Source organism: Triturus cristatus, chromosome 4_1 (assembly GCF_964204655.1).
Source record: "Triturus cristatus chromosome 4_1, aTriCri1.1, whole genome shotgun sequence".
NCBI lineage: Eukaryota > Metazoa > Chordata > Amphibia > Caudata > Salamandridae > Triturus > Triturus cristatus.
In genome coordinates this window covers 316,207,988-316,496,345 of record NC_140585.1, presented here as the reverse complement: position 1 = coordinate 316,496,345, position 288,358 = coordinate 316,207,988, and the positions used below count along the sequence as shown (strand labels likewise).

General features: G+C 45.4%; 1 protein-coding gene across 2 annotated transcripts; it reads right to left on the bottom strand.

Moving 5' to 3' along the window:
- Positions 1-57,713: 57,713 nt before the first annotated feature.
- Positions 57,714-268,183, bottom strand: RAD52 (RAD52 DNA repair protein). 2 transcript variants are annotated; one of them, XM_085652252.1, is made up of 12 exons: positions 268,073-268,151; positions 227,284-227,375; positions 216,696-216,797; positions 200,296-200,389; positions 153,765-153,832; positions 153,028-153,146; positions 139,349-139,424; positions 124,165-124,382; positions 115,950-116,113; positions 113,665-113,736; positions 89,876-90,106; positions 57,714-59,787 (listed from the first exon to the last, which is right to left on the bottom strand). In XM_085652252.1, the coding sequence occupies exons 2-12, from the start codon at positions 227,356-227,358 to the stop codon at positions 59,720-59,722; spliced, it is 1,287 nt and encodes a 428-aa protein (XP_085508378.1). In that variant the 5' UTR covers positions 227,359-227,375; positions 268,073-268,151; the 3' UTR covers positions 57,714-59,719. The 2 variants fall into 2 exon arrangements, with proteins under 2 accessions (XP_085508378.1, XP_085508377.1); XM_085652251.1 differs by lacking the exon at positions 89,876-90,106 and having other exon boundaries at positions 268,073-268,183.
- Between the last annotated feature and the right edge of the window lie 20,175 nt (positions 268,184-288,358).

The window sequence follows — 288,358 nt, the reverse complement described above, 5'->3', positions numbered from 1 at the left end:
ATCAGAGCAAATGTGGGAGCACTTACGGGCATCCATATCATCACATCTTAAAGCGCACCTGGAGTCTTTTTGCAAAGCACCTTGTATGAGACTGTAAGGCTTTCCCCAAAAGCCGATAGCTGCAGTGACACAAGGTGAGTAGCAAGCACCCTACTGGGAAATATGGTGACAAAACAGACTAGCACCCATGTGGTGAGAACCCGCCGCTCTCACTGATCGTGAAGCTGCCTCTACTTGTCTACCTCGATGCAAGGATGCGGATGCACAGAAAAAGACTAGTGGGCTGCAGCCCACCCAGAGAACCACCTACACCTTCCAACGTATACAATTTCACTGAGGTTGTGACACCGCTCATTGGAGTAGTGTGCTACTATGTTTAAGTCAACTGGGAAGATTGGGGGGGGGAGGAGAAAACACTGGAGTGATCAACACACTCAAAATACAATTAGCATAGAGAAAAGATACATTTATACTGCATATAGGAATAAACCTCTGCTACATATTGAATTCAAAACAGGAGCATATGTTGCTTTAAAAATCATTTGTTTCATTAAAGGCCGATTCCAGCTACAGGAACCTTGTATCCAAAGGTATACATTATGAAGAGCACCCCTCTACCCTTTCTTGGTTCAGTGGGCTACCAAAAGAAATATGATGCAGTAGCCAGTGAATTAAACACCTAAATTATTCTCTTAATTACTGGTAACACATTCAGGGATAAAGCTTTTCCCACCCAATAAATACACCATGTAAGCCCCACAGGGGACTGATCTTTATATGATTTTATACATTTTATGAATGTATTCTCTTTTCTAAAAAGTATTTTCCACCTAATCGAATACTATTCACAGTTTATTAAATTGGCACATCAGAGATTGCAGCATACAACAAAAAATTGTGTATTAACGAACAAATGCAAGAAAAAAATAACATCATACATCTATGTCTCCTCATACCTGTGTCTTATACCGGACTAACACGCGTAGTGGTTTAATTTCATAGTGTATGGGACTTCCACTTCTGTTGTGATAATTTATGTGATCCCCGCCCTTCGTTTACGGTGGCTTTGCTCAGGACAGGCATTCTGGAATATATCTGCTCTTCTCGTACAGGACTTTGTCTTCGGTCTGTAAACCTAGTACATGGCCCATTGACCTGTCATGCTAGCTTTTCATTTGTGCAGGCTTCAAATGTTATTTTTATTAGAGTAGCAGGAATAACTCTAGATTAATCTAGGGCCGTTAAGTGCTCCCTTATTTTTTGTGCTCTTGCTTTAGTCCATTATTATTAATTACCTTAGTCTAGCACGGAAACGCATAAAGTGCTTGTATTTTTTTCATCTGCTAACCAACTGCATACACAATTGCTTTCTGAGGTACACAGGAATACTTACATGCTCAGAGAACTCAAATCACCATTCAGCCAATCTAGTAACCAAGAGGTAGTAAACCTATTTGTAGATGTTATGTATGAATAATATATTCTGATAGAGTATGACTGTGTTAAGTAAACTTTGTGGGATTTCTAGTATTCACTTTGTTTTATAGTATGACTCAGATCACTGTAATAATTGCTATCAGTCGGATAGATATTTATAATAACCCCGTTGTAAATTACCAACAACCATGCGTCAACTGTTTCTAGTGGTCTGGGTGGGGATCAGGATCTCTATACAATCGCCCCCCAGGGGATGTGGGTTTCTCTGACAGGGCTGTCTGACCATGAGTGACCCCTGGCCTCATAAGAGTTGCACAGTCTCGGGCACAGATTGGAAGGGTAGGCACTGCTTGTACTGACTGAAAGGAAAAGAAAGTCTGCTTCGAAGCAGTCTATTTCTACATCCACAAGCAGGTAAATATGAGGCAAGTCCCGTCTGTCTCGGGAGGTTCGGCAGCTATGGCACTGGGCGAACAGTCAAACACACTGTGCCACTCAAAGCCGAACTTGTTCCCAAGTTGCACACTGATCTGGCAGGCACACTCAGCAGGCAGAAAGCAGGATGTCATAAATGAGAGAGGAATGCTAGTCAGCTGGACGTAGGTTTTTCAAAGTTGGGTGAATTCCCAATGTAACAGAACACCAAGTGCCAGTTATTCACCAGCTGGTGGTGGTATCCAGAGTAACAAGAGGGCACAGATGATCCGATCTGTTTGCATACGCCTTTACTTAAATTCCACTGATCCAGACATTCAAGCAGAAACCAGGCACCACACGAGCAGCACGGGCCAGGCAGCGCTGGTACCTGCGCCCTGTTAATCGAGACTCCCATTGCCTTCATTTTAGGTCGGCATCTTCTCACCAGACAACACAGACATACTGCACCCCAACCCATGACCATTACAGCCTGGCTGCTGAACAGGTAGAATGTTAGTCTTTGGATATTCCTGGCAGCTACAGAACATGTCATAGGGTTGCAAGAGCTGACTCCATATCAAAGGCTCCAGCAATGACATTTATTTATTTATTTTGAGTTTTATAGAGCGGGAACTTGACCCGTTAGTGTATCAGAGCGCTTTACAGGAATCGAGCAGTAGTATACAAAAGACTTGGAGGTGGGGGCAGGTCTGGATACAAAGGGATAAAAAATGGACAAAATACGATTTACATTTAGCGAGAAATTAAGGTCCCCAGGTCCTTGCAGGGGTACCCGGAGGTGCAGGGAGGATAGTGTCTGTGTACTCCAAGCGATGCATTAGAGAGGAAATAGAGCAAGGTCTCTGTGTGAAATAGAGGCACAGTTTAGGCGAGGAATTTGTCCATTAGGAAGGTTTTGGCATCCTTTTTGAAGCGAGCCAGAGAAGGGATTCTTCTAATAGCGGGCAGGAGTGAGTTCCATATTCTTGGTGCAGCCCCAGAGAAAGCCCAATTATAAGTTTTCTTTTTCCGAAAACGTGCAGGTTGGAGCAAGAGGTCTCTGGAGGACCACAAGTTTATGGTTCCTCCGTATATCACGAGTTTCTGGGCAAGATATGCAGGGGAGTTTGAGTATAATGCCTCGTGCAAGATACATGCCATTTTGAGTTGGATTCTGGCCTGTAGAGGAAGCCAGTTCAGAGCTTTTAGATGTGGAGAATTGTGATCGAACTTCCTTGAGCCTGTTAGTAGCCTGGCGGCTGCATTACGGCACACTTTTAAAGGTGCCAGGGAGATCTTGGATAAACCTGAGATGGTAGGGGGGTGTGGCCGACTGCCGGGCATGGACGACGTGAGCTGAGAGAGCTCCATCCCCAGCCCTGACACTTTGCAAATTATCCTGTCAATACTGGCACGCCGTTGTCTGATTTCGACACCGCAAGCGGCGGAACACCGCAGGAGTATAACAGCAGCTGGACGAGCTTCTATCTGCCGGAAAAATCCGCGAAATTGGCCAGGAGCTCTGGGCGGCCATCGGAAGCGGAGAGTGCGGGGCAGAGCCACAAACCAGCCGCCTGTGCATGGAGATCGGGTGCCTTGACTACACCTAATCTGGGGGCAACGAGAGTACTTTAATGAAAAGCAGAGTGAGGAGACCGGTGCGGTTTGCTGTACTGCCCAGGTCTTCTCCGCCTTTTCCCTCCGGCGGGGACATCAATACTGCTGCGTAGCTGCTACAACGGGGACACGATCCAAGATGGCGGCCGGGGACACGATCCAAGATGGCGGCCGGCGGCACCTTCTTTCCGCAACGCTGAGTTAACCAACAACGGTCGACTACACAATGAATATGATGGGGTATGTGCGCGACCACTAGCGATTCTTCCCCCCTCTGCCTGCGGCGAGCGCTCAGGAGAGAGCCCTTCTAAGGTGGCTGACTGCAGTGCCGGAGCGGCTGGAGCCGGTACATAGCCTGGGACCCCGCTGCGACCTGGGAGTATAACCAGCGATTCCCTTTGATTCACCCCCGCCTTACACTGGCGAGGACTGTCGGGACCTGGCCTGGGAAACTATGTGTGTCCCCCCAGGGGCATAGAGAGTGCGTGGCAGCGCGGTGGCTGGGCACACCTTCGTGAGCGCTGTGAGCCCGGAGAAAGAGCTGGAACATTGCTGATTTCCCGCCGGAGCTCCGTGCTGGATTATCCCCGAGCACACAGGTGCTACTATCTGGGACCCGAAACGCGCCACTTTGCGCCTTGGGGGTGGCGGTGCACATCCCTGACTCCTCTAAGAGAGATTGCTACAGTACGCCACACTGCTCCCACGAAAGAGCGGAGTCTCCAACTCGAGGAGGCGTAGGACCTGAGGTGAAGAGGGCGTCACATACCGCTATAGGTAGTACACTACGATATTCATGGCTCCTCCCCCGCTGCCATACCTGTTGTAGCCGCTGACTCTGCCGTGGGTGGTCTGCCACCTGGACATACTGTTTAGCGCTGTTCTGACCCTTCTGCACTGTTGGGTGCGATCTGTGCTGTTGACCCTTGTCGCATCCAGCTAGAGAGGACAATACCAACCATATATACGGCTTGGGACAACGACCTGCCATCCCCTGGCGCCTGAGCAACCTGGAGCAGAGATGCTTGGGAACCCGAAGAGGCACCATGGGGCGCCCTAAAGCTAAACCAGCGGATGCCACGATGGACAACGCAATCCTCTACCGGTGGAGACCCCTTCAGTCCCTCGGATAACGAGGTTATCCCACCCACGGGAATGGACCCCCATGCTGCTAAATTGGACTTGATACTAAAAGAAATCTGGGACTCTCGAAGGGCGCTGGAAACTCGCTTGGACACTATGTCAACGGGCCTTACCCTTTTACAAGCCGATCACAAAAAGCTGGCCGAGAAAGTCAGATCGAACAAGCTGGCCTTGGACGATCTTATCCAACAACAAACCCTGCACTCAACGCACCTCGAAGACTTCAAACACCAGCTCCGGGGACTGCAAGACAGGGTGGAAGACGCAGAGGGGAGGTCCCCTCGCAACAATGTGTGTATTGTGGGGATTCCGGAACGCAGCGAGGGGTCTGATCCCACGCAGTTCGTGGAAGACTGGCTCAGGGATAAGGTTGCCATGACGGGACTTACACCTCTTTACAGTGTGGAGAGAGCGCACCGAGTGCCGCCCAGACCGGGTGCGCCCCCCCCCCGCCCGCTGATAGCACATATTCTTAATTACAAAGATCGTGACACCGTCTTGAAGGTTGCCCGGGAGAATGCGCCAGTGAAATTTGAAAATAGAACTATCTCAATCTACCCAGATTTCACCCGACGGTCCAGAGGGCAAGAGCGACGTTCCTAGAGGTAAAGAAAAGATTGCACGACCACAGCCTGAAGTACGCCTTGCTCTTCCCGGCATGCCTAAAGGTGATCTATAATCACAAATCATACTTTTTTGAAACTCCTGAAGAAGCAGCGGAATGGGTCGAAGTCACTCTCACACCGGATCTCTCTCAGGACCCACTCCTGCAGAATCATTCCAGCACCACTGCGACACGGCAGGATCCGGGCATACATGGGTCTGGTCGTGGCCTTGGGAGTCTCTCAAACAGCACCAACGTCTGAGCAAATCAGCACCAGCCAAAAAAATGCGCTACTCACGGCGGCCGCCCTGGTGGCACATGATGCTCAGACAGTCAACCAAGTGGAACATACATCAGAAACTACCACAATATGCTCGGAGTCAGATACCAGCCAACCACTATTTCCCTTGATCACAGCGCAGATGGCGAATGACTTTTGACTTTGATGGGGTGCCCTGCGGTGGTAAAGTATGCAACAGTGCATGATGTGGAGTCATGATGTTATGACTTGCTGATACAGCCCTAGTTGCATGAGCTTCCTGGGGCACAATTCTACTGTTATGTAGGGTTGTTTGTTGTAGTGCAGGTATGGCCTTCACCCGCCGAGCGACTGCGTGGTTTTATTTAACTAGTGTTGCCCATGTTGGGCTAATGGTATTGGTTTGGTCCTCTATAGTTTTGCAAGGGGAACCTAGTGTTGAGATGTTATTGGGGGGGGGGGGTTATGTGCTCAGATCCCTCTGTACATGTTATAGCAGGGCCTCTCTAGCGGGTTCTAACCATACAAGAAGTTGTTCCTATGGCGGCGTCACCTAATACAAATACTCTTTGTACATGGAATGTGCGCGGACTGGGCTCCATCCACAAGAGGCACAGAGTCTTAGCGCAAATTAATAGACAGAGAATCTCCATTGCATGTTTACAGGAAACGCACCTTACTGGGGGACGAAGCGACTAAGTTACAAAAGAAATGGCGGGGACAATTATTTGCCACTCATTATTCAGCTTTCTCAAGGGGGGCGGCGATATGGATGAGGAATACAGTACCATTCACAATGTTGGAACAAAAAATAGATAGTAACGGTAGATATGTTCTACTGCATGGTTTGCTAGATGGGAGACATGTGGGGCTGGGTTGCATGTATATATGCGCCCAACACTGAACAAGACAAATACCTGGCTGCACTTAGTGCAGTTTTAACTGACTGGGCCGGTTACCAATGGATACTGGGTGGGGATTTTAAAGCTGTGTTAGATATTGCCTTGGATAGATCCCACCCACCACTACACGCTACCGAGAGCAGGAGACAAGCAGCAGCACTTTATGGATGGGCACAGGGATGGGAACTGAGAGATGCCTGGAGAGCAAAACACACGGGACACAGGGAATACACATTTTACTCTCCGCCGCACGGCTTGCACACTCGAATAGACCGTTTTCTATGCTCCACCACATTGCTGGACTCCGTCACATCGGCAATCCACATGGGGAAAACACTGTTGGATCACAATCCGGTGGAGCTACAGATACAATGGGGTAAGATACCGACACCAATCCCCACAGCCAGACATGTTCGAAGACCATGTTTTCCGGGCGGCCCTGACAGAGATGATAAAACAATATTTTGAGGTGAATGTGGGTACTGCTAGCTCCCGGCACATAGAATGGGACGCTTTCAAGACCGTGCGGGGAGTGGCCATCAGTAAGGTAAGGCAGGCGATCATTGACAGACTCAAGAAAATAGAGGACGACCTGGCTGTGCTGGGAGGGGAGGCGGCAGGAACATGCGACCAGCTCACGCAACTGTGTGAGGCCAATATACAATATGCTGAACTATAAGAGGAGCTTAGAGTAGTGGACTACCGACTGTATACCCAAATGCAACACTCGCTAGCTGACAAATCCGGACCACTGCTAGCGCGCTTTGTACGTAACGCCCCTGCTCCCACCCCAATAACGCACATACTTAACAGCGCTGGGGAAAAGGTCAACCCACAAATGGACATCAACATTGCATTCAGAGACTATTATGCATTCCTGTACGCCCCTCCTACACCGCAGACCAGGGCCCCTTTTGACGGATTTTTTTAAGGTATTTGTATGACCCAACTCACACAGGATCAACAAGATGACCTGGCGCGCCCCATAACAGGCGCGGAAATCCGGCACGCCATTAAGGCCTTGTCGCGTAACAAGACCCCTGGGAATGACGGGTTCCCGGCTGAGTTTTACGTCATGTTTGCTGACCTCCTGGTGCCCCATCTGCAAACCCTTTACCAAGAATCTCTCACAGGCAACGGTTTACCGCACACCACATTGCAGGCACTGGTGGTCTCGTTGCTGAAACCAGACAGAAACGCCCTGCACATGCACAATTACAGACCCTTGTCCCTTCTTAATACAGACTACACAATCCTCAGCCGCCTCTTGGCCACCCGACTTAACCAATTTATCCCCCTACTCATACACCCGGACCAGTGCGGCTTTGTACCAGGCTGCAGCACGGCCTTTAATATCAGGCGCTTGCATCAGATTATGATGGGTACGCACCCCTCGGGCAGCGAAGAGGGCTGCATCTCCCTAGACCTTAGACAAGCGTTCGACTCGCTAAGATGGGATTACATGTTTCGTGCCCTAGAGCACTACGGCATACCACAGACATACCTAGCATGGGTGTGTTTTTTGTACACCAACCCCACTGCACGGGCCCGTACCGGCTGTCATATTTCAGACCCATATGTGGTTGCCCGGGGGACGCGGCAGGGCTGCCCCTTATCCCCTTTGTTGTTTATTTTAGCACTGAAGCCTCTACTGCACAAGCTTCGCGCTGTTGCGTCCCCTCGGGGTGTGATCCGTGGCACTGCGACCCACATTCTCTGCCTACGCAGATGATATTCTCTACCTGAAGGAACTGAGTACCGAACTAGACCCTATACCAGAAATATTCGATGCCTTCAGAGCAATATCAGGCCTTACCGTTAATGAATCTAAGTCCCATGCATATAACTTCGGCGCTGAGCGGGAGGAGGGACATGTACGGTTCGCCCCTTGGGAATACCAAACCGCGCCTGTTACCTTCAAATATCTGGGCATACATATTTACCGTAACACCCAGGACCTGCTCGACGGAAACCTGGGTAGAGCACTCACGGTGCTTAAGTCTCAGGTTCAGTTTTGGACCTCCTTACCTTTGTCAATAGCTGGCAGAGTAGCCATTACGAAAATGGTAATGTTACCACGGTTAATATATTTTTTTACCAACCTCACGCAGCCTATACCCACAAAGACCTTTAAGCTAATGAATACCCTTTTGACAGACCTCATTTGGGACGCGGGACGACGTTGTATTAGTCTAGCAAAACTGCAATCATCTACCACCCAGGGTGGCATGGGGGTCCCAGATCTGAGGGCATATAGCTATGCATGTCACCTACAGTGGCTTGCGTACTGGTTAGCGGGGCGGAACTTGCATGAGCTGGAATTGACGGACAGGGACAAAAATAAAGGACTTATTCACAGGCTACTATTGCCCAATGCTCCCATATCACCAGCTTTACCGCACTTGCTTCGGTTGGCGGTCGGTTCCTGGCGCAGCGCTCTCAGATATATTAGCAAAACAACACCGTACGCCCCTACTATACCTTTACTTGGTGTACCTACTAGATCGGGCACGCTCTCCAACCGCGCGATTTGGGCATGGTCAGAGTCCGGTGTTACGACGATGGGGGATTTTTTCCAGGATGGCATTTTAATGTCACATGCAGAATTCATGCAGACGCATGGCACGTCTGCCACATTGTTTCTCCTGCACACAATCCACTACATTCGCACCACATGGGGACCCACGGGGGCTGAGCGGCCCACGAACGCACTTCTCACAATGCAGTACATGATGGGCAATGGTGCCCGGCTAGTAAAGTGGCTGACACACGGGATCAGGACCGGGAAAAAGCTCTCTTTACTGACAACGCAAAACAAATGGGAGGGGGATGACGGTCTCCCGTTTTTGGACAAAGAATGGAGCAGGATCCTGGAATTCACTAAAAAGGTATCGAGGAACCCTAAATTTAAATTCATACAGCTAATGGTGCTCCATAGAGCGTACCTGACCCCGCGGCGCCTACAAGCTATGTTTCCGGGGACGACGGATGAATGCCCGCGATGCCGAGCGTCACAGACGGGCTTACTACACATGCTATGGTCATGTCCCAAACTGGGTCATTACTGGGAAAAGGTTTGTGTCAGTCTCGAGTCGGTGGTCCCGTCCTGCCCATATGACTCCGTAGAATATTGCATCCTGGGATTGGGCCCCACGACAAGAAAGGAAACCCCTCCTCGCGTTTTGTTCATCTTGCGCTTCTTCTGGCCAAATGTACGGTGACCACCCGCTGGAAATCAACCAGACCCCCATCCCCAATGGAATGGCATGCCAAGGTACTTCGATGGGGGAGAGCAGAGGGAACAGAGTTAAGCAGGGAGGAATACAGGGTGCTAAGACGTACACCTATTTCAATGGCGTGACATGCACTGTTGAATGTTTTTGCTGCGCTGAATGTTGATGACTGATGACCGCGCCCCACCTTGGGTACTGAGTTACACTGAATAAGCTTGCGCCGGTGGCGCAAGCCGCCAATTCCGTATCATGCATTTGTGTACTGGCAATAACCACTGACGGGCCAGAATGAAACGGTGTACATTACCGCCGCACTGCATACACTGGAACATGACAGGAGTTAGGATACACTGAAATAGGATAGGATCTGAGCACGGGGAGGGGGGTAAGGTGTATATATATATATATATATATTTTTTTGTTTGTTGTTGCTACAAGTACTGATTTAAATTATTTGGACATTATGGATCGTATGTTGTTCCAATAGTCCACCCATCGACGCGATAATGATGGAAAAGCCCGGCGTTCGCCTTGGAGCAGGACTGCTGTGATATGGATGCCTGGAGTGAATTTATGGACAAATGGAACAATGATCTGGCGTGCACATTGGGTTTTTCATTTATAACTAATGTTTATTGCAAAACGATGACTTAAATGGGCGTACTGTTGCTGGTTAATATACTGATAAAAGCGTCCTTATGTGTTCTTGTACCGTCTAATGTCTGACCTTTTAAAATCAATAAAAATTTTGAATAAAAAAAACCTGAGAGGGTAGAACAGCCATATTCCATTCTAGAGGTGACTAGTGCTTGAACTGCCATTTTTAGCTTGGGAGTATCCAGGAAGGGTTTCAGTTTCCTTAGATACCTCAGGTGGAATCTGGCTGATTTGGCCATCGAATTGAAGTGGTCCCGCATGTTCAAGTTGCAGTCCAGGGTAATTGCAAGGGATTTGGCAGAGTCCACGATGGTCGGAGGGCAGTTTAAGGCTGTGATGGCCTTAATCCATACCTGAGTCTCAGGGTTGGTTTTGGGTGTGGAAATTAGAAGAAATTCTGTCTTCTTTGCGTTAAGGTTGAGTTGATTGGAAGAGAGCCATTGGACAGTCAATTTCAAGGTTTCCTTCATGGAGAGAATCTTCTCGAGAGAGGAGATCTTGATGTGGATCTGGGTGTCGTCAGCGTTCATGTGGTATGAGATATTCGTGGTGTGTAGTACTTTGGCAAGCGGTTCTAGGTAAAGGTTGAAGAGGGTGGGGGACAAGGTTGATCCTTGGGGGACTCCAACCGTGACCGGGGAGGGAGCAGACAGGTTACCGTTAATTAGGAATCTCTGTGATCGGTTGTGGAGGAAGGACCTAAACCATTCAAGAACAGAGCCATCCATTCCCATCCTGAGTTTGAGGCATTCAAGTAGTTTCTCATGGCTGACCGTGTTGAAGGCTGAGGTCAGATATAGGAGAATTAGGAGACAAGTTTTGCCTTGGTCAAGGGCTTGGAGGGCATCATCCACGATATGGAGAATAGTGGTTTCCGTGCTGTGCCCCGGCCTGAAACCGGTTTGGAAATAATCTAGTAGGTGGAAGTTGGTGATGTTTGCTCAGCTGCTGTTGCACACATTTCTTCAGAACTGTAGCTAAGAGTGGAATGTTAGAAATAGGTCTGAAGTTGAGCAGGGAGGAATACAGGGGGCTGATGATCATAATGATCGTTGAGGTCATTGACCATTGTGATATGATGGGGGGGGTAGGTCAGACTGGCAACAGGCTGCCAGTTCCCTGGGATCAAGGTTCTTGGTGTCTCTAACCCAGCGTCTAGGAATCACGTGTTGCGGATCTCGTGTCTTGAGGGCCCCAGGTAGTAGGAAAGTGATAGCGTGGTGGTCAGACCAATCACAAGGGTCTATAGCAATAAGATTGACTGTTGATTCCTTGGTGATGATCCAGTCTAGAGTGATACCTTTCGAGTGGGTAGGGAGTGAGCAGACTTGGGTTAGGGCTTGGTCGGCCAGGGGATCTTGATGGCGTTGACATGAGGATATGGAAAGGATTCCACAAAGGGTCATAACCGGTCTTAGTTCACAGTAACAGCTTCTTCCACATCCGGCGTATTTTGCTTATTCACAGCCAGGTTACTCTTTCATCAGAGACCACTTTGCATACAATTTCTAGGGGGCAGAAGGAATCATAAATATGCATTCCCTTGTTTCCCGTTGATTAGTCCAGTTTATGAAGGAAATGTTCAGCCTTAAGTGGGTGTTGAAAGGGAAAGCTCGTTTGTGTCCTTGATGCATTAATAAAAAATAATTTAAACTTCTACAAAGAGAAGCAGTATGCCATCTGTTACAGAAGGTCATTCTCAATGAAAGCCATGTTCCTTAATTTTTGATTGTGTGCTCTAGTCCACAATATGTGGAAGGTTACCATCATCTTTCTATTTCAATCAATCATTTTGCCCAACTTCATTCTGAATACTTCTACATCTGCAGAGAAAAGTCTATATTGTTTGAATGTAAAACCGTGCCTAAAGTTCCTCTTAGACAATGCAAATAACCTGTGAAAGACTGATCAATTGTTTAGTTTGCACAGCTAACAAAAGGCCAAGTTTTTTCAAACTAGGCACATACATGTTGGCTTCTAAAGCTCTGTCATAATAAGGCTGGAATGCCAATCTTTGGTCCAGTTAGAGCACACCGCTATGGGAGGAAGGACTGTGGATGCCCCCCTGTTTGCTGCTATCCCATTATTAGACATAACGAACGAATCTGTTAGTGTAGACTCACTCATCCATCAAATGAAAGTGCCTAAATGTCATAGGTCGAATGTGCCGCAGGACTTTTTCAGATAACGTGATACTCGTTCCCACTTTTCAATCTTTTATTTTTACTAGTTGTGATTCATGCATGTGATTGTATGAAAGATACACCTCTGGGGGAAAAAACAAAACTTCCCTCTAACTACAGGTCTTCAGCATTGGCAACTTTCCGATAGTCACATGCGATCCACACAATTCAAGAGGCTGTTCCTTACTTTTTTTTTTATTCCACATTGCTTCCGAAATCTCAAGCTTGTAAACCTCCTCGGTAGTTGTGACCTCATTGAAATGAAGGCCACATGTTGAGGTAGATACATGTAGTATGTGGTTCAAGGAGCTTTCAATTGGTGTATATGTACACATTGACCAAAAAGGTTCCAATCCTGATGATGGGGAAACATTCCCTCGTGAATATTTGATAGATACCAATGATGGAAAATTCTAGATGCACATATGTTACCTTTAGTCTCAGGGAGCATCCTATCCGCTACTTATGGATTGGGCTACAAAGGCTGCCGTGTGTGGTTTCACTGATCACCCACTTTGTATACCCAACACTAGGAAGCTCTACAGACCTGGGTATGGATTTGTGATCTAGTCTGTAACTGATGTAAAGAGTTGGCATCACGGGACAAGCTATTGAAATGTATCTAAAGATTGCTACCTGGTTTTTTTCTTATCCTGTTACAATTGATAATGTCTAAATAAGAATGCCATCCATTCGTGTTCTCATCCTGCTACATCTGCCAATGTCTAGAATTGATAACACCCAATAAAAATTGTTTCATCATCCAGGGACAAGCTAATCCTTTTGAACCTCCTCCACCCCATGCATATAATGAGGACACTTGCTTAGTAGGAGTCCCCAAAAGTTCGAACCCACATTTGAAACCAGCTAGTTCTTTTATTTGAAACTTTCTCTCACATTACCATCTGCCAAAATCAAGCAAGTCTCTCCTATTAGTTAAAACGTAATTTTTCCAACTTGCCTTTTTTTTCCCTCCCTTTATGATTAATTATCTTTAGATTGAAGGAGGAGCCAAGATGGCGACCGGGACGGCAGCGTAGATTCCCGGCTCCGTGAACCTCCGCATCCCGCACGGATATCCTGCACGAGATCCTCAGTCTGCGCTATGAGATCGTGTTTGTGAATGAGAGTGGCAACCGATCGTGTGACTCCGAGGTTTCTGGCTGCCGTACCGCCGGAGAAATCTGCAGTTGAACTTTGCGGCCCGTGCAGCCCCGGAGCCGGGACCTCGAGTGGATGCCTTGGCCGGGTGGCAGTTTAACAACAGCGGCCTGTGGTGACTGGGTGGAGTCGGTCCACCGGAGCGGTGCTGCCCTCGGCCTGCATTTTGACGTAGGCGCTCCCACTGCTAAGTGTAGCGGACCGAGGACATGCCCGGGGGTGCAGCTCTCAGATTCTTCGGTGCTTGCCCCTGCCTTTGACGGTGAGCTGCCCGGACGCCGCCCCTAGCTCGCCCTGATCCTTGCGGGCTGCTCCCGGCTTTTCGCGGGAGCTGGTCCGTGGCGGGGACGACTGTTGCCCGTGACCACGCAACGGCTGAATTTGTGCCTGCCCCCCAGACCCCTGTCTTCAGCGACGTGGATCTTGAGGCGCTTGTCCCTGGGTCCCGGCCCCAATACGAGTCGGGCCTTCCCGGCGGCCATCTTGTTGCTATGCAGCCTACCATCCTGTCCACTGGGTCGCAGCAGGATTGGGAGTGTGTGACTTTTGGGAGTGTGGCGGAGCGATCGCAGAGAGCTGTGCTGGGGTACGGCGACCTCCTAGAGGCCCTTGGTGCCCTTCATTTCTCCTTGGCTCGTGGCGCCGGGGTCTTGGGGAGTAAGCTCGATGGTGTGGCATCAGCGTTGGGACAGTGGTGGCATGCTGGTCCACAGGTACACAGGGGCTTCCCACACTGCACACAGGAGGATAATGTCGCGGCCACCCCTGCGATTAGTGCACAGCCGGACACTCCGGACAGTATGCTACCGTGTGATCGGCTAACTGAGGGTTTGATCTGTTCCGGAGGTATTGGACCTGAGTGGAAGGTGGTGGCCTTGTCCCGTGCACGGCCTCCGGCGACCCAGGGACAATTCCAGCAACGTTTGTCTACTTTGGCTGATTCAGCCTTCCTGGACCTTGTGTGCAGTGCAGATCCTGGGGCAGCACTGGGAAAGACGTCCCTCCATGATGCGGACTGTGTTGGTACTCAGAGACTTCCATCCCACCTGTGTGCGTCGCTTCCCGGTTGTTTTTGGACACTCCTTTACCCTGGAACATCGGACATGGTGCTGGGTCGAGGGGTAGGCATGGGCAGAATTGCAAAGAGTGGTCAAGGATGAGGCTGATCCTTCGGGGGTGGTCATCCAGTAGACGGGCGGACTCATGGTTGCGTACTCTCATGGTTATTAGCATAGTTGGTGCATAATGCTCCCCATTCCCCTTTTTTTGATATGGTCGATTTGGTGCTGCTTATTGTTTGCTGTGGGGAGACTTCACCGTGCGGGAGGGAGAAGCCGGGGGTATGTTTTGAAGGCCCTCCTCCAGTTTATTATACTTTCTCCACCCCCCCGTCTGGTGGGGTTCTTTCTTACTCCTTTTTCCCTGTTTCTTCTATATTTCGGGTCTAGTTCCAGGGCGACAGGCACACTGCTGGGGGGGGGGGCATACTCATTTGCAGAGGTGCAGGGTGGGGGGTTGGGGGAGGGGACTCTTTAGTCTTTATCTCTTTTTCCATGGCCTCCTTTCTCTTCTCCGCTTCTTCTTGTTTTTTCTTTTCTGGGATCAGCGCGGTACACCTCCTTTGGTGTGAATCGTCGCCTCTTCATGTGTGCCACAGTTTCCGGGGTGTTCTCTGGGCGTTAGGTACCGGGGCCTGCAGGCGCAACTGTTTTTGATATTCTTCCCCATCCGGAATTTCCCGTGTCTGCGCCATTGATCCAATAGATTGCTGCTTATTGCTTACGTCTATTATTCTTGCCCCTTATCGTTGTTGGGAAATTGTTTGGCACCTGATCCTACTGTCTTGTTTCATTATAAAATGAAAAACCCTTTTTCTCCTGGTGTCCTACCTGCGCGGCTCACTGGCCGGACTATATTGGAATGAAGATTCTGCTCTCCGAGGTGCCGCCTGTGTTTACATTGGCTCTTATTGCTCTGATTGCTTAGCGGCCGGCCCCGGGGGGTTGTAGGCCCATACTTGTTAATGATTGAAATGTCAATAAAGGTTTTTCAACAAAAAAAAAAACAAACCAAAAAAAAAAAATTATCTTTAGATTTTTGTTTTAAGGCGGTATTAGAGTCATACAATAAGTGCACATTTCTTGACTTTGATGGTGATGACCATCACAGGCACACTACTTGACTTTGGTTGTGACTTACGCCACGGATACAGCTCTGGGTTTCGGGGATGATGTTCACCACAGGCACATTGTTTTTAATGCAAAGCTGCGATGTTGGCTGCCAATCTGCAATGGCCATCATTCTCCTGGTAGACCTCAGCACCAGGGTCTGGCTCTCTAGGACAGTAGCACCTCTTGGGTTGGCAGGCTCTTTCCCTCCCTCAGCAGGCTAGCTGACCTGCTTGCTTTGAGGAACTTCTGGTCCGAGATACAGCTCTGTCCCCTCTTCTCCGGGAAGCTGGCTGTCAGACAGATATCCGCTCTGGTTGCACCGCAGTCTTCAGAGTATGTTGCATTGTACTCTCTACCTTGGTCAGAGAGGACTTGGAACTAGAAAAAAAAAACAGGTCATTGGCTTTCAATTTTTATAGTAAAACCAGACCAGGCACGTGGCTTCTCGATCTGCAATCTCAGAATGGGTTTGGGTGGTTCCTTTTATTTTTATTTATTAAAGTATCCTTCTAGGCCGTTTTTACAATACAGCCATCTTCCTCCAACTTCAGGCATGTCAACAATACGCTTTCACTATCTTGGGAAAAAAACTCGCGCCTCCATTTGTGCACAGGAGTAGGCAGAATGGGACCCGCAGGCCCCCAATTACGCTGGCTCACTCACGTGCATGCTATATAATTAAATCATTTTATAGAGCGCAATATTACCTGTACAGGTGTATTGGTGCTACGTACTGGCATAACAAAACTGCAGAAACAAGACAAGTTATTGCTTAATAAAGGCAGGTTTTTAGAGCCTATCTAAAGACCAACCGATTATATGATGCTTACTAAAATACAGGGATAATATTCCATAGGCAAGCTGCCTTTACCGAAAGGCTCCCCCCCTACCCCCTCCAAGCGCTCACATGCATACTTAGGAATGATGACAAGATTTGCTTCAGAAGAGAGCAGGAGACAAACAGGAATATAATGTGCAAACTTTTGTTGAAAGAGGGCCTGTCTCATAGTAAGTTTTATGTACACACAGAGAGATTTAAACATGATCCTCTTAGGCACTGGCAACCAGTGACATGCAACTAAAACAGCAGAAGCGGATGAATACTGTGGTCCTTGTAACACCAATCTGAACACTGCAGTTTGAATGTGTTGTTAGCGATTCAAAATGCCAGCATGAGGGACCAGGAATATAGAGTTACAGCAGTCCTGATGACTTCAAGAGGGTAACGGAGGTACCAAAGGGTGCAAAAACCAGTAAGAGATTTTCTATAGAACAAGCAGCAATGAAAAGATTCTGGACTGAGTGACCTGGTCTGGCACAAATCAGAGGGTAAAGCCTTCAGAGTACTGCGGTTCATAAAACACAAAATTTCCATCTTGTTCACTTTAAAAATTTGTGAATTCTGAGACAGTCAGGAAGGGACATCTCTCAAACATTGATGGAACAAGTCAAAAGGATGGGGGTATGGAATAGTCAAGTGAGATGATCAATTGAGTGTTGTCTGCATAATTCATATAATTATCTCCATGTGATCTAATGAGCTTGGCCGAACGAAGCCCAAGTATGTACATACAACTGAGCTTGGCTTTCGTTCGGAGTACTCTCCGCGCAATGGAATCCCCATCATTTTGCTGAATTTATACTTTGACTGCGATATACTCTTGGAACCGCATTAGAGATTATTCTCATTTTATCCGACATCACCTGAAGAAACCCTGACTGATTTATTTGGCTTCGTCTTTAATACTTACCTTTCGCCTTACACATCACCAGATCTATTATATTGCTTTTGCCCTGACGAAGTCTGTTGGGCTTTCCGCCCTCTGATGAAACACGTGTTGGCTACAATCTTCTATGATCAACTTTTTCATTACGACCTACTTTTTAACACTTGCAACAACGAAAACAATAAAGAAGATTACCCACATACTTCTGGATGAGACTCTCTCCTTTGTAAACCATTACACTTTAGATTAATTACTGTTACTTTCGTTTGCTCGGGAACAACCCAATGTTTGTATTTCTTGTAAGTATTTAGTTATGCAGCACAATATCCTTGGTGCAACAACATCAACTGTTGCATGGCTAAGCACTTATAAGGTCCCAAAGGCGAGAACTATTGGCTGTGCCAATGCTTGTTTATTCCAGGGGGTGGGGTAGGGACGAGGGGATGTTCCTAAATCCAGTAACATGTTGCTGTACTGATGTGCTTAAAGGCAGTGGGGCAGGCAGGCTGGTTGTAATGTAATTATCGTAGCCCTCCCTCTGGGGCATGGGGCTCGGAGCTCGTGGTGATGAGCCCACAGGTGGCTGTTTTTTACAGTTTGAGCACAATGCTGCTTTTGAAATACTATGAAAAACATTTTTCTGTTACAACTTTAATAAAACAGCAACACGGGTGCACTGTCTCTTTAGACAGCAGGATCCTGGGGATGTTTTTAGAGTTTTAGCCCAATGCAGCTTTTCAGGGCCTATGAAAAGCAACATTTATGTTTTCTTTCTTGCATTTTTAATAAGCGTGAACTCAACTCGAAGGTATTGGAGCGCTTTACATTTCACAGAATCAAAAGCAGACGGGCGGGTAGTACACACATTATTATGTCATTGTTTGCCACTGCTTCACTCGTACTACGTTTCTGCAACACACCTCATTACAATGTGTGAGAGAGCACCGTGTAATTTCTTTTCTCATTCTTCTCAATTGAAACGCAGTGTTCTCCCCCCTTTCAAAATGATTGATCCTTGCAACATCTGCAGTGCCCTTGCCTCAGTTTAGTGCTTTATACACAGATAGAAGTGTCAGGTTAAACGCGGTCTAAACTCTGTATGCGTTCCAAGAATTAAATGAAATGTTCCTTCTGTGGCTTGAAGGCGAGGGGAGAGTGTGTGGGCAAAGATATGACAGCTTTATATTCAGCACAATCCTCTATCCAACTATTAGGCGGGACCTGGACGACATGCTTGTGCCCACACCACCTTCTTTATAGCTTCAAAGAATGTTGTTGTTATGGAAATCCCCTTTATTAGAATAACACACGCAGGGTAGCTGTCACAAAATTGTTTTAGCACACGGACCACAGAGCCAAAGTGAAAGGCAAACATGTTGAAGTACCGAATTATAAACAAGCACAAAAGAAACCAGCATTTTTAAGAAGTTCACAGTTTTCAGCATCTGTCACATAGGGACAACGATTATTATCAAAAACTAAAGTAAGAGAGAAATATGAACGATCCAGAGCAAAGAAAAACGAAGTAGCAGTGAAAATACAAAGGCAAAAAATCGTAGATAAACAACCTATTTACCTCAAACCTTTGGTCACGGATAAAGTGCTACTCGCCACAAAGCACTTTAACGCCTCATCAGGGGTAATAAGATCTACTTAAATACAACTTACATTTACAACCTACAGTAGAAAAAGACTAACTTGCTAGTATGGGCAATGACAAAATAACCAGAGATAACGGAAGGGAAGTTTGACAGGTAAACCATCATAGTTAAGCTATGGAACCCGAGAAACACAAATAAACCATAGTGGGCCACAGACGTTCTAAAAGCATGCAATCTGTTTTCAATTATCGCACCCCTGTCTGGGCACGATAATTCAAAACAGATGTCGCCCGTGCGGGTAACCGCAAGCATTAGGCTGTGGGCGGAGCAAAGGCGGGACATACACCCGCCTTTGCCCAATTGCTTGTTGTCTTTCCTAGAAAGATGCATGCAAAGACCAATAGCCTGTGACAAAAACACACGCACAAGCGTGTGGTCAGATTTTTGAAGCCCCTTACAAAAAGTCTCGCAGAGCAGCGCGTATGCGCTGGCTCTGGCGAGAACTTAAAACGAGGAGAAATAAAGGTATTTCTCTGGGTTGTGCCACTTAAACGCCGTATTTACTAAGGTGAATAAATCTGGGATTGTGCCACAAAATGCTACGTATCCCGAAGCAGGCATAACCAGGAGCAATATATGTATTTCTACTCATTACTTCCTCTTTCTATGTGTGCTGAGTTTTGCAGTATGTATGGAAAGAGGAATATGCCTTTAAGAATAATTTTGCAGGCAGACATTCCTTCCTGCAAAAAAACACAATCACAAGAGGCGTTGTCCTCGTTCCATGTGTGCCACAGAAGGAAAAACTAGGAGAAATGTAAAAATTTCTCCTTGTTACGCCTGCTGTAGGGAGGGTCAAGATTTTGGTACTGCCCCAGGTTTACGAGATATTGTTAATCTGCTGCAGCGTCAAAGTCCATGAGTATTGCGTGGAAACACTCACAGCAACACCCATGGAACGCCTCTCTGACGCAGAGTAAGGCAAGGCAGCGACTTGCACTGCTTTGCCTTACTCCTCATCTACAAGGCCATGAAAAGCCAGGCAGCGTGGCTCTGTAAATATGGCAAAACCCTGTGTGCCACCGGAACGTCACAAAAAGTGATGTTCTGGCGGCACACAAGGCTTGTAAATGCCCCTGAAAAGAAGCCCCTGAAAGGATGAGGGAGGCTGTAGAAGCCAGCGTCACTGTTCAAAACTCCGTCACACCCAGCTGTGTTTCAGCAGCAACACTGGCGCATCAGAAACCCCAGTAAGTAAATGAGCGAGGAACACAACAGGGCACAAACACTATGGAGCTCAGGAAGGCGCTGCAATTTGAGTACAAACAGCCATGACCCTTTAATATTCTGTTTTAATTTAATTACTGTTTCGACCAAGAGACAACAATTGGTGTCTGCATGGGGAGCCGCATGTTTCCAGTCCATGCAGTTGGGGGTGCGGTCTGCCAGTCCTGGCCAGTGGAAGATGTCTGGGCGCCTCTCAAAATAATGAGCACACTGCTGAAGAGCGCTACCAACACCCTCCCCACATTAATGCTGGTGAAGAGATACACAGCACACCACACACTTGTGCTGCTGGATGGAAAACAGCAACTCTGCCCTGGTTCCAAAGCAGGAGTGACATAAAGGCCAGCAGTAAACAGTGGTGAATGGAAAAGACTAACAAGTGATGTGTTACCAATACATAGAGCATGAATTGCACAGAGCGAGAAAGCCAGAATATTTACAGTGGTGTCCAGAAGAGGGTGCATTCCCTCTTTAGAATAATGATGTAAAAAGGGCCCTATCTGTGCATTTTAGAGCATACATTGTACCCAAACTTGGTGATCAGGCATAGGTTCTGAAGGAGCCCTCACAGTGTAGCCCATTGCCTTCAGTGAATACCAAGCAAGCCAAACTCTCACCAAGAGTATTTGTAGTTTTCTCTTCAAGACAGATTTGAAAGACAGTGGCACAGCCATGCATTTTTCAGCAGTTTCACTAAAAATAGCCACCACGTGCCAAGAATTACCACCACCAATCCAGAGATGGCACATAACTAGCTGGTGCCTGCACACAATGCTGCTACTCGAAAGTATAGCAGGGGCTGGAATCTGATCGAGAACCGGAGGGATAAAGGGGAGGATGAGAGGGACCGAAGATGCAGTGACAGGAGGATAGGGACTGGGAGTCAGACAGGGATAGGGAGGGGGACTGAGACAAGGAGGATCCCTGGGAGTCTTATAGGGATTGAAAGTGAGACAGGAACTGGGAACAGTGACAAGGATGAGACGAGTGGCAGGGAATGGGAGTGTGATAGCAACTGGGAGAATGACAGGGGTGGGAACGCTGTCAAAGATGGGATTGTGACAGGTTTTGTCGTGTAGTTCCTAATACATCGGATCTGCACATAGTTTGGACAACATAAACTAAGGGATTGGTGTCTAGACTGATCCTGGACACCACCAGAGGATATGTCTGCCTATAGACCAGCTAGCTCACAGTGCCACTATAAGCCCATAACCCCTACCAAGGAGCAAATCGTTTTTGGCAACCGCTGAACATGACAACTCTCGATCCTTCAGGGATTGTGAAAACAGTGCAGTACTTTTGGCTCAGTCACTCGTGCTCATTTAGTCTCAGATATACACAGAATAAACGATGGGGATGTTTTTAATAAGCATTTATTGAACCAGCATCATTCTAGTATAAAACATGTTTATTGCGACAATCATCAGATAGAAACATATATATCAGATTACAAGCACTGTCAGAGTAAATAAAAGGTAGAATTCTACCATGGTGGCAAAACAGTAAATCAATGCAGGCATATCAATACATGGCAGTAATCAAGTGTACTCCTACGATGCTAACCCTACCTCAGTGTACCTAGAATGTGTGTAAAGCCAAGCCCATTACATGATGGGAGAGAATGAAGGATCCCATCTTGGTCTCGAGTAGGACACCCCGCAAGGGATGTCAGACCACTGCGTGCTGGAACTGGGTGCAGGAACTCAGCGTCTAATGTCAGAGTGGAAGCTTTCTCCGCTGGTTGCCCAGTGAAGATGTCGTTCTTTTATACCTGAAAAGTACCCTAAGGGGTTCTACCTAGATGTGTAATGATACTGTGTGTCTGTTGTTCAAGGATGATGATAGCGGTGACTTTTGTACAGAGTTATAATACACAAGATGGTAATCGTGCTGTGCATGTCGTAGGCAGGCGATTACGATATGATACTAAGAATCCTAATGCATAATAAATGAGGCGAGGTTTAGAAGAAAACCACACAACATTAATTCAGCACATAACTAGGTAAAAGGTCAGCGCCAGAACCATTATGTAGAGCAAGGTAGGACAAATGTAGGTAAAAGGTTGTGCAGCTACCTTGGCCTATATTAGGGGACATTGGGGCACATAACAGTTTTGGAAGTAGAACAGAGATTGAGATGGTGGCGGGGACTAGCAGAATTCCATAGACTGTGACGACTGGGAAGACGATAGGGAGAGTGAGAGGGGACTGGGAGGGTCTCAGGGATGAAAAGGATTACAGAAGACTCACTGGGACTAGGAGCAAGAAAGAGATAAGGGTGACGGGGATAACAGTAGTAGGGAAGGTGACAGAGATGGGGAGGGTGGTAGTGGTAAAAAGGGTGATAGGGAGTGTTGGGACTGAGAAACACCCAATGCATGGCAGTGGAAAGCATGCATCAGCCTCAAAGTCACCATAGCAAGCTATAGTATGTTCTGGCCACCCGCCCCCCCAACCTCCACATGATCATGTGTGTACATGGAGGCATTTCCTTGACACGGAGTGCAACCCAGAGCAGGGACCTGTAGGTGGAGACGGCGCAGCAAGTGCAACTCTTTCTTAGGAGAGTAACTTCTGTCATCTTCCCTTGCTGTACAGGACTGACAGTAATGGCATTGAAGAGATTATAGTGCAAGACAGACCTTTCCATTGTTAACTGTGTAGCAAAGCAATCTAGGGGTCTCACTTGCATTACGTGTCCTGTCACTGCCCCCATAACAGCTTTCTTTGCCGTTCTTGCAGAATATGCATGCTGCTTATACATGCACTTGTGGTGTGTACATATTGCATGTGCACATTGCTCATCTGTGAAAGATGCATGTGGAGAGCAGATGCTGCAGGTAGGTGGCTTTTGTATCAGACATACTCCCTTAAAGACTCCATCAAACAGTCCAGGGATCTCTTTTAGTGTTGCAGAGGAGTGTTGCTGTAATTAGGAAAGGAGACTGAGCACCCCTTGAAAGTAGTTAGTTCCCTCGTCTCTTCCAGGACCATTGTTCTTTGGAAGTAGGGAATTCCCTTGTCCCTTCCAGGACCATTGTTTAGTAAGAAAAGCTACCCCGCCCAAGTTTAACGGTAGTTGAGTTAGGAAGTCTCACCAGTCTTTGTGGTCTAGTTTTAGGTTTTTCCTAAGAGGAACTTCTCAGCTCTCCCCTACCTTCCTGCTCACTCTTGTGAGAACTACTTGGGCTGCACTAGTCTACATAAAATTTACAAAAGTAAACAACTGCCCAGAATTGGTCACAGTAACCTGGGGCTGAGGTGGGACTTGGGAATCATACCAGAGAGAATTCTCAGGAGTAGTCTAGCACCAAGATGTACCAAAGCATTGTGACAACCTTGATTGTTGATGCATTGGACTTTCAAGAAAACTTCAAATACCAAGCGAAGCCAAAGCATGTCTGAGGAGTGTCACTGTTACGACCCAAGGTGGGAACCTGCTGTTTGGGAAGGTGTTTGAGATTAGGTCTGAGGAAGACACATGCAGCAAGATCCCCACAACTGCGAATTCTGTGACCACCCACACACTATCGACCAACGTGTGCTCACAGTGCTGTGACTTCCCTATGATCACCGGTGGCATGCAAGCATGAAGTGCGAACTCCGTGGACAGGGTAAGGCCAACACAATAGAATCCATGTATGGTCAACTGCAAAAGGTAAATATCATTGAACCAGTGAAGAGCACATGCAATGCCTGTGGAAGGACTACATAAAGTCTTCATTAAGACAAAAAAGGTTTTGTGACACTGCTCCCCGATATGAGAGAGAAGTATACTGTAAGAAATCGGGTTTCAGAGGGGTAGGCTCACGCTGGCAACAACCACAATCCTTGTCAGGGAAAACCACAAAAGTCAGTAAATAACCTGTGCTTATCCCGCTAGTAGCCTGGCACAAAATCAGTCACGCTTAATTTAGAGGCAGTGTGTGAAGTACTATGCAGCACACCAACAGCAATATAAGTTAAAACACAACGCAAGAAGAATCCCACACCAATTTAGAAGAATGGAATACATTGTAATAAATGAGACCTGAACGACAAACATCCAATAGGTGGGACAGCAGATATGCAATTTCAAAGATTTAGGTAAGTATAGCACCTAAAAGCACATAGAGCCACTTGCAATCATCTGATTGTTCAAGATTGGGTGAAGTCACGAGTTCAGACCAAACGCAATGGAGCGCGGGCCAGATACTGGAACCAGGTCAGTCCCGCTGAAAAGGTTACCTTCTCAAAGTCCTGCGTGAAGACTGTAGGTTGCAGTGGAGGAAGCTGCGAGGAACAGGGAGAGTGTTGCGATTATTTGGTCGCTGTAGGGTGAAGAGCAGGCCTGGTTTAGGGGGCGGTCGTTGCTGTAGCGCAAGGATCCAGTCTGGCATTGTGGACGTTTGATGCTGGAGCTTCGCCTTTGTGGTTGCCTCAGGCTGCAGTTGTTGTAGTGCAAAGGGGCAGATCTTGTGTTGCTGGTTGTAGCCAACGGTCGCTCTAGAGCGAAGAGTCGGGGTCTCCAGAGTTTTGAGTTGGCAGTCATGACAGGCAGCAGAATCTTTGCGAGAATACACTCTTTCTTGGTCACAAAGAGCCCAAAACTTCAGGATTTTTTCTTTCTTCACAGAGGAGTGCACTCTGATGCCAGCCAAGGGATCTGGTCCTTGGGAGGCACCTGTTGACAATCAGGGACTCACTCTAGCAGAGGCCACCAGAGCTTAGGAAGGTCCAGTTGCAGCAGGTCAACTGAGCAGTTGCAGGGAAGCCTCTGGGGCTTGTTGTGTCTCTGTAGTTCAGAACAAGAGGTCAGCAAACTGAACCTTCTCCCTTCATCCCAGTCTAACCGGAGTGTCTCCAAGGATCTATCTTCCTTCTCAGAGAGCAGGGCAGTCCTAGGGAGAACAAGACAGGCCTCAAGCAGCAGAGCAGTCCTCTGAAGAACAAGGCACACCTCAAGCAGCAGGACAGCCCTCTGGGAAACAAGGCAGTCTTCCTTCTGTAGTCCACACGTCCAGGATTGTACTGAAGAGGTTCAATATTTATAGCTGGTGCCAACCTTTGAAGTGGGGTGACATCTGGCTACCTCCACATGTTGTTGTTCTAGAAAGTTCTTCCCTCCCCACCTCACCCCGCAGTATGGGGTGACATAAGAGTGTGTGTGTGGGGGGATAGAGAGATGGCGAGAGAGAGAGAGAGCAAGGTGTGTGTGTCTCCATAAGTGGGGCAGGAAACCGCTCCGCCAATCCTGCTAACATATAGTCATCCTTTGTCTCGCTGTCTGGGAGAAATAGACAAAGATTTACTGCCAAGCTATTCACAGTTCTGTGATCCAGAACACGGGCAGCGGCACCAAATGGTTAAGACAAGGAAATGGCAACTTTCTAAAAGTGGCATATTCAGAATGGTGACTTAAAATCGGACTTTACCTTTAAAGATGGTTTTAAATTAAAATTCATTTGAGTCCAAACTTGACAGGAGATCTGAAGGCATAATGTTTGGAGGAAGACCACACCAAGGTTAACAGGTCTAACAACCACATTTGACCAGATCAACAGGCACTACTCCATCAAAGCACAATGAGATCCTGCCCACATAGGGCCAAAGTCTCTTACTACAGACGCCGGTCTCATAATATATACTGAGGAAATCCTGCCATAGTACCTGAATAACTGCCCTCCGTTAGACTGTTTACAATGATTCTTTTATTGTGTGTAAGAGTATTAAAGTACTTCTCTTTTAATTGAAAAAAAAAAAAAGTACTAGCTGGACAGTGAATCATGATCTGTCACCTGATTTCTGTCACATGCGGAGTGTAACCCACACCACTTTACTGAGAAAGCCTTGCACTGCTCGACTTTGGTACATCAATAGTCAAATCCTAAACGGTATAGCTAAGCTCCTGGACACCAGTGGTAAAGGGCTATGACTGATGCAATCCGAGCCTAGTAACCCTTGAGTGCCCAGGAAGTTTAAGGGCTGGGAGGGTGACAGGGATATCACAGGGAGGAGTAGTATTACAGGATCTGGGAGGGTGACCGGGATGGCAAGGGTGACTAATGGCAAAGGTGACAGCGGTGGCTCATCCGCTAAGGTGGAGGAGCATCCCCCCACTGCTCTCCGCGCAGCTGAAAGACAGAAAATAAAATTATAATGCAGAGTTATCATTTTATTTTTCCTACTGCAGTGGCTCAGTTGTGGCAGAGCTGGGCTCCGTGACGCCAGAGGATTGCAGGGGTGGGGGTGGGGGGCGAGTGCACTCAGTGCGCATAACTCTTTGGCCAGCAGGCGCACTTTGCATGTTCTCCACTTTACAGCCTGGGTTGAGAACATGCCCAGGCCCCCAGCCCCTGTCTGAGCGCCAAACCACTGTGCTCAGACCAATCACAACGCTGTGGTTGGCTGTGGGGAGCCTGAGTGCTTCTTGCTGTCGGACTCGAATAAGAGGAAGAGGACCGGGTAGAGGCAGTGGGCGTCGCAATTACAGATGTGTCTTTTGGTTTTAAAATAAAATCTTTTTCATTCTCCACCTCCCTCCCTGCACCACCACTCCCGTCCGGTAGCAGCCGCTACTGAAAGATGACTGTGATAACAGGTATGTGGCGGGTCATGCCAATAGGACAGGTGACAGAGTTGTGATTATGATAGGATTTGGGAGTGTGAATGGGGATGGTGACAGGATTTGGTAAATTGACTGGGAGTGACAGGGATGGTGAGGATGACAGGGACAAGCAGAGTGAAAGATGGAAATGATGACCAGTTAAAAAGGGGACAGAGATGGTGAGAGCGTTTGTGATTAAAAGGGTGGAAGGGATTCCAAGAGTGGCAAAGTCTGGGAGCGAGACATGACCGGGAAGGTGACCTGGAGAGAGGTTGGGAGTGTGACGAGAAGGGGAGGTATGAGAGGGACAGCAATGGGGTACAGTAGGCAGTGATGGGTAGCATGACAGTCATAGGTAGTGTAAAGGGGATTGGGATGGTGACAGAATGGAGAAACTACAGCAATTGGGAGGGGGTACAGTGCAGATATTCTCTGATGTCCCATGCAAGATTCCTGCATTTGCTTAGTGTCAACATCATCTTCGAGAAGAAAAACCTAGGCACTCTCTCTAATGATCGGCAGTGGGTGCGTAGGCAGGCTGAACCCTTACCAAAGGTTTATTAGTGCATGCCGGTTACTAGGAACATGCCCCACACATCCTTTCTCCCCCCTTATGTATTCACTGACCCCAAGCCTCATCTCAGTAGCTATCCATCTGCTCCCACACCACTGTTTCCACCGGTCTTTATATACCCGCCCATAACTCTTCCTCAACATATTCATTACTCACCTGCCTCCTAGCCCCTACTTTTCCATATCTCACCGTCCCCACCTCCGTTACCACCCACCTGTCACCATCCAATTGCCCCCACATACACCCTTTTCCCACCATCTGACACCCATACCACTGACCACACTCTGACATTACTCACCCACCTCATTACCTATCCTACTGCTCCAGCCCCATCCTAGTTCCATCCATCTCCCCTACCAGCCTAACCGCCACACCCCTTCCACACCTCAGTCACAATCCACCTGTCCCCACCTCAGGCAATGCCCACCTGACTGCCCCCCCCCTTTTAGTCACTACCTAGCTGCCATCACACCCTTGCCCCATCCACCAAGCAGATGCATGGTCCCTATCTTTCCTCAGTTGCTACACGTTCATCCTCACACTCGTCCAGCGACTCAAGCTGCAATGTACTTTCCACTACACCACGCCACAAGCAAAACCAAAGTGAAAGAATCAGTCCCAGCCCTTCTGACTCCAGAGACTCTGCAGCAGCAAGTACCACAAGTCCCAGCCCTAGTAGCTGCTAAGGTACAAAGGCCACTCCAGGGATAGGATGGGGACCCAGACCCCAAGGAGTAGGGTGACACCATACGCTGGTAAAGAGATACAGACTTTCGCCGTGCCATACAGGAACCTCTGAAAGTGAGTACGAGCAACAGATAAAGGCATAGCTCGTGCTCGACTGACCCCTTTCTGAATATCAGGACACGTATTGCATTAGGGGATTGAACCCTCAGCTCACCCCATCATCCTCTCTGTCCTACTTAATATCTCTGAAGCATTTGAGAAAAAGCTTGATAATTAGACGGCAATTTAATGAGCACCCCGTGTTGGCAATAAATATGATCAGAAAGATGCTCGCTGGCCCGATAGATGACTGATTGTCAACACAAAAACAAGCATTGGCATAGCCAACAGGTCTCGCCTTTGGGACATTCTACGTGTTTAGCCATGCAACAGTTGATGTTGCACCAAGGAAATTGTGCTGCATAATTAAATACTTATAGGGTCACAAAGGCGAGACCTATTGGCTATGCCAATGCTTGTTTTCACATGCAAGTGGTCTACCTCGCCAAACCCAAATGTAGTGAGTTTTCTACATCCCAGCTAAAGACCTAAACCCAAACTGGATTAGCACAGCTCAGAACCAGCTCCCAGACAATTGACCTCAGCGCTCTGAAGTCACTGTGAAATTAAATATCAGCACTCTACAAAACACCCAAATAAATAAACCCACTGATCAAAGAAACAAGGGCACATTTATAGTTTTGTAAATCTTTAGACCAACTTAATTGTAAGTGTTCCTAAAAAATAATTAGTGTCCCGTTCAGTGGGTATGGCCAAAGAATAACCTTGCATTTCTTGAATTTGCAATTGACCACAGATAACGGGAGGGACGGCGGGGGTTAACAGGTGACCGCGGATAACAGGAGGGAGGGCGGGGGTAAACAAGAGACCAAGGATAACGGGAGGGAGGGAGTAAACAAGTTACCACGGATAACGGGAGGGCGGGGCTAAACAAGTGACCATGGATAATGGGAGGGGGGGGCGGGGGTAAACAAGTGACCACGGGAGAGAGGGTAGGGGTAAACAAGTGACAATGGACAGTGGGAGGGAGGGGGTGATCGGGGGTAAACAAGTGACCACGGAGAACACTTACTTGAAATGTATTCAGTGGCAGCCAGCTGGAAAGCAGCTGCATTTCATGTGATGCCGGCCTCCTGGCTTCCCTCTTTGTGGGGTGGCCGACCACCTGCATCAGGCTTGCTCTGGCTGGCTCAACTTTACAGTCAGGGGTCCCAGTGCTCTGGGGCCGCGAACGATCCACTCCGGCAACTGCAGTGAATCCGGATGTTGAAAGTGACGCTGCCGCCCGGGTCGTGGTGAGACCGGCTGAGAGTTGGTCACTCGCAATGCAGCGAGCCGCGGAATTCATAACCACGCCAGCAGCGGAGCCTACGAACAGGGCTCCATTTCTAAATTCAGCTGCTGCCCGGTCGAATCACGGGAGGCAGCCCATGACTACCGAAAGCTAAAGTAAGGCAGCTTAAACCCCAGTCCCCATGCAGTCTGCTGCTTATTTATTTATTTATTTATTTATTGCAATTTTTAAAGCGCGCAAATACCCCTACGGGTGTCTCGGCGCTAGTGTTTACAGAGCTCGCTGATGGTGTGACGGGGGAGTTTAGGACAATGAAAACAGCCATGTTTTAAGGCTCTTTCTGAATTTGAGGAGCGTGGGGGCAGTTTTAATATGAAGTGGTAGGGTGTTCCACAATTTGGCCGTGGCGATTGTGAAACATCTGTCTCCCCAGCTGGCCTTTCTTGTCCTAGGGACGTTCAGCAGGTAGGCAGAGGAAGATCGAAGGGTCCTGCATTGTTCCAGTGGGCGGAGAGCTCTTTTTAGAAACTGTGGTCCTGCATTGTTCAGAGTTTTATAGGCTATGCATAGAGCCTTAAATTTAATTCGGCTCCTAACCGGAAGCCAATGTAGTTTCTTGATATGAGCTGAGATTGAAGTGAACTTAGGAATGGATAGTAGGGTTCTGGCCGCCGCGTTTTGTACTGTCTGGAGCTTGTTGAGGACCTGTTCTTGGGCATTCAGGAGAAGAGAGTTACAGTAATCGGTTCTCGAGAACACTAAGGTGCTGATAAGTGTTTTGCCCGCGGACTGTGGTAGGTAAGGAAGTAATTTTTTTATTTTTTTTAGAGTGTAGAAGGCAGATGATACAACAGCGTTGGCGTGGTGTATGAAAGTAAGTTTATTGTCAAAAATGACTCCGAGGTTTCGGACCTTGACCACCGGTTGGGGGGGGGAACCCATCTGAGGTGGCCACCACTGAGGGGACCATGCTGGGCGTAAGCTCCCGAATGTCATCACCTCCGTTTTATCGGAGTTAAGTTTGAGGCAGTTTGATGACATCCAGGAGCTTATGGCCTTCATTCCCTCCTGAAAGTTGGCGGCGATAGATGCTCCGTTGTTGTGCACTGATAGTACTAATTGGGTATCGTCGGCGTAGGTTGTCAGGGCAATTCCATAAGATTTTATCACCCTCGCTAAGTCCGATACATAGATATTAAAAAGCGTTGGACTTAGCGAGGAGCCCTGTGGAACGCCACATGGGAGGGAAAAGGTCTGGGAGGTGAAATTACCCATCTTTACAGTCTGGGGGCGATTAGCTAGGAAAGAGGCAATCAGGTCTTTAGCTTTGCCTCTAATTCCTAGAGCTGAGACACGGTCGATCAGAGTGACATGATCGACCGTGTCGAAAGCCGCAGAAAGATCTAGGAGTATTAGGACTGCCGCTCCTCCCATGTCCATTGTCGTTCGAATTTCGTCGGCGGCCTTTAGCAGTGCTGTCTCCGTCCCGTGTCCCTGTCTGAAGCCAAACTGAGTGTCATCAAGTAGATTGTTGGCATTGATGAATTTCGAAAGTTGAGTGTTCATGGTTTTTTCGAAGAGCTTGGCTGGGAAGGGGAGACATGCGATGGGTCTGTAACTAGAGGGGAGCAAAGGGTCCAGGGTTGGCTTTTTTAGAAGTGGCTTGATGATAGCCTCCTTCCAAACAGAAGGATATATTCCTGTTGAAAACATGGCATTGCAAATAGTGGTCAGCGCGGGGGAAATGGCTTCTGGAATGAGGTTTAGGATAGCAGGGGGACATGGGTCTAGGGGGGATCCGGATTTCGTGCTGGTTATCAGGCGTTGAATATACTTCTGGTCAATGGTGTCGAAAACTGATAGAATGGGCGAAGTATTCATGGGGAGTGCCATAGGCAAAGGTGAAGGGGAGGAATGAGAGAAGGCAAGGAAGATGGAACTGACTTTTTCCTCAAAGAAGCTGGCCAGCGCATCTGTTAAAGACTGGGAACCTTCTAAGCGCGGGGCAGGGGGGTTAGACAAAGTGGTAACCACCCTAAATAGTTCTCCAGCTGAATTTTTCGCCTGATCGATTTGGGAAGTATAGTAGCGACTTTTTTCAGCAACTATTAGTCTTTTGTAGATGGTGAGAGCGTTTTTGTAGGTTGTTTTGTCTGCGGAGTTGTAATTGCGACGCCACTGCCTTTCAAGATTCCTGCAGTACTGTTTCTGCGTCCGGAGGGCTTCAGTGAACCACGGGGCTGAAGGTATTTTCCTGTTTCGATGGGAGGATTTTATCGGAGCAAGTATTTTACAGGCCGTGTCTAGATTCGTCAAATAATTGAAGGACGCTATAATGGGGTCCTGCTCACCGGGAATATAATTCTCCTGCATACTCTCCGCTAACTGAGCTGTGTCGAGGTTTTTCCAGTGTCTATAGGAAGATTGGTTAGGGGCAGTAGGAGTGGGTTTGGTATGGTTTGTTTCAACCGTGAAACAAATCACTGCATGGTCTGTCCAAATGAGGGGAATAGTTTGGGTGACAGTTACAAGGGGACTATTGGTGAATATACCGTCTAATGTATGACCTGCCTGATGTGTAGGAGAGTTTATCAGTTGTAACAGGCCAACAGCTGATAGATCTGTGAGTAGCTGAATGGTATCGTGATTATTGGTGACTTCTAGGTGAAAATTAAAGTCACCTAGTATGGTGAAGTGAGGGGTGTCTGCGGCTGCTTCGATTAAATTGCCTATATTAGCGAGAAATTTGGCTCTTGACCCCGGAGGGCGATAAATTAGCATGCCTTTGAAGGATGATTTAGCCGAGAGGCATAGTGTGAAAATGAGAGACTCATATTCAGAGCAAATATAAGGTTTCGTCGTAAGTTTGAAGTGGTCTTTGTAGATTATAGCAATGCCACCCCCTTTTTTTATTGGCCTGTCTAATCTACAAACATTGTAGTTAGTAGGAGTGGCTGCTCTGAAATCTGGTCCGGAGGCTTCGTCCCCCCAAGTCTCTGTGATGAATAATAGATCTAGGTTATACGCATCAATCAGGTCGGCGATTTCTAGTTTGTGCTTGGGGAGGGATCTTGCATTTATTAATGCAGCTTGAACCAAAGGGGGGTCGGTTGTAGAGTGGTTCGCAGCAGCTATTGTGCAAGTAGAACAAGGAACTGGGCCCAAGAATGGGCTGGAGTATCTGAGATGAGGTAGGATATGAGGTAGGGCAGCTGTAGGCCTCAGTTGTAGTAATTCGGCAGAGGTGTATGTCCATCTCGCCGTGTTAGTAGGTCGTGGTAGTGAAGCAGCAGGGGGGCTGGCCCCTGGCCCGTCCTCGGCGCGGACGAGCGCAGACGAGCTTGCCTTAAGCGCGCCTTCGGCGCGCCCGCTGCGCTCGTCCGCTGCGCTTCCGGTATTGACACATATTAAATAGTGGGTGCTCTGACGTCAGAGGGGGTGTGGCCAGCCGAAGTGGGCGTGCCTGGTGACTCCCTCTAGCGAGGTGATGGCGGCGGTAGACAAGCGTTTGCAACCGAGACAGCAATTTGATCAGCTGCTCGGTATGCTCAGGGTGGTTGCTGGGTCAGTGTCAGGTACAGGGCAAGTTTAAAATCACATTTATACAATTTTAAAAATCGAGTAGTTCCCTTTCCAAACTCCCGGCTTTCCGCCTCAGGAGACTCTCTGTAAATGGAGCAGCGCTAGCGTTCAGCGCGCTCTATTTGTGTTGATGGGAGGGGGCGTGGCCAGCCGAAGTGGGCGTGCCTGGTGACTCCCTCTAGCGAGGTGATGGCGGCGGTAGACAAGCGTTTGCAACCGAGACAGCAATTTGATCAGCTGCTCGGTATGCTCAGGGTGGTTGCTGGGTCAGTGTCAGGTACAGGGCAAGTTTAAAATCACATTTATACAATTTTAAAAATCGAGTAGTTCCCTTTCCAAACTCCCGGCTTTCCGCCTCAGGAGACTCTCTGTAAATGGAGCAGCGCTAGCGTTCAGCGCGCTCTATTTGTGTTGATGGGAGGGGGCGTGGCCAGCCGAAGTGGGCGTGCCTGGTGACTCCCTCTAGCGAGGTGATGGCGGCGGTAGACAAGCGTTTGCAACCGAGACAGCAATTTGATCAGCTGCTCGGTATGCTCAGGGTGGTTGCTGGGTCAGTGTCAGGTACAGGGCAAGTTTAAAATCACATTTATACAATTTTAAAAATCGAGTAGTTCCCTTTCCAAACTCCCGGCTTCCGCCTCAGGAGACTCTCTGTAAATGGAGCAGCGCTAGCGTTCAGCGCGCTCTATTTGTGTTGATGGGAGGGGGGCGTGGCCAGCCGAAGTGGGCGTGCCTGGTGACTCCCTCTAGCGAGGTGATGGCGGCGGTAGACAAGCGTTTGCAACCGAGACAGCAATTTGATCAGCTGCTCGGTATGCTCAGGGTGGTTGCTGGGTCAGTGTCAGGTACAGGGCAAGTTTAAAATCACATTTATACAATTTTAAAAATCGAGTAGTTCCCTTTCCAAACTCCCGGCTTTCCGCCTCAGGAGACTCTCTGTAAATGGAGCAGCGCTAGCGTTCAGCGCGCTCTATTTGTGTTGATGGGAGGGGGCGTGGCCAGCCGAAGTGGGCGTGCCTGGTGACTCCCTCTAGCGAGGTGATGGCGGCGGTAGACAAGCGTTTGCAACCGAGACAGCAATTTGATCAGCTGCTCGGTATGCTCAGGGTGGTTGCTGGGTCAGTGTCAGGTACAGGGCAAGTTTAAAATCACATTTATACAATTTTAAAAATCGAGTAGTTCCCTTTCCAAACTCCCGGCTTCCGCCTCAGGAGACTCTCTGTAAATGGAGCAGCGCTAGCGTTCAGCGCGCTCTATTTGTGTTGATGGGAGGGGGCGTGGCCAGCCGAAGTGGGCGTGCCTGGTGACTCCCTCTAGCGAGGTGATGGCGGCGGTAGACAAGCGTTTGCAACCGAGACAGCAATTTGATCAGCTGCTCGGTATGCTCAGGGTGGTTGCTGGGTCAGTGTCAGGTACAGGGCAAGTTTAAAATCACATTTATACAATTTTAAAAATCGAGTAGTTCCCTTTCCAAACTCCCGGCTTTCCGCCTCAGGAGACTCTCTGTAAATGGAGCAGCGCTAGCGTTCAGCGCGCTCTATTTGTGTTGATGGGAGGGGGCGTGGCCAGCCGAAGTGGGCGTGCCTGGTGACTCCCTCTAGCGAGGTGATGGCGGCGGTAGACAAGCGTTTGCAACCGAGACAGCAATTTGATCAGCTGCTCGGTATGCTCAGGGTGGTTGCTGGGTCAGTGTCAGGTACAGGGCAAGTTTAAAATCACATTTATACAATTTTAAAAATCGAGTAGTTCCCTTTCCAAACTCCCGGCTTCCGCCTCAGGAGACTCTCTGTAAATGGAGCAGCGCTAGCGTTCAGCGCGCTCTATTTGTGTTGATGGGAGGGGGCGTGGCCAGCCGAAGTGGGCGTGCCTGGTGACTCCCTCTAGCGAGGTGATGGCGGCGGTAGACAAGCGTTTGCAACCGAGACAGCAATTTGATCAGCTGCTCGGTATGCTCAGGGTGGTTGCTGGGTCAGTGTCAGGTACAGGGCAAGTTTAAAATCACATTTATACAATTTTAAAAATCGAGTAGTTCCCTTTCCAAACTCCCGGCTTTCCGCCTCAGGAGACTCTCTGTAAATGGAGCAGCGCTAGCGTTCAGCGCGCTCTATTTGTGTTGATGGGAGGGGGCGTGGCCAGCCGAAGTGGGCGTGCCTGGTGACTCCCTCTAGCGAGGTGATGGCGGCGGTAGACAAGCGTTTGCAACCGAGACAGCAATTTGATCAGCTGCCCGGTATGCTCAGGGTGGTTGCTGGGTCAGTGTCAGGTACAGGGCAAGTTTAAAATCACATTTATACAATTTTAAAAATCGAGTAGTTCCCTTTCCAAACTCCCGGCTTCCGCCTCAGGAGACTCTCTGTAAATGGAGCAGCGCTAGCGTTCAGCGCGCTCTATTTGTGTTGATGGGAGGGGGGCGTGGCCAGCCGAAGTGGGCGTGCCTGGTGACTCCCTCTAGCGAGGTGATGGCGGCGGTAGACAAGCGTTTGCAACCGAGACAGCAATTTGATCAGCTGCTCGGTATGCTCAGGGTGGTTGCTGGGTCAGTGTCAGGTACAGGGCAAGTTTAAAATCACATTTATACAATTTTAAAAATCGAGTAGTTCCCTTTCCAAACTCCCGGCTTTCCGCCTCAGGAGACTCTCTGTAAATGGAGCAGCGCTAGCGTTCAGCGCGCTCTATTTGTGTTGATGGGAGGGGGCGTGGCCAGCCGAAGTGGGCGTGCCTGGTGACTCCCTCTAGCGAGGTGATGGCGGCGGTAGACAAGCGTTTGCAACCGAGACAGCAATTTGATCAGCTGCTCGGTATGCTCAGGGTGGTTGCTGGGTCAGTGTCAGGTACAGGGCAAGTTTAAAATCACATTTATACAATTTTAAAAATCGAGTAGTTCCCTTTCCAAACTCCCGGCTTCCGCCTCAGGAGACTCTCTGTAAATGGAGCAGCGCTAGCGTTCAGCGCGCTCTATTTGTGTTGATGGGAGGGGGCGTGGCCAGCCGAAGTGGGCGTGCCTGGTGACTCCCTCTAGCGAGGTGATGGCGGCGGTAGACAAGCGTTTGCAACCGAGACAGCAATTTGATCAGCTGCTCGGTATGCTCAGGGTGGTTGCTGGGTCAGTGTCAGGTACAGGGCAAGTTTAAAATCACATTTATACAATTTTAAAAATCGAGTAGTTCCCTTTCCAAACTCCCGGCTTTCCGCCTCAGGAGACTCTCTGTAAATGGAGCAGCGCTAGCGTTCAGCGCGCTCTATTTGTGTTGATGGGAGGGGGCGTGGCCAGCCGAAGTGGGCGTGCCTGGTGACTCCCTCTAGCGAGGTGATGGCGGCGGTAGACAAGCGTTTGCAACCGAGACAGCAATTTGATCAGCTGCTCGGTATGCTCAGGGTGGTTGCTGGGTCAGTGTCAGGTACAGGGCAAGTTTAAAATCACATTTATACAATTTTAAAAATCGAGTAGTTCCCTTTCCAAACTCCCGGCTTTCCGCCTCAGGAGACTCTCTGTAAATGGAGCAGCGCTAGCGTTCAGCGCGCTCTATTTGTGTTGATGGGAGGGGGCGTGGCCAGCCGAAGTGGGCGTGCCTGGTGACTCCCTCTAGCGAGGTGATGGCGGCGGTAGACAAGCGTTTGCAACCGAGACAGCAATTTGATCAGCTGCTCGGTATGCTCAGGGTGGTTGCTGGGTCAGTGTCAGGTACAGGGCAAGTTTAAAATCACATTTATACAATTTTAAAAATCGAGTAGTTCCCTTTCCAAACTCCCGGCTTCCGCCTCAGGAGACTCTCTGTAAATGGAGCAGCGCTAGCGTTCAGCGCGCTCTATTTGTGTTGATGGGAGGGGGGCGTGGCCAGCCGAAGTGGGCGTGCCTGGTGACTCCCTCTAGCGAGGTGATGGCGGCGGTAGACAAGCGTTTGCAACCGAGACAGCAATTTGATCAGCTGCTCGGTATGCTCAGGGTGGTTGCTGGGTCAGTGTCAGGTACAGGGCAAGTTTAAAATCACATTTATACAATTTTAAAAATCGAGTAGTTCCCTTTCCAAACTCCCGGCTTTCCGCCTCAGGAGACTCTCTGTAAATGGAGCAGCGCTAGCGTTCAGCGCGCTCTATTTGTGTTGATGGGAGGGGGCGTGGCCAGCCGAAGTGGGCGTGCCTGGTGACTCCCTCTAGCGAGGTGATGGCGGCGGTAGACAAGCGTTTGCAACCGAGACAGCAATTTGATCAGCTGCTCGGTATGCTCAGGGTGGTTGCTGGGTCAGTGTCAGGTACAGGGCAAGTTTAAAATCACATTTATACAATTTTAAAAATCGAGTAGTTCCCTTTCCAAACTCCCGGCTTCCGCCTCAGGAGACTCTCTGTAAATGGAGCAGCGCTAGCGTTCAGCGCGCTCTATTTGTGTTGATGGGAGGGGGCGTGGCCAGCCGAAGTGGGCGTGCCTGGTGACTCCCTCTAGCGAGGTGATGGCGGCGGTAGACAAGCGTTTGCAACCGAGACAGCAATTTGATCAGCTGCTCGGTATGCTCAGGGTGGTTGCTGGGTCAGTGTCAGGTACAGGGCAAGTTTAAAATCACATTTATACAATTTTAAAAATCGAGTAGTTCCCTTTCCAAACTCCCGGCTTTCCGCCTCAGGAGACTCTCTGTAAATGGAGCAGCGCTAGCGTTCAGCGCGCTCTATTTGTGTTGATGGGAGGGGGCGTGGCCAGCCGAAGTGGGCGTGCCTGGTGACTCCCTCTAGCGAGGTGATGGCGGCGGTAGACAAGCGTTTGCAACCGAGACAGCAATTTGATCAGCTGCTCGGTATGCTCAGGGTGGTTGCTGGGTCAGTGTCAGGTACAGGGCAAGTTTAAAATCACATTTATACAATTTTAAAAATCGAGTAGTTCCCTTTCCAAACTCCCGGCTTCCGCCTCAGGAGACTCTCTGTAAATGGAGCAGCGCTAGCGTTCAGCGCGCTCTATTTGTGTTGATGGGAGGGGGCGTGGCCAGCCGAAGTGGGCGTGCCTGGTGACTCCCTCTAGCGAGGTGATGGCGGCGGTAGACAAGCGTTTGCAACCGAGACAGCAATTTGATCAGCTGCTCGGTATGCTCAGGGTGGTTGCTGGGTCAGTGTCAGGTACAGGGCAAGTTTAAAATCACATTTATACAATTTTAAAAATCGAGTAGTTCCCTTTCCAAACTCCCGGCTTTCCGCCTCAGGAGACTCTCTGTAAATGGAGCAGCGCTAGCGTTCAGCGCGCTCTATTTGTGTTGATGGGAGGGGGCGTGGCCAGCCGAAGTGGGCGTGCCTGGTGACTCCCTCTAGCGAGGTGATGGCGGCGGTAGACAAGCGTTTGCAACCGAGACAGCAATTTGATCAGCTGCTCGGTATGCTCAGGGTGGTTGCTGGGTCAGTGTCAGGTACAGGGCAAGTTTAAAATCACATTTATACAATTTTAAAAATCGAGTAGTTCCCTTTCCAAACTCCCGGCTTCCGCCTCAGGAGACTCTCTGTAAATGGAGCAGCGCTAGCGTTCAGCGCGCTCTATTTGTGTTGATGGGAGGGGGGCGTGGCCAGCCGAAGTGGGCGTGCCTGGTGACTCCCTCTAGCGAGGTGATGGCGGCGGTAGACAAGCGTTTGCAACCGAGACAGCAATTTGATCAGCTGCTCGGTATGCTCAGGGTGGTTGCTGGGTCAGTGTCAGGTACAGGGCAAGTTTAAAATCACATTTATACAATTTTAAAAATCGAGTAGTTCCCTTTCCAAACTCCCGGCTTTCCGCCTCAGGAGACTCTCTGTAAATGGAGCAGCGCTAGCGTTCAGCGCGCTCTATTTGTGTTGATGGGAGGGGGCGTGGCCAGCCGAAGTGGGCGTGCCTGGTGACTCCCTCTAGCGAGGTGATGGCGGCGGTAGACAAGCGTTTGCAACCGAGACAGCAATTTGATCAGCTGCTCGGTATGCTCAGGGTGGTTGCTGGGTCAGTGTCAGGTACAGGGCAAGTTTAAAATCACATTTATACAATTTTAAAAATCGAGTAGTTCCCTTTCCAAACTCCCGGCTTCCGCCTCAGGAGACTCTCTGTAAATGGAGCAGCGCTAGCGTTCAGCGCGCTCTATTTGTGTTGATGGGAGGGGGCGTGGCCAGCCGAAGTGGGCGTGCCTGGTGACTCCCTCTAGCGAGGTGATGGCGGCGGTAGACAAGCGTTTGCAACCGAGACAGCAATTTGATCAGCTGCTCGGTATGCTCAGGGTGGTTGCTGGGTCAGTGTCAGGTACAGGGCAAGTTTAAAATCACATTTATACAATTTTAAAAATCGAGTAGTTCCCTTTCCAAACTCCCGGCTTTCCGCCTCAGGAGACTCTCTGTAAATGGAGCAGCGCTAGCGTTCAGCGCGCTCTATTTGTGTTGATGGGAGGGGGCGTGGCCAGCCGAAGTGGGCGTGCCTGGTGACTCCCTCTAGCGAGGTGATGGCGGCGGTAGACAAGCGTTTGCAACCGAGACAGCAATTTGATCAGCTGCTCGGTATGCTCAGGGTGGTTGCTGGGTCAGTGTCAGGTACAGGGCAAGTTTAAAATCACATTTATACAATTTTAAAAATCGAGTAGTTCCCTTTCCAAACTCCCGGCTTTCCGCCTCAGGAGACTCTCTGTAAATGGAGCAGCGCTAGCGTTCAGCGCGCTCTATTTGTGTTGATGGGAGGGGGCGTGGCCAGCCGAAGTGGGCGTGCCTGGTGACTCCCTCTAGCGAGGTGATGGCGGCGGTAGACAAGCGTTTGCAACCGAGACAGCAATTTGATCAGCTGCTCGGTATGCTCAGGGTGGTTGCTGGGTCAGTGTCAGGTACAGGGCAAGTTTAAAATCACATTTATACAATTTTAAAAATCGAGTAGTTCCCTTTCCAAACTCCCGGCTTTCCGCCTCAGGAGACTCTCTGTAAATGGAGCAGCGCTAGCGTTCAGCGCGCTCTATTTGTGTTGATGGGAGGGGGCGTGGCCAGCCGAAGTGGGCGTGCCTGGTGACTCCCTCTAGCGAGGTGATGGCGGCGGTAGACAAGCGTTTGCAACCGAGACAGCAATTTGATCAGCTGCTCGGTATGCTCAGGGTGGTTGCTGGGTCAGTGTCAGGTACAGGGCAAGTTTAAAATCACATTTATACAATTTTAAAAATCGAGTAGTTCCCTTTCCAAACTCCCGGCTTCCGCCTCAGGAGACTCTCTGTAAATGGAGCAGCGCTAGCGTTCAGCGCGCTCTATTTGTGTTGATGGGAGGGGGGCGTGGCCAGCCGAAGTGGGCGTGCCTGGTGACTCCCTCTAGCGAGGTGATGGCGGCGGTAGACAAGCGTTTGCAACCGAGACAGCAATTTGATCAGCTGCTCGGTATGCTCAGGGTGGTTGCTGGGTCAGTGTCAGGTACAGGGCAAGTTTAAAATCACATTTATACAATTTTAAAAATCGAGTAGTTCCCTTTCCAAACTCCCGGCTTTCCGCCTCAGGAGACTCTCTGTAAATGGAGCAGCGCTAGCGTTCAGCGCGCTCTATTTGTGTTGATGGGAGGGGGCGTGGCCAGCCGAAGTGGGCGTGCCTGGTGACTCCCTCTAGCGAGGTGATGGCGGCGGTAGACAAGCGTTTGCAACCGAGACAGCAATTTGATCAGCTGCTCGGTATGCTCAGGGTGGTTGCTGGGTCAGTGTCAGGTACAGGGCAAGTTTAAAATCACATTTATACAATTTTAAAAATCGAGTAGTTCCCTTTCCAAACTCCCGGCTTCCGCCTCAGGAGACTCTCTGTAAATGGAGCAGCGCTAGCGTTCAGCGCGCTCTATTTGTGTTGATGGGAGGGGGCGTGGCCAGCCGAAGTGGGCGTGCCTGGTGACTCCCTCTAGCGAGGTGATGGCGGCGGTAGACAAGCGTTTGCAACCGAGACAGCAATTTGATCAGCTGCTCGGTATGCTCAGGGTGGTTGCTGGGTCAGTGTCAGGTACAGGGCAAGTTTAAAATCACATTTATACAATTTTAAAAATCGAGTAGTTCCCTTTCCAAACTCCCGGCTTTCCGCCTCAGGAGACTCTCTGTAAATGGAGCAGCGCTAGCGTTCAGCGCGCTCTATTTGTGTTGATGGGAGGGGGCGTGGCCAGCCGAAGTGGGCGTGCCTGGTGACTCCCTCTAGCGAGGTGATGGCGGCGGTAGACAAGCGTTTGCAACCGAGACAGCAATTTGATCAGCTGCTCGGTATGCTCAGGGTGGTTGCTGGGTCAGTGTCAGGTACAGGGCAAGTTTAAAATCACATTTATACAATTTTAAAAATCGAGTAGTTCCCTTTCCAAACTCCCGGCTTCCGCCTCAGGAGACTCTCTGTAAATGGAGCAGCGCTAGCGTTCAGCGCGCTCTATTTGTGTTGATGGGAGGGGGCGTGGCCAGCCGAAGTGGGCGTGCCTGGTGACTCCCTCTAGCGAGGTGATGGCGGCGGTAGACAAGCGTTTGCAACCGAGACAGCAATTTGATCAGCTGCTCGGTATGCTCAGGGTGGTTGCTGGGTCAGTGTCAGGTACAGGGCAAGTTTAAAATCACATTTATACAATTTTAAAAATCGAGTAGTTCCCTTTCCAAACTCCCGGCTTTCCGCCTCAGGAGACTCTCTGTAAATGGAGCAGCGCTAGCGTTCAGCGCGCTCTATTTGTGTTGATGGGAGGGGGCGTGGCCAGCCGAAGTGGGCGTGCCTGGTGACTCCCTCTAGCGAGGTGATGGCGGCGGTAGACAAGCGTTTGCAACCGAGACAGCAATTTGATCAGCTGCTCGGTATGCTCAGGGTGGTTGCTGGGTCAGTGTCAGGTACAGGGCAAGTTTAAAATCACATTTATACAATTTTAAAAATCGAGTAGTTCCCTTTCCAAACTCCCGGCTTCCGCCTCAGGAGACTCTCTGTAAATGGAGCAGCGCTAGCGTTCAGCGCGCTCTATTTGTGTTGATGGGAGGGGGGCGTGGCCAGCCGAAGTGGGCGTGCCTGGTGACTCCCTCTAGCGAGGTGATGGCGGCGGTAGACAAGCGTTTGCAACCGAGACAGCAATTTGATCAGCTGCTCGGTATGCTCAGGGTGGTTGCTGGGTCAGTGTCAGGTACAGGGCAAGTTTAAAATCACATTTATACAATTTTAAAAATCGAGTAGTTCCCTTTCCAAACTCCCGGCTTTCCGCCTCAGGAGACTCTCTGTAAATGGAGCAGCGCTAGCGTTCAGCGCGCTCTATTTGTGTTGATGGGAGGGGGCGTGGCCAGCCGAAGTGGGCGTGCCTGGTGACTCCCTCTAGCGAGGTGATGGCGGCGGTAGACAAGCGTTTGCAACCGAGACAGCAATTTGATCAGCTGCTCGGTATGCTCAGGGTGGTTGCTGGGTCAGTGTCAGGTACAGGGCAAGTTTAAAATCACATTTATACAATTTTAAAAATCGAGTAGTTCCCTTTCCAAACTCCCGGCTTCCGCCTCAGGAGACTCTCTGTAAATGGAGCAGCGCTAGCGTTCAGCGCGCTCTATTTGTGTTGATGGGAGGGGGCGTGGCCAGCCGAAGTGGGCGTGCCTGGTGACTCCCTCTAGCGAGGTGATGGCGGCGGTAGACAAGCGTTTGCAACCGAGACAGCAATTTGATCAGCTGCTCGGTATGCTCAGGGTGGTTGCTGGGTCAGTGTCAGGTACAGGGCAAGTTTAAAATCACATTTATACAATTTTAAAAATCGAGTAGTTCCCTTTCCAAACTCCCGGCTTTCCGCCTCAGGAGACTCTCTGTAAATGGAGCAGCGCTAGCGTTCAGCGCGCTCTATTTGTGTTGATGGGAGGGGGCGTGGCCAGCCGAAGTGGGCGTGCCTGGTGACTCCCTCTAGCGAGGTGATGGCGGCGGTAGACAAGCGTTTGCAACCGAGACAGCAATTTGATCAGCTGCTCGGTATGCTCAGGGTGGTTGCTGGGTCAGTGTCAGGTACAGGGCAAGTTTAAAATCACATTTATACAATTTTAAAAATCGAGTAGTTCCCTTTCCAAACTCCCGGCTTCCGCCTCAGGAGACTCTCTGTAAATGGAGCAGCGCTAGCGTTCAGCGCGCTCTATTTGTGTTGATGGGAGGGGGCGTGGCCAGCCGAAGTGGGCGTGCCTGGTGACTCCCTCTAGCGAGGTGATGGCGGCGGTAGACAAGCGTTTGCAACCGAGACAGCAATTTTATCAGCTGCTCGGTATGCTCAGGGTGGTTGCTGGGTCAGTGTCAGGTACAGGGCAAGTTTAAAATCACATTTATACAATTTTAAAAATCGAGTAGTTCCCTTTCCAAACTCCCGGCTTTCCGCCTCAGGAGACTCTCTGTAAATGGAGCAGCGCTAGCGTTCAGCGCGCTCTATTTGTGTTGATGGGAGGGGGCGTGGCCAGCCGAAGTGGGCGTGCCTGGTGACTCCCTCTAGCGAGGTGATGGCGGCGGTAGACAAGCGTTTGCAACCGAGACAGCAATTTGATCAGCTGCTCGGTATGCTCAGGGTGGTTGCTGGGTCAGTGTCAGGTACAGGGCAAGTTTAAAATCACATTTATACAATTTTAAAAATCGAGTAGTTCCCTTTCCAAACTCCCGGCTTCCGCCTCAGGAGACTCTCTGTAAATGGAGCTTAAATAAACAAGTGACGGGGTGCTGGTAGCGAGCGTGAAATCCGCCATCCGTCCACTCCTGCAGCTTCAGAAATATATTGGCGCACATGCGCACACACCCATGCATTCACTCGTCAAGCGCCTGCCTCAAAGTAAAAAAAAACAAATGGCGTCGGCCTGTCCAGATGCCATTCCAAAAGTGGACAAGGCGGTAACGCAAAAGCCCAATTTTCAATCACGTGCCAGCGTTTAACAAACAATGACGCGTGACAATTGAAAACAAGGGCGGGGCTTAAAGTTCCTTCGGAAACTGTATTGATTCCAAAAGGCCTTCGCATGGCGAGTGCAGCGCATGCACGCTGCTAATGCCAGGTGAGACCTTAAAAAGCATTTGCAATGCAATAGGTCTCGCATTTGTGAGAGTTAGAGCTATTGGTGTTGTAAATAACAACGTCAGACCTGCCAACTTGTACGAAAATCACACAGACTAAGAAGGGGGCGTGGCCTTTTGCCAGAAGTACTTAAGTGGCACTTTTGCCCCCACCCTGTCCCCAAGCCCTCTCCTTATCGGATGCTCTCTGAGGGATGACACCTTCTGTGACCCAGAGAGTGGACAGAGTCTGTACAATACTTTTTAAACTCTTTGAGACAACCATTTTTTTGTGGGGAAAGTCTATTAATAGGAAAAGAAAACATGAATTTCGCTGCAGCGGAGATCAGGCGAATTTGGAGGTGGGTCCTTTTGTTTAGTTTTCCTCTAAGATTTACGAAGCATGTTGCATGCGCGTATTGCTAGATGGGGTGTAACAGAACATTTACATGTGAGGCTTTGTCATTGATGGTGAGTTTTTACCTAGTGTCTGAATTCAGCTGCAACAGTAGAAAACAAGATGGCTGGTGCTGCTTTGGAACGCATAACGGAAATGGATTATACTTGTGCATACCAAAGGAGTGCCAGCCATCTTCTATGATCTCGAGGGGAGAGGATGTGGTGTAAGGGCTAGAGAGGCGGCCCTTGAACCTGGCAAATAGGCCACCCTCCGAGATGCAAACCCTAAGATCCTGTGTAGCTTAATCTCTCAGTGTCCCTCTGGAATGGAATGTAGATTTTGGAACTAAATATCGTGGCATGCTGGTTCCAGCTGGCTGCCGATAGTTCACACCAACGAGCAACACATGGCTGCACATGACAGAACGAGAATGAGTGGTGGGTTGGGGGAGCAAGGGAAAGCAAATGCACACACGTAGAAACTAGTAGATAAAGCGCAGCGCTCTTGAAACGAGCACAGCGCTAAGTTAAATTATGTTAAAGTGTCTCCAAAGTTAATAGAAATAGAGGTGGGTGAGCCAAGTCGATCAAAAGAAAGGCACGGCCACTGTACTTGCAGATCTGAAAGAGAGCATAGTTATAGATTCCTTCCCTTAGAATTACCCCCAGGCATCAGACTGGATTCGGAGAATTTTTCTGTGGCAGTACCCCTGCGCGTCGGTAGTTGGCGTCAGTCGACTCCGTGTCCATCATCAGACTCATGGGCGCCAGGATGACGCTGCGGTGTTTTAGACGCTGCCCCTGCGCGCTGACGTCAACGCCTTTTTCGAGTCCTTGACTCCTGGTGCACGATGGATGTCCCATCGTTGGACCAGCTTCAAACCCTGTGATTCCTGTTACAGATCCGCACCTCGCAAGCCTTTGGTGCCTGGAGCGTAACCACGATCTGAAGTCGTGCTCCAACTGCCGGCCATGAACCCGAATACTTTGCAGGAGCGGTCCCGAAAGCTTTTGGAGGCCTGGCAGTCTGCTCCGCACCGTTCGAGGTCCCCATCGAGAGGAAGGTCGCGGGACTGGTCGCGGAGTCATCACCATTCCTCCTCGAAGTCTTCGCACTACTCCGGTAAGTCAAGGCACAAGAAGAAGGTGAAGAAGCATCGTTGCTCGTCGCCTTCTACCTGTCTGTCAGCCGACGCAACGCGGGACCCTCGGCATCATCGCTCTCTGGCTCCACCTTCGGAGTACGCTGGGACAGCTCTGGGCTTCCCTCCTGTTACTGGAGCTGGGGTGCCCCCTGCCCAACTTCGTGCCTTTTACGAAGCGATACATGGCATTTTTGGGCAACCAGACTTTGCTGACGTGCCTTAGGGCCCCGCAGACTCGGCTGGTGTCCCTGGGCCTTCGATGCTGGCAGCTTCGGCCTCGGTGCCAGAGGGCCCCCATGGATCCATGCCTGGATCGACACCGGTCGACCTCATGGTACCTTCCCCGGCGCCGATTCCAGTGACCACACCCCGACAGCAATTGTGCCCACAACCGGCGTCAACCCCAGCCTCACCCAGACTTGGACCCGGTGCCAGCGAGTACTTTTGTACTGCTGTTCATCCCTGGCGTTCCTTATCACCCTGACTGGCAGCCAGAGGAGGGGGAGAAGTACTGGGAGGGGTCAGTTGACCCTCTAGCAGACCAACTTGTAGAGCCGGACTGGCGAGAGGCGTTGGTTTGGATACCTCCCCAGACCTTGGTATGCTTTCTCCCCTACCGTTGCTATGGATGAGGGAGCTTCCTATGCTGTGGTGTTGTGTAGGGCGGCTGAGGCCTTGGGCGTCGAGCTTCCCATGGTGGCTGCAAGACTAACCACCTGACTGAGGTGAAGCAGCCTCTTCGGGCTTCTGCTGCCTTATAATGAGGCTCTCACTGACATCCTTCTGGGCACCTGCTCCAATCCCAGCACAGGGGGTGCTTTGGACAGGATGATTGCCCAACGCCACCGCCCGGGCGACCCACTTTTCCTCTCCCAGCACCCTACCCCTGAGAGCTTGGTGGTCCAAGCCTCATCCTCAAAAAGACGTGTTCCCTACTGTTCCACAAGAGAGGGGATCCAAGAAGCTGGACCATCTTGGGAAGAAGATGATTTCTTACGCCAGCTTAGGACTGTGGTCTGTGAACACCGCATGTCTCTTGGGCCGTTATACACACACGGTGTGGTATATGGTTGCGCAAGTGCTGCCACAGTGCCTGGAGGAGGCCCGGGCCCTGCTCACCTGCGCTGTTGCTGAGGGTCGAGACACAGCTAAGTTCACCACCCGTTGTGGGCTGGATACCGCCGACTCGCCGGGTAGGACGGTAGCCCTGAGGCCCTGATCCCTGGCAAAGAACGTCTGGCTTCTCTGGGGATGTCCAATCCACACTTTTGGACATGCCCTTTGATGGTCGTTGCCTGTTTGGGGACAAGGCGGACAAGGCGCTCGAGCACTTCAAGGAGTCTATGCGTGGCTGGTGACGTGGGACCCAGCGTCACGGGGCCAGGGGCCAACGGGTGGGCCAGTCCACCTATGCCACTACCCCCCGCAGCAGCCTCCAAACCTTCCTAGTCCAACTTTTCAGGGCCACCAGTTGCCAGTGGGCATCAGGATCCGCCATTACCTGCCTCACTGGCACAATATCACGTTGGACAGGTGGGTTGTACAGATAGTCCAAAGGGGCTACTCTCTCCCCTTCGAGACTGCCCCTCCCTCCATGCCACAAACACTCCATTGCATGGTGGAGAATCACTTGGCCCTTCTCTGCCAGGAAGTTACAGCTCTCTTGGCCAAGGGAGCTATCGAACGAGTCCCTGTGCCAGAAGTAGGTTGCGGTTGCAAATATAGCACGTTACTACGCGTGCTATTTATTACCACGCAGTAGGTTACAACGCTGTCGTTATAACAACCATGTTGTTACCACATTGGCTTTACATCGCAAGTGGTTTCTGCGACTTGCGCTAGGGGGCGCGCTGGACTTAGGAATAGTATAAATTACTATTCCTACTCCAGTTAGCGCAACAGCATGGAATGTGTTGGATTTAAAATCCAACACATTCCCTGGTGTTGCACGCCACCTAGTGCAAGTCGTAGAAATGACTTGAGATGTAAAGCTACGCGTGGCAACAACACGGTCGTTGTAACGACCTTGTTGTTACCTACCTGCGTGGTAATAGCAGCGTTGTAAACACTGTTTCCCTGTGGTTGCTACTCACACTACTTCCTGGTGCCCAAGAAGGACAAAGGCATGCGTCCGATCTAAGACCTCTGGGAAGTCAACCGCTTCCTCCGGAAGGAGAAGTTCAAAATGTTAACCTTGGCTCAGGTCCTGTCTGCCCTCGACCCTGGAGACTGGACAGTAGCGTTGGACTTGCAGGACACTTATTTTCACACCCCTTCTTACCTGCCCACCAGTGTAACCTACGGTTCACGGTACGCCACGAGCATTTTCAGTTTACCATGCTCCCCTTTGGCCTTGCCAGCGCCCCTTGAGTGTTCACGAAAGTGATGGCGGTGGTCGCATCTCATCTACCCAGACCAGGGATTCCAGTCTTCTCCTATCTTGATGATGGTCTGTGGAACGCTGGATTGCCCCAGGCTGTCTCCCACCTCCAGGCTGCGGCGGACCTCCTCCATTCGCTGGGGTTCACTATCATCATGCCGAAGTCGCACCGGATTCCCCCTGAGAAGCTGCTTTTCATCGGAGCATTTCTGGATACAGTGCAGTTTCAGGCTTATCCTCCCGAGCAGCAAGTCCGGGGTATTCGGGCTATGATACTGATGTTTCAGCCTATATCCCGGATTTCGGTGAGAATGACTCTGAGGCTGCTGGGCCTCATGGCCTCCTGCATCCTGCTGGTAGATCATGACATATGCATGCTCTGCAGTAGGACCCGAAGTTTCAGTGCAATCTTTCCGATGTCATCCAGATCTCGGAGGGGACTGCATGTCAGTTGAAGTGGTGGCTAACAAACCAAGATTGGGTCAGCAGCAGTTCCGTATCCCTTTCTCAACCAGAGTTCACAGTGGTGACGGATGCGGCACTCCTGGGATGGGGCAGCCAGATTGCAGAGGCAATGATCAGGGGTCTCTGGTCTCCAGCAGAGTCGGGCTCCACATCAACCTTCTGGCGCTCAGGGCGATTCGTCTGGCACTAAAGGCATTCCTTCCTTTTGTCCAAGGAGTGTAGTGTAAGTGTTCACAGACAACACCACCGCCATGTGGTACTGCAACACACAGGGCAGGGTGGGATCGTGTACCCTATGTCAAGAGGCCCTTCGCCTTTGGACATGGCTGGAACATCAGGGCATATTCCTGGTGGTTCAACACCTGGCGGATACCCTGAATGCCAGGGCGGACGAACTCAGCTGCTGGTGCCTGATGGATCACGAATGGCGACTTCACTCGGAGGTGGTGCAAGGTCTCTTTCAGCAGTGGGGAGAGCCCTGGTTAGATCTATTTGCCACCAAAGAGAACGAGCAATGTCAACAGTTCTGTGCATTGGAGTTTCCAAGGCGGCACTCGCTCGGCGATGCCTTTCGCCGTAAGCGGAATTGCGGCCTCCTGTACGCCTTTCCACCTGTACCACTTCTACCCAGAGTGCTGAAGATCAAGTGTAACTGGGCCCAAGTCATTCTTGTGGCTCCAGACTGGGCACGAAGAGTCTGGTACCCAGAGCTCTTGAGCATGACCATCAATCCTCTGATCAGGTTGCCTCTTCGGGAGGATCTTCTGTCGCAGGGGACGGGTCTCCATCTGAATCTGTCCAGCCTCTACCTCCTTGCGTGGAGATTGATCAGCAACAATTGACAGCTTTCGACCTTCCTCCCGAAGTCTATAACGTCATCTTGGCAGCCAGGCGTCCCTCCACTAAGAAGGTATACACCTGTAAATTGAACAAATTTGTGGCATGGTGCACAGCAAAGGCCGTGGTTCCCCTTTCTGCCCCCTTTCAGAGGTTCTCCTCTTCATTCTTTGTTCGGCCCAGCAGGGCTCTGCTCTGGGCACTCTTAAAGGCTATCTTTCGGCCATTTTGGCCTTTCTTCGCCTTCCTGATCAGACTTCTATGTTCAAGTCCCCAATTGTAAACTTTTTTCTGAAAGGCATTACTACTCTTTCTCCTTTCATAATGCCCCATTGGGACTTGAATCTTGTACTTACTCTCCTTATGTGTGCCCCCTTTGAGCCACTACATAATTGTCGTCTTCTTTCTTTAAAGACTGCTTTCCTGCTTGCCATCACCTCTGCTCGCAGGGTGATTGAGCTTCAGGCTCTGTCTTCCAAATCTCCCTTTCATTCTGTTCATCCAGACAAAGTGGTCCTTCGCACTAGGCCCTCTTTTCTGCCCAAATGGTTACCTTTTTCCACGTAGGTCAGACCATCACATTGCCCACTTTCTTCCTGCCACGCACCCTTCCAAACAGGAGTAGAGGCTCCAACGTCTGGACCAAAATCAAGCGTTGTCCGTCTACCTTGACAGCACTAAAGAATTCTGTGTGGACAATCAACTCTTCATGGGTTATATGGGCGCCAAGAAAGGTCGGGCCCTGCGCAAATGTACCATCTCTCGATGGGTTGTCCTATGCATCAAGATCTGTTATTCTTTGGCATAAAAAGGAACCTCCAAAGGGACTGCACGCCCACTCCACCAGGGCGACGGCAGCCATTGCTGCTTTGAGACGTGGAGTTCCACTGGTTGACATCTGTCAGGCAGCCATGAGGGGCATCCCTCACATATTCACTAGACATTACTCCCTGGACAGCCAAGTCCGGAGAGAGGGCTTCTTTGGCCGTTCTGTACTCCAGGACTTTCTGGTGTGAATCTAGTTCGCAGACCCACCACAGAGGTGGGTATTGCTGGGGTATCCATTCTAAGTAATGCGAGAAGGGTATACCGTTCCTCCTAGTCTGGGGAGTTAGTGTGAAGAGTACACTTACCCCTAAGATTGAGACAAAGTGGGGGATAATGTCTGGACAGCCTGGAAGCTAATAGCATGTGATGGGTGGGGGAAACCACACTGGTGGAACTAAAACCCTCACACACCCAGCGAGCTAGGTGTCATGCTTCATCATCTGGGTTTTGCTCCTCGTCGGGTCGGCGCTGCAATTCCCAACGGGCTCCCAAAGATGGGGCTCTTTAGCGGAGATCTTTTATTTCTTGCCGAAGGTGAGTGCAAGTGAGGGCCAGGTAAGTGTAGACGTTGGTGAGTGTATTCTAAAACAGGGTTGGTTAGTCTGAATAATGAATTTTATTCGGTCAGTAAACCACCCTATTAAAAACAAGATGAGTGGCGGTAGTCTGGACACAATGGGTCAAGGACTAACTCTGCTCTACTCAGATGGTCAACATGTTTCTTGCCTCATGGTCAGGGGGATCCAGCGGCAATTCATCAGGACCAGTGAAAGGTGAACTATCTACAAATTGTGAGGGTGTAAAACAGGATATTAAATTATTGTGGTAGTGCCTGGATAAAACTACCCTAGGGAAGTGTCTGGAAAACTAAACACTTCCGCATTGGAATGGCCTAAAAGAGAAGGAGAGAGGAAGCAAAACAGGCCAATACAGAACATTAAAAATACACTTTGTAATATATATATACAATTCGTAGTCTGGAGCCAAAGACTCCTCATATGCATGTCCAATACACGTAGCAATTGCGCTAAACAGGAGTGATCATGCATAAGTGGATGCAGTGTGAAGACACGTGTCGAGTGATACAAAATCCAATCCAATCTGAATTTTACGTCACGAGGTCTGGCAATGCTCACCTAAAGTTATAAATGGTGCCGCTCCAATCGGTACGTGGTGAGCCTCTTGGGATGGTGTGATAGCCTACTGTGGATAGTAGTATAAAGCAAGAGACTCAAACAGGTAGGTGTATACGAATAAAACACATGCTGGTGCTAGGTGTTATCAGAGGAACTGGTAAGCAAGGTCCCCCGGTAACCGGAAACCACCGCTCGAGGAGCGAGCCGACCCCAAGCCCGGAGCAGCGCCCAAGGGAGCACCAGCACAAGGCAGCGTAGGGGTCAGTCCGCTACAACAGCAGCGGTCAGCCGTCCACCGGCGTCTAGGGAATCCCAGACCGTTCGATCTAAGTGATGTTAGTCGGGTGGTAATTACTTACAGTTCTGTTGCCCAAGGGTGGTCTGCAAACCTACCCCGCTCCGCCGAAACCGGGAAGTGTGGTTCACTTTCCAATGCTCAGTTAAGAGCCAGTCCGGTCGAGTGTAAGCGAGTTCTAATTGGGCGTCTACAGTCTGACGACTAGTTTCGGAAAACCCCGCCTACGTAGAGTTACTACGGGCGCCATCTTGGAATGGGGTGCTGAAGCAGCATCAGGTCGTGATTGGTATGTCTCAGAGGCCAGGAGAGGGTCCCCGGGAAGGCTAATGAACTCCATTATGCCCTGGTCTTGAGTATTAGGGTTGATCAATGTCTACAAGGGAGAATCTAAGACTAGTTGTGTGCATAATGCCCAAGATCAGGTAATGCGATCAGGTAATGCGGATTAAAACAGGCTATTCACGGGATTACTGTTATGTCAGTCATGTATCAGTGATGCCCAGAAGATGCTATAAGATATTGGAGGATCGCTGTCATATCTGTAAGTGACTAAGTCCATCCCTTGTCTCCCATGTGTGGTAAGGTTTGTTGACAATAATCGGGCGGGTATCAGGATATCAGTGTGTTAAAGTACCCCACGGTATATCGTCATTCAAACCTCTCGTGTCAGATGCCAATCTGTGCACCCATCTTTGTTCTAATCTAAACAGGGCTTGTGTTGTAATTCTTGGATGTGACTCTAATACGACCCATCTCAGGGAGTCTGGTGTATGGTGAAGACTCTTAAAATGGCAGTACAATTTTGCGGTCTCTTTCAAGCATCTTATGTTGATTTTATGCTCCGTGATGCGTGTTTTGATGGGCCGTGTCGTCATCCCTATGTAGTTCAATGTACAAGGGCACTGTAATAGATAAATACAGTTGGTGGAATTACAATTGGTATGGCGTGTCAGTGTCCAGGTTAGGGTGTCAGACAGAATCACTTCCTTGGTAGTCATCGTCTGTTTACAGGACGTGCAATTACCACAGGGGAAATGTCCAATGACAGGTGGAAGCCCCCATAGAGTGCCCTGGGGGTTCTGTGTTTCTTTTTTGGCAGGTCTGGTATGGATCAAGATATCTTTCAGATTTTGAGTCCTTTTGAAGGCGAATCTGGGTTGAGGAAAAGATAGGTTGCCGGCAGCTAGGATACCCCAATGTTTTTTAATCACTTTTTTCATTGTATTTGAGGAGGGGGTGAACGAGGTAACACAGGTCAGGATGTCAGTTTGTTCCCTGGTCCTGGTCTCGAGCAACACTTCTCTGGGGTTATTCCTAGCACGTTTCATGGCTTTTGTGATAGTGTTGGTCGGATACCCTCTCTCTTTTAGATTGTTTGCTAGGATATCTGCCTCTTTTTTGTAGTCCGACACTGAGCTACAATTTCTCCTCACACGGAGAAACTGACCGAAAGGTAAGTTATCCCTCAATGCCTTGGGGTGGTGACTACTATACAGCAGAAGGCTGTTCCTGTCTGTTGGTTTTTTGTAGAGGCTAGTTGTTAAAGCCCCGGACGCTAATCTAATGTCTAGGTCCAAGAAAGCAATGTGAGACGGAGAGATGTGATTGGTAAATTTTAAATAAGGGTTCTGTACATTAATCCATTGGCAGAACTCTTCACACCTACTCCAAGATCCTTTCCAAAGGATGAGGACATCGTCTATAAAGCGTCTCCACATGATCAGATTATCGCCAAAACAATTGGTGGGGCTCTGGATGATCTCTTCCTCGAAAGCTGCCATATAGAGGCAGGCCAGACTAGGGGCAAATGTACTGCCCATAGAAGTCCCTTGGCATTGGTGGAACAGTTCGTTCCGGAATTCAAAGAAATTCTCCGTTAATGCCAGGGACGCTAGCCTTGTGCCGGTGCTCCCTTGGGCGCCGCTCCGGGCTTGGGGTCGGCTCGCTCCTCGAGCGGTGGTTTCCGGTGACCGGGGTACCGGGGGACCTTGCTTACCAGTTCCTCTGATAACACCTAGCACCAGCACTGTTTGAGTCTCTTGCTTTATACTACTATCCACAGTAGGCTATCACGCCATCCCAAGAGGCTCGCCACGTACCGATTGGAGCGGCACCATTTATAACTTTAGGTGAGCATTGCCAGACCTCGTGACGTAAAATTCAGATTGGATTGGATTTTGTATCACTCGACACGTGTCTTCACACTGCATCCACTTATGCATGATCACTCCTGTTTAGCGCAATTGCTACGTGTATTGGACATGCATATGAGGAGTCTTTGGCTCCGGACTACGAATTGTATATATATTACAAAGTGTATTTTTAATGTTCTGTATTGGCCTGTTTTGCTTCCTCTCTCCTTCTCTTTTAGGCCATTCCAATGCGGAAGTGTTTAGTTTTCCAGACACTTCCCTAGGGTAGTTTTATCCAGGCACTACCACAATAATTTAATATCCTGTTTTACACCCTCACAATTTGTAGATAGTTCACCTTTCACTGGTCCTGATGAATTGCCGCTGGATCCCCCTGACCATGAGGCAAGAAACATGTTGACCATCTGAGTAGAGCAGAGTTAGTCCTTGACCCATTGTGTCCAGACTACCGCCACTCATCTTGTTTTTAATAGGGTGGTTTACTGACCGAATAAAATTCATTATTCAGACTAACCAACCCTGTTTTAGAATACACTCACCAACGTCTACACTTACCTGGCCCTCACTTGCACTCACCTTCGGCAAGGAACAAAAGATCTCCGCTAAAGAGCCCCATCTTTGGGAGCCCGTTGGGAATTGCAGCGCCGACCCGACGAGGAGCAAAACCCAGATGATGAAGCATGACACCTAGCTCGCTGGGTGTGTGAGGGTTTTAGTTCCACCAGTGTGGGTTCCCCCACCCATCACATGCTATTAGCTTCCAGGCTGTCCAGACATTATCCCCCACTTTGTCTCAATCTTAGGGGTAAGTGTACTCTTCACACTAACTCCCCAGACTAGGAGGAACGGTATACCCTTCTCGCATTACTACCACAGGGCTTGTATACTGGACCTCGTTAAACATAGCCCACCCGGTTTTATTTTCCTTCGTTTGATTGTGTGTATCCATTCTAAGGTAAGGAATCTAAAACTACGGTCTCTTTCAGATGAACAAGTTACTTACCTTCGGTAACTATGTATCTGTAAGAGACATATGTAGTTATAGATTCCCTACCGCCCCAACCATCCTCCCCGTTCTGCGAGCTGACTTCTAGGGATAGGAACTGAATTCTAGGGAAAGGGACTCCCTTCTAGGGCCTAATTATGTGCACCAGTGGTCAGTGTCTTGCATGGCTCTGTGCTTCTGGCGTGGGAAGTCTTGTCAGAAGTGACGTCTGCGCGCGGGGGCGGTGTCTTAAGTAGAGACGGCAACGTCATGCGGCGACCACGATTCCGAACGTGGAGTTGACCGACGTCACCTACCGACATGCAGGGGTACGGCTACAGAAACATTTTCCACTATTTATATGACCGTAATATTTATCTCCAAAATTTGTTGACCTCTGCAGCACTAGTTAAATATTTATACTTAAATGTACCACAGAGCCTTTATAGAGTAAGTCTCCTCCTCTATACCCTAGGAACCTTTGCCCACTATTTGAAGGGTGAGATAGATTACACTTTATTCATTGAAATGCATTACAATAAACCCTCCACTTGTGTGATCCACACTGCACGCATGCAGATGAAGGCAAGCATGTTTACAACGGATTTTCACTGTTAACGTTTCATCTTTGGATTGGGGGCATAGTGTTAAGTCATGTCAATGTGATGTTCTGTGATTTTTTCATTCCTTCATATCCAGGTCACTGTTTTTATAGAACACACACATCAGTGCATGAGTGTTTCTGCCCTCTCTTTCATGGTTCTGATTACTACACCGTACACTGAGGTGAGGACCCTCTAAGACACAATAACCCCCCCCCCTATTTACAGAAGATTAGGTATGTAACCATATAGGTCCTGAAGAAATGTCACTTGATCATCCATTGACATACTAAGGAATGAAACATGTTGACCGATGATTACGATCAATGTGATTCTACTTGTTCTTGTACCATTTAATATACCTCTACTTTTGTTTTTCTTTCAAGAGACTTGGATCATTGTACCCATGAGTCTCCTGCACCGTTTTTAATTGGACATACACCTGGACCTCTATTAATGTGATCGCTTCACCAGGTCTATAGTTGATTTGAACTCACTCTCTCCAATCTTCTCACGCATCGAATGGATCTCACTCACATTCCAGTCCCTCACTGGCGATTAAAAGATCTCTGGTAAAGTGCCCTCTCACAGGGCCCATTGGGCATTGCAGCGCCAGCCCAATGAGGAGCAAGCCCAGTGATGTAGCATGGCACCTTCGGGTGGGTGAAGGCACTTGCTCCTACGAGCACCCGCTCTCAATGACTTTCACCAGGCCCCAAATGTGAGTCTGCCTAGTCAGTGCGGAACAGTATGCCATAATTGTCACTCTATGATTTCACAGTAGTCTGTATACTGGACCGAACTCTCCTCGACCACCCAAGTCTATAGGGGTCTTTGATCCGATCAGGATGCATTGACTTGCTGTTCGTGTTCCAGATTCTAAAGCTGCAGCGATTCAGCTGGAATTTCTGACTCTGCCTGCCAACTCCACGCAGGAGAAGCTCTTCTGTCTGGTCATGTTAGACATCTTTAAAAGGACTAGGTGGATCCACCCTCGCCTACTCCACAGGCTTCGCCTCAGAACCTAAAAAGAAGTCACAGACCATCAGACCAATCCACGACGCCATGCTCAGAATTATTAGAGGCCCCACCCTCAAAGTTGGCTAAAAAAAATGCCTTTGACACGCAAGAGATTGCCTTGATTAACAGCCTCTGCCTAAGGTCCAGAAAGTTGCATGGACGGTTCAAGTATTTGGGTCTGATTCTGAGGCCATAACAATGCCTGATGGAGATTATGGTCACACTGAAGATGATTCCTAGGCCACCAATCTGCTTCCTCCATCTTAAGAAATGCCGGTGGCCTACATGCCTCTCCTAAAGAGAATATCCCTTTAACAGTTAAGCCACTGACAAAGCAAGTTCCCTTCTTTATCATAACGAGGAGTAGAGCAGTGGAACTCAGGAATTAACTTTAACCTTAGAGAAGCCAAAGTCTAAAATGTTGACAGTATTTCTGTTGCATACTTCCTATCTGCAGAGCTTTTGCTCCATTTTCATAAGGCTTAGCTGCCTGGGAAAAGCCCCTCTCAGGTCCAACAGTTCCCAAATTTGCAAGTGCAATACACCTGCTCTAGGTGACCCGAAATTAGGAGTCAAAATGACTGGGCAGAAGCTTTTTACATCAGGGAGCTTCCCACTTTGTATGGAAAATGCCACTAGCCCACTCTATTCATGACTTGTCGGATTTGGCTACAATACCCATTGTAAGCCTCCTGGGATATGAAGTCATTTTCCGATTTGGTCAAGAATGGGTTGGATACTTTGAAACAGATCCTGAAGTTCAGCTTGGTGTCTGCCGATACCACAGCCAGGTCCTGGGGCCTTGCCATCACGATTTGCTGTCATACCTGGATGCGTTCTATTGGCTGTTCAGAAGAAGCCACGGCATTTATAAGAAAGTGATTATTTAGGGTGTGTGTCTGCCAAACTCAAGGAATAATACAACACTTCTTGTCAGGGTGAACCATCAAGTTAACCTGAACTCAACCCCCTCGTAGCTATTGCACACAGCAGACAGGCTTAACTTAGGGCAATGAGTAAAGTACTTGTACTGTACCAAAACAGCGATAAACTATAAACACCAAGCAATAAAAATCCCATACCAAATTAGAAAAATAAAGAAAAATGTCATAAAAAATTGGTAAAAATCCAATAAAATTAGGAATTTTGTCATTGTGCTTAAATAGGCTGCTTGTCGAATAAATCAATCTAATAGATTCGGGCCATGTAGTGATGCAATGTACTCTCCCCATTTCATGACAAAATCTGAAAAAAAGAAATCTATAGTCAATTACACGTTTGCTAGCTGGAAATAGTTTTTTAAAGAAAATCTCTGGAGCAAATTATTACCAAAAATCCAGCAGGATGAACTTTTTTATTAAAGTTTGACGGGTAAAATGAGAATACTAAAACAATAAAAACAAGGCAATAAAAACAGACGTACATGGTAAACAAATAAAGAACTTGTAACTTCGTGAAAGTCGTCACCTCAGGCTTCACTCTCCATAGAAGGAAAAACAGAAAACATGGGCGCCAATAGCCCCTCGTCATGTGTGGCGTTCAGCCAGGCACGTTTTTTGCAGCCTACAGCACATAGCAACCTAGGACTTTTATTTGCTCTTTTCCCAGTTGGTTCGGGACTACACTTCCCAGGATGCTTAGCGCTGTTAACAGATAGCTGAAAGCCACCCTCATGTCTTTGTGACAGTAGAAAGCTAGGATTGAAGGAAGTAATTGCTTTAAACCCTCAAAATCAGCTTTCTCTAAAGGCATTATAAGGTCTCCGGACTTGGCTTTTAAGAATTACTGACAGATCTTTATCTTTCAAGGGTAAACATGAAGACCTCATATTGTCTCATTTCAGGTGTGCAAATAGAGTTGAGGGATGGGAAGAGGCATTCTGGGACTTGAAGTCATGAATTTCCAATGAGAAGCAAAATTGAAAGTACCACAATCTAACACAACAGTCAGAACTACGTGAAATACTCACTTCTGACGTAGGACCACTTGAGCAGGCTGAATTGTAGAATTAGGAATAGCTTTCCACCTGGTGAATACTTGATACCAGCATGATTTGGTTTTAAATGAGCAGACAAAAATAAAATGTTCATGAGAAAATGCAAACATCTCCAGAATGCAAGCAATCAGGGCACTCTGCAGTGCATGACAATGTTGGTTCCCTGGTTACCACAAGCTATCACCACATGCTTCTATGTAGTAGCCATGATCACATCTCTCAGTCTGTCCAGGTCTGAGGAACGTGGAATCACAGAACTGCAACCACAATACTGTTTTTTCTCCCCAGTGCACAATAGAGTTTGGTTGTCGTCGAAATATAAAAACGCATGCAGCTGTGGCAAGTCTTCAAAGTGTTTTCTCCTGACCACAAACATTTTCCGCGGCACTGCTCTGATCATTTAATAATTTGAACAATCCCTTGGAAAAACATTTCAGTAGCATCTGCAGGTCACATTCTAACAACGCTTTCCAAGATGGCGCACCATAATGTTATTATTTCCCCTCAGAAGGTTTATCCCTCCAAATTACCAGGTGTGTTGTAGAAGGTTGTGTTTTGGGGAGAGTTTGTTGCATAAATGGGCTAGTCCTTTTTGTTGTAAAGTAAAACTTGCATTATTTGAAAGGGACGATGTGAGGTTTCCAATTTAAGAATGGAGCCAGAGGGTTGTATTCCTATCTTCCCCACCTTAGATGCTGTCGCACAGTGCTGATGTCACAGATGGATCCAAGGCAGATCCAATCAGATAAAACTTGAAGGGAAGGACGAAACATTTCCAAAAAAACTGGCATCGCGATTCTCCCAAAACAAACGAATGCTAGGTCAGCAAACAAAATACAAACCTACATCACAAACAGGTTTAAAAGAATGAAACAACAGCTCATTACGAGCAAGACGAAAGTAACGCAAAATGTGTCCTCAATGACCTGGCCTTTGCCTGAACACCTGTACTTGGTAAAGCAGGTTGTGCCTTCTTCCAAAGCGTCCAGTGAAACCAGAATTAAATGTCAAATTCTCTTAATCCAGCAATTCAAACTAACTAATGGGAAACAATTCCTGGGATAGTGCTGTCGCTGTAGACTCCCCCTTTTAACCAAGACTGTGAACACTCTCCTCGAGATCTGGAAATCACACATTGGGGACGACCACACACACAGTTCCTTAAATTCCTAAAAGGTCTTCAAACTTGGGGTAGGAAAAGGGAAGTCCTGCTCCCTGACTTGCAGGAAACCTTTGCAACAGCCAGCAGCCATTGATTGTGTGATCAGAAACAAGTGCGTGGGCTACCTGAGCAGGTGTAAAATGACAACTGGGGAACAAACAAAGTCTGCGAGATGTTTACACCAGTTAGGAAGGCTCCAGTCTTCTCTTCTTCATAATCAGGCCAGGGTTCTTATTGTAAGGGCTCCGCTCCACTGAAAAATAAAAGACATCACTGGGAATTAGTACTTTGTCTTGATTATTTGCATTAAACATTTCTCATAGATCACTTAAACAAACTTTAATAGGTGTCAGGTTGCTTGCAGTAGTGCAGACAGCTATTCTCCATCCAGTATACCCACATATGACACACCACTGCAGGATAACTCTCAGGAACAGGCTCTTGTTTTTAACCCCGCCCACTCTCCACCCATATTTTTAATTGGCTTGTCATTGTCCTTCGTAAACACTGACTTCCGATTCATTATTAGGCTTGTTAGTCCCTCCTTGGTACTACCTTGTCTGCATTTGTTACCTCCCATAACGACTGGACCTTTTACTTGGCTTGTTACACGGTCTGCGTTATAAGTGGGTGAGCACAATTTTGTTTATTGAATAATGGGGACAATGAAGGTTGCTTCTTGTATTTGCAGAGCGCCCACACAGCACTCACGGGATAATGGCAGCCACTTCTCATATGGAGAGCTATGCTGCTCTAACTTTAAAAGTGGCTGTCCCCTACCCCTACAGCACTCACGGGACAATGGCAGACGCAGTACCCGCTTCAGGGATGACGCGCTCTATTTTTTTTTTTCAACTTCAATGGGGATTGCGGCACCTGCTTCAGGGACACCGCGTTCGGTTTCATTTTTTCTTTTACTTCAATGGTGAGTGTGGCGCCCACTTCAGGGACACCACACTATGCAATACAATAGGTCTCGCTTTTGCCAAACTTTGACCTATTGGTATTGTAAATGGAAATGCCTTTTATTATTATAAAAGGCATTGCCATTTACAATGCCAATAGCTCAAAATCTCTCAATTGCAAGACCTATTGCATTGTAAATGCCTGTTTGTATTGTATTTTCAGTTTGGTCTTCGCCTTGGTGTCCAAGTACAATTCCTCCCATAAGAACCACCCATTGGACTATACCAGCTTCACATACTGTGCACAGCGCAAGGCATGCAATGGGCAAGACAAAAAGTTTGCCCCAACATTGTCACAGGGACAGTATATGAGAACGGACAGTCCCGCACCCTGGCAGGCTATGTTTTACACAAGAACACCGCAGACAGTCTCCTCAATAACCTAGCGCATTATGCGGTGTAGACAGTCTGAGAAGGCATCAATTAGTGGAATGTCATACACTGTTAGGTATCATTGGTGAGAGGAGTTGGACTAACGGCTAAGGCAGTTGACCTCGAATATGGGGAACTGGTTTTGAGTCTCGGCAACGACGATGAACATCCTGTGATTCTGGGCAAATCATGAAATCTCCCCGTGCCTTACAAAAATGAATGTGTCCTCATGTAACGCAACTGGTGCTATGTAAAGCGCTCTGATACCCGATACCTTCAGGTTAAGTTGGTGCTATATAAAACTCCGTAAAAAAAAAAAGTCATCAACAAGACAAGTACCAAAGAATAATATCAAATTCGTAGAATGTGTTGTTTCTAAGAAAGCTTTATTCTTGTTGGTTATACAGGTATTACTGGTGCTCTGAACAAATCCAACGTATGTTTTGCTCTGTGACCGGATGGCCTACCTAGGGCTTTCTCAAGGCTTAATATACAAAAGTGAAGTCCTAAACCTGAATGTAATAAGACCTCATGAACAGTACGTATGGGAAAGAACACAGGACAGCCTCAACAGCCTTACAGGAAGACACCCTCGCCAGTACTGACTGTATTAACTCGGACACAAGGAGGAGGAGACAACTGAAGAGAAACAGGCTTGGGGTGGACCAAAGAACTGAAGTGAACCATAGTCTAATATATAAGAATGAAAATTAGGTTGGGTGAGGTAAAGTGAAAAGGTCAGTATGCCCATAAAATACATATTTAGACAACAGCTATGTTTTCCTAATATCTGAATCTGTTAGACCCACGACCTACTAATCATATGCAGACAAAACAAACGTGTGCCAACGCAAACAATATAAAAACTCTCTTCACTACTAAGATTGTAACTAGCACAATACAAGGGTTTACTTACGGAAATGTTTAACGTTGCGTACCAGTTGTAACTGAGAAAAATCTTTGTAGGACTAACAAATCTTATTTCTAAGCCAAAATCTTGTACACTGTTCAGGTATTCTGTTTGGGTATGATGGTAATTGACATCGCTTTACCAAAAAGTACTCCCCACTACCGACTCACTAATGAGTGGTTAGATCTATTTGAACAATACTAGAACTCTGATTGTGTGGAGATCCCTATGTGAAGCTACTACAGGAACACCACTACTAGGTGGGAAAGGAGGCAAATCCTTTTATTTTATATTCCCTCACACACCCTAGAGGTGTCATGCTTCATCACTGGGACACCCATACACCTAAAAGTCCGGGTGGGCTCAATCGTCTTTCAGGGAGCTCCTAGGAAGATGTTTTTGACCAGGGGGATAAAGATTAAAAGGCCACCAACAGATCCCAGTTTCCCTTTATTCTTGGATCTGCCGGGGGTAATGATAAAATATAAAGGAAGGGTCAGTAGGGATATTATGGTCCTAAGACCCTATAGCCAACATGTTTCAGTCCATGTACGCCCCATAAAGGGTGCTGGACTTTCTTCAGGGCGAAAACTGTGTGCCCCCTGGTATGAGTAGTACAGAGAATTTCCCTATTCTACTTACTATAAGGGCAGATAGCTGCTCCTTATCACTTTTCTAGGACAAATTAGTCTCATGTAATCACTCCATCTGGGAGGAGAAAAAGAAAAGAAAAAGATACCACACATCAGTGTAATAGAGTTCTAGATTGTTCATACCTACATGCGTACGTGTGCACTAACCTGTGGTGAAAGGTTTTTCCCACCACGCACGCAGAGGTGCCGAGTGAAAACATACTTTGTCTATCACACGCTCGTGTTTGCATTATGCCCACTGTAGTGGCGGCATTGTGCCGCATCCTATCACCTTCCACTCTCAGGTGTGCGTTGGTGGTATTGATACAACATCCGTGTCATTCACGCTTACTCAAACTTGTAACTTAGGAAATCGCCATGTCTCTCGGAAGTATTAAAAAATGTATTTGCATGCTCTCACTCCATGCTCGTTCGTGTATATATATTTTTCACACACACTCTCATTCATCCTTACCCCGTTTTGGGAGGGGTTTCAACTCCTAGTGGAAACTCAACGCTCTGCGGGGTAGCCCTGTAGTCAAACACTGTACGTTTACAGGAGCACAATCAACAAGATTTAGAGATTGGTGAATTTTCATGTCACCCGAACCGTCGGCCAACAGTTGTGATGGGGGAAAAAACAAAACAGAAGACAACACTCATGAGAACAGTGCTGGAGGCTGGACCCTGAGGGGGCCAGCTCTCTCTCATACCTTGTATTCGTGACTCAGCTTCATGTTTTACTCACGCCATAAAGGGTCCTGCCCCTCGTTCCGTCCTACTTGGAGGTGGTTCCACTGCTTGGGGTTCCGAGTTACCTCGATCTCCCGCTGTAAATGTATCGTTGTCTATTGGATAGTGTCCCGCCCATTTCCGGGTTGCGCAACGGTGAAAAATATATATATACACGAACGAGCATGGAGTGTGAGCATACGTTTTTTAATACTTCCGAGAGACATGGCGATTTCCTAAGTTACAAGTTTAAGTAAGAGTGAACGACACGGATGTTGTATCAATACCACCTACGCACACCTAAGAGTGGAAGGTGATAGGATGCGGCACAATGCCGCCACTACAGTGGGCATAATACAAACACGAGCGTGTGATAGACAAAGTATGTTTTCACTCGCCACCTCTGCGTGCGTGGTGGGGAAAACCTTTCACCACAGGTTAGTGCACACGTACGCATGTAGGTATGAACAATCTAGAACTCTATTACAACGATGTGTGGTATCTTTTTCTTTTCTTTTTCTCTTCCCAGATGGAGTAATAACATGAGACTAATTTGTCCTAGAAAAGTGATAAGGAGCAGCTATCTGCCCTTATAGTAAGTAGAATAGGGAAATTCTCTGTACTACTCATACCAGGGGGCACACAGTTTTCGCCGTGAAGAAAGTCCAGCACCCTTTATGGGGCGTACATGGACTGAAACATGTTGGCTATAGGGTCTTAGGACCATAATATCCCTACTGACCCTTCCTTTATATTTTATCATTACCCCCGGCAGATGTAAGAATAAAGGAAAACTGGGATCTGTTGGTGGGCTTTTAATCTTTATCCCCCTGGCCAAAAACATCTTCCTAAGAGCTCCCTGAAAGACGGTTGAGCCCACCCTGACTTTTAGGTGTCTGGGTGTCCAAATGATGAAGCATGATACCACTAGGGTGTGTGAGGGAATATAAAATAAAACGATTTGCCTCCTTTCCCACCTAGTGGTGGTGTTCCTGTAGTAGCTTCACATAGGGATCTCCACACAATCAGAGTTCTAGGATTGTTCAAATAGATCTAACCACTCATTAGTGAGTCGGTAGTGGGGAGTACTTTTTGGTAAAGCAGTGTTAAAACACGGGAGGGTGCACTCCCCTTTAGTTCCTCTCGCCCCTCCCCCCCCCCCCCCCCCCCCCATAAGTCTGGAAGTTTTTCCTGCTTACATTGTGCATTAGGTAATTGACATCACCATACAATATGGCACTATGCTACATATTTGCGTCTCGCAATGCACTGGCTTATCACCAATGGCCACTTTGTAGTGCTGATGTTATTGATGAGGGCAAGTGTTTAGTGAAAACTGAATACCCTATCTAGAAGGTGGAACGTCTGAAGCAATAAAATGGACAAAAGTTTCACTTTGTAGTTAAATCTGGTCATCCACATGGTAAAACTGATATATATATATATATATATATATATATCGCCAGTAGGTAGTTATAGTTAGGACCAAGTTTCCATAGGAAGAGCATTTTTTGTTTTGCTTATAACTTTGGCATCGTTTGATGAATCTTCATGAAATTTTCCAAACTAATTCTTTGTTTATATCAGCTCCTATGTTGAAAGTTTGGGGGTGATTCGTCAAGGGGGAAACGAGAAAAAAGGAAGGTCCCAAAATGTGTTTTCTCTATGTTAATTTCCATAGGAAACTTTAGACAAGGCTACAGGTCGAACGGGTGAACGGAATTACCCCAAATTTGGCAGGGAGAAGGGTCTTGGTCTAGAAAGCACGCTTTTGTTTATTTGGTGTAAATCCATTCAGTAGTTTTAGAGAAATATCAAAATTTACGGATAGATATTTGGGAATTCTGCCTTCTGATTGGCTGAGGCGTTACGAGCACGAGCTTGCTGCTCATTGGCAGCGAGCGGTTGCAACTAGGAAGTGTTGGCAGCCATTTTGTGATTCCGTTGAAGCGAGTAAGGGGAAAAAAGGGCAAAAAGAGTAGGAAAGAGGAGGGTAGGAGCGCTGTGAGGTCTGTGGGGTGGTTAGGGTATGCTATACAGGGAGTGTGAAGCGAAGTATTCACCCCTAGCGTTGTGAAAGTGCTGGTTTGCCCAGAGTGAAATGGTGCTGAGGTGAGGTGCCGGTACACTCTGGGATGAAACCGTGAGCTGATTGCTGTAAACTGATGTGCTCTGGGCGCTGTAGCATACTGGCCACTGTAGCATAGCTGTGCAAGTGGTGTTAGTATGGATTTAGACTATAGCAGGAGTGGGAAGCAAACTACTCACCCCTACCGGTCTGAAGACTCGAACGGAGTGTTTTAGCAAGCAGAAATAAAATAATAATTGTGAAGAATATAATGCAGAATGTTGCAATGCCACAGAAGACAAATGGTGAAATCAGGTGCGTTTAAGAAAGTGGCTGTGTGGGATAAAGCGATGGAGTCTGCAAGTTATATAAAAAGTGTCTTTATGTAAGTGCCATAAATGGAACCACTGGTGCAAGAGCTAAGGCATCCAGCTGAGGCAAACTCTAACTCCTTTTGCTGTATTCAAATCTAAGCTTCTGCATCAGTCAATTCCACATTACATGTTACAGTTCCATGTGACATAAACAGGTAGGATACGATTACCATACTGTGCCAACCAGTTCCTAAACAATGCTGAGTATTTTAATCTTGATCGCCAGCTCATGAGCAGAGGCTGAGGATGAGCTAATTTGTGTGAAAGGGCTTTGTGGATAACAGGCAGGCCATACATCATCCATCCCTGGTTAGTGTGGAGACGTAAGGGCCAATAATGAAAACAGAGTTCAAATGCCTAAACATACTTAGAAAGCTATTATATGAAAATAGTTCAATTGAAGTGTATTAAAAAATGTAATAGGAAAAAGTAAAAAAAGTTGGAAAAAAATCAATCCAAGAATAAAGTGAATTTCTTACAAGTCTTGAAGATTGCAGTCCGGAAGATCTTCAGCGGCTTGAGATGCGTAATGTTCCAAGAGACGATTGTTGCCATTTTTTGAGAAAAGCGAAGCGATCCAATTCATATCCTCGAAGGGACAGTAATGTTCCTCGAATGTTGGAGCGGCAATTTGAATTGGCAGGCAATCTGCGATGTTGTCAAAGGTCGCACGTTGCAGGAGATCTTTCGCAGCTGCACAGAAATCCCATTCTGCCAGGATACCTTTTTGCGTTGCATCCGCCGTTGCTCCACTGCCCGAACAATCAAGTTCATGGTTTTCAAGATACTCCATTACCTGCTGGATATCGGGAGCGTTTGCTCGGATGTTGGCAAAGGCATAGATCCATTCGCCAGTCGATTGGGCAAGTTTTGTAATAATAAGATGGTTGCACGCAGATTGTATATGTGTAAATAAATGTCATGTTGTAGCTGGCTCCGATAATAGATAGAGGCAGGCAGCCGAAAAGTTGTTCCATTTTTTCACGGTATTGATGTGGCTTCGCGTAGAGATGTATTCTGTCGGACATGTTTGTTACCACAGGGAGCATAGCCATTTTAACAAGCTAAAATAGTAGTAGGCTGGCCGCAAACAGAGCGAGAATTATGGGCACTGCCGCTGTTATTCCAGAGATGATCGATTGAATGAAGTCTGGTATTAGACTAAAAACAGTTTGAAAGTCTGTGAGAAGGCCGGTGGAGACAATGTTAAAAAAGTGTGCCAGACCTTAAATGTCAGATGTGTTGAAAATTGTGTAACAATTCACAAAGTGTAATGGGAGGTTCGTATTTAAAAGGGAGTGTATTTTACTTGAAGTTCGTGCTATCTGAAGTCGATAAATTACTTTTGGAGAAGTGAGGGACATTTCTGTTTGAAACAAAAGCACTTTCAGTTTGCTCCATTTAATAAAATCTGTTTTCAAAGTAGGTATTGAAGGCCAAGTTGAACTTTGGGAGTTACTTTGTGTGGGTGGGAATAGAGATTGCCAGAGGAAGTTATCCGGTTTAAAACAGTAAGGACATACGGTATGCCAGCTCACATTGCGTAGCAGTCCATGTTATTAAGAACTGCAGTTAGAAAGCTGTGTGAATGTTGGTCTGATTGTGGGTGTTGGCGTGCTTTTAAAAAAGCACGCAAGATTGGGGGCTGTAAGCTTAGAAGCGTCGTGCAGTTGGACATTCTTGCATAGTAATGAATGATTGCTATTGTGGTCCCACTTTTCACCTGCGAGAAAAACTTCGGTAGCCTCTCTACGACAGCGATATGTAAATGGGAGAAACCACTGCTCATAAATAACGCGCTACCTTATATAATCACATACAACATGACAAACAACATGCACACCTAGCAGGTACAACAACACTACGTACTGTGGGAACCATGTACACAAACCAAACATAGCACCTCTGCCACACAATGTAGAATGCAGAGAGAGATGGGAGCAAAGTATGTGCGAAGGTGGCAAATGATTCTCGATTATAAAAGTATACAATGCAAAGTGTTGAGGGGATTAGCCGGACAGACTTGAGTATGCAGAGCACAGACATGTACATGTCAACATACACTTATGGTCTATTGAGTGAAGTGGACAGTGGACGCATCCACGATAGTATTCAGTAGGGAAGATTCCGAAAACATAGCGCGTACATGCTCCCCCAAAAAAAATCTATAGCGTAGTGGGCTGGCTCGGCGTACACAAGGCTAGCGTTGGGGTATGAATAAAAGGCACGTTTCTCTGGGTGTGGTTCTCTTCCGGAATGGCGAACATGTCTGTCAGGTCTGCGCAGCTTACACCGCCATGAGGCGGACGCTGTGAGCAGAGGTGGCTGCGGGAATAATGCTGTCAGCCTGCTGCTACCCAGAAACAGTCATGGCCGCTGAGACGCACATATGCCCCACAGTTCACATTTCAACACCGTCGTATGTGAAAGAGGGCCCATCACGTGCCGGCGGAAGCTCCTGGGCCGAGGTCTGGGAGCTGGGAAGGCTCCCGAGATCAACACTGGCTACCGCGACACAGGCAGACAGTGCCCAGCCTGAGGCCCAGCACCGTGGAGTGCTCTGTATACTACTAACACAGTAGTCCAACGGGTAACAACAGTGGAACGGTGTCTTGATCCCACAATGGACGATGTTAGAACTGCATCTGAGAGTGCAGATGAAGGTACTCCTTTCGACCAGCTGTAACCAACTCTAGGTCCCAAAAGTGGAACGGTGTCTTGATCCCACAATGGACGATGTTAGAACTACATCGAAGAGTGGAGATGAAGGTACTCCCTTTGACCAGGTGCAAGCAATTCTAGGTCCCAACAGTGGAACATTGTCTTGATCCCAGAATGGACGATGTCCGATATTACCTGCTGCTTGGTTTTCACAGAACTCCCTCTGTTGACGTGCATCAGACTCTGTGCCTCCGTAGCTCATTGCTGTACATGATCATTGGGCTTGGTGGACTGCAGTCGCTGGAGTACACCGTGGAACAGCAGGTCCGAACAGTGGAGCGGGGTCTTTATCCCAGAATGGACGATGTTAGAACTGCATCTGAGAGTGCAGATGAAGGTACTCCCTTCGACCAGGTGTAACCAACTTTAGGTCCCAACAGTGGAACGGTGTCTTGATCCCAAAATGGACGATGTTAGAACTGCATCTGAGAGTGGAGATGAAGGTACTCCCTTTGACCAGGTGCAAGCAATTCTAGGTCCCAACAGTGGAACATTGTCTTGATCCCAGAATGGACGATGTCCGATATTACCTGCTGCTTGGTTTTCACAGAACTCCCTCTGTTGACGTGCATCAGACTCTGTGCCTCCGTAGCTCATTGCTGTACATAATCATTGGGCTTAGCGGACTGCAGTCGCTGGAGTACACCGTGGAACAGCAGGTCCGAACAGTGGAACGGGGTCTTTATCCCAGAATGGACGATGTTAGAACTGCATCTGAGAGTGCAGATGAAGGTACTCCCTTCGACCAGGTGTAACCAACTCTAGGTCCCAACAGTGGAACGGTGTCTTGATCCCAAAATGGACAATGTCCGATATTACCTGCTGCTTGGTTTTGACAGAACTCCCTCCGTTGAGGTGCATCAGACTCTGTGCTTCCGTAGCTAACTGCTGCACATGATTATTGGGCTTTGCTGACTGCAGTCGTTGGAGTACACCGTGGTGCAGCAGGTCGGAATATTGAAACGGGGTCTTGATTATGTGATTGAGGATATCATAAGTTAAAGTTTGTGATGATTTGTGTGTACCCCCTCCGATCATGTGCAACCAACTGCGTGCTTCTGAATCCAACGGCACGTGGCTGTGAGGCGTTAATGACCTACACTGCGGTCAGCAGGGCTCACAATTCAGACTGAGTGATGACTGTTTAATTACAGAATCCAGTAGGCAACTAACTACAATGTCTATTGAAATATACACAATAGCCTTGTAGTATACTTGCTTGAAGAAGTTTTTAGAGATGACTTATAGGTCTAGTACAATGACCAAATTATTCTTGGTAGTGGTAAAGAACACTGAATAAGAGTGTACACAGTGGACAGCAGAGATCGTAATTCGAATTGTTTTGATTTATTTATTGCAGAGTTGTGTAATTTTTGTTGTTGTATTTTGTGTAGAGGAAGTGAGAAAAAATATTCATGGAAGACTGTGCTCACTACTGCCTTTAAGTTACACTGCAGACAGCAGTGTTCACAATTCAGATCGAGTCACTATTGTAGATGACGCAGTCCTGTAGGCAAAAGACATTGCTCCAGTGCACTCTGTCCGCACCACGCATGTGCATCAACACAGGGTCTGCACACGGTTTATGTTGCTTCGCGTACGGCAAACTGGGCAGCTCAAGTCAACGCCACGTGGCTGTGGGCCCTTGCTGACCGCTCTCTGACCTACACTGCAGACAGCAATGTTTACAATTCTGATCGAGTCACTATTGCACACGATGTAGTGTTGTAGGCAACAGACATTGCTCCAGTGCGCTCTGTCCACCCCACACATACACATCATCACAGGGTCTGCACACGGTTTTTGTTGCTTCGGTAACGGCAAACAGGACAGCTTAAGTAAACGCCACGTGGCTGTAGCCCTTGCTGACCGCTCTCTGGCCTACACTGCAGACAGCAGTGTTTACAGTTCAGATCGAGTCGCTATTGCAGATGATGTAGTGTTGTAGGCAACAGACATTGCTCCTAGTACGGCCCGCACGCATCATCGCTGGCTGTCCACATGCTGAATGCTTTTGATGTGGCTATCTAAGTGCACTAGACCTGATGGACCCTTTATGATACAATCTTTTTGTGTATTATTTCAGCTCTACTGCCTGTATCTTAGTATACCACAAGTTATGGTTCTTTTATGATAGAATATTTTCTGTATTATTTCACATCTAGTGTCCCTACCTTACTGCAGCACAAACTATTGACCCTTTCATTATTGAATCTGTGTGTGTGATCCAATGATTACTGTTGTAGTTGATGCTAGCAGCAACCATTCCCTGAGGGCTGGTTTACACTCACCCCACATGCATCCAGCACAGATGGCACTATATATGTGACCCTGGTAACAAAAAGGAGTCGAGTGCACGTGCCCCTACCCACTTCCACTATCTATCTGTGTTCATTATCTATGCATGATACTGCCCCTGGGCCGTACCACATTACATTGTGCTGTGGACAGCGTATGCAACCATGTTACCTCTGGCAGTGGGGAAAAGTTCTGTTATGTAGCTTTTAGATGCATGGCTATCACAGGTGGAAGGTTACTTTGCAGAGCATGAATAATGATGAAGATGATGGTTGCATGTTGTGTGTTGTGTCAGAAAAAGTTTAAAAAAAAGCTCTAAGCAGAAGAGGAGTCTATCATCAAACGCTGTAGAGAGAATGGCTAAAATGGGTGGGGTCCTCCAACTGTTACAATGGGAAATGTTATGAACCAATCAAATGCTTTTCTCTAAGGTCACATGGCAATCGCGCACTTAGTGCGTAAGGAGGCCGCACCCTACGCGGTTTGAGAAAATATTTCTATAATATAAGTTTATTACAGTTGGAAATATATAAATGTTTAAAATATTTTAGATTATCGCTTGTTCTCAAATACACTTTAAACTTATTTAGATATAGTTTTGAGCCCCCCCAAAAAAATGAGGGAATGGCGTTCCCGGCGCGACACCATACGTCTAGGACGTAACACAGGGCCTGGCAGCGTGCACTCATTGCATACGCAACGCGCAGCGGGCGGGACCCCATACGTACATGACGTAAGGCGCTCGTTGCATACCAAAGTAGCAGCTGGCGCGACCACATACGTATATGATGTTACGCGGTGCCACGAACCCGTCTGATACGAAATGCGCATCCTTTACGAGTTTAGCAATATGGCGGATAGGATTTGCGTGCTGATGAAGCTTGGTACACTACCGGTATGGGACTTCAGTTTTCTCAAAAAAGAAAAAAAACAATATACATACTTTTTTTTGAAGATATAAAACATTACATTTTTTCAAACTAAAAAAAAAGGATAATAGAGTTCCAAAATATTACAAAAAAAAATTGAAAAAAAATATAGGTTTTATAAATATCAAAATATGAAATTAACATCTAAAAAACCTTTGAAATTCATTGACAAAACCATAGGTTTTACAGAAGTTATAGTTAGGAATTAGCATTTAAAAAAACCTTAGAAATTCACTGAAAAAACCATAGGTTTCAGGGACGTTATAGTTAGTTGGACATTTGACTCATATAAAACCAGAGATATTCGCCAGTTGTAGTTAGTTGAGCTAACTATAACTCGCGCGCCCGCAATGCACTGGTGATGACGTCACATATTACATCACACATGACATGGTCAGTGACATCACTGATGACATCTCAAATGACATCACTGATAACATCATCCAGTGAATGAGTGTTTCTGTAAAGTTTAAATATTTTTCATATATATCTATGCCAAGGTGTATTGAAGAAAGAGTGAATTTACAAGTCCCTGAATGGTTTATTTAGTAGGTGCGTGACTGACTGTATAAGTAAGTGATTGAACATGTGTTACTGAATGTATGGGTTAGTGACTAAACTGTGTGAAAGTCTGTTTTAGTGTCTCAGTTGGTGTATAAGTGGCTGCATGGGTTGATGAGTAGCTACATGAGTGTCTATATGGGTTATTGATTTGTTGTCTGAGTATCTGTATGAGTGCCTGATTGTCTGTGTGGGTGGGTGGGGGTGTGTGTGACTCTGTGCATACATGTCTGAGTTGATGATTCACTGGTTGTATGGATTCAAAAGTACATCTGGGAAGGGCTGTATGGGTGAGTTACTGTGTGTATGGGTGTGTTGGTGAGTGAATGAATGTCTCACTGTTATATGTGTGAGTAACTACATATGTTTTAAGGCAGTATAGGTTAGTGTTGGAGTATATAAATGACTATACGTGAGAGTAAGTTATTTGAAGAATGGGTGTATAAAAGAGTGTCTGCTTGTATTAGTGATTGTATAAGACAGTCTTAGTATCTGCATAAATAAGTGAAGTGGTGTGTGTATAAATAACGCAGTTGGTGTGTATAACTGTATACATGAGTAATTGGGTATGTGATTGATTCTTTGCATGACTGACTAGGTGTGTGAGTAATCTATGGATGAGTGGCGTGTGGTAAATATTTAAATTACCTGTACTATTTTTATGCGGTAAAATTCAATAAGAATAACTCAGTAAAATAAGAGGCAGAATCCGTGGTATTAGAGGTTCTAAAAAAGACTTTATTCCTTACAAAGGAATTATGGTTCGAACCAGGCAATCGAATTCCATCACCACGAAGGTTCAGGAAGGGATAGGCAATACATTATTGACAAGTAATAGTATATATATGAAATGCATTACATTAAGACAGATGCAGGAGGCGTAACAGCTGATAATACAGATAAGAATACACATACGTAATGAAAAAGGCGTTACAATAGGCGTGCATAGAGGCGTATACTAAAAACGTCATTATGATGATGACACAAATGGGTGGATCCATAAGAGAATCCTGCAAAGTCAGCAAAAATACATGGCAGAGATGCGCGCGCAGCCGCATGACGTGTGATTGACGTGTAACTAGAGGGTGAAAGGAACTTGACATTTAGCCCTACATGCGGAGACAGAAGTCTGGGGTGTCAGGACAACCTAATCCCAAATCATATCTAATATCTTTGTTTAAGGAATTGTATTATCCAAAAGGAAAAGGTCTTCTCGGACAAATCCTATTCTATACTGACTGTTAGTGCGTGTACAAGCGTCTACGTGTCTACATGAGATGCGAGGGGGCATGGATCTTCCATGGTAACAGGGGCTATGAATTACTTGCATAAAGACAGTGAGGCCGGGCCCTTTGTTCGGTAGCTGGAAGGATGTTTACCTAAACTACTAGACAGGAATGCATTGGATGAGGAGCGGAGCAGATAACTTGAAGGTGAAATACAGTTTTTGGCAGGCAACAGACCGCGTCAGGCACCGTTAGCCGCGCAGGGAGTAGGACAAAGTTCATGGATACAGATGCAAACTCAGGCTGGAGCTTTCAGAGGCAGAAAGCTGGAAAAGACTTGATGACAGGATTCAGGGCCTACTCGCCTGAACTGTAAAACGTGAAAAGTGTACCATATAAAGTCGGTGGCCAATCATACTTAGGAATGGAATATCCGACCCATTCATGGCGGATCTGAAAGAGGACATGTTAACGTTGGACGCACATGTATTTGCGTCTTCATAGCTGGAACTGGAGGGAACATACATGTACTTGTAGCATGTACATGGAGCCGTTGGGGTCTAAGATAGGGGACATAATTGATCATAAAATTCATATTTCCTCATTCCCTCCTTGTCCCCTACGGACCCTTCATGAAATATCGATCTTCATCAATCCATCAATCTGTTCATATAGCATCATCTGTTCTTCTTTCTTCTTACGAGGTCTTGAATGAAAACTTGAATGTGGAATACACGATGTGGCACACAGACCACAAATCGCTGGCCCACATTGTAGACACAAGCAGCAACTGAATAGTATGAGAAAGCCAATACCTAGGAAGGATAGGATCCTCCATCCCCAGGCTGACAACACGCTCCAGAGCCAACCGGACCAAGTCCAGGTGCCTGGACTCTGGTGTATCTGGCTTACAATCTTATGAAGGCGAGTTATGGCTTTATATACTGACGGCGCGTTTTCTGGAATGAAAACACAGCAACTTGATCCGATGACCCTACAAGCTCCGCCCCTATCGGCCAGGATGACGTCAAGGACAAGACGATTTTGAAGAACAACAATCCGCATCGCAGACTGCTCCTCTGTTAAGTTGCCTAGGGCGGAAGTAGTTTCATTCACTGCTGCTTCAAGGGTTCTAGTTAATCTACGTATCAGCTTACTATTAGTGACTGTACCTATGTAGGGAAAGAAACCTTTATTGAAATCTGTGTATTGCTCCCATGCCGTTTCAGTGTAGTCGACAATCGGGAGATCTCTCTGCTGTCTGTTGTGTACTAAATGGGTATTCCTATGGTAATCAGGCGGGGCTAGGAAAACAGGTGGCAGGAGGAATGCAATGTAACAGGTACCATCCCAATCTAGAGGTAAACGTATATATGCGGTCTGGCCACATATGAAGTAGGAATGACGAGAAGCTCTAAATGTAGACTTGCCTTGATCACTGAATTCGATTACAGTGGTACATTTACTATGGCCCATGTGTATTGAACCATTCTTTCTTACACATAATTCACCTTTAACTGGAAATACTGACATAGCGGGCAAGACTGGTACAGCTTCGGATTCAACATTCAGAATCATGAGGTTAAGTGTAAAGTTACCTAATCCATATACTTCATTTTCTAGATCAGTTCCTGTTCTTTTGGGAAGTCCCTCCTTGTTAGGGTAGCAGACTTTAAGTAAAACTAGGTTCAGGTTTCCCCATACCCAGTTGTCCTGGTAAACTACAGAATTTGAATCTAGGGAATTAATCAAACTAAACCATGCTCCACAGGAGCCATTGTGTGTGAATGGATACGGAAAGAGGGGCAGAACTCCCTTGTATTTCTGATAGGGGGGGAGTCGGCCACATATCCAACAATTTGTAGCGTTGCTGGTCTGATGGGAATGATGTAACATACTAATGAATGTGTTATTACGCAGCGCAAATCTATAGGACAACTCATGCGGAGGTAATTCGCTAAAAGAATGTTCGGCAGTAACATTGAAAGCACGCTTGGAAATAGGGTAATACATGTGTAATAGTATACTTGCGACAATGATCAGAAGACTTAGAAAAAACATAATTAATAATGTCACTATACAGTGATTACGAAGTGATTTACAGTACGCATGTTTCTTGAGCTGTTTCTGTCTATTTCTCTCTCTATTTCGGTCTAGAGGATACAAGTCAGAGACAAATTCAACCGATTCACCTTGGAGAGGACTTAAACAATCAAATTGTCTGACTTGCTAGACCTTAGTTTCAGTTTATAGTTCTCTTTTTCTGACTTTTCAACCAGGGGGAGTTTTGAGTCAGTCGGTGAGGGAATGCAGGGCTGAAAGTTCAAATCTGATGGTAATCCATGAAATTTCTTGATATGACTCGAGTGTAACCACCCCTTGCGACCCTCAATCTTCACGGCTGTCCTTGTGGTGAGAAGAACGAGCTTGGGTGACTGCCAACGAGGCTCCAGCGGGCTCCTCCTGTCGAAGTTTCTTACAAGCACTAGGTCGCCTGGAACCACGTCATGGGGCTTCACCTCAGTGTTATCGGGAAAAGCTGCAGCTACCTGTGAACGACAAGATTGTAATGCAGACATCAAGGAAGCCAAGTAATCTGTCAGCATATTACAATCAACATCAGTGATTTTACGAGGTATAGGCGTCCCCCACATATTTGGTGGCCTACCGAAGATCACCTCATACGGGGATAGCCCTGTTCGAGAATGTGCTACCATTCTCATGTAAAAGAGCGCAACTGGTAAGGCTACTATCCAGTCGACACCTTTTTCTCTACAGATTTTGGACAGTCTAATTTTCAGAGTTTGATTATGGCGTTCCACGAGACCTGCTGCCTCGGGATGTCGAACACAGTGGAATTTCCATTGATAGCCTAACAAAAGTGAAACATGTTTCATTAGCTCGGATGAGAACGGCTGGCCGTTATCTGAATACACGACACGGGGCATACCATACCGTGGGAAGAATTCTCGAACTAACTGTTTGGCAGTAGTCGGGGCAGTGTAATCTGAGATGGGATAAGCTTCTGTCCAACGGGAAAGAGCACATACAACTACGAGGACATATTTGAATCCTCGACATCGTTCCATCTGGATATAATCCATCTGGAGGACTTCAAAAGGGTGATCGGGAGGTTGAAATCCACCCTGCTCTACAGGTACGCCTTTACCTGGATTGAACTGACAACAAATCATACAAGTTCGGACTTTCTGTTTGGCTGCAGCTCGTAAGTGTTTGTTGAACCAAATGTGTTGAATACTGTCTAACATAGCTTTTTCTCCTAGATGTGCTGGACTATGTATTGTGTTAATGATAACTTGAACCATTGAGTCGGGAAGAAACCATATAGATTTCCCCTTCGTCATCCATCCCTGATCTGTTTGGATCCCTCCTAATTCAGTCCATTTCTTTATTTCCTCTGGTGTAGCATGTGTCTGTATGTCAATTACATCAAGGGCGGGATCCTTAACTGTCATGCAGTGTGTCGGCGTTGGAACTATTGTCTTTGTCAAATCAGTTGCATGAGTCGGATTCTGTGCTGTTTGCTTAGCTGTTCGGTCTGCTAGGTCGTTACCCTGGGAAATGATATCGGTGATTTTTGTATGGGCTTTGCACTTCATGATAGATATTGAAGTAGGTAGATGTATTGCATCTAATAGAGCTTGAATGAGGGGACCGTGTTGAATGTTGGCACCGTGAGAAGTCAAATAACCTCTCTCTCGCCAAAGGACTCCGAAGTTGTGTACGACTCCGAAAGCATAACGTGAATCTGTGTATATGTTAACTTTTCTATTCTTGGCTTGAATACAGGCTTGTGTCAGAGCAATAAGCTCTGCTGCTTGAGCTGATAATGTGTCGATACAATTTGTTTCAATGACTTCGGTGTCTGTCGTGACTGCATAGGCGGCCACTAACTTTCCTGTACTTGTTCTCATACATGAACCATCTACATAAAGTGTCAGGTCTGGATCTGGTAATGGGACATCTGTCAAGTCTTGTCTGGGTTTCGTCGTAATAGTAATGACTTCAATACAATCATGTGCCAGTGGGTCTGTTCCATTTAATGGCAAAAGTGTGGCAGGATTTAATGTACTACAAAGTCTGATTTCTATGTGTGGCTGAAACAATGTGAGTTCGTAATCTGTCAGTCGTGCTATAGTCAAGTGTTGTGTTTGTGTCCGGTTCAAGAGAACCTCTACTGCATGTGGTACTTGTACCGTCAATTGATGTCCTAATACTATGGCATCGCTTTGTCTGATCGCTAGAGCTGTCGCTGCAACTGATTTCAGACACGCAGGAAGAGCTTGAGCTACGGGATCTAACGTGCTAGAAAAGTAAGCACATGGCTTGTGTGATCCTGCTTGTTCCTGCGTGAGTACTGACAAGGTAGTACCTTCACGTTCTGTAACAAAGAGTGTAAAAGGCTTACTGTAACATGGTGTCGCTAAAACAGGTGCTTGGCATAAAGCTTTCTTTAAGTCTTCAAAAGCTTGTGTATGTTCTGGAGTCCAAGGGAGGACAGTCGATGTCGCTGCCTCCTGGGTTGTCAACTGAATGAGTGGTTTAGCTAAAAATGCATATTGGGGGATCCACTGCCTGCAGTACGAAGTGAGACCTATGAAGGCCCGTACCTCCTTTTGTGTCTTGGGTGGTGGCATGTTTACAATTAACTGGATGCGATCAGGTGTGAGCTGTCTCCCCCATTTGGACAGCAAGTGCCCTAGGTACACAACTTGCTGGGCACAAAATTGCAGCTTTGAAGGGGACACCTTGTGCCCCTTGTCGGCTAAAAAATGTAAAACAGTCAGTGATGCTTTTTCACATTCGGGTTCGCTTCGGGCGGTGATCAGCAGATCATCGACATACTGAAGCAGTGCAGTGTTAACAGGCATGTGGATACTGTCAAGTTGTCTTTTCAGTGCATGGCTGTAGATGCTAGGACTTTCTGTAAATCCTTGAGGTGCGCGTGCGAATTTAAAACTTCGTCCATTTAAACTGAATCCGAACAAATATTGGCTTTCCGGATCTATTGGGACGCTGAAGAAGGCGTTCTTGAGGTCAATTACAGTAAAGAACGTTGCCTCTGAATCAATAGCTGTCAGTAATGAAGAGATATCTGGGACCACGGGGTATTGTGGTACAATGCATTTATTTAATTCTCGCAGATCAATAACTAATCGATATACTGGGGGTGCTTTTGGATCAGTTCGTTTAAGAATCGGAATGATCGGAGAATTACATACATTGGAGTCGGTTTCTACAACCACTCCTTGTGCAATGAGCTAGTCAATGATTTGCAGTAAAGCCACTACAGCATCTGGCGGTAACTTGTATTGTCGCATTCGTGGTAATACCACTCCTGTTTTGAGTGTGACTTGATATGGTGTAATGTGCATACAACCTACATCAGTGGGGCCTTGCGCCCATAAATGTGCAGGTAGATTCTGTAACCGGTGATCCATGTCTCTAGACACATAGTGACCTTTAAAGTCACGCAAAAATAGTCGTACTCCGTCCGGAGAACAGCATATTATAGCTCCTAGAGCTTTCAATGTTTTTATACCTAACAAGTTTTCTGGGCATGATTTCGTAAGCAATAGATCTGTAGTCCGTGTTAATGGACCAACTGTGAATGCAAGTGGTTGCGATACTTCGTTAATAGTGGGCTTTCCTGAAAAACCAAGGGAAATATTTTGTGAGCCTGAGAGGGGTGCCCCTGGAACTTCATCGTGACTTATAGTTGTTCTGCTTGCCCCTGTGTCGAGTAGAAACTTTCTGTCTTTCCCTAATACTTGACTCTGTACATAAGGACCCTCTTGATCTACAGGAACCTCAATAAGGGGTAAGCCAACTTCCCTCTCTAGGCTGTTTCATGCGTAGCGTTGATACTCTGGATAGTCATTTTGTGCATACTGGTACATCTGTTGTGTCGTGTTTTGTGTTGCGGCAATAGGCTGTGGCTGTGGTTGTGGTACGGTCTGTTGTGCAGCTTGCATAGGCTGTATATTCTGAGGTACTTGTTGTTGGATCTGATCCTGTCTAGGTGGACGTGGTCTCTCCTTGGTTTTACCCGTAGAGATATTATGTTTCAGCACTGCACAATCGTTTATATAATGACCTGGCTGTTTACAATAGTTGCATGTCCCTTTAACGGGAACCGCTGAGTTACTGGACTGTGCCGTACCCTTTTTATGACCGTCAGCTGGAACTGACTGAGCGACAAGCATTTTCATTTTCGTGTCTTTCATACGCCTTGTTTCGTGTTCTTGTTCTTCTCTAATTCTATTCTGGTGATACTGTAACATTTGTAACATTTGTGAAGGAGTGTTAGCTTGCCAAGTGCTCTCAACTTTCAATACTCTGTTTTTAACCTGTGGCAGGGAATTCTCGACTAGTTTTGTTACAAAAAGATGTGGATATGACTCACTATTTGCTTTCAGGCCGCTATTAATACCAAAGCATTTTTCAAATCGGGAATAAAAATCACTAGTGTCTTCATCGGGTTTCTGTTTACAAGCTGAGATTGCTCCCCAATCTTCCTTTTTCGTAGTTAATAAACGTGGCAATACTTGTACCAATAGCCCTGGCAATGCTTTTGTTTTGCCCCCAAGCCCTACGCCTGCAGTTCTGCTATTTTCTTCAGTTTCCAATGCGGTCCAATCAATCTTTTGGTCTCCCACCTCCCATTCTTTTTCCTTGAGTTTCTCATAAATACCGGCAGGCAATAATACTTTCAATATTTTCATAATGTCAGGATAGGTATAATCACCCATGAGTAACATGTCCTTTAGTTCACGGTGAAAACCTGCTGGATCTTTGTCATGGCTGGGCACTAATTTTTTCATTTCCAATAGTTCTATTTTGGTTATGGGCGTGTACACAAACACGCGTCTAAACGTATTGTCATCATTTCTGACTGGGTGTACTTCGCGTAAGGGGTTCTGTCTGTCTATGTGATACGTTTTTCTTTCCACGGTGGGAACTGAAACATGTTCTGGGCATACAAAGACAATGTACTGGTGCCGATATTCTAGAATTTCTTTAATTAAATCAGTACCTGAACCTCTCCATTTATTCATGAGTAATTCTATCAGTATATCAGGTAGGGGACCAGGATCGGAGTGTTGGCTTCTATACAATATAAGGAGGTGTTGTATCATGTATATACCAGCTAAACGCTGTTCGTCTGGGGTAAGATTCAGAAACGTGTGTGCTAGCGCATCATCACTGTATTTTTCAGAACTGTCAGCCCATTGTACTGCTGACCTGGCTAATTCTTGTTCATCCATAGAATCGAGCATATGATACCCTCTTCGGTCTCGGAGTAATTTATCAGCAGCCTGGAATAGGTGTTCAGGGGACCTCGTATTTAACATAGGGGCTTGAAAATTTCTGTTACATTCTGGACGTATCGGACGTATTGGATCATTAAAGTATCTGGTATTGTTAAAAGATCTTCCCCTACCTACATAAGCTATCGTTTCTAATTGTCCCGTGGACATTTCTGATTCTTCCTCCTCCTCTCCCTCTGATTCAGTTTTGTCTGCCTCTAATCTGATTTTATGTATTCGTTCTACTTCTTTGCGGATCTTTCGGCACATAGCTACTATACACTTCTGTTTATCATGTTTCCCTTCTGATATATTCTGACCCCATCTGGTAAGCACTTGCATTTCATCCTGATCTACCTCAGGCCTATCTCTGTTTCTGATCAAGCAGTTTATGAGGAAGCTTAACAGTAGTTTCTGTATATCTACTTTCTGGTATTCCATGGCCTTGTCAATACTTTCAGGGCCTCGCCCTGATTGGACAAAGTGATATATATTGTCCAGATGAGCAACCATTCCTGGTAGTCTCATTAAATATGTGGACGCTCGTCGTATACGTAGTGATGACAGCAGCATTCTGTCATTTTTACCGGGCACTGGATCATATCTACAATCCACAAGATGTTCCTTAAACATATCGGATCTTGCTGTTTGAGGTGTATGTTGGTATGCTAAATCTCTGAAGGACAATTTATTTCCTTGCGGTGGCGTGGAAAAAAATCGCTGTCGCACCTCCTGTTGCACCTTCTGAGGTGCTAGGCGCGAAAGGATTTGTTGAATGTAAGGTAGAGACGGTAGATGCAGGAAAAGTGGTGGAAACAGATGAAACTGTTGGAATGTGAGGAGGAGTTTGTTGTTGCGGAGTTGGGGGCGGATGATCTTGGGGTTGAGCACCATCGACAGGTGGTGTGTGTGGTGGAACATTAACATATTCGGGAGCTACATCGTCTAAATAGGAAGAAAGGAAAATATCTTTTGCGGTTTTGGGATGTGCTTTAATCGGGAGTAATGGAGGTGGCAGATCTTTCGGTATTTCCGGAGTGGCCTTAGGTAAACCTTCGGCCAGAAGAGGATACATACCATTCATAAGAGTGTTTCGTTGTCTGTCTACTTGTTCTGTTTTTACTCGGGTACCTTCGTCAATTAATATGTTTTCTCGGGCCTTTTCTGAATCTTCCCTACTTTTCTCTTCCTTTCTGAGCGCTTTCTCTGTGCGCCTATGCGATTCTTTACGCCATAGTTCAATGGCATCTTTCTGTGACTGTCTGGCTTTCTTTTTCCATAACGCTTCTTCTATTCTCATGATGCAATCTGCATCCCATGTTCCGGCAGCGGGCCATCTCTGACTCTCTGCTAAATCCTTGGTGTAGTCCACCCATAGATCAAGATATAATACGGCATCTAGGCCATGTTTATGGTACATAAAGTACCCTGGAGTGTCCCTAGGTGGAATAGGAACAGCTTCCTCGAGTATCCCTTTTCTAGTTTTTATCTGTCTTAATTTTGAAAATAACGGCATCTTGAACCTTGTTACTTAATTCTTACTCGGCTTTTGAACACAATAATTACAATAAACACAATAATGAAGATCGAACAATCACTCATACCACGACATTTAAAACGTATCAAAACATTTTAGAACGAACAATAATAATTAGAATAAAACTAGTTAATTGCATAATACTAAATATACTGTATGTACTGCTAAACAGTACAGATACACTGCTAAAACAGTGCAGACCAGGTCTGTGTACCCAGACCCGTCTTGACCGGCACAAACTAATGTGCACGTCTAGATGCGTCCTCAGCAACGGTACTCACCGGGAAGCACGGAACGGAAGGCCTCGGAAGTCTGGACTGGACTAGACCAAACTGGACTGGACTCGACTCGTGACTTAGATACTTCGGAACTTCGGAATCTGGTGGGCCTCTGTATACCTCGGATCTTGCTCTCTCAGCTAGGCTCTGGTCGGGATTCTCCGCACTCCTCACCGCCTCGTCTGGGTGTTGATCGCAGCCTCAGTCGCCCCCGTTGGCCTGAGGGAGATACAGGAAATCCTGCTGGTACGCGTAATTGTCCGTCCGGCCGTGGCAGGAGACCGGGTCTGCAACTCACCTCCGGCGCGTGGGGTGTGAGAGGTGTCCCTGTTCGGGCGCCAATTTATGTGGTAAATATTTAAATTACCTGTACTATTTTTATGCGGTAAAATTCAATAAGAATAACTCAGTAAAATAAGAGGCAGAATCCGTGGTATTAGAGGTTCTAAAAAAGACTTTATTCCTTACAAAGGAATTATGGTTCGAACCAGGCAATCGAATTCCATCACCACGAAGGTTCAGGAAGGGATAGGCAATACATTATTGACAAGTAATAGTATATATATGAAATGCATTACATTAAGACAGATGCAGGAGGCGTAACAGCTGATAATACAGATAAGAATACACATACGTAATGAAAAAGGCGTTACAATAGGCGTGCATAGAGGCGTATACTAAAAACGTCATTATGATGATGACACAAATGGGTGGATCCATAAGAGAATCCTGCAAAGTCAGCAAAAATACATGGCAGAGATGCGCGCGCAGCCGCATGACGTGTGATTGACGTGTAACTAGAGGGTGAAAGGAACTTGACATTTAGCCCTACATGCGGAGACAGAAGTCTGGGGTGTCAGGACAACCTAATCCCAAATCATATCTAATATCTTTGTTTAAGGAACTGTATTATCCAAAAGGAAAAGGTCTTCTCGGACAAATCCTATTCTATACTGACTGTTAGTGCGTGTACAAGCGTCTACGTGTCTACATGAGATGCGAGGGGGCATGGATCTTCCATGGTAACAGGGGCTATGAATTACTTGCATAAAGACAGTGAGGCCGGGCCCTTTGTTCGGTAGCTGGAAGGATGTTTACCTAAACTACTAGACAGGAATGCATTGGATGAGGAGCGGAGCAGATAACTTGAAGGTGAAATACAGTTTTTGGCAGGCAACAGGCCGCGTCAGGCACCGTTAGCCGCGCAGGGAGTAGGACAAAGTTCATGGATACAGATGCAAACTCAGGCTGGAGCTTTCAGAGGCAGAAAGCAGGAAAAGACTTGATGACAGGATTCAGGGCCTACTCGCCTGAACTGTAAAACGTGAAAAGTGTACCATATAAAGTCGGTGGCCAATCATACTTAGGAATGGAATATCCGACCCATTCATGGCGGATCTGAAAGAGGACATGTTAACGTTGGACGCACATGTATTTGCGTCTTCATAGCTGGAACTGGAGGGAACATACATGTACTTGTAGCATGTACATGGAGCCGTTGGGGTCTAAGATAGGGGACATAATTGATCATAAAATTCATATTTCATGTTGGGGTGATTAGTCGAGCGGGGGCCGAGAAAAAAGGGGGGTCCCAAAACGTGTTTTCCCCATGCAATTTCCATAGGAACCTTTAATCGCAGCTACAGCCCGAACTGCTGAACGGAATTACACCAAATTTGGCAAAAAGGTAGCCCTTGGTTCACACTCGTGCCTTTTGGTTAAATGGTGTAAATCCGTTCAGTAGTTCCTGAGAAAATCAAAAGTAAAATCATAGATATATCTGGGCGGAGCCTAACCACACATCTCATCGTGAGATCTGATTGGCTGTCAGCACTTCATCCAAGAAGTGTTGGCAGCCATCTTGGGACCATTATACATGATAGCACCTCATTAAAAAGCATTGCAGTTAATAGAAGGTTTTAAGACTTTAGTAACATTATAAATCATTTGTTGATGGTACCATACTCATTTTAGGAATTGTGGTGTGTTCTAAGGTGATTTTACCATGTGAAAAAGCCCTCTGGTGGGATATCATGAATCATGTTTGAGAGAAAAATATTTTCTCATGCTTTTCCCACAGAGGTTTGGAAGGTGATCTATAAGCTAAACTGAGAGCATATTTTCTGTAAATTCACATTATCTTTCTCAGTCATGTGAGAATGAAGTCTGACATTCTCAGTAAAACATGTACATCCAACAAGGGCAGAGACTGTCAGTTGATTCCTTTGTGTTCTACTGCAGCTTCCCAGAGTGTTCTAAAGAACAACTAGAGCGCTAACAGTCCTACTTATGACAAACGTATGGCACACCAGAAGCCATCTTGATTGGAATAAAGTGGTAACTCTTAAAACATTTAATTTAAAAAGGAACAAAATGAGGGGGTTCATTTTGCCATAGAAAGTATGATTAGTGCTGCAGAAAGAAAAATTAGGGCACATTTTGAGTGACTTCTCAAATCCTCTTCTATTTCGTTAAAATATTCTGACATGCAGACTGAAACATGCACTTTCAATACCAGCAGCAGACTTCCCTGGTAAGCAGTAGCTTTACTACAGTGATCTAATGAGTTAGAGTGCCAACATTCTGAATTTATGGCAAATGTGTGACACATCTGAATGCCTTCTTGATGGAATCAAAGTAAAAAACTGAAAGTATTCCTACTGAGGAGACTGTAGTAAATGAGGAAATTAGGAAACTTCATAACAAATAAGTCTCCCAAGATGGCCACTAGAGACAAAAGAGCCCAAATGTAGCACAAATATCACCCAGATGTAGCCCAAGTATAGCCCAATGACAGAATGTCCCAGAGTGTTCTAAAGAACAACTAGAGCGCTAACAGTCTTACTTATGACAAAAGTATGGCGCACCTGAAGCCATCTTGATTGGAATAAAGTGGTAACACTTAAAACATTTAATTTGCAAAGGAACAAAATGAGGGGGTTAATTTTGCCATAGGAATTATGATTAGTGCTGCAGAAAGACAAATTAGGGCACATTTTGACTTCTCAGATCCTCTTCTATTTCATTAAAAAATTCTGACATACAGACTGAAACATGCACTTTGAATACCAGCAGCAAACTTCCCTGGTGAGCAGTAGCTTTACTACAGTGATCTAATGAGCAACTATAGTGCTAACATTCAGAATTTATGGCAAATGTGTGACACATCTGAATGCCTTCTTGAGGGAACTAAAGTAAACAAGCATTGAAAATGCAATAGGTCTCGCCCTCGTTTAAGTTAAAGCAATTCGGTTTGTAATTAGGTGGCTTTTTAGCTTTGCTTTTATTAGTGTTTTTCAAACATTCATGTACATAACATGCATATGTATGCATGCATTTATATTTGTGTATATATATATATATATATATATATATATATATATATATATATATTCACTGAAAAAACCATAGGTTTCAGAGACGTTATAGTTAGTTCTGCTAACCATAACTCGCGCGCCCGCAATGTACTGCTGATGAGGTCACATATTGCATCATTCATGACCCCCGAAACCTATGGGTTTTCTGTGAATATATATATATATACATATATATATATATATATATATATATATACATATATATATATATAATGTATCCAACACCCTAAATATCTACACTATAGTGTGTTTTTCACCAGCACATCACAGGGAGTCAGTGAAACTATGAGGATATCACAAGGTGTCACCAACACTGTTACTATATGACAAGGCATGAGCGGAATCATAACTGAAGATATTGAACATACTTGTTTATTATTTAATTAATGAAAACACCTCTGCTTCAGCCCAAAGAGTCACCTAGTAATCAAGATACTTATTTCGTCCTTAGAATATACTGGCATTCGCAAATCTCTTTCAAAGTAATCCACCAGCAAATTCCAACCTATCTGCCATCTGCTTTAGAAATCTTTGGTGGAATCAGGAGAAGTTTTCATACTGTAACCAAAGAAATGTAATAATTTTTAGGTTCAGCTTCCGGAACATTTTTCCGGGAGGCCTCAGATGTCAAGAATACCTGCTATAATTTCACAAAATGTAAAACCTTGCTTGCTTAGACTATCTTGGTATATAGCTGCTTTGCTCCTACCTACTTTACCATCCATCTTAAGTGCTTCCTCTGCGTCTTCCTGCCCGACTGTCCTTTATCTTCACAACACATTTTTTGTACATACCTCCTTCATGGACTTCGATCCTCTAGTTCTTGTTTCCGGTTTCCTAATCCTGTACACTCTCTTCTTCCACACGATGTACGGTTATGCCAAATTGTCCTGTATATGTTGAGTTTTTTTGGTAGTTGTTTGGAAAACAGTACACCTGTACTAGTAAGTTAATAATAAACACTTGGTCATGGGTTCATATCCAATGATCTGCAAACCACCACATACATATTAAATAATGATCCACTAGCAGGTCACATTAGTGACATCTCGATGACTTCATTTCCGGAAGAGGGACTTCCAGGTTAGAGGTTACAGGTGGCATCACTAGCAGGTCACATGAGCCGGCAGTGACTTCATTTCCGACTCACATGTGCCAGGAGTGACGTCATACTTGAAGGAGCAACTTCTGGGGCGTAACCATGTGTCACATTCTGCAAACAACGTACACTTTAAAGATTGATGAAAGATATTCCCCTATACTACTAGTCTAATAACATCCCCTGGAGAGTGCTACTAAGAAGTCTAACACCTATTTCACTCTGGCTGTCAAGTTCAGCTTTTGCTGAGTGCATCCAATGGCTAATGGGAAGATGGTCGCCTATTCTGTGAGCAAATTCACTGAGCAAGAAGCACCTTTCCATTACTGTGGTAGAATATAAGGAAGTGCAGAGCAGTAGCATGAGTTAGCAACTACCAAAACCATCTTGATATGTTCTGCTGGTCTATAGCTCCGGCTTCAGGTCTATGTCGACGGAATGAATAAGTGACTGCATTATCCTCTTTCTGTGCCAGTAGATGAGGTTTGGCGGATATAGGTTGTCACAGTGACTGCTAACCCTCATATCTCTTGTTAGTACTACAAGATTATGTCCCAGCATGTTCCCATGTCAATATCACTGAGAATACTTAGAATGCATCCGAACCCTCAGATAATCAAGCCAATACGAAGACAGGCATTTGAGAATTATGGTGATTCACATTCCTGTTTGATATTTTTTGTAATCTCAAAAAAATAGGAAAAATATAGTCTTGCTTTAGATTTGCAGTGGTTAAACGAGTACTCAGGGTACCCTTTAAAAAGCAAGCATATGCTTCAGGAAATCCATTTCCTGAAGAAGAACAAGTTCGGCATACAACTGTGTGGGGGCAAGCACTTGGAGGTTCATAAAGTTTGCAGGAAACCCATATAAAAACCCATATCAAAAGTAACTTCTAACCAAAGATGCAAGACTACTCCTCAGAAGAGGGAGTCAGGTGGGTTGGAGAGAAATATGCGTTGAGGAACCAGTGAAGGACTTGCATATTTCACCAACCATGGGGAACAAACAGGATACAAGATGGGTGGTCCCTAGTGAAAAAATTATGACTGTCAGGGCTGGGAGTGATAGTGTCTAGCCCCGCCAGAAGTTGGGCTGCATAGGTTGGAGGTGAAACTTCACCTCTGCTGCATTACATATGCACTGGAGTGTCATGCAAAAAAGTTAAAAAGCTCAAGGGACCCACTGGGATTCCCACGCAGTAACAAACTTTTAACATTTTTGACTCAATGTTGCAAGTAGATAAGAGCCCAGCGGAAAACAACCCAGTGTCTCCTGCTACTACTCAACATTGAAGGGAAGAGAGGGAAAAAACTACAACAAGGGGGCCCCACAGGAGGGGAGGTCGGCTAGCGAGAGCAGACAATGAAAATGGATGAGAGGCAAACAGGCAGGTGAGAGGGAGAGAGTAAAAGATTCAGATGAGCGAGACAGAGAGCCAACTGACAGCTGAGAAAGCTGGGAGGTAACAGACAGGAGGGAGAAAGGGGATGCGAGAGGGAAAGAGGGAGAAAAGGAAAACCGAGGAGAAAAAGAGGGAGAGAGAAAATGGGCACACAGAAAGAATGAACAACCCTGGAACTGAGCTTAGTTAAGTTCTGAAATCCATACTTAGGCCATGGGCAACTATTAGTTTCTCATACTATGGACTTCTTGAGCTGAAGCAGTCTGGACAATCTCACCCTCGGTATCATGTAATCATGAATCATGACAAGCATGATCTAGACATATTTGAAGCTGTAGCTGTCAACACTGCCCTCATGTGCAAGGTGCATTAAAGCAGAGCGGCTGCCAGAACCAGGTAAGTGCACTCAAGCAGCAGGACATCATCTGTGGCAGCCAGTTCTTTCCATGCATTATAGAGGGCATTATTTGGACTTCGGGCAGTGATGAGAAGCCAATTGTAAGTTTCTTTTCCATTTGAGTTTGAGGGTGACCTACGGAGCCAGTTGGAAGGATTCGGTAATCACCTGCTGAAATCAATGTAGTAACACAAAAAAAATTCCAGGTGTATTCAACTGAGAGTTTGGATGGATTAGCTAGTAAGTCTGTGGTAATACACATACTAAAACCACCAATACCTGTAGTATAACCTGGAATGCTATAGGACCTTAGTGTTAATGCACAATGCAATCAGATTGCACAAATGAAAGTAATCTAGTTCATCAAAATAATTCAAGAAAAATTTTTGTATTTAAAATACTGTATTGAGCACCATAAAATAAAGAGCAGGATCAGTGAAGTAGCGAGCAGCGGGCATGTAAGTCGTTGGGCTTTCAAATTTGTCATTTCAAGATCTGGTTACTTAAATTTTTCATCTCTGTGCTGCTTATCCAGTCATGCAAAACGACTGCTAACTCAGGGTGTCTCTGCGACAATCTAGGCATTTTATGGGAAGGTGGTGAATAGGTCATGGAAAATGTACGGGTGCCTGTAACGCATCTATATAAACAGAGGTTTACAAGAAAATATACATGTTATCTTTGCACACATATCCACCATGGACCATGCTATTCCATAGACATACAAAATGTAAAATCACAGACACACTAAACAGAGCAGAAGAAAAATGGTATGCTTCTCGATATCCTCTTGACTACTCAACACGCAGAATGCTTTTCGGATTTACTTTCTCATTAATGGGGCCTTTTTTTACACAGATGCCTTTTTTTTTATGCAGAGTGAGTTTAAATGAATGTACTATTTTTTCCATTACCATTTCGAATAAAACATTTTTTTTTTATTGTGCCATGCATACATTACCACTGCTGTTAACTGTATAAAAATATGCTCTTATATCCCAAACTGTGAAGTCTAGTTCGAGGGGGTTCTCAATTTCAGGTATCTGGAGAGGAGCTTAATGGAAATCAGTTCAACCCCCCAAAATGGGGTCTTTAAAACATGAACAGATTTGTGCAAGCAACCCTGTACCTGTTCTGTGCTGGTTCGTGTGGCTGGTTTGCGGTGGTTGTAACTGTACAGGTCTCATAGGCACTCTCTGGGGATTGTCCCTCTGGGGAGTCTTGCTTCGTGTCATCATGTGGTGCTGTTCACAAGGAGTGGTGGGGGCATCGGGTAGGAATGCTACGGAGTGTTGGTTTCCATTGGAACTTAGGTCACCATCACCATTTTCCACAGGAATGTCCCAAAGCTCTGGGTCATCTGTAAAAAGGTGAAGTATCATCCCATGAGCGATATGTTGAGAATACAGCCATGCTGTGCTATAATAGCCATACAGTGGAGATACTGTCAGTCCAAGTAAGAAGATGCAACTTGAATTGAGTAACACAAATCAACTGAGAAGCAAGGTACAAAGAGTAACAGACTGAAAATAATACACAACAGCAAACCAAAGCAAATAAATATACAGAATGTAGAACAAAGTGCAGGACAAAGTATAAATAGCAGTTGTCTAATAAACAGATGGTGATAAGAGCAATTAAGATAAGTGGTGCAGCAATTCTTAAACAAGCATTGAAAATGCAATAGGTCTCGCCTTTGATTAAGTTAAAGCCATTTGCTTTGCTAATGGTATTGTATAGCAAAGTAAAGGGCTTTAACTTAATAAAAGGCGAGACCCATTGCATTTTCAATGTTTGTTACTCTTTGTCACTTTTTTGTCTTCCATCTTTGCCAGTACCGTTAGTGCCCGCCCCCTATCTGAATGCTGTTGATACCCCACCACCTGCCTGAGTACTGCTGGTGCCCTGCCCCCGCCTGAGTGTTGTTGGTGCCCCCCTCTCAGTGGTGTTTGTGCCCCGCCCCCTGCCTGGGTGCTGCCGGTGCCCCGTCCACTCTGCCTGCCTCCTGCTGGTGACCCCAGCCCTGTGTCTGCCCTGCCTTCTCAGCGTCCCCTTGGCCGCGGTGTCCCAGCACACTGAGTTGCCTCCCAGTGATGTCATGACTCGTATAGCTGCGGGGTGACGGCTGAGCCCCCGGACCCAGCTGGCTGCGATCACAGACACATTCTGCCCTCTGCTTCCTGCAGGTCGGAGAGACGGCTCCCTGCCCAAGAGAGCCAGCACGGGAGGGCGGAGAGTGTCAGCGAGCATCCAGGGACCGAGGGCAGAGAGAGACACGGGAGACCAGAGCAGAGAGCTTCGTGGCAATAGAACTCAGAGCAGTGAGAGCCCGTGGAGAGAGTACTAGACAGAGAGCCCTACCTGGGACAGTGCCTTCGGAGGAGTAGAAAGGGCAGAGACCTGACCAGAGGAGCCCGCAGCACCAAGTACACACCGAGTGGAGACCCGTGACCTGCTGAGAGCGGGTCTTGTGAAACTGCCCTGTATCCTGGGGGCAGCTGCAGGGTGAGTACACGTACATGTGCCTGTTCATCATTATTGTAAGGGCTTTGGACTCCGCACACTAAGACCTGGTCTGCCCATGGGCGCCTCTCTGCCCCTGGCACTTACTGCCCCTTCTAGGTGACTCTCTGAGCTACTATATGGGGGGGGGGGGGGGGGGGGGGGGGGGTGAAGGCAGGCAAGGGGAGAGCCAGAGTATTATATGGTAGTGAGACCAGGGGTCGGCATGCGTGTTATGCTATGAGCAGGGCTAAGTTGAGAGCGTAAGTAATCTGTCAGGGTCAGTCGGGAGTACAGCGTCTTCAAATAGGCATAGGGCTCTGAGTTTCAAGGGTAGGAAACTTGCATGTTCAATTTTGCAAAGATATGTTACTAGTGGTTTCCAGATTGTGGAGAAGCGGGTGTCGCGTGACTGCAGTCGTGCTGTGAAGAGTTCCATAGTCACTACATGCAATAGGCGCGTAAACCAGGCCGCAGTTGGAGGGGCCTCAACTTTCTTCCAATATAGCGCTATGAGCTGCTTAGCAGCAACGAGCATGTCAAGAGCTATATACCAATCACTATGAGTAAGTGCTTTTAAGTTGTTGGGCTTAAGGCCTAGAAGGACCGTGCCTGTGGTTTCAGGAAAAGGGAAACCCAGTACCGCCTTAATGTGACTAAGAACTTCTTTCCAGAACAGGGTCAGGAGAGGACATGCCCACCAAATGTGAATGAAATCCCCAGAAGCATTCGAACACCTCCAGCACAATGGGGAGGATGCGGGGAACATCCTGTGGAGGCGCGTAGGTGTGTAGTGCCACTACGTCATGATCTTGTACGCAGTTTCTCTTTGTGATATACTGCTATAGACCTTTGGTATGTCTCGCCAGAGGTGACTCCACTGCGCAGGCGTGATTTCAGTGGGGGACGTTAACTGCCATTGACGCCGATATGGGTGAGTGGTTACTAACGGGTGTGCTGCAGTATCTGGTACGTCCGGGAGATAAGGCCCTTTGACTCGTCAAAGGACCGAACCAATCGCTCGAAGGGAGTGAATGGTCGAGTGGCCGCGCGCTACATCTCTGGCGTGGCCAGCCAATGTCGCAGCTGTGCATACTGGAACCCTGCTTCCGCCGGAAGCTGGAGTCCTCTCTGCATTGCCCAAACGTTTTGAACTTACCCACTTCGTATAGATCTCTGATCGTTCGGCATCCACCGTCCAACCATGATGAAAATGCCTGAGAGTTAAGGGCCGGAGGGAATAGCGCATTGCCTGCAATGAGAGTGTGAGGGGAGGGGAAAGTCGTAAGCCCCTTGCGCACTGCCACTTTATCCCAGATATCCAGCACCGTCTTTGTGGGCACTGCAATATATGCACTTCAAGATTGCGCAGTCCGGTGAAGCCATGTAAGATCCCAAATGGTGCGCCCAGTTACCGTCCTGTCCATGTGGAACCAGATCTTTTCACTCTCCGTTGCTGTCCACTCCGAAACAATGCGGAGGTGTGAAGCTCAGTAATAGTCCAGGAGATTGGGGCACGCCAATCCTCCCCTGTCCCGCGGGAGCATGAGGAGTTTATGGGAGAAACGTAGTCTACGCCCGCCCCATATGAAATTTATGAGCTCCCGTTGTAGGCTCTGGATCTGATGTTGCGGGACAGGGGTTGGCAGGCATTGAAACAGATATAGTATTTTTTGAAGTATCAACATTTTAATGGCGCTGAGGCGGTCCAGCCAGGAAAGGGTCAGAGATTTCCATCCCCTCAGGTCCTCTAAGACCGTCCTCCTGCATCCCCGCCAGTTTGTTTGGGTCCTCGTGTCGAGGGAGGGAGTCAACTGAAGACCTAGGTATCGGATATGATATGCGGTCCACTGGTATGGGGCAATCGTTTTGAGGACCGGTATCTCCTCCTCAGGGATTGTAAGATTCAAAGCCCAAGACTTTCCATGGTTAATTTTAAGACCTGAGGCCCGTTCAAAGGACTGCAATAGACAGTGGAGCGCCGGGAGAAAAGTGTGTGGGCGGGACAGTGAGGATGAGGTCATCCGCAAAGAGCGCCACCTTATTCTGCCGACCCCCAAAGGTAATGCCATGTATGTCCGCAGCTTGTCTAATCATCTCTGCTAGGGGCTCCACCACAAGGACAAACAACAGAGGGGACAGGGGGTAGCCCTGCCGCGTACCCCTATGGATGGAGAAAGGGTCTGTAAACTGTCCATTGACCTGCACCCGGGCCTGCGGAGAGAGATAGGGGGGCATGATCCTAGCTATCATAGTCAGGCCAAGTCCAATTTTCTTCAGCACTGCTCGGAGGAAGGACCAGTCAACCCGATCGAACGCCTTCTCTGCGTCGAGCGAGAGGAGGCACGCTGGTATGTTCCAGTGCTACACCTTCCCCACAAGGTGTGCAATTCTACGCACGTTGTCCGCTCCTTGTCGGTTCCGGAAGAAGCCCACCTGGTCAGGCTCTACCAGGCCAGGCATGTGGGGGTCAAAGCGCTTGGCCAACATTTTGGTATAGATTTTGAGATCCGAGTTCAAAAGGGCTATGGGGCGGTAGGATGCGCACAATGTGGGGTCCTTCCCCGGCTTGGGGACAAGAGCTATTTCCGCCATACCCATGAAGGGCATTGGCCCGTCCGTGTCGGAGAAAGAGTTGAACAGCCGCAGGAGGTGGGGCTGGAGTTGCGCCTGAAACAAGCGATAGAAGGCCAATGGAAGGCCATCCGGTCCCGGCGACTTCCCAAAAGGGAGATCCTTTAATGCTGCCCCAGCCCCTCCGCAGTGAGGGGTTCCTCCAGGTGGTTTGCGTGATGGGGATGAAGTGGGGTCCATGGGCAGTGTCTCAGGATATCATCGATCTGGTTTTGGGATGGTTCGTCAGCCGTGTAAAGGGCGGAGTTGTAGGCCCGGAAGACCTCGCGCTTGGCCCTTTCTGTGATGGCCCTCTCACCACCAGGGAGCTGGATGTTAGCTATGTGGGCCCTCGCAGTGTGCGCCCGAAGGCGCTTCGCCAGCATTTTGCCCACCTTAACCTCCCCCTCAAAGTGCCGTTGCTTTAACGCCAGCCGAGTTCTCTAGGCCTTATTGGTGCGAAGGGAGCGGAGTTGTCCTCTAAGATTCGCAAGACGCTGTTTACAGGTGAGTGTGGGACGCTCCTGATCCTGTCTCTCTAGCGTTTTAATATCCTTGGAGAGGTTATGCTCCAGAAGACGGGCCTCGCGTGCCCGTGCAATTGACAGGGAGGTGATGTCGCCGCGGATCGTAGCCTTAAAGGCATCCCACACTACCAGGAAGGGTGTTTCGGGGATATCATTACTCGCGAGGTAAGAGTCAATGGCAGTCCGTATACTGTCCACGTCCACTGGGTCCCGCAGGATATGTGGCGGCAAGCGCCACCGCGGAGTACGGGTGGGTCAAGCGGCCGGATCCTGCAGGAGTAGTTCAACATGGGCATGATCGGAAAGCGATATGGCGGACATGGAGGCTGCAAGCGAGTCCCTGACCAGAGAATGAGAGATGAAAATATAATCTATGCAGGAGTATGAGCGATGGACGTGCGAGTAATACGAGAAATCGCGCACGTCAGGGGAGTGGTAGCCCGCTATTTGCTTCCTGAGGGCAGAGGACATGGCCCCAGTCCCATGCGAGGGGGCTTCACTACGGTCAATCTTAGGGTCCTATGCCAGGTTAAAATCCCCCCCAAGGATCAATGAGGGGTCGCCCTGCGGCACATGTTCCCGCAGAATCGTCCGGAGGTAGGTGTCCTGCATCTGGTTAGGTGTATACACATTACATAGTGTAAATAGGCGTTGTCCAATCCATACCCCTGCCCTGATGAAGCGGCCATCCGAACTACGGAAGACCCTGGATTCCCCCCGCCTGAGACCAGCTCGACAAAGGATCGCCACTCTGGCCGTTTTAGTGGACGCCGTAGCCCAGAATTGGAGAGGATATTTAGGATGAGCCATACGAGAAGTATCTGCTTTTAAGAGGTGGGTTTCTTGCAGGAGGATAATGTCCGGATTGTGCTGTAAGAGGTAACGTCACGTTTGCTGCCGTTTGTTGGGCGAGTTAAGCCCCTTAACATTAAGGGACACAAACTTCAAGGGGCTGGGAATAACCATACTTGTGTCCAGACCCAAGTTAGTCCATCCTGTCACAGTAGAGAGCATGCTGGGATAAGGGGGGGTGGGTGCAGGGGTCTATCGCTCCTGCCGAGGGAAGGGTTCCAGCGAGAGGGGGTGTCCAGCCCACCATAGCCAGAAGAAAAAAAAGAGTAGGAAAAAAGAGAAAGACAAGCATAGAGATGTAGGGGTAAAAAATAAGTAATCAACATTGGCCAACCGGGCCACAGTGTTCTGTTCCAGTCCTGGGTCAGCCTACACCGCATGGTTCGGGTGACCCCAGAGATGTCACTCTCACAAGAACAGATAGGGGGTAGATCGTCAGCTGCTCGCGGGGTCGTCCAAAGAGGGAAGTCAGCTCCTTCACCACTGCAGGTAGGGAGCTGGGGTGCAGACGAGATCGTGAGTGAGCACCGGCCTCAGTGGGGTCGGGGATACAGTCCGGAGGCAGCGCGTGCAGACCGTTGCTGATGTGGGGTTGAAGTCCGTCACGGAGATGGAGATCGGGAGTCTGCTGTCAGCTTTTCCCCCTCCAGGGACCTGATGTGTTGAATGATATCGTTCTTAGCTTGTGAGAGTGAGGGAGCATCAAGATGCGGCGAGCGCCTATATTGGCGCACAGTTGACCATGATGGCTTGGCGGGCACCCGTGTGAGAGGCGGGAGACGGGTGGGACTGGCTGGCGGTGTCGAGGTGAGACGAAGAAGTTGCGCTGCCTCCTTATAGGACCTTATCACCCGACGTTTGGAGTCTCATTGGAAGATGAGGGCGAATGGGTGGCCCCACTGTTAGGGGATGTCCATGCTGCGCAGTTTATCCGTCACCGGTTTAAAATCTTGGCGGCGTCGGAGGGTGGTAGGTGCGAGATCTTGGAAGACCTGGATCTTGTTCCCTCCGTAGACGAGGTTCCGTCGCCTCGCCCCAGAGGTGGTGTTGCGTGTGTGTTGTGGCAGCCCCCCTTGTGGCCCACAAGCAGGCTGGAGAGGGCCAAAGGTCGTGCAGAAATCTCGGGTGAGATCACAGGAGGCGAGCCCCACCAGCTCTTCCAGGGGGAACACCAGCGGCAAGAATGGCAGTCGACAGGGCCCCCCAATGTCCGCCCCGCCTAGTCCGCAATGTGCCAGCTCAGTCCCAGGGCAGGTGCAGAGGGACAGGGCCCCGCGGGACAACAAGGCGCGGGATACAAGAAGGGGGGAGTGAAGGAGCGCACCAACAAGAGGGGACCCCACCTTCCACACCCCCTCCCGCGTTGCGGGGCCGCGTTGCTGATGTCCAGCGGTAGTTCATTTAAGGAGGGTGCCACCTCCGTGCCAATCCACCTCCAGCGTGCTCTCAAGTCTTCCTCCCGCCCCGTGCCGGTTCCAGAGGGGCAGGGGAGGCCCAAGGCGATGGGCCCGGTCGCAAAGAGGGCTGAGGCGCTGCACAGGGCAGTGTGAGTGTTCGCCCCCGGGGTACCCCACAAGGCTCACAGCATTGCCCCACGGCCGCGCGCCCCACGTAACCAGTTACTCACAGTCTCTTCACGATCGGCGCAGGCAAAATGGCGGCCGAAGCTCGAGACTCACTCGAACTGCTGTGGCCGCCTCTGGCATCCCTCGGCAAGGACCAAGCATCGCCGTCGCCTATCGGGTGGGACGGAAGCCCCGCCGGGCCTGTTAAAGCAGCCAGCCGGGATCCGAGCCTGTACGCGTCTCTCTGGCCCAGGGTCACCCACAGAGCCGCCAACCGCTCGTCCGTTCCGGGCTGGCTACACTCGTCTTCCTCTCCGGTGTAGATACCCCCGCTGTTCCGTCGTCACCACCGGATTCGTAGAGTGTCAGGAGGTCCCGGAATGCTCAGGGACAGCTCGCGCCGCACTACAGGGAACCCCCGGTCAGGGCGCCGTAAAATGGCTGGCGCTCCGACCGCAGGCCAAAATGTTGCAGCTTCCTCACTGCTGCCACCACTCCTGCACGGCCCTCCATCCAACAAAGGGTGCCCCTCGCCATGTGCTACCAAGGCAGCCCCAGGGCCGGTGTCGGTGGGCCCCCAGCTCCACTGAAATAGAGTTAGTTAGCAGCGGCTTGCTGGAGCTCCCTTAGCGTGTGTCCTACTGCATTGCCAGCGAGACCACGCCCCCTGTGACGGCCACATTTTAATATAATGATGAGGACTCGGAGCCTGCGCGCAAGAATGTTAAGCTGCACCGCGGGCGCCTTTAGCTTTGCAGCTTGGTTGCCATGACAATACAAAGCTATTGGCACAAGCAAAACAAGATGGCGTTGGACTGTCCACTGTCCGAACGTACGCATGCATGTTAAGTTTTGTCTGAATGGTGAGAGCAGCCATGTTTGTCCATCCGTACGCGTGCATGTTCAGCTTTGGCTGAATCGATTGCAAAAGGCCCTCGCATAGCGAGAGCAGCACATGCGCGCTGCCAACGCCAGGTGAGACCTAAAAATGGTCAGTGGAAGCAATGAGATGTCGAATGTGGGGCATAAATGGGCTATAACCGTCTATCAGGTGCAGGCTTAATACGTTCCAGTTGTATTTGTATTTGTATTTATAACGCGCAGCTATCACCCAACGGGTATCTTGGCGCTAGGACTGTGATGGAGCAAAACTTTTAAACCAACAGAATGTGCATCAGCAGAGACAGAAAGAAGAGGAGAGATAGAAATAGAGGAGCAGAGGCCAGACAGGACTAGGGAATTAAGAGGCCATATGCCCCTCCCTAGGAAAGAGCCAGGTTTTCAGATTGCGCCTGAAATCCATCAAGGAGTTAGCCTGTCTAATGTTCAGAGGGAGTTCATTCCAGTATCGCAGGGCCACAGTACTGAAGGCCCTACCTCCCATCCTGGCCTTCCTGATCCTGCCAGTGTTTAGCAAGAAGGTGTTCTAAGAACGGAGAGTCCTTTGAGGTTTGTACCAGGAAATTTTCTCCTGCAGGGAAAAAGGGCCAAAGCCATGTGCCGCTTTATAGACAATGCACAGGGATTCAAATTTGATCCTTTCCCTCATAGGAAGCCAGTGAAGCTCTTGAAGCGCCAGCGTGGTTGCAGTTGTCAAACAATGTAAACTCCTCCGACTCCTATGGAATTGTCCCAATCCAATGTAACATAATTATCACTCTCACCACGAAGGCACCAAATTCACACCAGGAAGATATTTACAGGAAAAGTTATAACCTGCCACGCCCCATCAAAATTGGAGAAACATGTGTCAAGTCAATTTCACGAACATATAGAGAAAAACTACTTAGAAGTGGATATCAGGCTGAAAAGAAGAAAAGAGGCAGTGAAAATAAACATCAGGGAAGACCTCATCACCCTTGAAGAAGCGAGCAATCTGCTCTGATACTCCTCAACCTCACAGCAGCCTGTGACAGTGGGCAAAGGGATCCTACTGAAGAGTGAGTGAAATACCACTAGAATGCCTGGTACAGGCCGAAAATTAATGTGCTGGAGTAGCAATGTGGCGCATCAGATGGGTTCTCTATCTCATCACTACTTTTTACCATTTAGACTCTCCTGCTAGCACAAACAGCTTCATCAGAAGCTAATAGAAACGTATGCAGGCAACAACCAAATCAATATTTCAGTAGACAGTGCCTTAGGGAACCAGGCAAACGTAACTTGATGCCTACACCACCTTGAACCAGATAATAGTCTTACTACACCTAAATGAATAATTAAAAATGATGATACGGATATTGGGAGGTACAAACCATAAACTCTTTGTTTTTACTGGTCCAAAAGACAAGAATATCTCTAGCCAAAACACCAAAGGCATGACATTTGGTAGTCATGGTGGACACAGATGTATCTTTCAACATTCCAAATTTAAGCTACATTCAACAAATCTTGAACTACAAATGTCCATGCTTGAGAAAATCCCCCAACTCCATTTAACTTACTATCAGGTGAAACAGATGACAGTCGTTGTGAAGGGTTAGCGGGTCAAGTATAATGCAGTCTACAAGCGTCTGCAATAAAACTACAGTAACACATTGCAGAGGCCTCAGAACCAGGTTGCCAGATTGTCCCCAAAGCACTGGAAGCACAACTGTTTGAAAACAGCCTTGAAAGCACTACAGTGGCTCCCAGTGAACTGAAGAATCAAATGCAAAAGGCCTCTAGAACTAAAAACACAGGATACATGTAGGATCCCACTCTCTACTACATCGCAGCCATGAACCGAGACCTCAAACACCAACACGTTTCCAGTCATGAGAAACCCAGGGATAGTTTCACCAGGTGTCCTGGGCCCATACTCTGCTTATGAATTCTCAGGCTGCACTATGGACTACAACAACATGGGCAGCGGCACACTACCAACAGAAATGGGTTCATACTTTGCACCCGCTCTACAAACCTTAATAAAAAATAGATAGTGAGATTATCTGCAAGAGAGGCATCATATTATACTGACATTGCATGATGTGATAACGTCACCACGCCATTCCTGTCTGTACAGAGTAAAATACACGCAACTGAAATTGTACGTTTATTTTAAGACGTCAAATTCACAGAAGTGCGTCACTCGGGGAAGTGTAAAATTAATTACTGAACCGCTTCAGAGATCTTCACACACAAGGCATCTTGCAGATTGCCATGTCTAGGCGCTTCCACACTCACCTCCCTCGCTGTGACTGAGTTACAAAGGGTGCTGAAGACTCTAGTCACAATAGTCCACCATACCACAGTTACATTTTGAATTCTAAAACAGTCTACAGGTTCTAGACTACTGTATCAAACTCTTCCAGACTCTTCATGTGTGTGTGTGTGGTGTGTGCGTGGTGTGTGTTTTAAATGCAGCTTACTGCCAAAATCAGTATCAAAATCGTCCATATTAATGTAACACTTGTAGCGCTACATGCCAGTAAAGCCTACTAACCTTATCTGTCTCGTAACTCCAACTCAAATACAGCATTGTCTTGTCCTTCAACCATGCTCAAAAGGTAACAAAAGAGCCTGCATTCTTTATTATGGGTTCATAGTATAACTTTCCCCTTTCTAGTATACTCTTGGTATCTCTCACTGTGTTATCATGAGAATGCCTGCTCTATACATTTTGGACAGGCAGGAAGTGGTCACTGCTCTCCAATGTCCGGTGTTTGCCTGTCATCCAGCATCCTTCTGCATTCAGCAAAATGCAGATGTCATTGGTTCTCCAACTGTTATCATGCTGGTGAGATATTATCCGCACCTCCGTGCAATGTGATGTGATGAAGTGTGACTACAAAAAACACAGACAGTTGGTACCGGCTAATATTCACGTAAGCAGACAGACCTTCAGAATCCAAAGTCCATACAGTAAACCTCAGCATAAGAAGCTAGATTGATTGGATACATTACATTTGGATGCTTTACACTGATCACTGAAGAGCATCTATAATACATATTTCCCTGGCAGGCACAATGCAGCAGCTCCAAGAAGATGTTTCCCCAATCCAAAAATTAACAATAAGGCCTAAATTTGGGTTTGGGGTTCTTAAATAGGGTAAACAAACAAACCTGCCTTGTGATTAGCTATAAGGGGGCAAATGGTTCAGGGGGCTTCTGGAGAACAGAACATTAGTGCAGCGTTTGTGTTTGTTTGTTTTTTAACAGAATTTTATTACGTTTTCAGTTTTGATACACTTCATATTACAGTGTCGTAAAACATAAAATAATCTGTGTACACATTTAGCAGTACATACGAGTACATCTTAAGAACTTGTCTGACAGTAAATCTAGTAGGATTATCGTTACATGGTACTGATGCATATATATATATTCTATGGAGGCGGAATCAGCCATGAGTATGCTATATACATGTATAGGCAAGTTTATGCACATATTCGGATTGTAAGAGCAATTATTGTATAATAAATGCGATAATCTGTGATAGAAAGAAGAAAAGAAAAAAGCAACAAATAAAAACAAGAACCCATAATAAAGAACAATGCTACCATAAACTGTGTGTCTGTTCTGAGTACCATCAGGGGGAGCGGAGCGGGGCTGGGGGGGGGCAGGACATGGAGGGGGGGGGCGTTTGTGGGTTTGACGTGTATGGGCACTTCCTCCATTTAAGGCACATAGTGTATTCTAGATATTCACTGAGGAATTTTGGTAGAGATTCCTTGGGCAAATGGCTTTTTGGCTCAGAAACCTTCAGCCATTGGCTTGAGACATTACCAAATCGCACCCTGTATCAGTCCAAAGGGGGTATTTTAGTCTCACATTCTTTATATTGTTTCTTTTTATGTATTTTTCTGCCTCTACTGGAATGCTGGAATTTTACACCAGAAATGTACACACTGTTATAGCACTTGGGTTTTTAGCTTATGGACGCATTATATCAATCCTTCCTTTAGAAATAGTTTTGCTCTGCAGCAGGCATTTTTTTTATTATTTTAGTCAATGCTCCAGTGAGAGCCTCAAACCTGTTGCTTGTTTAGCTTTCACTGCGCAAGAAACAGGTGCAGTCTTAAGTCTTGCAGCGATGCAATTGTGGGGTTTCTAAAACTCCAAAATGCTTGGTGTATTAACCTTTCATCCCTCCTTTAACTCTTGGTTAAGGTTGTTAATCCTTTCTGTTGCAGCATATCCCAGATAAAGTTCAGTGTCTGCCAGCCCTAGGAGCTGCTGCTCCTAACCTTTTACAATGCGCACTTAGGCTTGAACGTTATGCAAGTCAGAAATGGTATTTTCTACAAGAATGGAGAGAGAAGCATTACTTAATCAACATATGTAAAGTCAACATGTCTGGCTTCCATTTTTAGGCCATAATTAAATATTAAAAAGGCATCCCAAAATTTGGAAAGATAAAGGAATCTCATTTGACGACGGAACATTTTCTCCTCTGTCTAGCAATTGGATTTTGTGTACACACACACACACACACACACATATACATGGGTCCACAACAAGGAGTGATATTATTGGATAATCATCACTACACAACAGGATGTTTAGTGCCAACAAAAAAACAATTACAGGGATCAGGATTTGCAGATACTTTGTGGCAAACGATTACTTTGCGTAGTCCAAGGACATTGCTTTATACTGGTTGTGGGCTCAAATGTTGCTCCGCCGATAGAGAGCACGGAGTTTTGCCCACTCCGCGTTCTGCTTGGAACGCAGAGTTCTAGCAAAACTGCCACTACAAAAAGGGGAACCTCTGAGTAAATAAAGGTAGAGCAGCAGGGGATATTGTTTTTTTCAACATATGATTTATGCATCCAAAAAAAAGATCTTTTCAACTAATTTGAAAATAAAAAAGTAAAAATATGGCAATTTGATTCGTGGCATAATTTATATGCATGGTCTAGTAAGAGTGGTTTTCTATTAAAAACTGACTTAAATGCGTGTTGTTAAAATATATAGGTACAGCAGACTCCTTGTTTATTCTAGCAAAACTGCATTACGTGATGGAGTTTGTTCTCACGTGAGGTTCGCCAACATTAAGTTGCCAAATGAGAATTTGCGTCCCCTAGTGTGATTTTTAGGGCACTAGAGCGCATCCCGGCTAGATTTCTCAACATGGGTGGTTGCGGCAGGTCACGACCGTTCACGTTGAAAAAACTGCACCTTCAGTCAAAAATCTACCCGAGCTGCAGGAAGAAGCAGCACCCTCTGGCGTGCCGCATGATGTTGTTTGCACTGATTTTACAGCACGAACAAGCGCCTGGTGCTGAAAACTAGCGCAATGTGCTTAACTCCTCCAATTTGCTTAATTCAGCTGAATATTGGAGTTTTCTTATGCAACTCAACGGAGTATAACTCTGCGACTTCTGCCCACCCCTACTTTATACTAAGCAAAGGGGATAGAAACATTTATTTTTAGCCACTGAAGTTGGCTCTAATATGAGCCTTTTACTGTTTGGATTTTATATTGAATGGTTTTGGATTTTTCAAGAGAAAAAAACCTAGGAGAACAGAAAACATTTTTAACTTGTGTTCGTCAATTTGTTGGGAGTATAGGACATTGTACTGCTTGTGAACAGAAATGAGTAATTTTCAACGTTCGTAGGTACATGTCATGGTAAAGCTTCTCCATATTTTACTCTACATTTGTGATCACACTAAGATTCACCAAACCTTCTACAAGTGATTGTGACATGGATGGGGATGTTACCTCCCGCTCACACATCCCCGTCCTTTTCTTGGCAAGATAAGCTGCTTCATGCTTAGCTCTCAGATACCAGATCAATGAGGAATGTACTTGACACTTTTGCCTCTTCTGAGGGTCTGGTCACATAGCTTGAAAATCCCACATGTTGCATTCAAATTGTTCTAGCCGCCTAGAATCCAAAATCACAAATATGTTGACCATGTAGTTTTCAGAGTATCCAATCGCAAAATAACAGGAAGGAATGAAAATAATACAGGATCAAGGATCATGAGACAGCCCAGAAGTAATGAGATATGCAATAGTTTGTAAACAAGGCATGTAGTAGCCAATAAAAATGTTTCATCATTCAAAGTCAGCAAGCTTGGTTCGAGCTCATGAACCCACACAAAAGCAGGGAGAAGAGCTCTTATGGCTGAAAAACATATTCTTGTACTTATTTTCCTTCCTGCTATTTGTTTGCTAGTTGATGCCTAGAGTCACATACACAGTGTGCATTTTCAGAGACACACAGCTTGGAGTTAACAAGGCCAACAGAAATTCTCACTGCAAAATATCATTGCTTAGGCTCACTGGCTACCAGCTTCTAGTTCAACTCTTTTGGATAAAAACATTTTAACTTGTGTAAACACATGCACTACTCATTACATTACACTTTTAGATAACCCACAGGTTCCACATTGATGAGTAAAGTGTGCATTTAGGGTGAACATAATTTTTGTTTTAATCCAATAAATTGTACATGGGCCTCTGAAACTGAAACTGCTGCGCTTGAAACAGGAAGCCCTGCCTAAAAAGGTCATTGTGGGAACCCTGGAACTTTGGCTTACACTTAGCAATCCCCGGGTCATAAAGATCTCTCCCGTATTGACCTTATCCTTCTTGCAGCATCGGATCTTCTCGGAACCTCCGCTCTTATATTTTACCCCGAGGGATCTTAGACCATGCTCCAGTGATTCTCTTGTTTGGCAAGTAACCGGTGGGGACCACCTGATGTGGAGACTTAATGCTTGGCTTCTGCAGCAATAGGAATTTCTTGACTTTCTAGCCCAAGAGGTGAGGGACTACTACGACCTGAACCAGGCCACCATGAATTCTTTGGGTATCCTGTGGCAGGCCAGGAAGGCTGCTTTGAGGGGGGTGGATAGGTCATATCTGAAGGGGCAGGACAGGCTCAACAGCAACAGATCACAGAGCTAGAATCCAGTATCCTTGGATTGGAACGCAGAGACTATGCGAAAATGGATGGTGCAGACTTACACTGCTTAGCTCTGAAACGGACATCGTTCCAACAGTTAGTGCTCGAGGATGCCTGCCAATGTTGGATGGCCTCAACATGTAGGGGTATACCAGTGGGGGAATAAGTCGGGAAGCTCCTGTACTCTTTGGCAATGTGGCAGCTGGCCTCCCTGTGGTTCCCTCTATCCAGTCTGAAGCAGGTAGAGTGGCGGAAACAGCTGAGGGCATAGCTTCTGCATTTGAAACATACTATGAAGCCTTGTATGCCTATAAGGAGCGTCCTTCAAGGGAGGCGACCCGCCCCTTGATGTTCAAGATCCTGATGCCCATGGTCTCTGCAAGCGACAGGGCAGATTTAGAGCCCCCTCATGCGCTGGATGAGATCGTTCGGGCCCTGCGGGATATGAACTCGGGGAAAACTCTGGGGCTGGAGGAGTTCCCCATGGAATACTATAATTATTTTCTTGCCCATCTGAGGCAGCATTTTCTTGGCCTCTAACAGGAGGCGGTCACAAGACACAGTTTCACCCTGTGCTTGATTTAGCGACCACAGTGGTTCAGCCTAAGCCTGGCCAGCCTATAGATCGGTATGCATCATATCACCCTATTTCACTTATTAACGCCGAGGTGAAAATCTTTGTGATAGTATTACCTAACCGGCTCTTCACGGTCCTTCCATAGCTGGATTAATGTGGGTTTATGCCTCGTAGGAGTACAAGGCACTGCCTTTGCAGGGCCCATATAGCACTCGCATGTCTTTCTTAACTTGGGAATCCTATGGCCCTTCTGCTGTTGGATTTTAAGAAGGCTTTTGATTTGGTTAGCTGGGCCTCTTCTGAGAAGTGCTGATCTAGGTGGGGCCGGGTCCTCGATTCAGCGCTTTTGTGCAGGTGATTTACTCTAAACCTAATGCCCAAGTGCAAGTCAATGGAATCTTCTCTGCTCCATTTTCGATTGGCTGGGCCACCCATCAAGGATGCCCCTTTTTGCCACCTTTGTTCGCACTGGCAATTGAACCACTGGCGGTGTGGATTTTCTGGGATGCTCAGGTTTGGAGCTTTGATTAAATTTTGTTTAAAATGATTGCCCTTCCCCCACCTGCTTACATATTACAAAATCATCCCTCATGACTGCTGCAGTTTTGGTGGTGCTAGCTGCAGGCCAAAATTCGGGGCTTTCTTGTGGCTTGATCAACCTCCCTGCACTGCGTATGGGAAATTAACTCAATCCACACAGGATGATGGGCTGGATGTGGCAGATGTGCATCTTTATTATTGAGCAGCACAGCTACGGGTGGTCAACAAGTGGCTGAGTGGGAAATGTGGGGACCAGGCGTTTCGGTTAGAGGTGGCCAGAAAGGGTCTGGACAAGAGCATGTGGTTACTGTTTAGCACACCTATTCCTTCTTCCCTCCCTGAATCCACAAGGCTGGTTCTTGGAAACGGGTGCATGGCACTGCAGTGGACGGGATGGGATAAAGGATTACACAGGCTCCCCCCTATGGGTGGGCCCAGAGCGGTAGCTGTCTGGCAGGATGAATGCCTTAAATCCCATCAGGTGCTGCAGGAAGAGTTTGACCTAAACAGATTTCAGTTTTTAAGATACCTGCAATTGTGCCATGACCTAGAGCATCATAGTGGACCTTTGGGGAATATTCCTGAAAGTAGCCCCATGGAGTTTCAGATCCTTATGGACAGAGAAAGGGATTTCACAGATTTACAAATCGCTTATTGCCCACTCTCCGGATTTATTTGTGCCCCTCAAGGCCCTGTAAGAACAGATGGAGGGGCAGTTGGAGGATTCAGACTGGAGAGACGCTTTCACAGCACCAAGAGAACCGCTTATATCCCTACGGCTTTAGCTTATATTGCTTAATTACTTGCATATGACTTAGAAAAACCACCTGAGATTCTCTGGCGCACAGCCATGCTGCAGTTTCCAACGTGTTGGTGTTGCTCAGGGACCCTCGCTCACTTTTATCACAGAGTGGGACTGTCCTGTGATTGTGAGATAGTGGGGCAGGATCATTGCGGTCCTGTCTAGAGTGGTAGGGAAGCCCACAGACAACTCACCATTACCCATTCAGTTGGAGGTCCTGGAGGGGATGTGTGATGCCAGTGGAGACAAGATTCTGGTGGAGATTGAAGGGGCACTGGCACAGATAGATATTGCTAAAGGGTGGCAGCCGCCTTCTCTGCTCTCGCTGGCCACATGAAAGCAGGCAATGGATTGGTGTGAAATACAGGAGAAGGCCATATACAAAGCCAGAGGATGCCCCTAAAAACATGCAAAGATATGGGGGAAATGGTCGGAGTACTGTGGACTACCATGAAGGATATGTTTGGGTGGAATGTACTTAATATACCTTTGTTTTACCACATGGCTTGGCCTGTGGACATGTGTATTGTTCTATAGTTAAAAAATCAATAACATACAGTTTGAAATTAAAAAAGTCACTGTGGAGGCACTCAGAAGTCAAGAACTACAATACCCCCGATTGTGGTAAATGTCCACGCTTTACAAAATAAAACTAAACAAAAACATAAGGCAAAAATAAAATTCCAAATTAAAAAACAAACAGCTTACTTTTCAGAGAAAAAGACTTTGTCTCTTTGACTGGTATTCTGCTTTCCAAAAGATTGAAAGCACACATCAGACATCAGTTTCAGAAGAAGTAAAATCTGAAGATGTTAAAAATAGTGAAGACTTGTCGGAAGGGATCAAGGAGTTGTGGGTTGCATTTCAGCTCTTCCCTTAACAAGAAGAAATGACATGCTTGCAAGGTCACGCGTCAGCTCTGCAACTGAGTAATGTGTTGGGGAGAACCTGAACGCTACTCGTTTGCAACAGCAACGAAATGAGGTGGTCTATGAAGGGAAAGAAACCGAAATAATTGAAACCCTCAGCAAAAAAGCAACTTTCTGCTAGAGATTGTGCAGACAGAAAAAAGTTCCATTGACTGCAAGACATATGTGCTATGTGAGCGCATTATCAAAACTGCGAGGTAGATGTTCAAACGCATTGTTTTTTACTTTCAGCAGAAAAGGGAAATAAACAAAACTTCAAAAACGCACATCTAGAAAATGGTTCTTTTTTGAAACACCTACTCTTGAAAAAAATAACTTGATAAATATAGTATTCATTGGTCAAAACCTGTTACTTTTTTAACCTGGACATATAATAATAATAAATAAAAAAAGGAGAATGGCTGCTTATTAAGTATATGCTCCTGCCGCAGCCTATTCCTTGTCCAAAGCTACAAAGCCAAGCACTCAAACCTTATAAAGCACAGCCCAAGATAATTTACATTGGGATTGGATGCATGGTGTTTTGTGTTCAAGGCTTGGCCGTAAACAAAGATCCTTATGCAATGTCTGCTGTGCACAGCTAAAGGCAGCATGCCCTGGGTGTTTACTGTTTGCTGTGTTTTCTGCAGGGCTGGGCTTAATTCTTTTTAATTACATAACATAATAGGTGTATTTGTAAAGTGCATGATTACCCGTAGGTGTCCTGGCACTGAATAACAGATGTTTATTGTTACCCAACTCCATGGTACTCATTTTATCGACCTCAGATGGATGAAAGGTTGATTGGACCCCCGGGATTTGAACCTGTGACCATGAGGTCGAACACAGGCCCCTGCAGTGGCTGCTTTAGTCCACTGATCCACCAGACCAATTTATATATCCTAAGAGCGTCTTTCTTTTTTTGGGGGGGCTTCATTATATACTCACAGAAAAAAAATCATAACACTTTCAATTTCTGTGGTTTCTAACCTGAAAATCATAACCACTAGTGTCACTTTACCACTCTTGGTAACCCATAACTGGTCTCCCAAAGATATGCTCAAGCCCTCACCGAAACTTGGTAGTTGGGTATGGAGAACCCAAGTCAGGTCTGCTAAGTCTGTGTCAGTTTTCCTCATTTCGTCTTTTATTCTTGGTGCACAAACATGATGTAATACAGGAAAGACAGGCAGAGAAATACATCAGGTGAGTGACTTTCTAAGTGTGAAACCAGATAATCTGGAATCAATACAAGCTTCCCTGCATCTACAAATTGTGTGATCCTAGGCAAATATTTTATTTCACAGAGCCTCTACTTTCTTTATCATTGCATATAAAAAAGCACTTTCAAATACTGGAGTTCAGGATTTGTGCTATGCAAGCACCTCTGTTTGTTTGATTTAACGGGTATATGTAAGAATCTAGGCCACATGTAGGGTTCACATGACTACTGACTTGCCTCAAAGTTTAATAAGGACATTTTCGTTGGGGACGATCCAATAATTAAACACTTTTAATAAATATTGCTCTTTATCCAGTGATCTCATCTGATGCACTAAAGTGAAATGCTTTTGCATGTTAAAGAGATATAGTCTTAAAAATTCAGTATAGTGGATCATATTTTTACATTGTTTGCCGATATACATGTCTTAGCTCATGTGCCGGACTGAGTGCCTTGTCAGACTCTTGGATCAGCTCTGGTCGGCTTGCCATATTTTCTGGTGTGCCCTCAACTCATGCTTAGTACATGGGCCGACAGTCACTTCATAAACGGATTTGTAAAAGTCGAGGACCGGAAATGTGGAGCCCTGCCAATATGCACCAAAGTGACAACTTTACCATCAAGGCTTCTCCTAGCAGAGATGAAGGGTGCGAGCAGAGAAAGTATATTTAAAACAAGTGATTCTAGGGCAGAGCCTCCAGGTCATTGTATTGTAGGTGGCCATAGTCATGGGTTCTCAGGGTGAACTACCAGGCACTGATGGGAGGGGCAGGGGCCTAGCTTCAGGGGGCTGTTTGGTGTGTGTGACATCCCCCAAATGCATTCTTGGCTTGGTAGTTGGGTGTGGGGGCCCCCGAGTCAGGTCTGCTATGTCTTTATCAGTTTTTTCTCACCGTTCTCATTTCACTAAGAGCTTTTAACTTGTTCATTTCTTGGAGCAGAAGCTTAAATAAATATACTGACTGTTTTACCAAATAAATACTACATCTGTCCCTAGAGACATCCTCCTTGAATGGGTGCAAATTTACAACGTTTTGGAATTCACAAACATTGGCAGTGGTAGGCTTGGAAAGCTGTGCCAGTCTCAGGCTTCCAGGCATATTACTGGCAATCAAACACTCAAAAGGTGATGGGACAGATGCTTGTAATTATTCTAACCAGAGGCAACCGCTAGGAGTAGCATTTCAACCACTGTGCCACTCTAGACAGAGGTCCACTAAATGCAAATCAGTACTGATCCTGTTAGCCATGGAAACAATCAATCCCAAACGTCGGTCATCTCACCCCTCCACCACTAAGCCCACTGCTTTTTTAGTTGGGAAATTTGAGATTCACCCACCCTGAACCTCACTGACTAAGCTACGCTCCTGATGACAACTCATCAAGCACTGGTCACAACCCCCTTCCCCACCCACCCTCCAACCCTCCCACCTTTCAATATAGACTGCAAGAGCAACCATAAACAGATAAACAGAGGGCTCACTGTGCATATTCCGACCAATTTTTATTTTAATCATAAAAATAGTTCATGATTTAAAAAAAAAAAATATATATAATATATATATATATATATATAATGGCGACAGAGGAATAAAGGAGATATTTTTGCACAAAGTCTTGGGTCTGTGTCCATCTCTTGAGAGAGCCGCTCGTTGGAACTCAGCGGAGGAATACTCGTGATATCTATATATATATATATATCTATATATATATATATATCTATATATATATATATATATATATATATATATTCACTTAAAAAACCATAGGTTTCACACATGTTATAGTTAGCTGTACATTTCACTCGTAAAAAACCAATGAAATTCCACGTTATAGTTAGATCAGGTAACTATAACTTGCGCGCCCACAATAAACTGCTGAGGACGTCACATATTACATCACTCATGACATGGTCAGTGACATCACTCATGACATCAATGATGACATCTGAAATTACACATTGTGGATTGCAGTCGCGCAAGTTATAGTTACCTGATCTAACTAGAACGTGGAATTTCATTGGTTTTTTACGAGTGAAATGTACAGCTAACTATAACATGTGTGAAACCTATGGTTTTTTAAGTGAATTTGCAAGGTTTTGTAAATGATAATTCCTAACTATAACGTGTGTGAAACCTATGGTTTTTTCAGTGAATTTGTAAGTTTTTTTAAATGCCAAGTTATGTATTTATTTTTTATTTTTTTTTCTGGTTTTTCACTGTGCGCACACCCTGCGCGCACGGTGCGCTTCGCGCATCGAGCACCCACGTTGCGCAGTCCATGCCGTGCGCGCCTCCCCTTTTTTTACACAGTAACATTTGTTTTTTTCTCCCTTGTGGGTCCTTTAATTTATTTAATAAATGTGATTGTTAATTCTTTATTTTTTTTTTTATTTTTTTTTCCCGTGCGCGTACAGTAAGCTTACCGTACGCGCACTTCGCGATTTTTTTTTAAAATTATTAAATGTATTTTTCGTACTTTTGGGTCCTTCTTGGACCCCCTGACAAACACTAGGGGGTCTGCAACTCTCTTCGTTGCCCCCTTTTCACGTTCCCCACCTTTGTTTGTCAGTGCGAGAGACCGAAAATGGCGGCCGACACTTCCTGATTTCGACCGATTCGAATGTTTACAGTCATGTAACCACCAATCAGAATTGAGCTCGCGCACGGCACCGTACGCGTACGGTAAGCTTACGGTAAGCGCACGGAGCGCGCTTACAGATATATATATTGATTTAAATGCTATTTTCTCAGGACCTACTGAACAGATTTACACCAGACCTACAAAAGGCACATCCTTGACCTGAGGACTACCTCTCTGACAAATTTCAAGTAATTCTGTTCAGCCGTTCGGGCTGTAGCTCGGACTAAAGGTCCTATGGGAAAATGCATGGGGAAAACGCGTTTTGGGACCCCCCTTTTTTCTCAGCCCCCGCTTGACGAATCCCCCCCAAGACTTTCAGGGTAGGAGCGGAGCGTAGCGCCCCATTAGTTTTGAAAATTTCGCGAGGATTCGTCGACCGGCGCCAAAGTTATTCCAAATAGAATGTTGCGGATTTCCTATGGAAACACGGTCCTAACTATAACTATCTACTGGCGACCGCCAGTAGATAATATACACACATATATATATACATATATATATATATATATATATATATATATATATATATATATATATATATATATATCATCCAAACTCCCTCCTTCGAAGGAAATGAGCCGCACTCTCAAACTGTAAATACAAATTATTTATTCCTTTTGTTTCCTGACGCGTTTCGGTCGTCTGTCGACCTTTGTCAAAGGGTAAGTATTGGCATCTAAAGTCCACAAAAACATTTGCATCCTTCATTCAATGAAGTTTTAATCCTCTGGTGGATGACCTCTGGTAGGTCCTAACAATGAATCTTGGGACTTGTAGTTTGCAAATCAACCCTCCGTGGGCGATGACTTGATTTTACTCAGTTTTTCCCAAAAGTGAATTATAAATATATACACATTCATTCTAGCCCCGGTCTGTGCCAAAAAGAGGGGATGGTTTACTTTTAGGTGGTTTTATCTACCACTCTGTAACCTCCACATCTTCCCTGGGGACGCTCCCCCTGTTCTCTTATACCCTCCATGACACCATTTTTCAGGAACCTTGTTTTGGTACCTGGCATCCCATGATGGCCGCCACAACCAAAATGTTCATTTGCTGCTGGCCAATAAAATGTTCTGTATACCCTATGGGCCAATGAACCAGGTGTAGGGCAAAGGGAAAAATGCTTCCTCGTCCGAGTTTAAAAAAATCTTTTCTATTGCTTATTTTTATTAGTGCATCATACATTGGCTTTTCACATGCTGTATGTTACATAAAGATCCTTGTGTCACCTCCCCCGCGACAGTTCTCCTGTCCAGCTACCCTCTGCAGCCCGTCTACCTGCTGCTCTCTGATGTGCTACCTCTGCTAGTTTCTTGATGTTTTGCCTTTTCTGCCTGTTTTTCTGCCCTGTTTAGTCCTCCTCTGCTATGTTTTGCTTTTTCTGCTCTCTATTTTGCTTTTTCTGCTCGTTTTTCTGCCCTTTTCTGCTCGTTTCTTCCCATTTCCTCAAGACCAGGATTTTTCGACTGACAACTTGCACTCCTGCGCCCAGATCCCCTCCAGGGGTGACAGTATTGCGCTCTGCAAATGCGGATTGATGGAATTATTGCATCGTCACATATACAGCTTAAAACTTAATTTTTTGGTGAGTCTCCTGCATCTTGCAGTCTGGCTTGTGAACACTGCCGGCGAATCAATGATAGCAATAAATGTTTCATACTCGAACAAAGAAAAAAGAAAACAAACATCAAAACAAACGTTTGCCTGGCCCAGTGACAGAGGATTGTGTACTGTGAATGATTTAAGTGTGCGGTGCGTGCAGCTGAAAGTTCTCGTCTGATTGGGTTTATTTTCCAAATTTGGGATTTCAAGTTGTCCTGGAACTCAGGCCAAAATATACAATTAATGCAACCCGTCAAAGCGGACCTGTCATCTTTTGCTAAAATACAGGTCTCAAACTACTGAATGGATTTGCACTAAACTTCAAAAGGCCTTGTTGTGAGTAAAATTCTAGTTTTGTGGCACATTTGATGTAATTTCATTAGGCAGTTTTTGCTGTAGAGGAGAGCAAAATTTATTTTGGGAGCTAAATGAGAAATACAACTTTTTTGACTACCACTTTAACCTCCCTCGCTCTATTCCACCTTAACTACCTCCCCTGTTTCCCATCCCCCTGACCACAGACCCTTCAAGACTATTCTATCCACATCCAACATAAACATGTCTTTTCGTCCATATACCAAGGTTAATTTCCGGGGTTCCGGGGGGACTATGCAAAAGAGACGCGTCTTCATTCGCTTGTGGAACATGCTAATGAGTACAGTATCTTATTGCATTTGACCACTGTTTTGTTTTGCTGTATCTAAACAGGTGTATATGTTCTTACCTGCCAAGAACTCATCCTCCACTGCAGGGGGAACATTGGCTACTGTTGAAGTCCTTTGGGCCAGATGAGGGGCTGTAGGAAACAGTCATAATCAAAGAGATTGTAAATCTGAAGCAAAAACAAAAATGCGACTTTAACAACTGATAATAATGCTTTATTGTTTGTGGTTATTTAAAACCTTTACAATTTGAAAAAAAACAAGTCAATTAATAAAACAGAGGTCGGGTTCATACATATTGAAACAGAGTAATCAGCAGTTTAAGCATACTGGGGTTGCCACACTAGTCGGCTTAATAAATGTAACTGCAAACGCCTTGAGAAAGCCGTTTGTACAGAAAAAATGGACGGTAAGTTGGTCCTCGTTACCAATAGAGCCGTAGTCTAATATAGTGCTGGTGCAAAGTAAAAACAACCATAAGTAGCTCAGAGTGATCGACAAAGTTGATCGGATTTTCATCGGTCAAGGTTCTGTTGTTGTTGGATACAGTAAAATGTGGCTGATCGGTTTCAACAGATAGTTTAGCTGGATAAAAACAGCAGCTAGTTGTTCCTCATTGGTAGCAGAACAAGAATTGGGTAACGTTCAAATGCCTTAAATATGTTGCATATGGTTGGATTAAACAAGAATAGCAGCATGTTGTTCCTCTTTACCAGCAGAGCAGAGATCTGATAAAGTGCCGATGCCTCATGTGTGACGTATCTATTAACACAGGGTTATTTGTACTATTTTAGGTTTTGCAGATCTCCAAAAAATTGAGGTACAGATAATTTTTGCATTAGTTTTACTTAGCATGAAACTCACATGGGTGGGTGAGTAGATTATTAGTGCTATAAATCTTGCGTTGTCACTATTTTGTGTTCTTTGAACTTTGTAAGCTTTTGTCTGTTAATTACCTTTATTGATGTTCTTAATTTTACACATTTGTTCAGTTCGAATCCTGTCTGTAATTGTATCGGTTATTTCTCCCTTTGTTTAATTCTAAACAAAATGTGGGATTTACTTTGTGCACAATACCTTTTACCGCCATTATTCTATACATTGTGTTATTTATGTTACTTCCAGCCCTGAGGAAGTCGTATGGGTTAATCCCTTTCAAACGACGAAACGCGTCGAGGGAGTGGAAGAATCTTGAAAATAAAGATATAACTCTGGCAGTGGTATCGCTTGAGATCTGCCAGACCCCTGCTGAAGAGATCTCCCCCAATCCAGACCAGCTGTTTCACATCCATCTACTTCTCTCCTCTCCTCACTTTCTTTTTTAACTTCCATGCCCACACGCTCCTGTACTGACTGCACTGGGGCCCGCCCTTCCAGCTCTCTCACCACATGTAATCCTCACTCCCTGTCCATCCTTCCATCAGTTACTCATCCTGATTGAATTCCATTTGCTGTTCTCCCCACCCACTCATCTGGTAAGGCTTTGATGGGCCTCTGTATTAGGCATGACAGAGTGTGAGCAAACAAATGCACACGTCAGGTAATGGTCTCCAAGGGAGCTCTGTGTCTCCTGCTTTGATGTTATTTGACAGGACAGTGCTGTTGGAAATCGAACTTATCACCAGAGAACTGGTCTATCCAAGCAATCTGGGATGCAGGTGAGAACTACAGATAGCTAAAGGAAATTTACATATGTTTCAGCATCCTCTGATCCAAAGAGAAAACGCAGACTGCTTTGAAAGATGAAGACTCCATGACAGAGGAAAAATACATTTAGAAGGAAGTGACATAGACATCTTTAAAATACCTCTGGCTAAAAAGGGGTTAAGGGAGGAGTAGATCATACTAAAAGACTGGCCTAAGAATAAGATGTCAGGGAAAGTTGCAAAAAGCGAAGGCTACACCAAGAAACCTAGGTCAATCGAGAGAGAGACTGAATTGTACAAAACATTGCTTGTCTTGTAAGGCATGTCTTCCATTTAATGTGTATTGTATGTGAAATGTGTTCTCATGTGGTTGGCGTTACCACCTAGGTGGTCCAAGCTTTTTTATTTTAAATAATACGTTAACTGTATCAAAAAAATAGGGCCTAATTTACATCTTGGTGAAGGGGTTACTCTGTCAGAACAGTGACAGATATCTTGTCCACCTAAATATAAATCCATTATATCCTATGGAATTCATAACTCGGAAGACAGGATATCCGTCACCGTTGTGATGGAGTAGCCCATCCGCCAAGATCTAAATCAGGCCCCTAGTAATTCTGAAAAGGAAATTTGCACGATACTAAGTTCAGGGATTGAAAGCATTCAGGAGCTGAGGTCTAGGTTCTGATCAATAAACATACCAGCGTCCCTGGCACCAGCTGCCAGCGGTTCCAGAGAATCCAGACTTTTCTGCTTTCTCTCCATTTGCTCCCGGAACCGCTGCTGCAGTTGCTTCTGCCTCATCTTCCTCATGTAGGTTGCATCTAGCTCTGAGTTTTGAGCACCAGAGTCAGACTGCTCTTTACTGTTAAAGCACAAAAATAAAACAGGTGAAATTCAGAAGAGGCAAAGCTCAAATTGTGCATGGTATCATATGTTATCTACAACTTAAACAAGAAAAGCAAAAATGTTATGTTTCCATATAGGAAAAACTGTGACAGCCAGCAGAAACGCAGATGAAGAACGAAGGTCCAGTGCAGGACAGTACTTTATTAATCGTTTCCTTAAAAATTGAGATGCCTCACCTGCTAAAGCTTTGAAATTAAGGCAGCAGAACTTGATTAGGATTATAAAATTCTAGCAATTACCAAACACATACATGCAACTATAGATTAACACAATTTTCCGACTTGTTGTATGGGATGCATGTGTGCGCGTGTGCATAAATATACCTCAACAATGGGAATAAATAGCACATTACATTCTGTACATATGGTTTATTTCATGGTGTTTTTCTTGTGTATATGTTTAAGAAGATAAACTTACTTAACCAAAACCAGGATGCAAGGGGTTGAATTTGTGCAGCAAGGCAACATTGTGTAAAGTAACTAACATTTACACTGTGACGAATTAAACAATGTTTTCGACACTACTGTGGTAATAAGAAAAAAGTTACTTGCTTTTTGGTAACACAATTTATGGTGAATACTCCAACCACAGATTCCTCACCTTTAGAATATTATCCAGGTGCCAGATGGGCTTTAGAAATGTTTACAGCAGTGTTCCAGTGTGCCACTAGGCGGCATTGTGCAGCTCTGGGTCAACCCCATTTTGCTGTGGAAACGACCGAGCAGAGCTGTATATAGGTGCTACTATTCTGTGCGGACATTCATTTACTAATTGACTCTTTCTGTGACCCTGGAAGCAGAGCACAAACAATTGTTGGTACCAATTTGTGGATATCCAAATTGGCACCTTTTTAAATGTTAAAAACAGACCCACCCATAGAGCGGGGACGTGGGAGGGCAGTGAAGATTCTGAAGCTGGACAGAGTATTCATCAGAAAAAGCATTACCAAAGGTAATTAACTTGTTCTTCTGATGGCTATCTGCAGATGTGCCTACTTTATAATTGATACCAAAGCAGTACCTCACAAGCTAGGGTCTGTGGACCTGCAGGACCAAACAGGCAAACTGCCCTTTCCATCGGACCAAGTTGTCAAGGACTGGGTTGCACCAACACCCATGTCATGGCCTGGTAGACGTCAAGAACAAGAATTCCCTGTACCAATGCAGTGGTAGTAGCCTTGACCTTGGTAAAATGAGCCCTCAGTCTTTCTCAGGCAAAACACGTGTGTGGCAGGCATCACAAATTTAATTAAGAAGGCCACCCTTGACCTCAACAAGAGTTTGTTTGGAAAAAAGGTGGTGTAGGGCACTGAGAGAGCCTGGAGATCACTAAAGCCATGGGTGGAAGTGGTTGCAATGATCAAGAATGTTTTGAGAGTCAAAATATGCAATGATCAGCTGCTAATTTGCTCAAAGGGGGTTCATATGAGAAACGTCAGAACCAAATAAAGATACCACTGTGGCATCACAAACTGTTTGGAAGGGAACATGTGCCTCAAACCTTCATTGAACCACATCAAAACAGGTAATTTAAACTAGGACAGTTGGTCCGGCAAATGTCAACAAAACCTTTAATGGGGCTTACTGCAGGACCTTGCTGGGCTAAAGATAAAACAAACAAAACATCAACAGTTTGGCTTGTAGGGGTTCTGTATTGCAGGCTCCACATCAGGCCACACATTTCTTCCAATGCCGTGAGGAAACAGATTTTGTAGAGGGACACCTGGCTGGGATGTTACACCTGGCTGGGAGGATAACATCCATACCCTCGGGATGAAGATCGAACAGTCAACTGCCACAGCAAACTCTCAACACATGAAGGTGTAGATTGCACAAGTTTGGGTGCAGAACACTGCCCTGCTGTTGCAACGGATGATCCTCTCAAAGTTCCTGGTACCATACTTTCCTGGTCCAACCCCAGAGCCAACTGGATGACTTGGGCCCAGTCATTCCTGGTCTTGTTGAGAACTCGGAGAGGCAGGGGTGGCAAGGTGTAAATAAGTCCCATGTTCTACTCTTGCCTGAATGAATCGTCTAGAGAGAGTTCTTGGGAACTTCAAAATGCATTCCTGACACTGCTCAATCTAGACAGTTGTGAAATTATCTAGCTATGGCTCTTCCCTAGACGTACTGCACCATCTCAGGATGCAACCACCATTCGTGATCCATCAGATGTGGCCGGCTGAAATCGTCCGCTGCTGTGTTTAAACATCCCGTCAGGTGATTCACAATCAGGAAGATACCAGGCACTCAAGTGAACACCAAAGGAAATCCTATGATTTCACTTTGGACAGAGAGTAGATGGCATGATGTCAGGTCCCGCATAAACTTCCTATGTTTCTTAGATTCCAATTGGGACTTACCGGACAACCTCAACCATTAAGATGACCAGCAGCCTAAAAAACGGTCACAAGCCCATGCCTTCAACTTAGAGAGGGAGCGGAGCTTACACAAGGCCAGTGATTTATTTTGGTATATAGCGGCCTACAGCTTTGCTTCACAGTCCGGAATCCCATCCAGGTGCATGATGGCACATTCTTCTCAAGATTTGGAATTGTGCTCTGGGCTCAAACACCACAGGCATATGCTGACACAGGTCCGTCTCTGAAAGTGGTTTCACGCCATGGTCTGAACACCACAGTCTTCTGTGGGAACGCTGTCAATTGTTATGTTCATTTGTTTTTATTGAGCACACAATCACCAACGGTTATTTGTGAAAGGAAACAAAATTTGTCTGCGGCCAAAGAGAGAGAGGGGGAGAGAATTCCAGATAAACAGAGCCATATAAGAAAAACTGCAGGCACCCATTTCCACTTTCTTGAATCTATGGACAGCCAGCAAAAACAAAGATGAAGAATGAAATTCCCATGCAGGACAGTAGTTTATGAACTATTCCTGAAAATTGAGGTCCCTTGCCTCCTAAATCTTTGAAGGCAAGGCAACAGATCTTAAATTTAATCTTATATTCCATAGGCAATCAATGAAATTCCCTGTGCACGGGTGAGGTACACGAGTACCTTGGTGCCTTATACATCAATCTAGCTGCTAGATTGTGCACTGCTTGTAGTCTGTAAATCAATTTTTGTGAGAGGCCAGAGTAGAGGGAATTTGCACAGTCTAGTTAAGATATTGCAAGAGCTAGAATGACCATTTTCTTAACACTTTGCCTGAGGAAACATAGCATTTTTTTTAATCTTTCACAATATTAGTATGCAAGGAGAGACCACTGCACTCACTTGGGGTTTTAAAGTCAGGTTGCCATCAAAGAGGGCTCCAAGGCTTTTAGCTTGATGCTGGAGTGAGAGCCAGGCCCAACTCAGGAGGCCAATATAATTGGCTCCATAAGTTGTTTTAACTGTGTAAAATTACTATATTACAGTATTATGATATACAGTACAGAGTGGTTGTTGCCACTGTCTAGCAATAGTTCAACCTCACTTTCCATTGAAAAGCCTTTATTTGTATTTGCCTGTAACATTTGACCCCATGGATGGATTTGGCCAACATTTCTCAATCGCCTGGCATAGCCAATGAAGGTACAGCTATCTTTTTTTAGGAGATTTATGAAGGGGGAAAAGTTCAATAGGGGCAGAATGTGAATGTGTGTTTTAATTTTTTAGCTCCTGTAGAAAATGTTTCTGGTAATTACCACCCAAATATTTGAACCGGTTTACATCAAGTTTTGCAAAAAAGCAGAACTTTACTTAGAGATGGTTCTTTAGTTGGTTTGGTGTAAATCTACATCTCCTGGCCGTTTGGGGTCCAGAATTCCTCCACAAAACCAAACAATCAAAAATTAAAGTAATCCAAATAGATATAGAACCATTTCTATTGTCACCCCCTTAGGGTCCAAAAGTTGGAACAAGAGAAACGGGTGGAAGCATGGTTTGGCCGGAGGCCAGATTATGTGGCAATACCCCACTACACATGGTCAAAGGCAGTGCACAGTGTGATATTGGCTGCTCACAAATGCTTGGGCACCCAGGTCCTGAAAGAAACTCCCACCGCACTAGGTCGAAGGCCCTGCGTAGCTGGGGATGGACAATAAGACCATCATGAAAAATTCACTGGAAAAAAACACACAAGTTTAAACTGAGTTATGGTTTTTGCTCAAACTTATAAACCTATAAAACTTATCTGTTATAGTTTGTGGCTCAAACTATAACAATCATCACCTTTACATTGATTTTGACACCATAAACACAAGTGACATTGCTGCACAAATAAACGAAAAAGTATGGAACAGAACCACAGAGAGACACAGATAAAGAGTAATATTGATGATAAGGAAAAAAAGAGAACATGTATAAAAAAAACCTGCTGAGAAAAGGACAGCAAAAAAAACAGACAAAGCCAATAATATTGACTAACAAAGACAAAAGGTGAGACACGAGACAAAAATGGCAACTGAGGTAAAGGGTTAGAAATACAATATGTTAACTAAAAACAAAAAACTTAAAGCTTACTAACTTAAAAAAAAACGAGCAAGGATAAACACAAAGTGAATGAAACGTACACAGGGAGAAAGACAAAATGAAATAGATTAAAAGAAAAAAGACAGCAGGATAAAGAATAGAATAAAAGTGTGATAATCTGTGGTAGAAACGTATTTATAGAGACAGACACAAATTAACAGAGAGGAAGGCATTACACGTGAATGACAGTAGCAAAAAAAGGTTAAAAAGCAATAAGGAAGTATACAGGCAAATAAAACAAAGAACCTAAGTGAAATAGAAAAATGTAAACTACTCAAAAAAATACATTTACACAAGCATCACACTGACACAAGTCACCCAAAAAAAAAAGATCATGCAAAATCACAGAGAACGGAAGCGCAAAACCAAACTTGCTCACAGAAAAAACGCACACGTTAATGAAAAATCAACCAGACACAAATAAAAATAAAAAAATCTACCAACACACCAAACTGGTAACGATAGGAAAGACAATCCAAAAACAAAAGGCAAACTTGCCTTCAAACCAAAAATACAAACTCTGATTGAGCTGATAGAAAAAGGGACAAAATCAAATATACTGATGAGCAGTGATTACACAATATAACATGCTGTTCTCCAGGTAGGTCATTTGTACATGGTTTTTCAGTGAATATACATGTATATATTTTCTTACAGTACCGAAACCTAGCACATGCACTAATGAGACCCCCCAAGGCTCTCTGGGTGATTTTGAGGGCTATGTCTGGAAATGTAGAAAGCTTGGTGGGATATGAAAGAGGAGAGACAAAACAGAATGGATTAACTAAGGAGGTACAACTGGGTGGAACCAATACCTGGATAGACTGCAACGGAGGTAATCAGATCTGCCAGTGTGACAAATGTGCTGAAAGATGGGAAAGCATTCATTCCAGAGCACTTGTGTGTTAGGATATCAGTAACAAGAAAAAGGTTCCGTAATAAATGTGGCCTAATATAGTTTGAAAACGTATTGATTCATTTGGTGTAGATTTTCTATTATTAATTCTGATGGCGCAATGTTTTAAGGAACAATTTTTAAGCCCTGATATTTTTGTCAGAAGATGTAACACGAGATATGTTTTTCAATCTTTTTTCATAGTATTACTTGTACAAAAACAGACCTACAGATAACTCATCATGAAGGATTCAGGATATCAGTTTTCACCTCTTCTTCTGGCTTTTTAATTTTTTTTATTTATCTTTACACGATGTCTCGTGTAAAGATAAATAAAAAAGCATAGACCAACATTTTAAAACAAATGCAGCAGTGATATATGTACCCACTGCCGCTCTAATACAACCTACATTATGACCATTAGGTTGGCGCAGAGTCCCTTTGAAGTTCGATTGTTCACAGATTGGGTTTTATCTCCCGTATCCTCTGTTCCTTTTTCCTGACTGCCTCCGTACCACCCCTCCCCCGTCTATGTCTGACTTTTACCGTCCCATATCCCATCTACCCCATATCTTCTCCTATTTGCAGGAGCAGCCTTTGCCTTCAGACACCATCTTTTACCTTACCCTACACAGCTCCATTCCCAGTCATGCAGTTTTTGGCCTTTTCTGCTACCAATTTCTGTGCCATCTCTTTCTGCACCACCATGTACCCCAAGGTTAATCAATAGTTTCTTGCAGGATGACGCTTTAGAGTTATTACATATGCCTAGTAATGCCAGGGTGGTAGTAGTCTCTGTAGTCAGTCCCATGACTTCTTCCAGCCTGTGGGTTACACTCTTCCAGGAGGGTTATATTTTGGGGCATTCCCATAACATGTGACGGAATGTGTCCTTCTGATCACATAGGAGCCAACGATCACCTTTAGCACTACCCATTTAGCATAATGACGCTTGGGTGTGGTATATTCTGTGAAGGACTTTAAGATGGATTAGACGGAAACTCAAACTTATTACCACCACCCTTGGACATTGTAGCGTATCTCTCCAATCCTCATCCTTCAGCTCCCCTTTACCCTTGTGCACATTGGGCAGCAATCATACCAGGGCCCCCTGTGTGTTCCTCATCAGTTTGGCATAAGTGAGGGCGATATCTTTCTTAGTCCTGTTTCTATTTAACAGTCTCCTTTTCAGTGGGGAGTCCTCCGTTGTCTCCTCCCGGCTATGGATCCTTGTTTGGAGTGCGTGGCGTATTTTTTGCAGTCTCTGTACCCTTTTTACCTCTCCCTCAAAGCGACTGTCCATTAAACACCACCTCTGTCACACTTACAAATGAATTGGCTACATACCGTTCACCTCACAATGCCCTGAGCTCCCTTCCCTATACCCAGGTTTACTTTTCTCAATCACAACAAAACTGTAAAGCTCTCAACAGCAGTAAGCACAATACACTAGGTTGGTCTAGTGTTTCACCTCACTATTAGCAGTTCATTTCACAGTACAAAGATAATCTCGCCCAATATGTTTCTCTGGCACTGATCTTCGCCATTCCTGCTTCATCCAACTCTGTGAACCCTTCGCCCGCCCTCATCTTTCAGCCCGAGAATCCAGGCAGAGCACAAGGTTATCTTCAACATCTTCAGGGTTTCCACCCTCATTGCGTCCCTCTGCGCTTTGCACTGCATCTGTAATGCACCGACTTCTGTCATGCAAAGGGGGTTTTATTTTGGCAGTCTTTAGCAATCTTTATTAGTGGATTTTACATATTTGACAGAATGCATGCAAGGTCTGTGTAGTGCTGACCGAAGGAGCAATCTAGATTTTAATTCAAAACCTGGGAAAAGAGCCGAGAACTCGTTATTGAATTACAAAGGTAAATCTAAAGGCAGTGCTGGTGAACAAAATTTACTGTAGTTTCTTGGGTAAATTCAACGTTTTAATGACACTGAAGATCTGCTGGAAATGTCCAATAGCAAGACGCCACGGGCAGGGCCAGGCACCAGTGAGGGATTGGCAGTGACAGACGCCAGGATGGAACCATCGATAAAAGGCACTAGGGCATGGACATCGACATATATCAGGCAAGCACTGGGATTGACAGAAGATACCAGAAATGAAGTGGTGTCAGCAGAAATCAAGGAGGGGATAGAAGGATTATACTGCATACATGCGAACTCTCGCGATGCAGGCTCCAGACTTCCGATTTCAAGGCTGGTACCCACCCCTCGATTCCTGCATGCAAAAATACGGATTCCTCTGCGAGCTTCAGCCGACAGAGACTGGTCTTGTGTGTTTCGGAGTTTGCAGCGCCAGTAACCGGCTTCTGCAGGCAGTGCACAACATGTTTGACATGCTCACTCTGCCTGCCCTAGTGCCTTCTTTGTTCTCCTGACCCGTAGGCCAAAAGAAGTGTATTTGTATTTCAGTTAGCCGATCCTGCAGCAGTGCACTTACAAGTCCCATATACGCCAACAGATCCGGTGCAGGCCGCCACAGAAGTCAATGAGAGAATAAATTCTCTCGACAATATTTTTTAATTCTCCCACTTCTCTTTTCTAAAATGTTGGCATGTCTGATACCAGCACCGACTGCTACCAAGAAGTCCTGGAAAATAGATGAACCCCTGACACAAGCACTTACCCATTGATGCCTTCCCTTTCGGGGTAATTCAGCGATGCTTCCGATTGCAGGTCTCGGACGGGAGAGGATTCCAGGGGAGACCGGTGTGGGTGGCAGGACTCCGCTTTCAGCTGAACAGAGTTGTTCTGCTTCTGCAGGATGCTACTATACCTCGCCTTCTCCACGGACGGCTCAAAATCCCTCCTCTTTGCGAGTGCTGGGTCCAGTTCGGGGGGAGGCTAAGAGAGAAATTGAACAGGTCCTATGAAGTTTGCAAAACATTCTCAAATATAAACAGTGTCTCCATGAATATAGGACTGCAGTACAAAGGCATTCGTATAACGTTTGCAAAAAGTTGTGTAATATGCTATAGCCTACAGCCCTTGCAATATTAATCCAGGTTATTTTTGTTTGAATCTTTTATTAAAGTTTTATGCATTTTGTGTACAGTATTTCCAACAAAGGGAAGCGAGATTATGGTCTCATGTAAAGCCCAGTTAAAGCATGTAAGTGACATCATAACATTCGAAAATACAGCATGTAACAAGCAGTAATGGTAAACTACCCTAGGGTGTTTATGATAATATGCGACTGCACTTTCTTTGATCAGATACTGTACATTGGTCATTTAGCAGAGATCAAGACTGCATGTTGAACATAAAGACACAGAACAGAGAAGAGCAACCGAGCAATGCAGCGCTGTATAACAATGTGTTACAATAACACAGGAGGGCAACAATCTGAGGGGGTGATAAAAAAAAGAACTAAGAATTAGAGATAAATAAAGAACATGCGAGGGAGTGATGTTTACAGTATGAAATGAGGCTATACAGAGGGGAGGGCTCTAGCACCCGTGGGAAGGGCAATCCGAGGGAGGTGGTGAATGGGACTCGGGAGCATTCTGTTAGGGGCAGTCCAGCAATCAGCTGGTGATAAAGTGGCAAGAACGAGTTTCAGCTCCTTCTGGACGTGAAGGAGGGAGGCAGCCAGCCAGATCTGAAGTAGAAAGAGCTGCTGCAATGGTTTGTTAAAGTTTTAGACTGTACTGTCCATCAACAACTAGGTTATACAGACTTACAGCGTGACTGGTCAAAACAGAGATGCGCGGTTAATGCGCCCAAGTGCATTACACAAAATCCATTGAATAGCAAAGAAAAAACGGGCATAAAGGCAACACTTGTACGTTGAAGCATATTTGCAGTCTAGTCCGTTAGGCTACAGCGAGCCGTAAAGAGATTCTGAGTTGTCGCCTGCTGTAGCCCGGCCACCCCCACTGGAGAGCAGTGAAGCTTTGGGCCTGCTTGCAGGTTTGCGTCTGTGACTCCTAGCGGGTGTGACCTGGAAGGTCCACCACTGAAGACACTGCTGGCAAGAATACCTGCTGAGGCTGGATGTTGCTTTGACTACTCATGTCACACTGCTGAGAGCCCAGGAAAGAGGTTCCAATGGCTGCAATGATGTTGGGGATCTCTGATCTGCCAACCAGTGAGGCATAATGACTCAAGAACCTAGCGTTTACCTGTTTGCACCGATCCTGGAGGTGGTGGGCTATAATCGGAGGGGTCTGCCGGAGTATGGTGGCCCTGGCCGCATGACACGAGCTTTCAAAACTGTTTTGTCCAGCACCGAAGCAGCAGGATTGGCCGCACTGGCAGAGAGACGGGGTTAGTAACCACCAAACTCAGATGAAACAGCACCCTACACGCAGGGGCGTAGGAGACACTAAAATTCTGGGGGGGACAGGGACAACCTTGTGAACTTTCCAGTGACCCTATACAAATCACCGCCCGTTAAACAAATACAATCGCATACTTTCGAAGTGAAATATTGAGAAAAGCAGGCATGTAGTCACAGTTTGCATGTATGCTTTATTGTTATTTACATTCATATAGTAATGAGACCAAATGTTTAAAAAAAACATATATATGAATCTTGCATCTTAATGCACAAAGCAAACAAAGGCCGCTGACTTAGGGTGGGGGCGTCGTGTTTGCAAGTGCATTAGGGTTTGAAAAGTACCTGCTGCTGCATTCCTGGTCTCCAGCAATTTTCAGGCAACAATAAAAATGTGAAGATAACTTTGGTGATTAATGTTCTTTTTTTGAGAGAGATCGAAGGCTTGTCTAGTGAAAGTTTTAATTCAATAGGTCAGTGAGTTACTGCTTTTGTCTGAGATATTCTTTTGGTATTTGAAGTTTATAAGTTAAAATCCTAACATTGAACAGTGAGCTATTAACCGTCATCAAAGAGCTGCATAAAAACTTTAATGTATAGATTAGAACGTTATGATTTTTCCCCAGTCTTTCCCTATCCTAATGTTGGAAAATGGGTTCATTAGGAAATCAATTCTGATTATTGAAGAGAACCCCCCAACCATGGTGTTATGTTTTACATTCTGAGTTTGTGTTTCTCTAGTGTTGCAAAGCCGCCCTGGGCACTCCCCAACTTTTTGCTGACTGGTACTGGTGGTACCTGACTGACTGACCCTGGCCTCTGCCTAAACAGCCAGTGCTTTCTGAAAGAGGCACTTAAAAATACAGTGAAAACCCCTACATACACTAGGGTGCACTATGGGCTAGGGTACCCCTATGATTGGCATGACCTCTCCTATAAGGCCCTAGTACATAATAGGGCAGGGGGATTAGAACTACTTTTAAGTCCCTAGAATATAATAAGGCATGGCAGTTTAGAGGCCAGCAGCCCTTTCTGCGCTTGCATGTGTGCACTGCTGAAGCCTGAGGTCAGTTTAAAAGTAGCCCTGTGTTATAGGGCTGCTTTTAAAATGCAAATTGTGCCCAAACTCGACTTTTGGGTTTGAGGAACTTACAAATTGATCAACTACAATGTTGGGGCAAAATTAAGTGGAAAAATGTTTTCCACTTAACTATGGCTGTATCATATTTGCCACATAATACATCATCTGCTGCATAATCTAACGATTTCCTCCAAAACAATTTTGTAGCTCAAACGGATCCCAAATTACTAAAAGAAATGTGACTTGTGTTGCTGTGAAGTTTAGGGCCCTTTTCAAAAGTTAGTAAAGAAAACAATTCCTAAGAAAACAATTGGTCCCAGACACTCCTAATGACACTCAAATGAATACCTGTAGGAGAGTGTAGTATGCAATCAATTCATACAACCAAAAATGTATAATGTAAAGGCACATTCAACAGGGAAATCTCATAGATAAGAGGCCAACCAAAGTCAATTAAATTGCAAACATCAATTTATTTCCCGCTGAATCATATTCATAAAATGCAAACTTAGGGGCGGACTACAATGGCTGGCGGACTTCAGTACCACCGACATCGAATCGGGGAATGGGACCGCTGGCCTTCAAGGTGGAGGCCCCACGATAGGCATTACAATGCGACTGCCACTACGGTGTTCACAGTGCCTATCTTTACATTGCAGCAGGTGCTGCTGGCTGCATCATCTGCCGCAAAGTAAAAAAAAAAAGGAACATGTTAAATATATCGGTGCCTGCCACATGGTGCAGTGATATGTTGTGGGGCATCATAGATGCCCCCCAGGACCAATGTCTGAGGGCCAGGAGTAAAGGGGCCTGCTACGGGCCCCCAATGTCCCTTTCGCCAGCATTTCCATGGCAGGTGAACCGCCATTGATAAGCTGGCGGGTAAGGGACATCGTAATCCCTTCTGCGGTGCATGGTAGGCACCACCAGCATTGTAGGATCCACGAGCCCCTCCACCACACCGGCGGGCTCAAGAAGCCCGTCGGGTGCGTGGTGGTTGGTCTTTCCGACCGCCAGGTAACCACCCGCCATTGTAATATGGCGGGCTGTGATGCAGTCACCAATGGCGGTGGGACCGCCACCGACGGGGTGACGTGGCGGTCCCACTGCCATTATAATCACCCCCTAAGTTTGGTGTGCATGCAAATCCTACATTGCCAACCCCTGGCAAGTTGCACTGCTAGTGCTGGAAAAAGGCCAATGGAGGTACCAATGGGTGAAGTGGACTGGCCTCAAGGGTCTTGTGACCTCAGTGACAGATTCACTGTCGATTTAGGATGTGCTTCTTCATATGCCTACCCGTAAGACTGGAAGTGAACTGCAGTATGGATTGTGGTGGACAGGTCCACCTGCGGGTGCTAAGACACCTGGGCTTCTAAGGTCTATCGGGCCTTCTAAGGTGTAGCATCGGAATAAGCTCTGTCAGGAGTGTGGTATGGTGAACTGGTCATGAAGGTCTGAACATGGTTCTCCAGTTCCATATTCAGCAGCTCTGGCCAGAGTGCCACATTCTCTCCCACACTGAACACCATACTGCCCCACTGAGAGAAACTCGCACTGCCTTCAGCACAACTCAATTGTGCTGCGACTAAATTCAAATTATGCACTAGACAACAGTAAAATGCTGCCTGAAAAAAAATGAATAACACCCTGGAAAAAGCAAACACTCATAGGGAATGCAAGAATAAGCAAAGCATGTGAACTGTAATCAGAAAAAAACATGGTTACCTTAACGGTTTTAAACTCATTATTCAGAAATCAGTAAGTGATTTTGCCTGAAAAGTTCAAGACATGGCTATAGGACCAGGAAGGGACCCCTTTCAATGTCCATTACTTATATCCTTTCAAAATATATGCAGTTTGGTTTAAAAAAGACCACATCCCCAAACACAGAGCCGCATTTTATAAGCTAAAATAATTAGAAAGTTGAAAACAATCATATTAAACGTTTCCACTCTACCCATCAACCAGGTATTGCAGTCCCTTTAGGAATGGCACACTTACCCACCCTGGGAAAACAATGTTGTTCAAAGAAAGAAGATAAAAAGAAAGTAGCGCTTTCACTGGCAAACTCTGTAAAGTGGCGCTAATGTGTGTGGGTGTAAATAACAGTCTGGCCTGTCTGCTGTCCACTCTGTATTGCTTTATTTAGGTATTTAACTTTTTTTTCTCTCCATTCCGAGGTTTTTCTTTTCAATAGAAAACGGTCAGAAAATGAGGACAATTACAGCCAAAGTGTTCAGCCTTTTTTGGATCAATTTCACAGGGGAACAAATAAAGAAAAGGAGAGGCAAGAGAGAGTACCTTGAGCTGCCTCTTGAAATCAGCACGTAAGCAGGAGTGAGACAGAGACAGAAAGAGATGGAGGAATAAAGAGAGGAGGGCAGCCGCCAGAGGCAGATCAGGAGTAGTGGACACGGTCCTTGCCATGAAGGAAAAGAGACAGCGTTTATTTTTTCTCCGTTCTCTGCCCTTCCCAGACGGCTGAGCCTTCCTGCAGCATAACAAAAGGCAGAGGGCGGGTGGACTCTGACTCCAGGCAGGTCAAGTGCAGGGCCATTAGGTAGCGCTTTCGCGTGCTAATGGCCCTGCGATAACAGAAGGGAGAGGGGAAATTCCTTTGTCCCCTCGTCCCCCCCACCCTTGTCCCCCGTGTCCCCCCCACTCCAAAATCTGGGGGGGGATATATCCCCCGCGTCCCCCACACTTCCTACGCCCATGCCTACACGTGCCACCATTGTACTATATACACCTGAGTTGAGGAAGTGAGTGCGCAGCAAAAGACACCGATGCAGCCTGTAGCTAGGTCACATAGAAATGTATGAGTAACAGCGTCCTATAGGCCATCTGATCTTCCCTGCTCGAATTTACAAGTCCAGATTTCTGCTCAAGTTGTGCAATGCCAGACCTACCTATGCAATTTGACTTCTATTCATTGTATTGGATTCTTCCTGAAGGTGACACTGTTTGTAAAATGACACTGTTTTGTACCTCCGAGCATACACTGGGTGGCTCAAGTAACTCATATTGGAACTGCTTAGTTAGAAATATTATCCCTCACCTACTGTGAACAGTGAGCTTACAATTCGATGCATCCAATACAAGGTCCTGTCTTCTTCAGACAGTCTCAGTGTCACCTCTACTACTCCTACTACTCCCCAGGTGGTTGCTGTGCAGACATGGTTTGGGTTAAAAGACAAACTCATCAGGGGAAGCCAGCCACATTTGTCAAGGGTACCCAGCCAGTGGAGACGGCACTGCCACCGTGCATGCCTAACTGGGAAAATGCTTCCAACGATGTGATATTAAAGTCAATTTAAGACGTCCACTCTTTCCTAGAGGAGAAAATCCGTGAGGTTGGAGGGGCTGTCACAATTACGCACCATGATATGTGCAATGCGGCTGACTGGGTCACAGAGACTGGGGACGAACCTCTGAACTGAAGGAAGCGGATGTCACACAACTAAATGGGCTATAAAAGAACTTGAAAGAGCACACCCGTAGAACAACCGTACCTTTTTAGGATGTCCAGAGAGGCCTGAAGTAGTGAAGCCTCAACAGTTTCTTGAGACTTGGCATTAAACAATGTGACATCCTGTTATATGGTCATGGTTAACACCTCCTTGGCTGTTCGTCACCATGTCCTGTATCAAGTGGCATATGACTCATCTTCACTATCTACACTAAAGAGGTCCCGAAATACTGCAAATCAGTCATGCAGATTAAATAGAAAGTGAGGGTGATGAAACGTGACGATAACTAGCTATGTTCAGCAAAAATGAAGGGGCTTTTCAATTTAAAAACTCACTTGTTTGAGGCTCTTAAAGCTGCTAAAAGCCCGGGTCACTGGGAGCAGGGACCTTGCATTTTGCATTCAGCAACCAGAAGTCCAACAGCATGGCAGTGTGGCCAGAGAAGCCAATACAGAAGAACAGACCGCCATCTTTTTGCACACTACACCTGCATGCATCATCCAGAAATGGATGCTCTGGTTGACATCAGCTCAGGACAAGAAGACTTCATGTCAGAAATTCAAAGGGATGCTGAGTAACCTGGAGTAGCTGGCGGTGATGTACCAGATGGGCGTGGGCGTAATTGAGTAAGAATAGTTCTGCGCTTGCCTTACCAGCTCAAATTACGCATGTATTATTACCTTAAGTGCAGTTTGTCGAGATTATCAACAAACTTAGCCTTTCTGATTTAAATGGCTGCTCTGCATGCATCAGTAAAAGTACACTTCGGAATGGAAGGGCAGGGGTCAAGAGGATGTTGGCATTAAAAAAAAAGGAATATGCTACTTACCAGTATGCATCTGTTCTTGGCATGTAGAGCTGCAGAGTCACACACTGAGGATAAGATCGCCATCTGGTGTTGGGCTCGGATGATTGCAGGTTGTTGTTGTCTTCGGAAGAAGCCTTTGGTCACGAGGTTGGTGACTCCTCCCCTGGACAACAGTGCGCATGGGCATCCACTCCATCGGCAGATTGTTTTTCGCCATGATGGGAAAAGATGGAGTATATAGAAAAGAAAGAAAGGATGTCCATGTGTAATGTCTAAGTAAGACGGATGCTGGAACAGATACAGGTCCCGGGGAGGCGGGCGGGCGTGTGTGACTCTGCAGCTCTACATGCCAAGAACAGATGCATACTGGTAAGTAGCATATTCCGTTCGAGGCATATGAGCTGCAGATCACACACGGAGGATAGATTATACAGCAGTGCTCCCCTTAGCGGTGGTCGCCTGTATCCGTTGCAGCAGCTTGAAATAAAGTTTTTAGGACAGCCTGGCCCACGGAGGCCTGTTGTTTGGCCTGCACGTCAACACAATAGTGTTTAGTGAAGGTATGCGTGGTAGACCATGTGGCTGCCTTGCAAATGTCTTCTAAGGGAATATTGCCTAAGAAGGCCATAGAAGCCCCTATTTTACGCGTGGAGTGCGCCCTAGGGGGAACTGTAAGTGTACGTTTAGCCTTGAGGTAGCATATTTGGATGCATTTAACTATCCACCGGGCTATTCCTGATTTGGAGATCGGGTTGCCTTTGTGTGGTGGCGCGAAAGCAACAAAGAGTTGTTTTGTCTTTCGAAAAGGTTTTGTCCTGTCGATGTAATAAAGCAAGGCTCTTTTAACATCTAAGGTATGTAGGGCCCTTTCAGCTACCGAGTCTGGATTTGGGAAGAAGACCGGCAGTTCTACTGATTGGTTAAGGTGGAAAGGGGAAATCACTTTTGGAAGAAATTTAGGGTTTGTCCTAAGAACCACTTTGTTACGGTGTAGTTGTAAGAAAGGTTCCTCGAGTGTAAGGGCTTGTATTTCACTTACTCTGCGGAGGGAAGTGATTGCGATAAGGAAGGCTACCTTCCATGTTAGGAATTGCAATTCACATTTGTGCATAGGTTCAAATGGGGGACCCATGAGTCTTGTTAGAACCACATTGAGATTCCACACTGGTGCAGGTGGCAATCTTGGGGGAAGAATTCTTTTGAGACCTTCCATAAACGCTTTGATGGCTGGTACCTTAAAAAGGGACAGGTGTTGCCTATTTTGCAAGTAGGCTGCCAAGGCTGCTAGGTGTAAACGTATAGAGGAATACGCTAGATTGCATCTTTGCAAGTGTAGTAGATAGCAAATGATGTTTTGGATGGAAGCATCCAATGGATGTATGTTATTATTAGCGCAGTAGATGGCAAATCGTTTCCATTTAGCGGCATAACACGCTCTAGTAGTAGGTCGTCTGGCTTCCTTTATGATATTCATACAGTCTGGAGGGAGATTGAGGTAACCGAACTCTAGGACCTCAGGAGCCAGATCGCTAGGTTCAGTGTTTGAGGATCTGGGTGTCTGATTTCTCCATGGTTCTGGGTTAATAGATCCGGGGAGAGGCGTAGCTTTTGATGTGGAACTAAAGATAGTTCCAGAAGTGTGGTGAACCACGGTTGACGTGCCCAAGTGGGAGCCACTAGTATTAGTGACTGTTGTTTCAGTTTGCGTACCACAAATGGAACTAGTGGGAGAGGCGGAAAGGCGTACGCAAATCTGCCTGACCAGTTCATCCATAGGGCATTGCCCTTCGACTGTGGGTGTGGAAACCTGGCGGCGAAGGTTGGGCATTTTGTGTTTTCGGGAGTGGCGAACAGGTCTATGTCTGGTTGTCCCCACTTTTGGAAGAAGGGGAGTAGAACCTTGGGGTGTAGTTCCCATTCGTGGATCTGTTGTGTGTGGCGGCTTAGGAGGTCGGCCACTTGATTGTGGATCCCTGGGAGATGTTCTGCTAACAGGTAGATGTTCTGGGGAATTGCCCATCTCCAGATTTGCTGTGCCAGTTGGGACAGTTGGAGAGAGTGTGTCCCTCCCTGTTTCTGTATATAATACATTGTCGTCATGTTGTCTGTGCGTATGAGGACAGTTTTGTTCTTTAGGTGAATTTGAAAGGATTTTAGTGCTAGGAACACTGCTAAGAGTTCCAGGTGGTTGATGTGGAGCAGTTTTTGTTGGCTGGTCCATCTGCCCTGAGTGGTATGGTGAAGGAGGTGGGCTCCCCAGCCCGTGAGAGATGCGTCTGTAGTTAGCACAACTTGTGGAAGAGGCTCTAAGAACGGTCTCCCTTTGGACAGGTTGATGGTGTTCCACCATTTCAGTGATCGAAGTGAGCGACTGTCCACCAACACCAGATCGGTAAGTTGTCCGTGAGCTTGGTTCCACTGTTGTGCTAAGCATTCCTGTAAGGGACGCATTTGAAGTCGTGCGTGTGGGACTATGGAGATGCATGACGCCATCATGCCTAGGAGCTGCATGAACACTCTTGCTGGAAGAGATGGATGAGTTTGAAATTGAGAGATGAGATTTTGTATACTGGCTATCCTGGCTGTGCTGGGATAGGCAATGGCTTTGGATGTATCTATGGTTGCTCCTAGATACTGATGTAAGTGGGAAGGTTGTAGGTGGGATTTGGGGTAGTTGATAGTGAATCCCAAATCGTGGAGAGTTTGAATCGTGCGATGAGTGTGGAGAACGCATTTTTGGTATGTATTGGCTTTTATGAGCCAATCGTCCAGATAGGGGAAGACATGGATCTGTTGTCTTCTGAGATGCGCTGCCACGACTGCTAGGCACTTGGTGAACACTCTGGGTGCTGTTGTTACTCCGAATGGGAGAACTGTAAATTGATAGTGTTGCCCATCTACCACAAATCGTAGATATTTTCTGTGAGCGGGATGCATAGGGATGTGAAAGTATGCGTCCTTGAGGTCCAATGTGGCGAGGAAGTCTCCCTGTTGTAAAAGTGGGAGGACTTGTTGGAGAGTGGTCATGTGAAAATGATCCGAATGTATATACTGGTTTAGTAGTCTGAGATCCAGTATGGGCCTTAGTGTTTTGTCCTTTTTGGGAATGAGGAAGTATAGAGAATATACCCCTTTTCCCTGATGTTGAAGGGGGACTGGTTCTATCGCATGTTTTTGTAACAGGGATTGAACTTCTTGTTTGAGGAGAGAGAGATGATGCGAGGACATTGGACGTTGTTTGGGCGGTATTTTTGGGGGGGGATTGTATGAGTTCGAGGCAGTAGCCAGACTGGATAATTTGTCTTACCCACCTGTCTGTGGTGATGGAAGTCCAGACAGGCAGGAATTGTTGGAGTCGCCCCCCGACCGGAGTGGAATGGTCTGGGGGGAGTGGTGGCAAGTCACTGTTTGGTGGCTGGTGAGGTGCGGGTGTTGTTGTTGTTGCCCCGCCCTCGACCTTTGTTATTGTTTCCCCTATAACCTCCCCGGAAATAACCTCTGTTAGGGGATGTTTGTCCAGAATTTTTAAAGGTGGACGTGGTCTCAGTTGATGTGTTTTTGGAGCCTCCTCTATAAAAGGAGCGACGAAAGGAACCCCGGTTTTGATGAGACTGCAGTGCTCCCATAGACTTGGCAGTTTCATTATCCTTTTTCATTTTTTCTAATGCAGTATCCACTGCAGGGCCAAATAGCTGCTCTTGGTTGAAAGGTTGAGCTAGAATTGCGGTTTGAACCTCCGGTTTAAAACCGGAAATACGGAGCCAGGCATGTCGTCTGAGTAAGACGCTAGTATTGACCGCTCTAGAAGCAGTGTCAGCTGAATCTAAGGCGCATTTAATGGAGGCATTAGATATTAATTTGCCTTCTTGGATGAGGTCAGAGGCCTGGGACTTAAAAGGTTCAGGCAGATGTTGCATAAGGTCCTCAAGTTGGTCATAATGCGCTCTATCATACCTGGCTAACAGGGCCTGGGTATTCGCAATACGCCAATGGTTAGCCGCCTGCGCGGCGACCCGTTTGCCCGAGGCTTCTAAAAGCTTAGACTCTTTGTCTGGGGGAGGCGTTTCTCCAGTTGTCTGTGAGTTAGCGCGCTTCCTGGCATTTGATACGACTAGGGAGTCTAAAGGGAGCTGGGCCTTAATGTATGCAGGGTCTTGCGGGGCTGGTCGGTACTTTTTTTCGATGCGTGGGTTGAGAACCCTAGCTCGAACAGGGTCCTTAAAGACTTCAGTAGCATGCTTTATAACCCCTTTGATCATGGGCAGTATGTGAACAGTCTTTTGTGACTGCTCAAAGGTATCAAGGAGAAAGTCCTCTTCAAGGGCGTCTGTGTGCATTGTAACGCCGTGGAATGTTGCTGCCCTATTTATAAGTTGGCCGAACCCTAGGTGGTCATCAGGAGGGGAGGGCTTGGAGGGGTAGGTAGTGGGGTTAGGCATGTCAGGTATAGGATAAGACCAGTCATCCATGGGTGCTGGGTCTGGGAACGTAAAAGGGTCGTTTGGATCAACAGGATCATTAAATAAATCAGGGTCCGCCCCTCCCCCTAAGTCATCATTATCATCCTGTGGAGGAGGTGAATGATAGGGAGATGGTAAAGGTAAAGGTAAAGGAGAATCAGGAGGAGGAGGGGGGGACGGGTTAGGAGGTAAAGCAGGAGAGGAAGGACGAAGTGGTGAAGTAGCACAGTCCTTTTTCCGTATGGGAGCTGGGGGAGGTGTAGTGTCCAGCTTCCGCTTTTTATATGGGATGGCAGTCACATGTCCCGTGTTAGGATTGATGTAGAGCCGCTTCTGAGTAGGATCTGGTCGAAAAAGTTCATCTGGCTCCGAAGGTGGTGTCTGTGACGTCCGCTTCGGGTCTTTATGAGCTTTTTTCGGCGGGGACGCAGTTTTTGGCGTCGACGATTTTTTCGGGTCCGATGGATTTTTCGGAGCCGACTGAGTTTTCGGTGCCGACTGAGTTTTCGGTGCCGACTGAGTTTTCGGTGCCGACTGAGTTTTCGGTGCCGACTGAGTTTTCGGTGCCGACTGAGTTTTCGGTGCCGACTGAGTTTTCGGTGCCGACTGAGTTTTCGGTGCCAACTGAGGTGCCGATGGACTTTCAGGCATCGATGTTGAAGAACGTCTCGGTGCCGGTGGAGACTTCGGTGCCGAGGAACGTTTCTGTGCCGAAGGAGATTTCGGTCTTGGAGCCTGTTTCGGTGCCGACAGTGGGTGTTTGGGTGCCGAGGGTGTTAAAGGCACAATCAGGTGAGGTTTGCTCGAGCCCGAGCCACCCACAGGCTTAGATGTCTTCGGAGCCGGGCCCGAGGGCGGGGCTTCTGAAGAGGATTTCCGGTCGCGACTGGGCCCAGCTGGCGGAGTCTTGACCAATGCTTTTTTGGATGGGGCAGGGGCAGGGGGGGTGGTACTCACACGCTGCCCTGGAGTGATGAGGTCATCGGAATCGTCGGCCTCGGACACGATCTCGAGATCTTCGGTGTCGTCTTCGGGAACATCTTGAGCAAAGATGTCCTCCGGTTCTGGAGCTGGTTTGGCCATAATATGGCGTCGAGCTCTTCGGTCCCGGAGGGTCTTCTTCGAACGGAAAGCGGAACAAGCTGGACAGGTGGACTCGTTGTGTTCCGGCGACAGGCAGAGGTTGCAAACCTCGTGGTGGTCACTGTGGGGGAACTTCGCTCCACACTGGGGGCATTTTTTGAAGGGTGTCCTGTCCATCAGCCGCTTCCGGAACCGGTCCGAGTTGATGTCGACGTCGATGGAATGAAGATTAAAGAGTTAAATCGATTGCTGGAAGTTTTCTGCTGGAGCGGAAAAAAGTTCATCCGAACCCAATGGCGGAAAAAAACAATCTGCCGATGGAGTGGATGCCCATGCGCACTGTTGTCCAGGGGAGGAGTCACCAACCTCGTGACCAAAGGCTTCTTTCGAAGACAACAACAACCTGCAATCATCCGAGCCCAACACCAGATGGCGATCTTATCCTCCGTGTGTGATCTGCAGCTCATATGCCTCGAACATGATGTTTGGTTATGTTCATTTATTTGCATATCCAACAACCATCTAAAAACACGATTTATGTTTGAGGATGCCATGCCCAACTATAGGAAATAACCCACACCAATTTTGATCATCATGTAGAAATTTAATGGTATGATCGACAAAATTAAGCGGGTGTGGTGTTAAGATCCATGAAAGCACACCTACCGAGCTACATGGATACGGACGGGCACACAAAATAATTTATGTGGGAAGTATGTTTTTGAGAGTGCTCTCTGTGGGGTTTTGCTATAGGGTTCAGAGGAGTGGCAATCCTGTTTTTGAAAAAACAAAAATCCCTTCTATGATACAGTGTACATGTTTAGACGCTTTTGGCAGATGCATTTTAATCATAGGATTTAGTCATTGGATCTTTCTTTCCAACGTACATGAGCGCCCTAGACCTCTGTACAATGCGGGCTCAGCCACCTAACAGGTTGACTTTAACAGCATAATGAGAGTAACTTTGCTAGACAAAGCACCAACTAGATACAGGCTAACAGAAGTTCTCGTTTTATTCACTTTGCAGCTTCTCTGGTTCTGGGTGATGTAAGGCGCCTTGGTTTGTAAATGAAAGTGGGTTTATTTTGTAGTCCGCAGTAGAAGTGTTCTCTTGTAGACATGATTATGTCTTCATGCCTACACCGGCTATACACTTCGTGACAGGAATATGCATACTGGCATAGGGTCTACTGGACCAGACTCCACTTGATCTCAGCATTGGTTATTTGCATGGAGCAGGAGTGGTTGTATAAAAACGCGCGGGCAGAAGAGAGTTTGTTGAAGTGGGCTTCTATTCAAACAATGATCTTTCATGGAGGCAGATGACACCAAAAACAAGCATTGGCATAGCCAATAGGTCTCGCCTTTGGGACCTTATAAGTATTTAATCATGCAGCACAATATCCTTGGTGCAACATCAACTGTTGCATGGCTAAACACTTATAATGTCCCAAAGGCGAGAACTATTGGCTATGCCGTTGCTTGTCTGATTTGCAAAGGTGGCTTTGTGCTTGCAATTCAAGTTGTTTGTTGGAGTAAGTCTGGCTTAGGTGTTCAAATGGTTGTAAGTATTCGGCCTTGTATGTTTGCTCATGTAACACTGAAAAACACGACCAGGGCTGCGAATGAACGGCAGATACCATATTTGTAGTTTCTCTTCCTATTTTAAGCAGCAGAACAGAAAAACAGACACTTGTAACTTGAAAGGCCGAACAGAAATAACACATGCACATTTGCTTTCCATCCCGGCTGTATTTCTCCAGGAGATCTAGAGCATTCCGAGTTTTTTTGGCATGACAACTAGCACTCATTTTGCAGCTACGAAGGCAGCCAGTGACAGAAAATAAACACCTGAGCAACGACATCACATTTGGAATTTTATGAATGCAGGGAGCCGGGCAAGGACATAAATATCGCATGCCACTTCGGCCAGATTTTTGGAAATTGAATAGCTTTAAACACGCTGAAAGACCAAAGAGGAACAAAAATATACGCACAGTGAAGCATGAAAAACAAGTACTAAATGCAACTATAGGAGGGGCGGTGTCTGTACTTTGAAAGTCAGTACATAGGCAAACCCACTCAACTTTGTTTAAATGCCTTGGCCACCTAAAATTGCCTTGAAACTAATATGTTGACACATGTGTCATTATAGCTGTGAGGGTAAAATATGCTTTTAGCTTTTGTTTCCAATGCTGCACTACATATGCAAAAAGTATTGGCAAAAACCATAGGTCTACATTGACAACCAAAAGGCGAGACAATTGTATTTGCCAATGCTTGTTTTTTGATAGCCTTAGATTAGAAGAACATCAGCAAAATGTGTTGGGCAGCAAGTTCGAAATATGGCCAGCAGAGTGCGCTGTCGACCCTCGAGTTGCCGATGGTATGCATGCTCAGCAGTGCTAAGGAGTCAGAGAGGAAGCTGAAAACACACGTACCCCCTGGATACGGTCAGTGTTCACTCCCTGTGACCAGGGTGCAAGCAGAGGGTAACATTATTTCAAAGCAAGCCCACTTGTAAAAGATCAGAGGAGCTCGCGGACATTCCAGATGCTTATATAGCCGCCGGCACTGGGGAACTGTGCAGAGTGTGCGTGGTATCTCCACACAGCAGTCAACATACCAGGCGAGGGAGCTTGTTCACGGAGCGCAGGTAATCTTTGTCCAGGATGCAGTTCCCAAGTACATTTCCGTAGCACCTGCACAGGAAACAAATCAATAAAAATAAAGGAAGGTAACTCACAGTCTGGAAATTATTTTGTGTACGCGCGAGACAATTTTAGATTGGGCACTAGTAGACAATCATAACCAAGGTTTCCTCGTCACTTACGTTTAGAAGGGATTTTGCTCTGCACTCATACAACCACAAACAACGTTTATCAACAAATCCGCGTATTATAAAGCGCCATCAGGAGGCAAGTCCTAGTTCAAGCTGCAACCAGCGACGCACAGCAGAAGATGAGATTAAAAAGGTAAGGGATGCTTCGGATAAAGATTTTCTCCAACCCTCCGAGTTACCTCTATACTAGCGAGCCATAAAGCAATAAGGGAAAATGTATTTGCAGCAGTCACGGTGGGCCCTATTGCTCGCCCCAGACTTCTTCCATAAATATTTTAAAGCGTTGGATACTCCAGAACATCTGGTATCTACTTTTGAGACACGTACATTTATTTTAATGTATTGTCAATGAAACCCCAAGGTACAGTAAGTCAGAAACTTGTTTTATCGGAAAATATCCAAAGGGCAAGTTCAACTGAGCTTTCGGCAGCCGAAGGACATCATATTAGTGTTTGAAAAGTTGATTACTAATCCATTGATGTCATTATGCTCTTGCAATGGGTTTCTACTGCTTTTGGAGTCAGATTTGTGCCACTGAGAGGATAAACAAATTGTCAGCATATGCCAAGGGCCTGACCTTGGGGACATAACCTCCAAGGAGACCAGAAGTGTTCTCTATAGTGCAAGGAAGAGGGGAGACAAAAACAACCCTTTCTTATTTCCAACATTTTATAAGAGAGTTTATTATGAGAACATGTATAAACAACAATAGAGTAAAAAGAAGAAAGTTTGCCAGTGTGTAAATATTTTGGGTGCAAGTCCAAAGCCGTTTGATGATTTAATTTCCACCCACGCTCCTTGAATTCATTCAATTCCAAAGTGTAGTAGAGTGTTACAACACCCCAAGAGTACAATTCAAACCACTTCTGTCCACTTTACCAAGCACTTTCGATGCATCAATGCAACACACAAACAGTTTGTAACCTTTTTCTTTTTCTTCAGATGCTCTACTTATCAATGTGGACAAGCCGTGCTTAGATTTGAACAGTTCGTTCGCTATAAAGCTAGCCTGAGAAAATGTAATCATTATTTTCTAGTGCACACTGAGAAAGATTTTCCAGCAAAATCTTGGCCATTTTTTTCCACCTGAATCAAGAAATGCTATTGAACAGTAGCTGCTCAGGTCTGATAGAACAAGACTCCAAAATTCCCATGAGTCCCTTGAATTGTCAAATTCAGATAATTCATTTACAAATTGCCTCATTCTTGGCTTGAATAATTTCACGTATTTATTTTATAGTGGGATTTTAATTGTCAAAGCTCCAAACTGGGGTGTTCGAATATGGGTAATTTTAATTTGGACCTCATGCATGTTCTATACATATATAAGGCTAGTGCTTTGAGTCCCTCATGGGTGAATAGCGCGCTTATAAACCCCCTGATTGATTGATTCATTTCTCTTCTGAAATGAGGGCAGCATATTTAATATGCTATTGATTAAATTGTGCATTTCTTTTAGTACTTTTACAGTTAAATCATACAAAGTTGAATAGCTTGGACTAAAAAAATTCCCAAGCCCAGGAGAAAGTATGAAACGATGTACCACAATTACTGAGTAATGCCTTTTGGTCAATAATGAAATAAGGTGCCGAGAAATGATTTAATTTACCTGACAGATCAAGGATCCAAATAAATGTTTTGCATGAATCACTGTTGCCAATTCTGACTTGTAAATGTTAGCTTTATCATACAGCATAAGTAACCATTTTAAGCCGGTATGTTAAGGAAGATGGCACCTTTCAGATCTAGTTATTATTTTAAGCTCATGAAACTGGGAAAACTTACTCAAGAACAGTATTACTGCTCACTGACTGATGAGAATAATCTGTTCAGCAGTGTCTAAATATAAAATTAAATGATCAAAAAAGGAAATAAAAATAAATATCAATTTTTCCAAAAGTCTTTAGTATTTGTCCATTAAACTGAACTTTGGGATTTTGTAATAAAAATCAGCTGAGTCTACATACAATGGTTCACTTGCTTTGTATAGCACCTTTCGATTAAAGTCTCCAATAATTATAACAAAGGTTTTTACAATACTTTCTGTAAGATCATCAATATCACTAAATACAGAGTTTAAGGTCGCTCTACTCGTAACTGAAATAAACAATTATTAGTAACAGATATCTTGCTGTGCATTCTTAAAAATACTACAATTATATATTTCAATTCAAGGAAAGGGGTTTCCCTTCAATTCTTATGTAACTAAAATTAGGAGACTGCTGCTCTGCTTCCCCATTAAACTTTTTCAGGCATTTTATAAGTAGCGCAATTGTTAAATTAGAAATCTGTAATTTTCAAAGATCCTTGAAAATAGACGCTAAAATAGGAATTAATGAATGGCATTATACCAGAACCCCCCTCAACCTTCGTTGTATTTTAATTTCGGCTAGAATTTCAAGAGCAAATAAAAATTGTATCATACGAGTAAGTATATAGATGTGTGAGCCAGTTAGGAATCCTGTAGCAAATTCAAAATTGAGAAAATATAACCCAGTCTCCATTTGTCCAGATGTTATCTTCATGAGATACTTCAGATCCATGATATTTAACCAACTTTCTTAAAGATCTATCTCAATTAAATGCAATTTTCATTACAGGTATGACAGTCAGAACCTTTACGGTTTTTTTTCCATGGTATCCAGTGGAATATTTCGAGCAGAACAATTAGGAGTGTAATTAAGACCCGCTTGGGATATCTTAATATACTTGAATATTTACCTTCAGGCACTGGTTCCAGTAGGACATCAAGACAGCTAATTCAGACTGTCTTTCCCATTTGTTTACCCGAGATCCAACTTGTTGGCATGCCTAATGTTTGGTCCATATTTATCTGTATTCTTGCTAGGTCCTGTGATTTAACAGTATGAACTCTAGAAAAAAATTCAGCAATTTTAGTTCATTATGACGATTTATCATGTCACGAGGACCTGTGGCACGGTGAGGAATATATATGTCAGTTTGGGAAGATTCAATCACAACTTGAGATATCTGAAGAAGAAACTTTTGATTATCAGGGTTTAATTTAGATCTGGTCTGATTATACAGAGTGGGATCATTATTATCACAATAATCGCCTGCTTGTGCGATTCTCCCAAAATAATTTTCACAATTCCAGGGAATGCTGAAACACAGCCAGCTGCAGTACAAATGTATCACTTCAGTAGATTTTGACAGCGAATTACTTTTAAGGTTAAAAAAACCTCTTTCTTTTACTCACGTCTAGTGAAAGAACAGCAGGGTAGAGTTTTGTTGTACAGGCTGCAGAAACACCTTTGCAATGATAATCTCTTCAGCTACTCTGAAATAAATGATCATGCTTAAGATCAACTGACAAAGATGCACTGACTTGACGTTTAACGTCGTTATTATCACTTGATGATATCACAGTTATAATTTTGACAGGCTCCATGCCTGTTCCTGTCCCTCAACTAGTTTGGAGGCAGCAGTTGTGTTATGCTCATTTGTCATAGTTTGATCTAAGATAGCCTACTCGTTGTCAACAGCTATAATTGGTGTTTCCGGTCTGAAGATGCAACTAATCCCTTTCAAGCCTGTGGAATTTTGAAAATACATTTTTTATTCGATAAATTTTTGATTGCACCACATCCTTGAGACCCCAACTTTTAATTTAGCTTTTGTCTGCTTCTGTACGCGTGGAAGCCTTCACAAGCTATGGAGATTGTAACTATAAACTGGCATCTAAAACAGGAAAGTTGTGTTTGATCTTGCTAGTTCTTTTAACTGAGTTACTGGTATCTATATCATTTATTTTGTTCTGTCTTGTTTGTCTTGATGGCAGAGTAATCAGTAGTAGATCTTGATTATTCAAGGGAGGGGAGCAAGAGATTGAAAAGTCAACCTCGGGAATCACTGTAGGTTTCAGTGTACATGAAGATATTAACCTAGGACTCTCTCTGTAGCAATCCGGCCAGCAGTGAGAAAGTGGTTAGTGATAGAGTTGTGTAGATAATGCACATTTTTGGTTTTAATTAGCTGAACTTGGACAATTAAATCATGGACAGCAATGAAAAATGAGATGTAAAGGTCTCCAGATGTTTATACAACAAGCAACCTTGATTTGAAACTTCATTGACACTTTTCATGTCAGTTTAATTGATCTTTAAAATTGAAACTTGGTTCGGATAGTAGTGCGCACAAGTTGAAAGCAGTATCTGACATCTCTGTTAAAGTTGTGCTTATTTGCCCCAAAGCAGTTAAAATAGGATACGAGGGTTGTAGTCTCATCTTGAGCATCTTGTAAGCTGCAGTTAGGAAATACATTCCAAACTGATGCTTGTGTATTGGAGATGTGGTGTGCATTAGTAGTAGTTCATATAGTTACTAATACATTTAGTAAGTATCTCCGAGTTAATGGAGTTCAAACCAGGCAAAGAGTCTTCTTTTTTAATATTATCCATGATGTCCAAACATCCATCGCATAAATAGAATAAAATTCTGTACAAACCCTTGAGTTGATTTAGAAGTACAATTTACTTTGGCTATAGTTAGAATCAGATTGCCTTGTCTTAAATAACCAAGTAAACTGGTGTTAGTAGTTCTTTTCTGCGTTTCAAAGAATAAAGGAATAGTTAGCTACCGTAGAATTGATTATTAGAATTCATTGGATTGTTAGTCCTACCAATGTTCTTAACAATTCCAAAGTTATGGATTTTTTTCCAAAGTTCAGTTTCTGTGACCTCGTCACATTGTTTAAGTTAAATTTAATTTCATCTTAGTGTACTGTGAATGCCAATTTCAGACACAGTTTTTAAGTTTTTAGTATGGGACCAGAGAAAGTCCACAAAGTAAATAACAAAGTCCTCTCACAGGCCTCAAGAATGAAATCAGCTACTTCGTATAATTAAGTTCTCTGGTCTCCAGTTACCTTTAGTGATGCACACTTAAAAAAAAAAAATATCCACGCAGAGGGAAAGAAAAAAGAATTTTGTCTTTTAATTTGCTTTTAATAAAAAGCCAATGTACATAAAGAGCAACAATTTCAATATAACGTAAACACTTCATATGCTCAACTCTATCAACTCTCTGCTGCCACTGTTTATAGCCAGACGCCGGACTGGGGTCACCAGCAGCTTGCATTTCTCACTTGTGTCTCCACTCACTTTTGCCAACCAGCTCCTGCCATGAAGAATTCCACCAAAACACAAACCAGAGTCAACCAGAACTCATGGAAATCAAAGTTGAGCCACGTTTTAGCCCAGTTGAGCCAAACTCCATTTCCTGGACACACCCTCCACCTGGCGCCCCACTGCCAGCTTCCTAACAGAGCATCAAATATAGGTATACCAGAGTGGTCCAAATGAGTCCATATGAACATATGCAGCAATCTATAGAAGCCTGGTTTTAGTTCAAAGACAATAGCGGTCCATCTGACCTGTGCAGTTCAGCAATTCAGGCCTCAGCCAACTCAAATTAGAGCCACCAAAGATGTGAAGAGCACAGAGAGCAACCTGCTAGGTGAACAAGCAGACGGATATCAGTCCCACTACTTCAACGGTGCACCTCTGTGGTTTAGAAGGAGGAGAAGGGCGAGACAATGTGGTGACAAGTCCACTGGAACCATAACTGGCAGAAGCACTACTAGCCGCTCCCGCAGACGTGTGTGTTCAACATGGGTAGCATACAGCACAGCTTTGTAGAGAGGAGAAGGATCATTCAGAGTAATGAACCATGTACAAATTCAGCCACAGTGCTCTCTGCTAACCCCAGGTACGGAGGTAAATTTTGTGATGAATCTACCATCTCCAATGACTTGTGCAAGGTGGGACAGTTGGAGAGAGTGTGCTAGCAGCTCTAGATGATTTATGTGGAGTTGCTTTTCCTTTTGACTCCACCATCCCTGAATCGTGTGAGTTAGGAAATGAGCTCCCCAACCATTGGGTGATCCGTCTGTTGGTAGTACGGTCTGTGGAACTGGGTCAATGAAAGGCCGTCCTTTGGAAAGGTTCTGTGGATTCCACCACTGCAGAGTGCGATGAGTGAGGCCGTCCACCAACACTAGATCTGTCAATCGACCCTGATACGGATTCCACTGATGTGCTAAACATTCTTGAAGGGGACGCATTTGAAGTCTTGCATACAGAACTATCATAATGTAGGATGCCATCATTCCTAGTAGCTGCATGAATACCCGAGCTGGTAATGAGTGGTTGGATTAAAAGTTGGAAATGAGAACCTGAATATTGTGAATTCTGGCTGGATTGGGACAGACTAGAGCTTTTTGTGTATCCAGAGTGGCCCTCAAGTACGTTTGCATATTGGTGGGTTGAAGATGGGACTTCAACAGATTTACTGTGAATCCGAGGTCATGTAGTAAGTGCAGTGTTTTTTGAGTGTGCTGTAGGCACTTTGTGAGAGTGCTGGCTTTGATGAGCCAGTCGTCTAGATATGGGAAGACGTGAACACGTCTTCGCAAATGTGCAGCGACTATTGCCAGGCATTTGGTGAATACTCTGGGAGCAGTGGTGACTCCGAATGGGAGCACTTTGAATTGGTAATGTTGTCCCGCTACCACAAACCTGAGGTATTTGCGATGAGCGGGATGTATTGGAATATGGAAGTACTTGTCCTTTAAGTCCAGAGTGGACATAAAGTCGCTTTGTTGTAACAGAGGACGCACCTGTTGAAGAGTGACCATATGGAAGTAATCTGAATTAATGTATAGGTTTAATCTTCTGAGGTCTAATATAGGTCTGAGAGAACCATCCTTTTTGGGAATTAGAAAGGAAAGAGTATACACCCATCCCTTGATATTGTAATGGGACGGGGTCTATAGCTCCCTTTTCCAGAAGAGATTGGACCTCTTGTTTGAGTTTGAAGGAAGTCGACTCTGTCCCGAGAGGGAAGGCTTTGATACGTGTTTCGGTGCCGGGCCCGAAAGCGGAGCATTCAAAACTTTATCTCGGTGCCGACCTTGGCCCGAAGGTAGAAGAGGGACCAGAGCCTTTTTAGAGGGTACCTTTTGGGACAGAGGAGTATCTTTACTCACAGTACGCTTACCGGGTGTGATGTCTTCCTCGATGTCGGAGTCTTCCTCGGACACGTAGATGTGTTCTTCCTTCTCTGACTCAGCTCCCTGTGCTTCGAAGATCTCTTGGTCGACATTTTCTCCATCGAGATCTGGAGCGCAGTCTATGTGTTGCTGATACATTTCGTGACGTTGAGCCCAATGGTCACAGAGCGTCTTTTTCGATCGGAACGATTGGCAGGCTTTGCATTTTTCTTCGTTGTGTTCGGGTGATAAGCACAAATTGCACACATCGTGTAGATCGGCGCGGGGGTACTTAAGAGTGGCACCCGGGCAGAACTGGAATGGAGTCCGTTCTATCTACTGCGAACTCGGTCGATGCAGCTAGGCCCAGGGGCCTTGCACAAGACTATCCTATCAAAGTTTTAGAAATGGATACGATATGTGAAGGCAGGAATACGCGATAGAGAAACAATACCTTCAAGGATAGTGGATTGCGCACCGAGGGGAACCAGAGAACGGTGTCGAACCGGAACGCAGCAATTCACGTATGAACCCAATGGCGAAAAAAAACAATCTAACAATTGAGTCGATGCCCATGCGTACTATCACCAAAAGGAGGAGTCACCTAACTCATGACTGGAAAAGACTTCTTCGAACTAAAACAAAGTGCAAACATCCGGACCCAAAACTAGATGGCAGACTTATGCAAAGCATGTAATCTACAGCTCACATGCCTAACATACATTTTTGGCCATCTCGATTATTTTTTTTATAGAATAGAAATGTTATTGTTATATTATTGAAAATATTACAATACTCTGCCAATTATTTAATACATAAAAATTGGTTAAAATCACTGGATATAAAATCACCATTTCCTATAAAGTGCATAGTATAAAATTAAAATTAGCAAATAGTCCTGGAAAGCGCAAACAGCAATAAAGAGCCTTGTAAATATTCAGAGTCCATCACAGTAATAGTGTCTTTAATATTGAGTGGGACCATTTTCAACAACATAGTTATATCTTAACAGTGGATTTAATTGGAGATACTCTTTTGCAGTTCTACCAGTTTTAAGAACTTTGCATAACTGTAATTCAGCGGAGTATCCGATGACTTAAAGCATGCAATTACTGCTTGCCGGCATGTACACGCTCCCTGCTAATTTTAGCATTCTCTTTCTTTCTTCCAATAGTTTGGCGCAGATACAAGTCAGATGAATTAGGTTTTCTTCCCCTGTTTTGCACACTCAACAACAAGTACTTTTTATGTCTTGGATCCAAGGTAGTGCATTGGAGAGACCAGGAAGGACGACAAATCACAACCTGATCAAATAGTTTTTTTGGCGTCTGGTCCATCCTGTCTCTAAATAGGGCAGCGGTTTAAGAATTTTATATTCATTAAGTATCGACCAAGCATGAGATCTACGTGCAAGGATCTCTTTCTTTTAACAGTGAAATTATTTTCGTCCAACTGTTGATAGCTTTTTGTCTTGATTTGATTTTTAGATTCTGCAACCTAGCTGAATACAGTGCTTTTATGTCCTGGGAGTATGAGCAACTCCATTTTCTTTCAAGTCCAGGTGCTTCCAATTTTCTTTTAACAATCTATTTTTATTCAAGGCAACTTTTGTTGTAGCCTGTATTGTGGCATCTAGTACTTTACTAATGAATTTTTGAACTTGGTTAATATAATAACAGAGTGCGGTCTGAAGTAGGGTCCATGGACAAATGTTTTAAAGCGTTAAGTAATGAATAGGTTATTAAGAGCCTAGAAAGTTTCAAAGATCTTTCCATGATCATCACTCAAGTAGAAAGTCTTTTAGTGAGAGTTGGGAGATTGATTCAAAATAGGACAGCAAAGTGATAGGTCCATATCACTGGTAATGGTTTGTTGCCTGCTTAAGATATTTTGATTGTTTTAGTAAGCCTACAAGGTGGAGTCACTACTCGGGCTCACCTGTGGGCCTTTGTTGCACGATTCCAGAGCCATATTCCTGTCATTAATTTTATACTCTACTCCCCGTTCTTCTTTCATTAATAAGGTCATATTTGCAGGGTGAAAAAAAAGCCTTTCAGTCAGAGCAATATCAGCACAGTGAAACAGATGGGATCTGTACAGGTCCAGACAAAGAAAGTATGGGGAAAGGAGGGGTATACAGGGAGGAAACCCAGGTTGCACTTCACCCCCCTTCAACTCCATCACTACTACCATTTACCCATTTGCAGTGTTCGCTTCACCACTGGAGCTATACATAGTCATTATCCGCAACTCTCACGATGGCCTTTGCTAATGTGCAGGAATGTTTTGGTTCCTACCAAAGTGCTAATTTACAGATGGCAATTTTGTACCACATCATGGGTGTCCTAGGGCCATATAATCTGTGACTCTTCCCCAGCACAGTCCAGGAAATTAGAACCATTGCAAACAAAAATTAAAATATATATTTTTTTAAAACAGTACGGGTTGTTTCACAACTAGGCCCTACAGGAGTTGCTGGACTCACAGGAAACCTGAAGGACAGACGAAGCACAAGCTTTTAGGGCTGCAGCATCCATCAAATCATTGCTAAAGAAACAAAAATAGCATTTCGTTTTCCATAGCTATGCTTCAGAGAGTAATACAGAAGACAAGTGGAGATACAGAGACCCTGTAGTACTACCACTGGCCAGTTTGGCCATTGAATTCTGCAACATAGATGCCACTGCATATCAGCACCTCTCATCCCGTGGCTCTCCCCCCCAACCTTTGGCAAATGCGAAGAGTATCTCTGAGGAGCCATGAGGAAGGCCTGCAAGCCACTCGTATCCCACCTCTTCTCCTCCTCTGTGGTTCTTGTGAACTACCCAGGTGAGCCTCACCCCTGTACGTCTGCTCACGCAACCGTAAGTGTGGAAGGGTGCCACCTTGTGAGGGCTTCTGCTTGGGAGGGAGTTGGTTCGGTGTAGATTCTAGTTCAACCTCAACTAGGTTAATCTGAGGTGCAGAACCCAAGTACAGCTTAATGGCAGAGATAGTGCAGAACCACCATCTAGAAATGACAATACCTGTCAACCTATTCAAAAAGGTCTTTTTGGCTGTAAAAGCATGATTAAGGCTGAAAATACCTCATTTGTGATTACTGGGTATTTAAAAACAAGCATTTGCAATGCAAAAGGTCTCGCATTTACTAGAGTTTGAGCTATTGGCATTGTAAATGACAATGCCTTTTATTTACTTGTTGATTTTTAAAACATAAATAAAATGCATTGTTATTTACATTGCCAATAGCTTAAACTCTCACAAATGCGAGACCTATTGCATTGCAAATGCTTTTTGTTTCCAACTGAAAGCACTGCCTTCGACCTGAGGTAAAACGCGACATGTTTTCAATTTCTTTCCAAAATGTCTTGGGGTAGAAATCCAACAGTCTTCGTTGTAATGGTCAGGCTTTGCTCGCTCAAGTTGCTTGTGTTTCTCAATCCGCGTTGTCATGTAACCTCGTCCTTGGATACAGTGCGTTGTAATTTATTCGATTTACATATATTAATTGGCTGCGTGAACTGTGCAGCGACACTAGCCATCTGCCCGAGTACCTGGAGGAGAGATGTTGGCCTTGTTCCTCCTGTGAGGCAGGATTTCTGCCCGCCGCAGCCTCTGTTGAGAGATGTTGCTCCCTCAGGCGCAGAGCGCAGCAACCGAAAGTGAAAGTGAGCAGAGAGAAGTTCCGCCCCTCACCTTCCGTCGGTGGCTGTGTTGCACAGCGGAGACTACAGCTCATCTGGAGGGTGGACCGGGGGCCTGGAACTGTGAAGAGCAGTGTTCGTGAAGCACAACACTGGGGCACAAGCTGCAGAAGAACACACAGCTCCAGCCAGCGCCGAGATTGGAAATAGCAGTACCGCAGGTAGGACTGATACACCATTGTGGTGTTAGCTAACCCGGGGTTGACGTCTGCACCGACGAGCATGCTGCACAAGAAGAGAAGCGTATGTAGGGAGCGACGCGACCTAACGGCCAGAACTGCGGCCTTGCAGGGGGGTACGTGGATGGAGTACTGCCTCGGCTCTAGATCGTCCGGTCGTAGTACTTGTACCCGTGCTAACGAGAAACTGCGTGATGTACCCTAGTGCCCGCGTAAAGCGATCTGAATGTCCTTGGGCTAAATTCGCGCTATATGAAAACAGAAAAAAAGAATACAATAAAATCCGGAGCAGTGACAAATGATGCACCGACGCTGGGTTGTGCGTGTTTGCGTGCGTGAACTGTAACCACGCTTTTGCTGTGTGAGGTAAAAGCAGTCTGCGTTGAGACTTGCTCGTTGCCTCTAAGCAACACACGTATCAGCAGATAAAGCAAGAACGTGCAGTAGGTCGCGCATTTAAGAGGGTTTCCTCCATTGGCATTGTAAATGATAATGTCTTTTATTATTTATGTTTTTACAAAACCTGCAAGCGGTCGTAAACGCTGCTTGCAGGTTTGATAAACACATAAATAAAAGGCATTGCCATGTACAATGCCAATAGCTGAAACTTTCTCAAATGCGAGACCTACTGCGCTGCAAGCGCTTGTTTTGTAATTATTTTTATGTAAACCCCCCAAAAAAAATTAAACCACATTTCATCGTAGTTGCAAGTCACTACATTTCCATGATGATATTGCATAACAGTCGAAAATCTTGCCCCTGCAGCGATCAGAAATTTTTGATACATACACTGGTCTCCAACAGGGGAGGCGGCGGCGAGGTGTGTGCCATGCGTTAGGCAGCCGGGGATGCGGTGAGGGGGGTCGGCAGCGGCGGAGTGTGTGCGCGCGCGTGTGCGTCAGCGCAAGCACGTCTCAGAAGCGCGTCCACAGACCCGGATCGCTGCGCGTGCCCTGGTCTGTCTCCCTTGGGAGCAAACACGGCAACAATAAGTCTCGTTGGCGGCAGCGCTTCGCGCTGCAACGCCAGCGAGACCTAATAATGCGGACAAGACTAAATGGATTTACTACAGCAGATTTTTCTGTCACAAGTATATTGTATAGTACACAGCCTATAGTATAATCGTGTTACATCTGCTAGTTTATCATTAATTCCTAAGTTATATGATTTTAATAGGGGGAAGCATTTCTCTCACAGAAAGATGTGAAGAATCGTTTTGAAGGAGACCCTACTCTAATTCCAGGACACAGATATTACAATACTTTAAATTCTGTTTGTGGTTGTTGCAACTGTTATGTGAGCGAGATCTTTTGCTGGATGTCCAAAGTCCGAAAAGTGGCCCGGTAAAGAATCGTGAACATCATGGCAACGTTTCTCCAACAGATTGACATTGGGCTGACAGACGTAGGAGGAAAAAAATAAAGGGCTCTTATATATGCACATATTGGGTGCATAATTAGTTGAGAAAACATGGGTTTGAATGAACAGTTTTAAAGAAGAGAAAGGCATCAAGTATTTTTTCACACAAAAAAAATCTTCAAACGGTACGAACACATACCGGGGGTAATTGTGATAATTAATGTAGGGATTGGTTAAATTAAATAAACATGGTTAAGGGTAATAGGAGAAAAATAAATTTAGCAAGAGGCAAAAAAGAACAAAGAGAGGGATGCTACTGCGTGATAGAGAACATACATCCTTTGGAAAGAATTTGGCTAGGGTAATGTTGATTTGGTTATGTAAAAGTTATTTTTTCTAAGTTAAAAACACAGGATTAAAACCATATGGCAAGCAGAAAGTAAAAGGAAACAGTAGGGAAGCAATAGGAAAACTGTGGAAGAACACACATAAGAGTATGACCGGGGGTGAGAGGTGTCATCTGGCCAGGGAGGGCGGTGTTGCTGTAGGAGAATTGTCAAGTGACAAATAAGGTTATCAACAGTTTACAAATACATTTTTAAAAAAACTGAAAAAAAGAGGAGAAATATAAAGGCAAGTTGGAAGTACACCACATAAAACAGAGAGAAAATAAGTTGCATCATCACAGCCAGTGTGAAAACTGAACAGTGATAATCTCCATTCGAACTGCATGATAGAGGATAGCTGGGAGTCAAGAGATCATTTTCAGAAAACCGAGCATATAAGGTATTAGTGGGAGAGTCTGATAACTAGAAGGAAGCAATGGATATAATAAAATGTTACTTACAGAAACAGAACACGAGCTGAACTAAAAGACTTAGGGAAGAGGTTAGTAAAGAAAGACCAAGATAGGGGCAAGCAAGTGATAAGTGGCACTAAGAAGAGAAGGAGGCATGGAGTCATGACATCAAGGTGTAGGATTAGCAAAGGGAACAACATGGACACATGAACATGATGAGGCAGAACAAATATAGAGAAGAATACAAGAAGAGCTTAGGTTGATAGGTACCATCTTCATGTCAATCCACAGTTCAGGATACTCCCAACCAGTTCTAATGAATAGATATTAACATCAAATTTACGTCAAAAACAAATGCTGTAAGGGATTACTGGATGGCCATATGTTTCCAGAAAATGAAGAGCGCTTACTTGAGGGCTCTTTTCAGCCCATCAGTCACAGCTTCTTTCCGTGCTTTTTCAAGTGACAGAGCTTTTGACTTTAGCCCCTCACTGACACCATAACCCACGTCTTCATGGTATGAACCATCCTGAAGGGAGGTGGTTTGAGGAAGGAGAGAGAAAGCATTGAAAACAATCAGAACTAGCATGCACTGAAGACAGAACTCTTACTCTTCTACTGTCCATAAACAAGCCCCAAAGAAGCTTGCAATCAATCTTGCTTTTTCTTGTTACTGCGCTAGTTCTGAGATTGTTTTAATCACATGTCACATAAAGACATTTACTACTGTGCACTGAGAGGTGTCTGAATCCCATTCCCTGTAGGAGCAAGAGCAGAGTCCAGGTGCCAAGTTGACAGGCACCAGGGAATCCAGCTGCCATCTTTCACAACATAGCTGAAGCATACCTTACAAGATGGAGGCTGTTTGGGTACTCTGACAGTGGGAAGGTACAACCATTAGTACCTTTGCTTATGGGACGAGATAAGACTCCACATTTAGCAAATTGAAAGAGGAATACACAATGTCTCAATAGCACAAGTAATAGCTCCAGGTCACAATAGATCAGAAATGACCCTTGAATTGCTATCTGCGATGACCGATGGCGGTCAACCTCCAAGAACCTAGCAGGACAGAAAGTTAAAGCTAATGCACAATGTAACCAAGTGCAGATTATTCTCAATAGTTATTGAACAGAAAGTACTTTACCTTCAGCTGGACTTTCACAAAAGCACAGACCCCAACGTAGAACTTGCCGTTGTTAAGGTCCACAAAATCTACAACAAGAAAACAAAAGCACTTAAACAGTAACTAGGTGTGACAAGTTCTGAGAGAAGTCTTGGAATACAGGCATGCAAGTCAAAAAATGCTCTAAAAAGTTACTGAACTGAAATGTTAATACTAAATTGTAAAATAAGACTGTTTTTTGGCTTCTTCCTCCACAGATAAATTATAATCATGATTACGGTGTGACGAATTGAGGTAAAATCAACTTCATATTACGAAAGTAAAGAAACCCTAAACTACCTAGCTGAAGTGTGTGACATCACAAGGTCTGCCATTAGGACGGATAATTTGTCCATGAGCATGTTAACATTTAGTACATTAAGTATATACTATTATCGTTCACTATATTATATGAAAATATATAGATTAACTTATCAAACTCTTATCAAATATAAGCGGAGTACATTACAACATAAGCATGGATTCACAAAAAGGAAGAATGATGGATAAATCTTCAGTCGCCCTTCAAATTGATAAAAAAGTCATTCATTTGTCTTAAATAACTTACGATGTAGTCAAGATATAATTGTGTAACAATAAACACATTTGTGTAATATTTTATTTATATCTTGATTTCTAAATCAGATTAAGCTTTATATGCCCAGAAGAACCGTTTTCAAATATTCGTAAGGACAGACAACAATATTAGCAAGGCAACAAACTGTGTGAGAGACTGGTATTTTGACATTTAGAACCTCCTGCTATAAATTTAAGGAAAGGTACAGCTGATAAGTGTTTTGAAGGCATTTATTTAGCTAATTGTAGATCTACTTAAATGAGGATGTCTGTGTGTCTGCAAATTATCGAATACAATGATATTGTACAAATGAACTCATTGGCTATATATAAAGTTACTTTTAAATAAACTTAGACTTTCATTTCAGCTCACATTTACTTGTGGTCCAGCCTGCTCAAAATGCTTTCCAATCTCTCCTCATCCACCTTTGTATCCCGTGCATTAGGCACAAGTGGGTCTTTTTGTTTTAAATCTCCCTTCACTCTTTAAGCATTTAGCTATCTCTGGGATGCTCTAGTCAAAGTTGCTTACAGAAGTCCATATCTCTCTTCACTGATTGGCTGGTCTGTCTTACCATTGCTCTTGTGCGTCAGCTCCCCTATAGCCCTGGTGGAAAGAATTCTACAAACACCCTACTCTTGAAAGATCAAATCAAATTGATTGCTCCCTATTGACTCACAACCCAAGACATTTGCTCCCTAGCGGCCATTTTTATTGCGGCACAATATGTTTTTCTGTAACTCTGCCTTCAAAGAAAAGCAGCCACACGAGCTGAACTAAAAGACTTAGGGAAGAGGTTAGTAAAGAAGCTCACTTCAAACAAACCATCTGCTCCTCTGTACACCATCTTCCTCACTAGCCTCTCCACTGCTCCACATGCTCACACCCTCAACCTGGATTTACTAAAGCACAAACACAGGTCTTGCACTGGCGATCTTTTGAGATCAAGCCTTCTGTGCTGGGGTCAGGACTCCATACTATTAATGGCCTTCTTTGTTACAACAACTTGAAGACTAAGAATGACATTGCGAAAGATGCAGGATTCAAAGCTCTCAGCATCTGCAGCTCGGTACACACCACTTTCTTGGCGCTTATTCAACCAATCAATCAGAGGGGCTCTTCCTGTTACCGGTAAGCGTATCCGGGCATTGGATCTGTATTTAAACAGTTCTGTTTTTTGGCATTTGTTTTATTTAAATTATTTTAATCAAACATATTGCACAGTAACTTACACCAAACATTGACAACATAGCAATGCCTTATCCTTAATTTGGCAGCTAAACACTTCCAACACACATATTCATACCTGCTTACCTATTATTGTGGACGGGGAGTGAGCTATCACAGCAGCGCATTTTAACAGCTGTCCGAAGCTAGAACTGTACATTAATAGTAACCGTCCAGCCTTTCTGTCCCTCCTCTCTTCTTTCCCTTATTAACTGGACACAAACTGGGACTGCACCCAAAAGCTTTTTAAGTATTACTACTGTCTTGGGAATGCGGATGGGATATACACCTGTACATGTACCATATCCACTGTATTAACCAGAATGTCCGATAATGCTTGCATACATAAATAGTTTGTAATAAAAGCACAAAATCAATAAAATAGATTGACAAAAAAAATAAAAATAACAGCTGTCCGAACATCAAGGCAACACAGATGTATCAGAGCTCAACCATCTACATCTTGTACAGGAATATTTTGCCCAGAATAACCCAGAGACTGTCTAGGTGACAGTTAAATCTCAGGCCTGCATTACACTATGGACGCATGCCCCGCTTTTAATATAAAACCTTCACATTCGGCCCATTGACTGAGTTCACTCACCCATCTCTTTAAGCCCAGCCCCCTGGTCTTCAACAGCTCATAGATATCGGACAGCTACCCAATGTAAACACCAAGTTTATAAATTTCTCCAAGAGGTACAACTCCAGACCACATGGAAAAATTCAGCTCTCACATCCAGCATTGTGCAGCAAGGAGCATATTATTCATCCTCTTAGGGGTAATATATGCCCAGAGTAAATATGCATTTAACTTAAACCTAGAATTTCAGAAAACGTCGGGGGTGGCATTTAAAAACAGTGTTCCAAGTCACTGTCAGAAATCTGTGCTGCCAAATCCTCAGTCCATTGATCCCACAGCAAAACTAAATCACCCACTGACGGTGCTCAAGTGATTAGTAAATAAGTGTTAATTCCCTGGCTGCCCCATTAAGAGCATAAACATTTTTTAAACATCAGTGTTCAGGTGGTTCCACTGTGCCTCTTTTCCACCATCTGTACACCAACACCAAGAGAGCTCCATGTATCAGAAAATGCCTCCTCAGAATGTCGTATTCTATATGCGGTTCCTGAAATGCCGTACAAATATCTCCTGTGTTAGGTCGTCCGCTATTGTAGGACTCCTTTTGGCCCAATCTCTCAGTGTGATCCAGTTCTCCCAATGCAGTAATTTTGTTAAGGAAATTACGAGGATCTCCCTCGCGTACCGTGTTTTCATGTGTGTTCTCAGTTGGGCCCTAGTATGGAAATGTTCTCTAGATGACTGCACATTCTCTTCCAGAAATAATTCTGGATCTCCTGTGACTATCCAGTCAGTAGCGGGAGAAATTATGTAGACAATCAGGGTACCTTCTGCGCTAAAAATCACAGGAAACGCTGTCAAACCCCTCCTCTGGTACAAGAACCTCTGCTATTATTATTTGCTTAGGATTTTAACAGAATTATGTATGAAGTGGACCCTTCTAGCCTCCTTGAACATGGGACCAATCTAAAAGTTAAATGCTGTGATGCTTACAAGTCTTCTCTCAATGTCTACCCTAAATTATTTAAAACAGTATGAGAGAAGAGGTAAAAAAAAAAGCTAACCCCAACCTCAGATCTATTTTCAAGCACTTTAAAAAAAATCAAAACACGGAAAAGTCCTCACAAGAAGTAAATCCAGCGGGACGGCAGCGTAGGCTCCCGGCTCCGTGAACCTCCACATCCCGCACAGATATCCTGCATGTGATCCTCAGCCTGTGCTACATGACCGTGTTGGTGATTGAGAGCGGCAACCGATCGTGTGATCCTGAAGTTTCTGGCGGCGGTACCGCCTGAGAAATGTTCGTTTGAAGTTTGCGGCCTGTGCAGCCCTGGAGCCGGGACCTCGGGTGGACAACATGGCCGGGCGGCAGTTCAACAACAGCGGCCATTGGTGACCGGGTGGAGTCGGAATACCGAAGCGGAGCGAATATTGGCCGAATCTCGCTGTGGTCGCTCCTACCATCGAGCGTGGCGTAACGGGTGCATACCCGGGGTGACGATTCCAGGGTCTTTCGGCGATTGCCTGGGTCCTCGCCAGTGAACTGATCGGACGCGGCCTGTGGCTCGTCCCGATTTGCGCGGGCTGCTCCCGGTTTTCACGGGCACTGGCCCAGGAGGAGAACGACTGTTACCTGTGACCACACACTGGATGCATATTTTGCCTGCCTCCGGAACCCTGTTTGCAGTGACATGGAACTTGATGCGCTTGTGCCTGAGTCCCGGTTCCCATCTGGGGTGGCCCTGCCCTGCGGCCATCTTGATGGGATGGACTCTATCATCCTGTACATTGGGTCACAGCAAGATTGGGAGCGTGTGGCGCAGAGGAGCGTAGCGGAGCGAGCGCAGGGGGCTGTGCTGGGGTACGGTGACCTTCTCGACGCTGTCGGAGCCCTTCATTCCACCCTGGTTCACGGCGCCCGGGTATTGGGGAGGAAGCTGGATGGTATTGCGTCAGCGTCGGAACAGTTGCGGTCTGCCTGTCCCCAGGTACACAAGGATCTGCTTCACCCTACACAGGAGGAAAGTAACGTGACCGCCTCTGTGAATAAGGGACAGCTGGAAATTTCGGACACTGTGGCAGCGTGTGGTCGGCTGGCTGTGGGGTCGGCCTGTTCCGGAGATTTTGGACTTGAGCAGAAGGTGGTGACTTTGTCCCATGCGCGGCCTCCGGCGACCCAGGCGATCATCCCGCAGCGGTCGCCTGCTCTGGCTGATTCCTCCTTCCCGGACCTTGTGTGCGGCGCAGGCCCTGGGGCAGTACTGGGAAAGGTGATCTTCCATGACGATGACTGTGTTGGTGTTCAGAGACATCCTCCCTACATGTGTGTGTCCCTTCCTGGTCTTCTTTGGATGCTCCTCTTCCTTGTAACTTTGGACATGATAATGGGTCGCTGGGTATGCATTGGTGGATTCGCAAAGCGTGGCCAAGGATAAGGCTGATCCTTCAGAGGTTGTCATTTAATAGGCGGGCGGGCTTGGGGGTTGTGTGCTCTCACGGCATAACTGATAGTGTAGTCTGTGAATAATGCTCCCCATTTCTCCTAGACATGGTCGAATTTTTGTTGTTTACTGTTTGTTTTGGGGAGGAATATATTGTGCGGGAGGGAGAAGCCAGGGGCATGGTTGAAGGCCCTCCTCCAGTTTATTACTATTCTCTCCCCTTCTCTGTTAGGGGGGGTTTCCTCTCTTTCCCCTTTTTCTCTGTTTCTTCTATATTTCGGGTTTGGTTCTGGGGCGACAGGCACACTGCGGGGGGGGGGGCCGTAGTCATCTGCAGAGGTGCAGGGTGGGGGGGGCTTCTTTAGTTCTTTACTTTGTTCCTATGGCCTCCTTTTTCTTCTCTTATTTTTCTTTGTCTTTCTTTTCTGGGGTCAGTACGGTAGGTTTCCTTCGTTGCCAATCATTGTTTTTTATTTGTGCTTCAATTTCCGTGATGTCTTCTGGGTACTAGGGCAGGGGACTGCAGGCGCAAACGGCTCGTGACATTCCTCCACATCCTGAACCTCCTGTTTCAGCGCCATTGACTTGATAGATTGCTGTTCATTGTTGACGTTCACTACTCTGCCTGCCATTTTTCGCTGCTGAGAACTTGATTGGCACCTGATCCTTCTATCCCTTATTGTAAAATGAAAACCTTTTATATCCTGGTTTCCCCTTTGGGCTGTTCGCTGGACTAGAGTATACTTGCATGGAGAATCTGCTTCCCGAGGTGCTGCGTGTGATTAAGATTTGCTTGCTGTTACTTTAACTGCTTAGCGGCCGGCCCCGAGGGTTGTAGGCCCATACTTGTCTTTGGTTGCAATGTCAATAAAGGTTTTTCAAAAAAAAAAAAAAAAAACACGGAAAAGTCGAGGTACTTTGACACTATCAGCACAAGCAAAAGATCAGAATGACATCAGTATCTACAGAAAGTGAATGACTGCCGCTGGTAAACAAATGCTGAACACGGATTGTGAGAAAGTGCCATCTTGCTTGCATGGTATGCCCCCACTTTTTGCTGAATTGCTGATGTACTTTGACTGAGTGTGCCCTAGGCTCCTGCCAATCAGGTACCCAGGGCCTATGTTCCTTCCCTAAAACTGTGTTGAAGCCTAAACTCAATTGGCATCTCTGGCCACATGTCAGTCCCTGGTAAATGGTACACTAAGTACCCAGGGCCTTGTGACCAGAGAAGGCCCTTAAGGGCTGCAGCACTTATTGTGCCACCCCTGGAGGCCCTGTACCCTGACACACACACACACACGGCCCTTGCAGGTTGAGTGTCTGGGTGCAGAACAAAACAGAGTCGACATGGCACACATCCCTGTGTGCCATGCCCACAACACACACTGCCCTGGCATACATCAGCCACCCCTCTAGCTGGGTGCCCTATGCCAGTGGTGTGGGTACAGGTGCATGAGCCCTGTGCCCCTACAGTACCCAGGTCCATTCCTGGGTACTGTAAGTGCAGTGCTGCCATTTAAGAGTATATGGTGCTGGGAGATAGTCAACACGAACTCCACAGCACCATGATGACAACACTGAAGACTGAGAAGTTTGGTATCAAACTTCTCAGCACATTAAACCCGCACTGATGCCAGTGTGGGATTTAATGTACAATGCACGTCTTGTCTGAGGGGCTGCCTAGGCTGCCACACAGCAGACATGTTGCTGGACCCCTGGGTAGAGAGCCATCCACTCTCCCGGGCCTGCAACAATGCACATCCTGGGCGAGGAGCTAGGTCTCCTCCCCCATGATGGGCAGGGGAAGCTTCAAAGGCATGCCACCTTTGTGAGCTTCTCCAGGCCACTTGCTGTACTCAGCAACTGGCCCCTACCGGTTCTGATCCCCACTTTGGCGGGAAGACCGGCCGGAAACCCCAAGGAAGGAAAGGGGGTGTGCCAGTCTCTACCAACCCCACCCCTCAGGTGCGGGAGGCGAGGTGAAGAACATCTCAGGGCTCTCACCATCGAAAATGGAAAGCCCTGCCCAATCAGGACGAGGCTACTGTCCCCCTCCCACAGGAGAGTGGCAGAATAGGGGGTGTACCCTCCCCAGGGAAGGGACCAATTGGTCCCTGCCCTTTACCTACCTGTAACGCCCCTAAATTTAGTATTTAGGGACACCTTGAACCTTCCTTCCTCAGATCCAGATTCCGAAACAAGAAAGAAGAACAAGGTACAAGAAGACCTGCCGTGCAGCTGCTAACAAGAGGAAGACACCAACTGATTTGGCCCCAGCCCTACTGGCCTGTCGACCCTCGAACCTGCTCCTGCTAAAACCCCGCATCTCCAGTGGTCAGCAACCTCAAAAACCCCGGAGGACCTGACTGCCTTGTGACTCTAACTACCTGGGACTCCCACGAGCAGTGGTACTGCTCAAAGCAAGTAACTGACCCCTGGCATCAGCCAGGAACCGCGAACCCTGCACACTCTGCACCCGCCAAGCCTGGCCTGTGCCGGAGTGAACAAAGACCACGAGGATGTCCCCCCGGCGACCTTAACCCCGAATCCAGCACCCAAGGACCCACCTCGACACTCCTGACGACGCCTGCAGCCTCAGAACCAGGGACCCCTCCAACCGCGACCAGCAGAGGGTAACATTTCCCGACACCAAAAGGCACCCCTGCATCCGGCGCCCTGCGGCCCCCTGTGCCCAACTCCTGGGTGCCTACCTATCCTCCAACTAACCAACTTACCTCTCGAAGTGGTGGTCGCACCTGAGGAATCTTCGTCCCCGAGCTTGCAGCCTTTGTTCGTTCTTGAGCTTCTCCATTGAAATCCATTGAGCGCCCGACGGCTCAAAAGCACCTTGCACCCAGCCGCCCGAGTGCCCCTGGCAGTGCAACTTCTACTCTAATCTACTTCCCCATTTCGTTTCGTTTAAACTTTATTTCGGCAAATATAGCCATAAAAGCCAAGACAAGAGATAAATACAACATACATATATACAATTCACGAATAATGAATAAGGTATAATACACACAATTGGCAGAAAATATTTGGTTATCTCCATGATTAAGCAATACCGCGTATAAAAATATAAATAACAATTTTTAAATTAATTAAAAGCCAGATGGGGTGTTTGAGTTTGCGTTTGGCTAGTTGCCAGGGTTGTGTTTTGGGGGGGTGTAGGGGTTGTTCTGGGGTTGGGGAGGTCCCGTCCGATGTTGTCCATGCCCACGCTTGGTATGTTATGGCTTGTCCTGTGCGGCTGCCCCGCGCGCCCCACCTGCTGATCCCCTGCCCATTGCACGGCGCTCCCGATCCCCGAGAGGAATGTCGGCCCTAAAGGTAGTGACCCTTAATGTTCAGGGTCTGAATAACCCCGTGAAGCGCAGAGCGATCTTATCTTTGCTGGAGGGGACGCAGGCGGACATTTGCCTTTTACAGGAGACCCACTTATTGTCCCGGGATTGCCATAGGCTGCGCTCTGCTAAGTTCCCTACCCAGTTCTTCTCCTCGGCAGCGAACAAGACGGCGGGGGTAGCCATTCTTCTAGCGAGCTCCTTTAGGGGGGAGGTTTTGTATAAATGTGCTGAACAGAAGGGGAGGCTTCTTGCGTATCGCATGCGCTTAGGGGGCATAGCGTTTACGGTCGGCTCCGTTTATAGCCCAAACGACCACCAAGAGCGTTTCCTAGACTCCGTGTTGGTGGATGTCACTGCTTCCCCCGACCGCCACGTCATTCTGGGGGGAGACCTTAATATTGTCTTCGATTCTGTGATGGACAGATCGGCGCAGCGCTTCCCGCAGACGGGGGAACTGTCCCAGGCTGTGAAGGCCCGGATTGCGGAAATGGACTTACACGACCTTTGGCGTTCCATGCACCCCACGGATAGGGACTACTCTTACTTTTCACACGCACATCGAACCTACTCACGGCTGGACTACCTTCTGGTGAGTGGACCGATGCATGCCGCTGCCACGGCGGCGGACATCGGGGTCCTGACCTTGTCTGACCATTCACCAGTCACCGGCGTTTTCCAGTGGCCGGCGGCCTCGCCCTCTCGGGGGGGTGTGGCGCCTCCGGGATACCCTTTTACACAAAAAGTCTGTCGTGCAGCGTATTGGGGAGGTCATACAGGACTACCTAACTCACAACAGCAACACCGACACTTCGCAGGCGACACAGTGGGCGGCACTGAAGGCAGTCCTCCGGGGGGAATTTATCTCTATCTCCGCAGCCGAAAATAGGGAGCGGCAACGGAAGAGGGACGAGCTGACCGTTCAGGTCCGGGAGCTTGAGCAGGTCCACCGCCGCACGGGGGCGCCAAGGGTGTGGAGGCAGTTGAAGGCTGCGAGGAGGCTCCTGTCGGCATTGGATCTTGATAGGGCGGAATATGCCGCCTTGCGCTTGAAACATGCCTTCTACACTGGGGGGGACAAATGTGGCAAGCTACTAGCACACCGGCTCCGGGTCACGCAGCAGCGTGGCGTCGTGAGGGAACTGGTGGGCGCGGACGGGGTGGTAGTCTCCGGGGACTCAGCGGTAGCGGAATCTTTCCGCGGCTTCTACGAGGCGCTGTATGCGGAGGAGCCCTCCTCGCCACGGGACGCCGAAGGCTACTTGGAGTCGGTGACCCTTCCGGTGCTGGATCCGGCTCAGGCGGACCACCTGGAGCGGGATATCCATGTTGAGGAGGTGATTTCCGCTATCGCGCGGCTGAAGCATGGTAAGGCCCCGGGCCCGGACGGGTACACGTCTTTGTTTTATAAGACTTTTTGCACGGCTGTGGCCCCTGTCCTTACTCGGCTATTTAATTCCTTTTCCGAATCGGGAGCCATCCCACCGGATCTCCTGAGGGCGACGGTCGCGGTAATTCCGTAACCTGGGAAGGACCGGGCCCTCTGCGGTTCGTATCGACCCATCTCGCTCTTAAATGTCGACCTCAAGTTGTACACAGGGATTCTAGCGTCCAGGCTGGGTCCACACCTCCCCGGATTGGTGGAGGCGGACCAGGCAGGCTTTGTACCCGGGAGACAGACGGTTGACAATACCAAGCGGGTGGCGCATGTTCTGGAGAAGGCCTCGCGGATCCCGGGGGAGCGGATGTTGCTGTCCGTCGACGCGGAGAAGGCCTTCGACAGAGTTCACTGGCCGTATCTCGAGCTGGTTCTCAAGAAATTGGGAATCGGTGATAAGTTCCGCACCATGGTATTCAACTGTTATAAGCATCCTTCAGCGTCGGTGCGGGTCAACGGGTGCAGCTCCGGTGGATTTGCCATCGAACGCGGCACGAGGCAGGGCTGCCCCCTCTCGCCGCTCTTGTTTGCCCTCTACATGGAGCCGTTTGCTCAGAGGATTCGCGATAACCCGGATGCGGTCGGGGTCCGGATGGGCCAGTATGTCCACACTGTCAGTCTCTACGCGGACGATGTCCTGTTGACCTTGGACGACCCTAGGAGGTCGCTGCCTGCTTGCCTCCAGGAACTAGACGCCTTTGCCTGTGTGGCCGGCTTCAAAATGAATATGAGCAAGTCGGTGGCGTTAGACGTGTCCCTGGCTGCGGACACCAGGAGGGACCTTCAGCGACTCTTCCCGATGCAGTGGTCCTCCTCCACGGTGCCATACCTGGGGATTCTGCTGGCGCCCACATTACCGGAGATGGTTACGGCTAACTATGCCTTCCTCAGTAGGAAGATCAAGGAGGAGCTTGGTCGCTGGAGCAAAGGCCTACTGTCCTGGTTGGGGCGAATCGCGGCGGTTAAGATGACGGTGTTGCCCCAGATACTGTATCTTTTCCGGGCCCTCCCTCTCCAGCCCCCGGTGGGCTGGATACGACAAATGCAGGCTGACATCTCCCGCTTTGTCTGGCAGGGCCGCAAGCCACGAATGAAGAGGGTCCTCTCCACGCTCGCTCCGGAGGCGGTGGGCCTCGGTATTCCAGACCTCCGTAAGTACTTTCAGGCGGCACAGCTGCGATATTTGGTGGAGTGGAGCAGGTGGGAGTCCGACAAACACTGGCTCTTTCAAGACCAGGCAGTGGCGGGCCGCACTTTACAAGAGGTTCCATTCTTGCGTCGCGCGCACCGCCCCCCTAACCTTTACGCTTCTTTTATTACGCGGGTCCCCCTGCGGGTGTGGGACGCAGTCTGTGAGGCTCGGGGCCTCACCACCTTCCCTTCGCCGTTCACACCCATAGCGGGCAACCCGGACTTCTCCCCAGGGATGGAGCCGGGAGTTTTCTCCCATTGGGTGCAGGCGGGCTGCAGGGCGCTCTTCCAGATCTATGGCCCGGAGGGAGTGCTTCCGTTTCAGCAACTCCGCCAGGAGTTCGGCCTGACGGAGCTGGACAGATTGCGCTACATGCAGGTTCGGCACTGGGCCCTCCAGCCCCAGGTGCGTGACACCGCTGCTCGTCAAATTACACCGTATGAGAGGTGGCTGGCTACCCGGACCTCCGACGCTAAGCTAATTACCGATCTGTACAAGCACCTACAACCCCCGCCGTTTCACTATTACAATCCGGGGAGGGAGCGCTGGCACAGGGAATTGGGTAGGACACTCAGCCACAAGGAATGGGACAAAATTGCGTATCGGGCGCGGCACTCTGCATATCACACGGGCCTTACGGAGACCTTCACTAAGGTGTCCACTTACTGGTATTACACCCCGGAGCGACTGTATGAAATGCATAAACACACTGACAAGGGGTGCTGGCGGGGCTGCGGGCAGGAGGGTACCCTCTCACACATTCTTTGGGATTGCCCCGTGCTGACCGCTTACTGGAAGGAAGTTTTGGATGAGGTGGATAAGCACTTTGGGATAGAGCTGCCACGCTTCCCGGCGTATGTCCTGCTGGGCCTCCCCAACGACCTAATGTACCCACTGAAGTCCCGCAGGGGCAGGCAGATCGCGATTGCGCTGGGGTCTGCGGTCCAGAACATCCTTATCCACTGGCGCACCGACACTGTCCCCTCCATCACGGGTTGGTTGCATAGGCTTTGGCATGTGCTGGGAATGGAGAAGCTGTCGCTCACGGTGGCGGGGGAAATAGACCAATTTGAAGAGCTGTGGCAACCCTTTCTAGCGCTGCTGTCCACCGAATTCCGGGAGCTCACCTGTCCGAGGTATCTTAGGCTTCTCAGGCTGACGCCGCCGGTGATCCCGGCGGACTAGATCACATGTGAGACAGGGGCCTCCGGGGGGGGGGGGGGGTGCGGGGCGCGGGGCTTCTTGGTGAGGACTAATCTGACGCGGGACCATAGGACGGGGGGGGTGGGGTATTGTTTTTTCTTCCTTCCTTTCTTTACTGGGGGGATGGGGGGGGGGTGGATTGTGCTTTGTCGAGTTGCTGCTGGCTTTCATTGCTCAGATTTGGGGTGTTGGATATGCACGCAGGGATTCCACAGTTTGCATTTCTAGCCTTTCATTTATTGTGCTTTTCCCCTGGCCCATCGAGCTATCCATCGCTAACCCTCTTGAGTTGCACCTTTTTTCTTTGATTGTATTAAGTGTACCCTAACCTCCTATCCCCCTCCCCCATGGTTTCTTTTGTTTCAATAAAAACGTTTTAAACATAAAAGCCAGAACTAAAAAAAAATAATTAATTTGGATCGAAGGAGACGGTGCATCGAGTACCTATACTAGGAAGGGAGAGGCGGGCCACCTATCAGAAAATTACATTTTGTAACCTAATCGTTTTCTGATAAGATACACATTAAATAGAAATCTACTCGTGCCAAACACCACTAATTGTGAAGTATTAGACTTGAATATGCGCTCTGCTTCTTTGTAGGATCTAACCCCCACATATTTACAAACGGGTTTGATCCAGCAATCCCTTGGTTTCTTATATACTGGGCAAAAGAAGAGTAAATGAGCAGCATCTTCTTTAGCCCCTAAAGTGCAGAGAGTTGAGGAAATATGAATTTTGTGATCAGTTATGTCCCCTATCGTAGACCCCAACGGCTCCATGTACATGCTATAAGTACATGTATGTTCCCTCCTGCTCCAGTTTTGAAGACGCAAATATATGTGCGTCCACCGTCAATCTGTCCTCTTTCAGACCCGCCATGAATGGGTCAGATATTCCATTCCTAAGTATGAAAGGCCACCGACTTTATATGGTTCACTTTCCACATTTCACAGATTCAGGCGAGTAGGCCCGAATTCTGTCATCAAGCCTTTTCCTGCCTTCTGCCTCTGAAAGCTCCAGTCTGAGCCTGCATCTGTGACCATGAACTTTGTCTTATTCCTTGCGCGGCTAACTGTGCCTGATCCAGCCTGTCGCCTGCCAAAAACTGTATTTCACCTTCGAGATTATCTCTTTCGCTCCTCATCCGATGCATTCCTGTCTAGTAGTTTAGGTAAACATTCCTCCAGCTACCATGCAAAGGGGCCAGGCCTCGCTGTCCTCATGCAAGTAATTCATAGCCCAGTTACCATGGAATATTCCTACCCCCTCGCATCTCATGTAGACACTTAGACGCTTGTACACGCACTAACAGTCAGTATAGTCAGTATAGAATAAGATTCTATCCTAAGAGACCTCTCCTTTTGGATAACACAGTTCTTTAAACATAGGATATTAGATATGATTTGGGATTAGGTTGACATAACCCCAGACTTCTGTCTCCACATGTAGAGCTAAATGTCAAGTCTCCTTCACTCTCTAGTTGCACGTCAATCACACGTCATGCGGCTGCGCGCGCATCTCTGCCAAATATTTCTGCTGACATTGCAGGATTCTTCTATGGATCCACCCACTTGTGACATCATGTTTAATGACGTATTTTAGTTACACCCATGTTTACGCCTCTATTAGTTACGTATGTACAGTTTATCTGAATTATCAGCTGTCACGCCTCTTGCATCTGTTTCACTGTAATGCCTTTTCTATAAAAATGATTACCTGTCAATAATATATGCCCCTTCCTTCCTGAACTTTCGTGGTGATGGAACAGAAGGCCCACAATTCGAATTGTCTTCCTTTTTATAGGAATAAAGCTTTTTAAAACCTCTAATACCACGGATTCTGCCTCTTATATTTACTGAGTTATTCTTAAAAGACTTTACCGCATAAAAAATAGTACCGGTAACGAAATATTTACCACATAAATTGGCGCCCGAACAGGGACACTTTCTCATCTCACGCGCCGGCGGTGCGTTGCAGGCCCGGTCTCCTGCCACAGCTGAACGGACAAAAACGCGTACCTGCAGGATTTCCTGTATCTCCCTCCGGCCAAGCGGGGACGACTGAGGCTGCGATCAACACCCAGACGAGGCGGTGAGAAGTGCGAAGTATCCCGACCAGAGCCTAGCTGAGAGAGCAAGATCCGAGGTATACAGAGTCCCACCAGGTTCCGAAGTTCCGAGTCCAGTCCAGTCGAGTCCAGTCCGGTCCAGTTTCAGTTCCGTTCCGAGGCCTTCCGTTCCGAGCTACCCGGTGAGTACCATTACCGGGGAGGCACTTTACGTGCACATAGTCTGTGCCGGTCAAGACGGGTTTGGGTACACAAGTCCGGTCTGCACTGTTTCAGCAGTGTATCTGTACTGTTTAGCAGTATATATAGTATGTCTTGCATATAAATGAGTATTATCTAGTGTCAGTATAATGTCAGTAACTAGTTTTCTATTAGTTATCATTGTTCGTAAAACTGTTAAGCGTTAAATGTTTTAAATACGTTCTATATATTGTGGTGTGAATGACTGTTCATTATTGTGTTTTCTTGTATAAAGTGTGTTCTTGTAATAAGGTCTAAAAATGCCGCTCTTTTCGAAACTAAGACAGATCAAAACCAGAAAAAGTGTACTCGAAGAAGCTGTTCCCATCCCACCTAGGGACACTCCAGGATACTTTATGTATCATAAGCATGGCCTAGATGCCGTATTATTTCTTGATTTATGGGTGGACTACACAAAAGAATTACCAGAGAGTCAGAGATGGCCCGCAACGGGGACCTGGGATGCAGATCGCATCATGAGAGTAGAAGAAGAATTATGGAAAAAGAAAGCCAGACAGTCACAGAAAGATGCCATTGAATTATGGCGTAAAGAATCGTATAGACGTACAGAAAAAGCACTCAGACAGGAAGATAAGGGTAAGGAGAATTCATATAAAGTCCGAGAGAATCTGTTAATTGAGGAAGGTACCCGAGTAAAATCAGGACAAGTAGATAGACAAAGAAACGCCCTTATGAATGGTATGTATCCACTTCTGGCCGAAGGGTTACCTAAGGCTACTCCGGAAATACCAAAAGACTTGCCACCTCCATTGTTTCCGATAAAAGCACATCCCAAATCACATCCCAAAACAGCGAAGGACGTTTTTCTTTCCTCCTATTTAGACGACGCAGCTCCCGAGTATGCGAATGCCATACCACCCACATCGCTTGCCGATGGTGTTCAACACCAAGAGCATACGTCTGTACCCCCGCAACTACAAACTCCTACACAAGTTCCAACAGGCCCGTCCGTCTCTACAGTTTTTCCCGCATCTACAATCTCTGTCTCACCTTCAACAAATCCTTTCACGTCCAGCACCCCAGACGGTGCTACAGGAGGTACGACAGACATTTTTTCTACACCACCCAGAGGAAATACATTTTCCCTTAGAGAATTAGCACACCAACGCACGCCCAAACTAGCAACTCCCGACATGCTTAAGGAACTTCTAGTAGATTGTAGATATGATCCTGTGCCCGGTAAACGGGACGAAATGCTGCTGTCATCATTACGTATTCGACGAGCTGCAATATATTTAACGAAGCTACCAGGAATGACTACACATTTAGAAAATATATATCACTTTGTCCAGTCAGGGCGAAGTCCTGAAAGTATTAACAGAGCCATGGAATACCAGAAAGCGGAGGTACAGGGACAACTGTTACGTTTCCTCATAAACTGTGTAATCAGAAATCAAGACCGGCCTGGGGTAAATCCGGAAGAAATGCAAAAACTTGTCACTTGGGGCCAGAATGTATCAGAAGGGAGACATGATAAACAGTTATGTATAGTCGCCATGTACCGAAAGATCCGCAAAGAAGTAGAACGAATACACGAAGAAAGATTAGAGGTAGACGCCGCTGACCTAAACAGAGAGGAGGAGGAGCAAGAGTCAGAGCAAGTAGAAACGATAGCTTATGTAGGTAGAGGAAAACCCCATAATAATACCAGAGGTTTTAATGATCCGGTACGTCCAATACGTCCAGAATATAATAGACATTTTCCAAACCCTATGCTAAATACAAAATCCCCTGAACACTTATTCCAGGCCGCTGATAAATTACTCCGAGATCGAAGGGGGTACCACATGCTCGATTCCATGGACGAACAAGAATTAGCCAGGTCAGCAGTACAATGGGCTGACAGTCCCGGCGAATACAATGATGATGTACTTACACACACGTTTCTGAATCTAGACCCATATGAACAGCGCTTAGCTAGTATATACATGATTCAACACCTCCTTATATTATATAAAAGCCAACACTCCGATCCAGGACCCTTACCTGACATATTGACAGAACTACTCACGAATATATGGAGAGGGTCAGGTACTGATTTGATTAAGGAAATTCTAGAATCCCGAAACCAATATTTAAATTTTGTATGCCCAGAACACGTTCCAGTTCCCATCATGGGAAGAAAAATGTATCACATAGATAGACAGAACCCGTTACGCGAAGTGCACCCAATCAGAGGTGCCGGTGATAATTTTACACGCGTGTTTGTGTACACGCCTATAACTAAATTAGAATTATTAGAAATGAAGAAAGTAGTACCCAGCCATGACAAGGACCCAGCAGGTTTCCACTGCGAGATAAAAGACATGTTACTCATGGGAGAGTATACCTACCCCGATATTATGAAAATATTAAAAGTTCTATTACCCGCCGGTGTTTATGAGAAACTCAAAGAAAAGGAATGGGAGGTGGGAGACCAAAAGATAGATTGGACAGCATTAGAAAACGAAGAAAAGGCCCGAGCTGCAGGAGCAGGGCTTGGGGAAAAGACTACAGCACTAGCAGGATTACTAATACAGGTACTGCCGCGTTTATTAACTACGAAAAAGGAAGACTGGGGTGCAATCTCAGCCTGTAAACAAAAGCCAGACGAAGACACTAGTGATTTCTATTCCCGATTTGAAAAATGTTTTGGTATAAATAGTGGCATAAAAGCCAGTAGTGAGTCATACCCACATCTGTTTGTGACAAAATTAGTTGAAAATTCTCTGCTACAAGTCAAGAATAGAGTATTGAAATTCGAAAGTACCTGGCAAGGTAATACCCCATCACAGATGCTACAGATGTTACAATATCACCACAATAGAATTAGAGAAGAACAAGAACATGAACAAAGACGTATGGAAGATACAAAAATGAAAATGCTTGTTGCCCAGTCAGTTCCAGCCGATGGTCATCAAAAGGGTAATTCCACAGGTCCTACGAAAGGGACATGCAACTATTGTAAACAACCAGGTCATTATATACACGATTGTCCAGTCCTGAAACATAATATTGCTACAGGTAGAACCCAGGAGAGACCACGTCCACCTAGACAGGATCAGAATCAACAACAAATTCCTCAGCATGCACAACATAGGTTAGCTCCGCAACAACTAGCTCCGCAACAGGGAGCTCCACAACAGACCGTAGCACCACCACAAGCGCAGCCTATTGCTGCAACACAAGCAACGACACAACAGATGTATCAGTATGCACAAGCAGATTATCCCGATTATCAGCGATACTCATGAGATAGCCTAGAGAGGGAAGTTGGCTTACCCCTTATTGAGGTTCCTGTAGACCAAGAGGGACCTTATGTACATAGTGAACTATTAGGGGAAGACAGAAAGTTTTTACTTGATACAGGGGCAAGCAGAACGACTATAAGACGCAGTGAAGTTCCAGGGGCACCCCTCTCAGGCTCACAAAATATTTCCCTTGGATTCTCAGGAAAACCTATAATAAACGACGTAACACAACCTCTTCCACTTACGATTGGTCCATTGACACGTACTACAGATTTATTGCTTACTAAATCATGTCCAGAAAACTTGTTAGGTATAAAGACGTTGAAAGCTCTAGGAGCTATAATATGCTGTTCTCCGGAAGGAGTACGACTATTTTTACGTGACTTTAAATGTCACTATGTATCCAGAGACATGGATCACCGACTGCAGAATTTACCTACACATTTATGGGCACAAGGCCCCACTGATGTTGGTTGCATGAATATTACACCATATCGTGTCACACTAAAAACAGGTGTAATACTACCACGAATACGACAATACAAGTTACCACCCGATGCTGTTGTGGCTTTACTGCAAATCATTGACTAGCTCATTGCACAAGGAGTGGTTGTCGAAACTGACTCCAATGTATGTAATTCTCCGATAATTCCGATTCTTAAAAGAACGGATCCAAACGCTCCACCAGTATATCGATTAGTTATTGATCTGCGCGAATTAAATAAATGTATTGTGCCACAATACCCCGTGGTCCCAGATATCTCTTCATTACTAACAGCTATTGACTCAGAAGCAACGTTTTTCACTGTAATTGATCTCAAGAATGCTTTCTTTAGTGTCCCAATAGATCCGGAAAGTCAATATTTGTTCGGATTCAGTTTAAATGGACGAAGTTTTAAATTCACACGCGCACCCCAAGGATTTACAGAAAGCCCCAGCATCTATAGCCAAGCACTGAAACGAGAACTTGACAGTATCCACATGCCAGTTAACACTGCCTTGCTTCAATATGTCGATGATCTGCTGATCACCGCCCGAAGCGAACATGAATGTGAAAAAGCGTCACTGACGGTTTTAAAATTTTTGGCTGACAAGGGGCACAAGGTGTCCCCTTCTAAGCTGCAATTCTGTGTCCAGCGAGTTGTTTACCTTGGGCACTCGCTGTCCAAGGAGGGAAGGCAGCTTACATCCGACCGCATCCAGTTAATCGCTAACATGCCACCACCCAAGACACAAAAGGAGGTACGGGCTTTTATAGGCCTCACTTCATACTGTAGGCAGTGGATCCCTCAATATGCATTTCTAGCAAAACCACTCATCCAGTTGACAACACAGGAGGCAGCCACATCGACTGTCCTCCCTTGGACTCAAGAACATACACACGCCTTTGAAAGCTTAAAGAAAGCTTTATGCCAAGCACCTGTTTTAGCAACACCATGTTACAGCAAACAGTTTACACTCTTTGTTACAGAACGCGAAGGTACTGCTTTGTCAGTACTCACTCAGGAACAAGCAGGATCACACAAACCATGTGCTTATTTCTCTAGTACATTAGATCCAGTAGCTCAGGCTCTTCCTGCGTGCCTGAAATCGGTGGCAGCAACAGCTTTAGCAATCAGACAAAGCGATGCCATAGTGTTAGGACATCAATTGACAGTACAAGTACCACATGCAGTAGAGGTTCTTTTGAATCGCACACAAACACAACACTTGACTATAGCGAGACTCACCGGTTACGAACTGACATTGTTTCAGCCACACATAGAAATCAGACGTTGCAATACGTTAAATCCTGCCACACTGTTACCAGTGGGCGGAACAGATCCATTGGCACATGATTGTGTCGAAGTCATTACTATCACGACGAAACCCAGACAAGACCTGACAGATATCCCTTTGTCAGATCCGGACTTGACATTGTATGTAGATGGGTCATGTATGAGAACAAGTACAGGAGAGTTAATGGCCGCTTACGCAGTCACAACAGACACTGAAGTCATTGAAACAAATCGTATTAACACTTTGTCAGCTCAAGCAGCTGAGCTCATCGCTCTGACACAAGCCTGTATTCAAGCCAAAAATAAGAAAGTCAACATATACACAGATTCACGTTATGCATTCGGAGTCGTTCATGACTTCGGCGTACTGTGGCGAGAGAGAGGTTATTTAACTTCTCACGGTGCCCACATCCAGCACGGACCCCTCATTCAAACCCTATTAGACGCGATTCATCTACCTATTGCAATATCAATTATGAAATGCAAAGCCCATACAAAAGTTACCGATATCATTTCTCAGGGTAATGACCTAGCTGACAGAACAGCTAAACAGACTGCTCAGAATCAGACTCTCACAACTGACATGACAAAGACAATAGTTCCGACACCAACACATTGCATGACAGTTAAGGATCCCGCCCTTGATGTAATTGACATACAGACACATGCTACACCAGAAGAAATAAAGAAATGGACTGAATTAGGAGGGATCCAAACAGATCAGGGATGGAGGACGAAGGAAAAATCTATATGGTTTCTTCCCGACTCTATGGTCCAAGTCATCATTAACACAATACATAGTCCAGCGCACCTAGGAGAAAAAGCTATGCTAGACAGCATTCAACACATTTGGTTCAACAAGCACTTGCGAGCAGCAGCTAAACAAAAAGTTCGTACCTGTATGATATGTTGTCAGTTTAATCCAGGTAAAAGCATCCCCGTAGAACAGGGTGGATTTCAAACTCCCGATCATGCTTTTGAAGTCCTCCAGATGGATTATATCCAGATGGAACGATGTCGAGGATTCAAATATGTTCTCGTAGTTGTTTGTGCTCTTTCCCGTTGGACAGAAGCATACCCGGTTTCAGATTACACTGCCCCGACTACTGCCAAACAGTTAGTTCGAGAATTCTTCCCACGGTACGGTTTACCACGTGTTGTCTACTCAGATAACGGCCAGCCGTTCTCATCCGAACTAATGAAACACGTTTCCCTTCTATTAGGCTATCAATGGAAATTTCACTGTGTCCGACATCCCGAGGCAGCAGGTCTCGTAGAACGCCATAATCAAACTTTGAAAATTAGATTGTCCAAAATATGTAGAGAAAAAGGAGTCGATTGGATAGTAGCCTTACCAGTTGCGCTCTTTTACATGAGAATGGTAGCACATTCTCGAACAGGGCTATCCCCGTATGAGGTGATCTTCGGTAGACCACCAAATATGTGGGGGACGTCTATACCTCGTAAAATCACTGACGTTGACTGTAATATGCTGACAGATTACCTGGCTTCCTTGATGTCTGCACTACAATCTTGTCGTTCACAGGTATCCGCAGCTTTTCCCGATAATACTGAGGTGAAGCCCCATGACGTGGTTCCTGGTGACCTGGTGCTGGTCAGGAACTTTGACCGGAAGACCCAACTGGATCCTAGGTGGAAGTCACCGAAGTTGGTTCTACTCACCACAAGGACAGCCGTGAAAATCGAGGGAAGGAAAGGGTGGTTGCACTCGAGTCATATCAAGAAATTTTATGGACTACCATCCAATGTAGATACTCAACCCTGTATTCCCTCACAGACAGACTCAAAGCTCCCCTTGGTTGAGCAATCGGACTCAGAAATTTATAAACTAAAATTGAGGTCTAGTAAGTCAGACAATTTGATTGTTTAAGTCCTCTCCAAGGTGAATCGGTTGAATTTGTCTCTGACATGTATCCTCTAGACCGGAATAGAGAAAGAAATCAGCGAATGCAGCTGAAAAAGCATGCGTATTGTAAATCATTTCGTAGTCACTGTACAGTAACATTATTAATTTTGTTTTTTCTAAGTCTTCTGATCATTATTTTTAGCATACTATTGCACATGTATTACCCTATTCTTAAACATGCTTACAATATAACTGCAGAACATTCTTTTAGCGAATTTCCTCCGCATGAATTGTCATATAGATTTGCGCTGCGCAACAACACATTTATTAGTATGTTACATCATTCCCATCAAACCAGCAATGCCACAAATTGTTGGATATGTGGCCGACTCCCTCCCTATCAGAACTATAAGGGAGTTTTGCCCCTCTTTCCATATCCGTTCACACACAATGGCTCCTGTGGAGCATGGTTTAGTTTGATTAATTCCCTAGATTCAAATTCCGCAGTTTATCAAGACAACTGGGTATGGGGAAACCTGAACCTAGTTTTGCTTAAAGTCTGCTACCCTAACAAGGAGGGACTCCCCAAAAGAACAGGAACTGATCTAGAAAATGAAGTATATGGATTAGGTAATTTTACACTTAACCTCATGATCCTGAACGTTGAATCTGAAACTACACCAATCTTGCCCGCCATGTCAGTATTCCCAGTAAAAGGGGAATTATGTATAAGAAAGAATGGTTCCATACACATGGGTCATAGTAAATGCACCACTGTAATAAAATTCAGTGATCAAGGCAAGTCTACATTTAGAGCTTCCCATCATTCCTACTTCATATGTGGCCAGACCGCATATATAGGTCTACCTTTAGATTGGGATGGTACCTGTTACATAGCATTCCTTCTGCCACCTGTTTTCCTAGCTCCTCCTGATTATCATAGAAATACCCATTTAGTACACAATAGACAACAGAGAGATCTCCCAATTGTCGATTACACTGAAACAGCATGGGAAAAATACACAGATTTCAATAAAGGTTTCTTTCCCTATATAGGTACAGTCACTAATAGTAAGCTGATACGTAGATTAACCAGAACCCTTGAAGCAGTAGTGAACGAAACTATTTCCGCCTTAGGCAATTTAACAGAAGAGCAGTCTGCTATGCGGATTGTTGTGCTTCAAAATCGTCTTGTCCTTGACGTCATCCTGGCCGATAGGGGCGGAGCTTGTAGGGTCATCGGATCAAGTTGTTGCATTTTCATACCAGAAAATTCGCCGTCAGTATATAAGGCCATAACTCGCCTTCATAAGATTGTAAGCCAGATACACCAGAGTCCAGGCACCTGGACTTGGTCCGGTTGGTTCTGGGGCGTGTTGTCAGCCTGGGGATGGAGAATATTATCCTTCCTAGGTATTGGCCTCCTCATACTATTCAGTTGTTGCTTATGTCTACAATGTGGGCCAGCGATTTGTGGTCTGTGTGCCACCTCGTGTATCCCACATCCAAGTTTTCGTTCGAGATCCCGGAAGAAGAAAGAAGAACAAATGATGCTATATGAACAGATCGATGGATTGATGAAGATCGATATCTCCTAAGGGTCCGAAGGGGACAAGGAGGGAATGAGGAAATATGAATTTTGTGATCAGTTATGTCCCCTATCGTAGACCCCAACGGCTCCATGTACATGCTATAAGTACATGTATGTTCCCTCCTGCTCCAGTTTTGAAGACGCAAATATATGTGCGTCCACCGTCAATCTGTCCTCTTTCAGACCCGCCATGAATGGGTCAGATATTCCATTCCTAAGTATGAAAGGCCACAGACTTTATATGGTTCACTTTCCACATTTCACAGATTCAGGCGAGTAGGCCCGAATTCTGTCATCAAGCCTTTTCCTGCCTTCTGCCTCTGAAAGCTCCAGTCTGAGCCTGCATCTGTGACCATGAACTTTGTCTTATTCCTTGCGCGGCTAACGGTGCCTGATCCAGCCTGTCGCCTGCCAAAAACTGTATTTCACCTTCGAGATTATCTCTTTCGCTCCTCATCCGATGCATTCCTGTCTAGTAGTTTAGGTAAACATTCCTCCAGCTACCATGCAAAGGGGCCAGGCCTCGCTGTCCTCATGCAAGTAATTCATAGCCCCGTTACCATGGAATATTCCTACCCCCTCGCATCTCATGTAGACACTTAGACGCTTGTAAACGCACTAACAGTCAGTATAGTCAGTATAGAATAAGATTCTATCCTAAGAGACCTCTCCTTTTGGATAACACAGTTCTTTAAACATAGGATATTAGATATGATTTGGGATTAGGTTGACATAACCCCAGACTTCTGTCTCCACATGTAGAGCTAAATGTCAAGTCTCCTTCACTCTCTAGTTGCACGTCAATCACACGTCATGCGGCTGCGCGCGCATCTCTGCCAAATATTTCTGCTGACATTGCAGGATTCTTCTATGGATCCACCCACTTGTGACATCATGTTTAATGACGTATTTTAGTTACACCCATGTTTACGCCTCTATTAGTTACGTATGTACAGTTTATCTGAATTATCAGCTGTCACGCCTCTTGCATCTGTTTCACTGTAATGCCTTTTCTATAAAAATGATTACCTGTCAATAATATATGCCCCTTCCTTCCTGAACTTTCGTGGTGATGGAACAGAAGGCCCACAATTCGAATTGTCTTCCTTTTTATAGGAATAAAGCTTTTTAAAACCTCTAATACCACGGATTCTGCCTCTTATATTTACTGAGTTATTCTTAAAAGACTTTACCGCATAAAAAATAGTACCGGTAACGAAATATTTACCACAGAGTGCACAAATCAGAGCCTTTTGCCCCTCCCCAACTGCATGTGTATGCATTAATCTGTAAGACCCCGTACCTAAACTGCAAATATAGTGTTTTTGCCAGTGGAGGACCGATCTCATCCATGAATTGTTTGAATTTAGGTGTATCTTTTATATTCAAAAAATTCAAAGTCAATATGCCAGTCGATGAACTATGCAGTAGCTCTCCGTTGACATAAGACCAGAAGGTGTCCTTTACTAATTTCCTGGTAGACGTAGTCATATTCTGAGGAACTTCCCATAGGTGTGATAAGCCTAATCTCTCATACCACTTAGATACATATTTTAACCATGGGGTATTCATGTGACCATCTATCTGGGTTAATTCAGTCAATCCACTCTTATAATCACTCAACTACGGGGTTACCCATAACCTAACCCAGTACAGCAGTGGTCTTAATATTGCTTGATAATCTGTTCTTTTAAGGTTAATGTCGAGGAATACTGGGACTAGAGGAGTTCTAGTCGGTATTTTAAGTAACCTACGCACAAAGTGGTTTTCCGCTTTTCCAAAAGTGTTGTTACAATAATAGCCCCAGAGCTCAGCACCATAGAGGGCGGCCGATTGGGCCTTCGCTTTATATACTTCAAGTGCCGGTAAAATTGCTTTAGAATAACTAGCTCCATGTACTTTTAAGATAGGCATTGAGGTTTGTTTAAGGGATAAGATGCTTTTGTCCATCTTTTGTCCATCTGCCCCTTCCAGGACAAGTTACTATCCAACATTAACCCCAAATAGTTGAAACTCCCTACCTGTTCCAATTTTTGGTTCTCTAAGAACAGATTATTCCTGAGGGATTTCTTGGAGTTTATGGACATGTACTTAGTTTTAGTAGGATTTATTTCTAGCCCCTTCCCCGCACAATACTTCTGGAAAGAGTCAACCAAATTTTGCAAACCTCTCGGAGTCTGAGAAATAAGGATGGTATCATCGGCAAATAATAATGCCGTAACCGACTCACCACCTAGCTTCGGGGAATCATGCACACAATTCCTTAAATAGCTTGGAATATCATTGACATATAGTGAGAAGAGTGTAGGTGCTAACACACAACCTTGGCGCACACCACGATCTACGGGTATGGCCCTTGAAATTTCGCCTTCCTTTCCCCATCTAATTTTAGCATAGTTCCCTGTGTGAAGCTTGATAAGTTCTTTAAGTAATTCCCCAGGGACCGCCATGTTCCTTAATGTAGTCCACAGCAAGTTGCGCGGAACAAGATCAAAGGCGGCCCTTAGATCCACAAATGCCACATAGAGACTGCCCTTCCTTATATTTATATACTTCCAACAGATGCACATAAACCTAAACACCTGGTCAACCGTACTAATTTTTATTCTAAAACCAGCTTGATATTTGGTTAATATTTTAGTCTCTTCAATCCAATCTAAAAGCCTATTTAAAATATGTCTGGCAAATATCTTTTGTAAAATATCTATTAAACTTATTGGGCGGTAATTACTTGGATCATAGCGATCGCCTTTATTAAAAATTGTTATGATTTCTGCCCCTTTCCATGATTCGGGGATCGGTGTGCCTGCCACAATAGAATTACTCAGGTAATTTATATAAGGCCCCCACACGTCCACATCATGTTTTAGTAGATCGCCGGGAATTTTATCAGGGCCTGGGGCTTTGGCCATTTTCACAGCTTGTAGAGCCTTATTGGTTTCTTCTAAGCTAAAATGTAAAGGAGCAGTACTTCCTCATTTGCCCTGAGCAAGTGACCAGGAGCCCAGCTCCCACAGCCGCGTGACCTGCTAGCCAGCAGCCAACAACCAAAGGCCCCCTGCCTCCCATAGGATAACATTGGGCCTAACTCACTCTGCACCCGGCTGCCCCTGTGCCGCTGAAGTTGTAACAACTGTACTTACTTGACCCTGGGTGACCCCCGAGTCTATGCCCAGAACCTTAACTCTGCCAGTCAAGTACTTACCCAAAAGCCGATAACTCACTTTTCTTCCATAGGGTAATATTGACTGGTTTCAATTGGAAATTCTTCTAAGTGTCGAGTTTTGAAACTTTAAAATATTCATCTAAAATCAGCCGAATTACGAAAACGAATTTACTCTGCTGTTATCAGGAGAGATCCCAGTGCTGGATCTTGGTGCCCAGCACTGACCCTGAAAAGTAATTACAACCGTACTTACCTTTAACTTGATTTTCCTCCCATAGGATAACATTGCCTGGTTTTCACCAGAAATTCTTCAGTGTCGATTTCGCAAACGTACAAATTTACGTTAAAAATCGCCTGTATGACAAAAACACATCCTTTCAACTGTTTAAAGGAGATGCCCCAGTGCTGGATCCAGGATCCAACACTAAGTTAGAAAAAGTAACAATAACCCCACTTACCTGCTAAGTGAATTTCCTCCCATAGGATAACATTGGTGATTCTATGTGAAAACGTTTCTAAGTGTCAACTTTTAAAATACAATAATATTCCTTAAAAATCACAACTGCAACCAAAACGTTTTTACTCAACTGTTTACAGGAGATGTCCCAGGACTGAATCTAGGATCCAGTCCTGTGGTAAGAAAAGTAATCCAAAAAATAATCAATTGCATTTAACTAGAAATTCCCTTTGAGCTCAATGTTATATTGTGTTTGAAATTGTGTTGCCTATTGCAACAACTGTAAATATTGCATTCAAAAGTCTATTGCCTATTGAAAAGTATTTATCTAAAGCATCTCATTCTGAGAAAGTATATTTTGACACCTATTGTTGGTTCTAAAATAAAACAACTATATATTTTATACAAAACCATTGGCCTAGAGTTCAGTTCTTGAGTGTGTGAGACCATTTGCTGACTGAGTGTGTACAACAAATGCTTTACACTGTCCTCTGATACTGCCTTACTGCTCGACCAAGCTACCACTTTAGAGAGTAAGGATATCTAACTTTAGCCTCTGCCAAACCTCTGGAGACTGTGGACTCTGTACACACTGTACCTATTTGGGAACAGTATATACAGAGCCACTTTCTTACACGGATGCTTCTACAAGGGAACAGAAAACTAAGTGGGCATTCCAAAACTAAAATAGTTTCTACTTTTTTAGTGGAGGACAGGGGGTGATCTGTGAATTGTGTAGAGTAACTTTGCCAGGAGTCCCTCTCAATAGCTTGTATGCCCTGACAGCGGCAAGAGTAATCCATCAGAACACACGGCTTCAGGCAGGTAGAAAGCCAATGTGGAGCTTGCTTTCTCATATGCAATGCCAAGGTCTAGCCATTGTGCTCTCTTCTATGATATGTGGGAAGCAATGCTCTTTGGCTGAAAGAGAATACTGCACTTATTGAAAGTAGTCAGTGGACAAACAGGGCAGCTGCAGCAGACTGGCACCATGTACAAATGCTGTGTCAGTGACTAGGAGGTGGCATTGATGGATGAAGGACAACGCAGTGAGTCCTATGTGTTACAGCACTCCGCAAGGAACTACTGGTCTCTGCTGCATGAACGTAAGACCAGGCAGAGGTGGCCCTTCGTGACTGTACTGAACATGCCAAAAAGAGGGAGAAGAAGACACAAAGGAATTCATAAAACTGAGACAACTATATAAAACACTGAAAAAAGCAGATAGCAGATTGAGCAACCTAAAGGATGGACATTTGTCAGACAGCCAAACTAACACTGGATTCACTGGAAAAACTGGTCACAGGTCTGCTTAGGAAAGTGATAGACACAGAAAGCATTTACTGAATTTCAATTGTGTGCTGCTGCCACTATAGGAGAGCACAAGCACAAAGTAGAGGCCTTAAAAAACAGGGCTAGAATGTGAAAAAAAAAGTGCACCCGCCAAAAGCCTAGCTCAGTTAACAAATAGAACTGTATAAAATACCACAGACGCCGAGCTGGAGCTCGACGCCAGTAACATGAGGTTGGGTTTTATTTGTCCTGCTCGTTTTGCTTCAAAGCCAGAGGGGTCCACCTGTAGGAATGGGAGCTATACTAGCATTGTTAATGGATCTATACGATATATAGGGTTGGGATGCCAGAAATATAAAGAGGACCTACTCTGGCAACTAAACAGTTTTTATTGCAGAGTCCCAAAATTAAATTCATTGTTGAACATTAGAAAACTGTCAGATCTGAGCATTCAAGCCACACTGTCTTATCCAGCATGACTCGCGGTTACCCAAAATGGGAAAACGTGTGTTTTCAAAGGTGGCATCTGCTCAGAAGCAGAGAGACTTAAATATTCAAACTTGCTTGTTGGCTAGCTTAACCATATTTTATGATTTGAGAATGAGATTGGTAGAGGGGTAGGGTGGGGGCGTTCACTTTTCCTCTAGATACCATTGTACTAATATGAAGTGGCATATCCGACTTGAGTTTGGGCTACCTCGGTCAATGCTGGATATGCCAAAAAAAGTTACAGGAGGAGAAAAGCAAGAATGGCTTAGATGTGACACACACATGAGGGGAGGATTTTCAGCATACTCTTTCTTTCAACCCACCTCCCCCACTCAGGGGCGTAGCTTGGTCAGTAAGATTAAGTGGGGCTGTGAGCTTCAGATCTGCCAACAATCAGGCTGGCATATAATGTTAAACTATGCGCAGTGGAAAGGGAGAGGAATGCAGATTGGCAGGAGTACTTAGAAGAAAACATAATATTTTGTAGTAATCAACATTTTGAGAACTTTCATTACAGAGAGGGAGAGAGTGTTTGTTTTGGAAGAGGAAACATAATCGAGTACCTTGGAATAAGGGGTGGGACACAGGAACATAACTGATATTGTTTTTTAAGATTATTACAGAACTATTGGCATGAATTTATTTTGTCTACTCAGACTTGTCTTTATGTGTAATAAAAATGTGTGAATGAGAACAAAATACATTTTTGGAAAAGGCAGCTTTCCTAATGCAGATCTATGGCGTTACTAGTTTTGAGAATTTTTACTTTCTCATATGAGCAAATATCCACATAGGGTCATATGTACTAAAGCATTTTCCTATAGACACAGAAAAGGTAAAACCCTTTGATACAACTGGCTAATAGTGCAGAATTAGCACACAAGTTTTAACTGGAGTTTGCACCCAAGTCGAGAATGAGGGCAGGATGGGGAATGAGGCAATCACAGAGGATTGGCTTTGGAAACCTCTACAGCCACCTAAAATGGTATATAACTGTAGAGAATGACAGGCAGACTAATTTAAAGTCGATTTGTTGTGAAGATGGAGCCAATGGCGTACCTGGAGTACTGGGATAATATGGATGTATTTTCAAGTATTAGTCAAGAGGAGAGTGGCAGAGCGCTGGATTATTTTAAAGAAGCCAGGGTGGTTTTTGGTAGATCTGCTAACATACTGATGGCAATAATGGACACCTCAGGTACAGAGATGTCTCATTTTTATATCCTTCACAGATGTTTCAAAAGCATCCCCTATAACCATGTGAGAAAGCTCTCTTTATCTAGTTTGGTTGCTGCCAGCACAGATTCCATGTCATTCAGAATGTCAGAATTCAAAGCCTCCTGCAGGCTGGGCATTAGTTCTTCTCCCTCTACATTCATGGCTTCTCCTTCTTGTGTCCCAAGATCCACGTTAGTGCCTGGTAGGACCTCTAGATAATCTGAGAAATGGTTCTGCTGAGAAGGTATGTTGCTTTGGTTCACTGCATCACCTGTGTCCATGGGAAAAATCACTTAATCTCTCTGTGCCTAACAAAAATAAATGAGTCCATCTGTAACGAAACTGGTGCTCATGTAAAGCGCCCCGATACCGGATACCTTCTGGTCTAGTTTGCGCTATATAATATAATATTATATATATATATATAGGAGGGGTATAAAAGAGGTACAAAACTGAACAAAATCGGGAAAAAAACCCCACCTTCATTTTTCAAAAAAATCTATTGGGCATCACATTAATTACGTACTTTTTGAAAAACATTTACTGTGGCACAAATGGTTTGCAGAATATTGCTTTACACACACTATACTGAATGGGGTTTTCCTTTAACATTGTTAATGATTTAAACATGCTGATAATGTTAAAAGCTGTTGTTAATTTGATGTTGAGAACTACAATTCCCATAATGCACTCAAAGTCACATGACAGGAAATGCTCTTGTTTTTTCAAAAAACAGTTATGAAATGCGTATGCAAACCAAGCCACAGTATCGTGAGCAAGGTCTTGAGGCAAGACCGAAACGCGTCGCTTTGTTTTGGATTTGTTGCAAACTCTACATGGGCTGAAATAAAGAACAGAACTTACATTTTGCGGAGTGCGACCCTATTTTCTCTTGTTGAAGAGAGTTGGATATATATATATATATATATATATATATATATATATATATATATATATATATATATATATATATATATTCACTGAAAAAACATAGGTTTCACACATGTTATAGTTAGCTGGACATTTCACTCGTAAAAAACCATTGAAATTCCCCCTTTATAGTTAGTTCAGCGAACTATAACTCGCGCGACCGCAATCCACTGCTGATGACGTCACATATTACATCACTCATGACATGGTCCGTGACATCACTGATGACATCTCCAATAACTATAATGGGGGAATTTCAATGGTTTTGTACGAGTGAAAAGTCCAGCTAACTAGAACGCCCCTGAAACCTATGGTTTTTTCAGTGAATTTCTAAGGTTTTTTAAATGCTAATTGCTAACAATACACTGCCTGAAACCCATGGTTTTTTCTGTGAATTTCAAAGGTTTTTTAAATGCTAATTTCTAACTATGTGACGTCATCAGCAGTGGATTGCGGTCGCGCGAGTTATAGTTAGCTGAACTAACTAGAACGGGGGAATTTCAATGGTTTTTTACGAGTGAAATGTCCAGCTAACTATAACATGTGTGAAACCTATGGTTATTTCAGTGAATTTGCAAGGTTTTTTAAATGCTAATTCCTAACTATAACGTGTGTGAAACCTATGTTTTTTTCAGTGAATTTGCAAGGTTTTTAAAATGCTAATTCCTAAGTGTGAAACCTATATCTTCCATAAACTTATAAACAGTTTTTTTTTTTTTTAAGTTTTTCACGGTGCGCGCATGCGTGCGTGCTCCGTGTGCGCATGCGTACGTGCTCCGTGTGCGCATGCGTGCGTGCTCCGTGCGTGCTCAGTGCGCGCGTGCTCCGTACACGCATGCGCGCGTGCTCCATGCGCGCACCGTGCGCGCACGGCAAGTCATGTGATTACGAAACAACACTTTTCATTGGTTCAAAGTAGTTTCAGTTCCAGAATCTTCCAACACCACACCCACCCCCCTCATTAATACTTCTTATTTCCTGGGAGAAGGAGCTGAACAGCTTTTCCTGCACCTGAAAATGGCAGAACAGGAGACTTCTTCAGGGAGAGAGGAGGAGACCTTTGTGCCCCCAAGGCAGAGGAAACAAAAGGACTCATTTATTTGGCAATTTTTTACTTTTCCAGAGGGTCAGAAGAAGGTGAATGCTCCTAAAGTCACCTGCACGGTTTGTGGAGTGGTCTTATCTAGAGGAGACCCTAAAAAAAAGTACTCCTTTAGTATTTATTCCATGATATGGCACTTTAAAGCAGTGCATCCTGTGGCTTATGCTCGGGCTGCAATAGACAACCCTCCAGCAGCTCAGCCGAGCACATCATCTGCAGCCGCAGCTTAGCCGAGCACATCATCTGCAGCTGCAGCTTCACCTGCTTCTAGACCTCTGGATATGCACCCTCTGTTCAAGAAGGTGCATATACGATGCAATGTGTGCAATGCTGTTCTCTGTTATGGTGAGAGCAGCATTAACCTAATAGAGAACAAGATACAGCAGCACACATGCTCCACCCCCTAATTTTTTTCCTTTTTTTTTTTTTTGTTCCTGGTGAACAGTTTTTCATTCTTTTTTTGCTGCATTTTTTTTTTTTTTGCTGCTCGACAAAAAACAACAGTTCTTTTCAGAACTCACTTCTCTTCTCCAAGAAGAGCTATATTCCTAATATACTGTGTTGTAATTTTTTTAATGAACTTTTTGCCACCGTGCGTGCACGCCACGATTTTTTGAAAGACAATAAAATGTTTTTTTCACCCTTCGGGGTCCTTCGGGGACCCCTGACAAAGGCTACGGGTCAGGAACTCTCTACCCTGCCCCCTTTTCACGTTCTCCACCTTTCTTTTTCACTGCGACACAGAAAATGGCGTCCGACACTTCCTGATTTCGACCGATTCGAATGTTGACTGACATCTAACCACCAATCAGAATTACGCTCGCGCACGGCACCGTGCGCGCATATAGATATTTATGTAGTTTTAACTGCAATTTTCTCAGGAACTACTGAACAGATTGACACCATATATGCAAAAGGCACATGCCTGACCTGAGGACTACCTCTTTGCCAAATTTCAAGTCATTCTGTTCAGCCGTTCGGGCTGTACCTTCGACTAAAGGTCCTATGGGAAAGTGCATGGGGAAAACGCGTTTTGGGACCCCCCTTTTTTTTCGGCCCCCGCTTGACGAATCACCCCAAGACTTTCAGGGTAGGAGCTGAGCGGAGCGCCCCATTAGTTTTGAAAATTTCGCTAGGATTCGTTAACCGGCGCCAAAGTTATTCAAAATAGAATTTTCAGATTTCCTATGGAAACTCGGTCCTAACTATAATATATATATATATATATATATATATATATATATATATATATATATATATATATATATATATATATATTCGACACCCACACAACGCTCGATTTTTCCTTGTTTATTCGGGAGGCAGCAGCGGACTCAGGGAGAATCCCACAGCATGGTAAAGCGCCTTCTGCCTACGCGTTTCGAGAATTATCCCTTCATCATGGCACGGCGTTTGGTAGGGAGGATGAAAGCGTGCATAGTTTTCACAGGTGATATAGTTTGTTTAGTCCCGCCTTAGTGGGCTTGTTCTTGCAAAGCACCCTGGTTCGTGTAGTCCAGGGCAATTTGAGAGTCCATGATTGGTGCTGTTTTCCCTCAGTCCCTCTGTAGTTCTTACCCAGTGGGTCGCTGGCGATCCCCTTCTGTTTCCGTTGCTTTAGTGGTGCCCCATCGAACAGGCACGTTGTTCCGCATAAGGTGCCTCAGCCTGAGACACACGGACCTGCAAGGAGCAGTGGGGTTGTCTTCGTGACCCTGGCTGGCCACCACATATTCCAATCGTAATTGCCATGCAAATGAAGACACCCACACAACGCTCGATTTTTCCTTGTTTATTCGGGAGGCAGCAGCGGACTCAGGGAGAATCCCACAGCATGGTAAAGCGCCTTCTGCCTACGCGTTTCGAGAATTATCCCTTCATCATGGCACGGCGTTTGGTAGGGAGGATGAAAGCGTGCATAGTTTTCACAGGTGATATAGTTTGTTTAGTCCCGCCTTAGTGGGTCTCAGGCTGAGGCACCTTATGCGGAACAACGTGCCTGTTCGATGGGGCACCACTAAAGCAACGGAAACAGAAGGGGATCGCCAGCGACCCACTGGGTAAGAACTACAGAGGGACTAAGGGAAAACAGCACCAATCATGGACTCTCAAATTGCCCTGGACTACACGAACCAGGGTGCTTTGCAAGAACACGCCCACAAAGGCGGGACTAAACAAACTATATCACCTGTGAAAACTATGCACGCTTTCATCCTCCCTACCAAACGCTGTGCCATGATGAAGGGATAATTCTCGAAACGCGAAGGCAGAAGGCGCTTTACCATGCTGTGGGATTCTCCCTGAGTCCGCTGCTGCCTCCCGAATAAACAAGGAAAAATCGAGCGTTGTGTGGGTGTCTTCATTTGCATGGCAATTACGATTGGAATATGTGGTGGCCAGCCAGGGTCACGAAGACAACCCCACTGCTCCTTGCAGGTCCGTGTGTCTCAGGCTGAGGCACCTTATGCGGAACAACGTGCCTGTTCGATGGGGCACCACTAAAGCAACGGAAACAGAAGGGGATCGCCAGCGACCCACTGGGTAAGAACTACAGAGGGACTAAGGGAAAACAGCACCAATCATGGACTCTCAAATTGCCCTGGACTACACGAACCAGGGTGCTTTGCAAGAACACGCCCACTAAGGCGGGACTAAAACTATATCACCTGTGAAAACTATGCACGCTTTCATCCTCCCTACCAAACGCCGTGCCATGATGAAGGGATAATTCTCGAAACGCGTAGGCAGAAGGCGCTTTACCATGCTGTGGGATTCTCCCTGAGTCCGCTGCTGCCTCCCGAATAAACAAGGAAAAATCGAGCGTTGTGTGGGTGTCTTCATTTGCATGGCAATAACGATTGGAATATGTGGTGGCCAGCCAGGGTCACGAAGACAACCCCACTGCACCTTGCAGGTCCGTGTGTCTCAGGCTGAGGCACCTTATGCGGAACAACGTGCCTGTTCGATGGGGCACCACTAAAGCAACGGAAACAGAAGGGGATCTCCAGCGACCCACTGGGTAAGAACTACAGAGGGACTAAGGGAAAACAGCACCAATCATGGACTCTCAAATTGCCCTGGACTACACGAACCAGGGTGCTTTGCAAGAACACGCCCACTAAGGCGGGACTAAACAAACTATATCACCTGTGAAAACTATACACGCTTTCATCCTCCCTACCAAACGCCGTGCCATGATGAAGGGATAATTCTCGAAACGCGTAGGTAGAAGGCGCTTTACCATGCTGTGGGATTCTCCCTGAGTCCGCTGCTGCCTCCCGAATAAACAAGGAAAAATCGAGAGTTGTGTGGGGGTCTTCATTTGCATGGCAATTACGATTGGAATATGTGGTGGCCAGCCAGGGTCACGAAGACAACCCCACTGCTCCTTGCAGGTCCGTGTGTCTCAGGCTGAGGCACCTTATGCGGAACAACGTGCCTGTTCGATGGGGCACCACTAAAGCAACGGAAACAGAAGGGGATCGCCAGCGACCCACTGGGTAAGAACTACAGAGGGACTAAGGGAAAACAGCACCAATCATGGACTCTCAAATTGCCCTGGACTACACGATCCAGGGTGCTTTGCAAGAACACGCCCACTAAGGCGGGACTAAACAAACTATATCACCTGTTAAAACTATGCACGCTTTCATCCTCCCTACCAAACGCCGTGCCATGATGAAGGGATAATTCTCGAAACGCGTAGGCAGAAGGCGCTTTACCATGCTGTGGGATTCTCCCTGAGTCCACTGCTGCCTCCCGAATAAACAAGGAAAAATCGAGCGTTGTGTGGGTGTCTTCATTTGCATGGCAATTACGATTGGAATATATATATATATATATATATATATATATATATATATATATATATATATATATATATATATATATATATATATAAAGTTTCACATTTGCCAAAGCTTTTAGGACGCACTTTCCATCGTCAAAATAAGGCAACAACACCATCTGCAGCTCCCTGGATAAATAAATTGCCTTACGCGTTTCAGACATCAATCGTCCTTATTCATAGGCAGAGCAACCTCACATGTAAGGCACAGAATGCTGTTGAGTAAAACAAATACCTTTTATTAGCCACAGGTGGAGCCTTGCAATCAAAGTAGAATAGCATTCTGGGAACAGCAGTTCTGTGATTAGCCTCGTAGTTAATGATAAACAACAAAGTCACTCTAATATATTTCTCATAAATCCAGCCATTAGTGGGCTATCCAAAAGAAAGCAGACAGTGTTGCAAACAATGATATGCCGACACGATGGACCGGGATCGGCTCCATGCATCCAGAGCCGTCGGCCCGCTTTTCTTGCGGTAGTGCAGTCCCCACGGCAAGGCTGCCGTGCATTACATAAAGTTTCACATTTGCCAAAGCTTTTAGGACGCACTTTCCATCGTCAAAATAAGGCAACAACACCATCTGCAGCTCCCTGGATAAATAAATTGCCTTACGCGTTTCAGACATCAATCGTCCTTATTCATTGCACTACCGCAAGAAAAGCGGGCCGACGGCTCTGGATGCATGGAGCCGATCCCGGTCCATCGTGTCGGCATATCATTGTTTGCAACACTGTCTGCTTTCTTTTGGATAGCCCACTAATGGCTGGATTTATGAGAAATATATTAGAGTGACTTTGTTGTTTATCATTAACTACGAGGCTAATCACAGAACTGCTGTTCCCAGAATGCTATTCTACTTTGATTGCAAGGCTCCACCTGTGGCTAATAAAAGGTATTTGTTTTACTCAACAGCATTCTGTGCCTTACATGTGAGGTTGCTCTGCCTATGAATAAGGACGATTGATGTCTGAAACGCGTAAGGCAATTTATTTATCCAGGGAGCTGCAGATGGTGTTGTTGCCTTATTTTGACGATGGAAAGTGCGTCCTAAAAGCTTTGGCAAATGTGAAACTTTATGTAATGCACGGCAGCCTTGCCGTGGGGACTGCACTACCGCAAGAAAAGCGGGCCGACGGCTCTGGATGCATGGAGCCGATCCCGGTCCATCGTGTCGGCATATCATTGTTTGCAACACTGTCTGCTTTCTTTTGGATAGCCCACTAATGGCTGGATTTATGAGAAATATATTAGAGTGACTTTGTTGTTTATCATTAACTACGAGGCTAATCACAGAACTGCTGTTCCCAGAATGCTATTCTACTTTGATTGCAAGGCTCCACCTGTGGCTAATAAAAGGTATTTGTTTTACTCAACAGCATTCTGTGCCTTACATGTGAGGTTGCTCTGCCTATGAATAAGGACGATTGATGTCTGAAACGCGTAAGGCAATTTATTTATCCAGGGAGCTGCAGATGGTGTTGTTGCCTTATTTTGACGATGGAAAGTGCGTCCTAAAAGCTTTGGCAAATGTGAAACTTTATGTAATGCACGGCAGCCTTGCCGTGGGGACTGCACTACCGCAAGAAAAGCGGGCCGACGGCTCTGGATGCATGGAGCCGATCCCGGTCCATCGTGTCGGCATATCATTGTTTGCAACACTGTCTGCTTTCTTTTGGATAGCCCACTAATGGCTGGATTTATGAGAAATATATTAGAGTGACTTTGTTGTTTATCATTAACTACGAGGCTAATCACAGAACTGCTGTTCCCAGAATGCTATTCTACTTTGATTGCAAGGCTCCACCTGTGGCTAATAAAAGGTATTTGTTTTACTCAACAGCATTCTGTGCCTTACATGTGAGGTTGCTCTGCCTATGAATAAGGACGATTGATGTCTGAAACGCGTAAGGCAATTTATTTATCCAGGGAGCTGCAGATGGTGTTGTTGCCTTATTTTGACGATGGAAAGTGCGTCCTAAAAGCTTTGGCAAATGTGAAACTTTATGTAATGCACGGCAGCCTTGCCGTGGGGACTGCACTACCGCAAGAAAAGCGGGCCGACGGCTCTGGATGCATGGAGCCGATCCCGGTCCATCGTGTCGGCATATCATTGTTTGCAACACTGTCTGCTTTCTTTTGGATAGCCCACTAATGGCTGGATTTATGAGAAATATATTAGAGTGACTTTGTTGTTTATCATTAACTACGAGGCTAATCACAGAACTGCTGTTCCCAGAATGCTATTCTACTTTGATTGCAAGGCTCCACCTGTGGCTAATAAAAGGTATTTGTTTTACTCAACAGCATTCTGTGCCTTACATGTGAGGTTGCTCTGCCTATGAATAAGGACGATTGATGTCTGAAACGCGTAAGGCAATTTATTTATCCAGGGAGCTGCAGATGGTGTTGTTGCCTTATTTTGACGATGGAAAGTGCGTCCTAAAAGCTTTGGCAAATGTGAAACTTTATGTAATGCACGGCAGCCTTGCCGTGGGGACTGCACTACCGCAAGAAAAGCGGGCCGACGGCTCTGGATGCATGGAGCCGATCCCGGTCCATCGTGTCGGCATATCATTGTTTGCAACACTGTCTGCTTTCTTTTGGATAGCCCACTAATGGCTGGATTTATGAGAAATATATTAGAGTGACTTTGTTGTTTATCATTAACTACGAGGCTAATCACAGAACTGCTGTTCCCAGAATGCTATTCTACTTTGATTGCAAGGCTCCACCTGTGGCTAATAAAAGGTATTTGTTTTACTCAACAGCATTCTGTGCCTTACATGTGAGGTTGCTCTGCCTATGAATAAGGACGATTGATGTCTGAAACGCGTAAGGCAATTTATTTATCCAGGGAGCTGCAGATGGTGTTGTTGCCTTATTTTGACGATGGAAAGTGCGTCCTAAAAGCTTTGGCAAATGTGAAACTTTATATATATATATATATATATATATATATTACCTACTGGCGATAGCCAGTAGGTAGTTATAGTTAGGACCACGTTTCCATAGGAAAACCTCAACATTCTATTTTGAATAACTTTGGCGCCGGTCGACGAATCCTCGCGAATTTCTCAAAATAGGTGGGGCGCTACGCTCCGCTCCTACCCTGAAAGTCTCGGGGGGATTCGTCAAGCGGGGGCTGAGATAAAAGGGGGGTCCCAAAACGCGTTTTTCCCATGCATTTTTCCATAGGACCTTTAGAACGAGCTACAGCCCGAATGGCTGAACAGAATTACTCAAAATTTGGCAGAGAGGTAGTCCCTAGGTCAAGGAAGTGCCTTTTGTAGGTTTGGTGTAAATCTGTTCAGTAGATTCTGAGAAAATAGCCTTTAAATCAATATATATATCTGAGCCAGCTTACGGTACGCTTACCGTACGCTTACGGTAAGCGTACGGTGGCGTGCGCGAGCGCGATTCTGATTGGCTCTTAGATCTTAGTAAACATTCGAATCGGCCGAAACCAGGAAGCGGCGGCCGCCATTTTGTCTCTCGCACTGAGAGAGATTTTTAAAATCGGAAGCCCAAAAACATGTAAAGGGGCTGTTTTGACAACTCCCTCCCACATAGTCATGTTGAGGGAGTCCCCAAACATCCCCCAAGTGCAAAAACGGTTTTATTTTTTTTTCGGCAATTTCGCGGGGTACGCTTACCGTACGCTTACGGTAAGCGTACGGTAAAAAAATAAAAATAAAAAAAACACTATCCACACTTACCCCACCCCCTGTGCTTTTGGTGGCCGAAGGCCACCAAATGTGCTGGGCTTATTACAATGGAAAAAAACACTATCCACACTTACCCCACCCCCTGTGCTTTTGGTGGCCGTAGGCCACCAAATGTACAGGGCTTATTATAAGGGAAAAAAACTTAGCATTTAAAAAACCGTACTAATTCACTGAAAAAACCATAGGTTTCACACACGTTATAGTTAGGAATTAGCATTTAAAAAACCTTGCAAATTCACTGAAAAAACCATAGGTTTCACACATGTTATAGTTAGTGGAAATTTTACTGATAAAAAACCAATGAAATTGCCCCGTTATAGTTAGCGCAGGCAACTATAACTCACGCGACCGCAATCCTCTGCTGATGACATATGTGTCTTTATGAAAAAAAAATATTTGTAATATATGTATAGCTAAAAATGTATGGAAGAAGACATGGGCAAATAAGTGTCTAAATACAGTATTAGCATCAGCAGAGGATTGTGGTCGCGTGAGTTATAGTTGCCTGCGCTAACTATAACGGGGCAATTTCATTGGTTTTTTATCAGTAAAATTTCCACTAACTATAACATGTGTGAAACCTATGGTTTTTTCAGTGAATATATATATATATATATATATATATATATATATATATATATATATATATATATATATATATATATATATTCACTGAAAAAACCATAGGTTTCACACATGTTATAGTTAGCTGGACATTTTACTGATAAAAAACCAATGAAATTCCCCCGTTATAGTTACTGTAGGCAACTATAACTCACGCGACCGTAATCCTCTGCTGATGCTAATACTGTATTTAGACACTTATTTGCCCATGTCTTCTTCCATTAAATTTTAGCTATACATATATTACAAATATTTTTTTTTCATAAAGACACATATGTCATCAGCAGAGGATTACGGTCGCGTGAGTTATAGTTGCCTACAGTAACTATAACGGGGGAATTTCATTGGTTTTTTATCAGTAAAATGTCCAGCTAACTATAACATGTGTGAAACCTATGGTTTTTTCAGTGAATTTGCAAGGTTTTTTAAATGCTAATTCGTAACTATAACGTGTGTGAAACCTATGGTTTTTTCAGTGAATTTGTACGGTTTTTTAAATGCTAAGTTACTTTACGCCATTTGTGGCGTGCGCGCCCACTTAACGCAGTTCGTTCCGTGCGCGCACGGTGCGCTTCGCGCACCGTGCGCGCACAGTGAGCACGCGGTGCGCTTCGCGAACCGCGTGCCCACGTTACGCTAGATGGGCCATGAACGCACGATGCGCATCGCGCACCGTGCGCACATGGAGGTCATATGATGAGCATCGTTGTGACAGGTAAAATATATGTTTTGTTTAACTAGGATGAGCCATGCACAAAAGGTGTCCTTCGGGCACCTTTTGCACACGGGATGGGGAAAATGTGGATATTTTTTTTTTTTTTACTTATTTCTTACCGTACGCGTATGGTAAGCGTAATCGGCGAAATTTTCGAAAAAATTAAAATTGCCTTTTTTCACTTGGGGGATCGTTGGGGACTCCCTCGACATGGCTAGGTGCTTGGGAGCTGTGTAAACAGCCCCTTTACATGATTTGCACTTTGTTTTTCAACCCCCTGGCAGAGTGCGAGAGAGAAAATGGCGGCCGCCGCTGCCTGGTTTCGACCGATTCGAATGTTTACTAAGATCTAAGGGCTAATCAGAATCGCGCTCGCGCACGCCACCGTACGCGTACGGTAAGCGCACCGTAAGCTGCGACAGATATATATATTGATTTAAAGGCTATTTTCTCAGAATCTACTGAACAGATTTACACCAAACCTACAAAAGGCACTTCCTTGACCTGAGGACTACCTCTCTGCCAAATTTCAAGTAATTCTGTTCAGCCGTTCGGGCTGTAGCTGTGTCTAAAGGTCCTATGGAAAAATGCATGGGAAAAACGCGTTTTGGGACCCCCCTTTTATCTCAGCCCCAGCTTGACGAATCCCCCCCGAGACTTTCAGGGTAGGAGCGGAGCATAGCGCCCCACCTATTTTGAAAAATTCGCGAGGATTCGTCAACCGGCGCCAAAGTTATTCAAAATAGAATGTTGCGGATTTCCTATGGAAACGTGGTCCTAACTATAACTACCTACTGGCGACCGCCAGTAGGTAATATATATATATATATATATATATATGATATGGGCTTGCACAGTGATGTGAAGTGATAGTCTAGGATGAAGGTCATGGACTTGGCTTGTGTGGATATGTTCGATAAGAAAGTATAGATTTAGAGTCCTGGTAACTACTAATGATCAAACTTAGGAGAGTTCTTAGGTATAAAGAAGGTCTAATTTTTGGCGTGTGAGCATAGGGAACAACCAAGATTAGATTTTCTGCAGGAAAATTGGAAGCTTGGGTATCATCTGTTTTTTTTGTTGGTGTAGAGATACCCCAGAATTCTGCAATAGCACTATCAATAATGTGGACCATGAAGGTTTAAATTTAAGAGAAAGGGGATCTGATTCAGCGAGGTTTTGCAATAGTTTGATGCTGCATCGTAATGGTTTATTTTTTTCCATTAATAGATTCATTAATTGGGTGCATTGTTTCCTAATGGTGGTAGGTTTAGAAAACTGTTGGGTGTTTGAGGTCTTAGATATCTTGAATTAAGGTTCTTGAGAGGTGAGTAGCAGTGTAACACCGATTTTGCTTATGCAATGTCAATTTGGTAGTGTTCCTTTGCTGATCATAGCTGCTAACGAATTTTAGGAGAGCCGTTTAATCATCATAAGGGTAACGTTTTCGAAGAGGTCTTCTTGCTTAATTGGTTTGGTGTGAGTACCACACGCTGATTGGTCTCACAGACATACTTTTGAGAGCTATAGGAAAACTTTTAGATGAGTAGATTTAGGATTCTGATGATTTCTTTTCCACTCTGGGATTGGCATAATCAATATGTCTGATGTTATCCAGGGCATACTGGAGGCAGAATTCAAGACCTTTGAACTTGAAGTGAAACTCCCCACAATTTCAGGATTTTTGGCCGATTATGTCCATCAGATCCTTTTACGTATGGAATTTGCATGTGGAAGGTCATATAGCGGGTGCTCAAATAAGTCAACTTTGATAGGATGTTTAAAAGTTAAGATTAGACTTTAAGAGGTCAAGAATTTGGCACATTATGTTCCTATAGTAAATGGAGTGGTGTTTAAGATCAAATTGATTCAATAGAGAGGCCTGGTTTTGTTCACCCCCCACCCCCCCCCCCCCATCCCCCCAGTGGAAATTGAAATAACCACGGAAAACATTTTGGTGGTGAGGGATACCAACCCAATAGTAATTTCTTCAGTATCTTCAGTGAGCTGAGCAATAAAACTTCTGGGAGTATGGTGGAAACAGGAGAGTCAAGTCAAGTCAAGTCAAGATAGCTTTATTCGATTTCAAATATAAAATCATAAAAGCAACACAGAAATACATACATGTTAAAAAAAAAAAAAAATCTGAATTAAAAATCGAAATTTTTACAGCTCAAGTACATCATGGTCGGGGTATCCAACATAAGGGCAGACTCTAAATTAATTCATCGACAATCTGCACCGAATAGCAAATTTTAAAAACTTGAATAAGGCATTAATGGTTATTTCATCTTGTAGTAAAAGCAGTTTTAGAAAAGCAGGCATGCACTGCCTCAGTCCCCAGGTCTTCAATAGGGGAATCAAATATTGCCTTCTTCCCCATGAATAAAATTTACAAAAGAGAACACAGTGTATTTGCGATTGCATTGCAAGATTATCACATGGACAGTTAATTAAATTTGGAGACCAATCGTTTCTGTCTGGAAAAGTTATTAATCTATAAAAGGACCCGACTCTCAGACGAGCTAACAACATCCTGTCGTAGCTGGAGTAATCGGGAGACAGATACAACTGTAGGCCAGGGGCCTGTAACAGTAAATTATGTTGGGATACAGATATCTTACTTTTTTCATCACACCATCGTCTACTTTCCAGGAAGTCAAGACACCATTTTTTGAAAGCCTGCCGGGAGATCGAGGTTAAGGAACAAGGGTTTTCAAAAAAAGCTGAATGTCCCATCTTAATCATAAATTCTTTTACATAGCCAATCCAGGGAATGTCCATGCATCTTTCTAATTTGAGGCAGTCAATCAGAATAGTTCTATTAAAAACAGTTTCCTCTGTAGTCCATATCTTGTGCCATAGCAATAAGGGGCTAACTTTAACTAGATCAGAAATATAAACCAGATCTAATTCCTTATGGCAAATATATGTGGAGGACGAGTTGGGAACCGCTAACAAATAACGCAGGAAAGAATTTTCTTTTACTTGAATCTCCTGACAGTCAGCGATACCCCATATGCCGGAACCGTATAATGCAGTTGAAACACATTTGGCATTATAAATATCCATTAAAATACGGACAGGCCTGCCCCCCAGCTTATTGGAAAACTGTTTTATTGCTCCTAGTGCGCGAGCAAAAGCAAGATTCCTGCTCCTAATCGCTGCTTTCCAGGTGCCTTTTTAATTAAAAACAACCCCTAAATATGAGAAAGTACTTGTAAGTCCTATCTTAGACTTTTCAATATAAACATTACAAGGAAGTTTATTCTTCGAAGAGCAGCACATGGAGAACGTTTTCCCTATATTTATTTTTAGGCCTCTAGAGCTCATGAACGATGTAAAACAGGTTAGAGCTTTTTGGAGGCCCAATTGGGTTCTAGCCATGATAACTGCGTCATCCGCATAAAGTAAAATGGGAACCGCCGTGCCATCAATTTGAGGATAATCTACCTTTTGTTTGATTAAAAATTCCGCCACACCATTGATATATAGATTAAAAAGAAATGGTGCCAGGATGCACCCCTGTCGAACCCCTTTCTTTATTGGGAACTTAGTAGAACACTCTCCTTTATTTCCAAAGCGTACCTTTGCCCCTGCCCCCCTATATAATTCTTTAATGAAGTTAAGAATGTTTATGTCAATACCCAGGCCTGTCAAAGTATTCCATAATACCTCATGGTTCAGACAATCGAAAGCTGAGCTTAAGTCGATGAACGTCATAAAAAGATTACCTTTTTTAGCCGTCATATATTTACCGATGATAAGGGCTAAATTAAGTCCTTGTTCGATTGTACCTAAACCTGTCTTAAAACCATATTGGAACTTAGAAAGGATATCCTTTTCCTCGGCCCAGGAGTTTAATCTGTTTAAAATGACTCTACCTGCCACTTTCATCAAAGAATCAAGTAGGGAGATAGGCCTATAGCATTTGGGATCATTACGATCTCCCTTTTTAAAAATAGGCACAACTTTGGCTTCTTGCCAGGTCGGTGGAAAACCCATGCTATTAAAACTGTTTAATACGTTGGTCAGCAAAGGAGTCCATAAGGAAATTGTATCTTTATATATATCTATAGGCACACCATCGGGGCCGGGAGCTTTATTTCTCGAACTTTCTAGTAATGCTAATTCTACTTCGGGGACAGAGAAAAGAATACTTAGAGGGAATGAAGCGGAAGGGGCCCACTCAGTTAAAAGCTGGTAGTTTTGGGAGGTAAAATCTATAGTAGGCAGGACGTCTTCTTTATAAAGCTCGGTAAAATGTTCCACCCAGGTTGGTCCATCAATGGCAAGCTCTACCTTATCGGATTTTCTATCTACGAAAAAGGGAGCATTTACTGCTTTCCAGAAGGCAGTACTATCTCTCAACAGACTGGCTTTTGTTAGAGTATCCCACGCAATCTCCTTCAACTCCTGTTTCCGTTTTTTCAAGCAGGTTTTGTAGGCAGTTCTCGCAACTCTAACTGCTAGCGGGTCTTTCGGTATGTTCTTTAAGATCTGCTTTAAGCGAGAATGTGCTTTTGTACAATCAGAGTTAAACCATCCCTCAGCTTTTTCTCTCGCCCCTGTTCGAAATGTTCCTGTCAGTTTTTCGCCAATATACAAAGTAATCTGGTTAAAAGCATTAACAATCATGCCCGGGTCAGGATTTTCCTCCAAACAAATCTTAATATTGTTGTGTTGTTCCTTAATTAAGTTTTGAAGAAAATTTATAGGGTCAAATTTGTTCCATTTTAAGGCGTAGCCGTTTTGTCTCGCCAATGAAAGGGCATGGCGATACAAATTTTCGGCTACGTTAGTACCCGATCTAATACTCATCTCAATGTCAAAGATTGTACTGATCGGATAATGGTCACTCAACACAATGTCCAGTGTTTTAAAAGACAGGACATTATGGTGATAGAAAGTTGAAATCAGTGTGTAGTCTATAACGGACTGTAAACCACGCCCATTAAAAGTGGTTTGGAATAAAACCGGGGGATTACAAAGTTCGTTTGCGAACCCCAAGTTCAAGTCGAAAATTAAGGTATTAAACAAGTTTCCCAAAGAAGTATGCTCAAAATGTGTGCATGGTTCGCCAATCAGGTTAACCATACCACAAATACCTGAATTACTATGATGACACAAATGGTAATTAAAATCACCCATCAGGATGATACAAGTGTCATTATGTTCAGGATTAATACTAGAAGAACATATACAGTCATTTAAATCTTCTAAAACTTTGTGATGTTCTTCTTTTGGGATGTTGTTATATAAATTGACTAGAATAAGGAGTCGTTTCCCACCTGCTGTTAAGCTGAGAACCTGAAAACTATTATGCCCCCGTGTAGTCTGTTGGTTTATAGACAAAGTAATTGTATTAGAGATGTAAGTGCAAAGGCCCCCAGAACTCCTGCCTCTCCTCGACTGGGTGGCAGGGGTAAAATAAGTCCGATAACCTGCCAGATGGATCTCAGTCTGTTCCCAGCATTCCTGGAGGCAAATGATGTCATATTTCGCAATTAAATCGCGAAAAATGGGGTCATTCACCTTATTTGATAATCCCGCTATATTCCATGATAGGAAGGACAGATCCCCTCTTTTATTTTCTCCTTGACATTTTAAATTATGGAGATGGTCAACACAATGATCTGTTTCAATCGAGAACGAATTACTTTCATTTTCTATCTCCATAATAATTTGAGGATTCCGAGAGTCAAAATGGGGGTAGTAGACCAAGAGCAGAGATCTTAAGTTCTACCACTGAAGGCGGAAGTACTCCATTTGTTTGCTTTTAGACCATGTATTTTTTTTTTAGTTTATAGATGACTACACATAGCAGAGGTGAACTACTCACGCAGGACCATTACGCTATTTGATCACTCTACAAAAGCTAGCCCCTCTAAAACACGTTTGAGTAGGTAAAACTTTTTTTCTCTTTGATCAGCACCTGCTGAGCAGAACAGGAAATCCTGGTGTAACGTTTAATTTAAATACACACACAAGACATCTGTACAACTCTATGAAACCATGTAATAGGCATGATCCGATTTACCAATGCCCTCTTGACTACCACTGTACAGGAGGCTGAAAATGCACTGCCGTCTGCAAGCAACTCAACACTTACACATGCCTTACCCGTGTTGCAAACTTACCAACATTCTGCTGCGTGACAGAATGGGACCATCCATTGTATCCAAATAGCTCATTAGCCAAGCTGACGACCCTATGACCTTCAATGTAGCACACCTATGAGATGAAGATCAAAAGGATGAGAACAAATATTTCAATGCGTGCATTAATCTACTTTTGCAGTTTTTTTGTGGGTATAACAGCGGAGGAGTGTGCAGTAGACAGGATGCAAGACTAGCGATCAAAAACTCTAGCCACTTCCGCCTTCCTTACCCAGACTACACATGCAGTTCCGCCTTCCTTACCCAGACTACACATGGAGGTGGTGAATGGCATTCCAGGGGAAGCACACTCAGCCACTGTCATCTTGGATTTTTGGGGGATTAACAATAAACTGTGCAACCAATCATATAAATATGGATTAATTTAGTTTAATGAAATCATATCAGCTAGGGGATTTAAACAATTTAAAAAGAAATTGCAAACATGATGAAGGCACCCTATGTGATAAATGGTAAGTGTGAATTCCACAATAAGATTTCACAAAAAATCATGACATATAATAAGCATTTGCACAAACCATTAGGGTCATGTTTAGCATTTTAATCTTTTCTGTTGTGCTTTGCACCCACCAGTTCACAAAATAAAAAAAATGCAAGCGAATCGAAGCCCTTCACAGAGTAAAGTGTGCTAGTGCAGGACATTGAACTTTAAAACATCTTTTTAAAAAATTCATGTTCATGGAGGGGCGTGGCGTGGCTAGCAGCCAAACGACATGGCGGCCGCCGCCTAACGGAGCTCTGAGACCCCTTCCGACGTCTCCGACTATACGGACATTAATTAATCCGCCTATCCTGTTACATGCTGAGCGGTAGAACAACTGTTTGAAAGCATCAGGCATACAGCGACGGTCCCAAATTGGGGCAACAGCAATCAGCGCTGATGCAGTACCGTGTGGAAGAACTGAGGCCTGCGAGAGGGGGAGAAGCCGGGGCCTCGAGTGCACGGGGCGCCCGCAGCGCGTAAGTCCAGATCGGCGAAACCCTGCAAATAGCCCCTGCAATTGACTCTGGGCGTCCGGGGGACATCGGGGGGTGCTGACTGGGGCAGCGGCGCCCAGAGTGCTCATCTGCGACTCAGCTGGGCCCCTGTGGTCATCCCCCTCCCCCTACAGCGGATAAAAACGTGGGTGCGGTCCTCGGCGAGGCGGGCCCGTGACGACACGCTCAGGCGCAGCAGACACCGGCACACGATCAGCGAGGGTGCTGCGCCTGACCATTTTCGGGCGCCTCAGAAATACTGTTCCCCGACCCTCCCCCAATATTAGACGCTTGTTTACTACTGCAGAGGGTCGCATTAGCGGCAAGTGCCCGGTGGGGGAAGATGGTAACAACTGGTGTAGCTGATGGTGATATGAATCATACTCCGCAGTAAAGTGCCGCAACTGGAGGAAAACGTACCCCTGCTGGCTTCAGGACACACACAAGGGGGCCCACTGGCAGTGCATACCCTGCATGAGGGATAGTGCGGGGAGGAGGCTGACGTTGCGTCGAAAGAAATGACCACAGTGTCTCCACTTGGGGGTAAGAAACCCGAAAGGCCGCAGGAGACGCATAAATCTCCTAGGCAGGCAGCGGTGAGTACTGCCGCCCGTGCATACCTAAATAGCACAACAACGCCAGCAGCAAGGATGGGGGGCTGTGACCAACGCACTGCTCAGCAATCTAAATCGGAAAAGTTTGCCTACACAAAAGATCAGCAAGATCTTGTACACCATTTGACTGGACGTGCGATGGAGGCACCCGTAGGAGACGGGCCGGAGGTCACACTACAGGATATACTTTCCCATCTCAATAAAGTGCATACTGCATTGGAGGGCGCTAGGTGGCGCACGAGCGGAATGGCCGCCACTGTGTGAGGCTCCCGCTGTCTGACTCCATAATCCGCTATTAATCCTGGTTCCGATGCGGAGAAATACTAATAAAAACAAGCAACATATCCCATAAGCATTCAGGTATGCGGCGGTGCAGTGACTGGCGGCGGGGGAGCTGTCTGGCGTCTGGAATCGAGCAGTGACGACGTTGCCCCTGGTGCCGGCCGTGACGCCTGGAGCGGTTGAGAGGCGGAGCACAGTACCCGAGGACCGAGGCTTCCACGAGGCGGGAAGGCCTCCCCATGTCGGAAATACCTGGTGACGATTTTTTTGGGCAGAGTGCTCGCGGTGAGCGGACACAGAGAACAACATCGCCACGCAAGTAAGGGAGATGCACTGCTGTGGGGAGAGGCAGAAATACGGGAGGCAGCGCGATCGCACATTGCCCGGAGAATTGTGGAGATTCGGCGCTGAGAGCCTCGCGGGGCACTGCGGACTGTGCGCGAGAGCGGCAAGAGGGCCCGACTGAACCCGCCCGCCTCAAATGCAGGTGCTGAACTTCACAGAGTAGGGAATAATTCTCCGATGCGACCAGCGAGTGGGAGAGACGACTAATTGTGAGCCACGCAGCAAGGGTGGGGTAATACTCCTGCAGGCAAAATGAACGTCACCAGTGTCCCAGGCTCTTGACATATATACCGGCCCTGGTGGGGAAAGCACACGATATAAAGCGGGACACAACAACAAAGGCAGGCGCCGCGGTATATGTTTCTGCGGCCATCAGAGGGGTCAGCGGCAGAAACAAATAACTTTGGTGGCAATGAGCACTGTGCTGTGTGCATTATAGGCTTGTTGGCAGTTACTACCCTTTGGCCACTGACAGGCTGGGCAGAAAGGTGGCAGGTTTGCTAGACACTGTCCTGAGACTTTGGGGACAACCGATTCCTGCACTCATATTCCCCCCCCCCCCGCAGGCATACACATACCAAGCACATGGTAGAGGCCCCTGACAGGAACTGGGTCTGGCAGTCGTGGAGCAATGGTGAGCAGAACTGAGCATTGTTGTGGGGGTGGGGAGGCAGAGGCCCTATCTTCGTGGCGTGGGGTTGGTGCCCGGATCAAGACGGTTGTCGCAGGCGGCAGAGCCAAAATGGGGAAAACGGATGCCCGCCAGCCGCGACTGACATTTGATGGCAAGAAGTCCATGAAACAGAACTCGCCGGAACAGGACGCGGCGATGGAGACAACACAGTCGGAACACCTGCCATCATCAGGAGTGGATCTGAACTCCATTTTGCAGGAGATGCGGCAAGGATTCGCAACCATTGCGGACAAAATGGACACGATGAGTACCCGCATGGATGCATAGCCTGCAAGATAGAAGGTCATGAAACGTGCCTTAAGGAAGCAGAGCATCACATTTCGAATGTTGAGGACACCGCAACCCAGGTACAAAAAACGACAGCGCAACTAGATAAACTGCTCAAAGTCATAGCTCATAGCGGCTAAGAACGAGGACATTGAGGCGCGCAGTAGGCAGAACATACGCGTTTTGGGCATACCGGAGAGCACAAATACGGGTAAGATAGAAGAGTACATTGAGAAGCTGCTGGTGGCGGTGGTGGGGGCTGAACACCTATCCTCTCAATTCATAGTGGAAAGGGCTCACCGGTCCCTCGGTCCACGGCCGCCTCTTGGTAGTACACCCAGGCCTATAATTGCTCGCTTGCTAAATTACAGAGATAGGGATACAGCACTAATGGTGGTCAGAGAGAAGCAACTGTTGACCTATGACGGAATATCATTTACCATGTACCCAGACTTCACGTTACTTGTGCAGGAAGAACGCCGTAAATTTATGGCAGTGAAACATAAGTTGAAGTAAGCCCAGATTGACTACGCCTTGTTGTACCTAGCCCGCCTGCGTGTCACGCATCAGGGAACCCAAACTTTTTTCACGAAGCCTCAGCAGGTTGAAGAGTTTCTCAAGCAACCAGAAAGGCATGGGGAGGCGCTGGAGGGCTCCCCCCGGTCTCATTCCCCGGAAGTGCATTAACTGTCGTTGAAACTGGTCAACAATTAATGACAGGGCACGCCTTAGGGTGGATAGACACAGATACGATCAATGGCTGTTGCAATATGACCACGCTATCAAATGGAATAAATGGGAGAGAAGATACTCGAGTGATGAAGCGCACTCTGTAGGGAATACCAAACTACTTTGAAGCCGGACACCCTCGAACTCTACCCAGGGACAAGCACATCGCTATATCCCACCTGGTCTGAGACGAGGTACTTGTGGGCCACCCAGATGCATACCTCAGCCGGGAGATCCCCACTATTGTTTATTATAATGTTTCTGATACTTCAAAACCGCTTCTCCAGTTCTACGGGGGAGGTTACAGGTTTTGATGTCACGATAAGGGAGTGGAGCGGTGTTTGGGAGGGGGGTGGGGTAAATATGACTGGCATGTTTCAGTGGGTGGGGGGGATAGGAAGGGGTACTTAACATTCACAGTGACGCAATGGTACGATTACAGGATAGGAAAGTGACATATCCACATGCAAGATTGTTGATGTACAAATACACTCAATGTGCTAGTCAGATGGCAACACATGGGAACGATGACACAGGAGGATAGAACAGTATTGAAGGTGTTGTCATGGAATGTAAGGGGACTTGGGAATCCAAGTAAGCATAGACAAGTCCTGGCCTATCTGGATCGGCAACAAATACAGGTAGCCTTGCTGCAAGAAACACATATTAATCCGAAAGTCCCCACCGCTTTGCCAGTTAATGGGCAGGCTGCCGTTTGTTTTCATCATATTCCACTTATGCTCGTGGAACTGCCATTCTGTTTAAAAAACAAACCCCTTTCGAAATGGCGGGGTGGTGGTGGATCCGCAGGGCAGGTGTGTCATCACGTGGGGGCGGCTTGGCAGGGATTCGATTACGGTTGCGAATTGCTATGCACCAAATACAGACAGCCCTGAATTCTTCACTAATCTGTGGGGCAAAATAATGAACATGGGTTCAACTCATATTGTTTGGGGCGGTGATTTTAATGTTGCATTGAACCCGCTACAGGACAGATCTAATGTGGCCACACACCATTATACTAATGCACAGGAAGCGCTGAGCGGGATCATTGCAGAAGGTGGATTGATAGACAGCTGGAGGTATGCGCACCCACGGGGACAGGAAGGCACACATTTTACGTCCTATAGAGGGACATGGGCGAGGATAGATTATTGCCTGTTGTCTAAGGGATTGGGACCGTCCATACGTAGTGTATCACACTTGGCTTAGACATTTTCAGATCACTGTCCAGTGAGGGTATCGCTCGCTCCTCTGGGGTATGATAGACCACGGCCGAGCTGGAGATTGCAGCCCACGGCGTTGTTGGATACGGTCCTTCAGGCAGAATTGGGAGAGGAAATTAAGGATTTTTTCATTAGGAATAAAGGGACAGTAGATAGCATTGAAGTGATATGGGAAGCTTTTAAAGTGACGATAAGAGGATTCTGTATGTCCGAAACTTTTGGGGTGTTGAAAGACTTACAGAATACCTTGTACAAATTAGAACGAGAATTACGAGAACTTGAGAGACGGATGGGGAGAGGAGGAGTGGGACCAGTGCAAACGGAATTTCGGGAAAAATTAACTGACTATGAAGTCACGGCACTCAGAGAGTCCAAATTCATAGGCAAGTACTGGATAGCCCGCAAATGTGGAGAGGGTGAGAGGCCGGGTAGGGCATTGGCTGAGGTGACAAGGAGCCCACGCTTCAATGCATACATCTTAGAGATACAGGGACCTGGGAAATTGCGGCAATGCGACACACCGTCCATATTAGACACGTTCGTCACGCACTACGAGACCCTATACACATCCCAAAGACAGGCAACTCCAGAATTAGATGACTTTATGGGAGACATAGCACTTGGGTGGCTTAGTGATATGCAAAGGGAATTCCTAATGCATCCATTGGAGGTTGATGAAATCAGGGAGGCCATTATGCAACTGAAGAATGGGAAGGCCCTAGGCTCTGATGGCATGCCGGCAGAATTTTATAAAAGCTACATAGACATCATGGCACCAGTGTTAAAAGAGGTATACGTGGAATCCTTAGAGGTAGGCATACTTCCCCATCGATGAGGGACGCAATAGTTACATCACTGCTGAAACCCGGCAGACTCCCTAAATCCTGTGACTCATACCGCCCACTGTCGTTGTTAAACTGCGACACGAAAATCTTAGCAAAAACACTGGCTAATAGGCTAGCTCTACTAATGGATAAGCTGATACTCCCTGACCAGTCAGGGTTTGTACCAGGCAGAAATACATCCCACAACCTCAGAACTTTGTTCTCTTTAATCCAGACAGTGGACCCCGAGTTCCCACTCGCCGCAGTTTTTTAAATGCCACTAAGGCTTTTGATTCTGTGGAGTGGGACTACCTGTTTGGGGTATTGCAGAGAATGGGCTTCCCACATATATATTTTTCCTGGATTAAATTACTATATCACCAGCCTACTGCCAAGATATTGATCAATGGGCGACTATCCCAGTCGATAAAAATCTCGAGAGGCACTCGACAGGGGTGTCCCTTGTCCCCACTATTGTTTGCCATAGCTGTGGAACCTTTAGCTTCCAGATTACGACAAATCCATAAAGACAAGGCATTTCGCTGCTGCATGCGCCAGATACTAATTTCATTGTATGCGGATGATATGACATTATATATTAGGGACCCCATGCAGAATATGAATCTCATATTACGAGAATTCATACGATTCGGCGGGCTGTCGGGCATTAATATTAACTGGGGGAAGTCACAAGTTTTCCCTCTAACACCAGCAGTACCTAAATTCCCACTAGATTTTCCGCTGGACTGGTGTGACAATGAACTACGATATCTCGGCATACAGATTACCAGAGATAAAGAAGAGACTATACGGGCAAACTATGGTACGGCTATCACACGACTCACTGCCAACATTACGCGTTGGAATCTCGCTACCACTCTCATTAGCGGGAAGGGCTTCCCTTATAAAAATGATTATACTACCGCAATTACTCTATCTGTTTCTCAACATTCCATATCATCCCGGGCACTATTTCTTTCAGACATTACGCTCTGAAATGATTCGGCTATTCTGGGGAGGGAAACAACCAAGACTTAAATGGGCGACATTAATGCGACCATATGATCAGGGGGGCTTTGACATTCCTGATTTTGAACTGTATTTTCTGAGCGCGCAGGCGCACTATGCCTATTATTGGATACACCCCCCCAAATACATGCCACAAATAGCTGTGGAGGACTGGCTGGAAGATCCGATACCACTGAGCGGCCTGATACATGGACCTATGCGTTCACGAGCGACACCACCTACTACTGTCACAGGTACGGTTGACGCGTGGAATAAGATAACGTCTTTGTTGGCCTTGCCGGTCCTTTACTCCCCTCGGCTCCCACTAACATATCATCCTCAGCTGTCCTTGTTGCAGGAGAGGGTTTTTTTGGAGTTATGCAAGCGAGCTCACGTTTACACGTGGGGTGATCTGTTTAATGCTGGTGCGTTTCGTACTCTAGAGCACTTTTTGCAGAATATACCATATACACCATTGGATGTATTCCTTTATGTACGCCTACGACAGGGTATACGATCAATTATTCCGGATTTTCCGCGGGAACCCTTAAGTCTGGCTCCGCAGCACCACATGCTGGGCTCCACGGATGGAAAGCACCTAGTATCAGCATTGTACACTACCATACGATCCAACAGGGAGGGAATTCATAGTCAGGCACGGGTGCAGTGGAGGGGAAGATATTGGGCGAGAGCTCACCGAACAGTGGAAATATTGCTGTCTACAAACGGTACAGATCTCATCAAGCTGTAGGTTGCGAGTGATATATTATAAGTACCTGCATCGCCTATACTATACACCACTTAAGAAATACAAATTCAAATTAGCAGCCACTGACCGTTGTGAGCGTTGCCAACAATCAGGAGCAGGGTTCCTGCACCTGGCGTGGGAATGCCCGAAAATACAAGAGTACTGGGAACAGGTGTTGGGGGCACTAGGAAAGATGACTGGCAGAGTAATGGAAAGTGACCCCATGCTTGCACTATTAGGATATATGGCACAGATACCTAACGCTCACAGGAAATTTCTTGCTATATCGCTGTTGTTAGCCAAGCGGAAAGTGGCATGTAGATGGGGAAGGGGCCGTGCCCCGAAATTCAAAGAATGGTTGACAGACTTAACCTATTGTCAAGAACAATCTGCTTTATACGCTGAAAGGGTGCCCGCTACCTCCAGGCCCAAAGATATAGGGAAACCTCTCCAGGGGTATTTACTTCTACAAGGCCCCGAGGATGGGTCTTCTTATTAGTTAATTTTATTATTGCTGGTTTCGGTTCACTAAAACTGGCAAAGCTGGTGGCCGCATACATATCAAGTGTTGTTACCAGGGGTACGAACTGCCTGTCTCTGGTCTTTCATAATGCGAAAATTCTTCCTGGTCCACGTATAACACTGTATTACTATATGCCATGTGTGCCTTCTGTTTGTACTGAATGATCATAAAGATTGCTTTAACGCATATATTGTAATTCTGGCACTTGGCCGCAGAGAATATTGTGATTATATTGTGATTCACTGTACATTGCATTGCTATACATGATCATGTAATATGTTAAAATTACAAATAAAGTTTAAAAAAAAAGTGCATACTGCATTGGACGGGAAAATATTCAGGAATATGAGCACCAGAGTCAAAGAGGTAGAAACAACCACCAAGACCTTATATGGTGAGACCAAAGAACTCCCAACGGCAAGTGCGTTCCTTGGAGATGGAAACCAAGGTGCTTGCAGACAAACTCGATGACTACGAAGGCCGGTCTCGGCGCAATAATGTTCGCATAATTGGGATACTGGAAGGCGCAGGGGGGCGAGCAGCTGACCTGTTCGTAGAGGAACTCATTTAGCAACACCTACAACCTAAAGGCCTCTCGAACTGTGTTTCGGTGGAAAGAGCACACAGAGTCTCTGGAGGCAGACCACGAACAGGGGCACCCTCTAGGCCGACTTTGGCCCGCATCTTTCCTTTCAGAGACCGAGACATAATTTTACAAACTGCAAGGATTGCTCCGCCGGTCCACTTCGAGGACAAAACAATCACCTTCTTTCCCGATTATACGACGGCAGTAACTAAGCGACGATGCACGTTCCTGGAGGTTAAGAAAGAACTTAGAAAGAGGGAGTTGAAATAATCCATGCTGTTCACGGCGCGTCAGAGTCAGAGTGGAGGGAAAGTTGTGGTTCTTTAATGTGCCGGAGGAGGGATGGCGCCCAGCGGCAACCTCAGGGAAACAACATGGAAAAACGCGCCAAACGTCGACAACAAGCGCACGGCCCAAATCTAACAACATCCCTAACTCAAGACACTTCACCTGATCAGCGCGGAATGGACAGGGACTGTAACACAGTAGCGGTTTCACCACCCAATGACTCACGGCATCCAATCGTCATGGAGACATCTACTATACTGGGAGTACCCAGGAGAGATGGATGACGCCGTAGCATAGACATTTTACTGAACACTGGTACTATCACACGTTCATTTGTTTTAAGGTGCCAAATTAAGGTTTAAACAATCTCTGAATTACGAAGAGACGAAGGGGGGAGGGTTGGATGGTGGAGACCACGTGCAGGGCGCTAGACCGGTGGGAGTTCAAGCTCGTAGAACATTCAGAATTTACCTCCGGATCCCGTGGGGTGGGAATCTTGGTTAAGAAGCAATTCCCTCTTATTGTTCACCATACCTTCAAAGATGATCAGGGTTGGTTTGCGGCGATCTTTGTCCAATGGGGAGGCCGCCTAATTAATCTATTGTCTGTATATATCCCACCTGCCCTGCACTCGATGACCTTCCAGGCTTTGGGCACGTTCCTACTAACGTTGCCAGAGGGGGATTTGATACTAGGGGGTGACTTTAACATGACGTTAGATGACATAGTAGACCGTACACCGTGACTAACTCAACGCCGTACTAGATCAGGGTTGGCCGATTTCCTTGAAGCACACTGCTTGCTGGACACCTGGCGGTTTCAAAACCCACACGAGACAGTATAGTATACTTTCCACTCTGGGGCACACAATAGCATCTCTTGCATAAATTACATTATCACAGCAACGGACAATATGGGAAGGTTTGGGGCGGTCTCACATCTACCCAGGGGAATCTCTGATCACTCTCCGGTGACGGCTGAGTTTAGATTACACACCCCCACACAGCGTCGTGTATACCCAATATATCCGGGATTCCTACATAACCCTAAGATTAGGAAAGGCCTGATAACTACAACAACACATTTTTTCAGGAAAATGAGGCGTCGGTCTCCTCTCCTCTAGTGTTATGGGAGGCATATAAGCCAGTCTTACGGGGGCAGGCCAGATCGCTCATTGAAGGTCATAAAAAAGACAAGAAAAAAAGAGATAGAAGCCTTGGAGCAGGAGGTGCACATTTGGAGTCACAACATGCAGGGGACCCCTCAGAAGCCAATACACATAGGTTACGTTCTGAAACAACAGGAATACGAAGGATACCTCTGGGCAGATGCCAAAACCCGCATAACGGCAGTTCAACATATCAGGGGACAAAGCCGGCAAACTTCTTGCATGGTTGGATAAGAGGGATCGGGCGGCGGAGGTCCGATTACAGAACGGAGAATTAACATCAGACCCACAGGAGATCGTGACCGCCCTGGCCACACACTTTGAACGGGTGTACACATCCACAAACACGACCACAGTTCAGGAGGAGCTCGATTTCCTCCGGGACATACGATTACCGGTGCTCACGGTAGAGTAGGTCCAAGGGCTCGATGTAGACATTATAGTGGACTAGCTCAAGGTGACCACCCACGAGCTACAGTCTGGCAAGGCAAGTGGCCCTAAAGGTATCCAATAGAACTGTACATAAGTACGGCTAATAAAGAGACCCTCTACCTATTGAAAATGTATGAAGCAAACCAGCCCCAAGGCAAGCTTCCTAGAGATCAGCGTCGGGCTACCATAGTGGCCATCCATAAACCTGGCAAACCCGTTGCGGAGTGCGCATCATACCGGCCGATATCGCTGATTAATGCAGAGGCCAAGATTTTGGCCAAAACATTGGTGCTCCGATTAACCCCTTCCCTCACTAAACTGATCCACCCGGATCAATCAGGATTCATGCCAGGAAGGAATCCAGCTTTGAACCTTAGGCGCCTGCAAAAAGTCTTGGGACGAAAACACACAATACGGGAGGATGCAGCGGTCATGTCCCTTGACGCGAAAATGGCCTTTGACTCCGTGATATGGGCGGTTTTTTTCGCCTCCAGCATCTGGGGTTTGGGTCTAAATGTTGTTCCTGGGTTCGCCTACTGTATACTAACCCAATCGCACATGTGGTGGCTAACCGACATATCACAGGAAATTCCTCTAGGACGCGGGACGCGGCAAGGCTGTCCGCTGTCGCCATTTCTGTTTGCGCTAGTTTTAGAACCATTGGCCACATGGATCAGGGTTGACCCAATAATCTGGGGCCTGAGATGGACGGAGTGATGGGAGGATCGCATCTCCCTCTAGGCAGATGACGTCCTGGTATATATAGCTTCCTCCACGCGATGCATTCATAAGCTACTAAACATTTGTGAAGTGTTTGGGATGGTGTCGGGGTATACGATCAATTGGGAGAAGTCTGTATTATATATTCTACATGGACCACATCCCAAACTCCCTAGGGGTTGCACAATCAAAGTAGTAACAGATAGCTTTAAGTACCTAGGGATACATGTAATATCAGACCCGAATGACTTCCACGCGCTCAAACTTCACGCACCGATGCAGAGGCTGAGGCGAGATATCAAACACTGGAAAGCGTTACCGCTCACCCTACTGGGCAGAGCAGCCCTTTTTAAAATGATGGCGCTACCCAGATTTCTCTATGCCCTACACAACACACCCTATCGAGTCCCTGACTCCTATTTTAGAACAATAAACTAGGAAGTCACTAATCTCCTCTGGGATGGCAAACCGGCAAGAATAGCCACGAGTAAATTGATTAGAAGTTGGTACCATGGGGGTATCGCTCTACCCGACGTCCGGGCATATTACTGGGCCTCACAACTGACAGGAATTATCCAGTGGATCCATGTACCTGACACTGACCCCGCGTATCGCCTAGACAGGGTAGCTCTGGGAACGGGAGGAATTAACAAGGTACTCTTTAATAAGCATAAACTACTAGGTCTCCTGGGCCCAACAGCGCCAACGGTTCAGGTTTGGCACACTGTGACACGGCACCTGGGATGGGCTGGCAAACTTACACAACACACCCCAATATGGAATACTGACAGATTGGGCACACTAGGAAGGAGCAGAGGGTTTCAGAAGTGGGACCTGATAGGGATCTCACAACTGGGTGATCTATGGAAAGAAAAGAAGGTTGTCACCTTTGCCTACCTGCAGGAACAATACGAAATGGCTCCAGTTGAAATGTTCCGGTACATGCAAATTAAACACGCGCTGAAAGCAGCCATTCCAGCAGAGGAGGTACTCCCTGAATCATCCCCATTAGAGGACCGGCTATTGACAGACCACTTGGACAAAAAAGCAATTTCTCTTACATACCGGTAAATTATTAACAATCAGACGGACCCCCCTGGTGCAAATCTGGGCTCTATGGCAGGCAGAGGTGGGGAACTTGGACGACACCGACTGGCAGGAGGCGATTGAATCACCCAGAGAGGTAGCGTCTCCTTAAGACTGCGTCTGATACAGCTAAAATTTTATATAGGACCTACTACACAAGGGTAACAATGCATAAGATGGGTCGAGCCACTGACCCGCACTGTGTGCATCAATGTGACGAACTGGGAACCTTCTATCACACTATATGAGAGTGTCCACTGATTACACCATACTGGACAGCGGTGATGGACACTATCTTAGAGGTCAGCAATAACCCAGTCCCGCCTGACCCCAAATGTTGTCTATTGAATATATGGGAACTAACTGACCTCAACCACACAGACCGAAATTGGGCAACAACGGGGATATAGCTCAGGGATGGGGGGGGGGCACAAGCCCCGACCCTGGCAGAGTGGAGCAGAGATATGGACATGATCATGGTGGCTGAAAAAGCTAAGTACGTCCACTGAGGGTGCCCCAAGAAATGGGAGAAAGTATGGGGCAAATGGAATGCCTATAGAGGACTTATATGTTCACCCCCTGTCATAGACTAAGACTCAGAAGATGAGATTTAAAAAATAAATAAATCACAACTGCGTGTAATTGTATATCGATATGCACAATACTGTTTTAGGAGATAAAATCAATGTAATAACCTTTTAATGAGACATGTAATTGTAGGTCTTGTAACATGTATATTAAACAGTTTAAAAAAAATAAATAATTAATGTTCATTTGTGATGAGCTGATAGGCTGACATGAGAGGACAATGATCTGGAATAAATACCTCAGTACCTGCAATGTGACTAACTGCACAAATATGATCATTTTGATTTTCATTTGAGTGGCTATACTTCTCATATACACCTCAAAAACTTGAAAGAATTTAAGGTCACTTAAATATATGCTTCAAAAATCTGTACCTGAATTTTTATGGACGCTCTACTTACCCAAAGAGTTACGTTCTATGTTATTTGATTAAGGGTTTGGAAAACAATGAATAGTAGCTGGGGTTGAGAAGGTATAACTGGCTACTCAAATAATACATGGGGCACCATTTTATGATGCTCACTACCAACAGCACAGTCTTAACAGATGGCTGGGGAAAATCTCCCTGGCCTTGATTCTAGATTAATCTGACTGGATCAGTACTCCAAAGATTTGCTCAGGAGCAACCTCTGCAACCTGGAGGTACATCCAAAGTGTACCTTAAACCCCTAATCAAAGCTGGCTACTGCCCCTCATCGGGCCATGGTAATTGGTGAGGTACAGTCTTTCTGGAACCCATAAGCAAGGGCAATTTAGCAGATGTCTCCTAATGGCACAATGACCATATTAAAACTGAGGTCTCATTGTGATGGGGGAAAGACATTATGATTTCTCTCCCCCTAGAATATGTCCTGGCCCGGATACTGCCTCACCTGCAACCTCACAGACCCAATTCTTCTTCCGGCTGTTTTTTCCTCCATCTCAATTTAAAATTCCAAAGTAACACAGTCCAAAGCCTGCCGAGCAAGAGGGCATCTACAGCGGTAAGAGGTAAGGGTACTTCACTCCACCATAAGGGGTCAGAAAATCTCCCTAGAAACAGGATCCTGGACACAGCGCCCTAGGAGGTGTGAATACAGAATGCATCTCGGAACATTTGTACTATTAAAAATAGGTTTGAAATGCCCTTTCAATTTCAAATGCTGCAGTGCATGGGCATAAACACTGTTTCCCCCACCACCACCCAGTACCCCTCACCTTGAATATATACTGGCATCCCTGAGCCAATGATTTAGCTCCCCTTCTAAAGGAGCACTTGCAGTGAGGCACGCAAAGAGCAAATGTAAGACACTGTGCTTCTATGACATTCAAAGCCAGAGAGCTCTATTTTTCGATATGTTCAACTTCTTCGCAAGCAGCAAATCATCTCTCTGATCTCCAAACGAGCTCTCACCAAGGCAAAAGTACTGAATATGCCTTGATCTGCATTTGAGAAGATCTAGAAAGGACTATGAACAAAAATGGAGTATAAGAACTAATATTACTTGATCTACAGTCAACCATCAGCCTCTACTACTGAAGGAAGATCCTAGACGGGTTCTACCCTTCACCTAACGCCTCCCTCACCCTCTTGATTTCCAAGGAAGGCACATTGTCTTGTTTTCCTATTCAAACTAACCGCTTTCACCAATGATTCAAAGTCTCTCAAGACAAGATTATTTTTTCAATCCTGTTTAACCTCCATCTGACACAGTTTATCAATTCCTTCAAACTAATCTGCTACAACCACTTTAAACGTAACTTTTCCAAAACCAAGAGCCTCACCTGTTGACAATGAAGAAACTAGAACCCCAAAACTATGTGGGCCGAGGAACTAGAATCCTTGATGTGTACACCAAAGAAAGAAGGAAAAATTGGAGTGACTAATTGACTAACATTTTATTAATCATAAAAGTGAACTAAGTTACAAAAACACCTTCTACACAAAGCAGACATCTTCCCTCACATATTATAGCTTCAAAAAGCAAAAGCCAATGTCGCCTTCATAATTTAACGTATAGACTATGCAAATGGGACATCACTCTCCATACTTAAACATAAGCGGTGGCAAAGTTGTGAGTTGTCAGAGTGATGTGATGAGGGAGTGGATGGAGAGGTGCATGAACATGGAAGTCATTGCAGCAGGAGAAATGGCTGTCTCTCGAGAGTAGGGAGGGAAGGTAAGGATGCAGACTACATTAAGAAAGGGAGAGGTTGGGGGCAGAACAGGAAAGGATCAAAATAAATAAAGAGAAGAAGAAAAGACGAACAGCTGATACAATAAAATAGAAGCAGTCCAAAGGGGAAAAACAAGGGGCACAATAGGAGGCAGTTGAGGCCCCCTCTACATACAGCTTTTAGCAGAGTATGGTGGGCAATACATCAGCTTCCAATTCTCGTTTCTTGTATGCTTCTTTATTTTATAAATCCTTAATGAGCGGATCCGCAGGAGAGCGGCTGTTGCTCATTACGAAGACAGGCAGGAAAGAGCGAGAGAAAGCCTTCTAGAATACAGAGAGAAAGAATAGGTAAAGGAGAGAGAAGAAAGACCAGAAAGAGAATGTTACACGGAGGCACAAAGGGACGGCAGCATGATGAGACATAGGGTATTTTGCCTTTTACCCTATTAAAAATGTTCTTTCCAATTGCTGCATCACACAGAGTCGAAAACAGATAAACAAGAAATTCTGCTTGCAGTTTCCCAAACCCTAGGTGTGCCTGGTTACTTCACATGTACTACAGACTTGTGTGGACAGCATCTTTATCATTCAAATATTTGCTTAATTCAAACGCTGGTGAGTCTGTTAACAGATGCTCCTTTTATCCTACCAAGACTGAACAAGCATTGGCATAGCCAATAGGTCTCACCTTTGGGACCTTAGAAGTGTTTAGCCATGCAACAGTTGCATAACTAAATACTTATAATGTCCCAAAAGCGAGACCTATTGGCTATGCCAAGCGGCCCTGCGGCCACGAAAGTGATCGCGATCAAACATCAAAGCGGCCACGAAAGTGAAAGTAATCATGGAAAAGCGCGGCGCGTGCGCCCGCGCACATGCACTGTATCTCTAGGCTGGCCTGGTAGCACTTTTTGGAGCCCTCTCAAAAAGTCTCGCCGACCAGTGCATGCGCTGGGTCAGGCGAGACCTAAAAAGGGAAAAAATAACAAAAAACACAGTACCAGCTCCATCTAGTGTCACAGCCTAGAATAAGGAACATGCAGCATCTGATAGCCACCTTTATGTTTCCCCGCTTTGAAATGTTCAGTGATCTTACCTTCTGCCCCCCTCCAGCCTGCCTGCTGCTGATGTATTCTGGTCCCAACTTCTGGCGTAGAGCATTCTGGACTGCTTGGTATTCCTCTGCAGTGTACTCGTGCTTTAATAAAACAAAAGGATGCAATCAATAAGACAGTTAATCCCTTTCCAACCATTATTAAGACAAATTAGTACCTAAGAGTATCTGTTCCTAGCCAGAGGTTGGCGGATCAACCTACTCAGGGGGTCCACGACTGTTGAAGTAAATTAATAAAGCATATATACACACAACAGTAGCATAATGTAAAACTGAACATTTTACAATGCTCTATAAATGTGAAGGAATTTGAAACTGGAGGTTAAAAATGAAACTGGTATCCAGAGTTTGATTCGTGGAAGCAGCACAAGCCTGGGGTCCTAAACTGAAGCACTGTTGTGCACCACCAACAAATATGCATTAGGAGTAAAAATTACAAAGTAATATGCTGGTATCTAGCAAAGTATTTCCCAAACTGTGTTGGTCGCAAGTCCATTTTGGCGGGTCACGAATGTCAAAGCAATACATATTTTGTATTGTAAAGTATTCATCTCGTAACCTTTGCTGCACTTCAAAGACAGAAGTCAAATGTAAGCTCTGTCTTCTGACAAATTGTTGCTTATTGTTTTAACATGTGGACTGGTGTTTAGCAATTCCTCTCAGTTGGCAGTCAGAGAAAGGAAACGAACGTGCTTGGGTACATGAAGTGTGAAAGGAAAGTCTGTAGGGTGTAATTTCTTCGTAGCACACAACCAAATGTAAATACCTTGAAATTAACTGTACACATTAGCAATTAGTAAAGCAAAAAGGAAGCACATTCTTTTTGTACTTCTGAAGTGTAATGGAAACAACATTTTTATAGGATCTGAACAAATCAAGATAATTTACTGGTGATGCACAAATAATAAATATTCACCGAAACCAGAATTCCACACATTATCAATGTAGTTTTATCAGCAAAACTGTATGTCTGTGCAAATTTAGTGACCATTTCAATGGAAAATGTGCTGTCTGTAAAGGACAATGCATTACCACATGATTATTTTTTTTAAACACAATTTTTATTGGTTTTGTTGTTAAGAACTTTACAAACTAATGTTTTACATCTCTCAATCATCTAACCCGACTTCTCTTTAACGCACCCCCACCCCCCAAACTGGCTCACTCTCTTGTATGCTGCCTTAAGGTTTAGTTGTATGATATTCCTATGGGGTGCATCCCTTTGCCTGGTATGTATGTACATTTCATGTAGTTTCCTTGGACAGGATTATGCGGTTAGATGGTACCGCCTGGGCTTAGCGTCTTGCAGAGGAAAGATCCTATACACTCAGGGGACCAAGGGGTTCTATCAAGTCTTTAGCCTTTAGTGTTTCCAGCATTTGGTTCGATTCCCTAGAAATGGGTATTTTACGCTGCCCCCTTTGTTCTTCCCTTCTAAGGATGGCGCTCTCCGCCCCGGACCATCTCTGTGCGCCAAGTATGCACCTATGAGGGAAAGGTAGACGATGGTGTGTTTTGCCAAAAGTATGGCGATATCCGCGAATTTGTATTGTACTCCAAGTTTTTGGGCGAGGTTGTAGACCCAGGAGGCAGCTAATCTGCTGTGTCCCAAACCGAGGTGCCCGTCGTATCTTGAAGTATACATCCTAGCACCTTACATCTGGGGCAACAGATCTGCGTGTCTGGAAAAATACAGTTGAGGCGGTGTGGCGTGAGGTATGCTCTATGTAGGACCATATATTTGATATATTTGAATTTAGCATTGCGGGACACTTTTTGGGGGAACTCTAGGGCATAGAACCATTCCTTGTCTGTGAGTTCCCTTCCAAAGTCCCACTCTCTACCTAACGGCCCAAGAGAAGTGCCCATATGTGCTCTAATGCCTCTATATAGCCAGCAGACCAAGTGCCGTCCCCTTCCCATCAAATGCACTGCCTGTACCAATCCATGTGTCAAGGGTTCATTCCCGTCTGGGGCCCAGTGCTTTTTGATATAGTGTGCTATATTGGCATGCGTTAGAAATAATGTCTGGGGAACTTCCTGAATTTGGGCAAAGTTGTCGTGATCTGTCAGCAAGCCATCTATGAACAGGTTCCCCACCATCTCTACTCCTTCCTGTGTCCACTGGGAAATGCTACGGCTTGTAATTAAACCTGTAGTGGTGGGTATCCCAAGTAGTGGAATATTGGCAGAGTATGGGGAAGTACTCTTGGTGCATTGTAGTGACCGTCTCCAATATAGGAGGGCTATCTTAAGCAGTGGTGGTGGTCTCAGGTGGTATTTTGGTGGTGGGCAACAGTAGTGTATGTAGTGTTCCTCGAGCCAGTTTTTGAGGCGTGTATTCAATTTCGTGTAAGTTTCGGCGAGCCAGCCAATATGACAACCATTGCAGTTGGGTAGCTATGCAGTATGCGTGAAAGTTGGGGGCCGCAAATCTCCCCTCTTCAGGTTTCAGTTGGAGCTTTGCCAGACAACCCTCCTACGTCCGTTACCCCATTTTAATTCTGTGAGAAGGGCATCTAGTGTGTGGAAGATGCTGGTCGGTATCAGGATCGGCATGTTGGTAATATAAGAGATTAGCCTTGGGAGTAACACCATCTTGGATATGGCTATTCTGCCCATTACTGAGAGAGGCAGTGATTTCCAGAATGTAACCTGTGCCTTTTGTGATATAATGGTTTTTATAAGGTTCCCTTCTAGAAGGTCCTGGGGGGCTCTACAGATTTGTATACCTAAATATTTGAAGGTTTGTGGTGCAATTAGAACCACTGGGCCAAAGGGAATAGGTTTTGGGTCTTCCCTGTGTTGCATATAAAAAGCATGTGATTTTGTAGCTATTATTGCTAACCCTGAAATTCTTTCAAAGTGTCTAAAAATAAATGGAATGGGCTCCAGGTCATCTGTTAAGTCTCGCATATACTGTATAAGATCGTCGGCATACGCTGACACTACATGTGTTGTCTCCCCTAGTGGGATCCCTTTATCTTGCTTGCCCCCGGAGTTTGATGAGTAGGGTTTCTAATGCCATTACAAATAGGATTGGTGACAGGGGACAGCCTTGCCTTGTCCCGCTCGCCACCGGGTACGGATGAGATATGTGGGACCCGGTACGTACTCGGGCAGTAGGGCCGGTGTATAATAGTTTAACCCACTGTATATATTTAGGTGGCACGCCAAATCTACCTAGGACTGCAAACATGTAATCCCATTGCAGTGTGTCAAATGCTTGTTAGAGGTCAAGAGAAATACATCTAGTCTTACAGGAGAGCTTGGAGGCCGCCTCCATGACGTAGTGCAGTCGTCTTATATTGAGGGACGTATTTCGACCCGGGACAAACCCGCATTGATCTGTATGTATAAGTTTAGAAAGGTAGGGGAGGAGTCGACGGGCCAAGATTTTGCTAAGTATCTATGAACTACCACATGATAATTTAGTTACGTAAAAACAATTGTTTACAAAACAAACACAAAAATGCTCGCCTCATATCCATTAAGGCTAGGTGGGTCACAAAAATTTGCAAAAGGTTAAGAACTGCTGTCCTATTCTTAGGCTTAAAACCTTAAGCACACAAGGTACCCTTGGGTGCTGGAAGCGCTGTTTGCTACTGGTGCATGCTGCTATTGCACAGTTCTGATGTGCTGTTTTTAAACTTACCCCTCGTTTTTCATTTGTGTTTTACTTTATTTGTTTTGCCCTGTTTTTATTCTGTGGCATTGGATGTTCGAGCTATCTCCCCAGTCACGCATCTCTTGCACTCTAAATTGTTGTATCCACCGCTTTTAGAGCGGGTCCCTGCCCGGTAGAGTTCGATATTGCCGCCATATTGGGGGTATGAAGGGCCGTTTTGGAGCGCCATTGTTGTTAGCGCTCTAGTGCTCCGGTGGTCAGGTCGGCAGCCTACTTAAATCCCATACTCCGGTGGGTCAGTCTAAACAAGGTACCCTTGGGTGCTGAAAGCGCTGTTTGCTACTGGTGCATGCTGCTATTGCACAGTTCTGATGTGCTGTTTTTAAACTTACCCCTCGTTTTTCATTTGTGTTTTACTTTATTTGTTTTGCCCTGTTTTTATTCTGTGGCATTGGATGTTCGAGCTATCTCCCCAGTCACGCATCTCTTGCACTCTAAATTGTTGTATCCACCGCTTTTAGAGCGGGTCCCTGCCCGGTAGAGTTCGATATTGCCGCCATATTGGGGGTAGGAAGGGCCGTTTTGGAGCGCCATTGTTGTTAGCGCTCTAGTGCTCCGGTGGTCAGGTCGGCAGCCTACTTAAATCCCATACTCCGGTGGGTCAGTCTAAACAAGGTACCCTTGGGTGCTGAAAGCGCTGTTTGCTACTGGTGCATGCTGCTATTGCACAGTTCTGATGTGCTGTTTTTAAACTTACCCCTCGTTTTTCATTTGTGTTTTACTTTATTTGTTTTGCCCTGTTTTTATTCTGTGGCATTGGATGTTCGAGCTATCTCCCCAGTCACGCATCTTTTGCACTCTAAATTGTTGTATCCACCGCTTTTAGAGCGGGTCCCTGCCCGGTAGAGTTCGATATTGCCGCCATATTGGGGGTAGGAAGGGCCGTTTTGGAGCGCCACTGTTGTTAGCGCTCCGGTGGTCAGGTCGGCAGCCTACTTAAACGACTCATGGATACGCGCAGCGGTCGAGGGCAGCGGGAGTGCCGTAGGTGTGCCAGAGGTAAGCCCATTTGCGCCCGTTGACGAACGGTCGGGCTCAGGGCTCGGACCCTCTGCCCCAGTATGCATGCTGCCTTTTGTGTATTCACGTCGGTCTCTATTATTATTAAAGGGCTACACACCCCCGACTTGTTACCACTCATTAAATTTAGCCCGTGGACAATCTACGTGTACTAATTGTGCATTTGGGACCACAGAGAGCGACAAGTCAAGAAGCCGATGTGAACGGGACTTACAAATGGCACTAGTAAACTGCCGTTCGTTGCCTAAACATGCGGTTGAAATCTCTTTTTTACTTCTCGACAAATCTCTGGATAGTTTGTTTCTTACGGAAACTTGGTTGAGCCCCACCTCAGACCCAGATATCGTGCGGTCATTGCCCCCTGGGTATTTGATCCAGCACAAGGATAGAAGCGCGAAAGCGGGGGGAGGGGTCGCTATCATTTATAAGGATTACATCACATGTCGTTTATTTGAGCTTTCAATTTCGGATAGTGAGAGTGTACACTTTGTCATTACAATATCCCCAGCTACCTCCTTCTCAGGCCTCCTGATCTATCGCCCCCCGGGCCCTCTGGGGCTCTTTCAGGAAAACCTGGCTGAAACAGTGATGGATGTAGCCACTACTGTCTCTAACTTTTTGGTGCTGGGGGACTTCAACCTTCATTTTAACAAACACTCGGATCTGGCCGCTTCAGAAGTCATAAAGGATTAGGGCAGCTATGACCTAATTCAAAAGGTATCATATCCTACTCATTCGAAGGGCAACCTTCTGGACCCCATCTTTTGTAACATTCCTGGCCTCATTACCGAAGTTCCTGTTCCGGTCCCCTGGTCAGACCATATGGTGGTCCCTTTTAGTTGGAAGATGGCTCAGCCTAACTCTTCCTCAAATTCTTATAAAGGGCTAGCTAGGCATTGGTCCAAGCTTGACCTTTCTAAATGGGCAAGCATCCTGAAGCGTACTGAACCCTCAGTCCATTTGGACGTGGAGAGAGCTAATCAGGAGTTTAACCTGTGGATAGAGCGGTCCTTGGACAGTCTGGTGCCAAAAAAACCAATAACAACTAAGAAAGGTCTCAGCAAGCATCCTTGGTTTAATCAGGAGCCGAGAGCTCTTAAACAAGAGTGTAAAAGGGAAGAGAGGCAATGGAGGAGAGAGTTTAGTGGGGGAAAAAAAAGCAGATACAGAGCGGTTCTAAAGAAATACAAGACCGCCCTGATTAATACCAAATCTGCCTTCTTTGCCAGTAAAATCGAGTCCTCTGCTAATGCTCCCAGGGAGATATTTAGAATTGTGAAATTGCTGACTAAAGTCCCCGACCCACGGCCTGACTCGAACGAAGCTGGCAGTCGATGTGAAGAACTGGCGACTTTTTTCTGCACTAAGATTAAAAAGATCATTGATACGCTTCCCCCACTATCTTCAATCGCCTCTCAAATCCCACATGTTAGTCAGAATCTATCGGATCACCCCAGGCTCTCCTCCTTCTCTCCTCTTAGGGAGGATCTTTTGCCTACTCTGCTGAATACCATCAAGAGTGGTTCCCCGTGTGATCCTGCTCCGATGAGCATTTTAAATGCAGCCCTTTCCACCGCCAGCAAACCAATTGTGAATATGGTGAATGCCTCTTTGAATTCAGCTATTGTGCCTAGAGAATGGAAGATAGCAATGGTTAGGGCCTTGCTTAAGAAACCCAGTTTGGATCCAGGGGACTTTTCCAACTACCGTCCTATTTCTCTATTACCGGGCATTAGTAAACTGACTGAGAAATTCGTCAATTCACAATTAGCTTCCTTTTTGGAAACTAATAATTTGCTGCATCCATCACAAACTGGGTTCAGGAAAGGACAGGGAACAGAAACTGCCTTGTTGAGGGTGGTGGAGGATGCCAGGAGGATTCTGGATGGTGGTGGCAGCGCAGCCATTATCCTCCTGGACCTCAGTGCCGCCTTCGACACAGTTAACCATCACATTCTGGTCTCCCGCCTCAGCAATATGGGAATCACGGGCAAGGCTCTTAAGTGGCTGGAATCCTTCCTTGAGGACAGATTTTTTAAGGTCTTTGAGGATGATCATTGCTCTGGTCCGGTCCCTTTACAGTGTGGGGTTCCGCAGGGGTCGTCCCTCAGCCCCACATTGTTCAATGTGTATATGGCCCCTTTGGCGGAGATAGTGGTCCCCTTTGGGGTCCAGCTTGTGAGTTACGCCAATGACACTCAGCTGGTGTTCTCCCTGAATCAGTTCAGACAGTCTCCGCTGCAGTTACGTAACTGTTTAGAAGCTGTGGCATGTTGGATGGACCAATCCTACCTCAAACTGAATGGCGGGAAAACAGAGCTGCTGTTGCTGGGACGGCAGGCTAGCTTTGACAATGCGACCTTCTGGCCTTTGTGTATGGGGCCGGGCCCTACTTCTAAACCAGAAATTAAAAGCCTTGGGCTCTGGCTCGATGCGGAGCTAACGTTCAGAGCTCAGGCTAGGAAGGTTGCTGCCACCTGTTTTGGGATTTTAAAAACCATGCGAAAAATCCTCCCACAGCTGCCGGAAAGGGCTAGAAAAATCCTAATACAATCTCTGATCCTTTCCAGGATAGATTATGCGAATGCCTTGTATTTAGGAGCACCAGCCTCCACGACCAAACGGCTTCAAGTCGTTCAGAATGCGGCGGCAAGACTTCTAATGGGCGTCAATCACCGTACATCTGCTAAACCCGCTCTGAAATCTCTTCACTGGCTTCCGGTGAAAGAGCGGGTTTTCTTTAAATCTTTGTGTATGGCACATAAACTCATCCACGGGAAAGGTCCTCCCATCTTGGAAAATTTGGTCATTCCTCACAAATCCCCTCTAAATCTTCGATCCAATGATCAGAACTTGGTAGTGATCCCTCGAATTAAGAGATCCCGTTCTGGTGGGCGTCTCTTTTCACTAAACGCCTCCAAACTTTGGAACTCCCTCCCTCTGATGCTTCGCCAGGAGCCTTGTCTGCTTGTGTTTCGGCAGAAGTTGAAAACCTGGCTCTTCCCGAGGACTTAAGCTGTTTTCTGGTCTAGTTAATGGCATTTCTATTTTTCCTTGGGTTACCTTTGTTGAGCGCTGGGATGCTTTCGAGTAGCCATGCGCTATACAAGAGCTTCTTCAATTCAATTCAATTCAAGATACATCTAGTCTAGAAAAAGTTACAGAAGCTAACAAATGTGCTATTGCAAAATAAATAATCTAAGAGGCAAATCTATGATGAAACATTCACCCAAATGTTACCCTATACCTGCCATTGCTTTCCACAGGGGTTTTAACGTCGGCCCTGTAATGATCTGAAGCAGCTTTTTGCCCTGGTGAGACTTGCTGTCCCATGGCTCACCTGCTGCACTTCTGCTGGCCACACCTGCTGATGGAGGAAGCGTTGGGCCACTGTGCTACAACGCACTGCCTCCACCCCAGAGCGTGGACACCATCAACTCTGCTTTTTGCCCTGGTGGGACTCGCGGTCTCTGGGCTCACATGCTACACTTATGCTGGCCACACCTGCTGACAGGGAGGAGGCGCCCAGCTAGCCATGTTTTGTGTGCTTTTTTATAAAATAGGGCATGTTATTAGTTTGCATTTCAGTACAAAGAGAACAAGAAATGCTTTAGCTTTGTAATTGTCCTTCACTGTGATTAGAAGGTTGGTACTGCCTTATAAGCTCCAACTAACCACTGCCGGTTAGAGGAATGTCGAAAAGGAAGTCACCTGGAGTGGGGAATAAATCTTCTTATTTGTACTTGGTTTTCTCCTTATTTATTGTGCACCATAACACATAACCATCTGCAATGCTTAAGACCATGTACGACTACCACTGTATACACATTCTATTTCGTTCTTTAGATCAGTCCCTTTTCATGCTGTTATTAGCACATGTAATAGAGAGCATGGATTGTTAATGGGTCATCTAGAAAGTAAGACTAGGAACTCTAAATTTACTAGTGAGTAGCCCCACCTTCTGATTCCTTTTCCATGCTCTACAGCCAAATCAAGATCTTCACGAAAATCGACCAACAGGGAAAAGCTAGAAAATCTGCATTGTTCAGCCAAAGATTTTCCTCAGCATAGCTTGGCCAACTTGAGCATCATCTCTAATCAAGACTCAACATCCAGTGTATATTGTATGCAGCTTCGCAAAAAATGCTGGTCTGGAAAAAAGCTCAATACTCGAACAATGTCCTATTTGTAAACCAATGACGCACTCAACCCTAAGTGCATAAGCCCGAATGCCCTCAGGGACGGAAGCCCTCAGTCAGAATAGCACTTCACAAAATAATCAGAACCTCTCTGGGTTAAGCACACCATTTCCCAAAATATATACAAGTATACAATAAAGTGTGCATTCCAAGTGGAGCCTTGGATACCTTTGCAAAGTCAAAAACAAGGAGACAATTTACCAGCTCAAGAAAAATATCGTCAAGATTTCCAGATTCTTTCACAGGTCAAAAAAGACTTCCCTGGGGTGGTTCTCTCATTAACTTTAATCATATGTTAGAATGCTTCCCAAGACCTTTGCGGACCAACTCGTTGAGTTGGGGCTTGAGTTCAAGCAAGTCCTCCTCATTCATTCTCACACAAGACCCTAGAATCTCTGTTATGTCAAGTTACCCTAGTCTCTCCACTATGGCCACGTAAACCGTGCATAAAACTCTCCTGTCCCTACACTTGATGTTTCCAATACCATATTCCATTCCCAAGAACTGCCTGGGGCTAAACCTACTGCTATGACTTTTCAACCAACTGTCCTCAGGCACTCCTCCCTCTTTCACCCATACACCTACTTTTCCAGGGGTACCAAGGACAGCAACACAAGGCCATATCTCTGCATAAAGTAGCAAGCATCACTCATGGCGCAGTATCACCTTTGAAAATGCACTGACAGACCCTGGATCCCTCAAAGCATGAAGCCCAGTATAAATAAAGAAAACTAACACTGATTCTTTTCATTGCAAATCAGTCTGTCAAAAAATGCCCAAGATCTTCAGTCCTTTGCTAATACACACTTCAACATATTATACCAGGAAACATGAATCATTGGAAATGGCAAATGTGGCCAAGTTAAAGTGAAGAATTTCTAAACAAATCATCAAAAGTATAATGCAAAGATTACATACCTTGGTGGACAGGGTTGGGATGTGCTCTGGAGGCGAGTCAGTACTGAGAATCTTTGCCTTCTGCTGTGCAGTGGCTGAACACTGGTCCCCTGCCCACAGATGACATTAGCCGCTACAATGTTCACAGACAGTACGGCCAGGAACTTGGGCATAGAAGCAAGCCCTATCACCAGTGGCAGTCTTTGTCCACTCATAGATCTGCTCACGAGTCTCAAAACCCCTCCCCACTTAAACCTTTGCATCCACTCTAAGAGTGGATGAATGACTTGCGCCATTGAACAACAAGCTCTTGGGGCATTAATAGATGAATATGAGGATTTGTATCTTTGTAATTATGTTCAGTGGTTCTCTGTTTGCCACCAAGGGCCCTGGTGCTTTTATATCCTCCTTAAAATCAAATTGTCTAAAATGTAGGAGTATATTTTTATTATTTTAGCTCATGGCCCAATCAGTCAATGTTAGAGTACCAAGAGAGATCACCCTTTGACTAAGATTTAGGATGCAATGAATAAGACTCAGTAAAACTGTGTAGGAAACTATTCTAAATACCAGTATCCTCTTATGGCCCAGATACAAATTATGAAGTATTTCTTGGTGGCAAATATTGTGATCCACAAAGTGGATGATAAAGAAATGTGTTAAAGTTCAGCAAACCAGAACTGACAGTTCTAAGGAGTTGGCTGTCAAGGTACTCCAAAAGCCAAATCAAACGCTTTGTTGTTACAGGTAACAGTTTGAGACAGACCTGTCCAAAACGAACATTGGAAACGCTGCTACTGGTGCCATTGGTCTTGCTTGAATGGTTTCCACCACTGGACATGCTGGCTCTCGTCCCCTCTAAACAAAAAAAAACAATTTGAGTCAAATATAGAGCGCATGTTTAGTATCCAGCCCAAATTAACAAGGACCATCAAGCACCAACTCAAACGGTCCAAACCATTTAGGTAGCGCTTCAGTGAACTTAAAATGTGGCTGTAAAGACCAGAGGCGCACGGGCCGATGTAATAGCCAGCAGGTTCACAGGAGAGAAGGGAATGCCTTCCGGTCCAAAACAAATGACTCATCAGCTGTAAAACTCTATTTGAATAATGTATTCCTCATTTATCAGCGACCTCCAGTACCCCACCCTAATTTTACAATTGCTCAGCTCTGATTTTACCAAATTCAACGCTAGGCTTGTCCTAAAAAAAAATTTCTTTATCACTTACATGCAATGAAAACATCTCTGCCAAGCCTATTTTATAGTTTTTTTTGTATAGCAAATATTAATACTCATTTACAGGCGGAGCAATTTTTCGCTACAGTTAAGGACTTTCAGGTATGTATCAGTGTACAAATTCAGAGACAAAAAATATTCATATGATATAAGTCGAAATCGACAGTGGCACTTGAGAATAAGGCAAAGTTTTGTGCATATGTAATAGAGGCAGATATATACATCAGACAAAAATATTCACATAATATAAGTCGCAATCGACAGTGGCACTTGAGAATATCATTGGCTGTGATTACATTTAGGGAAGAAATTAGGCACTTGGTAAACGAACCCACAGTTGATGAAAGGAAAAGGAGCATTGTTTAAAATGATACCCACTACCATGCTTTTTTATACGTTCGCAATAATAATTAAAAAAATGCCCTCATTTGTTCACAGAAACGGTCTGTGAAGAGAGTTAGAAGGGAAAATATTGATATGGTTATGGAATCTTTGAATAGAAGTCATGACTCTCGATAGGGCAGTTTATATACGCAGTGGAACCCTCTCTAACATCAGACACTAGTATTGGGATTCAAAGTTGGTGGTGGTCAATGATTGGGCCTTCATAGAACAGAATAAACGGGCAGTTATGGAGGACAGGCGAGGGATGGAAAAAAAGGAATAGGCCTTCACCACTGGTAGAATGTTGGTGGGCAGAGAAGCCCCACCACAGGCCACCAAAGCAGTTGTCAAGATGGGTGAATATCTATTGCAGCAATGTGATGGAGAAAGCCTAGGACCAGAAAACACCATTACATGTGGGAAAAATAGCAAGGAATGTGACGAAACTGCAAACTTTCTAGAATTGAGACTGTACAGGAATTTTAAGAAATCTCTCAATTGCAGGACTATAAACTGCATCCCTCACAACACTATTGTTATACCATCCATACCAGATGAGCTCCCTCCCCCCTTAGAAAGATAGGTCTGAGTGGAAGAACTTACAAAGACTCGGGGAGAAATGGGAGCAAGCTCTAAGGACACTGTAAAACAAAGACTCGAAGAATGCATTAAGACATACAAGGGATACAGATAAGTGTCAACATTAGGCTAATATAACTCAAAACACCACACAGACCATATTACTATATGCACTGCAAACTCCAAAAGACTAGCAGCCAATTTTTAGCCAAATATTAGTCAATGAGAATCAGAAAACCATTGCACATACTGTACTTCTGATATGCACCGTGCCTCCAGTGAGAATCTCCAACTCGTTCACTGCCCCCTAGTTTTCACCCAGCAAAGTGTGAAGAAAACCTTACACTTTGAACTACTGATACTGCCTTGTTTGGTTGTCCTCAATACTTAAGTGCCCAAGTCGTGTTATGAAACGTGAGCGCCTTGCCTTGGTGCCTCGATCACTACCCTTTTTTTACTAGAATAGTAGCGATCAAGACACCGAGTTGAGAAGAAGTATAAAAGTTGCCTCCTCAAGTGAATTCTACAATTGTGAACCCCTTTCGAATTCCCATATCTTTTTTTTTTTTTTAAAATATTTTTATTAACTTTTATAGCAGTAGATAAATAGTTAGCCGAGCATTACAGATCAGACAAATGATAAAAATAAAGAATAAACAGAACTGAGCATCACTTTAACAGCGTCGACATGAGTAAACAGATTAGACTTTTAGCATTGAATCCAATTATAAATAGGGGCCCAAATTTTTAAACCAAAAGCTTTCTTTTTCTTCCCCTTTAGACAATACACAGCTTTCACTAGTTGATAAATGTTTAACAATTTAGATTGCCACTGAGAAAATGAAGGAGGATCAGCATCAAGCCAATGAGAGGTTATACAATATCTAAAAATAGACATAGATATAAGTAAAAAACCTTCTTCAGCACCTGTCTGCAGCCTATCAGGATTTGATTGGATACCAAGTATTACGAGTTCGGCAGAAAGTATTACTGGTGGGTTCATAATGTTATTTAAAAACTTTTGAATTTCATAAATAAATTGGGTTAGATTAGGACAAAGAAAAAACATGTGAATAGAATTTGTACCAAGAAATCCACATCGGCTGCATTTGTCACCTCTATTGGCTTTCCACTTCAATAATTTAGCAGGGGTATAGTATAGGTCGAATATGCTCATAAAGAATTGGCTTTTTAAAGATCCATTACACAAGACTTGATCGGACAATGCCAATGCATCAGATACATTAATACTCTCTATACCCAAATCCCTTTGCCATTTTATGTTAAATAGTTAAAGATTGTCTTCTAATCGGTTTATCATTGTCTGATAGATCACCCCGATTCTATTTTGTTTACAGCAGCATTCAAATACATAAATTTTCTTAATTTTATTAGTGTTCAATACATTTTTGGATTTAGAAAACTGCGTACTTGCAGATATTTAAAAAAATCGGCTTTGGGCAGATTATACTGTTGTTGTAAGTACATAAATGTTGCGAATTGTTCCCCCTGATAAAGATCCCCTAACCGGGATATGTTAGAACTTTGCCAGTGCTGCACAATATGATCTGTGAATATTGTTGGCAACATCGGATTATCAAATAGTGGTGTGTAGTAGCTAAAATTGCTATTCAAACAAAATCTCATCTTAAATTGCTTCCATATCTGGAAAGCCGTTAGCATGACTTTAAATCTTGTTTTTTGTAATAGCTTGGTTCGGTAAAACGTACTAGACATTGTCGTGCTTGAGTACCAAGGATCATTACATAAATTGATAGATATGTGGGCTCATCTATAGTTATCCCTTGAAAGATTAGAACACTCATGAGCCTAAGTGATACCGCCAGATAGAATAGACGGAATTTCGGCATTCCCCAACCTCCTCTAAGCATAGGTAGGGTACACCAGTTGAGAGACCTCCTAGCTCTTTTGTATCCCCATAAGAATCTTGAGATTATTCTATCTAGTTTTATAAAAAAGCTAGAGGGGAACAATAAAGGTATAGTCCGAAAAAAATAAAGAAATTTAGGAAAAAAAAGCATCTTGACAGCATTAGTACGGCCATAAAGAGAGAGATGTAAATTGTTTAACCTTTCAAGAGACCTATTAGTGGAAGTAAGTAATGGATCAATATTAAGCCCTAGAATATCTTCTACCTTAGCGGACAGTTTCACACCTAGGTAAAGAGCCGTAGTTGATAGTGTCAAACCGGCTGGTGAACCGGCAGCAGAGTGGATTATCTGTGTTTTTGCAATGTTTAATTTGTAACCGGAGTATAGGCCAAATTCACGAGCTAGTTCTATGATCTTAAGGAATGCCAAACTGATATCCGATGTGACGATCGCAACATCGGCAGCGTAGGCTAAGATTTTATATCCTATTTGATGGATTATAACCGGGGGGATGCTATCCTCATTTGTGAGTTTTTGCAGGTATGGTTCTATGTAAAGCGCAAATAACAAGGGGGAACAGGGGCACCCTTGCCTGGTCCCCCTTGTTATTGATAGTGTGGTAGAAGTATCGGTAGCTATTCGGATTACGGTTTGGGTTCGTTATATAAAGCATTCAAGGCCGTTATAAATTCCACGGGGAAGCACTTCCAAGCCAGAACACGCCAAAGGAACCCCCAGTCGACCCTATCAAACGCTTTCTCGGCGTCCAGTAGGGCCACTCCGACTGGGGATCCCGAAGCCTGCGCCCAATCCAAGAGGGCAATAATTCTTATGTGATCCGTTGGGTCTCTCTTTTTTATAAAACCGTGTTGAAATTTAGCTACTAAATTAGGCATCAGATCGTTTAGCCTATTTGCTAAAATTTTTGAAAAGATCTTACTGTCAGAAGTTATTAAAGAAATTGGTCTATATGACCCAAGATCCATAGAATCTTTTCCTTTTTTTTTTTAAATACAACTATAGTTGCTAATGACCATGGAGGGAGGAGACCGGCCATGAAATGCTTCTTGAAAAATGTTTAGCAACTCTGGTTTCAGAACATTACGGAACATACGGTAAAATTCCAAGGGGATATTGTCCGGACCCATTGCTTTACCAGGAGCTAGTCCAAGAATAGCCCCTTCTATCTCTTCCCAGGTGATTGGGGCGGATAGCACTGCTCTTTGATCTTCAGTAAGAGAAGAGGAACAATCTAAGTTTGAAAAATAACTGGACGCATCGCTCCTTACACTACTACCATCATTCGATTTATTATACAGAGATTGATAAAAAACTCGGAATGCCTTCAATATACCAGACCTAGACTCTTGACTTACACCATCTTGATCAGTAATTTTAATTATTTCAGTGATAGCTGCTTTCTGCCTCAATATTTGCGCTAGTATTCTGCCCATCTGCTCACTTAATTCATAGCATTCTTTTTTAAATAATTTGTACTTGACTGCTACCTGCTCAGCCAGAAGTGAATAAGACGGCTGACCGCTCAGAGGACAGAGCTTTTTGAGCTTCCTGTACACCAGAACCGAATCTAATACAAGAGGCTAGCTTTAATTCCGCCTGAATTACTTTGTCCAAGGCGGCCTTAAATTCGGCTTGTTTTTTTTTAAAACGGTATTTCGAATAGCTCAGGGTCTCACCTCTTATAATCGATTTAAAAGTGTCCCAAACTGTCTGAATCGAAGCCGTATTATTATTGTTCAAAAATAATTCCTTTATAGTCATATCCATTTGAGCTAGATAGTCCTGATCTAACAGTAGATTTCTTTGAAATGACCATTGCCTTTTTTGAAGATAATCCTGAGGAGAAAGTAATAATTCTAGTACAATAGGGTTATGATCGGAGACGATTTGTGGTAGAACATCTATACTTATATTTTCAGTAAACTTTGCAGAAATAAAAAAATAATCTAAACGAACGAATTTTTGGTGTGGAGCTGAAAAATAAGTAAAGCCTGGCTCCGTGGGTCTTAGCTTGTTCCACACATCTATCAGTCTGTTCCCCAAGATTAGTTCCCTGAGGACTCTAAAGGTTTGGATCTTACGACCTTTGTAATTCCAAGTATTCCTGATATTACAATTAGCATCAATGTTGATATTAAAATCTCCACACAGAATTAAAGGTTGATTCCAATCAGCTAACTCAGAATTAATTAGATTAAATACTTCCTTATCGTCTAGGTTTGGACCATATATAGAGCCAACAGTAAATTTAGTCCCTTCAATAACAATTTCCGCTAGTCCCCATCTCCCCCATTTATCGCCTAAAGTTCTAACACTTTTCCCAATCCTTTGTTTTACGAGGACAGCAGCTCCTCTTGTGACACCCGTTTGTTTGGAACAGATTAGAAGCTCAAGACCCAAATTTTTCAACAAACTCCTCTTAGACCATGGAATATGTGCCTCTTGTAGGCACAGAATATCAAATTGCAAAGATTGAATCAAATGCCGCAAAATCCCTAACTTTTTAAAATCATTCAGGCCATTGATATTTAACGAACAGATTTTAATTTTTCTCCCCATTTTAAAATTTTGAAAAACACGATAAACAAAAATCTTTTTAATTGATTTTTAATACTCGTATGGCTTATAAAAGTCCAACTAATCTGTTTTATAATGCCCGGGTTAACTATTGTTCCCATATCACTTGAGATTCTGTAATGACAGTTGTGACATATGCTTACAGAATATCAATTTGTAATGTCCTGAAGAAGGTGGTTTTCTAGAAATAAGATTTTGGCCACTGAAAAGTGTTGAAGAACATGTTACAAAATCCATTAGCACTGAACAATTTTATATGGATTAATAAACTCATGATTTCACAGTGACATAATTGAGGAATATGCAGGATTTTAAATGCTGACTGCATGAGTGTTTTTAATATTTTTTCCAATTATGTATGATATCTGTTTTTATTGTGTAAACTTGGAAATATGAATTGTTGGACAATTGCTTTTATGATCAGAATAAATATTTATCAAATATTTTTAGAACAAGATGTGGCTGCTTTCACAGTGCTCTTAGAATATATCTTCCTGCTCGGATGAAAGTGTATAAGTGAAGATAGTGGATGGACAAGATTTGTAGTTTAAAACGTTTCTTTCTCCTAGAGGAACAATTTTTTTATTTTGATTCAGTTAATCTCACCCACTGCCGATTTTTCAGGGCTGCATTCCGGGCCATTGTTTTTTTGCCTGCCATGCCACCTCAGGCAGGAACTTGTCATTTACAAATCAGCCTTGAGCCTGCTGCTTTTTATCACCAGTCAAGCCTAACTACCAGACCAGGTTCCCTCTGAACAGAAACACAAGGAAGGTCAACCAGGAAGCTTTGTGCCACCTTCCCTGCTACCCGAGTGCAAAGCCTTGCATAATGTAGCTCAGTCTTTTGCACGTGTTTGTTGACAGAATAGGCCCTCCCTTTCTATGAAAGGTAATGGAATGTATCCTTCTTGGGCGTTTCCCACCATCAGTGACACAAAGGGGTTACTTGGGTGATAGTGTAGAGGTTGCCCTGTCATTCCAGTCAAATTAGTACACAGCTAGTTCAACGTCCTGCTGCCGCTCAACAGCTTTTTTTTAATAAATGTTATTGTGTCAAATATCAAACACATTGCAGAGCTCCTTAACTCCAGAAACATCTGCCATATTATACATTGCAAAATATTGTCATTGACATTTAGTTTATATATCAGAATTGAAGTTATCTAAACAAGATAACATGAACGGAATAACCCCCCACCCCGTTGCACTATTCCACTGCTACGTCTTGGTTGCCACCACACCACCCACTCCAATAAATGAATTTCAGCAGTATTTTGTTGGTCTCTGACCCTACAGGCCTGCATGATTATATCGAGACATCCGCTGGGGGCACTGGGTCCAGGTAGAGTCCCCGATAGTCTGCCCATCTCTTCCAGATCTTGGGATATTTTTGCGGGCATCCCTTGCCTTTAAATATTGGAATCTCCAATCCCATACAAAAATCAGGTCCATTCTTCCATGCCGAAAGAGAAGATGGGACCGATGACTTCCACAACCTTGCAATATCCCTTTTAGCCAATGTCAGCCCCAACAACAACAGATGCCTTTTACGCTCAACAGCTTTTTGACGGTGCCCATATGACAGGAGAACTCTTTACCCCAGTTACTCCACTCCCTTAGAATGGAGCCCCATTGTCCATTTTTAGCTTGAAAGGTAGTCAGTGCGTAGTCCTTTATTCAAATTACCAGGTAACTATCTCAGCTGTGTAAGAATTAAACGTTGGGATATTCAGAATGATCATCCACCTCCACACTGAGGTGGCCCCGGAGAAGTCGACTTAGTCGCTCGGGCAAGGCTTTCTAAGGGTTCTCACGGTTTGGTTAATCAGGTAGTTTTGGACTTCTTCTTTTAGCCAGATGTCAATCCTTCAGCACCAAACCTACTCTCGACCAGATCATGGTCTTGACCGCTTTCTGGTATCTACTACTGACGAGCTGAGTGGTCCTTCTAAAGGACTGACAGTTACAGGACAGTCTATAAGCTAGTGCTTAATTTGGATTAAAAAAAAAATAAGTGCCAGGGCCCTACCACAATCCATTGCCCCAGCCGACACAGCCAATGGCAGTACTAAAACAACTACTAACCACCACACTGCTACAAGTGTGACAATTCAGACTATTCCAGGACACTCAAGTTATAGGAGTAACTTGGGTGGCAGGTACTAGTCATTTTGTTTATATATTGTTTAATTAAACTGTTCTTGTGTTTATCTGAAAATTAAACAGACAGCACCACTGTCGTATCTGTGTTGACATTTAAGTGCCAGTGCTGAGCAGCGGAAACCAGGGCCTCAAATTAAGTACTGATCTCTGCAACATTCGTCAGGGATTACAGATACCACCAAGTGAATATTTAGAATGGCTAAAAGGTTTTATTTTTATAAGTGTCCAGATTTTCCTTCCACAAGTCTTTCGTAAATTATTTTTGCACGGAGCAGCGATCAACTGTGGGACAAGTTAGCCAAGGTCAGTGATGTAGCTTTGGGATTCCGCATTCATGGTTGCTGGTAGGGATGCTTCCATCACCATGAGCACATGTTCTACATTACTCTTGCTTATCCCCATTTTGTTTGAGTGGCTGACAGTGACAGGATAGGATAGGTAATTAGCAGGCTTGCCCACTGAGGATTGATACTCGACTGAGTATGTATTCTAATAGCTACAAAACCCACTTCAGTGCAAGAAAAGGGATGCAGTGCAGAGCTTTAAAAAGGGTGCATGCAGCTTGTGCTCAGTTATCACTTGAAATGGGTTCCCACACAAGGGAGAAATGGAAAGGTTAGCTTCCGTGTATTTCAATCACATTCTTCTTCATCTGTGAATACTGTATTCGGAGTGACTGCAAGTGTCTGGCTACAATCGGTGATGGGTTATCTGATTCCCCTAGGGTCCTTCTGGACTAGATGTATGCCCACCCAGGCCTGACATTCTGGCATCAACCAGGATTTCTGTGTTGCTGCAGGAGTCAAAATAGGTCACTGTAGTTCCCACCAGGGAGGTTGTTCATATTCCTGGAATGCTTCAGTCTGGCTAACATCCATGTCCAGTCAGTGGATTTCTGTGAGAACCGCCTCAGGAGCTAACACCGTATGGATCTGTTCCAGGCATTGCAGCTGAGATTCCACATCTCCACGAAGTTTCAGGATCTGTACATACAACTTTTAGAGAGCTATCCTAGAGCTAGGTGGTCTTTTAGAGAGGCACTGTCAAAAAACTGAATATCATTAATCACATTTAGTACCCCTTTGAAAACCTAACAGCATTTCTTTTGAGTTATGGAACCCTTCAGTGGCCGTGGACACGCCAAAGCTCAATCTAAAGCCCCATGGGGGTCTGATGTGAAGGGAGAATGTTGCAGTACTGGAGGTGCAGGTACAGTTGGTGGTATCCCGCACTGACATCCAACCATCATGAGTGTGATCAGCCTCCTCCTCATGTTAACTTGATTGGGGAGCCACATGTCGTGCACATCCTTATCTGGCCTAGCTGTGTTGCCTTGTGGGTAGGCTATGAATGGTGAGCCCATGGGTTGGGCCCTTGCACATTCTCTAGGACTGCCACATTTTTCAGCTTATTGAACTCGATTTACACCTGCTTGGGGCACCTCTGGTGTCAAATGCATCAGTTGGAGAGTGGGTTGGAGGTATCAACTTTCATGGAAGTGTGCGTTCTATTGCTTTTGTAGAACCTCTATGTTGATCTGTTCAAATGTAATCAGCTACAGGTTTCCTGCTGAGCCACAGCCCAGGGATGTCCTTGGAGATATCGCCGTGATGTCGATTTTGCAGCTGCGTTGTGCCCCCGTCTTATGACACACTCAAAGCACATGAAGGTGAAATGGTTCCAGGCTCTATATGTGAATATTCTACCTGTAGTCTTCGTTCATGGTAGCTACGACTTCAACTATTAGTACTCTGCAAATGCCTCTACATTCATTGCTGCCCTTTATCGACAGAAGAATTGGCCAACAGCCCTGCTGATGTCACCTGGCACATGTGGCAAAATGTTTTTGCCTTGAAACTAGATATGTTCATCTGCTTATTCCCGTTTGTGACATCTGTCCATATATTGCACTCTGGCAACACAACATGCTGTTGATCTGTTTAGTTTCTCACCACTCCTTCATTCTCCGAAGTGGCATACAATAAAAGTGCCATCCTTTCACACATTTCTTGCGTTTGGCGGAGCAGTATTCTCAGTTTGGAAGCTTGCCATTGCAAAACCCACACATCCATAATGTTGTCTGGTCTAGTGTTTTTTTTTATGCAGGGTAGAATTTGTTCTGTGTTTTAATTTGTCTCTTTCTCAGGTGGTTATAATAACGAATGGATGCAAAAAGCCCACACTTGCGAAAGTTCTGTGCACTGGTCCAGGGAAAAAGTACTGCTGGAAGCTTGAACCTCACTTCTTTAGAAGTGACTGCGGAATTTGCAGAGACCTCCACACAATGATTATTTGTGTTTATATATATTTCACAGGGTCAGCAACAGTGCATGTGCGTACCTACTCAGTCAAGCGCAGGCATTAAACAAGTTCATTGACTCATCCCCTACATGGTGCACTGGAAGTAATAGGAACAGCTCTTAGAGTGTCTGACCTAGGGTGTGTATGATCAGCACATTGAGCAGAACACAATCTTCCATCCATGGCCTTCTCTTTTACAAATCATCACCATCATTGTACCAGTTGCTTCAATGGAAACAAAGACTACAGCTTCCATAACAAACTGCCTAATGAAAGCCAAGGACAGGAACATGTTTGACAACACCGAGTGGTTCGGCAATCGACAGGTATGGATTCCTTCTACAATGGGATAGGTGGGGATGCGGTGGTTAAATCTGTGCTCAGATAGTTTTGACTAGGAACTCTGTTTTGAACTTTGGGAGTTCCAACAGGAAGGAAGGATTATATATCAATACACATGGGGAGTCCAACAGATGAGCCGCACTCAGGTAACAGGTCCGCTTGTCCCCAAAGACTTTATTGGTACAGACAGCTCAGCTCGCCGTTACATCAAAGCATATGACTGTAGCCCGACGCGTTTCCAGAACATCTCTTCCTCAGGGGCAGCCAACAGTCAATGAAAGCATACCGGACTCAACCTCCCTATTTACCAGCAATCATGCGCCGTGATTCGGCGGCTCTGTATGTCTTGGATTTAGGATGACAACGCTTTCCGGAGCCCATTTAGGGCTTGAAATGCAGCATGGAATTTGTGAAAGCATCCATCCAGGGTTGAATAACGGACTACGAATCCCATAATCCTGACATGCTGACTCATACAGAGCCGCCGAATCACGGCGCATGATTGCTGGTAAATAGGGAGGTTGAGTCCGGTATGCTTTAATTGACTGTTGGCTGCCCCTGAGGAAGAGATGTTCTCGAAACGCGTCGGGCTACAGTCATATGCTTTGATGTAACGGCGAGCTGAGCTGTCTGTACCAATAAAGGCTTTGGGGACAAGCGGACCTGTTACATGAGTGCAGCTCATCTGTTGGACTCCCCATGTGTATTGAGATATATATATATATATATATATTATTTTTTTGTTGTTGTTGTTTTTTTGTTGCCATAGTGGTCTTTAGTTATGTCTTCATAAGTAGTGTAATAATGAAGACAAAGGAGTAGTGCCAGGAATGCTTACCTGTAATCATGATTACACCATGCCATTCCCTCATTGATACAGTACTTCTGATCAAGCATTGTCATGTTTGCAAGAAAGATGTTGTAGTCATTCTCTTTCCATGGTGAATACAATGATACCGAGGTCCTAATGTCACAGTCTCCCAGGTCAGTTTAAACTTGCTGGCTGGCAAGTTATCTATCCGCTGTGGCCCAAGTAAAATAAATTACTATCAAACCTACTGCCTGGAAGCTGTTTTCAATACTTACAAAAGGTTATGAGCTTTGATAATGGCCCATGACAAGCAGAATGTTCCCTACCCATCACCCCCACCCTCCCCCCAGAAACCCTCCACCTCGATAGATCCAATGAGAGATGGAGACTAGTGATGAGGAGGCAACTAAGGCATATTGATTTTGATTAGGAAACATAACTGTGTCATGACTATCAAGACATCATAAATAGGAACTATGGCAAGGGAGAGAAGACCGACTATAATGAGGATGACTAGCACAACATCAATATAAATTGAATGCTACCAAAACATGGATAGCTTAAACACACTTGTGACGTATAGTTGGGCAAAACAATGGTGGGCAAGTGAGACTTCCACCTTTAAATACAAGGAGAAAAGCAAACTTCAAGCCCCTCAAATGCTAGATACAATCCCCTTTGAACACATGAGGAGCTAATGCTTTTAAACTCCACCTTAACAATGTCATGAGTGGCCTATATCACCTAATTGAAATGTGTGATGCCGTCTTAAAATCTGAAGTACAGAGGTAAAGTGTGAGGTCAATGAGTTTCATAAACATTCCTACTGGATTACTGGGAGAGTTGTAGTAGGATTTACCTACTGCACTGCATGGGATACTCACTCACTCTTCATTTAAACATGTAGGGGACAAATACAGGCAAGTTTAAACTCTTTCTGCACTGAATAACTGTAATCTCTGAATTACATTTTGAGCCAGTCGCGTTCACATAGCTGTTGTATACTAGAGAAAAATCACCATTCCCTCAGGGTATTTTGTATGTTTATATATACTTTGAGCCTAATGTTTTCATTCGACATAAATTAATCCTGTAAAAAAAAAAAAATAATAATGTTATGAGTTGAGGATGAGAGTCCTTCACAAATAAGTCCGCCATTGTCTTTTTACTGAGAACCAAGCACTTGAATCACTCAGGGTGGTGAATCAGAACAGTCTAGGGTCTATTCGGGGAAGGTGGTGTGGGCTAGTAACCCCAATTCACTGGTACGCGAGAACAACACTTAATAAATTATTGTTCAATCAGTGCTTTCTCTTTTGCTAAGGAGAAGTACATGTTCTACACATACACGCACTCGCACTACTAAATACTATGTATTACATCACAAAATGTACATCAGGTAGTTGAAAATACCTTTAGCAATACTCTCTATCACATTACACCCTTAGTGGGTTCTGAACCCTATAATCACAACATCTCTCCCTCCCCTCCCCGAATACTAGAAGCAACATTTTTGTGTGGAGCTATATCTTCTGGCTTCCTGTGCAAGACCTGTCCTGTCTGGCTCCTTGTCTTCTCCTACTGGTGGGGCCATCTTACGCAGCCCTCCGCAACCAGCCAGAAAACCAACATCCCAGCTACACTAATCCAGTCCCTTAGTCCCTGGCTTCTTGAAGAGCAACGGTGGGTTAGCGGTGTCAAAAGCCAGTCCACAGAAGGTCAAGGGGAACCATCCAGGGTCTCACCCAGCAGGTCCATTCCCTCAAATGCTCCTCAGAGGGAAGAAGGGGGGTCAGCACCACTGGCCTTGGAGAGATCCATCCTAATCCAGGGGTTTCTCTGGAGTCAAAGTCCAAAAGTTCATTTTTCCTGTGGTATTAGGCGGCTTTTCCATTCAGCTTGGCACTCTTTGGCCATCGTCACTCCCAGGTCCATTGTGGTCTTATCTGTCTCTCCCTTGTGCAGGGGCATTTAAGTGAGGGTGGAAAGTTCTAGAAGCCATGTTCCACTGGCCAATCTTAGGATGCCACATCATCACTCTGCTCCATAACAACCCTCCTACACAGCATCCTAGGACAATCCTATATGAAGACTTTAAGTTGCCTGTGGAGAGAACTTCAGTGAGAGCCAGAGCTATGCACCTTAGAGACACAGCGATGCGATTCCTTCCCTCCAAAACTTTAAAGGAGAGCCCTCTTCCTGTGTTGGCTCCAGAGGTATGGTCCTCCTCCTTTGTTCCAGACGACCCAGGATGTCCTAGCTCAGGTGCAGTGTGGCAAGCTAATTATCAGATACATTTTTCCTTTCCATCCCTTTCGTTCCCAGGAACTGGGTCAAGCACTGTTATTTGCTTTATCATGTATGGAGGTCTTTAATCCCTCTTCTGGGGAGCAGAGTAATTAACTTGTGCCAGTAGTGAGGACAACGACCTAGAATCGCTAGAATCTGATACGGGGAGGAGTGAAGCTGCGGAAGTATGTCAAAAGAGCCACAAGTGGTATATATGCGATTTAGGGATTGTTAATTTACACTCGGGATGCATGTTTATACCCAGATTGGTAACTATCTGGAACCTGCAGGCCTAAGCCGTGTGAAACTAATTTAGGAAAGATTTTGGTGATAATGTGTGGGTGAGCACCACAGACCTTGCGTAAGCTCTACAGATCTACACTATGAATGCCTATTCACACTGCAAGGCCTACGCCAGGTCAGACCCTGAAAATGCCTTTCTGCAATAGATTACCTGCGCGCAGATACCGGGTTGCCCAAGACATTAGTCTCACACAGGAAGCCCACACATGTATGCACTGGTGTTCATGTGTAACCAGCCCAGAGCCTCTTATCCTAGCTGTGCAGCAGCAGCCTCATCTTAAAAGGCGGACACTGGCAGTTCGCACGCAGAGTCTAGTTACCTTGAATGCGACTTAGTCAGTAAAACTCACTCAAACTAAACGTCCATAAACAGGGTAGCAAAAACTAGAGAAATCCTGAGGGACTAAATGGGTGGAACCCATTTTCTACAAGTCCTTCACTACGCTATATGTTCTTCATAAAAAAATAAAAGCATCAAAAATGGTAAAAGGGTTGGATATGGAGAGAAATTAAATTGCGAAATGAGTACTAACAAAAGAAACAAACAGTTTGATGTAGTGAGGAAGAAATGCAGTGCCATTAGGTGCACTTATGAAAAGGGGCGAGCAGTGTAATAAAATTCAAACTAACATGCATATTAGACAAACAGAAGCTGCACGGATAGCAAAGAATGGCATCCGTTTGAGCACTAACAATCAGCAACTAAAGTATTGTTGATTTTTCAACCCCCTCAGGTAAGAGTTGGCTAGGGCTCCATCAGACCAGGTTATTGGATGCCCAGCTTGCTGTTTAGACAGCACTGGCAAAGGCAAGAAGCCTTAGCTTTAAATAATAATAAAGCAGCTTATGAAGTGCATAGCTACCCCAAAGGAGTGTCCCAGTGCTAATGTCAGATACACCAACCGACAGCTCTATGCACAGGAAACAGCCGACATCTAGTTAGCAAACAACCAAGTGTGTAGATTTTTCCGAAACATATGTTCAATCTCAGAGTGCCTTAAATGCAGAGGGAGAGAGTTCAAAAGCCTAGAAATCAGATAGCCAAAGGACCTCCCACTCATACGCGCATGCTTTACCCTCAAGATCTGGGGTAACAAGGTCCAGAGGACCTAATATGCCTCAAAGGGGAATACGGCATGATAAGACGGTAGCTGAGCAATTGGCTTTGCCATTGCTTTGTGCCACCAGCATGCACAAGCATACTTCTAGAGCAGCGGCCTTCAAACTGAGGTGCCTGAAATAATCTTGGGTGGTGCCAGGCACTGGCCAAGAGGAGCATAATTTTGAAAACACTGCTGTGTTTTAATGAAAAAACTGAGGGCGACAGGGAGTCAATCTGTAATGGGCCACCGGTAATACATTTTGTCACTCATGCCTGGTCAGAGGGCAGGTGTGAAAGGAGGAGGCTCCATACAACCCTCAAACCCCCCCCATCCCAAATATGTGGTAAAAGATCACACTGTTACACTTTAGCGCAACCAGGGTTCCCTTCCCATAGCATGTTGGTAAACTTTTATTTCAATTAATGTTTAAAAGGGATCACTGAACGTAACTACAATGGAGATGCTATTGTTATAAATTATTTGTGACAAAATATACAGTTTATTCCAGGAAGCCCCAACTAAATGTTTTTTTGTTTGTTATTATCTTCCACAAAAGGACATTGAAAAGTTAGACCACTGTTATAGATGCATGCACACATGGCCCGCAATTCTGGAATTTGTTTCATATTATGCATGTGTGCATCATACCACATGTGCTTCAAGATGTATGTCACTATTTTAAATTTACAGCTCCAGCATAGCAGGTGGCAATGTTAGCACAGTACATTAAAATGTATGTATAAAAAAAAAAATGTTCAAAGGGTGGAAGTAGCACTTGGCAGCAGCCAAGACACCATAAAAAATAAAATAAATAAATATTTAAAACCACAGGGAGCAGGATCCGGAGCATGCAGGATGGGGAAAGGTTCAAAAAGGATCCCTCAAGTACGCAGCGAAAAGATACAATTTATCCCATCAGAACACTGAGACCGAAATGTTCCTAGAATAAAGCAGTCTGTAACCTACATCTAGAAAAAAAAAATGTCAGTGGGTTCACTAAATGTCAGTAAAACAGTACAGCTATTTAAAAATATTTTTGTAGTAAAAATGTCACGAACTGCGATCACAGCACTCTCTCCACCTGTGAAATCCTAAAATCTGAAGCTCTTGTTTTAGAATCTGAATCTCTCGTTTTTTAATTAACCTGTGCTTCATCCATGCTCACCTTTGACCTGTTTTTCAGCCTGGCTCTATCCTTGTCATCACAACTGCATAAACATTAGGTAACAAATCCAAACTGAGACATTGAAGGCTGCGTAAACATGCAAAGTTAGCAAAAGAACAGCTGATGTCTGCACTGTGGGTTTCGTGTGTATTTTAAACAATGATAAAGCCTTAGACAAAGTTTGTTCAGATAAGCCTATCTTGTTATGCAGCTTCAAGACGCGACACAAGGCACCAAGGTTGTTGATTCTTACCGATGGTCTAATTTGTGTGTTCTTCCCAAAGCTCTATTTACCTCTGGGCGTTCCTAGTCTGTGATTTTCCCTATATAAACCCATGTAACCATCGCTCAGTGTGCTCTCTCCTTGGGAATCACTATGGTACACACTGGTTGGAGACCCATTCTGAATGCTTAAATAAATTACCTATGATTTGACTTCGCTCCATTGTCGATTTCTCCTTACTTGATAAGAACTCGTGGTGAAGTGGTGATCCCTGCACCAACAGGTTATTAATTAATCTGCTCCACAAGTTGGCGCCCAACGTGAGACCCCATCAAAGGCTTGCAGTCGGACCAGGGGGAGGAGATCAGGTTGGTAAGACGAACTTCGCTGAGGGGCACACCACATGATGAGATTAATGTTGCTCGTGTTCCAAGGTGATCTTTCAACTCTCCAACTCTGATTTTCCTGGCAGCTGCTAGCCTTGACTGGGGCCTTCGGTCAGTGATTTTCTTTGGATCAGGGAGGATCGACAGGTGGGAGGCGAAGACTACACATGAGGTAAATCTGTATTGAACCGGTTCATTTGTCCATTTGGTTTCAATCTGTTTGATCTTTGCTTGACTTGGTATTCGTCTTGACTTGGTATTTGATTGGTAATCTGTTCGGAATTTGGTAATCCGTTTGGACTCTGTTTTGAATTTTGAAACCTAGGTTCTGTTTAGTATTTTAAGATCTAAGTTTTGTTTTGAGACTTGCTATTTGTTTTGACTAACATTTTTTCTTACAGGTAATGTGAGAATATTTTTTATTTCTCTCCGTGTATAAGTTTTTTTACTCTTATATAACATGCCTGTGTTTAGTACCCTTTGGAAGTTTTGTTGTTGCTGCTGCGATAAGCAGAGCATTTTGGAAGCAAGTCAGCCGGCACCACCAGAAGGTACGCCAAATTTTGAGATGTATAACAAATATGGTATTTGTCCCACCATGCAGAATACATTATGGAACAAATATACAAAAGGGGGACCCCCAGCTGAGATGGCCATTAGAGGGAACTATGGACCCTCACAAACTCGAGTATTTAGAGAATCAATTGTTTTTAAAGAAAGTTAGGCCAGCTATGTTTGACAGTTTGTGTATGTGGAGGAAAGAAGTGAAGGAGCGGCAGCTCAAAGCAGAGAAGGTACAAAGGAAACAGGTAAGGAAGACCGTATCAGAAGTATAAGGAATTGCAGGATAAGGAAGTTCAGGAGAAAAGGGAATGTTTAGATAGGGAGCATACATTATTAATATCTAAAGAATATATAGTTAGACCAACAGTAGCAGTAGAGGTCCACCAAGAAGATGTGGATTCAGATACTGATGGATTGTTGAAAGAACGCCCCCGCCCCCATTTGTACCCTTAACACCTCTTCCCCCTGGACCCCTAAATATCGCCCCCTAGTACCCCCGGTTCCCCCTCCTTTGCCTGCGGTTGTCCTGCTCCCTATTTTCCAACCAGTACCGGTACATTCTTTACCCCCTCCAATCCAGGCCACTGCATCCCCACCCCAAGCCTTTGTCCCTCCACCTCAGGCCACTGCATTTGAAATGACTAATGTTTCTGTGGTTCCTGCATCTGTCCTGACCCCTCGAGTTCTTCGCTCTACTGTACCTCAGTTTCATCATAATGCGATAAGGTTGATGGTATTAAATTGGTTAAGTGATCTAGAAATGGGAGTAGAAGAAATGATAGATCAGATTCAGGATTTCTCTGAGGGTGAGCTTCTTTGTCTTATAAGTAAGCTTTCTCATCAATGTGAGATGACTACAGGGCGAAATGGCCCAGATGATGTTAGAGCAATTAATAGACAGTGTCAGATAGGGGCCTTCTCTGTAAAAAAAAAATTAACACTGCCATAGCAACGATAATTGGACACCGTAATGAGCTCTCTTCCTCTCCCCGAATAAGATCTATGAGGGAAGCTGCGCCACAGTTCATTCCTGGAAGAGGGAATGCAGATGATGATGACCCAAATAGTGCTAATGCTAGAGCTCAGTTTTTGTACAATTGAATAGATACGCCCTGGAAAAGGATGAATGTACTCACTTTAAAAGCCTCTTTACCTGACATACTGAAAAATCCTAGGGGATTTTATGAAGGTGTACATTGATTCTTGTATCATGACCTTAGCAGATATGGATATGTTTTTTAGTATGATCCTACCACCTGATATGTGGCGACTTAGTCGGAAACAGGATCATGCTGTTGATTTGGGAGTAGATTGGGCTGCCATAATAACAGCTGATAGAGATAGGAAACCTGGTCATAAACCTTGTCAGCTCATTCTGGATCTGCCTGGTAACATACATACTGCCTGGTAACATACATACTTACATAAAAACGATAGTCCCAGCCAGAAAAATAGATTGAGCACTCCTTACTGCTTGTAAACAAAAGAAGGGAGAGGCCGTCCCTGATTTCTTTACTCGCTTTGAAAAGGTTCCCTCTAATGTATGTAATAGCTCTATTCTTCCTGACCTTAAAAGAAGGGATGCAATACAGGATAAAAGTTTATTAATTTGTGATGGATTTGAGAGAAAGTAACACGATAGTAGTACCTCAATATCCTATTGTTTCCTAGGTAAAGTTAATACACCTGTGGGATTTTCTGGCAACCCCGTTCAAAGCCCTATTTCACAACAACTGAATGTTAGTACAAGGGTCTCCAACATTTTCTGTAACAAAAGTTACTAGTAATGTAAAATGAGCACCCCATCCAAGAGTATCAGCAGTGATCACATTGGTGCATTAGGCAGGGTTTTCAGCAGTAATGAAAAAAGCAAGGCTTTGACAATTTAAACTGAAGAACTACATGTGTAGTACATGCAAACCATAGCTACAATACCCCTTGCACCAAGGTATAAAAATGAGTAATAAATATCCCCAACTGAAATAAAAGCTTTAAACACATTTTCAAAATGTCACCTATTTTCTCTGTAGGCATCAGTTTATGAGTTGTGAAAATACAAAAGAAATGTCTTGAATGCCTGAGTTTATTTTTTAAAATATAGGTTGGACCGTACACTGGTGAGCTGCTGGTAGCTTATAAGCTACTCATTGGAGACATAGCAATACAGCAGAAGGTTTGAAACAAGTTACAGTGAAATTATTGCATCACTTAGTATCCTTGGGACATAAAGTATCTCCTTTCCAATTACAGTATTGTCAACAGAAGGTTACCAATTTAGGTCTCCTCCTGTCAAAGGGGGTGAGACGATACACCAACATAGGATATAATTGGTGCAGAACTTGCAGAAACCACTGACTCAATCTAATATCTATGCGTCTATTACCAAATTTTTCATAAATTGCAAACCCCCAGCTTGCCTTAACATTAAAGCACGTATACATTCAGTTTTCTTTGGAATAATCAGTGTGAAGCTGTGTTTTTGCAATTGAGAAATGCTTTATGTAATGCTCCTGCTTTAGGTAAAACCTGATTATTACAAATTTGTGCATGCAAAAGATGGTTGCAGTTTGGCACAGTACCATGTAAGAAGGAATAGGTCATGTGCATATTTCTCCTCCACATTGGATTCCACTGCGATAAAGCAATCTGAAATGTATATTTAAGGTCACAATTTGACAGTTATGGTATCATATTTAGTGGATATCCCAAAAATATATATATAATTCAGACCCAGCACCTGACCAGTGCGATATAAGTTGATACTTTTTGCTCCAAAACATCACTCTGAAATGCTGTAACATTTTGAATCCACCCACTGTACTACCCCTCTCGGAGTCCCAACAAGATGAGAAGCATGATGGAATATTTTATTACTGAGAAGGAGACTAAGGGACGGGTAGACCTGACAGATACCCCTATATCTGACCCACTAGGGAAACTGTCCGTGGATGGTTTAGGTTACAAACTACCTGATGGCTCTAGTACAGCGGCCTATACAGTTACTCCCTTGAAATCTGTGGTTGAGTTATGTAAAATACAACAAATGTCAATGCAATCTGTGAAGCGGACAGCTTTAACTAGAGCTTGTGAATTAAGTAAAGATTTGACTGTAAATACCAATGTATATGTCTTTGGAGTTGCCCATTCATTCGGACGACTCTGAAAAGAAAAAGGTTGTTTTTTTTATTTTGCTTGGTGATAAGATACAGTATGGGGAATGAATAGTAAAGTTACTGGATACCTTGATGTTACCAAAAAGAGTTGCTATTGTTAAATATTTTGTCCACAAGAAAATTATAGATGAGGTAATACAGGGAAATACTTTTGCCAATGAACCAGTTTAACGAACAGCCTATTTAGAGTATAGTTTAATGTATATTGTAGGGACAGCTATATGGATACCAGATGTGACTATGTTTAATCAAACTCTAGAGATTGCATTAGGAAAGTACAGGAAGACGCTATGGAGGAAGAGAAGGAACAGTGTAAAAGATATGAGTGTCAGGATGCAACAGGATGTGGGATAGATCTGTCAGGAAAGCAAAGATTAATGCTTCCAAATTTTTATGTGAATGCTATTGTTACCATGGCCCACAGTTCAGCCCATATCAGTGTTAAAGGAATAGTGGCCATGTCAGATTATGTATGGTTCAATAACCGTATTCCAAGGGTGGCAGAGTTCTATGTCAAGAAGTGCATGATGTGCCATACTTATAGCACAGGAAAAGGTATCCCGTTTCAACAGGATATTTTGCACCCCCAGATCTGCCCTTTGAAGGTCTTGCAACCATTTGAGGTGGTTATGGGGAGGCTAGCAAATGTATAGGGTGTACCAAGATCAAGGACAATCGGACATTGAATTTACCATTCCTGTTGATTACTGTGTTGACTAAAGATCTGCATTTGATCCATTCACAGGTGAAGGTCAGTCTCCCTCCCAGTCTTAAAGGTCCAGGTCACAAGCTGAGGCCTAGAGACGGTGTCTTTACCCAACAGTTTCAGAGGCCAGTGCATGTTTTCTTCACCACCCGGACTGCTGTTATGTACACAGGGCCCAGACACTGGGTCCATGCCAATGATGTGGAGAAAGCAAGCGCCACTCCCTTTGCCATATGATCAGTGGATAACAACAGGAATGCCTGATTTGAATAGGATCAGATCTCTCAGCAAGTGCCTTTTGGAGATGGTGATTTTTTGAAACATGGTGAAGTGGAGTCATTGGAACAATAACTTGCTGCCATCATGCCTGAACCAGATGAACAGATTCTGGTTGACCATCCTGACATTGTTCAGCCCGGATACAAAATGCGGCCAAGGGCCGAAAAGAACTATAGACTTTGATTGAAGAAAATATCTCTGGAGAGATAGCAACCCATGCCGGTGGTCAAAACCGCAAACGTCCAGACCGGTACATAAGCTTGCCAGTGAGGCTTTGAAGCAAAAGACACTTGGGACTTAATGCTTTTGGATAGTGTAGTGAGGGAATTTTAGGAGAATTGAGATTACATTACTCTGTTTCTGGCTGATCGTTACGCTACTCTTGTTACCTTGGCAATCAAACAACAAATACGACAGTAAGAGGAAGGAAGGTTAAGAAACATACAAGTTTAATATAAAAGATCAGTATAAGGAATTGTGTTAGGTGTTTTTCTGAAATAAGTATTGGTATATAGATTAGGTGGAAATGAGTAGAGCTGTCGATTTGCTGGGGGTTGGAAATTATTAATGAGAATAGTAATTGTAGGAGCCATCTTTTTAACTTGCTGCATTCAATGTGCCCCTATGATAAGCACCACTTGTATAAATACTTTCAATAGTATTAAACCTTCCCCAGTCAATGTTCATGAACTAAATAGAGAAATGATAGTACAACTTGAAATTGATGAAATAATGAAAATTGATATATAAATTAATACATGTAACTTCCAAAATGGATTCAGCACAGCTGAAAAGTAAGGACTGTAAAAACCTAAAATCTGAAGCTCTTGTTCTAGAATCTGAATCTCTCGTTTTTTAATTAACCTGTGCTTCATCCATGCTCACCTTTGACCTGTTCTTCAGCCTGGCTCTATCCTTGTCATTACAACTGCATAAAGATTAGGTAACGAATTCAAATTGAGACACTGAAGGCTGCGTAAACATGCAAAGTTAACAAAAGAACAGCTGATGTCTGCACTGTGGGTTTCGTGTGCCTTTTAAACAATGATAAAGCCTTGGACAAAGTTTGTTCAGATAAACCTATCTTGTTATGCAGTTTCAAGACGTGACAGTTACACAAGGTACCAAGGTTGTTGATTCTTACCGATGGTCTCATTTGTGTGTTCTTCCCAAAGCTCTATTTACCTCTGGGCATTCCTAGTCTGTGATTTTCCGTATATAAACCCATTTAACCATCGTTCAGTGTGCTCTCTCCTTGGGTATCACTATGGTACACATTGGATCGAGACCCATTCTGAATGCTTAAATAAATTACCTATGATTTGACTTCGCTTCTTTGTCGATTCCTCCTTACTTGATAAGAACCCGTGGCGAAGTGGTGATCCCTGCACCAGCAGGTTATTAATTAATCTGCTCCACACACCTACCCATGTGCTTGCAAATTTGTCAGTGACTGGGGCATATATCACTACATTGCATACCGTGTAGTAGTGGGCACAATACGACATGCAAAAGTGCAAGTTGGAATTGCGGAACTTACAGGAAAATAAAGTTAAATAAAAAAATTCGGAGAAACCGTTATTTTGGCCTTGCCTACCAGACATGGCAGGCTGTCTGTAGTCAAAAAGTGCTATTGTCAGCTTACAGCAGCCTTAGAGCCACCCATTAGTTACCATTCACTGATTTTGTCACTCACTTGCTTGCTTGATTCCCATTTGTTATCTTGTGTAGGTTTTACTTTCTCTTCTTGTGTTTTTCGCTCCGTTAGAGCATGGACACATTACTTGTGTCCCTCCAGTGCTAATTTTTTAGGTGCTACTTTTAGCGTTTTATTTAGGCACTCCACGAGCGTGCGTGTGTTTTCCAGCTGTCTCACTCGTACTTCTCCCGCCACCATCCCACTTGTGTTGATCTCACCATTGTGCTTTTTTTACTGCACTCTCTATGATGCACTCACCTTTGTGCGTTTCTCCAGACCCCTCCCATTCTCTCAGCCATGTAATCTTCCCACCAGTTCCATGTTGCACACTCTCTCTCCAGTTTCCTTTGCTACCCCCACCTGCTGCCGTCGCACCTGTGCCCTTGTGTTGCTTCCCCCCCCCACCTGTGGCCCTCCTGTTGCTTCCCTCTGCCCTTGTGTTGCTTCCCCCCACCTCTGATTCTGAGCACCCCTCTCTCCATGTTGCTTTTATCCATGAGTTGATTCTTTCAACTCGCACAACTTTTTTTTTTTTTTTAAATGTACTGATCCAACTCGGATTGGTAAACAAAAAGAAAAAACCCAGTCACTTGCAGACGCGAGCATGCTTGGTGCGCACGATGTTGGGCTGATTTTAGTACCAGTGCCATGGGCAAGTACACAATACAATGGTTCTTAGCTCTGCCTTGCAACGGAACTAGCACAGACATGTTGTTTAGGACTCTGGGATAAAATAACCTGCCCAGGCGTGAAACTATGTCCTTTAAGGGAAAATTCTGTGGCTATAAGCCCTCTATTAGCGAGTAGAATGTCTATAACCTTCATATTGGTATGGGGGCTAGGGGCTAGGGGAAAAAAAACATCTTCATAATACAACACTGAAACGCACACAATGGCCTAGCTGGCTGTGCCTGGTTATGCCATGGTTATTTATTTTGATTTCAAGAGAGCTGTGAGGAGGGATAACGTTCAGCCGCCAAGGTGGTAGTCTGCGTTAAGCTTTTTCCTCTGTGAACATTTTTCCATGAGGCTCATCAGTGGTTTGCAAAGCCTCTGCAGCCTGCTTGGCCAAGCAGTGGGTGTCTGGGTGATCCTCTCCCCAGTGTGTCAGTCAGGTATTGGCCAACACTAGGGAAAGAAAAGGATCCTCCATTTGTTTTGTTTTTTTAATGCTGGAGAAGCAGAATCGCTTCTGCGTCCCTCCCTGCCCATCTGTGACATCAGCACGCCACAAGGTGCGCGGACGTCAAGGTTTTCACCACTGGAACCGGAGGAAGGAGCAGGCAAGTTCTCTCTCCACATGCAGAGGAGAAAAAAGGTCTCTGCACATTTCAGATAGGCCTCAATTTTCAATGAGGCCTCTATGAAACTGTTTCCTGTCAGTGGATCAAGAGCGTTCCATGATCCACTGCAAAGAAACCCACTAGACCACCACGGAAATCACTTTGGGGGTCAACCCAGGGGGGCGTAAACAGCCCTTCCCCCTACCTGGGGAGCAATTTTTAATTGTTTTAAATAAAAGTGCCTTTTTCCAAGAGGGTGGTGCGACATCCCCCCGGATTTTAATAATAAAAACGAAAGTATATAAAAGAAGGTTTCAAAAACTGTAATTGCCAGGGGGTGGGCCCTTTTGATCAAGGGCCAACGCCCTGTGGGTCCCAACTTTTTATTTTATTAGAAATGTGTGGTTCTCCTCGGGTCTACAATCGGGCCCCAGGGAAACCACAAATTTCAAGTTACCTGAGCTAACTATAACTTACATCCCCGCAATGCACTGCATATGACCACACATATTTACATCACTCATGACCTGGTCAGTGACATCACTGATCACACCATCCACAGAACCACTCACACCCCTATACAACCTCCATACACCCACCCACTCACACGTGGATACACAGTCACACAGCCACTCACATAATATATGTTAGAAGTAGTATCACTCATTAGTAGTACAACTAGTATACTAATTAACTGTGTAGTACCCTAGAATATATGTTTAACAATCAAACTCTTAGAAAATACTTACACTCACTGGATAAGGTCATCAGTGATGTCATTTGACCCTTAACTCAGGTTATGGAGAACAGCTCTGAGGCAGGAACTGAGACAGCAGATACTGAGACAGCATCTAAGGGAGAGGAAAATGGAGCAGAATCTGGGAGAGACTTTTCAGTTGGCGGAGTTCTATTTAACGACTCATCTTACAGCGATTCTGAGGGACACGATGATGGCAGTCCTGCTGTCCCTTCACAAGCAAAGTCTGTGCAGTGGGGCGAACGTAGCAGGCTGGACCAGCCCAGAGAGCAGGCATGTGCGGTGGCAAGCACAGACAGAGTGCTCTCTTGGCAGCCCCCCAATTTAGTTCAGCCCCTAATTCCACCTTTTTACTGGCGATGCTGGATGTTAAGTCGATACAACAAATATTTTGCAAACTGACTAAGTTCACCCACCTCCTTTTGGACCTCCTTGAGGAAATTGTGCACCTAACAAATTTGCATGCCGAACAATTTCTGAGGGAGCATGAAGGAAATCTCAGGACTCACTGTAGGGCACACAAGTGGACTCCCACTTCATTAGAGGAGCTGAAAAAAGTTTTGGGCCTTACGCTGAAAATGGGGTTAGTACATAAACCAACCTAGCAGTCCTCCTGAACTACTCGCACGATTTGGGTAATTCCCACCTTCGCACTGTACATGAGCAGAGATTTTCTTTTGCCATTTTACAGTGTATGCTGCATTACCCGGGAACCATCCAGATCATGATAGGTTGTAAAAAAATACGGCCTGTCGTGGAACATTTGTCTGTCAAGTTTCAAGACATATCCTCCTGGGAAGAATATAGCCATCGAGGAGTCCTTGATCCTGTACAAAGTGCGGCTGCTGTTCAGGCAGTGAATTGCAAGCAAAAGAGCTCACTATGGCATTGAGTTTTATATGCTGTGTGAGAGGTCTGCTGGCTATGTGTACAGCTTGAGAGTGTATGAAGGAAAGACTCCACTCTAAATCTTGTAGGTTGCCTTCCCACGCTAGAGAGTCGCAGAAAAGATTGTATGGGAGCTTGTCCATCCACTCCTTCACAAAGGTTATAACCTTAATGTGGACAGTTTCTATGCGAGAGCAGAGCTGTTCAGTTAGCTGTACAAAGCTGGCACTGTGGCATGCAATACAGTTTGTTGTTGTCGCAAACGATTCACGCAGGAGCTTGTTTATATAACACTCCAGAAATCCCAGAGCACTACGTTGCGTTCCAATGAACTGCTCACAGTGAAGTTCTCGGATAGGTGTGATGTGTATGTACTCACTACAATTCTTGATGAGAGCACTTCCCCAGTCAAGGTTTCAGGTCAGATTGCCGAAGTTCACAAGCCCAGCTGAATAATTACAACAAGTATATGGGCGGAGTAGATAAAATGACCAGGGTCTTCAGCCATAAAATGTGAGTGTAAAACTCGCACTTGGTACCAAAAAAAAAAAAAAAAAACTGTCCACCCACCTGATCAACATGGCAACAGACAATGCTTAATTCTAGAGAAGCAGCAGCCTCCACTTCATATGCTCTGGAGGATGTTGCAAGGCTACATGAGCGACCATTTGCTAAAAGCATTCCTGTAACAGCTAAAAAGACGCAACCATTTTGTCATTGTAAAGACTACTCTAAGCATGGAAAAAGGCAGGAAAGTCGTATTTACTGTCCCCAGTGCTCATCTCACCCAAACCTGCGTTTTCCTGATTCCGTTATATTGTACCATAAAAAACTCGAGCATTGGGAAATTGAGGTGGAGATGCTGTTACGTAAACTTTTCAATGGCTGTGCGTCAATACCTACATTCCATGGGCCACTACTTCTCTAGACAAGCAGCCGTAGACATTTTGTTCTTCTACTTGAGGGAATCATGGACTTACTTGTGGTCTGCTAGGCTCCTTTATCCGCCAGCAGAACATGGTTGTTGTCCTATTTGCTGACTGACAAGTGTATTATAGTCCTCACACCTCACACCGCACATAATGGTGGACGGAGCATAAACCACGTTTTCACAGAGTACCCTGTGTGGCAAAATTGTAAAGGTTTGGCTAGATTGTGAACTGCTTTTTATGAAACTTATGTATAAAACACAAGGACCACCCTGATTACTAACAAGAACCAAAGTAAGAGTAATATGTCAAAGAAATGTCCCATGGGACTTATTCACCAACACTTCTACTTGCTTTGAAAGTTTGCAAACTATATTAGTAACTTGTATCATAACCAATGATGTTGGAAAAAAGATACAGGACACTATATTGTGCATAAGTATTGTATTCACATCTTTATTATTGGTTATGATACAAGTTAACTTTTAACACTTGCTAAGCAAAAGTAGAAGTGTCAGTGAATGAGCCCCAGAGGACATTTGTCTGGCTTATTATTTTAGGGAACTTAGTCAGCATTCCACAGTATGTTTGATTTAGTTTCAAAGGTACATATGCTCACTCAGTTTGAGAAATTGAGCCTCGGAGGTATACTCAGACACCTCCAATTTGCATCCACAAACTGAAAGGAGTTGTATTTAACACAGTGAGTACTCTAAAGGCACCTGATAGACATTTTCTTGAGTTTAAAGTAGCTAGCGACGGAAGCCGTTGGTATAGGTTCACTTGGCAAGCATACAAGATTAGTCATGACTCTGGTGAGGATAGAGACATCAATGTGCAAGAAAAGCTTAGGCTACATGTGCTTTCACAGAGATATTGCACCAGTAGAAGACAGATAGTAAAGGTAGCACAAATACACGTCATCACTGCATCTTCCCCGATGGATACAAAAGCCAGGGGCGCTGTGCTCACCCCAAAACTGAATAACTCCCTCACTCAACTATGATGATGACTCCAAACCATGCAGGCTGAGCTAGGGTCTAAAACATTCCACTACACACATTGGGGAAAAAGGTTAAGTTTTCAGTGGAAAAATGTGATGCATCCATGTTGTGTTTTGGCCATTTCCTGTTGTGGGCACTAAGCCTACCCACACAAGTGAGGTGACATTTTTATCAGGATACTTGGAGGAATGTTAGGATGTTTGAGGCTCCCCACAGATTCCAGAACTTTCCATCATAGAAATGTTGGGGAAAATGTGTGTTTTTTAGTCTATGCCTTGTGCCCATTTCAGATAGGTTTCCTTGATACCCATTTTTTACTCCACTTATTTCACTACATGAATTGGGCTATACTAGGTACTTAATAAAAGATCATTGTACGGTGCAGCTCTGTTGTTGGCCCTGGCAACCTTGGGTTCTTGCAGAGCCTACTAACCCATGCAACCAGAACAGTCTAGCGGACGTAATGGGATATTGCTTTATAAATCAGCCATTGTGGCAAACGAAAAGGTTGTTGCAAATGACAGATTTTTCCTACTCATTTTCAATTTTTTTTTATTTTAACAGTTATTTTCCTTGGGAAAGCTTTGAGGGATCTACGCATTGGACCCTAGGCTGAATTCAGAATTTGGTCTACTTTACAGAAATCTATAGCTTTCTTGGATCACGTCTTGGTTTCATGCTGGTTTCCACTACAAAGTGTGAGTGGATTGATAGCACATAAAATAGGAAAAATGGCCTACCTCTTTGAAAAATGCCAAAACTGTGGTACAAAATTAGGTTTTTTGATTCAGCTCTCCATGTTCTTGAAAGCTATGAAGATAGCCATGAGGATGTATGATTTGTGAGGAAGCGAGCCTAAACAATATTTTAAGTAGGGTGAAAAGGGTCTCAAGTTTAATCACCTCCATCGCTGTCTTTTCATCTTCCCCAACTTTACCAATCTCTCTCTCTCACACAGTAATGTTTATACATCACTATGAGGACCGGACATTGGCCGTAATGAAGTGTGTAATTACTTTCTAACTCCACGCTCACCTTGATAGTAGGGAAGGTTATAAAGCGGCCCGAAGCAACTCAAACTGCAGTTGCAGAGTTTCTGTGTCTCTCCCTCTCCCCCTTGCCCCCCCCGGCACATGTTCTGCCAGACCTAGCTTTTCAGCTGGCAGTACTTTGCAGAGAAATGGGGCCATATGTATAATGAGAGCCCGAGTCAGAATTACTGCTCTCAAAATACAAAGTTCTGCTTAATGTTATATACACAACATGGGGAAATTTGGCACCATGGCTGGAGAAGGACCCTTCATCTGTTGATTACGTGGATGGCAGTGAAAATACCATTGTGAGGATGATACTAGCGCTCCTCCAGTCAACATATGTGTTAAATGGCTTCCTGACATGGAAAAGCTGGTCCAAAATGAACTTTCGAAGAAAATTCAATGCACTCGATTAGGAGGGTCACAGCAGGTAACTATGTGATGAAAACTGGAATAAAATGAGAAGTAACGTCCCCAAACAAACATCAATAGAGGGCACCATGATAGTGGGAAGGGATACAATGCAAACCAAAAGATAGCAGGATTGGAGCGCACCCGGAAAAAGCTCCGTTACAGGTGGCACTGTGAAGGATCTGATGACTGGAAGGGACACTGAAATTAGCAGCCGACAGTTCCCTCTCAGTAGCGGCACTTCTCCACTGCCAAGGAGAGTACCAGTACTCATAACCTTTGTAATGTAATGTAATGTTAAAGGAATTTCTTAAGCGCAACTGTTAATCCGAAGAGTGTCCTGGTGCTATGCACGGACAGTAGAAAACCAAGGGACGGAGGAGAACAGAATCAGTTGTTTAAGAAAAAAAAATATGATTTCAACTTCTTCCGAAACAGAGGGGTGGATGTGATGCATCTTAATTCCAGAGGGAGATTTTTCCATGGAGACAGTCCCAGAAATTAGGACCTGCCCTCAGTTCTAGATTTACAAGGCCTATCCCATGCAAGGCTCTATGGATTAGCAGTAAGATCTTAAAAGTGATCCTCATCCTGACGTGAAGCCAGTGCAAGTCTCTAAGAAACTAAGACGCATGCGTTCTCAGAGGTAGGTTGAGTACCATTTAAGCGGCTGCATTTTGAACCACCTGCAACCTACTAATCAAATAGTCGTGCAGGCCCAGGTACAGTGCATCACCATATTCCAGTCTAGATGTAATCAGAGCCAGGACCACCATTTTTCTAGCCGGCAGAGACAGAAAGTACAGAAACTTCCTGAGCATACGCATCATGCCAAGCAGGTCCCTACTAGAGCATTAACTTGAGAGAGAATGGAGAGTTTCCCATCAAACTAAATTCCAAGATTTTTAATAAAATTAGTATGGGTGAGTGGAGGGGGAGCATACTTTGGCCAAAAGGCCTGCCAGGACTTCTCCAATCTTGAACAGAGGAAGAGAAACTCAGTCTTTCCTGTATTTGATGGAAGGAGAGCTACTGGAATACTTCAGGGAAACCGTTTCTGATTTTGTCTCCAGGAAATGCTTCCTCCTTACCCCAAGAAAACAGCAACTGGGCGTCATCAGTGATAGAGACTACTTTAGCACCCAGGATCTCAGTCAAGCATGCCAGGGGAGCAAGATATATCTTAAATAGTGTAGGGCTCTGCTCTCCCACCTTAAGGTCCGCGGTCCAGCTGAAAAAGGAGGACTCCAACACCTACCCCAAACTTCAAGAAAGGAAGCCAGCCATTTCCATGCCTGTCCTCTAATCACAACAGACTGGAAAAGAGCCCGAAGAATAGGGGCGGGGTGGTGGGGGCCAGGATCGTATTGAATGCTGCTGACAAATCCAGCATGATCAGCACTGCTTTGCCACCAACATCAAGGATACACCTGATGAAATCGGCCACCTCCACCAGCACTGTATCTGTACTGCAGCTGGGGCGAGACCCACATTGACTTGGATGCAGCAAATCATTGCTTTCGAAGTATATGGATAGCTGTTGATTAACATGTTTTTCCAGACCGTTTGAAAGGGCTGGGAGGAGCAAGATGGGCCTACAATTAGACTGGTCTGTAACCATTGCCTGGTGTTTCTTCAGCAGTGGCACAATTTTAGCCTGTTTTCATGCCATGGGAACAATGGCCGCAAAGAGCGAGGCATTCAGGATACGGTTAGCAAGGGGATTGATAGCCTCTGCTCCCAAGGCCAAAAATTTGTGGGGCATGCGTCAGATGGAGTGCCCGATTTGAGGCTCTTAATAGCAAATAGTGAGCCTTCCAGGGAGATCGGATTGAATCTATTCAAGGAAGGGGTTGTTCCCTTTAAGGTGCGGCCATGAAGCTCCACTTTCATTTCCGTGTACTGCATTGAGGCGCACAAACACTCCAAAAATACAATTTGATCCGTGGGAAAGACACAAAAAAAATAAAGAAAAAAAAATAAAGACTTGCAGTGTCAGTCTATTGCATTCTAGCCATTGTGCTGCCTGAAATGCTGCTCTTTTCCTCCCTGCACTACTGCCACATCTGACTTTTGAAGGGTGGGAGGGGTCGGCAGGAGAGGCTTCCACAATCTTGTTGAATGGAGGGACCGAATAGAGCTAAATAAGCAGCCAGCAGGATGCCCTTTCATCGTCTTTCAGTTTGAAGATGATCTGTGCAGAAAGGCCTCCAAGCATGCACCATTGTTTACACTGTAAATTATGAAGTGTTCCAGCACAGAGGGTGTCTTGCCCAATGGCAGCTTAAGAAACAGGAATGGCAACATTTGTTGGGAAGATATTCTGAGCTAAGAGAGGGCCAAGGATGGAATGCAATGGGGCCATCATTCATCCTCCGAGAAGTAGGTGATACTTAAAGCCATATACACAGAGTCTTGGAAAAGAGACAATGAAACTACAGCAAGCAGTCAACCTTTCCTCTCCAAGATAACACAATATGTCCTTTAAGCAGGAACTTAAGGTTTCAGAACAAAGGCCATGTACCATGGACCACCCCTATCATTTCTCCTGCTGCATGAGACATGTGCTTTCCAGAATGCTATTGGTCATGTGGGTGTTTTCTACACATATAGTAAATTTGAGACTATTAACAAGGATAATGCAAGTGCAAAATGGTTGCCTGACAGATGATAGAACTATCTTTGCATCTTAGCCCCACTCTTTGCCCCCACCCATACCACTAGCTCGATTTGATGAGTACATGCACTTATTTTTTTCTCATTTAAAGCACTGACTTTCAATTGTAATGAAGTCTTTCCAACAATGAAAAGCTTCCCAAACATACATTTTCAAAATGCATTAGATAATTTGGAGGGATTGTGTGGCTAAGTCTAATTTAAATAAGAGTTGGTCTCTCCATATGTGGGTCAAGTTTAAGTTGTGACCTGGGGAGTGCTGGAAGTAAAGTGGGGGGCACGTGGAGCTTTACATAAACACTCTAAATCAGATTTAGAGTATATATTTAGAGAGCACAAACCACAAGAATACTAATGGTGTCAAACAATTGGTTCAATGGAACCCATGAACAACCTGGAGCATTACAATGCCAAAGTGTCACACTTAAGATATGCAAAGGTTAAAAAATAAGCACTTTAAACATGATAATTTCACACACAAACGTTCTCAAAAATAGCAGCACTGAGAAGAAAAGTTAATGTTGGCTAAAAAGCCAGACTTTTCTGAGCTTCCACATCAGACATGGGTCACTTGTCAGATGCAAGTTGACATTAAAAATAAGCATTTGCAATGCAATATGCCTCGCATTTGTGAGAGTTAGAGCTATTGGCGCTGTAAATTACAATGTCTTTTACCCATGTGTTTTGGTTTAGAGTGGAGTGGATGTATGTAGTGTGGAGTGGAATTATGTAGGTTGAATTGGAATTGTTAGTTGCAGAATTGTGTGGGGTTTTTTTGCCTGGTGTGCAGTGGAATTATGTGGATAGTAATTATGTTGCATTGAGTGTACTGAATTATATGGAGTGGGACTGTGTGTTAAGGAGTGTATTTAAGTGGAATGGTATTTTGTGGAGTGGTATGTAGTGGAGTTTAATTATGTGGTGTGCTGTTGAATTTTGTGGCATGATGTGGAATTGTGTGGATTGGATGCATGTGGTGTGATGATTTATGTGCTTTGTTGTCAAATTACATGGTGGGGAATGGAAATGAAAGAGTTGAATTGTGTGGCGTGGAAGTGTGTGTGAAATTATGCAGCATGGTGTGGAGTGTATTTATCTGGATTGTTTACCAAGTTTAAAAACTGATACATGTGCCTATATGGAATTTATAGACAACTGTACGAATGTGTTCTGAAATTGGGAATTACCAAAAAACGTCTTTGAAGCTGGATATTTCTCTTAATCTCTGACAATTTGTCAGCTAGAAATATGTGTTTGGCTGTGAGGAGCTGGGACTATGCATGAGACAGCTACCACAGGCTGGATCAGGGAAGGAAGCAATGTACCAAATGTGATCACTTCAATCATCCAACGTTAAAAAGGAAGATTGAGCCTCTGCCAGCATAGCCTAAACGTTATTACATAGACACACTGCCGGGCTTAAGAAAACCGATTGGCAGCTTTGTGAAACAGGGAGAGGCAAATTAAAATGGTGAGTATAGGAACGGGAGCTTGTCTGCTTGCAAAAAGGAGCGGAAATTGACAAAGAGGAAAAACATGAATCAAAAGATAAAAACAGAGACCAAAATACATGTGTTCAACACAGGCTGCTCTGTTGACTGTAAGGAGGCAATTATCGCTGCAGCGCTCACCAACAGCTGGGCGAAAGGGACAAGTTAAGCATTTTATAGATAGCAATCGCTATGCATTGTATTATTTCTAGTGCCGATTTTGTGTCAATCTTGGTTAAAATTTGCTGGTGTTGGAAGTCACAACAGTCTGAAGTGGGTTGCTCTCTAGGCAGATATATCTGGAAGCAGGGCCAGCTTTAGCCCTGGTGGCGCCCTGTGCGACAATGTTTGTTGGCGCCCCCCAATGACCACCTCCCCCACAGATTCCCACACTACCACCATTTGACTGTGCTCCTCAAGTCTCAATAACCACTGTCTCTTAGATTAATTTAGTTTTATAGCGCCACTCATACCTGTTTAACACTTTACATCACACACACATTGCACAGAGACATTCATTCATGTGTAAATGAGTGTATAGGAATACATAAGGCAAAGGCCTACAAGGTGTAGGAGTAAAAGGTCATCCATTCTGGTAGGCAGTATAGTTTAAGAGTCCTTGATATGGAAAAATACAAATTCAGACTTTAAAATGTTACACCAATGGTAGCGTTTTTTTTAATAATAAGAATGGATTTCTACATACATGAACCCTTTTTGAAATATTAGGGTAACAAAAGACTGGCAAAACACACACATAGCTCTAACACATTCCTTGCAGTTTGCATGCAGCTCTTTGATGACAGTTAATATATTAGGATTTTATCTTATACAAGTAACAACAGGAGCTCTCTGACAAAAGTGGTAGCACATTGACCAATTTATATTTAATGCACTTTGTGATATGAATGGGACACGTTATTTGCAGCAGTCATATTAAACACTGCACTACGAGTCAACATTTCTTAAACAGAGCTCCGGTCTCTCTCCAGGAAGAATATTATTCAGATGAGTTGTCTTGACATTTTTATTGCTGGAACATCAGCTGCTTCTAAAATAATAAACATGGCGCCCTCACCCCAAGTCAGCGTCCGGTGCGATGGCACCGATCGCACCGGCCCTCTCTGGAAGAGTTATGCACGCTTGAAGCTGCAGTTCGGAGGGCAAGTCCCAGGTGGAAGAGCGTTCCTTCAAGAATCCCTAACCAATTACAAAACCGTCTGCAGCCAGGACATTCCCTTCCACAAAGATTGAAAGGTAAATAAAGTGCTCGGCAGATGGCGTGGGTAGTGAGGAACTTCACCACAGCAGGCAGTCTGCAAGGAAATGACCGAGCCCGGGAAGGTTAGGAGGGCAGACCTGGCGGCGAGCCGCACAGAGCAAAAGAAAGGAGGGCAGCCGCCTTTGTTAAAGTGAAAGCTTGCATTGCACGCTGCAAATAAAAACAAGCATTTGCAATGCAATAGGTCTCGCATTTATAAGAGTTTGAGCTATTGGCATTGTAAAATTACAATGCCGTTTATTTATGTTTTGGTTTTAAAACAAATAAAAGACATTGTCATTTACAATGTCAGTAGCATAAACTCGCATAAAAGCAGTGTGCGGCGTGCAGCAGTGTGCGGCGTGCAGCAATGTGTGGCGTGCAGCAATGTGCGGCATGTAGCACTGTGTGGCTTGCGGCGGCGTGTAGCAGTGCAGTATGCGGCGTGCAGCAGTGTGCGGCGTGCAGCAGTGTGTGGCGTGCAGCAGTGTGCGGCGTGCAGCAGTGTGCGGCGTGCAGCGGCGTGCAGCAGTGTGAGGCGTGCAGCAGTGTGAGGCGTGCAGCAGTGTGAGGCATGCGGCGTGCAGCAGTGTGCAGCGTGCAGCAGTGTGAGGCGTGCAGCAGTGTGAGGCGTGCAGCAGTGTGAGGCGTGCAGCAGTGTGAGGCGTGCAGCAGTGTGAGGCGTGCAGCAGTGTGTAATGCAGCAGTGTGTGGCGTGCGGTAGTGTGCGGCGTGCAGCAGTGTGCGGCGTGCAGCAGTGTGCGGCGTGGTTTGTAAACAACAAGAAAAGCGGACATCAAAGGACGGGTGGCAGGGAACGAGCATATGGGGTGTGAGTTATAACGAAAGTTAATTGTTGTAAGAGGGGATGCAGGAAGTGAGGCCGAGCGCGCGCTAGCGAAAGCAGTCTGCTGCTTTCAAGTCCGATGCCAGATGCCAGCTTCGCTCTTGAATGCCTCACATGCACTGGCCATAAACCGCATTCCTAAGGTCTTATGCCCCTTACTAAATCTCTCTGAATGTGTGAGGCGGCGCACGCGCAGGAAGTAGCTGGTGGCAAATGGAATGCGCGTGGTTGTGCACGTAACCGCCACCCGATCCGCCTGGGAAGCCTTTGGGAGCATTTTCTGAAGCCCCTACATAAGTCTCGCTGAGCGATCGCTTACGCGATAGCCAGGCGAGACCTAACAAGCAGCCACCATTGCTGAAGGCGGCATCCTGCGAGTGCTGTGTAAGGCTGGATATAAAAGAAGCGACCGCCATTGCTATGCGCATGGGCTGGATGTCGTACCTGCTTCAACAAGACATTAAGTAAATACGGTTCCATAACTGCTAATGAAAGCTAGAGAGTAAGGACAAATGTAAGAGGGGCTGTCCTCATGGAAGGTAACAAAAGAGAAGGAGGTACTACGGAGGGACTGTGACGGAGACTCCCTCCCTCAGGTCTTGCCACCCCTACTCACCCTGTCCGGGGTATCCCTTCCGCACAATCCTCCCTTCCCGGGCGCTCAATCCAGGGTTCCAACCACAGCATCCGTGACCACAGGAACCTCGCCCCTTTCTCTATTACAGGAGCCTATCCCGAACGACGACCCACCGGAAGGACAACCTCTTGCTCCCGGAAGTCCCTCCTTCCCGTTTCCCGCCGGAGACAGAAAAGCAGGAAGACGGGAGGCAGAAGACGTCGGAGGATCGTGGCAGGAGATTTCGGCAGGAGACACGACGAAAGGAGAGGACGAGAGCGGCGAACCAGAAGAGTGGTCCGAAGACTGGTGGAGTCCCCCGGAGGAGGCTGAAGAGCGGCCGTAACTCGGATGAGAGTTACGGCGGAGCCCGTGAGTACCAGCTTTCCTTCGGTATAGCACCCTAAGTGCCCGTATGTACCATAGTCTCTCTGTAGATAGATGTATATAGTCTCTCTCCTTTAGGCACCCCTGCACCCTGGTAGGACCTATCAGTATCCGTTGTACAGCATCTCTCACTTTGTAAATAATACCCCGCACACCCCTTTTACGAACACCCCTCTTTTCTTCGGCTTATCCCTCTTCCTCCCCCGTCCCTTTTCCTCACGCTCCTTTCCTCCTTTACCACTCCCGGTGACGGTTACGGCAGCGACATAGAGCGCCAGCAGGACTAACGGCTCCTTCTGTGTTTTGTCTTACTGGCCTCCGAGGTGCCCATCCACCCTCCTACCTGTGATCGACGTCGGCGGCCTGGACGGCAGAAGAACTTCGGCAACGACAACCGCAACAGACGGGCCCATCATCGATTCGGAGTTATCCTCCTGCTCGGACCTGTGTACTTTCCTATTGCACGACGTGCCCTGGGCACAATAAAGTAGACTATTGCACACTATATACGGCCTCCTTGCCTGCTTTTCCAGCCCGCCGAATCCCCACGCTCACAGGGACTATTAAGCCTATTTCACTAATCAAAAGCCATCATTTACAAAGAACAGGAAGAGGAGCGAGTTGTAAAGACGGGCGTGAAAATGGGTGGAGTTTAAAGTCCATAACTGAGATCAAACCTGAAGACACAGCGCAAGCGCCGCCTAGGTGAGTCCTAAAGAGCGTTCGCCATGTAAGATTGGAAGAGATAACAAGCATTTGCAATGCAATAGGTCTCGCATTTGCAAGATTTGGAGCTATTGGCATTGTAAATGGCAATGCATTTTATTTATGTTTTTTAAAAACCTGCTATAATAAAAGGCATTGTCATTTGCAATACCAATAGATCAAAGTTTCGAAAATGTGAGACCTACTGCATTGGAAATGCTTGTTGTGCAGTTCTTATCCCTTGTTCCCCTTTTTTTTTAATTTCTCAAAAATCTGTGAAATTACGTATTGCTGTGGTCATTATATGCCCCACGCCCGTTTACACACCCTAATCTGCGACAGAGCCCTGTGACTCCATAAGCAGGAATATTTACTTGCTTTTTTCATTTTTATGGTACTTTTATCCTATACATGAAACAGAGCAGAACAAAACAGAAACTAAACAATGTCAGACCAAGCAGAATGAAGAACTAGAACAGGAAGAAGCATAAGTTATATGCTCTCTGAGGCATACTAAGATGGAAGAAAGATGAATGTCGAGAAGGCATTGATTCCAGAGGAGAGTGGCAAGCACACCGAAGAAGCAGAACCAAGATGAGGCACAGGAGGAAAGAGTACAACAGGGCGAGAGGAGCAGGTTGGCTAGCTCGGGGGATGACTGAAAGATGCAGCTTTTAAATCAGCATATTTGAAAAGAGCTGCAGATATACTTGAGGTTGTATGTATATGATATTTCCATAAAACAAACCTAGCCGAAAGGTTGAAGCGAGTATAACAGAGGACAAGGCAGTGGGTATTCAGGGTATTAAAGCGAGTGTGATAAAAATGTGGGGTTAATAGAAAGGAAAGCACAGAGTGCTTAGGTTCAGAAGTTTGAATCCACAGGAAAAGGGGAGGGTGGAAATGTGAGCAGAGAAAAAACTACAGTAGAGTGAGGCAAGAAGATAGATAAAGGGACAGAGGAAGGAGCGGGGGGGCAACAGGAGATGGGAAATGAATAATTTCAAGAATGGTTTGTACTGAGCTGAAGTGTACTGAGCTGAAGTAGAGAAGCTGCAAGCATGGTGTAGTCTGAAGTATGGATCTAGCACAACAATGAAAGAATAAGATATGGGAGGAAAAAATGAGTCTACCAGGGTTTTGGATTAGGAAACTGGGCAAGAAATGGCACAATAGCTAGATGTAGCACAGAGGTGTCCAGCATGGCTCCAGGAGGGTTGGAACTATGCCATATTCTCAGGATATTCACATAGGAAGATACATTTACATACGTTCAATCAAACAGAATTAATTCACCGTGTGTTGTAATCCTAAAGATATAGAATGTATTGGGAGGTCCTGGGACCTTTATTGGAAGCCCTTTTTTAAATAAAAGTTAATGCTGTTTTTAATAAGGGAGGGGAGAGAAAACATCTCAAGAAAGAAAATGTTGGACAATGCAAGTTTCCCAACCGGGAACACTAAATCATATTTCTTAGAACAATAAAGTTCATGTACCAACTAATTTGCGCTTGCACAACCTTTGGAAGCGTGGACTCTCCGGGTAATAAGTCACTCATCGTGTTGGTGATCTCACAGTTTTTTCGGGGGAAGCTATGAGCAAAATAACACTAAGCAATTTATGAAACAGGCAAGTACTGTAAGTGAAGTCACAGTTGCAGCCCTGGTGTTCCCTAAAATACTTCACAGTTTTTGACCAAGAGGATATAAGACAGCATACGTCACAAGAAATGTTATCATAAGCGTATTTGGGTAACCAACCCAAACTTCCCAGACAAAAAAAATAAAAATACTAAGCCTACGTTGGGTCTACACGATGGCTGTAGCGGTTGTTCACTCACACACCACAAAGAAAACAAAACCTGGCACCATTTCACTTTTTAAAAATCAAAGTAATCAAATATCAGTCATTAATCTAGTGTAACATGCAGAGCAGAACAGTCGTTCTTTGAGCATCTTTACCATAAGCTAAAAGAGAAAGCAGTCAGATATTTATCTGATAATGTGTACAAGTGGTTCACATTCCCATTGGAATCAATGCGTTGCAGAGACATGTGACACGTTACATGCATAGAGGCCCCATCAGTATAATGAAGGGGACCCGTGGCCAAGCCCGGCCACTTTTCCCAGCACAGATGAAAGCCGTATGTGATGACTGCATCCAGGCCCGCCATACCTTCCAGCACGCCCCAAACTCATGTCAATAGTCTTTAGGACCCAGTTACTGATCAGCCCAGGGCTCCATGCATTATAGCGGAAAGCAGATGAGAAGAAGAGAGGTTTAGAGAGAGCGACCTGCTATTGGGGAATGAATCAGACCCCCTAGTGCTTTGAAGCACCTTCTCTTGCCCATGCCCAGCCTTAAACCACAACAAACAGATACAGTGAATGCAGTCCCAAGAAACAAGCAGTTAAAATACTGCGCCTAGGCTAGGGAGAGAGTAAAGGGTTGTGTCCAGCCACTGTCGTGGACACAACCGCAAGTGTGTTTTCTTATTGGTCTCCAGTTACTCCAGTGTTCGGCATTTTCACCACTTAGAGATGAGAGACTGCACTTTGTAAAGTAAAACGGTAAACATCAGATGCAAAGGCATGCTCCTGTCACAGGTACAGGCTGTTCGCAGAGTCAGCTGCCCGAGGTCGAGTTGCTGTTTTTGCTGGCAGCAGAGGAAAGTTCCATTTGCAGTATTTAACGAAAGACAAAGATATGGTCGCCAAAACGTCCTTAGAACAAGCTGGAAAGCCGAAAGGAAAATGCAGAGAGAATACCATAAAAAACACAAGAGCACTCGTCAATGAAACGGGGGCGCGCCACGCATATTGTAAACATTACGCGCGCCACCATTGCAAATGTGCATTATTGCTTGGCTTTTCTTTTTTTGAGGAACACACCGCTCTGCCTAGCACTTGTCATGACTACTATGTCTGGAAAGTGCCAGATCAACTAGAGAGACATTAGGGCATATTATATGTTTTCAGCCCATGTAAAATAAAAGTTATTGGCAGCATCGAAGAAGCCCTGCACCCTCCCAGTTCCACCAAGGGAAGGATGGCGGCGCATTACTAACCTACACACTTTTCTGTCCAGTGTTGCACAGACCAGGGAGTCACGGCATCGACAGAAGTAGGAAAAGGCCACGCCTCCTGCGCATGCGTGCTAAGAAAACACGACACAGGAAGTACGCCTAACATAAATTAAAGAACAGCGTCCCATGATCTGCGCGTGGCAGCAGCAAGCAGCACACACCTCTTTCACTTTCTTGTGTGTCGCGGTCCCGCTTGCGCTCTTTTCCCTTTAGGTCCCGTTTTTTTTTTTGCATCTTTTATAAAGCACGAACTCGACCCGAAGGTATTGGAGCGCTGCACATGAGCACCGTATTTACATTACGTACTTGGGCACAGGGAGATTAAGTGATTTGCGCAGAATCACAGGATGTGGACGCGACCCCTTGTTTCCAGCACCAAAGCCGGCAGTCTAGCCAACGGACCACATCCCCTCCCCAGTTAAATTTGGAGAGCCAGAAACGTCATGTTGCCACCGCTGCTTCCCCCACCCCTAGCTTGGGAGCCTCGCTGTGACCTGTAGCTGGAGAAAACAAGCACGGCCGAAGCGGACCGTGCTTGTGCAATTAAGTAAATAAACAAGCGCTGCCGAAGCTGCCCGGGATGAAAATAAAACAAGCATTTACAATGCAACGGTCTCGGCATTGTTAAAGTTAGAGCTATTGGCATTGCTCATGACAATGCCGTTTCTTTAAATGTTTTAAAAACAAAAACAAACAAAAATAATCTCATGAGCAATGCCAATAGCTCTAACTTTACCAATGCCGAAACCATTGCATTGTAAATGCTTGTTTTCTTTAACTTGCATCCCTTCCTCCTCCCCCCACACTGTTGCTTGTCCCACCCCGCCCCTCTCCTGCACTGCTTCTTGTCCAGTCTGCCCCCTCCCCTGTTGTTGCTTGTCCTGTCTGTCCGCTACCTCGTTGCTTTCCCTGTCCTGTCCCGTGGAAAAAAAGGGCTCGAAGCGCTACATAAACCCTACAGTACACTGGACACTACGGGATACTAGCTGGGTTGACAGCAGCTCGTCTCTGTACTTCAAGTACAGTGGTTAGAGCTTCATTCACCCTGTCTTTGTAGCTTGCGTTCACTCCTCCAGCTGTGCGATCCTGTGTGAGCCGCCTGGGAGGTGGCCGCGCGCCAGTCTGAGGGGATAAACTCGGCCTGGGATTAGGTAACGGCGCCTGATGAGTTTGGATTCAAGCACGGCCCTCGGATGACAGGCTGGGAGTGCCCTGCGCTCGCGCACAGCTCACATGTCACATCAGCGCCCTGATGCACCTGTGACAGGACCTGGGAGCCACCCGCGGAGCCGGGAGCGTCACCAGAGACAGCTCGACTGCGGGTCACCAGGATTCGGCGCCCCATGCCAGAGTTATCGCCTCATACACACGGTGGTCGTAGCTCGGAGACCCTGTCACCCGCTGCTCACCATTCTAGGGCCCTTGCCGGGCCAGAGGCAGGAAAAGACACAGACAGCCACGGCCTTTCGCCGTCTCACCTAGGGAGCGCTGAGGGGCCTGGGGGCCTTCTCGCGGCAATCAAGGAGCCCCCCGGGGCTGTCAGCTCCATACCAGGGCCTTGTTGACTTGAGGACAAGTGACGCAGGTAAATCACAAACGGCGCTGGCCTCACAACTAGAGGTGCTTTAGTTGCACTGTCTCAAATGCACAGCTGAACTTCCCTGGAGCACAAGGCTTGCGCTCACTGCACCCAGCAGCGCTGCATCTATGCATAGAATAAACAGCTGGCGATGTAGACAGCGTATCCTCGTGCCAAGGTAGGATGTTCAGAGCGCCTTGCTCTTGCCCTCATTAAACATAGAGGTAAATCCTGGCATACGTCACGAAGGAAAGCCTGGTCCTCGCAGATACTACGCAGTCGGGGAAACACAGGGGATAATTTTGGTTATACGAGTCCTTGCTTATGCTACCACAAGCTTTCTCCGGACGCCAGGACACCACTGCCTTTCTCCGAGGCGAAGCAGAAATGCCTCGGAGAAACGCAGTGGCGGTTTCGGATTCGGGGGCGTGTTTTGCTTTTCTCTCCTCTTGCCATTAGCTGGAGGAGATAATTAGAAAAGTAACGAAAAAACACGCCCCCGAATCCGAAAAGGACGGGGCCTGTTCGGAGTGACAAAGCCTCTTCTCCAATGGCTGGCCTGGCTGGCCAGCATTCAAGAGGCCAGCCAATGGAGAACAGGGGAGAAGAGGGGCGGGTTCAAGCCCCTCTTCTCCAAAACATTAAATCTCCGACTTCCGGTTCTGCCTTCGGCAGACCGGACGGTCCTCGACCTAAAAAACAAGCATCTGCAGTGCAACATGTCTCGCATTTGTTAGAGTTAGAGATATTCGCATTGTAATTACAATATCTTCGTTATATGTTTTTGTTTGTACTGTAGTGAATTTATGTAAAGAGACATAGCTGCAGCACTTTGTAGTGGACTAAGAATGTGGATTTACAACTGGTATGTAAGAATTGCTGGTGGTGGCGAGAGGAGTAAGTAGCAGTAGTGTGCACTGTCTAGAGACCTGCTAAAAAAGGCACAAATATCCCCCTCCACCCCTCCTCCTCTCCGCACACAAAATACTATCCAAAGTGAATTCCGCGCACCGCTAAGCTAGTCGCACTATCTACTGATGCCATGTTTCAAGCGTGACTAGTTGAGCCGGTCCCTTTTTAGGTCTCGCCTGAGCCAGTGCTTTAGCGCTGCTCTCGCGAGAGCTTTTGTAAATGGGGGATCTGGAAGTGCAAACGAGTGCTTTCAGGCCTCCAAATACAGTGCATGTGCGCCGAGCGCGTGCACCATTTGGCAGCCTGCGTGATCATTTCGCGGCCGCTTTGATGTTCTCAGTGAGCCGCGCGGCCACTGAGAACATCAAAGCGGCCGCGAAAGTGCTCACCATTTGCCAGCCGGCGTGCCTCTCTCCCCTTCCTCCTCCCTTATCCCACTTCCTGCTTGTTGTTGTTTTGCCCGGGGTATGGTCTGACAGACAACTGCTCTGGTCACCAGATGCCGATGCAGGCCACGCCACGTCAGCGTGGTCACCACTTGTGTAGCTGAGAAACAAGCGTCCCAATGCCCTATCCTTCATCTCGGCACCCAGCAAAGCGTAGGTCTTGGCTCAGCGCACTAATAGACGAGGCCTGTCGTTGACTGGCGCATTGTTTTACCAAGCGGGCCTCTTTTAACTTCTGAATCTGAAGACTTCTGTGAATACCGCCGACCCACAGCCCCCCCACTGGAAGTTTCATCTCTGCTCAGTATTTCCAAGCAGTGAATGCGAGCTGCTGAGACAGATAGAACAGGCCCGGGACTTTTTGTAAACAGACCTGTCTATCGGGTCTAGAGTTCACAGGATTCAAAGGGGCTTCCATTCCCTAGCTTAGAATTGAACAGACTGCCGCCTTTTGCTTATTTTGTGTGTGTATGTGGAGATACAGTGTTTACTTGATTCCCACCCGTATTAGATTGTCATGACATGACTCTCAAGCTTGTTCGTCCTCCTATATTCTAAAGGAGATAAGGTGTGCATTGACTAATAGCTAGAATACCTTCACGAGTATATGTTCCAACCTACAGTTGTGTGGCTTTCATTTAAGATGATGTGCATTCTGGGATATGTCGTCCTTGTTTGCTATAACTGGACTACATTACAGCTTATATCGGCTTATACTATAAAAGCTGGGGGTGGACACGTGGTGTACTGCCAACCTAGCGAACTATGGTACCTCAAGTGGTTCTGTCTACCCATACCTATGTTGCGTGGACTGGCCTAAAATGTGTTCTAATGGCATTGTTGCCGACATTGATTTTTGTAAACCAATTTTTTATTTGACTGGAAATCGTGCGATTCTTGGGCAATCACTTAACCTGCCATTACCTACAAATGCAGATATGACCAAAAAAATATGTAATTCAAATATGCATAGCGCATGTTGAACGTAAAGCGCTCCGTTGCTCTCCTCCTAGGTTCATTGTTTATACAACTCACCGATACCCATACCCTGGCCGGTTTTCAACCACGAAACAAATCATATGTTGCTCTTTGCAGTAAATCCGAAAGTCGCGAATGTCACATGTAACACTACAGACAAAAAACAAAACTGTTTAGCTTAAGGTAAGTGCTGCCAGGGCTTCTACTTTATGCGAGAACAGTGACGCAGTGTAATAAATAACATGCTCCTGTCATTATTACAACTTATTCAGGGCTGTACGAGAAATAATGTAACACTTTGGGAAACACCGTACCATCGGGACATGTGTGCCATGCTAGTGCCATGGCAGGTGCACGCAAGTCAAAACACTGACTATAACGTTTGATAATGTTTATTTGGTGAAAAAAAGGAGTTGACCACTTTCGAGGTGCCATCTTTCGTATTTGTATTCCATCTAGCTCCCTGAATTACCCGAAAGAACATACGTGGCGCGGTATGGAAAAAAAGGCGGAAGAGACGCCGTGCGAGAGCAGAAGAGACGCCGTGCACAGGAAAAGTACCCAGTCCAGTTGGGCGAACCGGAAAGGAGACAGGGAGGGGACCAAAAAGCCTCTCTCCAAATGAAATGCGAGCGTTTTACATAAAATATGATGCGCGCAAATGAAAAGCGGAGGCGGAGCTTCCACCCCGCTCCGAAATAAACCCGACGACAATAGATCTCGCAGAGGGCACCGCATGCGCTGTGACGCTAGGCGAGACCTAAAAAGAGTGCTTCCGGGCTTTTCAAGGAGACTGTGTAACTCCACCAGTAAATGATCCAGTCCGGGTGGGGGGGGGGCAAAAGGAGACAGGGCGGCAACAAGGAGGGACTAAAAAGCCTCATGTAGGATGACGCAAGCCAATGAAAAACAGGGGCCAAGCCTACACTCCACTTCTAAAAGTGTATCGATCACAAGAAGCCTTGCAGAGCGAGGAGCCATGCGCGCTGCAACGCCAGGCGAGACCTAAAAAGGTAGCAACTGGGGCAGTATGCAGAAGACTATGTAACATGCATTCAGTGCTCACCTGTCACGCTTGCTCTAGGAGCTAGCAAGGTTTAACAGTACATACTGCCAAGAGTACTCTAACACACCTCTTCCCTACGTGCACACAGATAGAAAAGAGCGTAAGCTCAAGCTGCAGCGCCAACATAAGGAGAAAAAATACAACCCACAAAAATTTTGCACTTACCCACCCTTGTCTTCTCCACCAGTCGGCTTCCACCTATAGCTAAAGCCCGGAGGGATGCCGGGAACATAAACGGAAGCAACCTATGACCCCCCTCCCTTCGCTCGTCTTATGAGCACGGGCGGCCATCTTGGCACAATCCAACTTTCATTTGGGCTTAAGGTGTGTTCCTACAATGAAGTTTTTTTCAAACATTTTAATATTTTTTTTTAGTAGATATGAATGGGCTTCCAATAGTCTACTTAATTGTGAATATTTCAGTAATTACAATTGTGCTATGTATACTGCACAGCTGTCACTATAAATCACTTTTAAATTGAGTTTTAGTCGAAATTGTCATAGTTACACATTAATATACAAGTATAGATTTCTATTGATTAATCATTGTGGAGAAAGTGGACAACATGAACGTTCAAAGATGGCATCGAGTATATGTAATCAGAAAGCTGTGACGGTTAGTCCGCTTTTTACTTGAGGTTCAAGCCATTCATCGGGCAGGGAGAGAGAGAGAGAGACTTAATAATAGAGATCCAGCATCGAGCACTGCATTTCGGTAGTTGCGCTCTTGGGTTGACACGTAGGAAACTCCTTTTTCTCTCTCTCTCCCCGAGTTATTAACATCTACTTCTTTTAATATCACACTCTGAATGAAACAGATTTTTGAAGGCATTGGGCAGTTGCAATTTGTATGGTGAAGAGCTTTCTGAGTCATCGCCACCCCCTCCGTTAACTATTTGAGCTTTCAACTCGGAGTTGCATCCAAGGAAGTGGGAGGCATTGCCATTTGTGTATCAATAGCCCTTTTTATTTAAAATGTCATGTGGCCGTTCATTTCAAAAGACTGCTGCGTTATTTATCTTAGTGTGTTTCACACACAGCTCTTCTTATCACATTTGTATTGCTGGTGCCATTAGTAGAATTTGGGTCTTCTGTTTTTTTTAGACTTGCTTGGAAAAGAGCCGTAAAAGTGTTGGAGGCCGGAGAAACGGAATTGGAAATAAAATATGTTTTATCAGCAAAAATAGGTAATTTATAATGTGTTTAAAGAAGCCAAGGCATGAGGTCTGTTAATTGGAGTATCTTGAAACTAGTTACATTTCCTGAACCATCAGCTTTCCGTCTTTAACTTTTGAGTAAGCACAGCCTTGGGGCTGTTAGTTTATTAGATCACAGCAAAAGCCAATGGAACGTTTTGGAGAGACACTCTATATACTGGTATTATAACACATTCGGGTTAGAGGAGGAATGAGGAGCTACCCCTAGCTGACTGAAAAGGTCAATAGCAGGAAGTGTTTTAAGCCTGAAAAATCTTTTGTACCCTTAAGTAGGGGCTTTGTACAACTTTCTGCTCAAAAGTTACAAGCCTATGATCTGTCCAAGTCAAAGGTAGAATTTTGACAGATTTGACCAAGTCAAGTGATAAAGTAAGACTAATAATGTGACCTCTCGCATGAGTTGAACCTACACTTCCTCTACTAAATCTGATGGTGGCATTGCCTCTAAAATCTATAGGAAAGTTTATAAGTAGTGTCTCTGGCACCAAGGTTGAAATCACTCAAAAACAACTATCTTTGAAGCTTTAGTAGAAACAGCCCCAAGCAGATATCACCACAAAGGAGGTCTAGAGAAACACAACTGTGTTTTGAACTTTACCACAGATATTCTCCTGCAGCTTAAGACGGTCTGTAGTGAAGTTTTATCATTATTGATTTTTGTCAGAATTGTCAAAATGCCCTTTTCTACACTTGTTTCAAGACAGAATCCATGGCCAAAGAGATATGTCAGTATCCAATTGATTCCCCACAGTTTACAAATTATTGGTAAACTTTCCCCATAGTGGGGGAGGGCGGAGCTTGCTCGCGACCAAGATGGCCGCTTGAGCCTTGAGCTCCGTATTGCCGACATATTATCCCATCCTTAAATTATCCGACGGCCCTCTGAACATTAACTTCTCCCTGGAGAAAATCTAAATACCGGAACTCACCCGCGACACGGGATACTGATCCCGATCTCTTTCACCCCCACTGATCCGGAGATATCGTCTCTGGCGGCGGACGCCTTACTGTGCCTGAAATCCCCGGCCTTGGGTAGCGCAGAAGGCGGAGCGACGTCAGAGTGCGTGCCGCGAGCTGTTGGAACTTACAGCCGGCATGCGCGATCTCCAACATCTGACTCCCGCCGATGCGGGCATCGACTGTCTGGGTCTGCAGGACAGCTGAAGAGGTCACTGGGGCTTGGTGACTGAATCACGGTGGGTCTGCGGTGGCGGCGCGACGGTCCCAGACCTACGCACGGACGTTGAAGCAGAGCCGTACACGATCGTGCGGCAGGAGCAGCACACAGCTTCTTAGTCTGGGAGCTACCGGTGAGAGGGACGTGGGACAGTGAGGCGGCGGCCGGTGGCGGGAAGCACGGGGAGCGTCTGGCCAGTCTGGGGGCATTGCCATATTGCTGCATAGGGCCAGGCTCGGGACTTACAGAGTCAGCGGAGGCCACATTGTAGACAGCAGCGATTGGGGCCTGCTGCTGAATTGGGCAGAGAGCAAGGTGCAGTATTGAGTGGGCAGTCACCCCGAGGAGCCGCTCACTCTAAGTGATCCCGAGACACCTGGTATGCCGCAAGAGATCGCCAAACAGGCAGCTTTTGGTCGACTCACCAGGGGCCCACACTTGGAAAAAGCCTCTGGACGCAGGGAAACTGGACCTGGCCTGGTACACCGTGACACGGACAGAATTGAGCTGAGCAGAAGGAGCAGAGAGTGGCCCAGGAGAAGCAGCGCAGAGAGGAGTAGGAGATGGGAGGAGTAGCTGGAGGCCCAGTCGCTCGGCCGGGCGAGTGCTAGCCCTTAAGTGTCCTAGCGGCCAGTGAAGATCAAATTGGCGACAGAGGTGGTTTCTGGTTGCTAAGCCCATCGTGTCAGCCGACTCTACGGCTTGTCTTCCCTGCCTGCTGTTGACTGCTGCACTGGGAACGAAAGACGTGCACAGCCTCATTCTGGCCTACACCAGATGGTAGTCTGGAGGTAGCGGAAGCATAGACCCTCGCAGTACCGCCTAACCCAGAGGAGATAATGAGCCGCATGGACAGATCGCAACCGAAGGTCACGTTCGATCAGAAACGCTCGAAATCACAGGATGCCACGACTGAAGAAGCCCCCAGGATGCCAACCTCTGCGGATGGTGACTCGGACATCCGGAGTATGCTCTTATCGATGTAAAAGAGCTTGCAGAACGGCATCAACTCCCTAGGCAAAAAAATGGATGTGTCAGACTCTAGTTACTGTACTCTACTACACAGGAACAGAGATGCTAGTTCCCAAATTCACCCCAACAGCAATCCAGAGCTTAGTGTGACAAGTCTCTAGAGTGGCTATCTTGGGGGAAGGGTGAAAATGGATAAAATAACAACAGAGAGAAGAGACTGTTCTGCGGCTTCCTCCAGGAGTCCGTCCAGCAGACTTCTATTGCTGAAGAGGTAACCTGTAGACAAGAGTTATTGTTATCATAAACTTTTAGTCCTTAACCCTCTCTTATCTCTTAACCCCTATTGCCTTGTTTCCTTACCATGTCAATTCCAGAACTAAGCTTCTCTTCTATTTCTTTTATTTCTTTTCTGTGTGTGCCTTTTAATTCCTTAACTATATTCTTCGTCTGCAATTAAAAAGGAAACAGCGAAAACCTAAAGTTTATCTGCCTCATGTGAATCTTTCTCCCTGTGCTTCTTACTTACTTTCCTATTTTTCTTTTACACTCTTCTATGTTTTATCTTCCTTGGTATCTGCCTTAGTTCACAGTTTATTTTTCTTTTTGCACACCTGCAATATATTTACATATATCTGTTAAGAACTTTTGCTCTTTTTTAACTTGGGATTATTTATTTTCATTTGGGATTCTACTTACTGAGTTTGAGGTCTTTTCCTATTTGTAATTATTCATCTGTGTATTTAGTGTTTTCTCTTCTTATTCTTTTCGTGGTGGTATTTTACTCTCTGTTCTTAAGCTACTGTCCGACAACTTATTTCTGTGGTAAGTATTGTTTTATCTATTCTAATTATTTGTAGTTGCTCAAGCATTCTAACATGTAATGCAATTCTCTCTTCGTTTTTTCAGGACTTGCCGTTACAACTCGTGACCTCTGCGCGGAAATACAGAAAAGCCACTTTCCTCACAGTAAGTTCTATAACTCTATAGCTATCAGTAATTTACTTCAGTTCTCTGACGTAACAAATATGTAATTTACTTCAGTTCTCTGACGTGACAAATATGCACTTGTTAACTTAGCTCCGTTTTCTTTTTCTTTCTTCAGATGCTCCTGTAGACGCTGCTTCCTCTCCCTGACGACTCGGTACGAAATCTTCACAAAACTGAGACTTGCTGTTCTCCTTAAACATCACTCAACTTCATTGAACTCGGCTTACTAACTCGTATCTACAGTCTTCCGGATGCCCTTCAGTCTTGATTATGAAAAGCCTTCAAACCAACACTAAAACTCTTTTGTTAGCGCGCTCTGAAGTGCGCTCCTGACTCTCTAGAATTCTTGGTGAAGTGCGCAGTTCCTAAGCAGCGCGAGCCTCACCTAGGATTCCAGCGCGTTCTCTGCCAAACACTAGAACGCTAACAGCTACTCGGTTCTGGTGGCCTTTTCCGGCGCCATTTCCGAGTCAGCTCCACCCATGTACCTTCCATAGCTCGGGGTGTACAAACTTTGAGTCTTCAATGCGCAATTAAACCTATCTGTAATCTTGGTGTCCTGACAGGATGCCCTCTCTTACCGGATGGACAGAATGGTGGAATGTCTGGATAAGCATGCGGAGAGGTTGGATATGTCCGAGCGGAAACTCACGGAGGTAGAAAAAGCGCACACTACGCTCAAATCGGATCATAAACAACTCGGGAAGGTCATACGAGTCCTACAAGACAAGACAGAGTACTTGGAGGCTCGCTCACGACGCTGCAACCTAATAATTACTGGCCTTCCGGAGACTACCCCAACTGGAAATATGGAACACTTTGTGGAGAAGCTACTGGTAAATCTTCTAGGTGAAAACACCTTCTCCAATATGTTTGTGGTGGAGAGAACGCATCGCTCCCTGGGTCCTCGCCCATCACCGGGTGCCCTACCACGTCCAATCATAGCAAAACTTCTTAACTACTGGGACAGAGACACCGCTTTGCGAATCGCGAGGGAAAAACAAGTATTAGTATTCGAGGGATCGACTATCTCGCTCTTCCCGGATTTCACCGCTCGTGTGCATGAAGCTCGCAGACAATTTGTACCCATGAAAAAGCAACTTCGTGATCTGGGCCTGGATTACGCCATGTTGTACCCTGCCAAACTACGGGTGAACAAACAAGGTCGTTCCCATATCTTCACAGATCCGAAGGTACTACAGAAGGCACTCAAAGGTTGGACCAAAGAGCAGCGCCGGAGTCCAGAACGTCTTCTGCGAGACGAGGCGACAGGAGGATCGCTGGAGGAGCAGGACTGAGAATGCCTCACTCTCTTTTAATTGATAAGTACTATGGGCGGGAGGGTGGTGGTAACGGGGGTACCTACATAAAGGAATGTTGACACCACGCCTGGTACGCGATAGGTGTTTTGTACTGGATGCACTATTTGAGGTGTGTTGAGTCCACATACACTGCATAGGCGGAATTACGGGCTGATATTTGCACTTGGCTGCTATACAGTGGAAAGTGATCTATAGCGCCACTCAGACTGGAGCTAGATATAGGGGGGATATCGAGGGCAAACAGACTGAGGCAAGGGCATCCCTTCCGCTTACAGAGTGTAGGCCAGGGAATCAACATAGATCATGTAACAAAGCCCCAGTCCACTTGGACCAGGAGCATTCTAATGTGGGGGCTGTGTGATCACAAGTCGGCGTGCGTGGGCTGAGACGAGAGATCATCTACAATTGACAGTTCATTGGTCACAGAGTGACCTCCGCCCACGAGTGAATCATACTAGTACTGTAAGCACATAGAGGGGGGGCAGTAGGCAGGGGTGGGAGGGTTATTTTGGGGAATGCTGCGCTACCGAGTTGTGGGTGGTCTGCTGTGGGATGGGGTTGGGGGACGCAGTGTGGAAGTTTTGTTGGTTCTGATGTCAATGAGGTTTGTTAAGTTTTTGTATAGTGCGCATAATACACTCAAGCTACATATGTCAGGACGCACTATCACACTTGACAAGAAGGAAGGCGACACTTAGAATGGCTAGTACACCGAAGGCAATAGACTCCCTCCGAACACTGTCGTGGAACATTAGAGGGCTTAATGATCATCGCAAATTACGTAAAGTATTGAATTTATCTCACACGGCATAATATTGATGTGGCTTTACTCCAGGAGACTCATCTTCCTCTACAAAGTGCGATGCTACGCAGCAGGGGACTGTTGGGTAATGTCAATGCCTCGGGTTTTACTACACATGCCCGTGGGGTAATGACCTGGGTTAACCCTAAATCTGACTACACGATTGAACTGCTGACGGCGGACAGTGAGGGCCGTTTTGTGATCTCCAGATGCCGGGGTAGGGGATTAGACCTGCTTGTAGTGAATGTCAATGGTCCGAATTTTGACTGCCCGGAGTTCTTTACTACATTAGCAAACGCGATTCATGGCAGTGCGAATGCACAAATACTCTGTGGCGGAGACTTTAATCTGATTAGAAACCCCGAATTGGATAGATCCGGAGGCCCAATGAGGAGACCGGTGGTGGCTGCTAAAACACTAGTAAGCGTTATGATTAGTAAGGACCTCAGAGACGTATGGAGACAGCTGCACCCGGCGAAGGGAGGTTTCACACATTATTCCGCATACTATGATTTACACACGCGCATAGACTACAGGTTGGCCTCGACGTCACTCATGGGCCAGATTCGATCCTGTCCGATACTACTCCATACACTGTCTGACCACTCACCATTTTTGCTGGTACTAGCTACACCCAAGCACACAATTCCACCATTTACATGGCGCTTTCCACCTTATTCATTGCTTGACCCCCTCTTTAAGGAGGAGTTGGCGGACGCAATAGACTCATTCTTCGCCACTAATATTGGCTCAGTAGAGAGTTTCCAAACAGTATGGGAGGCTTTTAAGGTATACATCGGAGGGGTAGCCATGGCCAACCACTCGGGGATCCTGCGTTCTATACGTCAGAGTTTGGCGGTCCTGGAACAACAGTTGGGGGAACTGGAGGCACGTCAGTCGTCCGGGGAGAGCGAAGAAGTTACAGGAGCAATGAAGGACCTGCTAGCTAAATATCAGGAGGCGGCAGATAGCGAAGTGAAACACATGGGCAAGTATGCCACGGCGCGGGTCTATGGGGAGGGAGATAGGCCAGGATCGGTACTTGCGCATATTTTGAAAACCAAACGCAGTAAAACCCTGATCTCTGAAATCCGATCTGAAGAGGGCGAAATGCTGACCGAAGAGGCAGATATAGCGAACAGGTTCAAAAGATATTATTCGGAATTATATGCTTCCCGCTCTTCCGACATGGATGATGAAATCCTAGATTATTTAGAACATATCAAATTACCTTTCCTATCCGATAACTATAGAGAATTCCTGATGCAACCCATCGAAAAGGATGAAATAGTGGAGGCAATGGCAAATATGAGGGCAACTAGTGCTCCAGGCACAGACGGCCTCACTGTGGGCTTTTATAAGGCCTTTATTGAACAGTTACTTCCCCATATTTCTACGTTATTCGACGATCTATGTGTAACGGGCAAGATGCCACAAACTATAAAGGAAGCAATGATAGTGGCCATCCCCAAACCAGAAAAGCCCCCTGAGGAATGTGGCTCTTATCGGCCGCTCTCACTGTTGAATGTAGACACCAAGTTGTTTGCCAAAGTTCTAGCCAACCGCTTGACACTGCTGACCCCGGAGCTGGTAGCTCCGGTACAGGCAGGGTTTATTCTGGACAGGAATCTCACTTACAATATACGTACAGCATTCGGAACCATTCAACATGTCAAACAAGACACCAGGGCTATTGCAGTTTTCTTAGATATGGAGAAGGCCTTCGATTCAGTGGAGTGGTCTTTTTTGCGCAAGTGCTGACTCGGATGGGACTTGGCCCGGTCCTCCTACAGCTGATTGGTGTGTTGTACAATGCCCCCTCAGCGGGCATACGACTGGGAATTTAGTAACAGATCCCATAGCTATCTCCAGGGGCACTAGGCAGGGATTTCCATTGTCGCCAACATTATACGCTTTAGTTGCCGAACCTGTGACATGTACGCTCAGAGAATATCACGGACATAGAGGTGTCCGGTTTCCCACATACGAAATTGTGGTGTCTACGTACACGGACGACACGCTGTTGTACGTGAGAGACCCTGAAAACAAGCTCTCCCCGGTCCTTAGAGAGGTGGTGCATTTCAGAGCACCGTCTTGCCTGAAAGTCAACTGGACAAAATATATAGTCCTTCCGCTCACTCAGAGCACAACACGATTTGAGATGGATTATCCCCTGCAATGGTCCGTAGAATCGATTCAGTACCTCGGGATTAGACTACACACTGACTCAGAAATTGTGTTTTTAGAGAATTATGGCACCGCAGTAGCTAAATTGGAAGACGATATCGAAACATGGATCAAGCTGCCACTGTCTTTGATAGGCAGGGTCTCCATTATGAAAATGGTGATACTGCCTAGATTCCTGTTCTTGTTCACGAATATTCCCAAAGTGCTGCCACACTCATTTTTTGTCCGAGTTAATAAGTCACTGGTTCGATTGGCATGGGCGGGCAGACAGGCGCGTAAACGATGGCGGATACTTACTTTGCCATATCATTTAGGGGGACTGGGCGCACCAGACTTAGAGTTATATTATAGGGCGGCGCAAGGAGCGCATGCTCACAATTGGATTCATGGAGCGGCGGACGTACCGTTTCTTCGCATGGAAAGGCTATTTACCGATCCCCTCCCCCTCCCAGCCGACGCGGCACGCTTGGCATTGCCTGTTACAACAGCAGGCGGGGGCTCTGCTATACTCCCCTGAGATGCCAATTGAATGGATGGTCTGGCTGGCCCCCTGTCGAGATGAAGGGGTCATACGAGCGTTACACACGTTAAACATTATCAAAGCAGGGGACCTGTTTTTTGGCGGAGCTGCGAAGTCCTGGGATGAGGCCACGGACACTGCAGAAACGTATACCTTACTGCAACGCTTTCAGTTCCACCGTGTACGCAGGACGCTACATCAACAGTTGGGGGATGATTTGAATGAACCCCCAGAGGTGAAAGAACAGTCGTACGTTATTAAAACTAAGTCACCCCGAAAGATAGTTTCCAATATTTATAAGCAGGCGATGTCATACCGAGCAAACCAGTATACCAAGCCCAGGCTGGCCTGGCAAAGAGATTTGGAAATGACAATTGATGACAATATGTGGCATTACTGTTGCGCCAACACGAGACGCATCTTATTATATGGCAGGCACAGGCTTATACATTTCAAATATATCAACAGAGTATACTATACACCGGAAAGGTTGCACAGATATGGGTTGAGGGAGGACGCAGCCTGTGAAAGATGTCACTTCCCGACAGCAGATTTTATTAATTTAGCGTGGAAGTGCCCGGGGCTATATAACTATTGGGAAATGGTCTTTAGTGAGCTCAGTACCATAGTGGCCACAGTGATTACCCCAGATCCAGTAGTGGCGCTGTTGGGATACTCTAAAACTCTGCCCAAAGCACTACGCAGATTAGTAGACATGGGGCTCCTTCTGGCAAAACGTAGAGTGGCAATGTGTTGGATGCGGGGCCCCCTCCCTACGATTAAACAATGGACGCATGATGTACTATATTGCTGCACGCAATCGGAAACCTTCAGTGAACTGCTTCCTCCCCGGAGCAGACCGAAGAATGTTTGGGGGCTGTACACTCTTATCTGCTTAATAAGGGGAACGATCCGCCTAATGAGACAGCGGCAGAGACAGTAGACAACGCTCCCCCCGCTCTGTAGATGACAGTTTATAGTACACAAAGCATGAACACAGATATAGTTAAAGGAATAGGGGAGTTCCCAGACTTATAAACTGTTGAGATAGCCCAGGTGGGAGAATTGATGTTCTTGGAGACATCTAGCAGGAGGGAGAATGTATTTCCTGGTATCGGGTACAGGTCAAACGCAGAATGTAGGCGTTCCTGATGGTAGCACACTATGTTGGAAAATTCTTTATTGGTTTGTTAGTTATTATAAATGTTTATGATTGCTGATACACAAAATCATGAAGCGCTGAGTGATATGCGCGATTATCCTGAGTGTGTGACGCTGCCTTACCACTGGGATGTAGGCTACAAAGCTGTGTAAATATCCTCGTAACATTGTGCCGCCAGCCTCAGGGTTGTAGGCGTACGGCTGTGTATTTCAGTGACAACTACTCACAATAAAACTGCTTTAAAAAAAATAAAAAAAACTTTCCCCATAGTGCAGGGACTCCAATATTCTGCACTCAACTTCCTTCTGGAATTATCCACCAGTGCTGCTTATAGAGAAGTTCCAATGGCAGTCACTTAGACAAAGTTTGACACATTTGCAGGGGTATTCTATTCAAAGACCCTGCTACAGCCACAAAAGATTTAGAAATTCTTCAGATTAATCATTTCATACATTATACGAATAAAGTGACAATTCCAATACGTGGAAAGGTGCTATGTGTGACAGCACAGTGAGAGTGAAAATGCATGAAAAATGTGCCGTATAAATAATATATAGTGAGCATAATCAAAAAAGTCGTATCCAACAAGACATCTATTTGAAAATTCAAGTCAAGGAAAGCTTTATTCGACTGTTTTTGTTTTTAACAATCGTAAAAGCAGTTAAAAATAGATCAACATTAAAAACAAGAACAATAAACAAAAACGGTTATGACGTTTAAAATAAACATACATTTCTATACTAAAAACCATCTAAAAAGAGAAAGGTGTTCCCATACAGTTAAAATTCATCAGTGATCAAACTTTTTCTTAGGTGAAATACTCGCTTCTAAAACATAGCTAGCCTCAATGCTATATGTTCGCTCTCCAGAAACTGAAGTTCAATTAATGCAGGGCGACACTGCTTCAACCCCTGAGATTTTAAAAGTGGGATTAGCCACACTTTCCTCAACTCTAGATAAAAATTACAGAAAAAAACTAAATGGATGGTGGATTGGGGAGAATGATTGTCACAAGGACACAATTGTACCGATTGAGACCAATCATTCATTTTAGGAAAGATCACGATTCTATGGACAGTATTAAGCCTAAACCTGGTAAAAAACAATCTATCAAAAGTGCCTGGTACAAATATCAAATATGGCTCCATTCCTAAGGTAGTTGATATTAACTGATGTTGGTTGACACTGGGCTTTGAAAGTTCCCCTGACAATCTTACTGTTTCCAGCAACTGGAGACCCTCCTTTTTTAGAACCTTTCTGGAGATCGCCTGCATGGACCTTGGGTCGGTAAAATATTCTGGATGATCCAAGTCATTCATAAAGTCACGAACAAACCTAACCCACGGAATCTCTAAAGCCCCATCCAATTTAAGACAATCCTGCAAAATCTCCCTGTTTAGCTGGGTCTGCTCCTTTGACCAGATACTATGCCACAGTAGTATAGGTTCCATTTTGATGAGATCAGAAATAAAAGGGAGGCCCAGCTCCTCGTGACAAACATAGGGAGATGTGCTAAGTGGAACTGATAAAATATATCTTAAAAAGGAATTTTCAACTTGTTGCAGCGAGTGTTAACAAAACCCCACACCACAGCCCCATACATAATGGGGGTAATGCACTTAGCTTTATAAATTTATAAGAGCTTCCCTGGGGGTTTCCTGCCTAATTTCTTTGAAAAAGTTGCAAGGGCAGTGGATGACCAAATGAACCCCAGTTTTTTAGCGAATATTGTTTGCGTCCATGAATCATTGGGGTTAAATAATATACCAAGGTATGAGAAGCTCTTGGTCGAGGCTAGCTTCTGACCATCCACAAATATATCTTTGGACCTCTGGCGCCCTTGGTCGCATCTCATTACAAAAGTCTTTGATATGCTAAGGCCAAGGTCCTTCATGAAAACAAAGAAACTGTCAAGGACCCTTTGGAGCCCAATTTGCGTTCTTACCATTAAAACTGTGTCATCCGCATAGAGGAGAGCAGGTATGGGTCGGCCACCAACTTGAGGGAAATCTTGTCCACCCCTTAGTAATGCTTCACCCAATCTGTTAATATAAAGATGAAAAAGAAAGAGGGCCAGCACACAGCCTTGCCTGACCCCCTTCCTAATGGGAAATGCAGCCGTGCGCTCACCCCCTATGCCAAAACGCACACTGGCTGATGTGCCAATATAGAAGTGCCTGAGAAAGACAATGATGTGTGGGTCAAACCTCAAAGCCTCGAGGACCTCCCATAATCTGTCGTGCCGAACAGAATCAAAAGCCTCGGTGAGGTCCACGAAAACCAAAAACAGTCTGCCTTTTTTCGCAGTTAAAATATTTCTGTGTGAAAATGGCCAAGTTTAAACATTGCTCCATTGTACCCAGCCCCTCACGGAAACCCGTACTGCAGGTGTGATGAGACCTGAACATCTTCTGCCTAGTCTTGCAAACACTCCAATGTCACACGCCCGGCCACTTTTACCATGGAATCAAGTAATGAAATTGGTCTGTAACAACCAGGGTTTTGGTGGTCCCCTTTTTTAAAAATGGGGACGATAATTGACTCCACCCAGGTCTTAGGTATTCAAGTTTGGCAACTAGCGTTAATAACCTGGGTTATGATCGGCCCCCAGAGAGTGATGTTAGACTTGAAAAAGGCCACTGGGACACCATCTGGGCTGGGGGCCTTACCAGCCTGGCTTAATGCAAGGGGTCTGTTCACTTCCTCTAAAGTGAACTTTAAATCTGCATTATCGTGATTAAATGAAATGCTGCACTATCTTTCAATTGTGCTACTAAGTGAAGGGATTCCCAAGCTTCATCTCTCATAGCTCTCCTTCTTTCTTTAATAGCCTGCCTGTATTCCAGTCTTGCCAGCCTGACATTATTCGTGATTCTCGGTTGCCTGTATAACTCAAGCTTCAGATTAGAATACGCTTGTGTACATCTTCTTTTGAACCAGCCAGTGTCTTTAACTTTGTTACGTTGTTGGACAGACAATAATTTCCTAAACTCGTCAGATATATCAATAAAAGACGCTAAAATACTATCGTGGGAGGCTAATTATCGATGGCAGATTTACAATTTATCACTAATCGTTTTGTCACTGCCACAGGATCCACTTTCGACCATTTTAGGATATATCCATTAGTTTGATCAAGTTTAGTTTCACCTATGGCCTGTGTGGCATTATTAATCCTTTTCGTACTATGTGATATCATATTAACCGTTAGGCATAAAGGGAAATGATACCTCAGGGAATTATCTCCAACCTTAAAGGAAAGCAATCTAGATGCATGATTACATGAAACTAAGATATAATCTATTGTAGAGGCTAAGCCCCTTCCATTAAAAGTGTGAGGCATCGGAACAGGTGTTGACAATAAATCATTCGCAAAACTCAAGTCGGTACTAGCAAACAACTCTTTGAACAACTCCCCCACCATTGAGTGACAGAAATGAGTGTTGCACAAACCTTCTTCATGCATAAGACTACAAATTCTATTATCATCAAAAGGGCACATTGCACAATTAAAATCTCCGACCAAGATTATCATAACATCTGTTCGGCTAACATTGCAAATGGAATTCAGATCACCGCCCAAGTTTTTTAGCACCTGGGAAAGTTCATCTGGTGCAATATTATTATAGAAATTAACTAAAACCACACAGTGATTAGCATTTAGGTACAGTTTAACCATCTGGTAGTGTCTGTCCCCCAAATATGACTCTATTTTATTAATTGCCAGCTTATTAGAGATATATGTGCAAGACCACCCTTAGGTCTCCCCCCTAAACCTTTTACTGCTTGGGTATCAAAGGTTCTCTGGACCAGGTTTCCTGCAAACATAGTATGTCACAACTCAGAATATATTTACACCATACTGGATTATTTAACTTTGATCGCAGCCCTGAGATGTTCCAGGAAATAACATTGCAGGGAAATCCACCATGGTTATAAGAGGGTGTAGATGGAGCAAGCCTAGAGCTTTTAAGGATGTCAGCACGGGTTGACGTTGATGGTTGGGTGGGATGCTTACAGGATGCAATCGAAGGAACCACCCTCCCCATAGTGTTTCCCCTCGCTGGTACTTCCCCTTCCCGTTGAAACGTGCTTATTCCTCTCTCTGGGTCCAATTGTTCCATACTACTCTCCTGTGCTAGAGTTCCCAGACCACTATTGACAACTGACCCATCATCCCGATTTAAATGCTGAGCCAAGGGAACCAGACAATCAATATCTCCTAGACTACTGAAGACATCAAATTGATTGCTGATCGGTACTGCGTACCTTTGCTGTCCTACCTCAAGAAAATTCTCTCCCTCTGAGGGGTACTGTATGAACTTATGTGGTTGGTAAAAGCAACCCAGAGGTAGAATATTTATCCCCTTAGAGCTGAGAGGCCAAATTCCAACCCTTTCTAATATAAATTGAACCATACCAGGTTAACTAAATGATAATACTGTACAGTCTCCTGGCAATGACTTGTTAGAGCTCCCAAACCAGCCAATTCGCCTGGCCATCTTAAACTCTGTAAACAGTTTGTTGGTTATGCCTGACTTTGCACTTAAAAAATGCAAAGACTTGTTTCTCAGTGTTGACCAATTCTCGGTTTCGCCCGCTGATAAAGGAGGAACATTAGCCAGGACAACTGTATATGGAGTGGCTTCCGGGGGGAGATGCAAGTTCCTCGCGCCTGACAGCTTGCCCCGAGCCATATTTGGGTGTCCTAGATTATTTGAGCTCTTACCCCCATTGTCCATGATATGTGCTTCCCTGCTTAGGGAGACCCGCTTTGGATCATTTACCATCTGATCTTTCCCTGCAAGTGTACCCTGATTGGAGTATGATGGCTCTGCTTGATTTAGGGAGGGTTGAGATGCAATTACTCCCAGCATCCCAGACCTTGCCGAATTGTTTAAACTTTCCGAATTTGGAAGTGCTTGATGCTGTGATGCGCTC

Coding starts and splice junctions, on each gene's coding strand:
- RAD52 (XM_085652252.1), bottom strand. CDS start 227,358: ATGTCCAGTGGTGGAAACCATTCAAGCAAGACCAATGGCACCAGTAGC. Junction 153,833..200,295: donor TGTCACGCAGCAGAATGTTG/GTAAGTTTGCAA, acceptor TTCTTGTTGTAG/ATTTTGTGGACCTTAACAAC. Junction 139,425..153,027: donor GGGCTGAAAAGAGCCCTCAA/GTAAGCGCTCTT, acceptor TTTCCTGTGCAG/GTGCTACGGAAATGTACTTG.